The following is a 207,730-nucleotide window of genomic DNA, read 5'->3' as shown; positions in this document are numbered from 1 at the left end:
CATTCGCACCTGCGCAGAGTACTGAATTTGTGTGTATCTGGCAGGGGCACAGATGTGCTGGTGCACTACTGGTACTACCCAGACAGCTATGACCGGTGCATACCAGCCAGTGTGGCGCCCGAGTCGATTGAGACTGACAAACGAATAAAGGGTGAGCTGTCCTGATCTCCTAGTAGACGCTCTTCACGTTCTGTGCTCCCTTAATGATGACTCTCTGGGCCATATTTGCTAAAGCACATGGGTGAGCGAGGTCGGAGATCCCACACCCTCATTGCAGTATTCTGTCAAGGAGTGCTATGATGGGGTTGCAGGGCCCTGGAAAGTGACATTGCGCTGGGTGTTTGACTCGGACAAGTACAATGAGTGGATGAACCCTGTGGACTTTGAGACGGAGGAAGCTGTGGCCGAGCAGGAGAGACTAGGCTTGGTCATCAACCCAGGTGCGCTGCTTTTCTGCTCTGGATCTCCATTTTTGCTTAAAGATCTACTTTGCTGTTCATGAATCGCTTATCTTCCTCCTTGTTTGGCATGTTCTCATGCAAGTGCTCAAGCAGCTAGCGTCTGCATGGAATCCACAGCGGCAGATGGGCACATTCTTTGTGATTGCCCAGTTCGATGACTCACAAACGTGGATTGTCTGCAGATGAGATGGGCTCGGGACTTGTGACTAAGCGGTCACTGGAGGGCGCTGATGGGGACCAGCCATCTGCCAAGCGGCAACGCCCAGGTGGAACAGGTGTGTCAGGATGCATCCGCAGTTTGCAGCAATGTGTGTTGGTTTCAGTAGCCTGCTGCAGCTGAGCTGAGGCATTGGGAACCTCATAATTTCCCTGATAAAACAAATTCTGGCTTCAGTGCAGTAGAGACGTGATGTCGCAGCCTGTTCAGAATTCCATCATGTGCAGAAGTGCCCTGTCAGGAAGCTTCTTTAATGCACCCGCCATTGAATGGTTCATCACTTACTAGTATATCAATTTCTTTAGCTGGCTTCCTCTTTGTTCAACAGGGGCTTTGTTACTGAGTGTTTGTGTCGTCCCTGCGGATTCAAGAGGGCTTCCTTACTGATTCACTTGTGTTCCGATTATGGCAGTAAAGAAAGGCGTCCTTCCCTTGTCCTCTGGTTTGTCATTGCACAGACTGTCAGTAGGAGATATGTTGACGATTTATTTCGGGAATTGCGCAGTCAAGAGGGGAGTAGTGGAGCCGGGCCGCTCAGAGCGAGTGGCTCCCGGAGTCGTGCGGCAGCAGCTGAGGCAGCCGGACACGCGCTGGTCCGAAGGCGCCAATACTGAGAACCTGAGCCAGGGGCAGCTGCGGCCGTCTTCTCTGCGCGGCCCCGGCCCCCGCACGCCCCGCGCTCGGCCGCCGGTCCCAGCAGGTCTTGCGCATGCCTTTTAAGTGCTCTGGCTCCAAATGCTGTGTCTGACGGGTAGGCAGGTGCAGTGTGTATCAGAGGGCTAGCCATCTGTTTGCAATTCCGTCATTGCAGTCTCCACTGTTCCCTTGCTACTGGATTGGCTGATGGGTTGCCCAGTGCATTGAACATAAGTCCAGCAGTCTGATCTTGTTGGCCCACCCCTGTGTCTGCTGAGGTTATAACCCTTTTTTCTTTTCTTTCAGTGATAATTCACATGATCTGCAGATATCAGGAGCCTGAGTCTTTGATGCTTTGCACGTCCAGAGCATGCAGGGGAGGCCGTACCAGCCGCGAATGGTATCCCACCAGAAGAGGAGCCGCCGAAGGTGCTGTACAGGGTGCCTGCGCACGCGGCCTGGTTCAAGTACGAACAGATCCATATCAACGAGCTGCGCGGCGTACCTGAGTACTTTGCTGGCGAGCCCATGAAGACCCCTCGGGCAAGTCACTCTACCATTACCAAACTCCCAGCACACAAAAAGCAGAAAAAAATCCTGCTCAAATTCATGCCTTAGATGCTCGTTCTTGGCTGCATTTCATTGCCTTGAAAACACCCATGTATGCTTTGGCAACCGAGTGCCATCTGATAGTGGGTGCAGACGGGCAAAAAAGTAATTTCAGTGATCTTCGCCTATTTTGCGGCTGATGAAGAGCGCCACTAAGCCACCATATGTCTGTTTATGGCTGCAGCGCATACTAACACCGCCTCTGTCAGCAGGCGTACAAGGAGGCGCGCAACTTCATAATCAACAAATACCGGGAGGACACCGGCCGGCGGCTGAGCTTCCTGGAGGTGCGCGCTGAGCTGACAGGGGACGCGGGGGGACTGCAGCGAATCTACTCTTTCCTGGACCACTGGGGGCTCATCAACTACCAGGCCGACGGCGGCGCACAGCAGGCCGCCTCCGACGTCAACCCCTTCACCGTTGCTCCCTCAAGTGAGTTTGATGCATGACATCTTCGGTTTACTTGATTTGGAGTGTGCTGGTCCCTGCGGTGTGTGGTTGTGAGGGCTGGAAAATGTAGAGGGATATTGGCTAGCAGCTGCCTGTAATCAGGCGGCTGACGTGAAGCTGCTACTGCCTCTGGCGTCAACCTATTTACTGCCACTTTCTCAAGTGAGTTGATGATGCATTATGCCCTTCTGCCCTCTTGGCATGGTGCTCTGGTCCCCTCCATATTCCCCGGTGATGCTACGCAAACAATGTCCGGGAATCATCTCTGTCGGGTGCGTCTTATGATGCGGATAAAAAGAGCTTTCGCAGGGACCAAGGCAATGAGAGAAGCAGTGGGCCAGTGTGTTGATGTTTGTTTCAACACGCTGTGTCCTCTGACACATCAAGGTTAGTGCTTGATGTGATCTCTTTTCTGAGTGCAGGCCTGCCGGGCACCATCAGGTTGGGCAGGCTGCAGGGGCCGCCCAACGCAAATGCGCTGCTCAGCTTCCACAAGCCGCCCACCGGCAACCTGGCGGCCTCTGCCGCCACTGGAGCAGAGTCAGCGCTCAATGTGGTCCCCCAGAGAAACCAGCACATGCAGCCTGCCATTCAGGCAGCCTCCAGCGAGGTAAGGGGCTCCGGCGGGGTCCCTCCTTTGCATACATCTATACACCCCTTTGCATGTTCTCTGCAGTCTGTTTGTTCTGCATTCTATTGGTTGATTTTGTCATCGCACTGGTGCTGCAGGAGTGAACTAATTCTTTCCCAATCAGACCATCTCTGCAATTGTGACCATCTGTGTAACGCCGCCATGTGATGAAGAAGACTGTTGTGGTCATGCAGGCGCGATTCTTCTGCAATGCGAAGCCCTGGGTGGACTGCACAGCACTGCGCTACCACTGCACAAAGATCCCAGACGTCGACCTTTGCCCTGAGGCGTATGCAGAGGGCCGTTTCCCACCCGGCTGCACTGCGAAAGACTTCATCCGCATAGATGCTGCAAAGCCCCCGGTGAGCGACGCATGTGCCCCTGAGATGATCCTGCATTGTTGCTGCAAAACCACCCTTGCTGTGGATGCATTTTGGGGCGCGGTTACCTTTTAATCTCTCAAGAGAGGTCAGGGCTGTGTCACTGTCGGTGCTTCGGTAACAAGCACCGACAAAATCTGCGCAGATTTACAATCTCATTTCCTTTTGCATATGAAACTCTATGCATGACAGGATTTGTGAGAATGTTGTTTGCTGCTGTGTGGTGCAGGAAAATCCAAAAGACTGGACCGATCAGGAGACCCTGCTGCTGCTGGAGGGGCTAGAAATGTACAACGACAACTGGAAGGAAATAGCAGAGCACGTAGGAACGAAGACACAGGCAAGTACCCTTCTGTACATCTCGATCAAAGGAAGCAAATACATTTCTGCGGAGGCAGCATGCATGTCACATGCGCATGCGCCAGCTGATTCTGTGCGTCCTGGGCTCTGTGATCTTCTTTCAACCATCGCATCAAAGCTGCATTCTGGTTGATTGTTCTGCAATACTGTAGTACCGTAGGTATTTTAAAACCCGCAATAAATAATTAATTTTGGCCAAAAAGGGTGGATAAATGAGACCCTATCTCCCAAAAATAAAACCCCTGTGATAATTTCGAGACTAGATCCGGAAAGCTCTCGACAAGCCCAATCCAATGAAGCATGACCCTAGTATTTTCAGAGTCGAGAAGACCCCCAAAAGTTGCGTTGAGAAAAATTTAATTTTGGTTTTAGAATGAGCACTACAGTATTTTGTGAGCATTGGTTCTGGCTGTGCAGGTTCAGTGCGTGTTGCACTTCCTGCAGATGCCCATTGAGGACGAGTTCCTTCCGGAGCTGACACCAGAGCAGCCGCCTGGTGTATTCGTGACTAACAGCGGCCCAGCTGCGGACCCATCAGAGCAGCCTACCCCCTTCGCAGATGTTGGCAACCCCATCATGGCTCAGGTGTGTGCACCTCCCCTGCATGCAATGCATGCTGCATGACGAGTGCCCAAGCAAACGCTTCTCTTGCTTCATGCAGCTTCAGAAGCATATCTACATTCAAGGAAGTGTTCTGGATTCAGTCTCTCAGGCATGTCAGTCTGTTAGACTGTAGCCACTCATCCAAGCTAGAGTGACTGCTAAGGCACTCCAGCAGACCCAGGACTGCCAGAGCAATCATTTGCGTAAGTGATGCGAGACAATGCGAGAGAAGATGTGCATCATGCAGATGTTCTCTAAGGCTTCCTGATGCGTCTAAATGCGAAGCACGCAAGGCAAGTTCTACCAAGAAATGTCATGCATGATGTGCAGGTTGCCTTTCTGGCATCCATGGTCAGTCCAAAGGTGGCGGCTGCGGCTGCAGCGAGGGCACTAGAGGTGCTTGGCGAGGATGATCCAGGAGTATTGGCAGAGGCGGAGTACATCAACGAGGACGAGGAGCATGGGGAAGGGACTGCAGATGGAGATGCTGAGAAGGGTGGAACAAGTGGGGCTGCTGATGGCCAGCAGGATGAGGCTGGTGAGGCTCCCATGCCTTGCCTTTACAGGACATACATTTGACAGGCATGTATGCATGCATGCATGGGCCGTGATGATGACACATGGACAGCAGTCTCCATGTGTCGTGCTCTTTGCGATCTTCTCGGCAGTCCTGGTGACATGAGCAAGAAACATATGAGCCACTGTTGGTGACATGAGCCAGAGTTGTCATGCATGTCAGTCTGTAACCTGCGCCGGCAGGTGCAGCTGGTGAAACGGAGGCCAGAGATGGAGCAGGGGCATCCTCGTCAGCTGCGCAGGCAAATAGGGGTCAGACAGCGTACGCAGCAGCAGCCAATGGCCATGCAAAGCCGGAGCCAGGTGGCGGCCCCATCTCAGCCACAAAGGTTAGAGTTGCGGCGGCAACAGCCCTCAGCGCGGCCGCGGTGAGTCCCTCACTCCATCTGCGTTGCTCTGATGAGTTCAGCCATATATACCAGCGTTTGACAGCAGTCAATAGATGTTAATTTCACCAATAAAACGCTCTGCATGTCTCCACTTCTACTTAGCTCCTTGAACCTAGAGATATTGACTGTTGGAATTGAGCCATGAAGGTCGGCAAGTCATCATGCAGACACATGTAGGGTGTTTCACTCAATGCATCTGATGTGTGGCAGTTAGAGTTTCTATGAAGAAGTTTCACTCAATGTAAGTGATGATTAAAAATGAACTAGCCATGGATCTCCAGCAAGTCATCTCACGAACACAAGGAGGATGCCTTTGTTGCATGTAATGATCTGCGGGTGCGGCATGCATGCACGATACCACCGGCGGATAACCTTGTGTTACAGCACAATTAGTAGACATTATTGCATGCATGCAGGTGAGGGCGAGGCTGCTGGCAGATGCAGAGGAGAGGGAAGCGCAGAGGCTGGCCAGCGAAGCCCTGGAGGCAATGCTGAAGCGGCTGCAGCGCAAGATGACCCAGTTTGGCGCTCTGGAGGAGGCCCTTGTGAGAGAGAAGGCCCATGCCGAGGTGATTCAGCTCTCTCCTCAGATGGAGGAGATTGCTCACCAGCAGGAGGATTGTGCAGAAATTGCCTTGATGTTCTCTATGTGATATTTGATCACCTATTGGGTGTGAACATGACCAGATAAAGACTCGCAGGCTCAGGCAATTCTCCATGAATCTGAAAAGATTGCTGTGCGGGGTGAAGAGATGCATGTCTTTCAAGGTTCTTTGGTACATGCAGGGGGTCAGGGATGCAGCAGTGGCAGAGCGTGTGAAGCTGCAGAACACACCGCCGCTCCAACTCCAGCTGCAGGCACGGCTGCTAAATTTTTGTAGTTTCCAGATATTCTCATAGCACCAGCACCAAGCTTTAGCAGGTTTTGAGCATGTCACATCATTTATTTTAACCATATGTCTCCCGAAGCACGGCAATGTAGATGGAAGCGCAGAGGACGGATGCACATCTAAGTAATCATCTGATTTCTTGAATGGATACTCTTTCGCCCGCAAATTTCAGCAAGGTGAAATGCATATTCTCATGGCGGCATTTTGTGATATGCGCAGGCGCAGCAGACGATGGCAGCCGCTCAGAGGGCGGCAGCAGCCGCAGCAGCTGTGACCGCCTCTGCCCCCTTTGCCGGACTGGGCGGCCTGCCTGCCTCGTTTGGCTTGCAGACCCTCCAAGGCCTGGCGAATCTCACCAGCCAGCCCTTAGGCATGCACCTGCTGCAGGCCCATCTGCAGGCGCAACCCCAGCTGCAGCCTCCACAGCAGCCGATGCCTCAGCAGCAGCATGTTCCTCAGCAAGGGACGCCCCAGCTGCAGTCAGGCCTCCAAAACTTGGTGCAGCAGCAGCTGCAGGTGCAGCAGCAGCAGCAATCACATGTGCCTCAGCAGCAGGTGTCTCAGCTTGCTGTACCCCAGCAAATGCCCCAGCAGGAAACACCATCCCATGCACCACAGCAAGCAGTGCCGCAGCAGCAGTTTTCGCAGCAGCAAGCAAATGCAGGGGTGTTGCCGCATGCTCTGCCTCCGCAAGGTTGACATGCTGGGCTCGTTTGCTGTGCTGAGAGGAGAGGAGGGAAATTTGAAGTGGTGTTAGTCGCACATGCAGACCATTGCGTCATGTAGCATATCAGGATGGCATGGGCATGTAAGATCTTGTGAATAAAAAGTTGGCACGCTAGCTAGCTATAGCACTGGAAAGTAGAAGGCACACGGGAGCTATCCAAAACGACTGCTCAGAGCTTTGGCAGACACTTGCAAATGCATCTGACATGCATGGCATGCAGGCACTGAGTCTGGCTGTCATGCATGCCCATTCAAAGATTAGTCATCAAACGCCATTTCCCTCATTTTCTCCACAGAGAATCCAGATCATCGCTCTGCGCACGCCAGATCTCCGAGCGCTCTGAGTCTTACGCCGTGTCCGAAATGCAACTTGGAACAGCATGACTGCAAAGCAAAGCTATTCAGGCTGAAGGCGTTCAGACACAAGACACAGGCGTGCAGGCACAGCCTGAGCCGCCCGCGGACGTTGTGAGAAAGCCCTACCTCCACAGAGATCGTTGATTATTCTTCACGCCAATGCTGCTCCTGATCGCAGCACTCCTCTGCACGGCCTTCTGTGCACGCGCCGACAGTCAGAGCGCCCTGGATGCCTGGCCGACGCTCAAGTTCGGCTACTCAGTACCTGGCAAGGTATTGCTTCCACTCTCTCATGCTTCTTGGGAGGCTTGATCTTTGCTCTTGGCACTCAGATCTGCTGTTGAAGAACCATGCTTTGGCCTACCAAGAGCAGGATCGTCCATTTGAGTCCTTCAGGTCAAGCGCCGTCCTGTGGACAGCACCGCTGTTCGATACGTCTGCATTGTCTTATGCTCACTGCGAGCACAAGATATTTCTTTGCTTGTTGTGCCTGCTATCCTGCAGTTTAATGCTGAGACTTCTGTGCTGTCCTGCAGGCAGTGACAACTCCTTCAGCTGGGCAGCCAACGTGTGCCAATACAGTGAGCCTGATGCTTCCTCTTCTCCAGTTCAGTGCCAGAATGCTGTCCTAATGCACACACTACTTGTGTCAGCAAGCCTGTAATGAACTCTCACACGCTGAATTTTTTTTGGCCAAACTGCAGGTGGATGCCTTGTCCCTGCTGAAGTCACAGGGCGACCACATCTCCTCTGAGATTGCGATCAATGACGAGCTGTTCTTCAATGGCGCTTCCTGTGGCACCTGTGTGATCTACAGGTCTGACTCCAGCATCTGCTCATCTTGCTGTGCACAACGACAGATGCATGAACCTGGAATGTGGCTCACATCCCGTTATCCAAATAATCAGCATTTTACATCACAAGTCTCCATGCGATCATCAGCAGAGCAGTCTGTCAAGACATGTCATGCACATGCATGTGAAAGAACTTGCGTGTTTGCCGCTGAACAATGCTTGTTGCCCCTTGCATGCAGGGACCTGAGCAAGAATGAGTGCATACAGTGGCCTTGGTCTGTGGGAATTGTTACACAGTCTTGCGCAGGCGATCCCACTGCTCAATTGCATGCTGCCTTCCTGCATGGTTTCTGGCTAAAATTATGGCAGTCTGTGCTGCTCTGCACTGAATAGTCAAGCGCTCATTGGGTGCTATTAAATTTGCAGAGTGCAAGGGGGATATCTCCCTGGGCATCCTGAGGGCAAAGGAGAGCAGGGCCATTGAATGGATGCCCGTGCTGTGCATCACAACCAATTCCACCCTCTTCTATGCCATTCGTCAGAATGCCAGCAGCCCAGACGCCGCGGTCACCATTGTCAACTCTAGGTGAGCCCTGCATCTCCCAATTGTCACAAACCAAAGTTCTCAAATTCACAGGGCCTGCTTCAAGGCAATTCATTGTATCTGATGTAACATGTACTTGACATATGGGTTTCCATCTTCACTCCTGAAAATTGTTTCTGTTCATGCAGGCTGCCCATTGTCAAGGTGGAGAGCCTAGCAAACAATGGAAGCTGGGTCCCTCTGACACACGACGGCAGCAGGCTGGGCATCTTTACTGGATACAGGCGCTCTGAGCTCTCCCTGAAGGTGCAAGTTCCAAAATTAAATGCAAATGCCTTCGTTGAAGAGACCGATGCATGTTCTGGCAATGAAATTCTTCCACAAGGCTACCATTATTGCCATGCAGGCATGCATGCACGTCAAATGCCTCCCATGTCAGTGGAAGACAAGGCATGTGCATGCATGCATGTCATACTCCCTCACTAGCAACTGTCATGGCAATGCTAATTTATCCTGCATGATTCAGGTTCGTGTGACGTCCATCTATGGCACGTCCATTGAGGATCTCATCCCAGGAGACTCCGGCGGCTTTGGCCACGCCCAGTTCCTGCCTGCCGCTCCGGTCTACCAGCTGCCAGCGTCCTCCCAGCCCCTGCGCTCCTCTAGGAACCTGCTCCAGGTCGGTACTCTTTCAGAACTTCAATCAGACGCAAATGTGGCTGCCCAGACATGCTTAGTACTTATTTGAAGCCACATCAATGGACAGGACAGGGGTCAGAAATGGGCGGATTCTGCTGCGATTGCTCAAGAGCTCTGAAATGTGGGTTCAAGTATTCTGAAATTATGTCAAGCCAGAGTGGCGTGCATGCAAGCACACACCTCAACATCACAAACATCACGGGCTTGCTGCCGTCTATCTATAAAGCTGCACATACTTTTTACAGGCACTCAGGAAAAAGGTGGTGCAGGTGCTGAAGGAGCAGGCGCTGACACCAGAGGAGCAGAGCAGGCAGAAGTATTCCATCGTGCTGGCCCGCGCACCGGCGCCGGCGCCTGCCGCCTCCCTGTACAATTCCTCGAGGATGCAGGACTACGAGCAGTGCGGCGGCATCACCAACTGCCCCTTCCAGGACGCCGGTGGCCCCTGCGCGGACAAGCAGTACTTTGCCTGCGCAAGCCCGGCCTCCACCTGCGTCAGGATCAACGCCTACTACTGGCAGTGCAGGGCCAAGCCCGCCTCAGCACGCGCTCCCTCCGCCGGCCTTGCATCCGCATCGGCGCCCCTGGCTACTACTACCTTGGCAGCTGAGCAGTCGGCTGCAGCCAGCCCTGCATCAGCACTGGCGCCCATAGCTACTCTCTTGACAGCTGAGCAGCCGGCTGCAGCCAGCCCTGCATCAGCACCGGCGTCGGTGGCCACCCCGCCAGCTCAGCAGGCCGCGGCAGTCGGCCCTGCGCCGGCACCCGCGCCCGGTCAGGAACGCCCCATCATGGACGACGGCCTCCACCCGCAGCGCTGCACGCTGGGCTCCACCGATGCCAAGTGCCTCTTTGGCAGGACCCTGCTGGATCTTCCCCAGGCACTCAGCCCCAGCAGGGCTCCGCTGCCGAGCGAGCCGCTGCCGGTAGTTGAGGGCGGCGTTACGTTGCAGCCGCCCAAGTGCAAGGCACTGTCCACGGACCCCAAGTGCGCCTTTGGCCGTCGCCTGGCCGACACCACCGCGGCCGCCACCGAGCTGGCCGGCAGCGGCCCTGTGCAGCCGTCGGACATCATCATGCAGGCTGTCCGGAGGCACCTGGCCGCTGCAGCTGTTGGAGCTCCTGTTCCGTCAGCAAATCCTGCCGCTGCAGCACCCGCGCCGGCGCCCGGGCCAAGCCCCGCCAACAGACTGGTTCCAGACTATGGCACCTGTGGTGGTACTGGTGCGTCTCTGCTCTGTGCAACGCCCTTTTAAATTTGCGATAGAGAAATTTAGATATTTTTTATTTCGCTGGAACCAGACTGCAATGTTTACCTCTGTTTACCTCTTGACAAATCAGGGTTGTCAAAATTTACAGCAGTAGCTTCATGTGCCAAAAAAATTATGTTCTCGTCTAAATATACGGGAGAGTGCTCCATCTTGAGTGTACTGTCTGATATTCTCGATGGAAAAGGATGATTGCTGAGCGGTCCCCTTGATATCCCCATGTGCAGGGTCAGGCTGCCCGCTGCCGCGCGCATTGTGCAAGGACGAGGCGTACCTGCCGTGCGGCCAGGGCTCCAAATGCGTGCGGCTGTCCCTGTACTACTGGCAGTGCCAGCACGCCGTCACAGCTGGAGCGCGCGATCCAATCTCCGCCGGTGTTCCCTCTCAGGTGTATTTCACAACAGGATTACTACTGCATGCCCACATCTTAGTTGCCTATTACCTCCTGTGTCAGGCACAGATAGGTCTAACTCTAGCAGACCACGGCATACTTAGGCAACCAGGTCATTGTTGCAGAAGTCAAGAACACTGACATGCTTTGTTACGCCAGGCTCCGTCAGTTGCAGCTGAAAAGCGCAGCAGCCAGAGCAGCAGCCCCTCTCCGAGCCCCCCAGCGTCAGTGGAGTCCCTGCTCGTCGCCACGCACAGCTCTGAACAGCCCTTCGTGGCGGACCCCACGCTGATGATCCAGCCGGCGATGCAGTCCGGCAGCGCAAAGGCTGACGACTACGTGCGCGACTTTGGCCGCTGTGGCGGCACGGCAGGCTTCTGCCCTACGGGGCAGAACTGCACGGATGCGGCTGATCTGGACTGCTACCCGGGCTCGGAGTGTGTGCAGTTCAGCGCGATGTACTGGTGCTGCTCTGCATTCCTCTGGACATCAAAATACCCCAGCAAAAGTACATAATTTCTGCATGCATGATACATGTCAAGTCAAATGCATATCATGTCTACATCTGCTCATTTTGCCTTCAGCTGTGGAATGACCAGTGCATGCATGCAAGGCATGAATGACCTTTGCCTACCAAGATTGGCTCCCACACCTGCGCGACCATAGCATCTGCTCCCAGGGACACAGCGCGCTCTGCCTGCTCCACGCTCTGCACCTGGATCATGAGCTTGATGCCTGCCGCCTTCACTTGGGCTGCCATTGGCGCCACATCCCCAAAGGACAACCGACATCACCTTGCAATTTGCTGCAACGCAGGCAGTGCCGCCCGAAGGCGGCAAGCGGCATCTCCGGGCTGGCCGGCCGCCGCCTGCAGCAAACCACACAACTGCCAGAGCCTCCGACGCCGTCCAAGTTTGGCCCGCTGCCCGGCCCCAAGATCGTCATAGAGCCCAAGCCAGTCCCCTGGGGCTCCTCTGCCAACTCCACCAACGTTCCAGACTTCTCCCAGTGCGGCATTAACCACACTAAACAAACTGTTCCTCAGGAAATTATTCATGCTGTCCTGCCAGAGGCAAGCTGCGTCTGCAGACGAGCTGCACTCCAGACATAGCACGCCCCATTCATGTATGACTCTTGAATATTGGCGTTATACATGATGTTCTACCGCAGTCCTTTCATTGCCAGTGCTCTGCAGATGTGACAATTGCCCCTTTCCTGCTGGCCACCTTTTCGCAGTATATACGACGGGCGAAATTGTGATGGCTGCAGGTGCGGCGGCATTGGAGAGACTTGCCCGCTGGTCAACCAGAAGGCCTGCACCGACGCCCAGTACCTGGACTGCGCCTATGAGAGCTCCAGATGCGTGCGGCTCAGCGTATTCTTCTGGCAGGTACAAAGCACCGTATCTGGATATTGCAAATTCTGAACAGCTGTGTACTATTTTGACATTCAGGGTATTCTGCCATGCAGATCTGTAGTCCAAAACATCAATGGCCTTGTGCGTTTCTTTATGTAGACTTTACAGAAGCAGTAGCCAATGTTTCCATGCCACGCTGCCTCTTTAGAGTATAGACATCACAGAAGCAGTATTTAATGCTTGCGTGTCACCCTGTCTGTTCATTAGCTATATTCTACAGGGTCAGTTTCCTAATGCTTTTATGTTACCGTGCGCTGTCTGACTTTGTTGTGCTGACAGTGCCGTCCACGTGGCGCTCCCAGCCTGACAAACAACAGCGGCGGGCCAGCGCAGGACTACACCCAGTGTGGCGGTGTCGGAGAGACCTGCCCGCTCCCCAACAAGACCCGCTGCAAAGACAGCCCGTACCTCGAGTGCCAGCTTCAGGACTCCAAGTGCACCCGCGTGAACAAGTGGTGAGATTCTCCCCTTCCTCAGCGCAGGAATCAGCCTCTCAACAAGAAGTTTGCCTCATCTGCAAGCATCAGCTGGCATGCATCACCCTGCTGCAGGATGCAACTAGGAAAGATCCCATAGCTTATGGCTGGCATTTTCAAAATGATGTGTGGATTGTTGCCATGTCCTGCTAAATTGCCTGAAATGTATGAAAGCATCCCCTTGGCACTTGTGTGTGACTTTGCTGCTCTTGCAGGTACTGGCACTGCCTCCCACAGAACTCCCCAGCCCCTGCACCCGGCCCCGGCCGCCCGACTGCGCGCGAATTTGCACTGGCTGCGCAATTTGGCGCGCCGGCGGCGGCCCCTCTCAACCAACCGGCGGCGGCCACGCATGCTATCCGGGCCCCAAAAGAGGCTCTGGCTCGCAAGGGCCGCGGCAGCTTTGTGTCGGACTTCTCCCAGTGCGGCGGAAGCGGCGATGCATGCCCGCTCACCAGGGGGGATCTGTGCGTGGATGGCCAGTACCTGGACTGCCCTCCCGAGTCCCACTGCGTCCGGCAGACGGAATGGTGCTGGCTCCTGTCTATGTCAATCTGAACTTGGACTTGAACTGAGGCTTTCAGCACTACAGCAGAAGCGTAAATCAACCAGTGGTTTGATTAGGCACCACTGCTGTGCATGCCCTGAGTTGAATGTGAAAGAAGATGAGTCTTGACCGAGTTCCTCTTCATAGGACATCACCGTAAATTCCTCTAGTTCTGGTAGGATAGGACCAATAGTGCATGCGTGCCTGACAGGTTGCAATGTAAGCAAGTGCTCAGAAAACTCACTGTGCATGCACAGGTACTGGCAGTGTTTGCCAGCGAAAGGCCCGGCCCCGGCGCCGCAGAAGAGCGTTGGCAGAAGGCTGCAGGCAGCCGCCACAGCACCCGCACCATCCAGCATCGGCCCGCTGCCAGCGCCAAAGCCTGCCCCCAAGATTGTGCTGCCCGGTGGCAAAGCCCTGAGCTACGACCAGTGTGGCGGCCATGGCAACACGTGCCCGTTGACTAACAGGACGCTGTGCACGGACGCGCAATACCTGGATTGCTCTCCCGACTCCCACTGTGTCCGGCAGACCGAATGGTACTGGCTCCCATCTACCTCAATCTAAACCTGAAATCGAACTGACAAGTTCAGCGCTGCAGCAGAAGCCTGAATTAATTGATTCGAGCACCACTGCGCATCCCTTGAAATGGATAAAGAGGATGGCTCCTTGTCCGCACTCTTACTAAGAAGAAAGACACAGTAACCTCCCTAGTGTTATAGCGGTATTAGATTAGAAGTGCCACCTTGTTTGTCCCACGGAAGCAACGCGTTCATGAAGACTTACTGTGCATGCACAGGTACTGGCAGTGCTTGCCGGCAAAGGCCCCGGCGCGGCAGGAGAGCATCGGCCGACGGCTGCAGGCAGCCGCCACAGCCCCCATACCGTCCAGCACCGGCCCGCTGCCAGCGCCAAAGCCTGCCCCCAGGATTGTGCTGGCCGGCGGCAAAGCCCTGAGCTACGAGCAGTGCGGTGGCCAAGGGGAGTCCTGCCCGCTGACCAACAGGACGCTGTGCGCGGATGCTCAGTACCTGGAATGCGCCACGCCTGGTTTCCACTGCGTGCGGCAGAGCAACTGGTGCCCTTTCTTCCCACATCAAGCACAACAGAGAACGTTAGCAAGAGATTTTACATCAAAGAACACTTCATCGAAGCTGCTGAAATTTTTGAAAGGTTCTGCTTTTAGAAATCTCACCTTACCCGGTACCCATAAGTAATCCAGCCCTTGAGCAGTGCTGTTCTGAAGAGAGAAGAGTATCCCTTATTCAAGCAAGCCAACAGGCTCTAGTTACTGTTCAATAGAGTTCAATAAACATTGAACATTACAATCCCAGAAGAAGAAGAAGAAGAAGAAGAAGAAGAAGAAGAAGAAGAAGAAGAAGAAGAAGAAGAAGAAGAAGAAGAAGAAGAAGAAGAAGAAGAAGAAGAAGAAGAAGAAGAAGAAGAAGAAGAAGAAGAAGAAGAAGAAGAAGAAGAAGAAGAAGAAGAAGAAGAAGAAGAAGAAGAAGAAGAAGAAGAAGAAGAAGAAGAAGAAGAAGAAGAAGAAGAAGAAGAAGAAGAAGCAGAAGAAGAAGCAGAAGAAAATATTAGCGCGCATGTGCAGGTACTGGCAGTGTGTCCCGGCACTGGCAGGCGGTGCAGCAGCGCCGCAGCCCAGCCTGGCGGCGCAGCCTCCAACCCAGAAGACTCTGCAGCCCGGCAGCACCGTCCCAATATTCTTCCAGTGCGGAGGCATGGGCCAGTCATGCCCGCTAGCTGACAAGACCAAGTGCACAGATGCACAGTACCTCAGCTGTGCATCAGACAACCTGCAGTGCGTGCGGCAGAGCCAGTGGTGAGTCCTGCCTTCAAAAACCTCACACACCTGCAGCAAAACTCTGTGTGTTTCAATGAAGCTGGGTCTTGAGTCGGTCATGCAAGTCACGAGCTCCATCGACTCTTCACCTGTCAGGGCCACACAGTGGGGCAGATAGATACATGCTCCTTTATTAGCCATCTCTTATGACAATGGTTGGATCTTTGATCATTCTCAGGGCTGTGTTCTTTTGCATCTCAAGTGTTCCTAATCATGTATGAATCAAATCGGAGTGCACATGTACAGGTACTGGCAGTGCATGCCCAAGACCGCCCCGGCGCCAGCGATAGCACCAAAACAGGCTGCAGCAGTTCCTGCTCCTTATGGCAGGCGGCTGCATGCAGAGGCACCTGTAGCAGGTAGGCACCTGCCATTGCGCTGTTCTTGGCCCTGGCAATGAGACTTTCATCCCTGCAACCATATGAACCATTACATACCCCGAGTCGTAGTCTTGTCATTGTCCCGCGTGCTGCAGTTGCCACACAACGAGAGTTTCGTTCCTGCCCCTGCAACCATGTTACCATTACATACCCTGAGTAAATGTTATGTCATCGTCCTGCATGCTGCAATGCAAGAATGCCAAATGAGGCATCTTCGGCTCATGTGCAGAGGTTCCAGCAGCATCCAAGCATGCACCGCTCCCGGGGCCTCAGCCAGGACGCAACCAGGCTGCTGCGGGCGGCTTTGTGCCGGACTTCTCCCAGTGCGGCGGCCAGGGTGATGCATGCCCACTCAGCAACACGCAGCTGTGCACGGATGCCCAGTACCTGAACTGCGCGCCCGGAATTTCCCACTGCGCCCGCCAGAGCAAGTGGTGCGGCCACTTTCCAACTACTTTGAAACCTATCCATGACCATGCTGCGGCTGCCTTGTAAATAATAAGAGTAAGCTTGAAGTGGCCGCCTTGAACTCTTTCTTGGTTGAATTTGGTGTGTCTTGCCTTGGAACGCTTCTTGCCAAGGTACTTTGCACAAAGAAATCAAGTTTCTGTGATCATTTATGAGAGTAGCAAGTGCGTGCTTCAATGCATACCCCTTTGAGCTTTGAGTGGCGCCTGAAAGTTCAATGCTGCATGCGCACAGGTACTGGCAGTGTCTGCCGAGCTCCGGCCCAGCCCCGGCTCCAGCGCCGCGCAGCACCAGCGGCAGGCGGCTGCTGCAGGCGTCAGAAGCTCCAACACCCTCCGGGCTCGGCCCGCTCCCGGAACCTTACACCGGCGGCAAGCGGCAGACGAACCCTGCGGGCCGTAATCACACCGGGGTACCGGACTACGGGCAGTGCGGCGGCACAGAGACCTGCCCGCTCGTCAGCTCCTTCTGCACCGACTCGCAGTACCTGCGCTGCGCCATTAAGACTTCCCAGTGCATCCGAATGAGCGCCAACTTCTGGGTGCGCCAAAAGGGCCCATCTGCTTGCGCTGCAAACTTTGAAGATAAAATCAACATGTGTGTCTGCCTTGCTTGCCATAAAGAGAGGAACACAGGGTGCTTGTGCCCTTCTTTGTTACCCAAGCTCAGAGAGATACTAGTCAGGTAATGACAACATCAGGGTCGGCAGCAGTCTTTATATGTTTGGATTGAAAGCAACAGTTGGAGCTGTGTCAATTGGAGCTGTGCAGGGACTGATTTTTTGCCTGTCATGCGCTGCAGGAGTGCCTGCCCAACTCGTACAATGGATTGCCCCTCACGCCTCCTGACGTCCCCCTGCAGACCGTGGCTCCATTTCCCGACCAAGTGCCGCCGCCCCCCGCCAGCGGCGGCGGCGGCGGCAGCGCTCAGGGCGGCAGGCGGCTGACAGAAGCCACCCAGGTCCTTGCTGCTCACAAGTGAAAATTTTCGGGGTAAAACATGTCAAAAATGGAGAGCAATTTGGCATTTGTCCTCCTTTGCGCTGCCGATGAGATAAAAATCCAACCATCACAGGAGTCCGTCCCTTGACAGTGACTTCAGCATGCGCTTGCGGTATTGCTGATGCAGCAGCTTTGGTGCTCAACCACCACTTTTAGCAAGGGCCCGAGCGGTGATGCGTGGACGACTGACAGAGCAGCGCCAGAAAAGCACGCAATGAATACCTTGAGACACATGGCATTTACGTGCAAGCCATATGGGCAGGCAGGCTTATAACTAGTGCCCAGTGGGCCAAGGATAGTGTGAAAGGACTGGCTTGTACGTTGCACCTTGCGTCTGGCAGGAACAGCACATAGCAGTAATGACACTGAAAGGATGGTGCATGAGGCCATTAATACCACTCATGTGGGACGAGAGAGTTGTCAAGTTGATTGCGTCCAGCCTTTTGCTGTGTTTTCTTTATCCTTGAGGGATCCCCTTGAGAGCTCAGCGGCCCGCAACAGAGCACACGGAAGCAGGAATGACTTCTTCAGTGCGCCAGCATTGAGGAATTGGCTCGTGTGTTGCGCAGGAGCAGGACCCGATCATAGCCAAGGAAGGCGAGGTGTGCGGCGGCTGGGGGCCCTGGTGCCAAAGCCAGTACGGCCCCACCGCCTGCGCTAGCAACAAGCAGGTCGCACCCTGCGAAGAGAACACTACCTGCATCCTGATCAGCGGGGGTGAGTGATCCTTCCCTGATCTTGCTTTTACTAGCTCTCATTGCACAAAATTGTAAGGCTTCCTAAAGAATGAAGGTGTGCGCATTTTGGGAAAATGACCTGCCACCTGATCGGCAGGCGTGATTAGGACTTCAAAAAGACTGCTCTTGCTTTCTGTAGTTCTGAAGTGCACAAGACCTGCAGCAGACTGAGAAGCAGTGCTGCATGGCATATATATTATGAGGGTGCATTTTTCATCATTCTGCAAATGGGCACAGTAGCTCTCAGTCTTTATCGTGTGCAGGAGCCTAACTGGCAGTGCTGGATTCCTTAAAACCTGCTGTCAAATGATAGACTGCGTGGTGCATGCCTGGGCCTTGTGTGCTGACAAGAACATTTTATGTGTTGTGGCAGACATCATGCAGTGCATTCGCACGCACACGTGAGAGGCTGTGGAAAGATACCCTGTGCAGACAGGACGGAGACAGCTGTGCATGAAATGAACAGCGGCCGGCCTATTCTGTAGTCTTGCTGTGTGTGAACGAGTTCTGAGCGTGTTATGAGTGCAGTCGGCCTCCATTGATGAAATCACCTCTTGTGTTGTTTTTAAGAAACAGGAGACTGTAGGGATGCTTTGCAGGTGTGAGCGCATTAGATTTGCGTCGTTCATGATGCCGAGAAACGTTTGTTACTCTCAAATTCTGTAAATTGGAATCCCAATTGAAGAATGCCTGGGCAAGGGTGATGTGTCAGTCTTCCGTGTAACGTGGCAGGCGTTACACACCTCTTTTCAGAGTTTATTCGATCTGCCTTCCTACATTTGCATTGAAGACATATACAATGGATTCAGCTCTATTAAAAGAATTGGAAAAACTATTCGAGGACTATGCTTCCCGCGAGGAGCTGATGAAGAGGAGGCGGAAGGATCAAGAGCGGCATCACAGCAAACAGATTTGGACTAAGCAACCACACGGTGGTCCTTATGTAAAGGTGATAGAAATTCGACATCAACCAGAGAAAATAATGCTCAATAATTAAAAGCTTCTGAAATTGACGTGCGTTTGGCTTTCTTTGTTCAGCGACGGTGATCCTTTACGATTGAAAATTTGGGTGATCGTCGCTGCACAGTGTGATACAAAAAGTGGGTACGATCCTCTCACGGAACTTCCGGACGGCCAAAAGAGAGTAGTTCAACTAGGATATGAGAGGCCTCAACGTGGGCCAACAACCAACTTTGTGGGCAATCACATGACCCAGGTGCACAGTCAGTGCAAGTACCTTACCGATCAAAATCTCACCGAATTCAGCTGAATTGATGTGACCAAGAACATTCGTCAGAGCAGCAAATTCTTGATCAAAATCTTCTTGATCAAATTCCCTTGACTGCACAGGGTGCCATTGACCTGGTTCAGATGGAACTCAAAAAGCCAGGCCCACTCGCAGAGCTGCGAAGGCTCCCTTGGTACAAAGATGAGCCACAACCTCCACCTGTACCAGAAGCCACTGAAGGCAGCATCTGCAGTTTAAGGCATGCCCTGGTGTAAACTCAGGCAGCCAAACAGCTGCAGCCAGCTCAAGCTCTTCTGCCATGACATCAACAGACAAATGTGTAATACAAACAACAATATATGGCCCTGGCTGGCAAAGGCCGGTACAGATACTGAGCACCATGGCCACCGTTGACTGGGTTTTGCTTGGACCTAGCAAAAACATCAAGGGGTATGATTTTGGCGGCCTTCACTGCTGCTTGTCTGCAGACATACCTTGCCTCTTGGCAGAAATAGCGTGTAGTAATGATAGTAACAATATCCGGTACTTGTACAGGGAGTGCATGAGGGTTTGCCACATGAGATTTGATGAGATGAGATGCGATGCAACACCAGGCTGCAGACTTTTGGACGCCCCGCAGACATGGCTGCAGACGCCCAAACCCAAAATACAGCAGGAAAATGTGTGTTGCTAATAAAATAATAATAATTGGCTGCAGGATGGTTGAGCACACCAGCGGCAAGCAAGGTCCCAACCTGAGATCCATGCGCAAGATGCTGCGAGCGCAGAGAGCTGCAACTGCCCCTCCAGCTGCTGGGTCAGCTTGCACAACATTGGCACTGTTTGAGAGATATTAGCATTATTATTAAGCGCTTGTTCCAGCCCTCGGGGCTGGGTGCGTTTGAAAAAGGAACCAAAAGGAACGATCCAAACAGTCCTGATCAGGCCATGATGGCCGAGCTAGGGGGACACGGATTGTGACACTGTGCTGCCATGGAGACAAGATTAGAAGCGCGGTGTTATGTCAATTATATTTGCTTGCATGATGGAATTGCTATACAGCTTTTTAGATTCGTTGAGAGCTCTTAAGATGGTCTTCAGGTCGGACCAGCTTTGCTTCTTCACATAGCATGCCCTGTCATATGCTAGGAGAGTGTCCTGTAGGGATTCTTTGATTGATGTATCCATGAGACTGTGTTGACGCTGGGTCTTGTAGTGACCTGGAGCCCAGTTCCCCAGGTCCTGCACACAATTGATTTACTGTACTTCTGCAGCTCTGAAATAGGTTGCAAGGGATGAGCTGCAGTGCCTCGTAGGTTGACTGCACAGACTATACAGAGTACAACAGTGTTCCAAGGCCCGGATCAATGCACAGATGAGAGGTACTGTGAGCAGGCAGTTTGGAACTGGAATGACTTGCTTTAAGTCCTTGGCCGCATGGCAAGCAGAAGACCCGCATGCTTTCTTTGTGCCATGCAACTGCATGCGCTGGGATATATGCATGTAAATTCATGAGCAGCGCCTTTACAGAGTAGCGTATCTTATGAAGGTTGCAAGAAAGTATGGCATGGCGCATATGCGTATATATGCGCAAATCTGAAGGCAATTATAAAGGCGATATTGATACCGGAGTAAGAACACTTCTGTGGCATTGATCTCAGCTACACCGCAGCAGGAGTTTTAAGATGGGGCTCTACATCGACATGAGGGCCTCAGATACGCTGCATCGTTGTCTTTGCAGTGCCTTCGCCCACCTGTCTCAAGGTCATTCATACTGCCAAGGGCTCTGTTACAAGGCGTTCCTTGGATTTCTTTGGGCTTCCAGTCTTGTTGATCTCAAGCGCATTTCGATTCCCACATGCCTCTCGTCTTTTGGCTTATTGAAGTAATCAGAAATTTGGAAGCGCGAATGCAAAAACGTGCCAGATTCGACTCAGTCGTGTGCTGATTAGCAGAAGGCATCATCACAAAGGTAATTGTTTTGTCCCAGCATTGCAGCTGTATTATCGTACTACTATCAAAATTATAGTCCACTTCATTTGATTCCCCTGATACTTGGAAGAGACTTTGTCTTCAAGAAAGTGCTAGATCCTGGTGAGAAGTCAAGGTGAAGTGCAGTCTAATTCATTAAGTGCATGATGAAGATAAGAATAATCTCACATTTACTCTTCAACACAATGTGCCTCTGACAATACTTTGAGAAGTGAGAGCTGTGCCCGTGCGCAACATCTCGTCTTTGCTATTGGTGATCAAACTCTCACCATCACTGTGTGAAAGTCACACTCCTCTTGGATAGAACGCATCTTGCGTATTAGCAGGGAATAATGGCCGTGGACGAGGCCACCCTGGAGGTGGTTCGTGCAGCCATGCGCCAGAAGACTCCAAAGGTGCCAGGGGCCTACGACAGAGTGCTCAAGGAGGAGTGTGCCTTCAGCTTTGACACGCCGCTGTCTCCTGGCGGTCTTTTCGTCAACTTGTCCACCTGGCAGTCCTTCGGAGAGGAGTACGTCCTCCTGGATTACCAGAGGAGCAACAATCTCCTGTACCTGCATCAGCAATGGCACAAGGTTTCCTCCTCTCAAAAACCACACATCCCTGATGGAATTTCCCCCGTGTCCATGTATGTAGGGTTGCTGATGGGATGTGCCGGTGCTGTCTCCTTTGGAGCTACATCAGGTGCTCGTTTCAGCCATGCCTGTGGATGTCCAGGTCCCCCTGCCAGATGAGGAGAAGGCAAGCATGGAGGCCAAGCCAGACAAGCTGGCCATTGGCGGGGATGGTGGCTTCCAGGTGGATGCAGACAAGTTCACCATCGAGAAGATCAACACGTTGGTGGTGCTCCCAGAGTTCCTTCGCCTGCCCCTGCCCTGCCCAGAACTGCCAGACATTGTCATCCAGGCCATCGATGGCGTCCTGGTGAGCCCCATGCCCTGCAGCTCTCCACATGTCATTCCCTATTGCCAAAATATCATTATGCATGTGTCAAGAAAATGGCAAAGTCTCCCATCTTGAGTTCTGCGGAGCCAACATCCATCAAGTCCTGCATTCAATTTGTTGGACATGTTGCATGCGTGCAAGAAGCTTCAGCATCAACACAGAAGCGCACCACAATGCACACATGTGGCCATGCATGCATGGCATTTTAGCATCATATGCATGCGCATCGGAAGGCACACATACCACCATCCTTGCATGCATGCATGAGAACTGGGACCTCCACCTTAGCAATGACATGCATGCGCATGCGCCTGTCCAGGAGAGTGCCGGGGCGAGCACAGCGGAGCAGGCTGCGCAGTGGGAGGAGGAGAGGAAAGTGAGCCGCTACGCTGAGAACTTGCCGCAGCTGGAGACGGGTCTGGGAAAGTGGGGCCGCTATACCCCCTCGGACCCCTCCAAATGGTCCTGCGATGAGACCGGCGTCAGGGAGAACCTGTGGCTCAATTTGTCCACGGGCTTCATCGGCTCTGGGCGGCAGGTGAGCCATTGTCTTGGTAGCCACCAGCTGAGGCTGTCACATGATTGGGACCATGGCAGGGTGAGACTGCCAGGCAGCTCTCACCATGTGTCAGGTGTTTGGCCTTGAAAATCTCTGTGCAATGCAGATCTTTGTGCAAGTCCATGCTGTAAAGTTTTAACGTGTTGTATATGTGCAGCAGCCTCTATTTTACATGCAGAGATTTTGCATACAGGAGCACAGAATCACGCTTCTCTTCATGGCACAGTTGATTTATTCTTCTTGTGTATCACGTGAATTTCTGCGATGACTGACTCCCAATACCGCCCCTCTGCAGAACTGGGACAATTCTGGCGGCAATGGCGCAGCGATGAGGCACTTTGAGGCCACAGGCTGCAAGTACCCGCTGGTGGTCAAATTAGGCACCATTACCCCCCACGGAGCAGATGTGTACTCCTATGCCAGCGATGAGAACGACATGGTCCAGGACCCCTACCTGGTAAGACCTGCTGAAGAATTGTGAGGCATTTGTGTATCAAGCTTGACCGCATGCTCAACCATGTATGGTGCAGAAAAAGTACGGACTGTGCAGCACCCAACAGCATGCATGTAGTGGCTTCACCAATTGCAGGACTGCCACTGATTTTCAGTTGTTGTCATGATATCTTCCGGCAAGACTTGTTGAAGATTTGGTGTTTCTGCAATTGATGAATGGATTGGGATACAGCTGTCCCATCATCACACGCATTGTTTCTGCTTGCATGCTTCTCATGAAGGCTTTGTGGCCACCAGCGAGTTGCCTCCTAAAACCAGCTGGTGCATGTGCAGGTTCAGCACCTGGAGCATTGGGGCATCAACATGATGTCCATGCAGAAGACAGAGAAGACAATGGCCGAGCTGCAGATCGACCTGAACATGTCCTTTGAGTTCGACAAGATCACCGAGTCCGGCACCGCATTGGAACCCCTGAGCGGACCCGGGTGCGACTCTGAATTTTATTGGTCTTACCTGCATGCTATCCCTCAAATCACACTTGCACATGAGATGTACGATGCCGCTTACTTCATGCAGCCATGTGTGGCACTTGGCAATGCCAATCAAACCCACGGCTGCATGCAGTATGCAGCAGTTTGAAATATCATGCACATATTTTTGTCTGCCCAAAACGAGAGGAGACAGTATCATGCCTTGGACACCCTGCATGCCGTCGTCGTTCGGGTTCAAAGATGCAAATGCGAGTGAATTCTGCTATGCCTGCGCAGGTATGTGGGCCTGAAAAACCTGGGCAACAGCTGCTACATGAACAGCGTGCTGCAGGTGCTCTGGACGCTGCCATCAGTCCAGCAGCGCTATGCGGCCCAAGCAGAGGCCATCTTCCAGTCGGCCCCTGCCGACCCTACCACCGATGTTCCAACACAGGTGAATGTCCGATTCTGCCATTTGGGCGTCAAGCATGGCTGCAGTAGTGCCACAATACTGATCCTTACTGGCCAAGCCATTCAGTGCTCATTGCTCAGGGGCAGAGACCTGCATTATATTATCGGTGCACAGGTATAGACAAGCTGCTATACATTTCTGTTTGCTTGCACTCATTCGGTTCACAGTGTCTCCCAGATCTATTGGCTATCTCTGCCAGAAAAAAGAGCTTAACCCCTTTGTCCATGTGCACCAGCTGATAGTCATGCACCTGGCTGAGCAGATGGCCAAGGTTGGTGTGGCGCTGACCGAGGGCCGCACCGGCGTTTCTGCGGCAGCGCCCATGGACGTACAGAGCAATGGGGGCGCGCCTGCACCGCCGGCCGTGCCTCGCGAAGACTCCAACGCCGTGCGCCCGCAGGCCTTTAAGACCCTCATCGGCCGGGGGAACGCAGAGTTCCAGTCCAATCGCCAACAGGTGCTGCACTGCAGGAAACATTTCCATGTTTGATTGCAACAAGCTTGGTCCTGTTGCATGCATGCTCCTGATGGCTGCCTTGTGACACCCTTGAGGACCCGTGCGAGTTTCCAGGAGGTTCGTATATGCTGTGCCTCCTAGTTCCTCGTCAAAATCCTCCAGGATGTGACACGGCATGTTCCCTTAGCGTGCCCATTGCCATAAAGAAGCTGCTCCTTCCCTATTACCTACCTACTTGCGCTGGTTGGCAAAAGGCATTTTGACATGAACAATTAGCCCGCATTGAGGGCTAGCAAAGTCCCTCGATAATTTAACCATGTCCTGGCATTGTCCCAAGACAGCACCACCTTTGCAACCATGCGTTTCAATGACTTTGGGGAGACAACCAGGAAGCCATATGGGCAGAACACTGTGGGAGTACTTCCTGCACCTGCACCTGCACCTGCACCTGCACCTGCACCTGCACCTGCACCTGCACCTGCACCTGCTGGACGGGCAAAACTTGAACATCAACCCTTGCATATGCTTATCGATTGCATGAGAACAGATGGGGCCCTGCGCAGGACGCAGTGGAGTACTTCCAGCACCTGCTGGAGGTGCTGAGCCGCGCCGAGCGCTCGACCGGGCAGCGGCTGGGGCCGGCGGCGCCGCAGCCGACGGCAACCGCGTTCGGGTTCCAGGTGGAGGACCGCGTGCAGTGCAGCGAGAGCGGCCGGGTGTCCTACCGCCGCACGCCCCAGAACGTGCTCGCGCTCGACATTGACCCCCAGGCCGCCATCAACAAGCAGGAGCTGGAAGAGTACAAGGTGACTCTCAGCATCCACCTTGTTTAGAGTCTCCCCACAGACAGAGAATCTCTCCAGTCATGCGTTCTGTTTGGGGGTTCCATAAGGTTATTGATGTCCTGAAGAAGGCAGGCCCAAGTCGTTCAGGCCATTTGATGACTGCCGCAAAAAAGTTGGAGTTCTGCACACCAAAGTAGTTCATGCCATTTGGTGGCTGCTTCAAGGGAAGTGGGTTTTGCAAGGGCCCGTTGTGAGGGCTGTGTTGCTGCGCAGGAGCGCACAGCCAAGCGCGCCAAGCTGAAGGAGGAGGATGCGACGGCGTACATCCAGGCCGGCACTCTGCCGGACGGCGGGGAGGAGACTGCGCCCGTCGTCACCGACCTGTCAAAGGATGCAAAGGTATGAATCTGCTAGAATTGCTTAAAGAGTACTACTTCGGATGCCATGTGGGGTCAGGAAAAAAGTTGCAGACAACCTGAAAAAGTTTTGTAAAGCTATAAAGATAGGACCAGGTGCAGTACAGATGATATTGTGCCTCTAGTTGATTGAGGTTTTTTATCCCTGTTTCTAGTTTATGTGTAGGCCATGGATCTGTGGCCGTTTAATTATTTGAGTGTCAAATGCGTCCAACATGCCGCTGTGCCTGAATCTCAGGATGAGCCCATTCTGCCGCGGGTGCCATTTGCGTCCTGCATAGAGCGCTGGGGAGGCACGGAGGAGATGGATGACTATTTCAGCACCGCCCTTGGCCGCCGCACGCGCGGACTGAAGCGTACCCGTTTCGCAACGTTCCCTCCCTTCCTCATGGTCCAACTCAAGCGGTGCGCTCATCTACATCTTATAACCGTACTGACAAGCGCTTCCCATTCAGTACCCAAGAGGCAATGCTGATTAGTTGTTCAGACATCAAAGGCTGGCTCTCTGACATTTAAAAAGAGGCATTGATGCCCTGGCAGTGAGCTCTCAGGCTCAAGTGCATCATATTAATCGCCCCTGAGAAGCCTTTGGGTGGTACCCTATTATTTAAGCTTGAAATGATAAGCTTATCGCCAGAGGCACGGGTACTACTTGACATAGCATGTATGCACTGACATCACATGTTCTATTCATGGATGCGCAGGTACTATGTGAGCAAGGACTGGACGGCCAAGAAGCTGGAGGTGCTGGTGGATGTGCCAGACAGCCTCAACCTGGAACACCTGCGCGGCAGTGGGGCCCAGCCGGGAGAAGAGCTGCAGCCCGAGGTGAGGGCCCATTGCTTCGCTGTCAGCAGCGCCGTAATAGCACTCCTAGGCGTCTGTTATGGCGTGCTCAGCAAGATTTTGCCTTGTGCATGCATGCACGCATCATCATGCATCTGTTACGCTTGTTGCGCTGCCAGGCTTATCGCGTATGCAAGCAAGGGAACCCTTCAACAAGTACTGGTTATCAGCGCTCCCCGCAGCTGCAGGGCTACCTTCCAGCTCATCACACCCAAAGGGATCAAGAAACGAGAAGTCTTGCTTGACCTAAAATTACCTCTTGCGGGCACTGCAGGATGCACCGGAGCCGGCCAGCAATGCACCCGCCGCAGCGGCTGCACCGGCTGCGCTGCAGCCGGACCCAGAGATTGTGGCGGCGCTCACCAGCATGGGCTTCAGCGAGAATGGCAGCAAGCGCGCAGCAGTGGCCACACAGGTGACCTCTAATGTTATTTCTTAGCTGGGAAGAGTCCTCACACCTCTTATATGTTTAGCCGCAGACTTTGACGATCCTTCATACCCGAGAGGGATTGTCATTGATCGGCTGGGCTATGGGTCATCCTATCTAAGGGGCGTATCTCTTGACAGTGCCTTACATCGTGACTCACCAAGCGTGTCGCTTTGCAACTCTTGCGTGATGACCATTGTGGAGCATATGGTGCACAAAAGGCAGTTCTAAGTCCAATTCAGCTCTTGCAATATTACTGTTGTGCATGCATCCAGAATGCCGGCACGGAGGCGTCGATGGAGTGGGTGCTGGCGCACATGGAGGATGCCGACTTCAACGATCCCCTGCCGGCGCCGGCAGCTGCGGCCGATGCAGCAGCTGCCCCCGCCAGTGCCAAGGCTGCAGACCCCGACTCCCTGGCCATGCTCACAGGGATGGGCTTCACCAGCGAGCAGGTAAGCCCTAGCGTCCCCCTTGAGGTCATGCGGCGCCAGACTTTTGCCAGTAAATCTTGTCCCCCTTGAATTGGCCCAGCACTGGCGTGGTTCCTTGCACTTAAGGGATGTGCCCATAACTGTACCCATTTCCCCTCCAGCCTGCAGGGCGCAGGAGGTGTTTATAAGTGCCTGGTCCCCCTGCAGTCTGCACGACAGAAAATTTTACGAATGTGCTTGTGCGCCCATCTTGTGCAACATTTTGCACGCCTCTGCAGGACTGGGCCGCAAGAGACTTGCTCATTTCACCATCATATCTGAGTGGGCTACATTGTAGGATCGGCAATTGTTTTGCCGCCTATCACGCCATCTTGCAGACAAGCAAACGAGCATGGCAGCTATGCACTTTTCGTGAATGCATGGATCCTTGCCCTACATTGCAACTTCATGGCTGGGACAGGGGTGCCAGAGATTGGCATTGGAGAGAGATTTTTCTTGTTTACAGTAAGCTGAGGCGTCCGGCATCGAAGGGGGATGTTCTTTGTTCAAAATGGGTTGAGGCGACTGGCTTTAAAGAGAGATTTAATTTTCTGACAACAGGCTGAGGCCGCGCTGAGGGCGTGTGACGGCAGCCTGGAGCGCGCAGCAGACTGGCTCTTCAGCCGCGGCGACACCCTGGACGCTGACGTGGCAGCTGTCCTCAACCCAGCCGCCGCCCCCGCAGCCGCTGCGGCTGCCACCACTCCTGGTCAGTGTTTGAAACCCTCTCCGCCTATAAAACAGCCAAGTTTTCTTCCAGAGGCAGTTCTGATTGGGTGTGCGGCTGTTGTGCGTGTTGCCAGCAATGTGAAACAGGTGCAAGTGCCCCAACAGGGGTGCTGCAGCTTTGCTTGGCCGTGGAACAATTTCAATGGGCTGAAACATCACGAGCAGAGGTGCTCGCAGATTCTGCTGCATGCGTGCAACTGTCATCCCACAGCTCTGACTGCCGGGAGGGCGTATCCTGTGTCACAAGCACGAGAAGCATATGCCCTCACATTTCCTGTCACTGGGCGCAGGTGAGCTCGGTGCGGGGTTGGATGATGGTCCTGGCAAGTACACGCTGGTAGGCTTCATCAGCCACATGGGTAGCAACACTGCCTGCGGCCACTACGTCTGCCACATCAGGTGCCGACTCACACATTTGGGCGAAGAACTAAATTTCCTGCTCATTGCTGCTTAAAATCACACGCCCTTCTTAATCATGCATGCACTGGAGCAGCTGATGTACCAAATTCTCGATTTATATGGAACAAAGAACTAAAGAAGGACTGAAGCATTTCTTGAGCAGCATGCGCCAAGTTGGCATGCTGTGACTGCCCAATGACCGAGCAACACAAAGCAACCATGGTGTTTGGCTTGATTGGCTGAGAGTTTCTGCATTGCTGGGTTCTTATGTGCAGGAAGGAGGGGCGCTGGGTGATTTACAACGATGAGAAGGTGGCAGTCAGCGCCAAGCCCCCCAAGGACCTGGGCTATCTGTACCTGTTCAAGCGCGACGATGTGACTATGTAGTTATGATCAGGCCATCCGTAATGATCGAGCTCCTCTTGCCCCTTCTTTTGTCGTGGAGCAATCTCAAATGCATGCAAAGTGCACGATCGTTGCCTGCTGGTTCAAATTTTGCAGTGTTCAACATCAAGAGAAGAGAGATGCAAGAACACTGTACACATGTGTGCATTCCTCTCACCATGGCCAGTATTGGTCCTTGGAAGCTTAAGCTGAATACTTTAGTCAGGTCTTCAAAGTCAGCTAGCTTGCAGATGAGGGAAAATGTGTGTGTAAAAGGCATGAGAAACACCTGCAAGTTGCAGGCTGCAACCACCTTTTCAAATTTACCATTTTGGTGGCCTGCCCTGCCATGTCCCTCCTCAAATTTCAAATCGACAGAAAGCCCATTAAGCAGCTTCTCAGAACCATCAGTTATTTATATCTCAAAATCCCAGGCAATGTCAATGTGTGCGCCGTCTGGAGCTACCAAGTTCACCTCAGACACCCTGACCTCCAGCCCATCCATCAGCTGCAGCAGCACATCCGCATTCTGCAGCAGCCGCGCGCACGCAGCGCAGAACCTGGCATGCATGTCACATGAACATCACAGTGTGTGCTCTTCACACATGCATGCAATGCTCCTCCGTGCCGCCGACGGGCCGACAGATCATGGGCACTGCTTTGGTTATCTTGTGTAAACTATATACCTCCTCCACTGAAGACTGCAAGGCTTTTGTAAAGAGGAATGCAGACACCAAAGCACACTTTGGAGACATCGAACAGAGGTCTCCCTCTCTCCTGATCGCGTGTGAGCGCGCATGTTCGGACACTACAGACAACTTTGGGTATCACATGGCGAAATCCTGGTGTGCACCTGTCGTGGGAGACTGCTGGGTCGTGAGAGAGCCTCCTCAGGCGCAGCCGCCTCTCTACAGCTCTGCGCAGGTCCTCCGCCCTCTGGTGCTGCCCCTTCCTCCTGCTCAGCACCTCTGCTACCTCCCTGCCTGACGCCTGCACAGGGAGCCAAAACTGCTAGAGTCATACCTGCCCATCATTACTATTATTGTACAGGTCGGCGAACCCAAAGCCAAAGGTCATAGGGCATGCACACAGGGCGTCTGCAGCCACGTCTGCGGGATATACAAAAGTCTGCAGCCTGGTGTCGTATCACATCTCATTGAATCTCATGTACCAAACCCTCATGCACTCCCTGTACCGGATATATACCCCTCGGTATCCGATACTGGCCCCGGCTGGCAGGGGGCGGTATAAATACTGAGCACCATGCCCACAATTGATTGGGTCGTGCTTGGAGCTGGCGAATCCAACAAGGGGTAGGATTGTGGGAGCCTTTATGTGTAGGTAATACCAGCTGCAATATGTAAGATTGCTGCGCACCTTGACAAAGTCATAGACCTGATCGGCCGAGGCTGCCACAGGCGCGGAGAGGAAGCCCATGCTGGTGTCCACGCTGAATGCATCCTGAGCGCTCGGCACCGCCTCGCCAGCACTCTGCCAAGAACAGTGCATCCACGTTACTCTTACGGGTTTCGGTCTCAGCAAAAATAACAGCCTCACACAAGGGGCTGACACCTGGTCCCAGTGTTTCTATGGTCAGTGACTACTTTGACCTTGGTATCGCATATTTGGATAGACTGGTGAGGATGTACAAGAAGCAAAGAATACTGGAGAGCAATATTTCAGGTGTTGCTCGACCCAGTCCTTATCGCCTGGAAATTTGCTGTGATGATAATGCTGATAACATCCACATGTCTGCCAGGAGCCTTTTGAGCGCTGATGTGGGGGGATTCAGGATCGCTCACCGGCTCCTCTGTGACGCAGAGGGGAACGCCGCCAAACTTGCGGCCGCCGCCGATCGGGCCGCGCTCAGACCCGGCCGCTGCCATGCGCTCCAGAAATCTATGCAGATCAGAGATCACATATTCAATGCATTGCTCTTGACTTCGGTCGACTGCCAAGCAGTCAACTGCCATGCAACAAGCCTGCAGCGCTGGAGGAGAAGCAAAACGGCGACACAGCATGCAAAGCGCCATAGGGCAGCTGCAGTTGCAAAGACAACTTGCAGAGAAAGCAGACCATGCAATTGGCTGACCTGCATTAACCTGCGCATGTAACATTGGCGTAGCTGTGGCAGGAGTATGGTCACTTCCTGCAATGATCATGAGCAGGCAGTAATGAGAAAGCAGTGAGAATGTTACCTTAGAAAGTCTGGCTTCATGCGGAGGCTGGGTACGCAGTACACCATGGATAGGCCCAGCAGCGCAGCCACGGACGCCTCCAGCCGCCGGACGCGCGCAGCCGCCTCCTGCCGCTCGTGGCACTCCGACACATCCAGCGCCATCAGATACCTGGGCCAGGGACAGATATTATGTAATAGTTGCATGCTCGGCACCCTTCCAGCTGTTTGAGCAGGAGGGTACAAGAGATTGCTTCTGTTGGGATGGCAGCTGCAATTTTTCGAATTACACCCACAATACCAGTGAGGCAATTGGCATGGAGATTTTTGCTCACCCGGACCAGAAGAGCGCTGTGTCATCGACATCCAGCCAGAGGCGGCCCAGTGGGTCCACCCCATAATCCCGGCCAAGCATCACATGCACGCCTGCCAGCTCAACATGACTAATGCGATCCAGTGCTGCCGCCAGCTTGCGCAGCTGCTCCGCCTGAGCCCCTGGCCCCTGACCCAGCACGGTTGCTGCAAACCCAACCGTCACCTGTCCACAAAGCCACACGAATGGACTTTGACATGCAATGCCGGTGTGACAATGATCATGTCAGGGAGCTTTTTGCTGAGTTTCTGTGCTCACAGCAGCTGATTGGATCCCCTTGATTGCACCCTGCAGATTGCGACAACCATGCCGCGTTCCTAGCTCTTGCTCACATCTAGAATGCAATTGGCGTAGATTGGCCCGGCAAATTGCGGGCCAACAATACTAGTTCACAGAGGTACGGGACTTTAAAAGCATGTTAATGAGAATTGGAACTTAGGATCGTTCAGTACCTGGCGGCCAAGGCGCAGCGCAGTGCGGAGGGCGGAGATCTCGTGCCGGGGGCCGCGCTGCGAAAACTGCCGCTGCCGCGCCAATTCAGCGGCAGCCGGAATGAATTCGCGCAGGCGAGCCGCCGCCCCCTCATCGGCGCCACCTGGCGCGCAGGTGACTATAGCTTTTATGAAGGAATTGTGATCATTGTTGGTACAAAGATTTGTGCTTGCTTCGCACATGTAATTGTTACTCATGCAGATCAATGAGTGAGCTTGGCCTCTCTAGAACTCGTGGGAGATGATCATTTTGCACCGCTTTCAGTGTAAGTCCAATGACGAATGAAAACATACTTCACAGTCACTAAACAATCTCAGGCCTATATTGGCATTTCTAGCTACTCAACAGGTGATTTATCCCACACAGCTGCTTTGTGTTGACAGGGCCGCACCCGCAAAGTCTGCGTCGAGACCGCATGCTTCCAGTAGCCTGCCGAGAGCGCGCTGAGTTGCGCGTGGCAGCGTTCCCTCTGCTGCTCTGGCATCCAGGCGCGCAGGCGGCGGCAGCACCAAGTCCACCCGCTTCAAGTCCCCTGCGCATAAATTCTGTCTTCTTTCTGTTGCATGGGGGATTTCGCAATTGCCTCCTGTTTTGCTTGTTTCTAGGTGTGCCCTATCCCTCACCTAGCCACCCTTGACTGTATGTATGCAATGTGATCTAGTGTGCTCCTGGGCCGGAGGTGTCTTGTATGTTGACCCTGTCCCACTTACACTGCGAGGCAGCCCTTCCTCCTTATATTGTGCGCTCGCTCTGCTTTAATGTCAGCATACGATTTCCTCTAATTGCCTGGACCTGGACCTTGCTGAAGAAGTGCAGCACAGCCCTCTTCACAGCCACTGATGTTCTAGACTGGGTCTGGCGCCCATGACATTCCAGACTGACACTCTTACTGAATGCAAAATTCAGCCGGCAACTTGCATTTCACTACTTTTAGAGCATGGCCCTGCGTACATGCTATCAACAGTGTGGGAGTGAAATTTTGCATGGATGTGGCAGACCTTCATCTGCCGCCTCACTGGCGCCATCCACCTGCTCCTTGTGCAGATAGAACAGGAACTTGAAAGGGACTCCAGCTGTTCTACCCACTTCGCCTCCCTTCTTGGCAGAGTCTAGGTATTCCTGGGCAAGCAGTGCATGAGCAGACTTGTCATTCTGGCCCTTTTCCTAGTGACCTTCAAAATTTAGTAGTTTTGGCATGATGCTGATTCCAGCTTCTATACCGGACTCTCATAAGATGCTTCCACACTTACTTGTAGCAGCTTGAAGGAGTGCTCGTTGGCCTGCCGAGCTAAAGGGATGTCGTGAAAAAGATCTGGATGCACTCGCTTGTATAGCTCCCTGAGCTGCACTTTCAGCTGAGGCCTTTGGGCATTCTCTGTCTGCGAGCTAAAGAGGACGATATTGCACGAGCCTCTCAGCAGTCCAAGGTCAGATCGAAAAGACTGTCGATGTGATCGGCTGGATGCAAAGATTGCAGAGGCCAGCAAGTCCCATCTCCTCATCCCATATCTATGTTACATCTAAAAGCATACTTGGGGCATTGCAATCCGCATCAGCACGCTCCAACAAAGTGCAAAGTATATCTAGACGAGGCGATGGACAACACTGGTGAGAACCCTTACGACATACTGTCCCACCTGAGACACCAACCAATCCAAGAGGCAGCAGGTCACCTTCTGACCTGACGAGAATTTGACTGGGGGAGCCAGGATTGAATCAGCATGCATTTTGGATCTGCAGGGTCCCATGCAAACCCCTTGGAAATTTCCCGGTTATAATTATGACTGTAAACCCCTGTGCCAGGTTGGCACCATGCAAGAAAGCAGCTGCTGAGCACACCTCTGTCAGTTTCACAGCGCCTCAAGTAACTGTGCCTCAGGCAGCATATGAGCAGGGAGCTGCACGATGGGGGATGAAGGCGAGAAGCAAGTAGAAATATGGAAGGTCAAGCGGGTACGTGGGTGCTAGCTTCTGCTATTTCTTGTAGAGCCGATGTGCTGCCTGTACACCTCTTACTAAGCCTCATTTGGTGCCATGCAGCTTATCAAAGCTTTGGAAGCGGCCAGAGGCAACGGAACGTCCATGATCAGTTTGATCATGCCTCCAAAGGATCAGGCAAGGAGCTGTGACTGCGTCCACGGAATTGCTGTGCTGAGTGGTTCTTCACTCATGCATATCATCAATTTGGTTTAATGGTAATTCATTTAACACTAATTCGATGCTTGGCTGTGCATCGACAGGTCTCTCGGGCTCAGAAAATGCTTGGAGACGAGTTTGGCACAGCGTCCAATATTAAGAACAGGGTCAATCGACAATCCGTGCTGGGAGCCATCACATCAGCACAGCAGAGATTAAAGCTCTACAACAAGGTGAATGCCCATGCATGCCTGCGGGATAGCCAAGAGGAAGGATTTCTGATAAGTCTTGAGTAGGGATGGTGGCTAGTGGCTCTGTCACTCCAAACACTGGATGAGTATCACATGTCGTAGATCAATGAACTCTCTTATTTAGGAGAGGAATATTATCATAATCTAGTGAAAGATGGCCAATTTGTTGCGTGGCAATATTCCACTGGTGTTTGCCGTGCAGGTACCTCCCAATGGGCTGGTGGTGTACACTGGTACTGTGGTGACAGACGATGGCAAGGAGAAGAAGCTCAATATCGACTTTGAGCCCTTCAAGCCCATCAACACATCCCTGTACCTGTGCGACAACAAATTCCACACAGAGGCCCTCAACGAGCTGCTCGAGTCTGACAGCAAGTGCGTAGCCGCCCCTGACATGCTTCAAGACAATATTTGCACTCATGCCTGGGACCCACAGTGCACTTGCAGATTGCAGAAGGCAGTGTGTGTACCTTTGAGTTGTGTCTATGGAAAGGGTCCATGTTGCTGTGCTGGTAGCACCACCAATGCATATGGAACCATCCCCCCAACATGGAGACAAGAAGATTTCGTCTAAAGGTGCAGTGATTTGTGCTTACCCGCAGGTACGGGTTCATTGTGATGGACGGGAACGGGTCGCTGTTTGGAACGCTAAGCGGCAACACGCGGGAGGTGATGCACAAGTTCACGGTGGACCTGCCCAAGAAGCACGGGCGCGGTGGGCAGTCCGCGCTGCGTTTCGCGCGTCTGCGGCTGGAAAAGCGCCACAACTACGTGCGAAAGGTGCGCACTACTCCCTCTTCTCAGCGCATGTGCGTATTGGTGTTGCTGTGGAGCAGATTTGAGTGATCTTTCTGGGAAACGACCGGGGCAGACCAGGAGCAATAGACTGCTTGATATACCAACTGTGTTGTGAGACTTCTCATGCAGAATCTGGCTTTACAAAGCAGGAAAGCAATTTTATATCTGCTGGATAAGCTGCAAATTCGCAATGCAATGAAGGAGCACAAGCATTCCCCAGCGGGCAACTTTTGGCACATGTTCTTGGAGCGTTCAGGCTTGCATGGGTTGCGATACTTAATAGTGTCTGCGGTGACAGGTGGCGGAGACGGCGGTGCAGTTCTTCATCTCAGGGGACAGGCCGAATGTGGCGGGGCTGGTGCTGGCGGGGTCTGCAGAGTTCAAGACAGAGCTCAGTGACTCCGACATGTTCGACCAGCGGCTCAAAGCAGCTGTGCTTGCTGTTGTTGATGTCTCCTATGGTGCGCAATCCAGCCTGGCCATCAGAGATTATCTCAAGCAGTTAGCTTGCTGTAGAAGGGACTTGTCCAGCGATCTCGATTTCAAGCCTGCAGCTGCTGCTCTGGCTCAATCATTCATCTGCTATCCCTGTTCGAACATCCTAGTAGAGGACCTTCACGTGTGCTCAGCTGCATGATTTGAGGGACGAATTTGCGTGCAGGTGGAGAGAACGGGTTCAATCAGGCGATCGAGCTCAGTGCAGACACCCTGGCGAATGTCAAATTCGTCCAGGAGAAGAGGCTCATCTCAAAGTACGCACCGCCATCCACTCTAGCTTCCTGTCGACATTGAGAAAACGCTATGTGTTCTTCTGATTCCTCGTGAAAGTCATCCAGGCAGTATCTGGCCACTTGCTGCATTACGAGCATGGAGATGGGATGTGTGCTGAATTGGTGCTTGACTGCTCGCGTAGGTTCTTTGACGAAATCAGTCAGGATACAGGCAAGTTTGTTTTTGGTGTGGCGGACACCCTGCAGTGCCTGGACATGGGCGCAGTGGAGACACTCATTGTATGGGAGAACTTGGATGTAGGCATCTCTCATGAACTGCTCTTTGTCAGTCATGCACTTGCGGGACAAAGTAATTTAACGTCCATCACATTTTCAACAAGTGGGTTCAAACAAGTGCTGCTTACTGTAGGGCACATTGCATGGAAGCTCTATGCTTGGGCGCTGCTTGGCTTGGCCTGCAACATGGGGGGCCTGGCTTGCCTGTGTTGGTTGTGCTGAAATGGGTTGAGGTCAGTTCAACAGAGACCAAAATGTCACCTATGCGCTTGACTGGACTCGGACCTTCTGTGCAGGTGAATCGCATCACATTGAGGAACACGGTGACGGGTGACGAGAACATTGTGACGCTCAGCAAGGAGCAGGAGGCCAACGAGGCCCACTACAAGGACAAGGAGACGGGTGCAGAGCTGGAGGTCATCGAGAAAATGCCCCTGCTCGAGTGGCTGGCGAACAGCTACAAGAAGTTCGGCTGCCAGCTCGAGTTTGTCACCAACAAGTCGCAGGTGGGCTGGGGCGCCCCTTTTGATGCTTGCAGATTCCCTTAATCAGTGTTTGGCAGGGCAAAAGCCAGAATGATACTGTGCAAAGAAGACCCTGGAGATGAGTAGTCATCTGCGAGGAGACACTGGACCCTTCTGTGCCGTCTGCTGGGTGTTTTGGCATGCTGATGGGAGGAAGAGAATGCAGAATCTTCTACTAGAACAAAGAAGCTGCTCATCCTTGTTTTCATGTTATCGCTGCATTGCGCAGGAGGGCAGTCAATTCTGCAGAGGCTTTGGTGGCATCGGGGGACTGCTGCGGTACTCTGTGGACCTGAGCCAATTTGAGGCCTATGAGGAAGATGACGGCCCTGAGTGGAACAGTGATGAGGACATCTGAAGCAGCGACAAGGACATCTGAAGCCCTCAGTCAGTCAGGCTTTAGAGGCGTTCTAGGCAAATGTAGAACCGTTTGAGCACCTATCGGACTCGTTGTTTGAATAGCACATATAGCACACCAGCGTTGGGAACTTGTTGCCACCATCATGCGTAAGAGCAGCGAACAAGTTCTGGAACACAACTGTGGCGCCATGGTGAAGTGATGGGGCTGAGTGTGTCAGTCAGGTATTGCGCAGCTGTCCTTGGTGCATCGTAGTGAGCATGGCTTCCCTGGGGCCTGGTCCCTTTGCGCGCACCTAATATTTGCCCAGCAGCACTTTCAATGAATAAAGTGACCTGACCTGATCCCTGTAGATCAGGTGCTTCTCGCCAGATTTCTGGGGCAGCCGTGTAAAGTAAGAGACTAAGCTGCTGTGATATACTGCTGGCATCACAGCAGCAGTCCATCTACCAGCTGGCTACTACGAGTATTACTGTGGTATCTGGAGGAGTTGGATGCTTCCCAAAAAGGATTCTAATGTCACGTGCATGCACGCATGTGACACAACTTGTGTGCACCGGTGGCAACGCCGGCAGCGATGGAAATTGTTTGGATCTACGCATTGATCCCATCGTCGTTCACTCAGAGCTGTTTTGCTTGTCTGAAGGTCAGACCATAAAGTCCATGCATTCCTTCATGAGAGAAGTCACAGCGAAGCTGTTGGTAATTACGTGGAAGGTGCGAATCTAGCCACCATCCCAATTGGCACTGCTCTGCTTAATCGACGGTTCAAGTACCTTATTTTGTAGAATCTGGGAAATTAGCTTGCTGCATGCCAAGAAAATACCAGTTTACGAATGCCCAACACCGGTGAGGTAGCAACGATGTGCGGCATGCCTCTTGCAGTTCACGCAGCAACCATAAAAAAGTAAAAGCAGGGGATCGACTGGAATTTGTGGCATATTTACTACAATTAGGACATTACAACACACTGCACGATCAGCCGCAGAGAAGATATCCTGCAGCATTGAGGACATCTTGTAGACTTAAGAAAGTATGGTTTGGCTGCATGGGATGCTCCATGTTGTCATTCATGAAGCAAAAAACCTGCCTCGTGATCGCGTCGTTCGCCTGCCTGACAAGGTTACCGTCTTTCTCCAGTCAGCAAAACGATCCGTTTATACTGCTTTGCCTTTAGTCAAACCTAGGACATCTTCGGATGGATTCTTTGGCATTTGATAAGTACAACGAAAGAATAAGAACTTGAAAGTGACAGGGCAAGATTGCTGCACAGGCACGGCACAAGCTGAAGCCTCTGGACAAGCTCATCGGCGCAACAGAGAAGTGCATGTTGGGAGAGCGAGCATCCAATCCATATGTCGTCATCTCAGTAGGTCAGCCAATTGATATTGCCCTTCCATAATTTTCTTAATGCTCCAAACATGCATAGGGCGTATGCCGTTGAGACAGTGTATCCTGTTCTTTGCGAGCACATGCTCAGGGCCGGCTTGCTGCGCCAATTAGAATGGCTTATCACCATGATCTTGCGCTGCAGGTGACAGCAGGAGAGCGCGAACGAGCATCAAAGAACAGAGCTTCAACCCTGTGTGGAATGAGGTCTTCGACATATTCGTAGCAGACCAGGAGGAATATGTCTGGCTCACGTGCGCACCCTGCTACCTTGCTTATGCTGTGAATAGCGCTCCCTGAGGCACCATAATTGCCAGCAGAAATGCATGCGGTCCCTGCCATCTCACGTGCCAGGCTTGCTATAACAGAATGACAGTGCACCTTGTGACACAGTCTTCAGCTGCTCATTGAAGGACGCTTTCAAATATATCAATGGTGTGGTGCATTGTGTATCACACGATGTTGTGCAGGGTTCTATGTAAGCTGGACTATCCTCCTCCTTTGCAGATTTGAGGACACTGACACCATTGACATCCAGCAGATGGGCTATAGAGCTCTGTGGAGGCTGTATGCATGTCTGATGTGCAGGTTGAAGGATGCTGACACCAGCATTATCCAGCAAACGTCTTATATAGCTCTGTGGAAGTTGAACATGTCTCTGTTGTGCAGGCTGAAGGATGCTGACAGCATTGGGGCGCCGACCATGGGCCTGACGCGGGTGGCAGTGGCTGAGCTGGTAAAGGGGCAGGTGTTTGAGGAGTGGTTCCCCCTGGTGGACACCGTCATGCACTCCCTGAAGCATGGCGCCGCGCTGCGAGCCACTGTCAGCTTCAGGTGCTGCTCGAGATCCTTAGCAGTCCTGCACTTTGTTGCATCAGAAATTCAAGTTGTCCATGCCAAATCAATCATGCTGTGTGAGGAGCTAGCTGGACAGAGCTGAGCTCAAATATGGACAGAGGGGCGGCCGACATTGGTGCACCAATGAGGGTCACACTGCCAATTCAGAACACCAATCCTGCTCAGCTCAGCTGCCGAGAAGGATTGCGCAGGGAGGGCGGTACATGTGAGCTTTTGGGGGGCGTGCAAACTGCTCTTGACTCTCTCGAGGTGGCATGTATGGGGTCTGACTGGCAGATGGTCATCGTCTGTGGCCCAGGTCGGTGTTTGCAGATGAGGACTTCAGGCCGGGGACCATGAACAGGGGCATCCCGTTCACATACCTGCCCATTAGGGATGGCTGCCGGCTCACACTCTACAACGACGCCCACCAGGCAAGTCATGACCACCACACTAGCTTCCTTTTTCTGTGAATGTGTCTTTTCTGCAAGTGACTGGTAGTCGTTTGAGGCGTGAGGGTCCTGAGAATTGCAAGGAATTCTCAAGTCCTATCCCACTTCTCCACGGCATGTTTCAGCAGCCAGGCCTCCTTCTCTGTCCTGGCAAATACAACAATAAGTCTTGCTTTAAACGCTTTTCATCTTCCTGTATTCATAGGGAAAGAGATCTTGTGTCCTAGCTGTATTCTGGGTCCAGCAGCCTCTTATGAAACCGGAACTGTGTATGTGTGAGCAGGAGCTGGACACTCCTCCCATACAGCTGTCAGATGGGGGCAGCTTCCAGCCGCGTGGCGCCTGGACAGATCTGTACGAGGCGCTCTGCAGCGCGCAGCACCTCATCTACATCGCCGGATGGTCTGTCTATGACAAGATCACGCTCATCCGGGACCCCTCCAAGCCCATGCTTCCCAGCGAAATACCCACCCTTGGTGAGTGAAGCAGCCCCACTGTTGCATTTGGCAGACTTCTCTCTATCAAGATTTGATGACCTCGGTGCCTGCATGCTAGTGTCTTTCTGCTGCATGCAAGTTCAGCATGCAACATCTCAAATCAAACATGTGCCACCACTACAAGTTTGCAAAATTTAAACTCTGCCTGCAACATTCTGGGCCCAATGTGTGTTCCCGATATCTTCCTGCGTCAATGTGCTGTGCCTTCTTACCCCTGAATCTAGCAATTTGAACTGAAACTTAGAATTGTGAATTTGCGGGGCAGGGGAGCTGCTAATTAAGAAGGCAGAAGAGGGCGTGCGAGTGCTGCTGCTTGTCTGGGATGATCAGACATCCCTGAACAGCCCCCTGCTGCGCAATGGAATGATGGCCACTCATGACGAGGTGGGCGTACAGGAAAAGTACATGGCATGCGGTTGACGGCTCCACTTGGCACATGCACCTTGTTTCTGATTTTGCAGTCTTTAAGACTATACGCATCAAGCCACACCCGTTGGCTTCATGATTTCCTCCATCATCTGCATGCATTATGTCATCTCTTACATAATGCAGTACGTCCAGCTCTTCAGTGGTCTGCTTCAAATTCATTTAACACCATGACTCGAAGTATTGCTTTTTTAATGCATGCTTTTCCTTCCAGAGGCAAGGTGCATTGCAGAAAACTTGCAGAGTTAGGCTGCCACAATTTCAACTCGTTGATGGACCCTCCAGACCCTAGCAAGACCCAATTGGCAGTGGGCGCGGTGCTCAGTATTTGTACCGCCCCCTGCCAGCCGGGTTTAGGAGTTGGATTACATAAGCGCATGTATGCATGCATGCAGGACACCCGGTTATTCTTCGCGGACAGCAAGGTCGAGTGTGCTCTGGTGCCAAGAGAGGGAGGCACAGTGGACAGCGTGACACAGAAAATCACCAAGGGCAACATGTTCACGCACCACCAGAAGTCTGTCATCGTGGACGCAGCAGACCCCAGGCAAGCACACCATTCTGAAAGACCGTGATGCCTTTCTTAATAGATGCCTTTTAATGCCTTGGGGAATGCCTTTTGCCCTGCTCAATGCGAGCATCCCTTCAGCTTGCAGAATTTCCAAGCTGCGGATTTCTTCCAATATTAAGGAGCCTTTTAATAATCATGCAAGTTTAGGTGGCATGCAGTGCGGGCATGCATGATCATTTCCGTTTTAACATTGTCATGTTACATAGGATTCTCTAGGCAGCGTTACAGGCATGATTTCATGCCTGTTTCAAGCTTTCAACTGTGTGTTTTCACGACAGGGATCCCAACGTGCGCCAAATGACGGCCTTCATGGGGGGGCTTGATCTGTGCGATGGGCGGTATGATACTCCTCAGCACACCCTTTTCCACACCCTCAACACCGTGCACTCGGAGGACTACCACCAGGCCTGCTGCCCTGAGGCAAACCCCAAGTTTGGAGGTGCGCTGCTTGTGCCTTAATGAACCCCTGATGTCAAAAATATCCCCGCAGGGGCGCGAGTGCTGTGGTAATGTGCCACTGATTGTCTTGCCAAACATTCCTGCTTTATCAAACCAAGGGAAGGATTGGGCTCAAACTTCTATTGAGCGAGGGCATGACTATGCAATAGCATGGTTGAGTCAGCATTGAATGTAGATTGGCGATTATATGAAGGTGGAGTCATCCTTGAGCCTAAGCTGGCAGTGTGTGTTTGTCGCAGGTCCCAGGCAGCCCTGGCATGATATCCACTGCAGGCTGCAGGGCCCGGTGGCCACTGACGTCCTAGTGAACCATGTGCAGCGCTGGCTGAAGCAGGCGTCCGACAAAGTGGACAAGCTGCTGCCCCTGCCAGAGGTGAGAAGACCGCCTCCAGCTGTACGAGAAAGGCCCTCAGCAGACCTGGATCAGAGTACTATAGAGTTTTGCGGAGCTTGATGACAGCTGCTGATGTATTTGCGCAGCCTCTGGTGATTCAGTCCTCCACAATGCAGATGGTGTTCTCATCCGTATGCATCTTGTTCTGTCCTCAAGATGCTTGGAGGCTTGTGAGACAATCTAAAGCTTCCGGCGTCTTTGGGCTCCAGAACCGGCTGCGTAGAGATGACAACGCCTTCTAAGGAACAGAGTTCAGCCTGTGCTGTCTGCCTTCGCTGATCTCCAGATTTACAGTGTTGCAATAATGCTTGGCCCCGGCCGGCGGGGGGCGCTATATTTACTGAGTACCGTGCCCATGATTGATTGCATCTTGCTTAAATCTATCAAGAGGTGGGGTATGTGACAGCCTTTACTTGCACCTTGCCTCTCGCAGGAACATCGTGTAATGTTAATTGTGACGATGCTGAGCAGTCTGCATGGAACGCGCAGATGCCGAACCTGATAGCGCCGGAAACACAAATGCGTGGCCCCGGCGACCCTGCCGCGTTTGTGGTGGACCCGGCAGACCCGGAAGCATGGCGCGCGCAGCTGTTCCGCTCCATCGACTCTGACTCGGCGGGCGGCATGCCCCCCGGCAGTGAAGCCTCCGCGCTCGGCCTGGACAGCGGCAAGGGTGGGGCCACGATTTGATCTCCTGCACACACAAGTAGCCGCCTTCCTAGAGCATGTGTTAGAGCATGTGCAGCAAAGGTGTACCTGCAGTAAATCTACATAATGTGTCCGGCGATGCTTCTCTAAAAGCTATGTATTCCTTTGACAGGCGTGCTTGCAGGCATGTTGCAATGCAACCTATCCCAGCAATCTGCCGGCCGTTTGAATTGGCAACAATGCCGACCAGCAACAGCAAGGTCGCGAATGGTTTTTTAATCTTGCGCGCAAATTCAGGGTGAACACAGCATGTTGCAGAGCTCGATACTGAGAAATTTGCGCTGTATCCCTGAGCAGGCAAGGTGATTGACGCCAGCATCCACTCGGCCTATGTGACAGCGATCCGGCGCGCCCAGCGGTTCATCTACATCGAGAACCAGTATTTCCTGGGCAGCTCGCACGCGTGGCCGGCCGACAGATCCGCGCCCTGCCGCCACCTCATCCCCCTCGAGATTGCCCTCAAAGTCGTGTCCAAGATCAACGCGGGGGAGCGCTTTGCTGTCTACATTGTCCTGCCCATGTACTCTGAAGGTGAGCCGCGTATGACCTGTCTCATGGGCATGGAAAGGTCCTGAGATCCTGCACTTCCCGAATTTGCAAACAGTGGGCTCATTGTATTGTATGCACTTGAGCTGACATTCTAGCAGCAATCCTTTGTTGCTGCGCAATTTCTTGCAGCATGTTGCCGTATTAGGTTGCTGGCATGCAACGATTCTGCCACCTGCTTGCATGCCAGGTCATTTTTTGATTTGTGTGAGCGTTAGACCTGCAGCATGCATGCGCCCAGGGTTGATTGGGTCTTGCATGGATTTGGCGAGTCCATCAGGCGTTACACCCGATATGTGACAGCCTTCACCTGCAGCTTGTCTGCTGACGCACCTTGCCTCTGGCAGGAATAGCATGCAATACTGACACTTTACCAAAGCTGCCAAGAAATCACATTTCTGTGGCACAAGCCTTGCACCTTGCATCTTTGCAATCTGTGCAATAAAGCCGGCAATTTGCAACGAGCGGGGTCTGTGCGTCCGTTGCGGCGACCCATACACGCCTTGGCAGGGTGGCACAATGACTCACCGCATGTCAATCAGAGCTTGTGTGCGCCTGATCAGGCGACCCGGAGAGCGGCTCGGTGCAGGAGATTTTGCGCTTCCAGACGCACACAATGCGCATGATGTATACTCTCATTGGAGGGGCCCTGCGCGCGAAGGGCTCGGCCGAGCACCCGCGCGATTACCTCAACTTCTTCTGCCTCGGCAACCGCGAGGCTGTGTGCGTGTTTCTGCCCCTTCAATCCCTTAAAAGTTTGAGTCCTCTGGGCAAATAAAAAATAAAAATTTAGTAACCAGAGGACCTCTAGATGATTCACTGTTGCACTGCGTTGTCAATTCCAGAGCAGATAATATCCGTATCTTTATTGTCTTTGTGGTGGATTTGCCTGATTGGAGGATTTCCAGTAATGCAGAGCAGGAACATGCTTCATTTGTTCATTGTTGTTGGGGATGTGCACTTCAAATTGACTGGAAGAGCGGTGACATGATATCAGCCCAACATAGGCTCTTCAATAAGTTTGGGGTCAGATTCCATCTCAACCTTTGGCAACACGGCGGAGATGAAGATCGTTGTCATGTTCTGCTCTGACAAGGCATGGCATTGAGGGATTGGGTCCTTCTGTGACGCAGGCTGCCAACAGACCCCGTGCCTGACATGACACCTCCACCCACCTCCTACTTGGCTCGTGCCCAGGCAGCACGCCGCTTCCTCATCTATGTGGGTTCCTCCATACATACGCGTTAGTCTTTGACTTGCGCATGGTGCAAAACACTCCATTTCACCAGTGGAGGATCATAGAGTCAGAGCACTGCTATACCGCATGTGTGTGCCCCATGACGCGCCGCGGCAGCAAAGCTTAGACATTTCTTGCACCCAGCTGCCACTTATGCGCCTTGCAACAGCAGTGCAGCCGTAACTATTGTCTGACAAATTCCTAGACCTCAGCCGTCATTGCATTGCTGATTGTTTTCTGGAATAAGCAATTTCTGCTGCAATGTGCGAAGTAAACAGCTGACAGACTCAAAATGCTCCCGCCCTCAGGTGCACTCCAAGATGATGATTGTGGATGATGAGTACATAATAGTGGGCAGCGCCAACATCAATCAGCGGTCCCAGGACGGCACGCGCGACACCGAGCTCGCCGTCGGAGCCCTGCAGCCGCGCCACGTCACCCCTCCCGGCGGCGCAACCCCCCGCGGCCAGGTTTTTGATCTCCCCTTCCTGCTTTAGAGCTTGCAGCGTGAATGGTAGGGGGAGCTGCTCGCTTTCACTTGAATTGAAAGTATGTTCCCCTGCCCTTCAGAGGACTTTGCCACCGATGCAGGTGCATGGGTTCCGGCTGGCGCTGTGGAAGGAGCACACAAACGGCATCTTTGACTCCTTCTATGACCCCTCCAGCCTCACGTGCGCCAACCTTCCATCTTTTTATATCAACCTGTTCGTCGAAAGCTGTTCAGTTAACCAACTTCCCCTCATGGAAAAAATCTGACCCAGCCCAATCTGCATGGGGGCTTGCATGTACTCCATGCAATCTACCAATTTCCTAGCATGTGCACTGCCCTATGCCGGCCAGCGGCTTGAAAACTTCACAGGGTTCGCACTCTAGCATCTTGTCTGTGACATTCACACTACACAAGTGCACCGTCTCAGGTTGTCATTACTGCTCCTGCTGCTTGCTCAGGTGCGCGCGTGAGATGCACGGCATAGGCAAGGCCAACTGGGACGCGTTTGTGTCGCCCATGGTCACAGACCTGTACGGCCACCTGCTGCTCTACCCCATCCAGGTCAACCCAGACGGCAGGTGAGAATCTCATCTCTCTGCACCAGTGCGGAGGAATCTATTTTTACAGGGGAGTCTAATTTTATGCGCATAAGCACAAGCCCCCAAACTGTGCAGTGGATGCTGATAGAGGAACCAACGGCCATGCTGTCTTACAAGCACATATGAGAAGGCCGTATGGCAGAGTCAAGCTTTGGAGGTCCTGTGACTGGAAGGCTGCATTGGCGCATGGCTACTTAATCACATCGGTGTTGTGAAGCCTATTCAGTGAAATACTCTCGTCGTTGAAAGCCATGCTTCTGTGACGCAGCATCCAAGAGATGCCCGGAGCGGAGTGCTTCCCAGATTCAGCTGCGCGCGTGTTCGGAGCCACGTCTGTGTCATTGCCGGACATTCTCACCACTTGAGCACGCAAAATTGCCTAATGGTATGCCGGGATGATGTGTGCTCGCAGGACAGATAGAGTTTTTGTGAGCAGGGCTCATATTATTTATTTTGCAATGGCTTTAAGTATGGTGGGCCTGGTGCCATTATATTTGTCCTCTTGCTGAGGGCTGTGAGTTTGTCCAATCTGTTCCACAACCATTTAGATTTTCGAAGCTTTTTGTTTCGCTCTCAAAGGGTAATTGAGGTGATATCTAGGACGAGCACTGCTGCTCCTGAGAGTCATGCAGATCTTTCATACTCAAAACAGGGAGTTTGGGTGTGTAGAGAATTGAAGCCTACAAGTACCTGCAAAGTGTGTGCTGTGTGTATGATCAGGTCCAAGTCACATAAGAAGTGTGTTTAGAAAGTGTCTGCAGCTATTAGGACAGTTCAGCAAATGTTCTTCAGTGTGTACTGCTTGTGTCCTTGTAGAAAATTGGGCAACGCCTTTTAATGTGACAATCAATCCACCTAACACTCATGCCTTTCCATGCCCTTACATCAGAGCCGAGGTCCATCAATTACTGCCTTGGCACAACTTTCGTTCCTGTATCTTCTCTTGCCTCACTGAGCCTCATGCGACAAGTCATGCAGCCAGATTTCGAAACACAGAAATCGTGGCGCCAACTTTTGATTCACTGCCCAAGCGCTTGTGGCGCCAACATCAACTCACTGCCCGTGCGCACTGTTTGCCTTCTTCATTGGCACCTGTCGGCTGTCTCTGCTGCTGCCGGACTCAGCATTAAAGGTAGATAATTGGCTGTTCTCCCAGTCACTGACACCCTTTTTTTGCACCACACCGCCATGTCCCCGCTGCATCTGCGCATGTGACAGCGGCTCCGTCAGAGCCACATGTTGGAATGGGTCCGCGGCTATAGCATCCCCCTGTGACGACCCCTCCGTGCTTATGAGATCGGGGCCTCCCGGCATGCACCCATTCCAGCAGCCGTCCTCATCCAGCTGCCCCAGATGCTGCGCCTCGTTTGTGGCCTGCCCTGACCCGCTCACTTCTTCCATTCCTGCGCTGGCAGCTTCTGCATGGTCTGTCTCGCTACTATTTGAGCGGTGTCCGCTGGGTGTGGATGAGAGCCGTATGAGGAAGTCGTTCTGCGCCGGTCGGCCGGGCAGGCTCGGCGCCGCCTGACTGGATGCCTCCGCCTGATCTGGCGCCCTGAAGGATCCCCAGGAACCCAGCGAGTCCACGTCGCTGCGGCTCGGCCGATGCGTGCCGCCTGCTTCTAGCCTGCCCGCGTGGCCTGAGCTGCCATCAGCAGATCCCAGCCTCCCACCCACAACACTCTCTGCACCTGCATGAGATGGGGAGAGTGCATTCTCGCCAGTGCTGGCAGGGAGTAGCGCGTCGAAGGGGCCGGGCCGGGGCGACTGCTGAAACGGCGAGGTCGGCAGGCTGCCGCTGCCGTGGCGCGGCGCGGCCCAGCGCAGCTCGGCTGCGTCGCACGATCTGGCCACTGCCAGATCTGGCTGCGGCATGCTAGCTGCCTGATCAGGCTCCGCCCCGTCAGTGCCTGATCTGGCCGGACTCCCGGTCGCCTGATCTGGATCTGTCTCTCTGCGGCCTGTTCTGGTAGCGGCAAACCTGCTCGTTGCCTGATCAGGCCGCGCATGCTTGCTGCCTGCCGCATGATCCGCCTCCGCGTCCTCTGACTCGTGGAAGGGTCCCCAGGAGCTGCTGGGAGCTAGACCCAGTGACCCCCTACCAGACCCCCCCGGCCCCTGTAGAGAATCACTCCCCTGCGGCATTCCCTCCGCCGTGCCCTGGAACCCTCTCTGCTGCGCTTCAGCGCCCGTTGTAATCCCCCCGGACAATGAAACCCTGTTACCAGCAGTGGCGCTTGTGCTGGGCTGATCGTGTGCTTCAGCTGTTTGTCGGGGTGCTGGGGAAGTGTGGTCGAGAGAGGCGCTGTCTGTGTGGGAGATGGGGGCTGCTGCGCGCTCTGGGGAGGTCTTGGGGGACTCGAAGAGGCCCAGCAGGTCTCCCAGGGGCGACAGACTGCTGCTGGTCATCTGTTTGGCTGCGTCGTAGTAGGACGGCAGCGAAGCTCCAAAGCCTGCGATAACAGTGCACCATTCCCTTTTTAGCAACCCAACATGTATATTTTGGCACTGGATAGCCTCAACAGAGCAGCGGCCAATACCAGTTTGAAGTGACACCCCAAATTTGCGTAGATGCGTGTCAGACATCACACCGCAAGTGAACACCAGCTTGACAGAAAAAACAGCCCATCAACTGATTGTCAGAAAGCTGGTGTGCATTGCAGCACCGCGCTCGGCATGCATCTGTGAGTCTGCCAAGGAAAGGGGATTCATTCACCTGACAGGGAGCCGGTGAGGGACTGCAACAGGTTGGGCTGCCCTGCTGAGTTGGCAGTGGATGAGGCCGCCGACAGCTTGGAGGCCCAGGAGAAGCTGGCCAGTTTTGGCTCGCTCTTGACTGGGGTGACTGCCGCCTTGGCTTCCTCCTCTTCTGCATCTTCTTCCTGCTGGCATGCACAGGGATATAGTAAGGACAATTTGAAGCTGAGGCGCATACTTGTTTCCATGTCCTTTCAGAGAACAGACATGTCCTTCCGTGCAGGCCTGGCATGAGCAGTGCAGAAATACTCTGGGGGATTCCCTGTGTGACCATGATGCAATCTTCAAAACCTCGGAATGAATGAGTGCTGCATACAAATACAGCTCACACTATCCCATAGTAGTACCTCAAGTGTGATGTGGCGGCATCAGGCTCCCACCCCGTTTGAGCTTGTTGGGGACTTTCCCTGACAGTCGGACCACAGACTCCATTTTTTTGATGTACTTGGATTGTGCGCACCAGAGGAGAGTTGGAGGCCACTCGCTGCACGGCGTCGACCACACTCTCGGCTCCCTCTGTCCGCTCCAGCACAGCCGCCTGCTCTGCCGTCCACTCCGCCGCCAGAGCCTCCGTCAGCAGCTCCTGTGGAAATCATCAACCACAAAATTTGACAAAAACGTTTCCGACGGATCGGTCTGTGAACTCGGCAATCTCTGTGGGAAGTATATGAACCACACATGCTCACAACATTGTGTTCTGACACTCTTCCAGACATGTCCCATGCCGCACAAATGCACGGCGGACACGTGACTCATATAACACTGCTTGCAGGTAAAAAACTAATCCCTGGGGGCTACCGGCCTGGTGAGCTCTCTTGAGCATGAGCATGCAGGACTGCAAAAGCGGGAATGAGGCTCAATTACGAATGGGGGAGGAACCAGCCCCGTGTCAACACCCCAGATCAACTCACAACTCACAACGAGGAGTGAGGCATAATGAGGTTCAGCTGAGGCGGAGATTGAGGCCTGGGAAGAGTTTGGGCACCTGGAGTTTGTCATGGGGCCATCGCGGCACCTCCCCTCGCAGGAAGTCGACCATCTTCTCCATGTCAGTCATCGCCAGCAGCCGCTTCTCACACGCCTTCAGAATGCCCACCACCACCTGAACACGTCAAAAACATACATAACGAGACAACAAAGCACGCCGCACAAGGGGTGCATGGGAATCACCTCTGCCTGCATGAGCTCCTGTGACAGCAATCGACACAAGTGCTGATACCAAGATCATCCGCTTGGCGGTCAGTCCTTGTGCGACTTGAAAAGGATGGCTAGCACAGCTGCTCTGCATAGCTCTCAACAGCGTCCTTTGATGGAAACTGTCACGTGCAGCTTTGGAGTCCACTCTAGCAAAATGTTGGAGATTCAGCCAATGTAGTCCTCCAGAGGGACCGCTTCCACCAATATGAGCATACAGCCTGGTTGGCACCACAGACTGTGCAATTGTGTCAAGGCCCCGCGCACCTTCATCATGGCTTCCAGGTAGCGGTCGGCCAGAATGATGTCCATGACGCGCGAGGAGAAGAAGACTGGGAAGTCTGAGGCGAATGCCGTAAGCAGCCAGGAGGAGGCGTAGAGCACTGGGATGGCGCAGTGCTGGTCCATGTGGCGCGCCAGGTGGCGAGGCATTATCTTGCCCAGCTGCCACAGCCGCGCCTGCACCATCAATCAGCAGATTCACTCTAGCCCCTTGTAGTTTTTATGACAAGTGATAGGAGAGGGTCGAGAGGTGCTGAGCCTTCCCAGAATGGATGAGTACATCCAGGCATTCTATTTGCTGACTTCAGCATGAGCTAGCCGTCTGCAAGCTTCCATTCCAGCGGTAACGATTGATGCTGATGAGACCAGATCCAAAACATTCGGACAAGGCTGTGTCTGTCTACCATTTCTCTGATTCTTAGCAGTTTGAGCGGGACGCATTGTTTGGTGTTTGACGCCTAGTCACGAGGTAGTCATGTAGTCCTGTAGTCATGCACAGCAATTATTTTGAGCAAAGTGAAAGGGCCCGCGCCTGCAGCATGGTCATGTCTGTCTTGTAGAGCTCCCGCAGCCCACGGTCCTTCATGATAAGAACCAGGGCGCCGAAGGCATCCGCCTCTCGTGGCAACCAGATGAGCAGCAACGCTGCCAGAAAGTTCATCCCCTGGCAGTAGTTGACCTCTGTGTCAAATGCTGCGTAGGCTCGCAGCACCCGCTCCAATGCCTGCTTGCCCTCGATCGTGGCAAACCTGCGCATGTTGCAGTGCGAGCTTCATGTGAAGGTGAACTTTGTGCTGGCCGTCTCTGGTATCATTGCAAGGTGCCATTGCTTACGAAGGCGAGGCAAGTACTTCATCAATGCGGAGGAATCTTTGCATCATGTGAAAGCACCAGGACAGCAGAAATTCCTGTTCAGAAATTTCGTTGAACAGGTAGGCTGGCAGGAATCCACTCTGGCAGTTGCACAGGACTGCAATATCAAGGTACATGTGTATATCTTTGTTTTGTGTGATGGTGGGAAATTTTCTCACTTGGCAAGCCCGGGGAAGGTCCGGCCGACGTCCTTCTCTATGTCATCTGCAGCTTCCCCAGTGACCCCCTGTGCAGTGTCAAGCATCAGAAATTGCAAAATTCTATCTTGAGTTGCAGCGGTGTAAGTACACTCAAGGGTGAAGATCTGAACAACAAGCACTTGTAGCTGATATTGTCTTTGAGTCTCGAGGGAAGCCCCACCTTGAACAGCATGGCCTGATACTGGCTGGCATACCCAGAGCCAACGCCTTTCCGATGCAAGCAAGACAGCCATAACTCCGTTCGAAGGTTCCCGGGGACCTTATTGTGCACTTGAGACCTGCATCAAGCAATGATGACATGTTCAGCTCCGTTTACAGAGCTGATGACATAGGGCAATGTGGAAGAACCAAGGACAGGTTTGCGAATGGGATTCCTCACCCCACTTGCAGATCTATTACTCTGAGCTGATCATCTTCCTGTTTGATCGTTAAAATGTTTCTGAAGATCTGCAGCATGGCCGCGGAGGCGTCCATGGTTTCTCAGTCCCTAACGCTGACGGTGTACCCAGAGAGCCAAATGGACATGCAACCGACTTTGCAAGGCAAGAAACATTGTCAATCTCTTATATGTGACTGTCTTCACGCTTGGCAGAAAGCATTACTTCTTCCTCGTGCGCACAGAAATCGATGGAAGTCAGCATGGATGTGCACGGTCCCCCCGCTGGTGTGGCTTCCATTGCAGGGGAAGCTGCGAGCACTCCCTCTTCTGGATCTTCCTGTATTTCGTATCCAATATTGAACGATCTATCTAATATTCGTAAACTCGAGTGGATGTAGTGCATTTTGAAATGCGCCATCATTCCAGGACTGTTGTCGACAGCAAAGTCGTTTCGATCGCCTAATGATTCCCCTCGCATAGTAGTAGCAATATGCCGACAGCATCCATACAATTCCTGATGGAAAGAAATGAATGTTTATTCATATGGTTCACGACTACGTGACCTGCTCACAATAGGAGGACACTCTCTTTGTGAGTCAGACCACGTGGGATAGCTCACGTTACGACAAACTTGTCGCACAGGATTCTTCTTCAATACTTTTTCGGTTGCAAATCCAAAATTCTATTGTTGTGACCGTGGTTTGTGGCGTCAAGGATTGACAAGCTTGTTTCTTTGGCTTCGACCATTTTGTCGTTATCAGATCAGTAGTGTTTGGTGTGAAGGCTCAGACTGCATGCCATCATTGAGCGTGTTGTAGAAGACAAATATATCGAGATGCAGATTCACCGGCATAGCATCTCCGGTCTGATTCTGATTCTTTGGGCGAGTTGTGTCCTAGGTTTCTCTGGGATCCAACAGTATCCCACTGCGCTCAGCATAATCAAGCAAGGTGCAGACCTCCCGAATGTAACGTATTCGGGATACGTACCTGTCTCTAAAGACGGGAAAGACGCATTGTTCTACGCCTACTATGAAGCACAGGAGGCTGCAGGAACACATGACACGCCCATCTTGCTCTGGCTCGAGGTGCTTCTCCAGAAAATGCCAGCTTTCTTCCTGTTACGGCTTTGCAGAAATGTTTCACACCTTATGTAATCATGGACAAAAAGTATGAACTCTTCAGTCATTTGACAGGGGGGACCTGGATGTGCATCCATGCTGGGGAATTTCTACATCCTGGGTCCCTATTGGCCAAACAAAACTCTCAACCTCGAGCCAAATCCAGGTGAGAAGCCACTGCAGATCTTGCATGCAGTTTGTTTTCCACAAGCCAACATTCTCAAGACTATTAGACAAGCAACCTGTGATGTTCCTGCAGGAACATGGAATAGGATTTATGGACTCCTCTTCATAGACCAGCCTGTCGGCACTGGATTCAGCATTGCAGGTGTTTCTGCTGCTCCTGCCCAGCTTCATTTATCTGATTTTCATTCTCTGCATGATGGGGACATGTGGTGAACGCATGCCACAAAAAGGTGGCTTGATGCTCCTTGAACCTGCACGTTCCATGTATCTACTATTCAGAGTGCTGCCTTATGCAGGCAAGAAGGGCATTCCCACGGATGAGATGGAGGTGGCAACAGATCTCTACATTGGGCTGCAAAAGTTCTTCGCCAAATATGAAGACCTGCAACCACGGCCTCTCTACATCACCGGCGAGTCATATGCTGGCAAATATGTCCCATCGATTGGTGCGCGCTACTACATCCCAACCTGCCTGTGTGCACCTTAGACCTGTTAAGCTGAGTGCTCACAGATTGTGGGCAGATCATGTCTCATGTCTCATGACAGAGCTCTCATGTCCTTGGATTCTGAAGGAGATCACAAATTTGTGCAGGCCATTTTGTTCTTCAAATTGAGGAGGAGCTAGGTGGGATGAAACGGGGCTCCGGAGTGACAGAGAGGCGGCTGCTGCCGCAAAGGGCGCTAGACATGGGTCGGCCTTTTTTTGACCTGGCTGGACTGGCCATCGGAAACGGGCTCACTGATCCTCGCTCGCAGGTGTGCATCCTGCGCCTTCTGTTTGCGCTTGTGTGACCAACACACTGAGCCTTTTGCCTTTTGAACACATAGGAGCGTAGCAATTTTTGCTCATAGATATGTGCAAATAATGGACACCAGGATTGGATTTGAGGCAGCATGTGCCTGCACATGCGCAGGTGCTGCAGCATGCTGATGTGGCATTCTTCTTTGGGATGATCGACACACAGCAGCGCATTGACGCTATGACAATGCAGCTCCTGATCTCCCAGCTCATTGCCGATGGTACGGTTCTTTCTGGCAGACTGTTACACACGCATTTTTAATTTTTGAATTCTGTATTTTATTTCTTTGATTTTTTTGTGAATTCTTTTGAAAATGTGGACTGGACCTCTGAGTGCAGGGTGCATTCTAGGCATACCGTTCAGAAGCACATTTCACAGCTGAAGTGTTCTCAAAGAAATTTGGTACAGCGTGACCAACACTGTGTGCACTGTGCGTACAGAGAGGTGGGAGGAGGCGCACAGGCACCGGGAGGCTTTACTGGAATACATAACTCACTGCAGCGGGGCTGGAACTCTGCTTGACTATCGCCGTTACAGGGATTATGACGCCGACAAAAATGTGGACCGGTACCTGAACCAGCCTGGGGTCAAGGTGATGTCTATTTGTATTCCTTGTTACAGCTGCCACTGTTGACTCTCCCTTCTATTGCTTCCATTTCTGGCTGTGCTGCAGCGCAATTGAGAACAGACTTTAGTTGAGTTGAGTTGAGGTTCCCATTGATTTTGGATTTAGGCATGCAATGGCGTGCTACAAGAGTTCTTACAACCGCACATAGCAGGTGTCATATAAAGGTGGCGACAGGCTCCGTCCCAGAGAGAAAGATATATCTTTAGTAAAATTGATGGTGGCAGCAATACGGTAATTTGACCCGGAGAGTAAGACACTCCTTCGGTAAAATTAATTCCATGCATGCGCAGGAGATTTTGGGTGTGCCTAAGGATATAGTGTATGAGTCCTGCTCAGACAAGGTGGGGGAGGCACTGGGCCCGGATGTCATGAAGAGCGTCAAACACCTCATCCCAGACATCCTGGCCGCCCTGCCCTTACTTCTTTACCAAGGCAGGTCTCTCACCCCTGCATTAGCGCCCTGATCCTGCAAAAATGCAATGTTCCCATTTGTGCTATATTACTTATAGGCTGCACTGCCTGCCTTGCGTCTCCTTTCTGGTTTCAATGATACCCGTATCATCGCTAAATGACTGTCATTCTTGAAGGGAAGGGGAGGTGACCTTCAGTTCCTTTGTGCATGTCTACAAAGTGTAACATGTACTTCAAGGTGCAACTTGGCCCTCAGGCTGCTCAGGACTGGCATGTGCACAGTGACCACCTTCTTTGTAAAAGGATCATCCCGGATTGACAGGTGCGAAGCGTGTTGAGAGGACAAGCTGTGTGCGCGAGCAGGGCAGGCGGACGCTCAGGATGGTCCTCCGAGCAATGAGCCATGGATTGCGAATTTGGATTGGGAGGGGCGGGTGCAGTTCAACGCTGCCCCAAGGGCGCTGTGGCGCATGGCCTGCCCGGGCAGTGACTGTGCTGCTGCACCAGGCAATCCCCTTTCACCTACTCCTGGCTTTTCCTGCCTGAAAACCTGTACAGTTATGGTCAAATGGCGGTTCTTATCGTTGATAATATTGTGCAAAAACCAACAGGATGACACCAGACAGGATGAATTGCATGGTATGGGCTTGCCTGAACCTGTTTAGAACTTTTGTGCATCAGAAGAGCTCCTAGTAAGATGGTGAAAATGGTACTTGGAAGTTTTAAAAGCACAGATGGACACTCAAAGACAAGACGTCGTCAGGGTAATTGAAGCAAAGCCCCTGATCCAGATTATGGCTGCAGGGCTGGAGGCAGGAGGGCATCATGAAAAGGTCGTGGGCTACTGGAGGGAGCACGGCAGTCTGTCCCATGTCGTCATCCGAAACGCTGGGCACATGGTGCGCTTACTTGCATACAGAAAGTATACTTGAGCAGGACATAATCTGATTAAGACAACCTGAAGACTTACTAGAGATCGGGGCGTGTCGTGCCCTCTCAAACTCCTGTGCAGGGGATGGGACGTAGACGGTCAAATTATTTGGATTGCTGAGGACGTCTGTAGATCGCAGAGAGTGGATCAGTAAAGCATAGGAATGCCCATCAACACTTCTGGTTCTGTTTGCCTGGTCAACCTATAGGAGACGAATAGTCAAGTTGTTTAGCAACCGTTGCTGCCTGCAGGTGCCTCACGATCAGCCGCTGGTTGCACAAGCAATGATAGAGCAGTGGGTGAATGGGACTCTTGAGGGATGGAGGGGCTCCTTCCAGGTAGTGACGGATTGACTTTGTACTAAAAAGTTGTAGCTTTGCAGACGCAAACCTCAGAGATCCCCATGTGATGCTCGTACAAGATCAAATGTAAATGGTGCCCAATTCATGAGATGTCCAAATATTTACACATGGATGCTCGGATCTCTAGATCTCACAACAGTTGGGGCTCACATAGCACATAAAAGACAATATCATGGAAGTCTGGATGCATCAGAATCACTCCTGGCATTGCTCCATGCACCTGCAACACATGATATTCATCAATGCATGCATCATGGCATGAAGGCTGATTGATTAAAAGGTGCACAGCACACAAATCCGACATTGTACGGGTAGTGACAAACTTCTTTCCGCTTACCTCATGCATGCAACCAAGGCATACCTTCACATCATAGTAGAGAGGGCTTCAATCTTTGACGGTTGGCGCTTCTCCTGTTTCACAGTATATTCAGAACGGCAGCCACCGGCTCATCCTGTTAAGGATCTTCTGGGAGCTGGAAATATTCACATCCGCTTCTTGTAGTCTCTGCTGAGATCGCTGGATGGTCTCGCGCTGGCTGTGCAGGTTCTGAAGGATAGAAACGCCTTGCTCCTGGTCAAGGTAAAGGTGCTATTAGCAACCCTTACATTTGCAAACACTGTGGGTCACTTAAGTCTATAGCAGGTCGACTTCAGTACCCCTGGCATACAGGCCCCACCCCACCCCATGCACTGCAAGTTCTTTGTATGCCATCTGCTTTGTTTGCATGATGCTTGCTTGACAGGTTTCAGTGCTGCTAATTTAGGTCCACCCTAGCTAGCTGAGCGTGTTCTAGGCAGGCTATCACTGTTTTGTAGTGCAACAGCGAGGTGGCAAAATGTACAAACCAAGTACGCTGAGTGTTACCTCCATGCCTGCCAGCAGCTGACGCGACTGTTTCAACCGCTCTCCTGTCTTCTCTAGCTTTGCACTGGAACTTAGAAGCCGGTCCCGCTGCGCAGCAGTGGAGCTGCTTTCTCGACTACCTGGAACGCCAGGCTGCGCTCCAACGTCTCTACCGCCTCTGAGTTGAGTTGCTTCCCGCAGAGAGGCAAGCTCTTCCTGGTACCTCCTCACCTGACAGCACCAGAACGGGATCTGCTCAACCATCTGGACCCCGCGGACCTCCATGGCACCGTGTCTTGGAGCCAGAGAGAGATTAGTCTCCTCACCTTCGACACTCGTGCTTTGCACTCCTCTCCAGTAAAATTTCTAGCTTCAATCCACATCTTGGATACCTGTGTGGAGCAGTCCCATATTGTCGCGCAAGCCTTAATAGTATCAGAGAGGATCGTGAAAGGATGTACGTTTCCTCACCAACTCTTCAGCTTCTCTGAACTTTTCATCAAGTGTTCCGGAAGACCTTTCACGCCTTTTCAGGACGCTCATCACTCGCAGAAAACCACTTTCGTACTGCTGAAATAAATCCATTGCTTAGAGTAATTTATTTAAGGCAATGGCTTCCCGATGACTTTCGGAAAGAGCTACTGAGTTTTGCAAGATCTGTAGCTCTTGAAACGCCTTGCCACTGATTAACGTGATACGAGACAACGCAGCCGGTACAAGAACCTTTGTATGTGCGCCGACGCTTTATATTGACGCAGGATTTTGAAGTAAAATGTCTTGCACAAGTCGCAAAGAGTGAAATGAACACAATTTCTCGATTCCCTTGTAGGGCTGAAACCCTGCTGGCTGTCAAGGGTCTTCAAACCGCTACAGCGCGCCCTGCCAACCTCGTTTTGAGGCAGCTTGATGAATGCAGTTCAATCTGATCCAGCAAGCAGAATATTTACTTGCAGTTGCTGGAGCAGAGATCAGGCAACATGTCTACTGTGGAGACGTTGCCTCCCAAAGTGTGGTTGGCGCACAAGGAAAAAGCGGATCAAGCCTTCAGAACTGGACATTACTCTGACGCCATAGGCTTCTACAGCGATGCAGTCAATGCATGCAACAGCTCATCAGCGACAGATCGCGCGAAGCTCTTCGCAAATCGCGCTCTCGCTTACCAGCGAGAAGGTAGGAGTGCTGTGGAGTTTGTTGTCCCAACAAATGACGCTCATGGGGTCCGCATGCCCGACCTCAAATAGCTCGATCGACGATGTTGACTTTTCCTAGGTCATATGCTGATCGAGGTGCATTGTCTGCCATGTGCATGCTTGCAAGCAGGACCAGATCACATAAAGGAATCCCTTCGTCTGCAGGAAACTTGTATCGGTGCCTCAAGGACGGCATGTCAGCGCTGTCGAGTGACTGCAGATATGTCAAAGGTGAGCATGCGGATGAAGCTGAGCCGTGGTTGCTGCATTCTATCAAGTACCCTGCCTGTGGTGAACAACCACGTCCTTACCTATTTCTCCTGTGACACAGGGTGGTGGCGTCTGGGTACTGCATTAGATGCCGTTGATATGAAGGATGAAGCCCGGCAAGCTTTCACATGCGCCCTCCAGTTGGATCCGAGGTAAGCACATTTGCGAGAGGCTGCGGCCCGAAGTCTTTGTGGTGCCGTTCCAATGAACCAGGCATCCCTTCACCTGTTAGGACAAAGAACGGCACGAGTGCAGAAAAGGCTATTGGCTGACAGCGTATGTCTCATGCAGTAATGGCGAGCTGCAAGCACAGCTGGACAAAGTTGTGGCGTCACAAACATTCCCAAGCGGCAACTTGAATGGTGAGCTTATTTACCGAACCTGCAAATTGCTGCCAATCATGGTATGCGGCAAGAGCATAGCACCTATATAAGAAGACAATAGTGACATATTTTGACAATATTAAGATAGCACTATATTGCTTTGGCATCTGAAGACTCCATATTCATCCTGTGCAGGTGCGGCGCCGCAAAAACAGCTGTGCAAAGAAGTGCAGGACTGTATTGCAGCTGCCAGGGCCCGGATGAATGGAGAGCATCCACCGCAAACGAACGGACATGCCCAAAATGGTAAACGCCATGTATCCCCGTCCCGCAACATTTGCAAAAGGCACTTGTTTATTGCATAAGATCCACCAAGGGCTCTTGCTGATCTGCAGCCCAGTTTTTGTGCCTTTTTTGGCACATCTTCAAGCTGAAAGTCCTGTGGAAGTCCCAGTGTAGACATGTTGCTGCATGGACATCCCTATCACTGTATGCTGGGCTTTCTGGCAACCCCTGCTCGGGCCTCAGAGCTGACATATTAGAGTAGCAGACCTTCTTAATGCAGCTCATCCCTGGTGCATGCACGTCTCATCTCTGATGTGCTGACTGGCTTTTCCTGCTGTGCGAAGGCACCACGAACGGCGTGGAGGGCAAGAGCAAGCAGGCACTGAAGCGGGCTCGTGCCAAGGCGCGCAAGGCGGCGACGGCTGAGGGGTCGGCCAACGGCTCGCCCATGCTCAGCCGGTCACAGTCGGGAGCCAGCTCAGACAGCAGTCAGCCCTTTGTCGCGCGCGCACCGCCCCTCCAGGAGGTCAGCTCCCTACATACCCCACACCATGGCATTCATGCTGCGCGACACCCCTTTTTTAAGGGTCCATGAACCCATTAAGCCAGATCTCCCTTATTTGGTATGATTATAGCGGCAGTATTAGCACATTTGTGCCATAGGTGGTCTCCGTTATGGGAGACTTCAAGGAGCTGCAATAGGTCTGCAGCACCCAATTGTGGCTGTGAATGTTGTTGTTCTTCTCTGATGCATGTGGTTCAAGCCCAAGAGATGTACTGCTCTGGCACCAACAGGAGCCTCCAAAGGAGCAGAAACAGGAGGAGCCGATGGAGACAGACACTGAGCCCCCCAAGGCAGATGCTACCCCGCCGCAGGCATTGACTTCTGAGGAGGACCCTTCAGCGGAGCAAAGAGCAAAGGGCACCAAGTTCTATCAAGCGGGCAACTGGCAGGTTAGTATTTGACAGCAACCCCAGTCTCGCGTTGAAATTTTCCCAGCAGAAATGTTTCCAGCTGCAACTATTCGCTGATGGCACATTGCTCCAGCTGTCCTGTGTAAGACAGTGGATGAAGCTCCCTATGCCGTCTGCAAGCCCATGAGAAGGCACGTGATCCTCCGTGTTTGCTGAGTGACTAGTTCTGACTGCGCCATTGTTGCCTGCTTGGATGCTTAGGTCTGGGCCGGTCATGTTTCTGAAGGACTATATCGTCCTCTGCAATGCTGTCTTGACATGTGAGTTTATATGCAGAGTGCCCTGGCGGCGTACAAGGAGGCCGCGGTAATGGCGCCGAACGTGGCGGCCAACCCGGCAAACTGCGCGGCGGCGTTGTTGATGCTCGGGCGCTGCAAGGAGGCGGCTGCTTTTGCGTCGCAGGCAGCCGCGCTCGACCCGACCTCTGTTCGCGCGCACATGCGCGCCGGCAAGGCCTGCCTCAGCATGGGCCGCTTTGACGAGGTGCGCGCTCGCTTCAGTCCCTGCATGTTGCAACAAGGTGCTTAATTTCCAAGGGTTAAGGCAATGTTCTGAAAATTCGCATTCCTCTGGTGCTGCCTCTTGCATTGCAGCTTGCTTTTCTTCAATCAGCAGGGAATTATATACTCGAGACGCACACACAGCTACAGCCGAGCTTGGCTACATGCTTGATCCGCAGCGATGCTTGGATGCTTGGCACCATATGGCAAAGCCAGCCACACTATTGGTTGTTCCCTTTGTCCGCCATTTCATCAATAGGACATTTGTTTCTGTACACAGGCGGAGGCTCACTATCGGCGGGCTGCGGAGCTGGAGGCGGCCGGCTCGGCAGCGCAGACAGAGCTGGCCACGGTGGCGGCTGTGCGCAAGCACATTGCAGACGGGAACGCCGCGTTGGACGGGGACGCGCGCCAGGCGCAGTGGTATGCTGACCTGGCCGCTCGCACCGTCGCCCCCGCGCAACTTGAGCCGGCACAGCTGCTGCGCTGCAAGGTGTGGTCCAGCTCTTTTAGCAGTGCGCTGATCTAGTGCGCGTGTCATGCTAAACTTGGTGAACAGTAAGCTAGGCATTTGGTGAAGTGTCACCCTTACTCTGATAGTCCCTCCACGTGCAATCTATGGCTTCTTGGTGCTGTTGTATTTGCACCTCGGAGGCACTTTTTGGACAGCTTGGCAGTGTTTGGAGGAATGTGCAATTTTGTATGCTTCAAGTGGCTCCTGCAAGCCCGCATGACATGCTGTGGCTTTCCTGGCCATGGACTCTGCCGCGCTTTGGACTGTAAGTTGTTGGACATGCCTGAGAAAGTCAAGAGGCTGATTGGTAAAAGGTTACGAGCCTGATTTGGCGTTGTGCGCATGAGCAGGCGCTGATGGGGCAGGGGAAGTACGCGGAGGCGCTGGGGGAGACGCGGTCATTGACAGTGGAGGGCGATCCCGCGGCTGCAGAGATCCTGCTAGTGCGGGCCGAGGCACTTTATGGGTCCGGCAATATGGACCGCGCAGCAAAGATCTATGAGGAGGTGCGCAGCTTTTCCACCAAACTAAGTGCATGGGCGTGTTGTTGCGCAAGCGTCAATACAAGCATGTGTGAGAGCATCAAGGGCATCATTCGGGCCAAGCCAGTCATTCTGCGGGCGCTCTGTGCAGTTCCATGTTCCGGCATCTGAGAGCAACATACCACAAGGTGTCAGAGGCCTCTGGAGCCAAATTACCAGGACAAACAGGAAAGCAGCCAGCAAGCACTCCACATGTGCATTAGGCTCTTTACACGATTGATCCTGGAAGCTTCCTGCCAAGCCGAACTTATGGCCGCCATTGTTCCCTTTCACTGAGCAGGCGCTCAGGCATGTCCCATATTCAACTGCATCTGCAATCCCAGTTCCTCATTTGCCGACTTTCTTTTGGCCTGACAAGCCCTGGGGCCGGAACTGTATTTCGACTCGTCTGCCATAACAAATCATTAATTGTCGTTCATTTGATCCATGAACAGGCGCTGCGGCGCGACCCGGATTCGACGGCGTGCGCGAGGGGCCTCAAGCGGGTACGCGCGCTGGTGTCGGCCAAGGAGCAGGGCAACGCAGCCTTCAAGGAACGGCGATGGGGCGACGCTCACCGCCACTACAGCGACGCTCTGGCACGATACGCGGCCGGCACCGGCAACTATGCCTTCTTCGCGCAGTGCTACAGCAACCGGTGCGCTAGCGGCTTCATGGCCGAAAGAACGCAACCTGCTCGTTTGAAGGAAAGAGGGTTTTGGTGTTGCGCGTATCAAGCCTGCATGATGTCACGCTCTTTATTGCATCAGCGTGCGTGCAGCATCAAGCAAACTGAGTCGATCACCAGTCCTGGAAAGTTTGTCCAGGTTGCTTGCCTTGGATAGACTGAAGTCACGCCTCCAGGGGGCTCAGCAACAGAAGCTGAAAGTCTGTTGTGATTGTGGCTGCCGCATCAATTCCCCTTTGCTTGGCAACGCCTGCATAATGAGTCATGATGTCAAAGCCCGGTACCTGGACAGGTCATGACATGTGTGAAAGATGCTCTGTAATACTTGCAAGCTCAGTCATGACGAGTCAGCACGTTGCCTGAACAGGTCGGCGACATGCGCAAAGATGCGCCGGTACGAGGACGCGCTTGCGGACGCGGAGTCGGCGGTGAAGTGCGACGAGAAATTCGTAAAGGGCTACCTGCGCAGAGCCGCTGCCAACGAGGCGCTGAAGGACTGGGAGGCAGCCGTGCGCGATTATGAGAAGGTGCACTGTCCGTCGGTCCACCAGGCTTCACCCTGTTGCATGCGATTAAAGTGCATGCTGCTCAACTATGCCTTCCCTGAAAAGGGGGCCTGTGTTATTTGGATCTTGGCAGCATGGAGTCTTGGGAAGGTGCTGCTAGTCATGCAGCACGACAAGAATACCACTTGATAGTGTGCGGACCGTTGACAATTGCAAACGCAGGGGGGGAGTTTCTCTTTCCTGTATCGCCGATGGTTGAATGTGGGGGTATAGCATGCCGAGGGAGACCTCTGCATCTGGCTGTGCATGCAGCTGCTTCCATGTGTTGGCATGCTATGTCCTGAGCAGCTATGAAGGTGCTTGAACTGGGACATAATGCTGTGCCCTGGCTAGGAGTGGAGCTGCTTGCATCAGGTTACTGTCGTTTCCTGAGCAGCTGTGAGTGCGTGAATAGGTGAAGGAGATGGACTCGGAGGTACAGGACATCGGCGCGATGCTGCGCAACGCCAAGACGGAGCTGAAGAAGTCCAAGCGCATCGACTACTACAAGCTTCTGGACGTCAGCCAGGACGCCAGCGAGACAGACATCAAGAAGGTGCGCCAGTTGTTTTGCGCCACCACATCGTTTTGAAAATCAGGGACATTTGGAAGGTATCTACAGAAGCGCTACTGCCAAGTTGAAAGGGACTTCTGGAAGATTTGAAAAAAGGTGCAGGGAGCGCACGTAGCCTTGAATGGCTGGAGAGCGTGTAAGAATGAGAATGATAGCAAGCTGGCTGTGCGACAGTGCTACAGTCAATATCAAAGCTTGTCTCCTGTTGCAAGTGCTTGCAATGGGCCCTCTGATTCATGACCTGTACCTCGAGCTCAAAGGTTGCAGCATAGGTTTACCCTGTGCATCTGAAGAAACTTAGATCCCCTTTTGGCGGAGAACCTCATCTGCAAGCTGTTCAAGGTTGCAAAGTAGCTGCAAAAGAGTGCTGTCAGATGGGGCTCACTTAATTTTTCAACCCTTTTTTACCAACCAAAGAGTCATCAACTTTTTTCTTTTTCTTCCAAATTTGATCTGAAACAAAAGGAAACTTGAGTAAGAAACTCTGCAATACAGGCGTACAAGCGGGCGGCGCTGCGGTACCACCCGGACAAGGCGGTGGCGGAGGAGAGGGAGGAAGCCGAGAAGAAATTCAAGCAGGTTGGCGCCGCGCACGCAATCCTGTCCGACCCCGCCAAGCGCCAGAAGTACGACCAGGGTGCGCAAGATAGCCTGCTTGGACGCTACTGCTGCGGTGGTTGCACCTTGCCTATGCAGCATCTCATTGGCTCTCCTGTGAACCTGTTTCATGCAGGGTCTTGTCGTCATGGTGTGAACTCCTGGCACTGAAGTGTTGCTTGCTCATGACAGGCCTTGCAAACAGATGTCTTCCACAAGACGCATGTTGCTGCATTACACAGTGTTGCTCACCACACTGTGGTCTGATTGAATTCTGAGTACCCCATGCACTGATTGTTGCAAATTGTTTCTGGCAGGCTGGACGGAGGAGGAGATAGAGCAGGGGTGCACGGACTGCGGCCACGGCGGAACAGGCGGCGCATCAATGGACGATCTGCTCGCGCAGATGTTTGCGCAGCAGCGCGGGGGATTCGGTGGCGGCGGGTTCCCCGGCGGCGGTGGCGGCTTCCCGGGGGGCCGCTACGGTCGTCCATTTTGAGTGACACCTGTCGTTGCGGGCGGTTGTCAAAGCGGGGGATTTGGTGGCGGCGGGTCCCCCGGCGGTGGCGGTTTCCGGGGAGGTCGCTACGGGCGCCCCTTTTGAGTGACACCTGTCACTTTGTGACATCTATTGGGGACGGCTGTGCCTTTCTGCAGCGGGGTGCATTGCTGGTAGCAATGAGTGTTCTAGTCGTGGTCGTGCCTTCTGCAGAGGGGCCTTTCTCAGCAGGGTACATTGGTGTTAGCAGGTTGGGCGGTGGTGCTTCTCTGGCCTGCAGGGTGCAGATTGCTGGTGGTGGCAACTGGGCTGAATAGACAAGGACATCCTTGTATACTTAAAACTTAAGGGACCTCATGAGGTGCTTCTGCTGCGGTTCTTGCACTTCCTTGCTGAGTGTGATGCACCGCATTCCACAGAAGCACCGGATGCAAGAAGAAATTGGTTGCGGTGAGGCTGGAGGTTGGTAAGGGCACAAGATGTGTCAAGCTTAGCCATTAGCTGTGGCGCATGTGTTGTCCTGACTGCAGAGTTGCTGAATGCATTTGGTGATATTAACACTTCAAGCACCTGCAAGAGCTGAGACCCAAGTGTGACTAGTCTTCTCATGTTTGCATGTTCAAGAGCTCAGGACTGGGTGGTTCCATTCAGATGGGGTTGATTGTCCTATTCTTTGTTAGTTGCAAGATAGATGTTCTTCTGACTATTCATCGTTTAGAAGTCCTGGGTCCCCAATTCAACAGTTGTCCAGTGGTGATTGACCATACTCCATCTATCTGGTACTTCGCTCTGGGTCTGAGCCCAAATGGGATATTTGCAGCCTTACTTTCAACCGCAAACCCATGTTCCTGAAGCCATCATATCATGGCCATTTTCCTTTGCTTATTCTCGTGCGTGCCCAAAATTGCCATATGCTGCTATCTGTCAGCTGGCTGCCCTTTCTGCATAGCCTCCTGGTATGCTGCAAGCTCCTTGCGCTGTTGATTACACTCCAGGTAACCTGCAGCAAGAAATCCACTCAGTCAAAAAGGACGATTTCATTATTTGCAGAAATCAGCGCCAGCAATTGTGACAGCAGAGGAGGAGAAATCCCTACTAGCCTCACCATTGAGCATGTCCAGGACGGTGCCACCCAGTCCAAAGTATACGAGCGGTAAGTAGCTCTGAAAATGCACAGGACTCTCAGCAAACTGAGAAATAAACTTTCACGAAAGGTGAACTGTTGTTCGTTTGAAGAGATGTGATTGTAAATGCGTGCTATAAAATTTACAAAGCAAATGACTGCAGGTTCCTACCTTATACTTGATGCCAAAAGGAATTGATAGTGCGACTCCTCTGCACACAGAAACAATGATTTTGAGGTGGTCAGTTTTGGCATTCATTCACTAATATACAAATTGAAACAACAACTAGATTTTACCCGAGGCAGAACATCCATGAAGAATTAAGAACGCAGTCTGCAAGCGATTCTTGCAGTTTCACTTCTCTATCGTCCTTGGCATCGGCCATTGGGGCAACTTTTCAGCATGTTTTCCTGCGGTCAAATCTATATAGAAGAGCTTGTCATCATTTGATGGAGTACTCTTCAATTGCTTCTGATTTCCCACATTGAGAGCTAAAATAACTCTGGCGACTTGGCACTGCCGAGTCGGCAGTGCCGAGTGAAAGAGTGCCCATCCAAGCGGCATCTGCTAACGTGATCGCCAGGATATAAATGTCCAAGGAAGACTTTCCTCACACTTGTGCAGCGAACGATGCCACTCCAAGGAATCTTTGGATCTCTCTTCTCTTCATTCGCACTCAGACGTGGGAGTTCAACATTTCTTGAGAATGGGGCTGAAGGAGCAGTCTTGTAACTTCCGTAAGGGTTCTCTTGTCACCACGCCATCAGCAGGGCTGCACGATCGCGCTTTCCTGGATCCAACTTGTTTCTTGAGATGTGCCGCTTGTCTGGGAATCGTTGTTCTCCACGTGTACTGGTTTGTCGGACTTGCAGCAGACGACAAGCATGCGATCGACGCGGCGCTTGCACAACACACCTGGATCACAGTCGTCTTCAATCCGGAGCCACCCATGCAAATTTTCATGTGCCTAACCGGGTATGACTGGAACAAGGGCGTTAAGAGTGTGGGTCGATGGTACTACACGAGGATCGTACATCGATGTGACGGACAATCGGCTGGACAAGGGCTCCATGGTGGCCGAAACTAAAAGCTTGACAGCCAGTGCAGGTTTCTTTCCGCTGTATCGCTTGTTCCAGCGCTTGAGGCGACACACAGCTGCACTCGGACTGTACTCAGGTCTGAGACAATCCACCCCTCAAGACAGCCCTATTCGCTGCTTTTGCTTAAGTTGCCTTGCAAACCATGAGTCCTCCTCCCTGCCAGCCTCACAAGTCGTGCATGGTGCACGAGGAAGATATTTCTTGTGCGCAGGTACTACAAGAAGAGGTTCATGAGGGTTGCTCCAGCTTACTACACCATGCTGATAGTGGTTCGCATTCTGGTATCTGTGCTTGGTGAAGCAGAATCGCTGCCACAGCACCTCAGGTAATGGCTGCTGCCAGCCCGGCAGACAAGCTGCCGGGGTGTTGCTGCAAGTGGCAATATGCCAATGCGATCTCAGGCACGTTGTTGAAGATTTGACACCTATTTCGCTGGGATCTCCAGATTCAAGCTCCAGAAGCTTCTGCACCTTTGCGTGCAGGGAATCCTTCTTTGGGCCCCTTGGGACATTCAGTACGGCGTCGTGCAAGGCCAAACTCTGGCATAATTTCGTTTTCATTCACAACCGGCTGCCGGGCTCGGGCTGCTACAACATCTCCTGGAGCCTGGCGGTTCAGATGCAATTCTGGTGCCTCTTCCCCCTCGGTCTGGTGACCCTGCAACCTCAAAAGCCTGGCTTCAGGTGACCGACCACTTTGCTTGCACTTCCATTTCCTTTTCTGCTTTGCTGTGCACTCATCAGACCTTGTCATGATCTGATTGATCCGCCCAATTTAGAGGAGCACTGGGAGGTGGGACGATTTTGTTATGGCCTGCCAAATTGTAAATCGAGCTGCAAACCCAGGCGAGCAAACTCACAGATAGATGAAGATCAGGGACTAGGAATTGCTCAAGCAAGTGCCAACGTGCGGACCATTCTAGTTTATTGTGTAAGGAGCAGCAACAGTGGGATTCGGCAGATACCAGATAGGATGTCATCTGTATTTGCCAATCGTCTCCAGGAAGCGGGTGACTTGGAGCTTGCTGGCTACAATTGCAGCTGTGCTGGCGTACCGGGCTTGGCAGGTAAGCCTCTTGCTCTGAGACTTTTACCAGGCGACTTGTGTGGCTTTGCCTGCAGCCTGTCTGCAGACGCATCTTACCTCTGGCAGAAACTATATTTAGTCTGCCCAATCTAAAGGAGCCCCTGAGAAAATGGGGCCAAGGAGATGTGGCCTGCCCAAATCCAATTTGAGCTGCAAAAGACTGGGCTGGGGAGCTCGAAACAACAGCAATACACACATGTCAGAGTAGAGACTAGGAAATCTTCAAGCAAGCGCCTACATGCGGACCACTCTAATTTGACTACTTGATCAATTCTGTGACGCTGTGTCACACAATCAATTAGTCAACAATCAAGGTCTTCTTGTGAGTCAATAACAGAAGAGCGATGCTCGCTATGTCGTGCGGCCGCCCAAACAATGTTCAATGCTAAATCACCTTACTGGCTTCCAACAAAAGTCCTTAGGGGACTCACCTTTGGTGATGCACAGTTGCTGATAGCGGTGCTGTGCTATGCAGCTCCTTGAAACGCAGCTCTGGACCAGAATGCCCCTGCCAGTCTTCCAGCCACCGGACATGCAGACTTTCGAGTTGATCGGCTTTTTGGACGAGCACGTCTATTCTGGCTTCTTCATCAGGCTGGCTCCCCTGTGCTTTGGAGCCCTGGCAGCTCTGTGTGTGATGAACTCATCTTGTGCACAGAAGGTTGCAAGGTGACACCAAATCCTCTGCAAGTGCCAAGAACGATGCGAACACTCTTATCTGACACTTGTGTTGCTCATTCTCCTAAACTTGGGTCTTGCATGGATCTGGCGAGTGGATCAAGCGCTAGGATATGTGACAGCCTTTACATGCAGCTTGTCTGCAGCTGCACCTTGCCTCTGGCAGGAACACCATCGATAACAAAAACAGGAATCTTTTTCTTCTCATAGAAGTCATCAGTAAGTGCCGGGCAGCTGATGCATTTCTGTGGTGCATGCATGCAGGCACGGCAGATTGCTGCACACGCTGTGGGTCTCCCTTATTCTCAGCAACTTCTTCGGCTGTTTCGTCAATAAAAATGGGCCAGAAAAAGACCCCGCGCATGTGCTGGCCAACCCCGTCAACATGGCATTCGCTTACATTGTCATCTCGGGTGAGCCCTGCAACATGTAATAAAAAAGCCATCAGATAATCTGCTCCTGGAAGAATGGTCTTTTCCTTTAGAACTTTCCGGGGTCGCTATTGCAGCTTGCTCCTGAGTGGTGAGATTCTGAAGCATTGTTAGGAAAAGTTCAAGCAGAAGGCTGGCACCAATATTACTAGTATTGGTGCCAGCATGATCAACGGGGTAGCTGATTGTGCTGCATGTTGCTAACTCTTTGACTAGCAGAAGTCCCTGAGAATGCTGTCTTGAAGTTCTTTCTGCTGTACTGCAGGTGTCTTATCTCCCATGTTGCCTGCACTTACTCTGGTGCTGACGACCACCAAGCGACCCGGTCAAACACTAGTCGTGGCCAGAATTTTCTCTGCGCCAGTCTTCAAGTGGCTCGCGGATATCACATTCGACATATACCTCCTCCACCCTTTTGTGAGCACCCTTTCTCCTGACATCCTGCCTGAGACTCAAGGACCGCAGACAAGGAGAATGTGACACAATATGCCTGGCAGAATGACTAACCTTGTCTGATACATTAATAGCCAGCTTCTGCAGGCTTTGCATATTATAGGCGGCTTCTGAGTCTTCTGTGGATGTAGCCAGCTGGTGACAGTTTCTTCCGCTGAGTTGCATGATCTTGTTATAGCTCGCTTCTGTAGGCTTTGCAAGTTTGGTGGCTTGTGAGCCTTCTGTGGATATGGGCAGATGATAGGAGTGTCTATTCACTGTGTTGCGTGATCTTGACAAGCATTTTTTCATCATGTGCAGGTGTTCTTTGCCGTTTGGTACATGCTGCCACCATCCCTCTGGTTCGCACCAGATGATCCTCAGACCTTTGCGCTCGTGGCCTGCCTCGTGGTTGGGCTCTCTATTACTGCAGCATGGCTGCACAATCGTGCTTGGAGCCGCCTTAGGAGCTTTACTCTGCTGAAGTCCAATGGAGCCCAGTCAGCTCCAAATTGAAGTCTCAGCAATGCCCTATGCCCAGTGGGTGTGCCACGTGCATGACCATGTGCCATATGGGACTCTCTTGAAGCCTTGAGAATGCAGATAATCTGGAAGCATGCAGCCTCCTTGCACTTTACTGCAGGAATGTGTACTTGCACATTTGAACGGTAGTTCTGGATGTTTATGATTTGAAGTGTGAGGAAACACACAGATGCTGTGGTAGCTCAGTGTGTTCTGGCGCACTTGGCACAGAAAAAGATTTGCATTTATAAGTACAGTATTCTATTCTTCAAGGTTACAGCCTTGCCCTATCAGAGGATTGTGGCAGTTGCGTGGTAGGCAGTTGCTCAAAGAGAAGGTGGAAATGTATCGCTATTAGATGCATGATCAGGATTGATACTAAGCATGCAATTGAGATGATGCTCCTGATCAGGAGCGCTTCATGATCTGCTTGGACGCGTCTGCATGTGTTTGGGGACTCCTATTGGACATATACACATGCCTGGGACAGACGTGAGGTGCTCCCTCGTGAAAGATTCCATGCAGAAAGGAACGTGGCTTGTCCACCGTCCACGAAATAATAAGCAGGCACGTGCAGATACCTGATTAGTACCTGAGCCTTTCAAGAGGGACCCTTGTACCGTAAGAGACGATTGCGAGCTGGAGAAGCGATTAACGCATAAAATTGAATGTGGTGCTCAAAGCTTTGCATCCTGCCTGAAACGGCGACTTGCAGCGATTTCTCGACGAGCCTGACTGAGCCTCGATGGGCTGCATGCCTTAGGTAAATTTGCCTGGCATATGATCTGCTGTTTCACATATCACAGATCTGTTCCAAGTCTGGCGTCACATTGAAGATGCAGTACTGTCCCGTGGATGCACGGAAACGACACTATCTTCCGCGCCGTTGATTTCCGCGCCGTTGATTTCTGATCGTCATGTTCTTGCCCGAGCTTCTGTTTTCAGTCCGCCTGCGAGAATCAGATCACCTCGGACGAAGAAGCCTTGCCAGGATGAAAATTGCACCTTCGTCTAGAGTTACATGCCAGGATCGTACACTTCAGATTGACCCGATGCTCACGACGGGTGTGCTCCGAGCAGGCTAGCGACAGGGCTGTCCACATGAGCATTAAAGATGGTGGACCGGAGCTTCATCCAAATCCAAGTATACGTCGATCGGATGCCGGGGATGTTGAAACTGGTGTCCCATCAGTGACTGCAAAAGAGGGCACACGTCGGATCGTACACGCAACTTGGGCATGGTTTGGCAAGATGAAGGGAGGCCTGTCCAGGCATCCGCCATCTCCGCCTTTCATTGATGTAAGCAATTTCTCAGGCTCCTCTTTACCTTACTGACTGAGGTGCTTGAAGTGATCAAGTGATGCAATGGACTCGGGCATCTCCGCCCACCTTTATTTTTAACACGGGATTTCATGCCATCATGCCTAAGGGCTTTTCAATCCATTTGAGTTTACTTCAGGCAGCACAAATGTATCAGAAGCAACTTTCTGAAGGCTGATACATATCTGTGGTGCAGATCTTGCTTGGGGGCATTGGCAGCTTCCTCGGGCTCCTAGCAATTGCTGGTCTAAATGGGAGCTTAATGGGCCATATAAGCCTTCCTCTGCTCCTGGGCTGCTTTGGAGCCTCTGCAACATTGCTTTTTGGTATGGTGCTGCTCCCCCTTTGCTTGTGTTGACGTTTTTATCCCTGCTACTTGATCTGTGCGGCTGTGCCAATCGCCTGATCAGTGACAAAAGCTCCCAAAATGAGCCGGAGCTGTTTCACTTCTGCTGTATAGTGGACCTCCACACTAGTGTCAGGAGCAGCCTGGTCGAGGAGACAGGTGGAAGCACCTGATGAAATTCAAGGCTGCCATGAGCTGATCAAGGGGATGCCTGGTGCAGGAATGCCTTCCCTGCCAGTGGCGCAGCCGCGAAATGTCTTTGGAGGGATGATGGTCTCATGCGTGGCCGGACTATTCTGGCGCACGATGCTGGGCAAATACGTCTGGGTTTCTGCCCCGCTGGCGGCTGCCTTCTCCATTCTGGGCATGCAGATAACTGCCACCCTCCATCGTGCGCCCTCTCACTGCTCACTGTTTTGTAGCACTTACCCAGTGTCACGAGCACGGACTGTTTTGCTTGGAGCCATGCAATAAAGCCTGGCCGGAGTCGTGGACATACATCGGTCTACAGTGGGGCAAGTTTGCTGTGCCTGTGACAAGAATGGACGATGAAGCAGCCACAGAATCAGATAGGGACAGCTGGGGCACGCAAAATTGCAGTGCATGCACCATTCATTGCCTCTGATCCAAAGGAACAAGAGTGATCCGCATGTAGGCCATTGCTTGAAGAATACCTAGTCTCCACTGTTCACCTATCTGCAAAGTTGCTGCTGTTTCGAGCCCCTCAGCCCCTATGCTTGCAGCTCGATCTGGAGTTGGGCAGGCCATGACAGTGATGTCCAACTCTTCTCTGGTGCTCCTCTAGATCGGGCAGACTGACAACGCTGAAGGTACCCTGACAAATGGTGTGCATGCCTTGCAGCCCCCGGCGGCGCTGCGGCGCTGATCATAGCTGTGGTGGAGCCCTTACAATCTATGAACCCAGACATCGCTGCAGGCAATGTCTTGGGGACAACCCCTGCTGCCTGGTGCATCCGGACACAGATGGAGCCCCGAATGTATGACCGCTTCACCCACGGCCTAGTGCTGACAGTGGCCTCGCTGCTCGGGTCGCTGATTCTGTTCGGGATTGCTCTGTTCACCAACAATATGGGCCCGAGCCATAAGCGGTACCCCACTTACTGGTGGTCCTAACTCAAGACTCTGAAGGCCCTCAAAATGGGCAATTTTGCTTCTCTGCAGCTTTTCTTACAGTGGCTGCGTGCTCTAACAATTATCATGTCGGCATCCGGCTCATGTGTCAGATCTTCAGAGCAGCACACTGGTTTGATCAACAAGCCGTTTCTTAACGTGCAGTTTTTTTGTTAATGTTATAAAGGTTCTGAAGCTTTTTCACAAGCATCTGCTGACCAGTCTGCTATTCAACCTGAGGCAAGCCTGGGAGTCTGTATGCGAAATGCCTGGAACAGCCGTCAATTTTTTCAAATTTGAATTTAGATTTAGGACCTAAGGTACTGTATCTCAGGTGTGTTGTGCCTTAGGATTTAGGCCGACAAGCTCAGCTCCTAGGCTTGCCTCTGGCAAGCCAGAATATATGGTTCTGCAGGGACACCAATCTTGGGGGTCCTCAGGACCCAATCGGCAATGGTTGAAGTAATTATCTTGGAACGTGGTGTGGGAATTTGGCCACCCATGAGAAAGATTGATTCACAGCTGCTTGCTTATGTGGCAGCAGTCAGCGCAGCTGTGGCAGCTGTGGCTTTATGATTACTAAGGAGTGCAGAAACGCGTGTCGCCCTACCCGCCAGTGGCTGGAGACCAGGCATGCATGCAACTGTTAGTAAAGATTAGTAAGGGTCCAGCTCAGCTGCAGGCATGTCAAAGTCAGTCTGCTGTGCCAGCTGGCCTGGGCTGAACAGAAGTCCGACGAGACAAAATGAATGGAAATTGCGAGCTTGCACCTTTACTTAGTAATAGCGGTGCCTGCATGCGCAGCAGAGCATGGCATCGAACTAGTCAAAGTAGCGACACGATTGCTTTGCCGCTTTTGTCTTTGAGCGTTTGTATGTCATGTACGTGCTGGATGGCATGGCACTGGCTCTGATGATCAGATTCGGGATGCAAGATGGGATGTCAAATCTTTTTACAGAGTAGAGTGGGGACAGTGCCTGAGTGACTCATTGCATGTGCATTGTTGTGAGACTGCCTGCACTGGCTCTTGTAGTGAAATCCTTAAGTCACAGTCAAAAATCGAAGGAAAGGTTTTTGTGTCAAGAGATTACCATTAAGTCTAAGCATTACAGTGACTGTAATGCATTGAGCAATCTTCTAGTACTTGATTTGCATATGCTCAGACAGCATTGAGAAGCATCTGGCATCCCACTGGCCATCCCCATGGGTGCATCCCATGGCACGGCATGACGGTGCGCAGTGCGCACCATCATGCATGCATCCATGTGGCATACGCAACGTAATCCTTGACCTTCGCCCTTGGCTTCCGACGCTTGAGGTCCAAGAATACAACTGTAATCACGATCATTTCTGCTCTGATCATGAGGTCGTTGAAGCCTTTGCATCTTTTAAGCACATACTATGCACATGCATGTAGTACACATACCCCGTGAAGGTTTGCATGCATTTCATGTGCCGCCGCCTGCCCCACATGCAGGATGACCACTCCCACACAAAGCAGAGTGATCATAGGGAAGAGGCACGCCACGCTGGCCTGCCATATGGATGCATCTGACTTGCACCTGCAACGTCATCCTCCATATCTAAAGGCATCAACGACTACTTCCCCGCTTAATCTGCAAGATGCAGGATGTGGTTTCAGAACTGTGTACTCCGGTGTAGCCGTTCGCTTGAAGTGTCGTGAGTTCCTTTCGGGGTTGTTAGGATGGGTCAGATCCAGCAACTCAATGGCCATCGCAAGAACCCTTCTGTTGCCACGCCATCGGCAAAGCCGGGCAATGCTGTATTCCTTGATCCAACAGCTTTCCTTAGGTGCCTTGCTTGTTTTGGAGTGACAATGTTTCACGTGGTCTTGTATGTGTGCCTGGCAGCAGATAACAGGCGTACGATCGATAAAGCGCTGGCACACCAGACCTGGTTCAAAGTCCTTTTCAACCCAGAGCCCGCTCTAAACACGTTCTTAAATTTGACGGGGTGAGACCTTGACTGGTGCATGGGGTAAAGTTGAGCAGGTTGCAGTTGGGCGATGGCTAAATGCCGTACTGATGATCGGTATGCCTCAGAAGAGCACTCGATTTAATACCTCGGTGTCTTGATGTTCCATGTAGGTTCTTATCAGCTATTTCACTGGTTCCTGCGCTCGAGGCGACGCAAAGCTACTCTCATACCGTCCTCAGGTGCTGAGTTGTGTTCTCCGAGGATCTTGCCTTGCACACAAATTTTCTTTGCCTGGCTCACTCCTGTAGGTATTCAACCGTCCGTGATGCATGATGGGGAAAAGCTGGGATGCAGGTATTACCGGAAGAGACTGCTTCGGATTGTTCCAGCTTACTTTGCAATGCTGCTGGTCATCCGCCTTCTCGTCTCAGTGCTGAGTGATTCAGATTCACTGCCAACTGACGTGAGGTAGGATCGATTGCCACTTGTACTGGAGAGTCACCTGCAGCGAAATGTCCTGTGTCACTTGATGAAGGGTCAAGGACCGCTACAGCCGCATGAAGGTGTTGTGTTTGAGATGAGATGAGATGTGATACAATAGCAGGCTGCAGGCTTTTGCAGACCCGGCAGACGTGGCTGCAGACGCCCTGCCTGGGTGCCCTACGGCCTTTGGCTTTGCGTTTGCTATCCTGCAATAACAATAATATGGCCCCAACAACTTAGTTGGCTGCAGGCGGAGCTTCTTTGAGCCCTTGGGGCCATTTGATGCGGGGTACTGCAAGAACACCATGATCTACAACATATTCTTCATTCACAACCAGCTGCATGCGGCCGGCTGTTACATGACTACTTGGACTCTGGCACTGCAGATGCAGTTCTGGTCCCTCTTCCCTCTGCTTCTGCTGGTGCTTCAGCCTCATAAGCCCGGCTTCAGGTGAGCAACAACCAGTTTCATCAGTCTCAGTGTGGCTTTAGCAAGATTCTTCTTTGGCAGACGCAGCAGCAGTGTTCTCAATCAACTGCAGGGAAGCAAACAGATATACTATTCAGTACGGAGCAGACTGCAGCAAGGAGATGAGATGTCGGAAATTACACAATCATGTTGCATGCAGGAAACGCGTTGCTGGGAGTTTGCTGGCTACGATTGCGGCTGTGCTGGCATATCGAGCATGGCAGGCACGCCAGTCACATCCAAATTTGCCAGATACACTGATATTGTAGAGCAGCAACAGGTGGCAGCTGCTAGCACCTCCTCTGCTTGTCTGTCAAAGCACATTATGATATTCACCTCAAGAGGAATCTCTCAATTCATGGTACAAGCGTAGAATTGAGGAGTGGCATCCCGGGGGGTGCAAGCCTCAGCCACTTTGGTTCCATAGCCGGCTTCTATTTCGCCGAGAACATCCTCCCATTGTAGGCCTGTAGAGTTGGGCAAATGGCGATTTCTGGGGATTCCCCCGGACACCAGAAAGTCATTTTGTAGCCCGAAAACCAGGGACACCCGTGAATACCCAATGCTGGCCCTGTCAGAGGCCCTGTCAGAGCATGCATGAAAAGGTGTTAAAAGCCAAGCAGCAAGCAATTCATTTGTGTGCCTGGCAGGTCCATAAAAGCCAGCTGTGGAAGAAGATGCCCATACAAACCTTCCACCCGCATGACGCAGAGTCACTGGAGTTACTCATTTTCCTGGGCCGCCATGATTACTTCAGCTCCTGTACCAGAGTAGCCCCCATCTGCTTCGGAGCCCTGGCGGCTCTCTGTGTCTTGGACTCAGCATGGGTGCAAAAGATGGCCAGGTAAGCTCTCAAGTACAATTCACTGGCTGTATCCCAAGGTGCCTATTAAACACCAGACTGCGCATCACAAAATATCACCTGCATTGATCTATAAAAGCTACACCATGTACCTGACAGCCATCAGTGCAGCGACACTGACAATGCTGGTATGACACAAAAGACCGGGCAACGAACGCGGAGCAGTAGGCTATTGCTACCGCAGTGACTGCAAGAGAGATATCAGGGTCTAATATCCCGCAATATAGATATCTATCCTTGGCATTGCCTTGTGCCACTCCTGAAACCTGTGCATGCAGGCACAGCCGACGGCTACATACGCTGTGGATCTGCCTGATCCTCAGCAACTTCATTGGCTTCTTTGTCAACAAGAACGGCCCGCAGGTTGACCCAAATCATATCATGGCCGACCCGGTCAATCTTGCCTTTGCTTTCATTGGCATCAGAGGTGAGCCCTGCACCCGTGCACAGCTGCTCCAGTAGATTGAGAAGTTTCCGATGACTTCTCCATGCAAAGTGCAGAAGCTGCTCTTTGGCACTGCAGCTTGCTTGTCAGTGTGAAATCCAGATATCATTAGAGCACAACTTGCAGCTTGGTCCATCATCACTAACATGCGAAGCATCCTTAGCAAATCCAAGGTGCTGCACTAGGCTGATGTTTTCTTTTGCAGCATTCTGCCAGTCCCAAGACGAGGTTGCAATAGTAAAGTGGGTATGGGTTGAGCTTCCTTCAAATCTTACCGCAGGTGTCTTGTCACCCGTGCTGCCGGCTTTGACGCTCGCCCTGATAACAAACAAGCGGATGGGTGAAACTTCAATGGTGGCCAGAGCGTTCTCTTTGCCGGTGTTTCAGTGGCTCGCAGGCATCACCTATGACATATTCTTGACACACCCCCTGGTAAGAGATGCCCAGAAGACTTTGAATCAGCTGAGTCCCTTGAAGAAGCCGCGCTCTTTTATTCAAGTGCCCCGCTGCATCGCGACTTATTGTACCTACACATGATTCTGGCACAGCTTGCCTGGTCTTTGATGACCAAATTCCTGTGGGCTTCACACAACAGAACTAACATGCTGGCTTGTGCTGTTCTTGGATGAACTCCGACAGAAGCTTACGATCTGTTTTGCAGATTGCTGACAGGCAGGCAAATGTTTGGCGCAGGTGTTGCTTTGCGTCTGGTACATACTGCCACCATCAGTTTGGTTTGCGCCAGACAGGCCCTACACCTTTGCGCTTGTGACATGCATTTCATTTTCACTCTCTGCGGCTTTTGCATGGCTGCATAACCGCGCTTGGAGCAATTTGATGGAAATGATCAGGTCCAAATCAAACGATGTCCCTTCATGTATCAACTGAGCTTGCTTTTGGTGTGATCATTTCTTGAGCTTTCGAACTTGGTATCCCTTTCTTGTAAACTCGCAGTGGATGAGTCTGTATAAAAATGGCAAAAATGGACATGTCATGTGTATACTGTATGCTGAGTGCTTGCAAGAACTTCTCTTCAGAGGATATTCAGATCAATAGTCCCTTCTGAGCTGGCAAAGATCTATCAAAGATACTTGCAAAAGTGTGTTCTTTCGAGAAACCCCTGATGTAGTTCAGAGTATTTGTTGTCTGAAGATCCCTGTGGAAATTTGCTTCTGCAGATTATGACCAGGGCATCAATTTCATGGAATGAGGGATTTAGTGTTCAGAAACAAGGAATCAGACTAGGCATGGCAGATCTGGTCTAGACTATAATGCGGTGTGGGTTGTATGCGTGATAGCTTCAAGTGCCTGAAGGCTTTGAGATCAATGGCCTCGTAAACAGGACGACGTCTCCATCTCTGCTTAGATGGAATTCTGGGGTGAATATTTATTGACTGACTTTTGCTTGTGCTGAAGATGCTTGACTTGAATTGCTGCACACAATGATAGCTTTCCACTGTTTACACTTCCAGGAAGTCAGCGTCTTCATGCGTTCTAGGTCCTTACAGGTTCCCATAGCTTTATGTTCTTGCAGTGTATTGCTTCCGTTTGAACATTCCTACTAAGACTAATAAGCCTGTATCTGAAAATGCGTGAGCTGCAGATTGTCTGCCATTTTGAAATGCCAAACGTAAGTGCTCCCAGTGAATGCTGTAAAATCTGCTCAATATAAATTTCTACAGTTCTCAACATGCTCTGATCCCCACAGCCTTCCCATACTGTCGTCTCTCCTGACATCCCTCCAAAAGAACACCCGCGCAAGCCCAGGCACTGACACACCAGGATGACCAACGCGCTCACTCTGGAGCATGAAGGGCGTCCAAGCAGCGCCTGATTTGGACGACAGCCTGGTCCTGCGCCATCGAGTCGACCACCCTTTTCAGCACAGGGGCGCCGGCCGAGGGAACGCCCCCGCGCGTCTGTGTCAGCGCCTGGAGCATTTTGAGTGTTTTTTCATCGCACACCCCCTTGTCCCCCAGCAGTAGTAGCACCTCTGCTGCCTTTGACACCTCCTGGGCATCCCTGTAGATCAGTAGAAACAAAGTTTGAAGTCTTCAAACTTTGAAGACTTCTCATCAAGACCCTAGAGCAACTCTGGAGCCACCAGCTGTATTTATAGGCTTTGCACGAGAGCCCAGTTCATAACTAAGCACGGACCAGCAAGAATCTGCACAAGACCATGCATTTGTGTGACTCAGAAGGCATATCAACAGCATGAGTGAACGCGAGACAATGATAGCCGCGAAGCTCAGTAATTAGAAGCAGGAGGGCATGACAGGAAAGGGCAGGTTCTCACCGGATAGTTTGCAAGATGCTCTGGGCCGCCTCTGCAGCAATCACCTTATTTGCCGGCTGCTCACGTTCCCTGCGCATCATGAAGAGTGTACATCAGGACAAGACTCCGTGAACAGACAGTCGTTTGGTGATTTAATTTGGACATTCCTGCAATGCATGATGCATGTGAACACAGCACAGTGCATCATGAGCTTGTCATCCCTTCGCAATTCAGCAGGGACCTCATCACCTGGGCTTTGTTCTGTAGGTTGTGGTCTTCCAGTCGTATGCTTTGGAAGGGCCCGGCTGTTCGGTTTGGGGTGTTTTATCAATTTTTATGGAGTAGCTAGAAGACCTGTCCTCTTCATTGGGATCATCAGTGCGCCTATTCTGCACACGTGCAATGAGGCAAGCCTCAGCAAGCCAAGTTGAGCAGCATACAGTGTACCAGACCAGCGTAGCTGATATACTCACGATATGAGATCTTCTGTGCCTCAACATACCTTGTAGTCCCAGATCAGAATTTGGAAGGCTGTATAAGAGCCAAAAGCAGCAACGGATGCTGCCAGAACATACAATGGCCATCCTGAGAGAGGAACGCTGCTGCTGACTTCTTGAATGCTCACTTGCATCTGATCGTTGACCGCTCTTGCTGTTCTCACATATTTTCGGGCGTTCCCGCTGCAGCATGAGAACCCACCGTGAGTTCGGTGGCAAGCTGATTGCTGAAGAATGTCCTGACCTTGCATTCGAGAATGAGGGCACACTCACCGTGATGGATGCATATGTCTGCCATGGAATGAATGCTGTTGCTGATTGTGCCATGAGCATGGGCAGCTGCATCTTCTGTGGGTCCAAGAATTTGAGAACAGCATCGATCTACTTAGCTTGATAGCGTTCAACGAGAATGCGAGGCAAGGCTTGTCTGCGACAATTGCGATTGCATCTCGAGTGAGAAAAATCTAAATTGTGCGCAAGACCTCAAATGTCTGTCAGATTGTGCATATCATGTATCAATGACGTCAGCAGCACGTGCCAAGACGATGTGATACAGCTTGGACATGACATAGAACATTGTGCTTTCATCACTTTGCATGCACATTGGGAGCGGGCGTCACACGCTCCATACAAAGATCCACTGAATTCTCACACAACAGTTGTTCCATTCTGGGTCACGTCGTCCCGAATTCGGACTGATTCGAATCAGTCCGGCAGAAGTCACACGGTGTTCATTGAAATTGTCAGGTGCACTGCACGCCCCAATTGAGGATGGCTGCATGCTCAGGCGCCGATGCAAGAGCGGCCTCCTGGGTGCGCATCAGGTCCTGCTGCTTGCGCATGAGGTAGGCCGTGCTGTCCTCCACAGCCTCGGCAGCGCCGGTAGCTTCATGCAGCTTCTGCAGCTCGGCCAGTGACTGCACCTGCACCACCATGTTGCCAACTATTGCTTCTGCAGCTCTCCCTAATAAGTTTAATACTTGCAGCCAACACCCTCATAAACTCAGCAATATCCCACCGAGTTGCAGCCATCGTAGTGGGTCCAGACTGGTCAATATATATGGGGTCAGATATAAGATTCTCCGCAGCATGTGCATACAATAACAGTGAAAAATAGCAGGCGCAAGATGATGCATTGCAACTGGCAGGCTACCCATATTGTGCATGCTGCACAGATACATATTCTGCGAGCCATCCATTGCTATTTGCAAACTGCCCACCTGGGAGGACAGGTCGTGCAGGTTCTTGGCGAGCGTGAAGGAGGACTTGAGCATGCTCTCCGCGCCCACTGCATCTGACGTGGCCAGCTGCGCCGGTGCCAGCGAGTTGAGCACCTGCATGGGAAGCCACAGGAACTTCTACGCTTGTTTCTCCAGGGTTCTCCTTCAGCCATGACTTGTCTCAGCTATCATTCTCTAGTGCTGCTTTCACCGGTGTGCTTCCTTGCTTTCATGCAGATGAGCCTGGCCGATGAGCCACTGTTGGAGACTGTTGGAGACACCCATGCATGCTGTGTTGGATCTTTGTCACTGTAAGCAGAAAATTTCGACGGTGCACCTCTTGCACCTTGGTCCCACGTGGTTCTTTTGTACCTTGGAACCACGTGTGTGGAAAGCCAAATTAGAGGTCGTAACAAACAAACGATGAAAAGGTGAGAGAAAGGTGGAAGGGAACCTGGGAGACGAGGGAGTGGTTGGAGAGGCGATTGTGGGCCATCTTGAGGGCCTTGCTGAGGCGCAGGCGGCCGCCGTGCTCGTCCCCCTGGGCCAGCAGCACCTGACCCGACACCAGCAGCCCCGCTGCCCTGCACACCAGCCCACAGCACAATTTGAGCAACGTAGATTTAGTCAGATGTTGGTGGCCTTCGACTCATACATTGCGTACCCAGGCACATGATCACATGAAGCTTCTACTGTGGGTTCCCCTGAAACAAGACCACCAAAGATGGTTCCACTGTCAGGGAACAGCTTCAATGTATCTACCATGTATGCTCATTTATACTCAGCACAGCTTGAAGAATGTTTTCTGGATATTCAAGGCAAAAGTTACAGTGCTGTCATTGCATACACAGTACAGTGGCAACACTGGCTGCATCCATGTTGTTTGATTGAAATGCGTCAAGTCCATTTCCTTGGGAACGAGGTCTGTGCTTCTCTCACATAGGAAGCCCACCTCTCATGTGCGGGCAACCCGGACGAAATGCTGTCGTACAGCGCATGCCGCTTCAGGATCTCTGTCGCGCGCGCGACACACCCCGGCCCGCGTTCGCACAGCACGGCCAGCGCCTCATTCACCCCTGCCAGGTCGCGGCTGCAGCCAGCGCGGTCAGTCTTTCCGCCGGTGGCTGCGGCAGAAAAATGCGCTGCCGCCGCCTGAAAGTGCTCCAGTGCATGCGCATAATGGCCTGCATAGCATCGCAAATATGCACTACCATACGCAACTCTGACTTGAAAAATATTGACGGTATGATTGCAAGGATGCCTGCGGGTGCATTGGCAGATCAAACCACTCTGTACAGGCACAGTGGATGGGGACCCTAACGTAAACAAGGTCGCTCTATCTTGGGTGAATGCATATGCAACAGTAGGACAAATATCAGGCCACATCATGGGACAGTCTCTTAGAGACAAGAGTCTTTGTATTGGTGGTGGTGGCGCACCTGCGAGCATGTGCATGCAGGGCACGAGGGGCTGCAGGAGGCCGGGGAAGCTTCCGAGCAGCTTCACCAGCTGCAGGATCTGCTTCTGCGCGCCAGCGATGTTCGACTGTGTAAGCTGTGTCAGCACCGCTGACTCACCCAGCAGGAATTGCACCTTCAGCGCTGCGCTGATGGGTTCCCTTGCCACTGATGCTATGGAGGCCTGTCCTGCCTGCAGAGGCACACAAGACAATGTGATGCGTATAATTTGCTGCACTGCCAAACCATCTCATTTCTACTACATCGAAATTACAGCAGTACTTACTAGTTCCATTACAACTATCCGCAAAGCATACACGCGTTGGTTTGAGGGGTACAGCCACAACCTACCTGTCTCGAGATTGGGACTCAGATACTCAAAAATCAAACAACATATATTAGCCATGCAAGAGTCCCATTTAAACCATTTGCATGCATCATACAGCATTGCAAACTCTCAACAACATCACACACCTCCAGATCAACTCGCTGTGCAGCCAGTTCATCCGTAATGAGGCGCTGGCCCCGGTCCAGGAACTGCATGGCATCCTTCAGCTTGCCGCCAGGTCGGAGCACGCATGCGCAGGCAAGGCACGCCGCCGAACAGACCACCCTAACCGGCAGCCACTCGTAGCTCCAAACCTGATCTGGCGTGACGTCCTCCATGAACGCTTCCAGCTCAGCGATGACTGATATCGTGTCACCTGACATCAACGCACATGAATGATGCTGAGCCACTCATTACAACGCAATTGGACACAGTTTATTATTACCTGCTGTAAGAGTATAACATGCACAGCTTAAGGACAGGATTCTGCACCTGAAAAGGGCATTCAATTTGGGGATTTGGGCCCTTTGCATGATCTCCAAATACATTTCTCGGCTTGTCAACGTAAGACTCACCCAGAAAATCGTCCTCTCATAGTACATGTGGTCAGCAATAGCTAGTTGATGTGGTGCTGACTCACCATCAGCCTGCTGGAGGAGGCCTGTCTCGCCAGCGGCCAGCTGGCACAGTGTGCGCAGCAGCGCGTAGTGCAGGCGCAGGTGCCCGGCACGCGGCGTTGCCTCCTGGCTACCCGCCAGCTGCCCGGCGCAGCCGTCCAGAAGCTGCAGCGCCTCGGCCCGCTTGCCAGAAGAGGCCAGCAGCTGTGCCCTGTGCAGCCCTATCAGCACCTGGACACGGTTTCCCACAAGTATACCTCAATGCACTGATGATATGTAGCTGACTCATGAACGAAGAGGCAATTAATCTGTTATGGGCTGATGGGCTCTCTGTATGTGTGGAAAATACTGCAAGCACCGGTATCCCCTCTCACCCAATACAACTGGGTAAGGTAGGTCAAAACACCACTTTGCATGTGAAGCACAACTGGTCCGTATTGCCATTGTATAGATGTGGCGCGTCTTGCCTGTGTGTCGGATGCGGCAGTCTCAGAGGCGAGGCTGGATGCGCGCTCCATGTGCTGGAGGGCCCCTGCCACATCACCAGACTTGGCGGCACATGTCGCCAGCTCGCACAGAAAGTGCAGCTCCCAAGCGCGCTGCTCTTGCCTGATACAGCAAGCATACCGATTACTCACAGCGCCACCACGACTGCATGCAGCCGCGTTCAGCCCTTATTGCGTTTTGCCAGTGCATGCCGAAGTGATGCCCACTGCCGCTTCTGACATGCTCTTGTGGACACGATAATTATGTCATTTGCAATGAAAATCTGCAAGTATAATTCTCGCAAGGATGGTATGCACTGGAATCCAGCACTCAATATGTGCACTGCAAGCACTTGGGGCGTGTGCTCACCGATCTGCTGCAGTGGCTGTGCCCTGGCAAGACTCGAGGGCTTTTGCAAGGGTTTGTTTCTGCAGACGGACCTCCCCCATGACTGCCTGGCACCTGGCAAGTTCGCTGGCAATCTCACAGCGTAAGCCAAAACTCCGCTGCGCTCTCCCCAGTAGCATGAGCTGTGCAAGGCAGCACCCTCAGACAGGCTCACAAGCATGTGCAAGCTGGTGGAACACGTGTTATTCAATTGAATGTCCTGTTGGCAGGTACATACCGCTCTCTCCAGGTGTTGCCTTGCGTCACCAGCGTTGTGAGTGTGTTGCAACAGGAGCTTGGCCATCGCCAGCCGGCTCCTGGCCTCAACAAGTGGCACCTCCTTCCCTCCCATGCAGAGCGCTGTGTGGCACTTCAGGGCCTACAGGATCCCAGATAATCGTAATATTGAATGGTTTTCATGCACCGATATTTGTGACCTCCTGAAAAATTCAAGGTCCTGGGCGGTGTTGTGTTTCAACGCATGCTGTTCTCAATCCAGAACGAAAGTAGACTATGCTCGCAGCTATGGGAAGGCAAAGGCTTTTCTATTGCAGGATCACCTGGAGGTAGGCTCCACTTGTAGTGAAATGGTCAGCCAGCATCATCAGAGCTTCTCCCTCCTTGGAAGCCATCGCTTCTGCTTTATAGCGCGTCTTGCAGTCTTATTTGTATGGCGCTGGCCAGTGCAAATTGTAGTAAATAAGATGTGATAGAGGATTAAATCTGCTATATTTTGCTCACAAAAGCATCGAGAAGTGTTGAGATGTGAAACGTTGGATGAGAATGGCCAGGCAAAGTATACATAAACTTAAAGCTAATTCTTTTCTCAGCCACCAGTAATTTGTCACCGCACGATTTTGCAAGATCACACAGGGACCTGATCCTCTAAAATTTGGACGATAGGCGGGTTTGCTGTCTCCAAGAGATCAAACTTTGAGCAGGGGTCGGCAATTGATGGAGGACCACCTTTTCAGGCATGCACATTGCCTCTCAATACTTGCTCAAAAGGCAGCGTATCGTGCAGGCCTAGAGTAGAGACACTCGTGTGTCGCGTTCATAAGAATCAAATGGGCGACCTGTAATAAGCCCTCAGCTGCGGATGAGTTTGGCTTTACACAAATCTTTGCCGGTGCCAGCTGGTAAACATGAGTGTCATACAGATCTGAGCAACACGATTCACTACCAAGGATTTATGGGAACCAGAGACTGGTATATCCTTTGCCAGTGGATTGCACTGCTAGAGTATCTGAAGAAGGTGATCCTACTGGCAGGTCATGCCTTGCACCTCCTCATGTGCAATCGATTTCTGGCGTTCTTTATTGATGCCAGCACCATCATATATGGCTTGTTTGCAGCGCAGGGCAATGCTGCCTTCCCACAACTCAGCAGGCAATAATCGGCCACATCTTACGGTGATAATAATCAGCCACACTTGCTCCTCCACTTATGACATCTGCGCGCTGAATTGGCTATCCTTTCAGCGGTTTGCTGCCGTGACACTGGTGATCTGCCCGCTCCTCTGCATGGCTACTAGAGTATTTGACAACCTGCATGCCCACACACAACCTCGCCTTCCAGAAACTTCCTCCTCACGTCAATTAAACTTGACACAAATGGTGCATGCATGGGCACGGTGCTTGCCAGCCTTCCGCAAAACAACTATATCTTAAAGCAGGCTTGACGACCTGTGAGCACGGTATGGCCACATTCCAAGACTAGGAAGAATCCCTTCAAGGCAAGACAGGAGAGTGCATTGGTCCGCACCAATCCAAGCCCTCATAGAGGCCCTCGCCCCTGATAGCGACAGCCCCCTGCACGTGCCACCTCCTGCCCTTCATCTGCGAGAGGCCCAGCGCCTCACAGACCTCCGCTGTGCTCGCAGCGCCCTTCTGCGCTCACCAAATAACAGATTCAAACTCAAATCCAAACAACCAATCAGAAGCCCAAGTGCGCAACGATAATCGGGGCATGCTGTACGTGCTGTTTCCTCCATGCACCTATCGCAGTGCTGCTGCAAGCTTTGAGGACGCCAGAGGTCGCCTTACACCAAACAGGCTTGAGTAAGTTGACTATCTGCACATCAGAGATGCGAGGAGATGGCAGGTGTGGCTGCGCGTACCAGGTCCTGCTTGTTGGCAAATACAAGGATTGCGCTGTGCCGCATCAAGGGATCATCCACAATTGCCTGAATATTAGCACAATATAGTCAGATCAACTCGAGCATCCTGCCAAGATCGCAACGGTGATCAAGTAAACCTGCATCTCTAGGCAAGAAGATGCAGGCACGATGACACAATAAACAGGACTGTAGCGCTTTGTTAAGGTACATGAAGACCAGCACCTTGAACTCGCTGGCGGCTCTGTTGACACGTTCTCTGTCCTGGCTGTCCACCACGTAAATGAGCCCATCAGTGTTGTTGAAATAGTGCCTCCACAGCGGCCGCAGCTTCTCCTGACCTCCGACGTCCCAGACTGTGAAAAGGACGTTCTTGTACTGCACCTTTTCCACGTTGAATCCTGCAGGCAGATCAAAGGACCACGTCTTTATCTTGTCAACATAATGCATTATCTTGGTGAGCGAGAACTCGGGAGAGTGGATAGAGCACTGCAGTTTCCAGTTGGCGCTTGTGCCTCACCGATGGTGGGGACTGTGCTCAATATTTCCCCGATGTGCAGCTTGTACAGGATCGTCGTCTTCCCAGCAGCATCGAGCCCAAGCATGACCACCTTCGACAGAAGAGTGTTACTGACGTGAGTTATGGCAAATCACAGGTGCAGACGATGGAGAATTTGGAGACTTGATGTGGAGACACAACTCACCCGCATCTCTTTGTTGCCAAACAGCGCATCGAACATCTTGCGCATAGAATTCCCCATCTTTGAAGAGGTTTCTAGCTTCTCGCCCCTCCTATGCTAAGCTGCCCTGCCTCGAGCTACGCAAGACGTCTTCTATCACCACATCATGTGTTTTATCTGTGTAAAATCTGCATCGATGCGTCTGTATGCACTGCAGAAGCTGCCAGATCCCAGCTAGTACTCCAATAGTCAAACCTTCGAAAGGGTGCCTCAGATGTAATCCCAGCCCAGCCTCGAGGTTTGATGTCTCAGGAACACCCACACCAGTCTCATATCACGCCTAATATTCGGATGCTAACAAGACCTCCAAACGCCTTGGCCAACCGGGCTCCTGGCCTTGGGCGGTTACATGAGTGATCAGTCAGCGGTACTAATTTCTGGACATTTGCTCGACTTTATTGGAGACCCGGACATTCGCATGAAAGCGCAGCAGTGCAGGCACAATAATGCAGGAGGACTCGAGGCCCCACAGAGGCCTTCGTAGGCCACAGAGTGGTGGAGGTAGTGAACGGAAGGAGACCAGTCGAGAATTGTCGCGCAAAAGAGGGCCGCACCCCCTGGACTCCTTCCACGTCCATCAGCTGGTCCTTTCCCGCAATGTCAACAGGCCGCAGCCCTTCTGGCCGGTGCGATGCGATTTGGAGAGCTCTTTGGCAGCCAGCCTCGTTCTCATAAATCTGGTACCTTGTGGTGGGTCTAAACGCAGCCAATTGATGCAGGCAATCGTGGTGGAGCCGTCCAAGGAGGCCCCAGAAATTGTTCGTCGACAGATGCAGCCCGGCAAGCTCTGTGTCATGTTCTATGGACCGGCGGCAAACAAGGTGAGAGATTGTTGTTTCTGCTTACGCCAGCCATCTCGCACGTGCAGCTACCGAGTCTTCCCCTTAATTCCTGGTGCAATGCAATCCTGAGCAGTGCTTATAGCATGCCTTTGGTTCCCTGGGGCCTGCCTATGAAGCTGCTGCAGCAGGATCGAGCCTGAACGGCTCAAGATATATACAGATGTCGCAGCATACAGGGCAGATTCAGCGAACATGCAATTGATGCTGGATGAAGGGCCGACAACAATTATTCTTCGGCATTTCCGGCTCACCCATGCCTTTGGCGGTTTCTGTGCGCTCAAGGATCGCCTGGAGTTTGTCCTGAGACGTTTTGACTTTGTGTGGGGACAGATACGCCCTCGAGACTTCTGCTGGGCCAGCGAGGGAGACGTTGTTCCCTTGACAGACTACTTTGACGAACTGAAGGTGGGGCTTCAAATGACCGAGATCGTTGTTTGCCTGTTTGGGACTCTTTTGTCCATCACGCTAGAACTGCGGGAAACAGGGTAGGGCGTCAGATGTCCCAGACATGCTAAATGCTAGGTGCCCACTATTTTTCTTGGATTAAAAGTGCATTGGGATCAGAGAGAGCATCGATGAATGGAAGCTTCTTGCTCTGGTCGGTTGCAGTGCCCGGTGCTGTTTCGTCCTTTTTCGAAGGCAAAGTTTACTTGGCCAAAGCTTCTAACATGCCTTGCTTGTGGATGCTTGCAGAAGTCCGTAAACAGCAATCATGGCAAGAACGACGCGTTTCAAGAGGCCCTCAGAGAGGTATCGGGATGTCCTCTTGCCTTACTTGTCTGATCAAGAACGGAACACGCTGCTTTCGTCAGATTTTCAATCGCCGAGAGGATCCATTTACATGTTACATGTGATGCTGTGTGGAGCATCGCAGAATCTGTACTCGCATGCTTCGCACCAGTGCATGTCGAACTCGTGCTTGCTAGAATTCGGTGCCTCTGACTTGGATTGTGGCGAATGTACAGGTCCTCTTGGTGGAGAGGGGCGAGGCCGACCCTCTTGCTGGATCAGCCACAGATGTGAGATCCTCATCCCCTGCATGCTGGCTGTCATCCTTCAGACTTGTAATAAATTTGCCAACCGAGTTGCGTGTGGCTTAGCGCTGTGATGCTCTATTTGACGCTTCTGTCAGGCCTTTTGAGAGGGCAACAGGCCTCCCATGCAGACATCATGCTTGTGCATGGATCGCTGAGTACAACCACCCAGCCACTCCCCAATATGCCGCCTCTAGTCCACACCAGCAGCAATGCGCTCAGCATCCAGCCACCTTTCCATGCATCACACTGTCCTGAATGCGCGTGTCGATTGCGCAGCTCCGGACGAGTCGGGGCGGCGGGCCGCGGCGGCCGGCGTGCAAGAGCTGCGCCATCACGCTGGACGAGTGGGAGGCGCAGAACATGGCGGCCTTTGGCGGGCGCTGCGAGAACTGCGAGCAGCTGCACAAGGAGGGCAGCTACTGCCCCGTCTGCGACAAGGCGCGCTCCCGCCCTCAGTCCTCGGTCTTAACGCAGCAGGAAATGCCAATGTCAAGGCAAAGCGAGCGCCTACCTCGCGGTGATCATTGTCTTTACTTCATTGCCATCTTCTTCCCCTGCCAATAATACGCTGCCCTTCCCCTCAGTCATCACGAACGTAGGAGAGCCCTCCGCAAGCATTGGTGACCGGGTTGTCAGGCACTGTCAGCGATGGCGTGGTCAGGCGGGGGCATTGACTCCGATTTGGTTGGAGACATCAAAGCAGAGCGAGCGCCCAAAGCAAGAGGAAAGGACTCCAACTGGAGTGTATCCCGCGCGCAGGTGTGGCTGCCGACGGACAAGAACATGGCGGGGTGCGACAACTGCAGCTTCTGGGTACACGACCACTGCGACCCGGCCGCCAACGTGGCGCTGCACGCGCCGTCGGACATCCCCTTCTACTGCGCTCCCTGCAAACGCCAGGCGGAAGCTCACGCGAAGCTGACAGCCCTCCGCGCAGCCGAGGCGCAACTGCGCGCCGCGCAGCCGCGCCGGCCACGCTCCGCGTACCACCTTTTCTCCATGGAGCTCAACAAGTGTGCTCTCTCACATGTTTCTGTGCCTTCTACGCTGCCATGGCTACAAGCAGCAGCTGAGTCCCTCGCATGGCATCTCAGCCTGTGATAGCAGAACTTCTGGGTCAGGAGCGGCCTTGCCTTATCGAAGCTACCCATTTCATGCTCTGAATTCAATCGAGTCTTGAGGCTCAGGCATACCTGTTGATCAGCTCTCCAGCTGCTGGGGTCTCCTGTGGCTCGCCACACTGCCCTGCTGCCATCCACTCCACTGGGAAGGCTGTCATGTGACACCAAGGTCCCCTCACGCCCTGTACAGCTCAGTAACTTAAGAGCAGCTCAGTAAGGTTGCATGACACACAGAGGGAACGCCGCGCGCAGGCAGTACACGCCAAACCAGCGCATGATTAGCGTCGAGGAGATGGCGAGAGTGGTGGGCGAGACATGGAAGAGCCTGTCAGCGCAGGAGAAGCAGCCGTATGAGACGGTTGCGCAGGCCGAGCTGGCTGCCTTCCTGCAGAACAAGCGCGCCTTCGAGGTGCTGCACCGCCAGTACAGCGCGCTCCACTACGCCGCCCAGGAGGCCGGTGCGCGCCCCTGACTTTTCTCACCCGCATGTCCCCTGCCGGATGGCATACGCGACATTGCATGGCAATCTGATGGTCCATGTCAGTTGCGCTCTGTGCGGATTTACCAGATAAGGATCCCTGATCTACCTTCTCAAATTTCGGCGTCTCCTCAGATTCCGTCGGGGGCAGGAAAGATGCTCAGAGAGCGGGACAGTTGTCACAATTGTGATGAAGAGGTCTTGAAAACTAGAAATGTGCCCAGGCTTCCTGGACGAGATGGGGGCGCCAGTGGACTTCAGCGCGCGACCGCAGGGCCCCCCGGCGCCGCTGCTGAGCCTCGTGGCGGTGCACCGCGCCAGCACCAAGGCCTCCGGGAGTGCGGCCGCCGCCGCCGCGGCCGCAGCCGCCGCCGCATTATCAGCGGCGGCTGCCCCGGCCCCGCGGCGGCCGGCGTCGTCGTCGGTGAAGAAGCGGCCGGCCGCAGACGACTGGTCGGAGGATGAGGAGGAGGCAGAGGCGCGGCCGCGCAAGCAGCTCATCACCGGCCGCTCGGCCGACACCGGCGAGGTCATCCAGCGGGTGCGCGCGCGTTCCCTCCCTATCTCAGTCTTACTGCCAGGACTGTGCACTTGCTTATTCGTCTGCAGGAGCCATCAACTCCATGGCGCTGCACTGCAGCTGCACAACCGACTTGCTTGCTCCACAGGATGCGCTTGGTTTTTAGCCGGCGATATAATGTCGAAAGGCCTCTGCAGGGCCGGTGCATCCGCGTCTGAAGCATTGCTACGGCGGCTTCTCTTCTATCTTCATGCACTTCCCTATGGTGGCGGAGCAAGCAATGACCTGGCCTCGTGTCACTTGCAAAGAGAGTGCCTACGGTCCTGGAGCTGATGTGGGAAGCGCGTAAGGTTCCACACACTCTTATTGACTCTGTGCTGTCGTCTGCGGGCGCAGATACCGGTATTCTGCAACGGGATGCGCGGCATCTTCCTGCTGGGCCGCCAGCGCATCGTGTGCCTGTGCTCCGAATGTGCGGAGAAGCCGGAGGCCGGCCGCATGTTCAGCTGCACGCAGTTCGAGATGCACTGCGGCGCGGGCGCGGCCAAGAAGTGGAAGGCCTCCCTGCGCATCGAGCCCGGCGGCGTCCCCGAGGTCAAGGCCGGTGAGTCACTGCTCAGTCATTGTGCTGGCTAACCAAGATTTCCACCTGCCACATTTGCAGGAGTCCAATGGCTTGTCCCTTAGATAAGACAAGCCTGGAGGGCCAATCAACACACCAAAATGGTGTTGAGTCAAGCACTGACTCGAAGGACTGGGGGTCGGTTTGATGACCACGGTTTATATTGCAGACAGCGTCAAATATGCAGCTAAGTTGGACGTGGATGCACCTGCAAATTGCACTGACATGAGGGACTTCCAAGGGGTTTTTACCTGTAGTCTGACGGATGTGATAATGATCATTTCAGGGGGCCCTTCGATGCCCATCGGCAAGTGGCTGGTGCTCAAGGGGTACGAGCCAAAGCCGGGGGAGAAAAAGGGCGCGGCCAACCCTCTGGCGTCGAAGCAGGCGCCCACGCCACCGCCGCGAGAAGTGAAGCCCCCCAAAGAGGAGAAGCCGCCCAAGGAGGAGAAGCCCTTCGAGCCCTGGCTGGACACCCTCAAGGGCGAGTTCAAGCCCATCCAGGTGCGCACCTTTTTTTTCTGCGCGGGATTTGCTGAGACGTGCTTTTGGCAAGTCCCAGCAGCCTTGCCACTATCACGATTACAGCATGTAACGCCTAGCACTGTGCCTGCCTGGGGCATGCAGACCGCAGGCCTTGCCTTCTGGGCATGTGGACGAGATAACATCTGGTTCTCGGACCTGCCCTCAGATCTGGCAGGGCAGGGCAAAGTGCGCTCCGACTGCACCCGGTGAAGCAGAATGTCTGTCCACCTGTCCTGGTGTAGCAAGGCATGCATGCCCGCGCCGAGGATTGACGGGGCCGCGTCACCCACAGCTTTTGTGGGGTGATATAACTTTTGTCCGACGGTGTCGGCCGGGCGCGCAGGTGCGGTGGGCGGGCGACCGGTGCAGCGTGTGCGACAGCGACGTGGACTTTGACTTTGACCAATTAGTCAGCTGCGATGCGTGCGGCATCACCGTGCACCAGTCCTGCTACGGCGTCGCCGAGCTGCCGGGCGTCGACGACATGTGGCTCTGCCGCGCATGCGAGCTCAAGGTGCGCCGCGTTCCCTCCGCTTTCATCACGTAAGGCTCCTGTAGGTTTGCAGAAGAGCACGCTCGACCATGCACAGACCCCAAATTGCATGGCACGCAGAGAAAGCCTGCAAGCTCAAGGTGAGCTGTGCGCCCTCCGCCCTCCCTGAGATAGCCTTTTCTTCATCTGCAGAGTCCCCTGTGGTATCATGCACAGCGTCAATGTTGCATCTTTTGCATGGCAGGCAGAGCAAGCCTGCGAGCTGCACCCTGCCCTCCCCTCTTCTTGCGACGGGCTTAGGGGAACTCGCACACAACCCTGAATGTTCTGAATGACCAAGACTGAGAGAGAAGTATGTCCGCGATCCTTCTAGTCCCAGAGCTTCGCAGCGCGCCAGTTGGGCCCTTCTGCACGATGAGACAGACAGCTGTGCCACATGTGTCATCACCATCAGAGTCGGTAGAAAGGACAACTCAGTATTACACATCTTCTGCATCATCACAAGCAGACTCAGTGATAATGATAATTTTGTGTTGCACAGGAGAAGGACGCGAAGGCGCCGCAGTGCTGCCTGTGCCCTGTAACGGGCGGCGCGCTCAAGCCGGCTACGGACAAGGGGCTGTGGGCGCACGCGGCATGCATGCAATGGATCCCCGAGGTCACCGTGGAGGACGTTTCCCGCATGGAGCCCGTGTCACACATCAAATCCATCCAGAAGGAGCGCTGGGACCTGCTCTGCGTCATCTGCAAGTGCGGCCCTCTCTGCCTTGCTCATTCCTCTATACCCTCCCCTGCATTGCTTCATACCGGCCGGGATGAAAGGGAACTTTCAGTTTAAGCGCCAGATTCTCGATTCCCTGCTCTTGAGTGCTGGGATGTTGACGTGAAGGAGCACCACTGCAGCCTTTGAGCATTCAAGTATGTGCCGTGAGAGGAGTGACAGAGGCATAAAGCATTCTTATGGGTGCCACTCTGCCCTGTGCAAGTGGGTGCTGAACAGACCAACCGCTGCCCGCAAAACTGCGCTCCAGAGGAGGTAGAGCTTGACTAAAGGTGGTGTCTGGCATGCACAGGCAGCGAGTGGGTGCGAAGATCCAGTGCACGTCTTGCTACACTGCGTACCATCCGCTGTGCGCGCGCATAGCCGGCCTCCACATGGAGATCCTGGACGGCGACGACGGCCCAGACTCCGCAGTGAGCCCAGCCTCCATAGCTTTCCTGCTCACGTTGATGTGCTTTGATGCTGATGTGCTTTGAGACCCTGTGTACCTTTTCATGATGCAGTGCACGTGGTGTTGTATGCCTCTGGCTGCCTGGCGCACAAATCCTTGTTGTGGTGTGCGCGTGGTGTCATCGGTATTGCTGATGCGTTCAGGCATGCAAGGCACTTGCTCAAAGTTCTTTGATTGGTCGTGACTGTCTGTGTACTAAAGATGAGTCATGCGCAGGTTCGGCTGATATCATACTGCCCCAAGCACTGCACCGCACACCCGGAGCTTTCAGGTGTCCAGCGTATCAAGGCACGGCCCCAAACCATTCCTATTCGCCATCACCTCCTACCAATTGCACTTATTAGAACTAGAGTGGTCCGCACGAAGGCACTTGCTTGAAGAGTCTAGTCTCTATTCTACATGTATCTGTGAAGTTGGTGCTGTTTCGAGCTCCCCAGCCCCTTTTTGCAGCTTGATTTGGAGTTCGGGCAGACCATAACAATGCTGGCCCCAACTTCTCAGGTGCTCCTCTAGATTGGGCGGGATAATCATTGGGGCGAACCTGGTACTATCTTTTTTTGATTTTGGCCTTTAAATATTGGCGTTCTTCATTTTGGACAGGATGGTGTCGCAAAAATTGTTGAAGACATCAGGTCGCGTGATCTTGTGGGCATACTTTGCAGATGGCGTCAAGCTTTTAGCTGGCAGCTGCCGCAGGGCCGCGCCGAGCAGTGCATGCGTGTTCTTGCCCTTTATCTTTAAATGGCGGCAATTGTACTGACATATGTCACCTGGCGTTGCTGCCATATAAAGATAAAGGGCAAGAACATGCATGCACTGCTCGGCGCGGCCCTGCGGCAGCTGCCAGCTAAAAGCTTGACGCCATCTGCAAAGTATGCCCACAAGATCACGCAACCAGATGTCTTCAACAATTCTTGCGACACCACAACTAATACAGCCACAATCCTTGTACAACCTGTGTTATCTTTGCTGCACTTCTTCAAATCGAATACGTTTTCAAATTTGAATTCAATTTTCAGGACGGAGAGTCGGTGGAGGACCGCGGGGACGATGGGAGTGGCTTATGGAACGCGCAGCCCTTCAAGCAGCCGCCGGCTGTTCCGCTGCCGGACTGCCCGGCCGGATGCATGCGCGCGCACCCAGTCTTGGTGCGCGTTCCCTACCTGCCTCTCTTTCTTCACCCACCCCAATTCCTCTCACCTGATGACCTGTTTCCCAAGATGGTGACACACATGCATCTGTTGTGTCAGCTTCCTTCCTTATGGCATTCTACACGGTGCATCATATTTAGAGTTAGTTGCGCTTCTTAATCTGTTTTGCTGCTGCATTGGCCCTAGACCCATGCATGCCGGGGTCGCAATCAGCTAGCTTGCGGCAATGTCCGGAGGGCAAATTTTCCAGCTGGTGTCTCGTCTTAGACTGGCCAATGTCATCATCATATGCACAGTGTGATAGTGCTGTGCGTTTGTCCTGTGACTGTAACAGGATAGTGCCATTTTCTCCCTCTAGGAAGCCCTCTAAGTATACATATGTATGCAAACGGTCACAGGAGGGCTGGGAGCGGATATCGCACGGCACGGGCACGGGCTACTCGACGATCGCCGCGTTCTGGATCCCCGACAAGCTGCCGCCGCCGCCCCCGGAGAAGCCCAAGGGCGGCCACGCGCGCGGCGGCGGCCAGGCGTCGGCCAAGCTCAAGACGCACGCGGCCTTTGGCGGCAAGGGAAAGCGCGCCAGCAGCCGCCCCTCCAAAAAGGCCTCCGCCAAATTCGGCGACGGCGGCTCGGGGCCCCCCGAGGTGAGCTCTTCTGCGATGATGACGTTTGCTACAGTGTGCTTATTGTGTCCTCATGAGGAGCCATGCTGTGCAGCCCCCGCTCAAAAAGAGCTCCCGCCAAATCTGGCGGCGCCGCCTCGGGGCCCCCCGAGGTGACTCGCTGCGACTCACACCTTTGTCATCCGCCCTGCTCACCTATAAGGACCTACCACAACGCAAAGACGTGGAGCGGTCTCATGTTGCTTGCTTGATCATGCCTCCACAGGCTCCTGAGATTGTGTGACATCCACGGGCATCAGGAGACCTGGAGCCTGTTCAGGGATCTAGCAAAGCTATTGTCGTAACTTTCTTGCGGACAGGGCTGTGTGTGCACAGTGGTCCACAAGGTGCCACAGCTTCTTGTGCATGTGCATGTGGTTGCCCTGGTGGTCCCTGGGCACCAGAAAACCCAACGCAATCATGCACCCAGAAGTCAATGTGAGGGGTGGGGAAATTAAAACCCTCAAATCAGGGGGAATGCGGCGCTGAACCAGGGGTGATTGCTGCGCAGTACGCGGAGCTGGTGCAGCTGCCAGAGGACGTCCCGGAGGAGCTGGCCGTAACTTGCGCGGGCCGTAGCGCCGTTTTGAACGTGCGCAGCCAGATCGTGACGTTCGCGGGGCAGAAGATGAGCGCGAGCCGTTTTGAGACGGTGTGCGGCAAGGGCGACGCGAAGAAGTGGAAGTCCAGCATCTGGCTGGAGGGGCCCGACGGCAGCCAGGAGCAGGTGCGCATGCGCGCCATGGTATATACAGAGGATTGATGCTGTGTCTGTCTTGGCAGCGCCATGCAGGCCTTGGTGCCATGCTTGTCTTCGGATCGGGTGCTTGCTGCATGCTGAGAGGTTTTCAACAGCTGCACATGCGATCCCTGTGCTGGATCCCTGCCTGCATGCTGAGGACAGCACCCCAGATGACTCTTCAGCTTCTGTGGGCACTTCTTGTCACAACTCTTGTTCCGCTGACTGCCCCCAAGTCAGCATGCAGAGTGCATGCAGCAGAGCAAGCCTCCAGAAGTATGCTCATTACGATATCTGCTTTCCCTCTAAATTTTGCTACTCATGCGGATATAGCAGAGTTAATGACAACGCCCGACAAAGAAGAGATCTGAGCGCGGTTCGTTGCCACTGGACAGGTGATGCAGGACTGGCTGAACGAGCGCAAGCTGGATCGCAAGGCCCTCACGGCGCTGTCCACCAACATGGCAGCTGCAGGGGCCTGGGACGAGTACGTGCGCGAAGAGGCGGAGGCGGTCGTGCACACGCTGATAGCTGCCGTGGCCGGGGAGCCGGCAGAAGCTGCCGAGGAAGACAACGCCTCCGAGCGGCCGCCCGGCGGCAGCGCCAGCGCATCGGACGCCGAAGACGGCGACGGTGACGGTGAGTGCCTTTAGGAGGAGTGCATGGACAAGATCAGAGGGGCGTAAAGCCGCTGATCAAGCATGGCATGATGAGGCAACACATGCAAGGCGAAAAAGGGCCAATCCGTCGGTAATTCTAATGTGTGAGTGACAGTATTCAGAAGGTGGAGAGAAGCCACTTTTCACTTGGAAGAGTAAGGAAGTGCAGACCGAGGGGATACCTGAGAGAAGTGCTTCCAAAGTCCAGCACATGCAGAATCTACAAGTTGAATGTGGGAAGCACAGGACCATGGCTGCTAAGAGCGGAGTGTATCACAAAGCTGCCGGCAGGGCTCTTAGTGTGCTCTTTTGAGGCTCGTAACGGAATGCAGGAGCATGTCATGTGGGGTCTGATTGGGGCTTTGTGCCATATCTGCAGAGGAAGAGACCGAGGCAGCAGCAAGAAGTGAGGTGGTGCTGCTCGGCGACGCGGATGACGCATCGCTGGCGCACGCTGACATCAGCGAAGCGGGGCTGGAGGGCACACAGCCGAGCCTCGTCAACGGTGACGTCAGCAGGGCCGATGATGTCAGCAGGGCTCAGGCTGTCAGCAGCGGCAGGATGGAGGACAATGCAGAGATGCTGGAGCGGCAAGAGGCTGAGCCAGCAGCGGAGGGGACAGGAGTGAATGGGTACATGGATCTGGAAGGCTTGCCTGCACAGGCGAGCTTCCTGGCCAGCCCAGAGCAGCACGATGCGCACCGCAGTGCTAGCAGCCAACCTGCTGTCAAGGTCCGCCTTTATGTATGATGAGTGCTGAACACAATCCCAGTTAGTGATCCAAAGAGCTGCATGTCCAGGCATCTCCTTTATGTAGCCCTGCTTCCCTTGCTTCTGCTTGAGCGCTTGTCTACTTCACCTTGCTTACTGATGGGGAGTACCTATAACAGTACAGAGGATGCAAGGCAGGTTCTGGAGATCGCATTGGGGCAGGCTGCTGAGCAATTGATGTTGTTGTGCGTAACAGGAGGAGCAGCTTGCAGCAGAGGCGAGCAGCAGCATAGGGGGCGCGGCAGCGGGGCCCGTAACGGAGTGCAAGCAGGAGGCCACGCTCCCCGTAGTGTCCCCGTACGGCCTGCGCCGGCGCGAGGCGGCCGCGGCCGCCGCCGCAGCCGCCATGATTGCGGCGGCGTCCGGCAGGCGCGCGCCGTCTGCCGAGAAGCGGGCTGGCTCCCCGGAGAAGGACGCCGGCCAGACGCCGGCGGCCGCCGCCAAGCCGCACCGGCAGCGGCCGACCGCGCACAACGACTCGCGCAAGGAGCCCGGTGAGCTGATCCTTCTCATCACTATTGCTTTTCGACATGTAGGACATGTAGGAGCATCAGCTTTGCCTACTGTGCAGATCACATGGTCAATAGTTTGTGAGCGACGCGAACCTCCACACAAGGGATCCTTGCTGCCGTTCACGTGGAAGATCGTCCCCCAGAGCGTTGCTCGCGCCTTAAGAGTTTGAATTTCCCTTCATATTCTTTTGATTACAAATAAGGCTTGGTTGATCCTGGGCAGGCTCCTTCACTGTGGGCTGGGCCCAAGTAGAAACTCCACATCCCCATAGCAATGTTCAGCATAACACAGTACTTCCTTCTCAGGTCTTACCGGCACATATTCCTTTCTTGAGCGTGCTTGGTTGGCTCTGGGCAGGCTTGGAGGATATCCTGTTGGAGCGCATCTACGGCAGCCGGGATGCGGCGACCGCGCGGCCGCGCAGCGGGCCGGAGGCGCACATTGGGCAGCGGTGCCGCGTGTTTTGGACGGAGGACAAGGACTGGTACGAGGCCGTCTGCCGCGGCTACGACGCCGACAAACGGGCGCACAATCTCTGGTACATCTATGACGAGGAGGTGGGTTTCAGCTGCCCTGGTACCCTCATGTCCCCTGTGTCAGGCAGGTTGCAACCAGCGCACACAGCATGACAATACCTTGGATGCCGTAGATGCCATAAAAAAGGAGACAGGAGTCAGCGAGTGGAAAGTTCAAAATCTTCCCATCCTAACCCATAAATCACAATTGTATATTGACTCTTGACCCCTACCCGTTTGCTTCTATTGCAGTCCCGCGTTGTGCCGAGCGCACCTCAACCTTGTACTGCTCTGCTGTTGAATTTGTCTAGATATTGTTCACCAAACAGGATGCGATGTCAATTGCAGGAGGAGTGGCTGGAGACGGAGACTGAGGAGCGGTTCGGGCGGCTGCGGTGGCTGGCGGCCGATGACGCTGTCGCGCCGTCTGCGTCGGAGGCGGCCGGTGCGGCCGAGGCCGACGCGGGCCCACGGGTCCCCCCTCCGGAAGGGATCGCTGCGCTCGGGTGCCGCGTGGGGGTCTGGTGGATCGACGACGCGCAGTACTACAGCGGCACCGTCAAAGAATTCGACCCCGAGACAGGCAGGGCTCTCTTAGCAACGATTGGTTTGCCATGCAGTTGGCTGTCTATAGGCCCCACAATCATGCCGTTCTTCCTCCTGCACCTTCCTGAAATTTTCCTCTTTTATACTCCCTTACGCAATAATCGACATGCATGCAGATCCGCAGCAGGCGGTTGTGGCTCAATCTGGCTCTTATACATGTGTCGAAAGAGGATTTGCATGCATGCACCACATTATGCTCATGACTAAGCAGCCTTTTATTAATCGCAGGCAAGCACCTGGTGCTGTATGATGATGGAGACAGGGAGTGGCTGTCATTCCAATCGGAGAGGGTCACCTGGTACAAGGACGAAGTTGCGCCGCCCAAGGAGGAGCCCGAAGCCATGGACGAGGATGCAGACGGTAACGCAGAGGTGTGTGCTTCTCTCTCTCTGCTCGCCCCCGTTCAAGTATATTTTTGTAGGTGAGTATTCTGACGTGCGTTGCCGGCCGCCTTGTTGCGGTGTCATCTAGAGGACCTTCCCATTTCTTTTTCTCGGTTACCTGTCCGCCGCCACCGCTGACTAACCCGTGCATCATCGCTGACAAACCCGTGTGTCATCGCTGCCAAAACAGGCGCCGGCGCCGCGGCCCAAGCCGGCAGCGGACGTTCCCTCGCACGTGCCCTGCTGCTGCGGGGCAATGCGCGGCAGCTTTGACGTGGCGCGCACTTGTGTGATTGTGGACGGCGGCCGCGAAGTGTCCCCCACCGAGTTTGAGCGCCTGGCCGGCAAAGCCGCCTCCAAGAAGTGGAAAGCATCCATCCGGATCGATAAGGTGCAGCACTCAATTCCTATTACTTATCAAATTCCTAACCATCCTTGAACGCCGACTCCTTTCCCCTTCTTTTGTAGGCCCAAACAGACAGTATCACTTCATGAACTCTGTGCACTGAACGCCTAGATTGCATGCGTTCTTACTCAGATCCCTTTGCAGACATTTTATATGTGTGATGTAAGCTTTGGTGGTGACGGTGTACACTGCATGTGTTGGCATCGCTAGATTTGAGGATCACCTTTCCAATGCTCAGCGAAAGGGACTCTCACCAAGAGTTGTCACAGAACAATACCACCGTCCCGGCCTGAATTTGTGGGCCCTGAGATGTGGTGCACATACAGAGTGGGGAAACACTAACAGAGATCTCCCTGTACATCACACGCTCAGTCCATGACCTCAAATCTGAATATATATTCAACCATGCGGTCATGCACAGGGCGGCGGCACGCCGGGGATGACGATGGGGGACTGGTTGGTGGACAAGGGACTGGACGCTCCCAGAGCGGCTCGGCCAAAGGCGCCATCGCTGAATGCGCTGCGGAGACGGCAGGGGCAGCAGTACCGCAGTGTTCCCTTCGGCCCGCCCCATACCTCCGCCAATGCCAGCTTCGGCAAGCAGGTGGCGCTCACTCTATATAAGCTTCCTTTGGATATACAGTCATGCGTGAGCAGTGTTTGCTCGCATGCTCAAGTCCTGTGGGGCAGCTGATTCCTTGTACTTGTGTCTTGATCCCTTTGGTGAAAGATTTGATCAAGGAGTGGGTTGTGGTACCCCTGATGATGCCAATTGCGGAACACATTTAAGAATGCGTGATGGAATTGCATCGAGTGTTTTGGCTTGGACCTGCATCTAGGAACACACAACGGGCATCATTGCATTTAGGCAAGTGTCATGAATAAAATTTCCCAGGAGCCTGACTGTATCCTCTGATGCGCGCAGGGCCACCGGGATGGCTGCATGTGCGTGATCTGCAAGCAGGCGCGCCGCAGCGGCCGCCCCTGGGCCGGCATGGTGCCCGGGGACCCCTACTGGTCCCCCGCGGGGGCCCCCCACGGTCCCCCCGGCCGCGCCACCGCCGGCCCCCCGGCGCGCCTCGGCAAGCGCGCCTACGTCCGCGCCGTGCCGCAGCTCGCCGGCAACCTTCGCGCAGCCAAGGTGACTCATCTCCTCTTTCTTTCCTTAAATTTGCAAGTATTGTTCCTGAGCTGGTCTGGCATTTCTGCCGTGTAGCTGCGGCAGGCGCTTCTTGCCCCTCGCTCACACGAGGCTGTCAAACCAATCCATAGGCCCTTGTTATGCCTGATGCACCAAGGATGGGCAGCAGAGTTGTGGGTTGCAGCATGCCAGTTTCGACATACTACCAAGTGCCTTGATGTGCGGCAGGTTACGCTGGCACTATGTTCTTAACAATCAGAGACATGTTCCAGCCCACAGGGCTAGGTAACATATGTTCCAGCAGCTTCTTACAATCTCCCAATGAACAAGGTATATTGAAAATTTCACTTTCAATTTCAAACAAAGCACCCCCTGACCACCCCCGTCATGCGCAGATGTGGCAGCTGCCCTTGACGCGGTGCCTGACGCCGGAGGAATTTGAGGCGGTGCAACGCAAGGAGAGGGAGGGGTTTGACGCAGAGGAGCTGACAGCGGACGCGGTGGAAGCTGAGGAGGAGGAACAGGGGGCCCGCGGTGGCGAGGGGGAGGCCAGCGGTGGCGGCAGCGGGGGAACCAACGGCGGCGGCAAGGGGCGCCGGCGCAAGGGGCCGACGCTGAAGGAGCGGCTGGAGCGCTGCCTGCGCACCGAGAGGGAACGCCTCACCTTCGGCAAGGTGTGCTTCTTGTCGTTTTTTTACGATTCACTGAGCGGAATGAAGATGTTTTCGTCCTGCGCCCTGTGGTCCCACAATGTCGGCGATATATGAAAAGTCTCTTTGCAATTTTTTGTGGGCGGCCGTGTACCTTGTTCTCTGGTGCAGACAAAGAAGCACCGTCAGCAATGCTGTCAAAAACACATAATGTGCCTCTTTTTGCTGCTTCTAATTACAGGTATGATGCTATGTTCTGACGGGGGCGTTGCTGGCTGGCGTTGCGCAGTCGGGCATCCATGGGTGGGGCCTCTTTGCGCGCAAGGCGATGAAGGCGGACAGCATGGTGATCGAGTACCGGGGGGACGTGCTGCGGCGCACGGCGGCCGACGCGCGCGAGAAGCGGTACCAGGCGGCCGGCAAGGACTGCTACCTCTTCACCGTGCAGGACGACTTTGTAATCGACGCCACCATGCGCGGCGGCATCGGCCGATTCACGGTGCACTTGTTTTTCGCTGCCTATGTCACTCCTCTTCTTCCCTAACGGCGTATTGCACTCTGTAATATTGACGTCCCACAGCGCTTCACAATTGTCCCTTTGCAGGATCTCAGTGCCAGACCTTAGGCACGTGCGTGTCCGTATGCAACGTATATTCAATGCGACCCATGAATGGCTGCTTGTACTGCACAGAAAGGTTTCTGGACTGGGTGGTACAGACTGCAAACAGAACGCAGACTCTCTTCTGTCTATTCAGGCAAAGACTTCGTTACAATGAGTGCGTTCCCCAGCAGCACTGAGCGAAGAATGACACCTTGACAATGGTTGGCTGCGCGTGCAGAACCACTGCTGCTCGCCCAGCATGTACACCAAGGTGCTGGAGATTGAGGGGACGCCGCGGCTGGTCTTCTTCGCGCGCTTCGACCTCGTTCCCGGCCAGGAGCTGACCTATGACTACCGCTTCAAGGAGGAAGACGGCGACAACAAACTGCCCTGCGGCTGCGGCGCACCCAACTGCCGCGGCACCCTCAACTGAGCGCCAGTCTGAACCCGAATTCAAACACCCCTTTTGCCGACAATGGACAAGCCTATGCTGGCTGGAACCGTCCAGACAACCGGTAGATTGGGCCGGGCAAGCCAAGGGCGTTGCATCATTGTGCGATGCAAGGGGCACAAGCAGTTTGCGCGCGCGTTCAGTGGAGGACGGCTGTGTATTTCAAGAGCTGTCACCCCTTGATGGATGCGCATGTCAGCATGCACAGCCCAGTCCGGAGACGGAGGGAGGGCTGTGTCCGGGGCCGGTGCTATGTGCCACAGTGATGTCCCCCATCGGTGTATGCACATGTCCTGATGCACGCCCAGCATGAATACAGGGTGGTTCTGTTGGAGCCAAAGCTGGAGACGTGTCGGATTCGCATTTATTGTGAGGGGTGCAAACCTTCATTTGCATTGTGTGGGACAGCGTGGCAATGATTCTGTCTCAGCAGGCTGTGTCCAGCAGACAGGATAAGTCGTGGGTTCCCTGGAATAGGTGACAGTCGCTGGTGTTCCTGGGCGCTACAAGTCTGTCTAGACCAATAATTTGTGATGTCAGAGTGTGTGATTTTAAAATCCTATGGCTGCTGAACATGTGCTTCTTGTCCTGCGCACGCATGCTGTCTGTCTGACTTGCACATCTGTGGTGAAATCTCACATATGAGGACTGTCCTTACTGTTTAACAATAGGCTCCCCGACAATAAGGCTGTTTAGCCTAAGATCTTGAGAAATGATTTTTTTTTGGAATAATAGCCAATTCTGTGAGTGTCTGTCCCGGCAGCCTGCTTTTTGCTACTATGTAACCAGGCACATGCCGCAGGAAAGGAAGGTCCACCCAAGCATTGACACCACATCAAGAGCATTGTGATCACAAATTTGAAGACCCTTAAAGACCTTCATGCATGCATGATCACTGATATCTGCTATTTCGAATCCCAATCAGGCCAATCATCGATGTCCAGCAGTTGATTGCACATCCCACATTTCCACTGTACAGGCCAACTGCCTTCATACTAAGCGCACCTGTCACAGGTGACCTGGGTTGGTGTCAGCCTATTGAAGTCAGTCCTCAGCCCTGAATAGCTCTTCGGCCTCGCGCTGCAGAGTGGCCAGCTTGTTGTTCATGATGGGGTTGTCCAGCCGCGTTAGTCGGTTGGCTGCTATGGCCGTCAGCACCGTGAGCTCCAGGGCTCCATCCCTCATCTTCTGTGCCTCTAGCATCATCTGCAATATCAACCTGATATTACTACCGTATTAGTATTATTTTTAGAAGTGGTATAAGCACGCACATTTCTTGCCAGAGGCAAGGTGCGTCTGCAGACAAGCTGCATGTAAAGGCTACCAAATTCCTACCCCTTGATGGACCCGCCAGATCCGAGCAAGAAGTTGGCACGTCGCTCAGTGTCTATACCGGCCCCGCCAACCAGTGCCAGCGTCATGTTACCATTGTCATTAGCAGTAGTACCAGCACTTCGTGCAGCACCTAGCAGCCTGACAAACTCAGAGCCAAAGGCCATATGGCATGCATGCAGGGCGTCTGCAGCCACACCTGTGGGCCCTAGCATAGGCCGCAGCCTGCAGCCACATAATTGCCGCCACATGAAGAACAGTTTTGTCGCTCCTGTACTGCATTTCCAGAAGTGCAGGCCTTCTGACGATGCATGGCATCTCATCAGAGCTTCTGGCACCAACAATCAGCCAGCAAATTTGCGCATCACGTCTCAACTGCATGCCAGTCTCATCAGGAAAACTCATGAGGGTCCCTAGTGACTCAAAGGTGCTGCCAGGTAGGTGGAGGTAAGTCAGCGCTCACCATTTCCAGCTGCTTCTTGCCATGCACCAGCTCTGCCATGAAGGACTTGCCCGTCACATCCTCCTCCCGCTCTTTCATCATCGCGTCCCCACCAGCTGAGTCACCCACCGGCTTGTGCCCCTGCTTCCCAGCCTCCTTCCTCCCCCTGCCAGCTTGGCTTTTCCCGGACACCTGCCATATGGAAAACTTGGCACATTTAAAAAACTGCGTTTGGCCCGCGCATGCACGAGAAATGCATATCCGCATTCTGCATGGAAGGCTACGTGTGCTGTGCTTTCCTGGTCATGTAAGGTCACGGATTTGAAAGGCAGAGTGCAGCAGTGGGGCAAGAAGATTTACCTGTGCAGGGGGCAGCGATGGTGCAGGCTGCATCTGAGTCTCTGCCGGCCGGGCGGCAGTCAGCAGTGGCGGCTCCAGCAGATGCGCAACCGTGCCTGCTAGGCTCTCCTGCTGGCCGGGCTGCTTGGGAGCCGGAGCGGGCCTGTACACCTGAATCATTGCAGACGGCTGCGGTGCTGGGCTGACTGTGTGGCTGGGGCGAGAGAGAGGGCTCTGAGAACGGCTTGCGGCGGTGGCGTGGTTGAGTGCGGCCGGCTGCTGGCGCGTCAGAGGGTACTGGGGAGCAGCTGCCGGGGGCTTGGGGGCTGGCTGCGGCTCGGCGCGGCATGGCAGGGCATGCCTTGGAGGTGTGGGCATCCTGATGACCTATTAAGGCGCAGACTCTTGTGTGAAGCTGTCATGTGACTCAGGAGGGCCTGCCATGCAAGCATATCCAGCAGAGCGTTCATCAGGGCAAGGTGAATCACCTTAGGTGATGCCCTAGCTGGTGAGCCACACATGAGTGGGTTGAGGTGGCAGCATAGGCAACAAACTCGTTTACCGGCAATGCCTTCAATCAACCCAAAAAGATGGAATATCTCGATGAGGCGAATGGAAAATGGGAGAATATGCAGCAGATTATACAATGATGCTACCTGCAGCATCCTGTTGAGAACTCCTTTGACTGTGGCGGCTGCAGGCGCTCGAGAGGGCTGCGCGAGGGGCCTGGGAAGTTGCAGAAAAGCTTGACGAGAAGCCACCTTCCCGGCTCCACTGCCCCTCTGGGCAGATGCTGAAGTTTTGTGCTCCTGACGAGCACCTGGCGCGATGGGCTGAGCTTCTGCCTGCTTCTGGACCGTGGGGGGCTGTGTCTTGTCCTGTGGCGCTTCATTCTGCTTCTGCACGGAACAAATGCAATCATCAAGTGCCACATTTGCAACTTTTGTAAACTTGCGAGGGTACATGTACATGAGAAAGTGCGTGACCGAAGGGCAATGTCCACACACAGGCTCAAGCACTTGTGTTGTATGCCATGCACATGCTCATGCATGGACGACATTAGGAGCTGGCAGAATGCACATGAGAAGACAATCAGGTGCTGTGTTCATGTACCTGCACGACCTCCTCTTGTGCATGCATGACCTCGTCTTCCGTTGCCTTTGCATCCAAATGGTTTTCCTGCTCGGCTACCGGGCCTGTGGGTGTCATGTCAGTGTCCTCCGGAGGAGCTGGTGGACTCTGCATGGCCTCCTCAGCGCAGGCCTCCTGCATCTGTGCTTGGCTCGTTCCTGCACAGATGCACATGCATTGCAGACACAATTGAAAGCGGCTTGTCACAGCATTCTTGCAACGGTGCTTCGCCCTCGCAAGACGAAGAGGTAGCTCTCGGCCTGCTCTCCCCTTCTTCTTCACTTGTCAGCACCCGTGCATAAGCTCTTCAGCCAATATCGCGGTGCTGCAAGTGAGATTGGGGGAGCAGCTAAGGAGCTGCCTCCTCGAGGAGCTCCTGTTTGTCTGGGTTTGATGACAGGTATGAGCAGATGCATGCAACGCGAAGTACGCATGCACATCCAAAACGTGCCCCAGTATGTGATACAATTAAGATGTTTTGCTGGTTATCACTAATAATATTTGTGGAGGGTCCTAACAGACACAGGCACCTACCTTGTGGGCTTGGCTCAGTGTCTCTTTGCATGCTTTGCTCCTCTGGGGGAGGCAGGCTGCCCTGCCTCTGAGTCTGCACCTGCATGACAAGGGAATCTCAAATTTATTTATCACCCCTGCCATGGAGAATCAGAGAGCTGCAGGGAATCTAAGCATTGCTGCTGCAGCTGCAGTGTAGATGAGATGCATGCATCAATTTTGACTGACAGCAGGCATAGGTAACATCATTGCGAAAGGGAGGACATGTAGGTCACCTGCATGACGGGGCAGTCAATGGTCTGGGCAGCCTCATCTTCTGCAGGGCACAGCTCTTGTCCGTTTACTTCACCCGCTACATCGTTCTGAGCCTGTGTCATGGAAACGTCAACAGACTCTGGTGCATTGGCAGTGTTGCCTGGTGTGGTCCCTGCTGTCTCAGTACCAAAATCAGCATGGTCAGCCTCTTCCTGCACATGTTCCTGCCCTTGGTCCTGCATTTGTACAATACACAGGACGGTCTTAAGAGCCTGTTTGCAAGAGCATTGAATATAGACCTCCAGGGAATTTGTGATGCGTCCTAGATCTCCTGCTTGACAATTGACTCCTACCGAAATCATGGTCCAATGCATCATAACGGTCATGCATGTGCAGGAAAACGCCTTGAGAGCTGCCAAAATTTGGATACTAACAAGAGAAGACTTGTTGGCACTCCCTACCTGCATTGCTTGGCTCTCAGTGGTGTTGGTTTCCATGGGACACTGGCTCTGCTCACTCTCCTGTGCGGGCACATCCTGAGCCTCGTTCGTGGGCAGATCTTCAGGCTCTGATGCTTCTGCACTGCTATCAGCTGTGGGTTGCCCAGTTTGCACACTGGCGTCTGGTTTTGGATGGTCATCTTCCTGCTGCTCAATTTCAGAGTTTTCCAGTGTTGGCAGATTGTGGTCTGCGTTGTGCTCGGCAGTTCCTGCAGCCTGCATGCCATCCGTATGTTCCTGTGAGATGTCTGCTGCCTCTTGCATGACCGCAACACTGGCTGCCTGCTCAGGAGTCTCTGCGCTGTGAAGGACAGGGTTATCTTGCTCATTCTGTTCGGATTCTGCTGGCTGCATGGAGACATCTACTGTTGCCCCCTCCACTTCTGCCTGGCTCCCAGCTGCATGCACAAGAGAACAGTTCGAGACATCACCAAGACATTTTCAAGCAACCCCTATCATATTGAAAATCCTGCACAATATAGAAGAGCCAGCATACCATCTTGTGCTTCATCCATGCTTCCAGTATTGTTAGGGCTGTCAGGAGATGCAGGTGCAGCTGCTGCTGGCTTCTCAGTGTTGTCATCGAGGTCAAGATCCACATCAAACTCCTTGAAGAAGTCATCTTCGTCTTCATCTACATACTCATGACCTCGCGTAAGGTGCACAAGATTTTCTGCGAATGGCAGTCAGACGGCAGCCAGACATCGCCAAATAATGACATGTCCACTTAGGCAACAGGACACAATGCAATCTGCCAGTGACCTGCAGCGGCGAAAATGGACGCTTTTCTCGTCTTTGATGCAAAAGAGATGCCTTCTCCAGGCTGCAAGCTTCCTAAGCTCCGCTGCTCCTTCGAAAGCTTGGAAAGGAAGGCTGTCTGCTGCGCTCCCACCTCATCGCCGTCCTCACCTGTTTTTGAAGACAAAAAACGTTGTTCATACCCTGACAAGTTTTTGTGAACATTTCATTGGATGTAGTCAATTATCACAGAAGCTCAAGCATGGTATTAGTGCAAGTGACGAGAAGATGTCGCCATGCTTGATCCTTCTGGATCGGAGACTTTGACGACTTCCTTTCCTAAAAATTGATGAAAGCATTGATGTATTCTCTCACCATTGAAGAATTCAAGTGACATGGTGATGCGCGTGCTTGCCCCGGGAAGAAGAGTGCCCCTGAGATCACAATAAACGACGCCAAGTGCTGTGTACCGATAGCCCTGCAAACCCCAGCGAAGCTCTTGAGCTAATGTGTTCCAGCGTTGATCGCAGCCTATTGAATTCAGCAATGTATCTTTTCTTCGCAATGGCCATCTTGAAAGTGTCCAAGGACGTGAGACGCCAAATCTGGCTCCCACAGCATGCACAGCGGAAGCAGCGAGAGAGTCTATTGAAAGGTCTCTTGGCAGGCAAGGCTTTGTGCCCTGCTTGGTTTTGCATGTTCATAATTTTTGCATGACATTAGCCACCTTTTAATTGTCATACAGGCAGTGCTGATCGAGATCTTAGATGAGCTCAAATTTGGTTCAACCTAATGTTGACGTTTACTGGGGTTAACCGGGTTCACCAGATTAACTTGGGTACCCCGCACAAGCCCACGGATGCGCGTGCTCTGCCCTCAGTGACTGCCAATGCCATCTGTGCTTTTACATGCCCACCATTACAGCATGGAAGAGTAATACTATTTGAATGTTTACATGTGTGCATCCTTCTGTGCATGCCATGGCCAGCAAAGCTATCCCATGTCATTGCTTCTGCACCTGCCAGTTGGCTCTTTCTGTTAACATCAAAGGACATATCATGGTGCAATCATGTAAACCCGCTGACCAATTTGCAGACGTGCAGAGAGGTCCCAAAATCCCACCATCATACCGGAAAAGTGACCGACAGGAGGTCTCAAAGCTCCACCTTGCACAAGAAGCACCCTCGCACATCTGAAGGATAAATACAGAGATGAACAGCGGTGCAGGACTTCAAGAAAGTGTGCATGAGGAGACTGGCTGCAGGGTGCATGCCTCATGACAACGCTGAAACGGGAACTTCTACCATCCTGTGTGAAGGGCCATTGTTGGTACACATGATCTGCCTAGTCCTAGCACGTGACATGTCCAGAGATTGCCTGAGCCACTGGCGCAGTCGACCACATTCCGAGATGGATTCCCTAATCGCGCATGCAAAAATATGTGGCACGCTTTACCACATCTGGTGCGTGCCGTTGACCCCATTGGAGTAGCCCCCACCGCTCCACAGGCTGGTGGGGAAAGCCCCTGACAGCGGGTGACCAGTGCCGGCGCTGTTGCTGCTTTCCTGCTCCTGCCTTAACTGGCCCCATAGCTCAGAGGGAACGCCTCCGGCTCCTCCGGCCCTGGTGCGGACCAAGGACCGCAGATCACTCGAGCCCCCCGGCGGCCGCACCGCAGCGACCGATGACGTGGCCACCGCTGCCAGCACCTCAGCATCTGCATGCATGCAAGGTTGACTCAGCAACATGCAATGGTAGATTTCTGCTGTAGGGTCGATGAAGGATAGAAATCCATTATCATCAAGAGTCAAATATAGATAACTATTTTATGCGTCCAATTAGTCCATTTCAACAAGCTGTCATGCTTGGACGCAGAGCCAGACATCCAGTAGGAGGAATTAACTGCATGCATGCAAGGACTATCTGGCACATTCCGACAAATTGCCATGCATGGACACAGCGCCAGGCATCCTGTAGTCAAATACAAGTGCAGTTCTAATTGATCCTAAATTGGAACTGGGGCTCCTAGAGACCTGGGATAACAAGAATGTCTGATCAAGAAACAAGCCGTGGGGTCTCACCTGCTGTGGCTGCCATCGCGCCTCCTGCCCTGGCATGCGCAGGGATGGGAACTGCGAGGCAGAAAGACCAAATTCTTCAAATGTTCACACTCGCTTACTTCCAACCTTTGATGTCATGCTTGACAAGGGCATTACACCAGGGCATGCAGGCTCAGAAGCACCAACATGGCTTCCGCACAATGAGTGCTTCACACACTAACACTCAAGTTTCTTGCCAGCAGCGGATTGATGCTGGACAAATGTACCACACCAGTGCATGCAGGAGCCAAAGCCCACATGAAATCTGCAGGACGACCGGCCGCTAAGATGTCCGACAAGCTGGGGGCTAAGTGTTTCCATGCAGGCGCACAGTTCCAAATTGCACCAGCGCATGCAGGATGATGCATCCAAAGCACCCACCTAGACATTTGGTGGACAACAGCGCATGCAGGAACATATGGGCACCCACCTATGGTGCGCTTCTGGCGGTTGCGGCCAGCGGCGTTCTGGCCGGGGGCCTTGCCGCCGGGGGGTCCGATGGCGGAGGGCGCGCCGTTGAGGACAGGGCCCCTGGAGACTGGCGCAATCTTGAAAGGGCTGTGCAGCGGACCCAGCCTCCCTCCAGGCGCATTGCTGCCGGCTGAGGCTGCATCGAGCGGCTGAGGACGGCCTGTTTCAAGTTCAAAAAAAGCTGTGTCAAGATATGACTGCCTGAAAGCTGGGCAGAGGAGCTCATCCTTGGTTGTTGTATCCAACTGGTCATGGATGGCAACCAGTAGCAAGAGCAGCAGCAGCGATGCCAGAGTCATTTATTGCAAAATGCATGCATTACATGCCTTGTGACATGTTAACGAGCAGAAGAGGCTTGGCATCAGGTGCACAGGCACAGTACTCCTTCCTGTGCGTGTCAGACCACATTGGATTTATTTTAATATTAAGGGATTCCATACCTGGGAAGGGAGGCCGCAGCTCCTTCATGCCGCTGTTCATGGTGGGCTGCATGTGAACGCCCCCGTTGCCCGCGGCAGCCGGGAAGCGATTGGGCGACCTCGGGACGCCATTAGGCGGCGCGGCACCTTCGGCGGCGGCTGCGTGGGCCGCCGGGGCGCGCAGGGAGTCGAAGGAGCTGACGCTGTCTATGGACCCCATCGAGCGCAGCGGGTTGGTGCCGCGCGCTGACATCTGTGCCACCAACACACATTTTAAACTTAAGCTACCGGTCTTGATGGATTGTGTGATTGTTTATACCCTCCGGCACTCCTCTTCTCCTATTACTTTCTGGCATTCACCAATATCTCTTTCTTTCTGTAAATAGGCACAGCATATAGACATGTAATGCGACAGTTGCAACAGATTCAAAACAAGCTGCAGAGTTGTAACAGCTACGCATATGTGCCAACCATGCACTGCGAGGGAGCACGCAACAGCAGTGCATGCACCAGGCTGACTCCTCATGAATGTGTCCAGATGGAGCTGCAGAATGTGTGATGAAGTGATGGACGCAGTTGGGCAGAAAAGGTCTATCATGGCGAGCATACCCGGTCGTGCTGGGGGGTGGTCCCCCCGCTGCTGGCGTAGGGGGTCCGAGGTGGCGGAGTGGCACAAACGCTGCGCGCCGGGGGGGAACCTGCCACGCTCTCTGCCAGCGCAACTGCAACAGCCGCTGCCTGTGCAGCTGCCTGCTCCTCCTCTTCCTCGTCCGCCATCCTGTCCTGCCCCTGTGGGATCTTCCCCTGTGGCAATCGCAGCACATGTCTTCGTCAGGACTTATCACCGGCACATCCATCGCTGATGTCCATTGTTTGAGAAAAGGCAGCAGTCCAGCTAAGGCAGCCCCCTTTTTCCTCACCTTTCTTGCCAATGGCATTTTCAGGTTTCTTCCTCGGAGCGCCTTGCTCTGTGCACTTCAGCATTTCAATCAGAGAAGGGTATGCACGCATGAGATGAATGCAAAATGCCAGGAGGCGCATTAGACGATCTTTGAACTGCCCACCCGCCTTCCAAATTGCCCATTAACATATTCTACCCGTAAACGGAAAGGGCGTGCGAATATATTTTGCGAGATCTTCATCTGCCATGTGTAGGCTAAAAAATAAGTGAAGAGTCAAGAGCACTGGAAGCACACCAGCAGGGGCCGCAGGCGGTTGATGGCCTTGTAGTGGAAGCTGTTGAGGGCCTCCAGGTCGGCCGCGCTGAGGCGCTCCAGGCCGTGGCCAAAGTAGGGCGCCAGGCGCTCCTTCTCCAGCGTGTGCACGCTCTCCTGCTGCGCAGCCGCCGCCTGCACGCGCGCCAGACCAGCCTCCAGCTCCTTTACCCGTTCAGCCAATTGGCCCGCCTGCGCGCACAAAATTCGAATTCGAATTGTTGCAAGAAAACGAAGTGCATATTTGCTCTGGAGGTGATTTTACGTGCAGTCCTGCATCCTGAAGTACGATCTCAGATTGTGATCCTTGATGTTGTCATGTACAATCACTGCTCTGAATGATGCCGATAGTACACTTCATCATCAGAAATCGCATGAGCAACTGTGATCGCTCATGCGTGAGGTATTGACGGTCCCAATCCTTCATTATATCTTACAATAATGGTGAAGGCACCGGGCAATTGTGTGCCTGCTTGAAACTGAGATTGGGTGCATACGGCCTGAGCTTGGTTAGCTCACGAACACCAGTGTCTCTACCGGATCTGCGCACCTCTGTCTCGCGTGTCTTGGCGGAGGTCTCGGCAGCCTGCAGACGCTCCTGGCTCGCGCGCAACTGCGCCTCTGCGCGGTCCACTGCGGCGCTGGAAGTGGCACGCATCTTCCCCAGCTCCTCCTCTGCTTTGCGCCGCGCCAGCTCTGCCGCCTGAACAACCGAAGACCATGGCACATATCAAGACATGGTCAATCCTCCATCTTCAAAACGCACCTCTCCACCCTCTGCATTCAGAGAGGGCTATCTAATAAATCCGAACAACCACAGGCCACTGACACATATGAGAGCAAATGATATCTCACTTGGCAGATACAAGATTACCTTCATAGACAAAGGTCCTAAAAGTCAATACCATTTGACACTCCAGGAGGGAGGCAGCGCAGATTTTGCATGAGTCCCGCCAGTAGAAAGGTACAAATTTTACCTCAAAGCGCTGCGTCAGGGAGTTGCGGTCCTTCTTCTCCTTCTTCAGCTCGTCACGGCGCATGCTCTTGGCGCGTGTCGCAGCGGTCTCGGCCTCCTTCAGCCTTGTGGCCGCGCCCTCAGCCGACTTCAGAGCCTCGTCGCGCTCTGACTTGACCCAGTCCACCTCCCTCTCCAGCTGCTCGCAGCGGCTCTGCACCCATCCACATACTCATTTCCAACGCTGCTGAGAATAAAGGAGACAATTGCGGCGAGCGCAATGGTGGTGCCAGATAGTGAGGTGTCTCGTGCACGTGCATTGACTGAACACTACTGGCTGACCGAGTGTCTGATTATGATGCATTCCCCAGTGAGCGACTAAGTACCTCCCAATGCACATGCCTGAAGACACTCCCTGTGAAGGATACAAGGAGGATTGGAAGGTGTTGTAAAGGGAGTGCCACGCACCTCGAGCTTTTTGCGGATGCCGGCCAGACGGGCGAGCTCGGCGGCGTGCTCGGAGCGCATGTTGGCGGCGGCCGCGTCGGCCTCAGCCTTGTGAGTGGTGCGCTGCTTCGCCTCGGCTGCCGCCTTGCTGCGCGCGGTCGCCTCGGCGCTGCGAGCGGCCTCCAGGTCTTTCTGAGTCGCCTGCAGCTGCTGTGCCAGCCTCTCCAGCTGCGACACAGAATATATCTTCAATATACAGGTCAAGCTTCAGCCGCCTGCAGTAAAGCTCTGAACAGCGTCTTCAACTCAGTGTAGCACATGTTGCCTTTCGGTCACGAAAAGCCAGCTATTGCAATAGTGCTTTTCGTATTTGTCAAGGCAAAGAGTGCTGTACTGAGTTTTGCGCGGCTATATAAAGACCAGGACTCCTGGTACCTCTCCACAATTTATCAAAGGCCAGCTGGCCGTTATCACTTCTACAAGGTACTAGGACAGACAGAGCTTTACCTCACGGCCAGGGGTGGCAGCGCGCTCCAGAACGAGCTTCAGAACAGCTCTGCCGCAGCTGGGCTCCTCTGCCAGGTCCAGCAGAGCCTCCGAAGCCGCCTGCGATACGGCCGCCTGCTTTGGCGCTGCCGCTTGCTCCGCATGCTGGGCCGCTGCGGCCGCCCGGCCCTTGCGCACGTTCTGCGCCGGGCGCTGGGTGGTAGCCGCCGGCTGCGGCTGCGGCGTCGGGGGCGCCAGAGCGCGGTCGACGAGCGTGCGCAGCAGCCGGTCGTGGCTCACATCCGCTGGGAACAACCTGTGGAAGGGAGCTTTAACTCAGAACCATTCTGAAGGTGACAATGCCCCCTGTCTTCATCATGTGCATCAAGCTCTTCCATGGGATCTTCATGCCAATCCAATACGATCGCGTGGACTTGCGAAAGTTGCTTGGAGTATATGATGGACCCCCTTTTGTATGGCATTCAGGCTTTCCAGGACAACTCGCTATGCTGAGTGAAGCTATCCTGGCATTCGGGAGGAGGGTGTTGCGAAAATGCTTTCTCCTGAAACTTCACCTGCATACGGTGATGTACAGGTGGCTGCCTGCAGCGCGGACGGGGGCGTCGGCAGAGGAGATGAGTTTGTCGGCCAGCCACAGGAGCTGCTCAGCCTCCTTCTCAGGCTCCGCTGCGCTGTCGCCGCTGCTCAGGTGGCGCCACACCAGCCTGTGCCAGCTGGGCTCATCTGTGCTGTCAATGGCCTGCACCAGCGTAAATACTGTCAGCTGCGTAGCTTTACAGCTGTGCTTGCAAGTATCCCCTCCCCTGCAATTTGTCAGAGAGGTGCATTGGCACATCCAGACAAGAACTGTCAGCAACCAGGACGCAACACAATTATCAGGCTGTGAAGAAACTGGTACTCATCATGAACAAGACTTTCTTCAAGGCTGCAAGCATTGTGTATTGGTAGTAGCGCTCGGAAGAAGAGTTTGACCTCAATTACGAGCTGCTTTGGCTCTGGGGACTCAGCCGGAGTGCAGGGCCCGACAGCTGGCGAAGGGACGCCAGAGACAGAGGGCGGCGGCGTCAAGGGCTGCTTTGTGAAGGTCCGGCTTGCGCACGATGCCAGCTGCAGTGACAACGAGAGGCATCAGCAAGAAATACACACGCGACCAGGTGCAGCCGTTCTGTTCAGGACTGCATGTTGAACTTCTTGACCTTTTTCATCCCCACGCCATCGCCTCAACTGTTGGGTTGCCCACTATTTGACTTACCGACCTTGCAAATGGCACCCAAAAGTCAAGGTCATGGAGTCCTGGATGCACAGCGCCAAGACAGTGATTCTGTAGCTGAATATTTTGAATTTAGCGCAGAAAGGGCAGTTTAGAAGCCTCGCCTCCTCTTTGGTGAGCACGCCGTGAGAAAGCGCGCGGACAAGGGCCTGCGAGGCGACGCCGCGGGCTGTTGGCACCTGCAGCAGTTGCAGGCACATGTCCGCATCAACCGCCGCGCAGCCGCCGAACTCGTCGTCCGGGGGCGTATCCGTCTCGCGGGCGCGCAGCCTCTTCTGGCAGTGCGCAGCGACCGCCTCCGCAATCCTGCTGTGCTGGTGCACTGCATTGCGCAGCGTCTCTGACAGGAGAGGCTCTGACGCCAGGTCACAGGCAAAGGCCGCCGCCCGCACGCAGGTGGAGGCATCGCCGTTGGCCGCCAGCCGCAGCGTCAGGCCGACCAGCGGCGGCAAGTCCGGCTTGCTCCTGGCAGCCTCCAGGGCCTGTAGCACATGCGCCACTTTCTATAACTTCAAGGGGTGATTGTGACATGCAACGGTTTCCCCCTAAAACACCATCGTGGGCGCTGGTCAATCTCCAGTGCCTGTAGCATATGCTCCAGATTCCAAAAGGTGGTTCAAGGTCACTGTGACATGCAAATGTTCTTCCACTCAATACTCCTGACAAGCCTCAATTATCTATTGCAATGCTGTCCACGCAGACTGTTCTCCCCATGGCATGTAAAGTTCGATAGCTGTGGATGGCAAAGTCAGCTCAGACGGGAGCTTCTTGCCCAAGCAGACTTGGAGTTCCCATCTGCCATGCTCACAGCGCAGGCGGTCATGCTTTCCAGAGGGGCTAGCAGAACTCATTGTGAGGAGCGCACCGTCAAGAAAACAGACAACACCCTGTCTATCAGTTCGCCGCCGTTCAAGCGCAGCATGCTCAGCGCGACGCTGGCATGCAGCCGCAGAGATGCGTCCAGGGAAAAGCGCGCATCGGCTTCCCCGGAGAGGCATTTCAGGAGCTCCTCTGCCGCGCTGTTGTGCTCTGCAGTGTCCACCATGCTGGGGATCAGCAGCAGCAGCTCTGGCTTCATTGCGTCCGGCAGCCCTGTAAGAACACACCGCATCCCTCAGACACCTCCATCTATCAATTAAAATTTGCACAAGCAAAACGACTTAGTCGACTTTCTATGGAGATCAGCCTAACAGCTCGCATCAGGATGTACAGTGATTGGGCAGCAAAGGTCCACAATCTGGCTGGTCCCAATAGGTTTCAATAGAGACATTGTTCAACAGACAAGGAGCGCACCAGGCAGAAGGGCTGCAATGCGCTCAAAGGCCGCATTGGCAGGGAGGCACTCCCTGGCTCCTTCCAGGTACATGCCCTGCAGCCAGCCCATGGCCATGCCAAGGACCTCCTGGGAGTCCTCCTTTTGCTGCTGCTTCTCCTCCTGGCTCAGGTCTTTCTCTTCCTGCTCCGCTGTCTGCTCGTTTTCATCCCTTGCAGACACTTGATCTGCAGGCTGCTCCTCCTCAGGGTCTGGCGCCACCAGCTGTCGAAGAGCGGGCGGCGGGACAGGAGGCTGCGGCTGGGCTGCAGGGGGCTCTTCAACGGCGGTGGGCTCAGGTGTGGGCGGTGGCTCGGCAGCGGCGGGTGCCTGGGGCGCCAACTGCAGCCGCCGGGAGAGAAACCCGCGAAGGGGGTTGGGCTTTGGCTTCTTGCGCTGTGCGGTGGCGGCGGCCGCCGCTTCGCTGCCGGCCTCTGCGGCCTCCACGGCCGGCGCGGCCGGAGGCTTGCTGGCGTCAGCCGGTGCGATGCCGTGCAGCGGCCCCGTGGCGATGTCCTCCAGGAGCGCATTAAAGTCCGGGTCGGCTGGGTACGTACCGCTGTCGCATTCGACGTCCATGTAGCGCTCGTGCGGGTCTCCTGAGGCGTCCAGGCCGTCCTGCGAGCTCCCCTCGGCGCCCTCCGCATCCACGCCCGTCGGCGACTGGCCGCTCGGGGCGCGCTTGGTGGGTTTGCCAAAGAGAAAAGGCGGGGGCACGGCGGGCTCGTCTGTCATGAGCGCCTCGGCCAGGTTGGCCACGCCAGCAAGGTCCGAGTCCGTGTCGACCGACTCAATCTCCGCGGACAGCGCCGACTCGGCTGTGAGGCTCTGCTCGCCGTCGGTCAGCGAGCGCGCCGCGCTGCGCACCGCACGCGACGTGGCCGGCCGCAGTGCTGGCTCCTCGCCAACCACCGCCGTTGAGCAGCTGGCGGCGTCGGTCTCGGTGCGGCGCGAGTCGCGCATCAGGTGCCCGTTCCCTGCGCAGCCGTGCCCACCCGCTGAACCCCGTCCGCTTTCTGACTTTATCTGCCTTCAACTGGACAACTCAAAGGGGGTCACACCCGGAGCCACCGTTGCAGATGTTCAGAAGAGCAACAACAATTCGATCCTATCCTTTAACATGAGCACTCGCTGGTCAGGTTAAATCTTGCAGGTGGGCATGATGCCAAAAAGGTATGAAAAAGGCACCTTCAGGAGGCGGCATGGAAGCGCGCATCCTGGCGGCATCGCTGCCTTCTGCACCGGAGCGCGCGTTGCCCTTGCGGGCTTCAGACGCCCTCCGCCGCTCGCCCCTCGGCTTGTGCTGGCCGGCCGTTCCGTCCAAACCCGATGCTGCCGCTGAACAAGTTCCACAGAAACAATCAAGACAAGGCGTCACAAAATCACAATGCATTCGAATTCGCTTAGCGGCGCATCTTGACATACGCTGTACATAGTGTGCAGCACTGCGCCCAATTCATTCCGACTTGTTTTGCAGCTACAAAAGATTTGGGTTGCAAAGCAAATGGAAAAGAGCGCTCACCGGCATCGGGGGCACGTGCGGCATGTTTGGGCGGCCGGGCCGGGAGCGCGGATGAGACGGCCAGGCCGGGGAGGCCTTCGGGGCTGCAGCACTGGATCATCTTGTCGAGGACGAGGCGGACCACGCTGTCGCGCAGGGGCACCACCGTGCACAGGAAGTCCAGCAGGCACAGCCGCTGCGGGGCATCGCTGTCCTGACCTTGCAGCGGCAGCAGCAGCCGCTTCACCTGCACACCCGACACAAGCTTCTTCAGCCAAATGACCCCACATTAGGCGAACCCATGCATCCAAAAAGCAAGTTTGAGCATGTATTATAGCTTTTGATTATTTTTCAGGGGAAGCCAGCACACGACTAAGCATCTGCTCACATTGGAAAAATACCAGGCACCCCCCAAGCACAGCTGCACAAGGGGATGAACAGCTTTCGCAGCAGCAAAATGTTCCTGAAAAGACCATGATTGATCCACTCTACAGAGCAGACGACGGAAAAACTACGCACCCTGCTGGGGCTGTCCATGTAGGCGCAGAGCCCTGCCACATAGGCGTCCACTGCATCATCATCGTCCTTCAGCTGGTCAGCCAGCAGCGCCTGCAGCGAGCGCGCTCCCTCCAGGCTCAGTGGTGGCTGTTCCGGCCTGGCAGCACAATGAACAGAAAGACTCACTTGTGCTCAGCGGCAGGCATGATTGCACAGAGGAGTTCAGACAACGTTGTGGGTTATGCCTTTCAGAGTCTGCTCACTATGCGGCACACGACCAAGTGTGGCTACATGTCCTTCCAACTGAGTGTAGCCACTCTGGAACGCTATGCCGCATAAGCAGCAGAGGGAGAAAGACGAAGAGGAAAAGTGTGCAATTGTATCAGGAATGCCATGGGGTTCACAGTGAAACAGCTCAAAGACAGTCGGCAAGCTTGAGGCATATGCTTTTAAAGCCACAATCTCTCTGGCATCTCATGTTCTGCCACCGTTGCACCTTCAGAGATGAAGCATGCAGGGTACAGTAATCCCAATCTCGACACAGTCTCCTCCGCTGACAAAGCCACTGCCCTTACTGCTCTTGACCAAGGAACCACGAGTGCAAAAGGGCCGCACCCGACGCCGAGGCTGGTGCGGCCCATCCGGGTCCAGAAGGGTTCGGCAGTGTCTGCCACGCTGCTGCTGCACTCGGAGGCGTCCGACACTGAACCGCTCTCCTCGCTGTCTGACAGGGAAGCGCCCGCCTCCTCATCGGACGCGTACTTCTCAAGGTCTGCAAACTCAAACCAGGGGCAGCACTCCAGAACCTCCACGCACAGCACCAGGCCCTCCTTCACCAGGTAGCCTGCCTCCGGATTCATCAGCTCGTCAATCTGCGCCATATCAAAGCTATCAGCCATGCCCCACTGACAAGAAACATCACGCGCCACGAATGTGCAGTCAATCTGCGCCCACAAGCAACCGCTGTGAGCAAAGCCCCGCTCAACAAAACTAGGATATGACCCGAACTACCACTTCATGGTATTCTGCAGCTTTTGACAGCGTCAGGTGGTACACTGGGGCAGATAGCAGATTAGCATGCATTTGGTGACTGCAAGTTATACTCAAGAGGGTATGAAACGGTATCAAGCTGCAAACCGCTAGCCCTGGCGGTTGCATGCCCAAGCTCGCTTGCAACCTGAGCAGCAACATAAGCTATCCTCCCGTATTGCATCATCCTAAATGAGCGATGCTTCACAATTGGCAGCATGTTGCCCATGCATCACTAATAGACAAGCAGCAATGGACCCGCAAGGCAAGTGCAGCCAGTTGCATGCCCAATCTCGCTTGAAGCGCTAAAATAGCTGTTGCTCACTTTGTCCGGCAACATGAGCTATCCTCCCGTAAGTGATACTGATTTCAGGCAACTTTAAGCACCCACCTGCACGAGCTGCAGCACGGAGTTGTTCCAGGTCTTGGTGCAGATGGCGGACTCCTTCCACTGTGTGCGCTCGGGGTGGCGCTGGTTGAGAACTGCCACGCGGCTCTTCACCCAGAAGTTGCGCTCCTGGCCGGCCGCGGCGGCACTGTCCGACTCCAGGTACGTGCACATCGTGTTGTAGCTCGTGTACGTGCCCAGCCGCAGCTTGCACCCCTCCGCCGTGAAGAACCTGGCGTACGCAAGAGTGGGGATCTCAGCACCCTTGTTCGCATATCATAAACGCAGAGTACATACGCCCAACTCTAGACTTGCGCTGCTGGCATGAGGGGGGATAATTAAATAAGTCTCTCCAAGGTGAGACCTTTGCACTGTCGGCACTTGAAAATTGACATGGTGTTAGGCCGGAAGAAGTTCCTTGATTCATTCATGCCCTCCATGCTCTCTGAATCTGAGGACTTCTCACATGCAGATCGAGCAGGAGTCATGCTGCATGACACATGCGGTGCATTTGAATTGTAAATGAGAGAAGAAGCTGACGATTGAGAAGCATGCATGCATGCATCTTTCACTCCGTCCCTGCCATGAAATGGATAGAAGTCATCAAGAGAAGGCAAGATGGTCTCATTCAGCATCTGGGACAGGGCAGCGCACCTGCTGAAGACCTTGCGGGTCTCCAGGATGGTCCGGAAGGCGGCAAAGTTGTCCAGGCGCCAGGTGAAGCGCACTTTGGTGCCACGCACAGTGCTCTCATCCACGGCCACCTCAGCTGGCGGCGGTGGCAGCGCCAGCGCAGTCACGCCCATCATCATGTCCTCGACCGGCACCTGCCACGGGAACAAAAATCAAACATGCAAACATTTAACGCAACACACGCAAGCATCTAACGCAGCATGCAGCACTTCCTCCCAAAGAAGTCATTGAAGTAGCGTTGCGCAGGAGCAACTTTGTCACTCAGAAATTGAAGATTTGCCTTGACAGCTGCAGTCTGCTCTCCACTTCCCCGTAGGCGGCTAGACAACAGGAGGACTTTACATGGCGCCTACAAAGAAATCGAAGACAAATGGCAGGTGTGGCAATTATCCAGTCTTTGAATGAATGCGATTGTGCCAACCTTCGCCGCTGACACAAAAAAGGCTCACCTGCTTCGCCTCGGAGCTCTCCCGCAGCATGAGCACCTCGGCTGCGAAAACGCAGTCGTCATTTTGCAGGTAGCCGGCGTCCGCATCAAACAGCGTGTGCAGGGTGACAAACTCGCGCCAGCCCCAGTCCTTCGCTGCCTTCATGTACCGATTCTGCAGAAGGCACAGGCGGTGTCATGCACAGCATACCTCACGACGCCATTTTTCCGCATAAATCTGCCCAAAAGACATCCGTGTGATACACCATATGTGCCACGAAGAAGATGTAAGCTCTATGCTTCAAGGAAGAGGTATGCATGCTTGCAAATGAATAGACATCTGCTCATTACCAAATCACAGATTAGGCCATGTCATGCATGGAAAGGGTGCAGGAAACGAGGGGCAAGCTGTATGTCTGAGCATGCGAACACCCACCACTCACAATATTCCTAGCAAGAGAAGAAGGAGAGGATTCCATGCTGACCTGGCTCTCCTTCACCAGGCTGCGCGTCTCATCCCGCTGGTTGACGATGACGAGGCGGTGGCTGACAAAGCAGGACCAGTCAGCGGTTGCCTCCTTGTCGCTGACCTCCAGGAACATGGACAGGTGCCGCGGCGGCTGTGACTGCCCTGTTCAGGTCATGCACACCAAAATTTACAGACCTGGGCAGCGTCAAGTGAAGACTGAAACAGCCACATGTACGCAGATGCGAAACAGCCAAGCACGAGGGTCTCAAGCCCAGTACACAGACATGTGACATCCAAGGAGATTGTTGAGGCTCATGGAACCACTATAGAAATTGCCTGGGCGGTAGCACCAAGCAATGAAGTATGCCGTTGATGCTGTGTAAAAAGAAATTCTACCCCTATCATTGACACTATGCCGGGCGCCAGGTGAAGGGGAAGAGTCAGTGGCGGACCTCGCGGGTACACGATGAGGCGGCAGGTGCACCCGCCGACAGAGAAGCGCCTGGACTTGACGCAGAGCCCGGTGATCTTGCGCTTCTTCAGCAGGTCCTTCAGGCGCATGAAGTGCTCGATGCGCCACACAAACGTGGCCTGGTAGCTGTCCGTGGCCGCCGTCCCGGCCAGCGCCGCCTTTGCGGCCTTGCCGGCGGCCACGCCGCCGAGCCGCCGCGGCGCCTGGCGGCCAAAGAAGCCGAGCTCCTTGATGGGGCAGCCACGGTAGAAGCTGGCCGTCTCCTTGATGCCCTGGAAGGCCGCCTGAAACACTGCTGAGCCGTCCTGCGCATTGCAGAAAAAAAATCAGTACCTGAACTGCGCTGACTGTGGCTGAGCTCCACAGCATGTTCGCACCCCTAGAGCTGGTAGCTTTTGGGTGTCTGCTGACTTGTTTGGGTACACATGAAATCACTTGAGCAGTTTCTGGTACACACAGCGATTAGAACCCTTTGCATCAGGGTCAGCCGGCTCAACAGAAAGGTCAGCAACACACCTGCATGTAGCCCTGTGAGGTGTCTGTGAAGGTATCCATAGCAAGGAAGTCGTTCCAGCCGAGCGAGGCGCTGTCAGTCTGCTTCAGATCCGTGGAGAAGCGGCCGTAGGACTCCCTATTGAAGTGCTTGCCGCCCTCCTTCTGGCTCAGCACTGTCAGCCGGAACAGGCACCAGCATGTGCGCTCTGTGTCCGCTCCCCCAGAGCTATCCGTGTCCTGCATGACAGAAGCACTCTTGTTATGCAAATGCCTCACTTGGGGCACCTGATGCACCTAATGTTGCCCATTGCATGGTCTCCTCATTACCAGCTGCTACTACTTGAGCAGTTCCACGTGAGAAATGCACCATCCAACAGAGTTCCAGAATGCCCTGCCAGCGGTGCTGAAGCAACAGTACAGCCAACACTGACTGAAGATGTGCAGGATTGCATATTGCCTGGAAGGGTGGAACATGCATGAAGGCTGCCGGTGTTGAATGCATGCAGTGCTCACCTTGCTTTCCAGGCAGAGGCTGAGGTGCTCTGAATTGTTCACAGGGGACTGATAGACGCTGATGCGCAGGCTGCAGTCCCCGGCTGCAAAGGGAGGAGACATGATCTTCTGCACCTTGATCATGTCCCGGAACAGCTCAAAGTTCTTCACCCTCCACGTGAACTTCCCGCTGCATCACACACACACACAATGAACATTCAGCTGACCGGCCAATGTGTGTCCAGAGCACATGCACATGCATGGCATCTGGACAACAAGTGCCACCTTCGTCTCTGAAAATAATTGTAACAATGGTAAGGCAGATCGTGCCAGGATGTGAGTAGACAAGAGGATCTCCAATGGCACCAACCATTAAACTGCATGGGGATGCCATACAATAGGATGACCACTGGGGACTGACATGTCAAAGTCACTAGCATTCTTCCCTTGCCACACCTGAGGTTATCAGAGCTGGAGTCGCCATCCCTGGTGAGCTGCACTGTCTCCTCCAGCACCAAGACTGTTGCCGAAACCGTCACAAAGCCATTCACTAAAAAGCCGGCCTTGGGATCCTGGATCTGCAGGCACAAATGACAACCACTGTCAGAACTGACATGCCTCTTCCACCATGTTTAGTGATTTGAATGGCTGACTGTGCTTAGCCCACTAAATCGTTTGATCAACGGTCAAGACATAAAAGCAACATGCATTGCACCCATAGCATGCAACCTGCATGTGCATACTTGACAAAAGGAAGATGCGGTGCATTCCTCTGCACTCCTCACACGAGTGAAGTCCAGCACAGTATATGTTTGCTACCTGCTGCAGCAAAGGATAAACGCGCAGGCTTCCTACCTGGGCAGCGGAAGCAAAGTCCGCCCAGCCATGGCTGCTGGAGGAGAGTGGTCGCGTCTGCTGCCGCGCGGGCCGCGAAGAGAACCTGTGCCAGCTCTCTCGGGACAGGTCCAAGTCGTTGCTGACCTGGTTGAGCACCGAGAGCTTGTAGGATGCAAAGCAGTCCCAGCGGTTGCTGGCTGCAGTTGTCGGGTCCTGCAGCTGCAGGTAGAACGACACATAGCCTGGCAGCGCCTGTGTGTCTCCTGCATGCATTGCCACCAGTCCAGTCACACCCTTTCCTGACATTCCTGGCAGGATAAGAGGCTTCCAAATGCACCGAGTAAGAACATGAGTCCGGTCCAGGCCACAGCCTGACACGGAGCCAGCGGGAGTCTTGAGGTGCATGGCAGAAGCTCATGCTCAAAGATATAAGCTCGCACAAGCCCTGATCAATGTTTGTGTTAGTAGAATCACAGGGCTGCGGTCCTAGAAGTCAGGAGCTGTCTAATCTGCCTGTCTAATTTGCCTGACAAGAGGTGCGGCATCAACAGCCCCGCACTCCCCTTACAAACACTGGAGGGCCTGGTAGGCTTCAGGAGTTGATCCAGTGATTCAAGATGTTTTCTCTCAGCTAATTGAAGAACTTTGAACCCCGCTGGCCGCTAAGGTGCTATTGCTCAAGTGCGCTAAAGCAGTCCTTGATAGCCTAAAGGCCAATGCTGTATTGTCTTACAGCGTTGTAGCCCAAATTATATCCAAATGATGCCCATAGATCATACTTTGACATCACGAATGCGTTCAGGAAGTATTCGGGGGCGCCTGTACAACTGGATCAGGAGGCTCAAAGCACCCTTGCCAGAAGCTCCACGTTACAAGAAATCACAAGAAGAACCTGGAAGGCGGGCTGGCGATCGGGCAAACGGGCCTGATTGGGTCTATGATTAAAACTGTATCCAGCGAACATAAGATGGAAGTCGCATGAGGCATGTAACAGAGCAGCAGCCTTGTCAAAGCTAGGTGCGAAACTCACCGAAGGGATACACCAGCAGCCTGCAGTCCTTGCCCCCAACCTCCACGTACTTGCTCTGCAGACATTTTTGCTTCTGTTTGGCCTGATTCCAATTGAATCTCCAGGTCACGGTGGCTGATGACTTCTGACTTCTGTCCACAGTGAGCACCTCCGCCTCGTTATTGCCAGGAGGATCCAGCCTCGCTACTCCTCCCTTCAGCTCTTCCAGCATGTTGATCAGTGTTCTTGTCTCATTGAATGTGGCGTTGTGATGGATTGCTCGGCGAGGGAGGTGCGGGCGTATGTGATGTTGCAAAAGGCAGCAGCAACCCGAATGGAGAGGACAGGCGATTGGGGCAGTAGCCAAATTTGTGTTCGGCCACTTTGGGCAGCAATTTCGGGCAGCAGACCTTCTTGGCTTCTTGCTCTGGAAATTGCTACGTGAAAAATTGATTGGGAGAGATATACAGCACGAAAGAGGTATGTAAGCAACTTCACTTGCCCGCCTCATGGCTCACAATAGCATGTGCATGCACCAGAACTTGTGGTCCACATCGATCATGATGCTTGATCGCAGCAAGCAGGTGGTGGTCAAGTTGACTACAAGATTGGAAACAGAAAACCTTTTGATTTGATATCGACCTTCACTTGGCAAGGGTCACCTGCCCACGGTGGTATGTGCACCAATAATTGTTTATAGGAATCCAAGTTCAAAACTTCAATTTCCTCGTACTTCAAAGCCAAGCTGTTCTGCATGGTGAGCTACTTTCAATAAATTGATAAGGGCATCTTCAAGCTGCATCATCCCAGCCGCCCAGCCTGTTTGCAGCCGCCTCTGACGTTGTGTACAGCAGGAACTCATTCCCTGCACAACATAGCCGGATCCCCGTGAGGTGCGGCCTCTCTCATGAATTACCAGCGCATCAGGTGATGTGAACACACAGCTTGACCACACCCAGGCAGCAATCTTGCAGACACACGACTATTTGTCTTACCAAGCTTCGTTTTGTGCTGAGGTCGGTAGACAGTCGGCCTGCGCCACAACAGAGATAATCTTTAAAACGACTTATATGATTCGTGAGGACAGGACTTCAGCTAATGACGACTATTGAATGCAAAGCTCTTTCATGGAATCATCGACATTACCTGAGGCCCAGCAGCTTCCTCGCAGGCTCCTTCATGGTCCCCCCAGTGAGCAGATAGAACTTTGGGATTTCATTCCGGGCCAGCACCTTCATTGTCTCAACTGTCTTCTGCAGGCACTCCTCACTCTGCACACCACCACCACAGTTCAGACAGATGAAGCAGAAACTCCGTAAGCAATTCAAACTGCCCCAGACTCGAGGCCGGTTTCTGCCCATCGACACACAGCTGCTGCAATTCCCTGTGGGCTCGGCATCAGAAGCGCGCTGCATGCCACCTTATGTCCAACAAGCTGACACTTCAGCAATGAGCAGGCCAAGGAGCTATGAGGTCTATTGCAAGGCAATTATGGACGCACCAGATAAGGTGGATCTGCCACGACAACGTTGAAGGCTCCTTTCAGCTCATCCGGCACAGCATGAGGTTTCCTGTAATCGTAGAGGGAGAAATTTCCCAGCGTCTGCATGCAGCACACAATAGGTCTATTTATTTTTTCTCAAGGAAAGATTTGAATGGTGGTTCTTCATGCCTATGGGAGACTTTGACCTCTCCTAGTATGATGTTGCTGAAATTCCGGTCGAAGTAAGCAACTCCCAAACTTGCACATGCGGCTCACTAGAAGACATGCTCTAGGTGAAGGGCACGGTTTGTGATCATCGCCAGATGCAGTAGTCCTGTGAGGAAACCTTGCCTCAAAGCGGAGGTCCACTTCAAAGAGGTGTGCGTTCGCATCCGGGAAGTGAGCGCGCAGCTGCCTGAAGAGGGACGGGCAGGCAATGCAGGCTATGCGGCCACTGGGACCCGCTGCCTCCACGCACTCCCTTGCAACATGGCCAGCAGTCTCCTCTGTGTACCAGAACTGCATGCGCAACAGCTCTGTGGTCACTAAGCAGATCGCTTGTACCTTCAGTCCGTCTAGCAGCTGGTGCAGGCATACTCACAATGTTGCCTCAGTAACCAAGTAATGATCCCCCGCGATAAGTACCATAGTTTTGATGCAATAGACGAGGGCAGGCACTAGAGTCCTTGCCTGTGAGAGCCCCCAATTTTCTGCAAAGGGGTTCTGTGTGCCATTGGCGGCAGCTTGGGTCTCCAATAGGAATTCGTTCAGAGCCTCCATGGTGCCGGCAGAGAGCATTGGGCGATCGCTGTCCTCACTACGGCGATCCTCATTGGACTTCCTGATGTTGATTGGTTTGCTGGCCTGGCTCGCCATTGTGGGGATTTGCCCCTTCACCGGGGGTGTATGTGACAAAATTAATTATGCAAAAACATTCAGAGTCACATTCGCTCCAATGATTCGCTAATACGTCCAGATCAGGATTTTTGGGACAAGGCTAGCTAATTAGCTTAAACTTACTCTTCACCTCTAGAGCAACACCTTGGACTTCGTGTTCAACGACACTGTGCACCAACAAGCAGTAAAGAAAACTTCGAGATGATCCAGCATTTGCCTATATCCAGCAATATCACCTTGTGCCTTGCTCTTGGTGCACAGTCAGTGCACTTTCCGTTCCTCACCCCTGCCGTCTTTATAACCCTGTTAGGGTTTGGGGGCACCAGTTATATTCAGCAGGCCTGAGATCCGATGGTTCCAGAGACAGTGCAGCGTTTCATTGCCAGGCATCCAGAAAGAAGTAAGGACACACACAGAACTTGTAAAGAAAGAAACTTGGCGCTTATAGAATTCAGAGTAGCAAGCACAATGAGTGTTGCAGGGATAGATATCGGGGACCAAAAGTCATGCATAGCAGTAGCCAGGAAGAGGGGTATCGATGTGCTCATGAACAAAGAGAGCAAGCGGGAGACACCCAGCCTGGTCAGCTTTGGCACAAAGCAGAGGCAGCTTGGCACAGATGCAGCGGGCAGCCTGACGATCAATCCCAAGAACACACTCTTTGGGCTCAAGCGGCTGCTGGGAAAGAATTTCAGTAACCCAGATGTGCAGAGGGATCTTCCGGAGCTTCCCTACAATGTCAGCGAAGGTCCAGATGGTGGCATCCTCATCAATGTTGACTACTTGGGGGAGAGGCAGTCCTTCACACCAGAGCAGATCGTTGCAGCCATCATAGTGGATATGAAGGACATCGCAGAGGTGGACGGCAGCCCTGTGACAGACTGCGTATTGTCAGTTCCCACATATTACCTGGAGACAGAGCGGTATGCCATGCTGGCTGCTGCAAAGATCGCGGGCGTCAACTGCCTCCGGCTGATCAACGAGACCACAGCAACAGCGTTAGCGTACGGCATCTACAAGACAGACCTTCCCGAAACCGACCCCATCAATGTGGTCTTTATCGACGCCGGACACACAGCCTTCCAGGTACGAACAGAAATGCCAGCCCTTTTTAGCTACATACAGATGCCTTCTAGAAGGTGAATAGGTGCTTGCTGCCCGTTCAAAAAAGTCGTGCCTTTATGTCTTTTATTAATGTTTAGGAAAATATAGATCTTCATGATGCTGGGTATTTTATATTAAACAAGCTAGGATTCTCTCTTGAGATTACAAGCCTTCAGCATCTAATCTGCAAAGCTTGGTTGTGTCAATGCGACCTGCAATGTGGAGGCACTTTGTTTGGAATAGTACAACACTGCAAATTTTCTTATGCAAAACCTGCCGCAATTGCGGAATGTATTTGAGAGTGAATGAAGGCAGGCCGCTGATGCACTCTGCCTTGCCACCCAGGTGTCCATTGTGGCCTTCAAGAAGGGCCAGCTGCGCGTGCTGTCGCATGCCTGGGACAGGAACCTTGGCGGCCGCGATCTGGACAACGTCCTCTTCAACCACTTTGCGAACGAGTTCAAGGAGAAGTACAAGCTGGACGTGCGCACCAACCCAAGGTCGGCCTTCCGCCTGCGCCTGGGCTGTGAGAAGGTATGCGCTGCATGCATCCCACCTCACATCATTCCCCTGCCATGCCACACAGCAACACAGTTCTTCGGCAAAGTTGCTGGTTTTACAGCACATGGTAGTGTGAAGCTGGCGGCTCACTGTGGTTCTACTTTGTACCATGTGCCCCACCTCCTGCTTGGATTAAGCATGCAGTATTTCAATTCCTTGCCCAAGGCCGGCAATGTGTGCGACTGGCCAGGGCACCTGCACAGGTGCATATTGAGCATCAAGGCATGGCCAACACCAAGATTGTACAATAGACTAGACAAATCTGTTGATATGCAAGCACCATGAGTATGAACGCCGCTCCATTGTAGAGTCAAAGGCTGAGAATGATCTGGTGCGTGCGCAGTTAAAAAAGATACTGAGCTCCATCTTGGAGGCGCCCCTGAACGTGGAGTGCCTCATGAACGACATTGACTTCCGCAGCAGCATGACCCGCGAGCAGTTTGAGGAGCTGGCGCAGCCTGTGCTCCAGCGCGCACGCGCCCCTCTGGCAACGGTAAATAACCCCGAGCACCCCTTGTACTTGTCGCTGCAAGGCAGGGATCTCTAAGTATAAGGTACTTTCTAAGTCTGGAGCCAGCAGAGCGTTTGGCGCCAGGCAGAGCCGATGCAGATGAAAATGTCTGCTGGCAGATTGGAGATTTGCTCCTGGCTGCAGTCTCAGGACTGTCTTTTGTTCACTGACCTTTCCGTACAGCACATTTCTCCGCCCACAGTCGATATATATTGCATGCTCATTTTCCCCAGGACAGCTATGCATCTTTAGCTTGCCACACCCTGTACATGCTCTGTGCATGGATGGGTGAAATGCCGATGCACTGTGCAATTTTCGGCGGCGCTTTGATTGAGCAGCAACACATGCTCCGCAAGAGCTAGCCGGTGGCACCACCAACACAGATCAAAAGCTGCAACATACATTTGAGCAGCAAGCATTTTGCGTAGAGCAGAAGCTGCAATTAGACCTCCATCTTTTATGTGAGCATGTGGCCTTCTTTGTGCGCAGGCATTGGAGCAGGCGAAGATCTCTCTGGAGGACATCGCGTCCGTGGAGGTGGTTGGGGGGTCGTCGCGCGTGCCGGCGCTGCTGACGACGATGCGCGACTTCTTCAAGAAGGAGCCCAGCCGCACGCTCAACGCGACCGAGGTCGTCTGCCGCGGCTGCGCGCTCAACTGCGCCATGCTGTCCCCCATCTTCAGGTGCTTAGTCTATACCAGTCCTTTTTTAAAAATAAAAGGCCTGCCCTGGTTGGTCTTGTGCAATAAAAGACCAGCCAGGGCAGGTCCTTGCTTGAAAAGCCTTCTCACACGATCAGGAAGCACCATGCATCAGGGCTCGGGCATGATCGTTGGACAACAGATGTCAAATATGGTTCCTTTTGACGGAGCTGCATGCAGCGCTGAATGCAGGTGTTACAGCTGAAACCCCGTCTGCTGCATCCGTTCTTGTCACGCTGTACATGGGCAAGGCAGGCTCTTAAAATATACTACAGGGCTGGAATGGATGTGGCGGACAGGGTGATTTAGCTTGCCAGTGCTGCCCAGCAGCCGTCTTTGCTGACTCTTGTGAAGTAGATATAGGGGCATCTACCACTGCTGATCACCAAAGAATATCAAATACTGTTGTTGGTTACGATAGGACTGAGAATTGTTGCTTCGTGCCTTGTACAGAGTGCGTGACTTTGAGGTGATCGAGGCGTTCCCATTCGGCATCGAGTTCCAGTGGGACAAGGACGGAGAGCGCATCACATCTGTGCTCTTTGAGCGCAATGGCCCCATCCCATCTGCAAAGATGCTGACATTCTTCAGGTCTGCGGCTCACTCTCTCCATCCCTTGCTACTGTGCGTTCAGCTGTGCAGTGTGTTCTTTGCGGTTTGACAGGGCGGACAAAGCATCCCTTATTTTCTTTGATATAAGTAGGTATGAATCTGGATTCTGCCGGAGGATTAGGGCTATTTAAAGAATTATCAAACATCACAAGAGCTGTTTCATCAGGCTTGCTTACCTGTGATGCTGTGATCTGTGTTGATGCTGAGTTCTATGGTGCCATCGATTAGTCGCACCCTTCAGCATGTGTAGAAGATGCTGAAGTAGTTGAGCTTCAATCTGGTAAGCCGTGCTGAATACTGACGGGGCAGTGCACGCTGTCTGCAGGAACACAGCATTCACGCTGACAGCGCGCTACACGGATGACTCACCTGTGCCGGAGGGCTTCGACCGCACGATTGGGACCTTTGAGATTGGCCCCCCTGTGAATGTGCCCACAGACGGCTCCAACGCCAAGATCAAGGTCAAGGTGAGCATTATTGCAGCCATGCATGTCCTGGAAGCTTAATTTTGGCTGACAGCGCTTATGTACCTTTCCAGCTTGCATGCTTGGCATTCCCTGCCTGCATAGAGTACCTCGTGCTTTTTACAGTAGCAGCCACATTGCATGTATGAATCAAGTTCTTTTACAGCAAGTTCTTACTTTTGAGTTTTAAGAATCACATCTGATCTGCAAGTGTGCTGCAATGCCAGGTGAAACTCAACCTGCATGGCGTCGTGGGCGTGGAATCAGCGCAGCAGATCGAGGAGGAGGAGTATGAGGAGACTGTCAAGGTCTATGAGTCAGCTTCTGCCAAGGTGAGGATCTTGCAACCTCAGCATTTCATGTACTGTGTGGAATCTGCATGCAATGTACGGGAATGCTGACTCACTCCTCCCACCACGCCAATTATATTGTGTGCTTGCTTATATCTGTTGGATTCCTGCCTTGAATCTGAAGCTTGCCTCAATAGGGCTAATGGCATCCGGGAAATATCAGAGGCAACATGGCTATCCAGCAAGCTTTGAAAGCACGAAACAGTGGCCATGTCGGCAATCATACATTCACTGCTGTATCTGGAGCCCATAAATTAGGAGCGTTGCTGCTCAGGGGAAGAAGGACGAGCCGATGCCGGATGCAGCGCCGGAGGCGGCGGAGAATGGCGGCTCGGCAGAGGCGGAAGTCGGCCCCGGAGCGGCCGAAGCGGCGGCCGTGGCCGAGGCGTCCACCGCACCCGGGCCCGCCGACGGCCCCGCGCCGATGGAGACTGAAGCTGAGGGGCCAAAGGTGGAGGAGCCCAAGGAGGAGGTTGTGAAGAAGCGGCGCACTAAGAAGCTGCAGGTGCCCTTCAAGGTGCACGTCGAGGGCCTCAGCGACAAGATTGTGCAGGTGAGCAGCTACTATCTCTCTCGTCTCCTATCAATCACACTTCTCTTGTTTGGCAGCAATTGTATCAATAATGTGGGGCCCAAAATTTGGCATGTGGGGTCCAGTCTGGTGCACAGAGTCTGAGCAGCACATGCGTGAGGGAATGACACAGGGCACTGTTCTGGTTCTGGAAATCAGTCAGAACTCTGTCGAGTGTGTCTTTCACAAACAAATGTGAAAGGCATGCATTTTCAATGAATTGACTAGATCATAAGCATTGATTAGCAAAGAAAAGCTGGGAATTCAGTTACCAAGCGGCTTGACGCCGGTCCACTCGATGTCTGTATCTTCTCAGTGGCCGTAGCCCTTTGCAGCCTTAATCTAGAGCACCAGACCTTGCCTTTCATTACAAATTAAGTATCTGTCAGATCACAGATGGCTTGCAAGCAGTCGCGGTGAAAAGGTTTTACCCAGCACTCCCATCCATCGTGCGCAGGACTTCATCGAGATGGAGGGCAACATCGAGCTGCAGAAGAAGCGGCAGGACGAGACGAACGAGCGCAAGAATGCGGTGGAGGCGTACGTGTACGGACTGCGCAACCAGCTCTCCGACGCGCTGGCTCCTTTTGTCACCGAGCAGGAGCAGGCCACCGTCAGCGACAAGCTCAACCAGACCGAGGTGCGAGCTGCGCAGATGACTTACAATGACTGGTCCCTTTCCCCATTCTGTTGGGAACCTGAGCAGCGCTCCTCCGGACACTCTTACTCAAGAGGTGATCAGGCTCACAGCGGTGGGGGATCACTTGCTGCTATGCAGCGTCCGACGGAGTGCTGCTCCCCGTCCTGAAAGCTCTCTTATCAAGGACGGTAAGAATAGAAGGGAATCTAGGGCCTTTTGTAAGTCAAGCTCTGCTTGGGAGCCTCCCAAACAAGCAACTTGCTTTCTGGCAGACATGCAGCGATGCTGAACTTTGCTGCTATTTGCATTCCATCAAAGGGTAGCTCAGCAGCATTCCGTTGATCCTTAGTGCCAGCGATGATGATGGCCCATGCTGATGCACGTCATGTCTGGCGCCTGGGGTTGACGGGATGCTGCTCCCCTTCCTGGAAGCCATGTCCCAATTCTGCGATCCCCAATCCAGATTCCAAGTGCGTTAAGGATGCTCAGGTCAGATGTTCAAGCTGGAGATGCACTGGTCTTTCGTGTGCAGCAGTGCTGTGCCTAGGAGCTTCCCATTCAGAGCCCCGTGCTTGATGAACATCCGGCAGTGCACACTTTCTTCCGATGAACATTTTGGGTTTTGCTAGCGGGTTAGCTGCAGAGGACGAAGGCCAAATTTCTGTGCACTCTGCGCAGGACTGGCTGTACGAGGAGGGCGAGGATGAGAGCAAGGGGGTCTACGAGGCGAAGCTGAAGGAGCTGCAGGCGATGGGCGAGCCGCTGCTGCACCGCGCTCGCGAGGCCCAGGCCCGGCCGGCCGCCGCCGCCGCGCTGACGTCCACCGCCAACCGGCTGATCGCCGCGGCCACCACCAACGATGCCAAGCACGCCCACATCCCCCAGGACGACAAGGACAAGGTGGGACTCTATTCTGGTGGGGAAGAAACAGCACTTTGGCTCTGGCATGCGCAGCATTATGCTGAAGGACATCTTTAATGGGAATAATCTCTTTGAGGTCCTGGCAATATCTGATTGAGCGGGAAGGAACACCCAACAGCATGCTGTCTGTGTGGCATTCTGCATGCACAAGGAAACCGTTACCTAAAGCCAGTAGGGCGCAGAGTGCGCCTGCAATCGTCTGCACCAGGCTATTTTGTTGTTGGGTCTCCATATGATAATATAATGGTGCTGAATGCAACATGCAATTTCAAATGTGCAGGTGGTGGCGGAGGCGCGCAAGGCGCTGGAGTGGCTGGAGGAGAAGCAGAGGCTGCAGGGGTCGCTGCGCAAGACGGACGACCCTGTGCTCAGCTCGGCCGACATCAAGAAGCGCGAAGACACCATCGTCCGCTTCTCCGACCCCATCCTCTCCAAGTCCGCCCCACCCCCGCCCAAGGTGCGCCGCATTCCCTCTCTTGAATGCCCCCCACCACCTGACTGGATACATTCGACGAGGATGTCTTTAGACACCTGGTGACCGTCTCCGTCTCCGTCTTGGATGATAATGGAACCTGTGCTCCCATTGCAAGCATCATTTCATGAACTTGGTGAGGTGGTTCCTTGTGGGGAAGGCTGTCTTCCCCTATGCGTTGACGCGTTTTGCAGCAGTGCAAGCGTTGATCTGGCCAGAGCCAAAATTGGCAGAGAGGCGCAGTCTTTGAGACACTGCGAGCACTCTGCCTGTGCTTAATTTGTAAAGAAATCTCTGGGCTGTGTAATCACAGCTTGCTGAGGAGGTTGGCTTGATAGTGTCAAATCCAGGTCGCTGCTGACCCACAAGTGTCGGAGAAGGAGGCTGGGGACCCTGCAGCACCCGCCTCTGAGTGTGCTCAGTCCTGAGAAAGAAGAGTACATTTTAACCCATCAGGGCCCCATCTCATCCCTGAATGTACGCGACTGCTGCTTCTCTCAGGAGGACAAGAAGCCTGAGCCCAAGGAAGCTGAGAAGCAGGAGCCGGCAGCTGCCTCGGAGGAACCCATGGAGACGGATGCAGCTGCCGGGAACTCGGCACCCGAGGTGGAGATGGTTGACTAGACGTCCGGTCAGCAAGTGGTTTTATTGTAGAGCCAGAGGCCTGGAGTCTGTGGTGTCTGCATCAGTCTGTGTCTTGGGCCAGTCACCGGAGTAGCTGGTGCCCTGGGTTGAGCAGATTAGTGAAATGAGAATGGATGAGGACATTTCTCGTCTGAGGATGGGTGCAGAGAGTGACATGCAGAGACTGCTTTGAATTAAATTACGCATAGCCTCGTCGCTGTTTGTGTCATCAGGCAATCCAATGACTATATTGCATGGGGACCATGGTTTGGTGTGAGCTCAAAGCAGGAAGGTGTTTCACAACGCTCGTCTGATGCTCTATGGCATCACAAATGCATCCAGTAGGGGGCAGATATTTGGATTTGCGGACCGCAGATGTCTTTGTGTCTGCGGTGCTGGCACTTGGCTAGCCAGGTAGCATAGCATTGCACAGTCTTTCAACGCTACAGGGTCTGGAACCTTCGCAGAGTGCACCAGATTTAGAGTATCAATCTGTTGTTGAATCCATCAAAGGTAACAGCGGTTTTGAAGCATTAATAAATCTATTTGTCGGACGAAGCAAGTCCATCGAAGAATTCTTTCAGCTGAGAAGAGGACACCCCCACAGCGTCATCAAGGTCCTTTCCACATATCCAAATGTAGGCCAATGCATTTATGAGCATGAGCAGCAATCCACCACTCCAGCAGTGCGGCGGGCATTTTCAGTTCTTGCTATGAAGTTCAAGAATTACAGTATGAACCGCCCTTAAAGCAGCAACGCATTCGCTGCACTACCATTCAATCTTCGATCTTCTATCCTGCTTCTTTGATGACGCCTTTTTCTTGTTTTCGAGCCGGTTCTCATTCGCAATTCGCTTCCTGCACAGTTGCAACAGGGTTCACTTCTGCATAACCTCACGTATCAAATTTGTCAGAACTTATGCCTTCTGACTCGGCCTGACTACTAGAAGCTCCATCAGATTTCCCAATAGTCTGGCGCAATTGATGGGGAGTGGAGGGAGCCTTACTGTTTCGCAATCTGCTTCACTTTTTCCGGGTCCACCTCTGGCGGTATGAGGGACTCTGCTGCGCTGTCTATGCATGCCTGCATCTTCTGCAGTGCATCCTCAACATTATCCCTGCGCACAGAGAGGCTACATTGCTGCATGTCCACCAGCCTACATCGTGTCTATGCTAAGGCCAACTTCAGGCATTCCACTTCTCATCCCAATCCAATCTCAACCTAGCATGAGCAGGTAAACGGCGGACGGGGTGCAGTGTATCGAGACAAACAAGCTCCACTCGTGGAATGCAATGAAGTGGTGCACTCCCATGGAGAGCAGCGCATAAGTGACAGGGGTTAGGGGCGCACGCTTGTGATCGTGTCAACGTAGAGGTCACCACTAGCTCACCCTCTTTGTTGATCCTCTTCTTTTCCTGGACACAAAGAAAAATCTTCAAGGCAGAGCAATGTAGGCTTGTTCAAGAAGTCCAGCATTCACAGGAAGTGTGCAGCATGCTATGGATACTGTGCTGCGAATTCTTGGCTCCTTATATCAAACTCAATTGCGACTGCAGCGAGCAGCATGCAGGGGTATTCACCAATCGCTGCAGAGCATCCTTCAGGTCCTCTGGTATCCAGCCAGCAGTGAGCACGTTGAGTCGCATGTCCACTTTGGTGTTCACCTTGTTCACATTTTGCCCCCCAGCACCCCCACTCCTGGCATATGCAATAGTCACATCCCCTGCGCATAGTACTTCCATTGCTTGTTTCTGTACATCCATGTCCATAAGCACATGGGACTGCTACGTATGATTATAGATTTATCAATGACACGTATAGATGGATGGGGCAAGCACGCTACGATACCCTTCTTTAGAGTCCTGATGATGTCTCGAGCGGTCTTTGGAGGATTTGCACTACAGACCACGCTGAGGGTCCTGCAGTGGCTGAAAGAATTTGGTACATGGTAATGGAACGACGCGCCGCGAACACTGGATTGCTGCTGAACGTGGACGTTGCGGCTGCCAATCCTGCTGATGCCCTGCTGAACTGGTGAGACTAGCCTGATCACACCGCCTGAAGTGCCATTAAAACGTCTAAGGACGCCGAAAGGGCGCTGGCAAGAGCACAACAAGCTCCAAGATAGCCGGGATGTCGTCAACATGAGCGTTTCGATCTGGAACACACTTCTATATTATATCACGCAAATCCACAGTGAGCTGCATGATGCACGAGAAACGAAGTCAATTGCTTTGAATGTCTTGAAACTCCTTTTGGAACCGAGTTTGCGGGACACCTCGCCTCCAAAGGCTACGACCTGGGACCACCTCAGGCTTGGGCAGCTGCGTCCAGAAACAGGAAGCTGCTGTTCCCTCCTTCCACAATTAAGCAGTGTTGATCCAAGTTCCTTTGCCAAAGATAATTTATGTAAATACGTTACATCCTCATCGTGGCACAAAATTGCTCACACACAACCTAAACTGAACTATTCCAGACACACTGCCGCATGGCAGCCCTGTTCAACACCGCCAGTCAGTGACCACTCATGAGGGCCCAACTTGGGCTCCAAATGGAGTCGGATTGAATCTGCAATTGGCATATATGCAGTCCCTGTTTGCCGCGACAAAGCCTGCAATGGTCTCTGAGCAAGCTGCAAGGGGAGCACTGCACTCCCCCAGGAGAACAATAATAGTTTACATTCAGGTTGCCGCTCCCCCAGCTGCAAGGGTTCATTTACAGAATACTGTCATCGCTCTCAAATCAATTTCAGGCCAGGCCAGTCGCGATCTGCACCACTTTGTCCAGGTCAACATGCGCGCCGGTGGCCTTGTCCTTGTGCTCGAAAACGCATTCCTTCCCCCGGAAGATGTAGCATCCCCCCTGCTGGCGCGACTGACCCTGCCCCGGGGGGATCCAGGGCTTCCAACTGCTTATTGCCTGCCGCAGCCCAGCCGCCCCGTCCTTCACTATCCTGTCTTTGATCGCCAGCGGTGTCTGCATGACAAAAGATTTAAGTTACCAGTGAATTGAAACACATGTCTCCAGCCTTGCTTGCATCCAGAGCTTTTGAGCAGGTCATTATGAATGCATAAAGACTGCATTCTTTAATTTCTATGTCGGCACAAATTGATGTGGCAGCTCCCGGGTTCATGTGGTTTTTCCGAATGCATTCACGGGAAGTAACAATAATAATGTGCGCTGTCTCAGTCAAGAAGCCAACAAGTTTGCTATGGGCCCACCTCAATGTTGAAGAATGTATCCACGACTCCCTTCTTCAGCTGCAAAGCATTATATGTCACATTGTCTGGGTCAGCCAACAGGCTGTCTGATGGGTATCCAGTCAGCTCGGCAAACTCCAAACCCCTCTCTGCAGTCCCGATCGTGACCTGCACATGCATGCATCAATAAGCACAAGCAGGCATCAACTTGTTAGAATTGCGGCCAGGATGGTAACACACGGCAGTTGGCAGAGAAGACACTCGTGCATCATTGTGCTTTCCAACGGGGTGCTGTGAGAGACATTCAGCCACTGAAATTATAATTTTCCATAGTGATTGCAGCAGACGCTACAAGGTTGAGGAAGCTCCGCACCAAGAATGCTTTGATACCCTTTGCTCCCAGCTTTGGCAGCACATCCGCTCTGAGCTCCCGCGCCAACTCCCTGCAAAGCAGCAATGCCATGATGATTTGACGGCCTCTACTGATTGCTCCCTCAAGTGTTGCCAACAGTTTTTGAGTTTGAAGATCTGTCATGCCAAGCACTGAAGTGAATTTCAGTCCTCCATTGCAGCAACAAAGCTGACACAGCACGGCATGCATGCAGAGATGCACAGGAATGCATGACAAAGGCACATTTGACGGTGCTTAGCAGGAATAAGGTGCTCACTGGCAGAAGAAGCAGCCCATTGAACGTGCCCAGAAGACCACGGCAGTGTCTGAATCGCTCCAAAGGCTGGTCATGTCCACTTTCCTCTGTTCTGAGACAAGGTACACCTACAGTCCCAGACAGGACAACTCGTATCAAGTCTGTTCATGTTTGGTTGATGAGGGTACTCTATTCCTCTCTTAAGGGGCGATCATTGTTGCATGCATAATACACGATGTGATAGAATGCACGAGCACACCTCATTTTCTTTCAGACGATCGTGGAGGTAGCTGGTGGAAGATGTTGCTTGGATGGAATCTGTGGACGCAGCAGCGGTCGTGAGGCTGCTCGTCTTCTGTTGTACAGGTGTTCTCAAATTTCCTTGAAAAGCTGCATGGGACGGCTGTAAGAGGTTATGTACTGGTCTCCTTGTTGGTCCATGCTGGTGGAATCTCGTCGGAAGTTGTCTAGGTGCAGTGCCAAGCTCCCCCACCATCGTGGTGCTGCTGTTCAGTCGCTCAATCATCATGCCCATCGATTATTGTAATAATTGAACAGGGAAGGTGAAGTGCAAGGAGAGAGATGGGAAGGTCAAATCGTGGCCATTCAGGAGTCCAGCTTCCCCTGACAAGGAAGCTGCCAAGACCAGAGGAAAGCTGAGCTTCGATCCTCATTCAAGAAAGGAAGAAGTGGCATCATCAAGTTCTCTGGTTTAAGAATATAAGTTTCGTGCAATTCCTCCTTGTTTCGTGTCAAATGGAATATCGATGAACTGGGATTGATTGCTTGACATAACCCTGCTCACAAACTGTTAGACTTGTTCTCTTGGACTGCGTAGTTAAGAGTTATTTGGTAATTACAGTATAAGCTGCTTGAATGGCGACGTACGGGTCCCAGGCTGACTACTATAGTTCCCATGCCGCTCTATACTCAGACCCCGAGGTACGTCCCAGGTATCCTCCTGAGCTCTTCGAGGCGATTTTCAGCTTCTCGGGGTCTAGCACAGACACGGCCCTGGACGTGGCCACTGGAAGTGGACAGAGCGCACGCCAGCTAGCCACACGATATAAACAGGTACTTGCTGGACTGATCCTCGGCCTTCCTTTATCCCACATATCTTGACTTATTCATTGACCTGTAGCAACATTTCTAAACGTGCAGGTGTGGGCGTTGGATGCCAGTGAAGAGCAGATAAAGCAATGCGAGCCGCACCCGAGAATAACTTTCAGCGTGGGCTGCGCTGAGAGGACAGGTTTACCAGACAGCAGCGTAGACCTTGTGACGGCCGCAACTGCCTTGCATTGGTATGCCCCATGCCCCAATGTTTACATTACTTCACAGCACAGCCCTCATCTCATTCAGCAGAGATCAATTAACCATCTACTACTGATGTGCGGCATACTATTTCTGTCCTCTGCAATCCAGGTTCGATGTCCCAGCCTTTTATTTGGAGGCCAGAAGGGTCCTGAAGCCGGGGGGTGCCCTTGCTGCATGGTGCTATGACCTTCCAGAGGTCAAGGATTCTCAGAGGGCGAATCAGCTTTTCAGAGACTTTTGGGATATTGTACTGGGCCCTCACAAGGCTCAGGCACATATCCACTGGGAAGAGCAATACAGAGGACTGGAGCCAGGGGAAAATGACTTTGGCGTAGTAAAGAGGACCTCGCAAGTGTTTGAGCAAAGGAGCTCCGTCTGGCATCTGGTAAGAGTTATGCAAACATTGCATGTGCCTTAAATTTCATGAACAAATACGCTTTGCAAAAAATCGGCGCACGGCTGTTCCATTTCATCTTGATTGTAATACTGCTCACAATGATGTAAAATTTTCAGGCTGCCTCAAGATCTTGGGGGGCACTCTACTCTTCATGGAGCATATGGCACGAAGACAAATTTGCTGTGCAGGTGCAGTTTGTCAAGACATCAGGATTGTATGGGAAGATGCTGAAGGAAACATCTGGCCAGCCTGACCCCTTGCCAAAGTTTGAAGAGCAGCTTATGTCTGTGTTGGGCAGGTCTGATGACAGAAAGCCACTGACGCTCCAGTATTCAGTCTTCATGATTCTGGCAAAGGATCCCAGACCTCTTTGAATGTTGACATGAACAGCATGCATCCATTGACTGTGTGCCACGCATAATATCTTGAGAACACTTTTTTTACACAGTTGTTAAAACAGTCACAACGAGGATGCCCCTTACCGGAACTGACAGGAACTACATCTATGCAGGGGATACAACCCTTAGTTATTCTGGTTTTCGCAGATCTGAGAGATATCAAAACGGGGTCTACACCCTCATTGCTTAATATACATGAATGAACAGGATACTAGGTATGTACAGTCCATAAATACAAGCACATGGCAGGCCACCAATGCCTCAATTCACTGTTTTGGACAACGTCCAGCAGTTGAGACCGCTGCGATGTCTGCTCAGTAAGCAGCGCATGCGCGGCCGTGGCAATCTGCAGCATGTTGCACACATCCCGCAGATGCCCACCTGCAGCTTTATGATACAGGCACCCTCTTCTGTCCAGTTCTACTATTCTACAAACGTCACCGCTTGGTGACAAAGTGAGACCCAAACGCACAGCAGCACCCGCCTCAAATTTGCGCCAAAAACCACCAGTACTGTGGGAGAGCACACGATGCATCTGGGCCATCTGCAGAGCTCTTCCCCGCTCCAAGCCCTGCGAAGAAAAGCTGACTACTGCAGCGCTCCATTGTTAGTTTCCGCCGCTGCCGCACCGGCCGCCCAGCAGCGCATAGAGAGCAGACGGCCAAAAAACCTCCCGCTTCACCTTGTGCCTTCACATCTATGGCTCCATGCTTCCCTTAGACTCAGGACCAGAAAGTGTGATGGCTGCAGCATACCATCAATTGCCGGTGCTGCACCGGAAGGTTGACCGTAGCCCATTGAGAGCAGAGCCCTAGTATTCCTCTCCCGCTCCACTACATGCTTAACATGTTCGAGGCTCTCTGCTTCCCTAGACTCAAGCACACTGAAGGGGAGATTGCCATCTAATTGCAATCAGATTGCAATCTCCCCTGCAGCGCAAAGCTGACTGCATACAAGCCCGTTGCATAGCATCAAGACCCGCTGCTGCGCCGGGGGCTCTTTGCTTTTCCAAGACCCAGAACCAATGGAGGCCGCAGCGCAGGGCATCAGTTCCCGCTGCTGCGCCGGAAGGGTGACAGGAGAGCTGTCAGAGATGAGGGCGGCAGAGCTGCGGCAATGACAGGCGCCACGTGGGTGAGATACACCGAGTTGGAGTCGGTGAACATGGCGCGCTCCCAATTCAGCACATCCACCGGCCGGCTGCAGCGCAATCAGTGACACAGTCCTTCACTCCGAGATCTTCCTGTAACCTGTTTATTGTTGCAAGATTGGCAAAGTGGATTCTGAAGGCCATTGGGCGTGCATGAAGTGCGTCTGTCGCCAGGAGTCATCTTGAGAATGCGCAGCAGATGCAGGCACACAGGCCGATAGTACATGGACAAGTGTGCGCAAAATACGCCTTTCTATTCCAAGTGAGAATTCTTGACAACCAATTTCCCCAGCACACTATGATACACCCACGGTCTGCGCGAGGCCCAATGTATTCGCAAGTGCCCAGACCGGAGAAGTACCTTAGCAGGCATAAGAAAGAGGAGCATTCAAACGAGAGGCCTCCTGGACATTCCATTCGCTCCTCCACACTCTCCGCCGTTGCTTTTCAAATGTGGATCTTCTGGCCAGGGATGTTCAGTTCGATCAGACACAAGTTCCAAGAGTTCACCTAGGGGGCGGGGGCAGGTAGTGGGCGGCTTCTGGGCCCAGCAGGGACACCGCTGTAGACGCGTCCGGCTGCCACACCGCCGGCCGCTGCACCATGTCCCACCCGTCCACCACCTCGTTCTCATCGTCTGCGCCAGAACAGGACACCCACCTCAGCATACCGTAGCGGTCACAGCATGCTGCACATTTTAGTCAACCCCTCAGACGTGGCTGCAGACGCCCTGCGTGTATGCCCTACGGCCTTTGACTTTGGGTCTGCCAGCCTGTAATCATTATTATCATTGTTATTGTTATTGTTGTTGATATTATTGTTACTAATACACGCTTTTCCTGCCCAAACGCCGGTACGACCTGCAGACAAGCTGCAGGTAAAGGCAGCCACAATCCCACCCCTTATTGGACTTGCCAGATCCAAGCAAGACCTTGGACACGGTGGTCGGTCTTTATACCGCCCCCTGCCAGCCGGGACCTGTAATTATAATAATTACTATAGTGGTCATTCTAAATCCCGCACCCCAGCGGTGCGAATTCCCCCGGAGTTTTGAGGCAACATTTAGGGGTCTTCTTGATATTTTATCACTATGGGGTTGCTCCATCTGATTGAGCCTGTCAAGAGCTTTACGAATCCGGTCTCACAATTGTCACAGGGTTTGTACTTTGGGAGATTAGGCTTACATGGAGGCGAAGACTAAACATGCAAGTCGGGCCACGCACTCACACACAAGCAGCATAATTGCTGGGTAAATGTGAACAGGGTCCGAAACAGCTTCCACCAGTCAAGCTAGTGACTGACAAGTTTGCTTTGCTCTTGAACCATTCTAGGCTTGGCGTGCCATGTTGCAACCCCTCAGAACCCCTCTGGCTGTAATTAAACCTCTTGCAAAGATGGGCGGTCGGATTAGCACAGCACTTATCACAGCACGCGCGCACCGTCGGTGAGGAAGCCCTCGGCGGCCATGGTGGCGCCGGCTCCGAGGGCGGCCGCGCGAAGGAGCACGCTGCCGGCCAGAGACACCTGCGCGCTCGCCGCTCGCCGCCGCGGACTCGGCCGCGCCGCCTGCGCGCACAGCACTGCGCGGGCACACAGAGAATTATGTCAGACTGTGAGGCATTTCACTAAAAAATACAAACACAGCGTTGGTAGGTTAGGATAGTCTGATATTCTGTTTGCCTGGGAGGGCCGCCGGGGTTGCTGAAGGCACGGCAGCTGTTTCATCGGGCAGCAAAAGCCTCCTTGGGAAGGGCAAGCGTGGACAAGTCTCAAATGACATAAGTGCCGTTGGCTCCAGTAATTTCTTGCAGGCGCTCTTATTGACATGCCCATGCGCCAAACGGCAAGAAACTGCATTGCATGCATCTGTGGAGGGGCAGGAAAGTGCAAACAGCAGGGAATGCGCCAAGGTGGCACCTGCCAGGCTGGCGATGGGGTTCCAATCGGAGGGCAGAGCCTGCGCATCTGCACCCAGGTGCTCGGCCAGCAGCGCCGCTGTAGACCGCCAGAGCATCCGCAGCGCCATCGCCATCTCCTCCTTCTGCCGCCGCGTCGGCCGCATCGACGAATTGCCGCTTCTGAAAGTCACCGCAACATCACCATATTCAGTGATGTCACCATGATTATCACTTCTCACTGCGCTGCTGCAACGAGTTGCCTCCGACTCCCGAAAGTCGATGCAACATCACCAGTCATTGCATTCATGCTATGTAGTTGTGATTACGATTACTGCATGCTGTTCCTGCCAGAAGAGGGGAAGTGCACTTGCAGACGAGCTGCAGGTGAAGGCTGCCACAAACGCAGACGAATCGGCAGCGTATGTAAGAAAAGGGCATAGATTCCAAACCCACGAGTTGCATGACCATGTGAATTTGCGCAGCAGAAGGGGAGAGAGCAGCAGGATTAGACCGAAAGGGGGGCGCACTTCATGGCCTCCCACTGCTGAGTAATGGCCGCCAGCGTGTAAGCTGCATTGTTTGCATCCCTGCGCGCATGGCAGCATATTATCAGAGAGCATTCCAAACCTGGTCTTCAACACCTGGGCGCATTGGACCGACAAAGACGCACATTGACATATACCATTCAACACATCAAGGAGACAGGTTCCATGCATCTGTGCAAAGTGACGCTCAAATCCCCAATGCGATGAGGTACCTAGGGCGCTGGCAGCCCAGTTCAGGCCATCACTCCCATATTCAGCTAAGAAAGGATGCCTATTTAGAGATCCATCAACACAACAGCGGTGTTGGGGAGCTCACGGGGCTGCGGCTGCGGTGTGGGCGCCGCTGCGGATATGGAGGTGGTTCACTGCCGACTCTGTGGGGGGCCCAGGCTCCCAGAAAGAGCGGGGGACCCACAGCGAGCTTGTGCTCCCCTGCACGCCAACCAGCACACACACATCAGCGCCAGGGCACGAGACAGCCCAGAGCATCAGAGGACAGAGGGTATGTATTCCCTGAGGGCTGTAAGGCTTCGGGAGAAGACGGCAAATGGCAGAAGGTGCTGAAAATCAGGCCAAAAAAAGCTGCCAGGCAGCAAGGCAAATGCCAACGGGTTTGAGATAGCATGCACACGCAAGTGGCACCCTGATTTGATCCCATGCAGAGAAAGGGCAGCCGGCAAGAAGCTTCAAAGCCAGCGCCATTGGAAGCTCTCACGTTGATGTGCCAACAGAGAGGGATGTGATGGGACAGTGAGTCACCTGGAGGCCGATGGTGTGCAGCAGTGGCCCGTCCAGGTAGAAGGCCGCCAGGTGCAGAAACTGCGCCAGATAGCCCAGCACCGTCCCCGTCTCCTGTGCGCCAGCAAGGGGGCGTTGCTCATCACAACATGCAGATTGTTTCAGCGCTTGTGGTTTGGGCAGCAAGCCGCCATGACGTCACCCCTTGTAGGAACCCTCAGGGATCTTCAAAGCTGCAGGCGGGAGTATGACCCATGCTGAATGGTGACTGGTCATGGACTGGCGTGCTTGCCAGGAACGATAGCAATTGCAACCATCTCTACCCGATTCGCATGTGTGTTCAAAGGACCAAATTAAAGATTGCCTCGGAAGTGCAGATTGGACCTCCACATAAGGGGTGAAGCTTACCTTTCCAATGCGCCTGGCCACCCTGATGGTGGCTTGAAAGGGTGTTCAAGGCGTGGTTGGAGGTGCTGGAAATGCATATTTCATTCATACAGATTTCACAGAGTGAGTAACGGGTGTGTCAGCACCTGGGCATCCTTCTGATCATCCACGTATGGCGCGAAGGACTCGGGCAGGCGCAGGCCGCACAGCTTCACGTAGGGGATGGTGGCGGGGGGGCCCCGGTGGTCGCCGCCAGGCCCCCCTCTGCTCGGGAGGGGCCCGCCACCGCGGGGTGCTCGGTCCCCCCGAGCTTCGGGGCTACTGGGCCGCAGCGCGGGAATCTGCAGCGGCAGCACCTCCAACAGCGCAGCCATCCTGTGGCATCGCCATTAGTCAACGAAAGACTGGCCAAAACTGGCCATAGCCTGATCGGGCAGACTTTATGCAATGCGTCTCATGTGAGAAAAATCGGTACAGGGAAGGACTGTGCTCCCGGCTCCACTGGCGATCTGCCTTGTGCAATTCCTGGCAAAGCTGCCATGCAATGCCTTGGCAGAACAATTCGATTATGCAAGTACGGGCAGTTACAAGAGGGTGCACGCTAAAGTCCAGTGAGGAAATGCAGTATCAACAACAGTCAACAACACCGAACACTGATGGCATGCAAGCACGCTGATCTCGATTTCTTCGGCAAGCCCCTTCCATAACTCATCTTACACATATATACACACATCCATGATGCAGAAGTCAGCAGAGTATAGGAAGCATGTGCACCTCTGACTGCGCGCCAGGATTAGCTGGTCGCTCAGAATGCGCAGATGCATGGTCCGCTGATGGATGCTCTCTGGCAGCACATGCACCAGCAGCTCCGTCCTCTTCCTATCAAGCTGCACAGCATCACAGGCACCTCAAGGACAGGAAGTAGAGGTCACTTCACCCCTCACAACATCCACACGCTTGAGGCAACCTCGATAGGGCCTCCTCTTGCAGCCAAAACTCTCAACTGTCCCTCTGGGCTGTAGATCGGTGCGCCATTAAAGGCTCTCTGGCAACTTGGTCCGTGCTCAGCATGGAGCAAAAGGTACAGCTCAGCTGCATTTGTAGCGCCTGAGGCATTGTGGTAGGTTCCCACCTGCTCCCTTGCTTCCTCAACCAGCCTGTAGCGCCGCTTGTTGCTGGCGCGAAGCTTCTCTGCCTCCTCCAGCACTGTGGTCAACCAGTCCAGGCTCAATGTCCGACTTTTGATATTGACCGAAAAAGAAGAGTTCTAGAAAGCCAAAGATCACCAACCCTGCAGATGTTTAAGGACATGCACTAGTGACCTGCCGCCCTTTCACGATCGTGAATGTGTGACTGAGGAATGTCGGTTTGCAAGGACTGCAATGCCAGGCAAGCTAGCCAGTGAAAAGGCAGAAAGGTAGTGACAGACCTCGTCTGAACTCATCCTCAGCGGCTGCAGCTCGAGCAGACGTGCGTGCAAAAGCCTCCAAGCACTCATGCTTTTTCTGGAGCTGCACAGCGCGCAGCTCTTTCCTCCTCTGCGTTGCAAAGACCCTTCGTGTCAGTAACACTAAAATAAGATTGTAGACAGGCCGTTTTAATGTTTGAGATGCCTTCTTACAGGCCACAAGACAACTCTAGCATCGTTGCATCGATTTAACACGAAGGTCGGCTAGAAGAGGTGCCTGTGCGACCCAGGAATTGCGTTTCATGGAAACTGAAGCGCAAATTCTAGCAAGTTAAAGCATGATCTTCGCGGCAGGGATATGTCGCGAAAAATCAAAGCTACCTGCGGATCTAATGATCTGGTGACGCGCTCCAACAGCTTCTGTCTATGGTGCCTTATTGCCTTGAGACCAAGGTTGTTAAGGAGGCCTCTCTTCACGCAATTGGGGCACAGCAAAGGCTTGCGGCTGCTATGGCAGACCTGACAACCTTTTCCCTCCCCCTCGCCCATCCTGCCCAGGTTCTGGTAGGGGATTACTGGACCTCATACAACCACCATGCCTCGACTTTTCTGGGGTTTCCAGTAGTCATGCACAGAACCTCGCACTATGTCATCCGTCGCGATTATGGTCACAGTTCGATATGTCAGGCATCTCAGCAATGCTCAGTGAGCATCATTTCGGTTGTATACAGTGCCTTGCATCGTTTGCTGCGTGGAAACAGATAGGGTTAAGAATGGAGGGATTTGAGAGGGTTTATACACAACGTAAAGTCCTGGGAAGCTGGGCGAAGCTGGACCCCTTCCAAAGGTGCCTTCCGGCACTAGAGCCGAGGTTGCAGTTCTCCCGAAACTTTTGGACGCGTAGATCAGTCTTGCTGTTCTTTAGCTACTGGAAGCAATATCTTGCTCTTCTTGCGTCTCCCATGAAGTGCTCAGGATGAAGTGGTACGCTGTGATCGTTGCCGTCTGCCTGCATCTTGCGATAGGTTCGGAAGCTGTGCCTATCGCGAATGTGGCATCGGATCAAGTGGCATCGCTGATGTCTCCAACTCCATACATGTACAAGGTCCCATTGTCGCCGGAGAACGAAGTCCCACGGTAGGTGTAGTACAGTGTGGCGTGAGCAAAATGAGCATAGCATCAGTCATGTCCGTCACTGTAACGATCAGTACTTTGTATGTGCAAAATCAGCATCCCGACGATGTATTATGCTTCTTTGCCCGAGTCTGCGCAGCTGTCGCTGGGAGGTGGCCCACGACAGATCGGATGTACACTTGCCAATGACTGAGTGTGGAACACGCTGTGCTGGAACACGCAGAGATGTGAATGACGGTCTACGTGTCAGGAATGAGGCCCCTTCAAAATCATTTTGGGTTGACCCTGCGCAGGATCACTGACTCCAAGGCCCTCGGATACTTGCTGATCCAGTTCATGCCCAACACCAATGCCTTGTACTACGACGTCGTGGTCTCAAACATCTATGGTCCAACTATAGTGCACCTCCACAAGGGCAAGCCAAGTGCGTTCATGCCCGTACAATGTCCCTGGAACGCTGCTTGATTTTCTGATGCCCTTGAGGTCATCAGCAGTGAGGTCGCTGTGACAGTTTCTGCCATGATGCATGAAACACAAGATTGTATGGAAGCAGTGAAGCTGCAATGAATTACAGGATCATCAGGGCAATAATGTCTGAATTAGCAAGAGTCAATGACGGTTTTCTTGGCGTGTCTATGCAGCTACTGTGGGCGCCGCCACCCTCATGTTCCTGTACAATTCCACAGCGACCGACAACAGCACAGCCTTCACCGGCCGACTATGCAGCGTACGATGCTTTACTTTACGATCCTCTTTACTGTTCAGCTTGCCTTGAATGTCCTCCGTTCGGTCTCCATCCATTGCTTTTCGCCCCTGCTGGTATCATACAGCATGATGCTGCTCTTGCTTTACTTTGTTCACCGTCCAGTTTACCCTGAACTTCCGCCGTTCAGTATGCATTAATTGCTTTTCACCCCGGCTGGCAGGGGGCGGTATAAATACTGAGCACTGTGCCCATCATATATTGGGTCTTGCTTGGATCTGGCAAGTTCATCAAGGGGTAGGATTGTGGCAGCCGTCACCTGCAGCTTGTCTGACACACATTACCACCTGGCAGGAACAGCGCGTGATAACAAGTAAATGGTGATTGCTTTTGAAAGGCTGTTGCAGAACTCACTTGACACTGCTTCTGCAGGGCATCATGACGCCGTCAGATTTTATGGGGCCTGCCGAAAACTTGACCACCATGTCGGCACTCATTGACGAGTGCGCATCTGCCCTCTGCAAGCATCGCCTGACCAGTGCCATCTCGTGCACACCGTCAGATCACACTAGATCAATTGTGCAAGGAGCATTGCGTGGCAGCGTTGTCTCCTGACAGGACAGTGCACTATGCTTTTTCCCGGTCACTCACACTTTTATTATGTCTGCAGTCAAGCATTCATGTTCCCTGTTGATTCGCTTGAAGTGCATGGGATCATTTAGCAGCCACCTGCCTGCATCCAGAAATGAAGGGGAAAAATTTGGGGGAAACCCCCATGGGGGGAAATCCTGAAGGCTGGAGCCTAAGAGGAATGAAGAGCCGGGATCAGGAGCTTGCGTGGCTTGCATGCAGGTACCTCAAGACTGACGATCTGTTCTCAAATATTCACACCCTGGACCATCCCAATGGCATCATGCGCGGCCAAATAAATGCCAAAGCGCTGCAGGGAAGTCTGGCGGCTCGCACTGTGCCCACCATGGCCCCTGGGGCTCCACTGTGACTTATCAGGTGAGTCACCGTACGCATGCGCATGTCAGATGCCTTGCGTGCTGCACACTCTCTTTCTGTCCCTGATATTGAATAAAATCCCTGTCAAATGCCTGGAGTGCTTGGAAGTCTGAGGAGCCTGAGCTTGGCACACGCCAGTCTGTTCAGAGTGTTTCCAACATCTCAAATGTGATTTGCGCTGAGGACCTGCTTGGGCCTCAGCAATCTGCAAGAAATTATATGGTTCTGTGTATGGCTTGTAGCCTGCACACCGTGTTCGTGTCTGTGATCAAGGATGCACACGCATTGATGTACATATGGACACAGGGGCTGCTTTGGCCTTGGGACTGCTTTGAAGCTTCCACAAAATTGATTGCTGTTTGACGCTGCAGACCTATTCGGGCTTCCTCAGGGAGTGGATTGCATTTTTGTTGTAAGTCATGTCACGCATGGGCAGAGGCACCCCCTCTCTGCTGCACCTTGGCACTGAAATTGCTGATCAAACTGCTTCTGGTGCTGTGGTACTTATGCACCTGACATCTGTTGCTATTTCAGGGGTGCGCGATCCCTCTGTGGCGCAAAGCGCGCTCCCAGAGTCATGCAAAGCACAAGGAATGGGAAGTGTTTTAATGGAATGAGAGAGGAAGAAGAGAAAGTCCTGTATCCCAGGCTTTTGAGAGAGAGCCGGAATTATAATGCATGGGAAGAACTCATGATCATGCCCAAAGTAGGCAGCCTCTGATTTTACTGGGGCACGAAGTATTATGTTGACTAAAATGGATCACCATGCCCAACATGCATGGAATTTTTTCCAAGGCGGCTAGCTGTGGCCAGGTTGTTTTACTTTGTTTTACTTATTTCGGCTGCTGAGAAGCGCCTCTTATCATGTGCGCTCCTTTTGCATCTTTTAAGGCCTGTTGTGTCCAGGCTCTTGTACACAGTATAAATGGGGATTGAGACCCATTGTATTTTGTGGTAGGCGGATCATCTGATGATTTTACAAGTGCGAGTTTCTATTAAGTGTTTCAGCTTGATATTATGTCATGCAGTGGCAGTGCCCAAATTGGCATCGTATGCAGCTTCAACTCGTGCAAAGCATTAAGCTTCAGGGCCTTGCAATTGTCAAAGACTCATGTCAAGGTGTGCCTTACCGTTGCAAATGATAGGCAAAGGTTCCGCTGGTATTGTGAGGCTCCAAGGAACTACTTGAAGTTCCTACTAGGAATATTTAGAAATTTGCATGCAGGTTCATCCAACATCCACTTGCCAATCGATGGTGTCCAATTGGTAGTATGTTGCTATTGAGGTCAAAGACGATCTGTTAGTGCAGTGTAAAGCATTGGCCGTTAATTAACCTTCTCCCTCGAGAGTGATCAATTCCATCAGACATAGGCGCAGCTGCTGCGCCATGAGAAGCTGACCCAATCTGCTCAGCTTCCTGGGGTCCTAAACAGCCCTGGCTCAGTCACCGATTCCCGGAAGATATCTTCAGGTCCAGCTAATTCAGCTTCCCAGATCTTCAAAAATATTCACTCTTGCAAGCTTATCAAGGTTCTCAGACACGCTCAAAATGCAGACCCACTGTGTGATCGTCGCGCTTTGTCTTATTTCAACATGTGCCCTGGTGCAATCCATGGTTCCTATGATGGCCCCCATGATGGGCCCCATGGCCCCAATGATGGCACCCATGGCTCCCATGATGTCTGCTTCATCGATGATGTACAACTTCACGCTGATGCCGCAAAATGAAATTCCGGGGTAAGTCCTGCCGGTCTTAGAGTGACAAACATCGCAAAGCGCGTCATCCCGTTATGTACCGATCAGCACCCGATCGGACGCACGCACCTTGTGGATGCAGTCAGTGTTGTTCAGTACACACTAAACCCTCTTTATCTACGGGCGAGGTGCACGTAGCCTGTACCAGGTGTTCCTCTGGTACAGAGTCCAAAAGCGACGGTAGAACCCTCAACAACGTCAGCCCTGTCTCACCACAGGATCCGTCCTCCACTCCCAGATCAGCAGTTTCAGACCTTCTCATTGAACGCTGCAGGGTTCCTAACTCCGGTGCTATGGGCCACGCGGAGCTTAACTTCATGCCCGACTCCAACACCATCTCCTACAAGGTCGTCGTGTCGAACGTCTACGGTCCCACTGCAGCACACATCCATGCTGGGAACTCAAGTGCGTTCACATCTTGAAACTTCACAGGATTTGCTTACATTCCTGCGCAAGCGTTATTGTAGGGCTTGTGCTGATCCAGATCATCCCGGTGTGCTCTGGTGCCCAAGGGAGCGACAACCAGAACAAAGAACCTTTCGATTGTGTTGCAGTTCTATATTTGATGTCAACAGCAGACATGTGGTACAGTAGCGTCCACTCGGAAACTGACCCTTTGTCGGGCTGCTGCAGGCACTAACGGACCCGTTATCGCATTCCTGTACAACGCCACAGGCCCTGTCAACGACGCTGCAGCCACCTTTGGCGAGCTTTCCAGCGTAAGCACCTCCTGACGACCGCTCGTGCAAGGACCATTTCTCGGTTGCCTGAACGTTTGTCATGGCCTTTAAGTCGATGCTCATTCAGCCGAGCGCCTCCCGCACCTGTGCAAGCAGGGCATGTTCCGTCTCATGTTGTGCCAAATCGAGGGGCAGTGCCAATTTTCTTTGGTGGGTTTTGTGTGCAGGGCACACTCACTCCGGCCAACTTCATTGGACCCGCCAAGGACACAACCACTGTTCAGGCCTTCGTTGACAAGTGCGCATCTTCATACTGCCCATTTCAGACATCAGCATTGTCCTCCTGTGACACTTGAAGAAGCGCTGGCAATTTCCTGCCTACAGCCACACAGCACGACTTCGACCCGTGTTGGCAGAGTCTAAAAGTGTCAGTCTTGCCTCCGTAATTAACGCCGCGCCTGCCTCCTGGTTGGTGTGCGGAGGTGCAACCACTGAGCACTGTGCCCACGGCTCAGGGGTCCTGCTTGGATTTTGGCAGTCTCTCACAGGGTATACTTTCAAGCAGCCATTCCCTGCAAGCTTTGGCAACACGCGCACGTTGCTTCCTGGAAGCGCATGTACTCGTGCCACCTCTGAACAACACACAGGCGTCATGTGCAGTGCTGTCACGAACCGGGAAGGATATATATTAGACTAGGCACACTCAAGACCACATATTCCCTGTGGGTCTAAAAACCAGCCATCTGGGCCGATCTGTGACAATTGCTGTGTGCTTGTCGCAGGTGGGTGACCACTGGTGACTCCTATGTGAATGTCCACACTGCCAAGTACCCGGGCGGCAACATCCGCGGCCAGGTCATGTTAATGGCAATGAACGGAGGCATGATGCCCATGAGCATGGCTCCTGCTATGGCCATGAACATGGCTCCTACCACGGCCATGAGCATGGCTCCAACCATGGCCATGCCTGCAATGACCCCCTCAGGTAATTGCTGCCTTCCTACAAATTTTTCCTTTGTCGGTCAAAAATTAATAAAGGCCACAAAAGACCAGGCTCAGCTTTGCTTCATCAGCGTTGCCCTAGAGACTTTATGACCAGCTCAGGGAGAAATCTGCAATGGCAATAAGGAGCAGCACCTGCCCTCAGGTTGAATGTATATATGCTTGCAAACACACACAAAAAAGCTCTTCATTATGCTTGCAATGTTGTGCTTGCAAAGGCACCGTTTAACCGACCCGCATGTCTTGGCAGAAATGCTCGCGCCAGATCTTCCTGTGTTTCTGTCCCTCAGGCTTGCTGGAAAAAGGGCCCTGGTAGACGTTGCCTGACTGTGTGTGCAGGCGCGATGGCCGCCCGTCGCATGTTATCTGCGTGAGCACCACGGAGTGCACACAAGAGCAATGCTGACATAAGACCAATGCTGACAAAGCAGACTCGGGCACACGTTGTGCCATCAATAAACAGGGCACATGTTGTGCCATGAATAATGCAAGCCTTTGACATGATCACCGTTTCTTATATTGGAGGACGGTAGCACCGGAGTCAAGGATCACACAATTGCGTGCGCCACGCAAGTTTATTGCTTTTCCAACAATAAATATAATTGATTGTCAATTGACCGTGGCTGCTCGTTTGCGCCGTACTAGTACTTGATGATTTCACTGTCAGATCGCCATTGTGCACATTGTCTAGGAGCAGGTTCCCTTGCAAGGGCTGCTCACATGAATAACTGCTTATGATATAAGCTTGTTGTCATTTTCCTTACAGCTCATATGCAGCTTGTTTTTCTAACACATCGGGCTTTTCAGTGGGGCAGGGAGAAGAGCAATGGAGAGCCTCAAATTTCAATAATGAGTTGGCCGGAGGTAAAAACCTTCCAGGATTGTTACATTGGTGTCCGCATGTGGGTTGGCTCCAACAATGGTTGAAGGATTTCGCAACATGTATATACCATCATAATTTGGTTTTCTAGTCTGTGTCTGTACGGAAATCTCTTTTTGTAACCTTCATGAATTGATCAAAGGTTCATCTTGTCTTAAGTGATGGCAATCACATCATAGTCCATGCCCTATGCACTAAACGAAGCAAGGTCGTTCAATGGTAGTTTTAAACTTCTAAAACACCATGTTGAAGGTGCCGCACTCTCTACAATCACCATCACTCTGCTGCAATTCAGCAGCGAGTCAATAATCGTGCCCCTAAGTCAATCCTTTGTTTGTAAGCATCAGTCAACAACTAGGATCCGCAGCAAGGAGACAACAGCAGCTATGCGTTCAAGGCATGCAAGCACAAACTCAATTGCAGTTCACAACATGTAGGTCAGTTCTCCTCAATCCTCCTCAGGACATGCGCGCCAGCAGCTGAGCTAGATTGCTGCTCTGGGCATGCACTGACATGGCCGCAGGTGCCAGCTCTGCAAGGAAGGGCCGAATCTGCTCCCTGCCCGCTGCAGTGCCGGCTGCGTGCCAGAGCGCAGCGCAGGCGCAGTCCGCAGCTCTGCAGCATATACATCGTGTCTCACTTTTACTTTCACATTCCCAGACGACCCTCAAGAGCCACACATTGGAGCGTGGCATACGTACATGCAAGCACAGAAATGACCCCAAAGCAGGATGTAGCTGCCAGCCTCAAGGAATGGCTGCCTCATCAAGCTGCAGGGTTGCCCACAGCACTGTCAGCCCAAACAAGTTTCCTGACAAGGGCAAACCGGCCGTCCCGTAGCTAGCGCCACACTGCAATCCTCCTGCTTGGACCTGTCTCAAGGAAGATACCTGTCTTGACTCTTGCAGTAGAGAGCAACAGGGTGCATGCAACGTCTCATTAGCATGGTTCTGGATCCTGAACCTGACCTTGTGCATGCACTGCTAGGCACTGGTGTGGTTGGCAAGGATCTGGGCTTCACAACCAATTCCAAAACAGACATGAGTTACAATTCATCCCGTAGGAGAGATGCGCGCACCTTCTAAGCAGGGTGCCGGTGTGGACGGCCGGCGCGGCGATTGGCGGCCCGGCCGCGCTCCCGGGCAGGCCATGAAGCGGCGCCGGGTGCTGACTCAGCAGCACCGCCACCAGAGCCGGCACGGCGCGCGGGTCGGCTGCAGCCGCCGCCCTCGCGCGGTCTCCCCCGTCCCGGCCGGCCGCCAGTGCAAAAAGCGATGACAGCGCCTGAACATAAGGACCCACACAACTTGTCAAAGATTGACAAGCTTGAGTGCAGGCACTCAAAACGACACAAAAGGATGCCCGGAAAATTAAGAATGGCGCATCAGCCACCAAGGGCTGTTTCAAATATTGGAAAGCAATCTGAGACTGCCACTTCCTGCCTCGATAAAGTGCTGATGTGAATGAATGAACTTCATCCAGGAGAATCACAGCACATCCTCCGGCATTCCATTCAGAAGCATAGAGAAATATAGTGTATGATTAAGGAAGCGGGTTAGGCAGCGCACCACAGCGGCAGCCGAGACGGCCTCCGCCTGCGCGACGATGGCAGCCTGCTGCAACGCCTCAGGAGACACGTCGCCGGGGGCCACTGCGGGGGGTCCCAGGTCCCCCCGGACCTCCCCCTGCACCGCCGCGCGCGCGGCCTCCAGGTCTGTCAGCAGCAGGTCCACCAGGAGTCCAGTCAGCCGCAGCGACTTGCTCTCTGCATGGCCAGAAATGTACAGGAGTCAGAACACATGGACAGCGGTTATTTACCCCCCACATCTCGGGGCCTTGAGAAAGCAGTTGTCATCTGAGCGGCCGCTAAGTGTCAAGATCCACCAAACCGGCCCAAATACGGCTCACAACAATCTCTTAAGAAGGCAGACTGCATGTTGCTTAAGGTGCGAATATGCATAGTTCCGATCCTGGTGCAGATTGTGGACAGCCAAAAAGTACTCGCCCTGGTGGTGTTTCCCGAGCTCAGGTTCTCACTGAAGGAAACACCACCAAGGCATCATTCAAGAGCAACTACAGCAGGTTCTAATCAGTACGCTAAGGAACAAACGCTCACCCAAGCAGGGGAGCAGGACGGGGGCCAGCTGCCGGGCGGCCGCCAATTTCTCGACGACTTCCGCAGCGGCTGCGCGCAGCTTCAAGGGCGCCTCCCGCCGCAGCTGCGGGCCAAGCAGCTGCCCCACAGCTCTAAGCAGCCTGAACAGGCTGGCTGCATGGTGCTGCACGCTGAAGCAGCCGCCGGCGCCGACAGCGCCCAGAACATCCAGCAGGCTCAGAGCAAGCTCGTTGTAGCCTGCCGACTGCTCCCTGTTGCGCACTTCCAGGCAATCCACCTGCACAGGCAGCCGTTGACACGTGAGAGCTTTCAAGTTCATCTGCATTCCAGGGTCCTGAGAATCTGATTTGGCAATAATAAACCTTCTTCATTTTCTGAACGACTTCGCCCCGAAAGCATCAACGACATTGATACCATCTGGCCACTATCATTCAAGACTCCTGCAAAAGTAGATCCCCACAGGACTGGCTGTTGGAACAAAGAACACCAGACATGCTTGTCATGCAGTAGCTGTCCTGCAACGCAGAGCACATCGTCCTGTAATGAAGCACTGCATCAAGATGTTGCCTGCCGGGCTGATATGAGATAGGTGCGCACGAGCAACGAGATGCACTCTGGGTCGGCGAGTGAGCCCAGGTTGGCGCGGTTGCCCGCCAGGTTGCGCATGATCGCCGCCGCACAGACGCCCCAGCCGAAGCGCTCGTCCTCCAGCCCGCCATCTGACAGGATGCTCGCCCGCTCCCACCACCAGCCCTGCCACAAAATGTTGCGTCAGCAATTTGAGCTCATTTTCGTACGATGACCATATTCAAGGGGCATGTGTTAAGACGAAATCAGGCCCTGCAAAGCAGAACGGCACAGTTGCTCCGTCAATGCATTCGCTGAGCCTCACTTCTCAAGACTAGGCGAGTGCATTGGCAGGATACTGTGCTGCAACACGCTCAGCAGCTCACTTTCCTACAACAGTCCAGCAATATGAACGAGGCTGCTCATTTTGTGTACATGATCCCATACATAAGCAAGATTTGCAGAGTGCAAAGGCTATCCTCGCACCATGCAGTACTCCAAGCAAGTACAGCTAGTCAAGCCCCATCCGGCAGAGCAGCAGCCGCCGGCGCAGGGTAGACAACCAAAGAAAAGGGGGGAATGAGCGGTTTATAATAATACGGGACAGACAGGGAACGCCGCGCACCTTGAGCTGCCCCGGGGGTATGGTTTTTTGGCGCTTGCGCGGCGGACGCAGCCCCGGCCACTCATCCTCCTCCAGAGCCGCATTTGCTGACGCCACCGCCGCAGCCGTCTCCGCCGGATCCTCATTCGCGTCCCGCAGCACCTGCATGCACATTGGGTTTGTGAAGCCCTGCCCAGAAAATTATTATGTGTGTAATACAGAATTTGAAAGAGCAGGCTCAAAACAGGCTGTCTGATGGTTTTACATTACAAAGCAGGGCTGTCCAGACGCATTTCTCTCTAACAGGTTTCCAGCATCCCTGTCAGCATCTGCAAATGTTACTGGGCAAGACAGGAGCCTCCTCCTGGCAGCACAGTGAGGACATAATTGTTTCATCACCCCCTGAGGTATCGGCAGTAGACATGTCTAATTTAATGAGCATTTTGCCAGTAGCGGTCGAGTCCCCAGGATTGACAGTGTGCAATAAGTGGTAGAGCTGAGGGTGCACCTGCAGCAGGGCGGGCAGGAGGCCGGGCAGGCTGGGCAGGGAGGGCAGCTCCGGCCGGGCAGAGAACGACGCCAGCGCCAGAGCGTTCAGCGCCCAGGGCACACACTCCGGCAGCCCGCTCTTCAGTGCCATGATCAACTCCCGCATCTGTGCATTGCCATTCGGAGAGAATGAGCAACCCCTTTTCAATTGTTCCCAATGAGAACATGAGCAACTGTGCCATTCACTTGTATCAGCATACCAGATTTTCTGCGGTGATATCTCACTGTCAGACAGGAGTGTGATGGACTTGGTTATGAGGCTGTTACAGAACAGCTAACCGACCTTCGCATGAAAGTTTACTGCTTCATGACAAAATCAACGTCAGCATCTGCCAATATAGGCAACAGGCCTGCCTGCAAGCTCAGATGCATTGCAAGCCCTGGCTTGACAGCGTAAAGCACAGCATGGACAGGAGGCTGAGGCAATCTGGACTGAACAAAGTTGAGACACCAGGGCGACGAAATAATATAGCAGAGGGTGTGGGTACCTGTTGTGGCGCCAGGGTCTGCGGCACGAGCAGAAAGGGGCTGGGAGAGGGGTGTATGCGATCGAGAGCCGCCTGACGTATCTGCTCCGCCCGCCCTTGCTGCTGCTGCTGCATGACCGCCTGCCTCTGTGCATACGCCTGGTCAGGCCACCCAACAAATCTGTCAGGGGCATCAGCACATCTAGTGTGCATTTAAAATGAGACGGAACTTCAAACTGCGGGGCTGCTTCCACACTTTGCTGGGCAAGCTAGCCTGCGAGGGCATACATGCACTGATGGGCATGCATGGACACTGTCTGCAGAAGCTTGGACCAAGCTGCAATGAGCTGTGCAAAGCATGCAATGCAAATGTATCGTCGTGGGGGTGCTTTAGGTGGGAACATTGGTTGGGAGTCACGTACCTGGCGCTCGGCTAGCAGGTTCCTCATGTGCTGCAGCTGCGAGGGAGTCACATGCTGCTGCTGCTGCTGCTGCTGCTGCTGCTGCTGCTGCTGCTGCTGCTGCTGCTGCTGCTGATGCTGCTGCTGCTGCTGCTGATGTTGCATCGGCTGCCACTGCGGCGCTGCTGCCGCGATCTGGCTCCACACCTGATAATGTGATCAAATATTACAATCATAACGCGCTTACCCTGCCAAGAGGCAAGGTGTGCCTGCAGACAAGCTGCAACTACAGGCTGCCACAATCCTACCCCTTGTTGAACTAGCCAGATCCAAGCAAACCCAATGAACCCGGGGCGCCGTGCTCAGTATTTATATACCGTCCCCCGCCAGAACACAATAACACAAAGACAACTTAAATCAATTCTTATTTCTTCACAGGCACCAAAGCCCCCGGAGGTCTCTCTACTGTCCAGGTATATGTCTATACAAAAGGACACATGGTTGCTGTAATGCAAGCCTGCCCGACTTGCCCCAGACTGCACTGTTGGCTGGTGCTGCACATCAAGCCTTTGCTATATTGATTTGGTTGCTTCCGAGTCATCAGTGGAAACCCACCTGCTGGTTGACTGGATGAGCAGCTGGTGGGGGATGCTGGGAGTGAGTCATGCCATTCATCAGCACTGCTGCCTTTCCCGCCTTCTCTTGCCGCTTGAAGTACTCTGTCAACTCCCTCTCTGCAGGGGAGAAAAGTGGTTAAATTTAACATTTCCATCACATGCCTGTAAAATCTGAAAAGAGCTCTCGAATACGGCTTTGGACTCGTGAGCAGGCTCACCTTTAGCTTTTATTGCAGCAGCTTTTGCATAGAGCGGGCCCGCAGTCTGGGCAAATGGAGAAGCGTCCAGGTACCTTGCAAAAAGACCATAAAGACCACATCAGTACACCATACTGTTGAAGGACAAATGGATAAGATGGGGTCGTTGCAGACACTGAGAACCTGACTGTAAGACCCCTGACATTGGGTGTAATGTGATTTTCTGGGAATGTTGGCAGGGCATAAGAGACACGGCAGCGCTGGGAGCACGCATGCCGCGGCCTGTGGCCCGCCATTATGATCTGCCGCAGACATCTGCTCATAGTCCCTCACCGGGGCGATGCCCCTAGGCCCGAGAAAGCAACCGCGGGTTCATGAACAACAACCCTGTCACCTGAACTGTTACTTCTTTGGTTTCCTCAAAAGTACGCGCTTGGCGTGTACCCACTGACCTTCTACTCAAGTAGAATTGGGTCACCATGCAAGAGTGCAACATATTGCAGTGCCAGGTAAGTAGAGCAGCCTCAGAGCCGGCAAGACACCCACTGCCCCACAGTTTCTTATCTGGCTGTAAGGAAAGCAATTGCATGCACTCAAGCATTCTGCAGGCGATAATCTGAACTGCCGCTCAGTGCCCAGCATAGCCCTGAAAGTGGGCAATGGAATACAAAGGAAGGGGTTGTAGCTGCAGGCAGCCTGCTCACCTGGCTGCATAGCTGGCCAGGAACTTCTCATAGATTGCCTTCATCTTTGAGCTGGGCGCATGACCCAGGAGAGTGCCTGCACATGGAAGCAGACCCATTTGCACGAACTTCTCTGATGAAAACATTCCCACGGAGGCCATCAGGGTCAAGTTTGGGAGCAGACAATAAAAGGGGAATCTCAAATTCAGCATAAAAATGGAAGCATGCACGAAAATGCATGTTCTTGTGATGCTGGTGTTTTCAAATGCAGCTGTAATCCTGCATTTATTATTATATTACACGCCTTTCCTGCCAGAAGCAAGGTGCGTCTGCAGACAAGCTGCAGTAAAGGCTGCCAAACTCCTACTCCTTGTTGGACTCGCCAGATCCAAGCAAGACCTAATCAACCGTGGGCACGGTGCTCAATATTTATACCGCCCCCCGCCAGCCGAGGCCCTGCATTTGGTGAGGTGTAAAATCAGGTAAAAGCAGGCGCACCGATGTTGCGCCACCACTTTCTGTCGGAGACCATGTCATAGCCACCGTGCAGGGCGACCTGCCGGTACAGCCCAGCCAGATCCACCTGCTTGTACCCTGTCACTGGCACGGCCCCTGCCAGCCAGAAAACAGATTTTACACACAGCTCACAGGTGGAGCACTGTCTATGATTAGCTGCAGGGTGAGGGAAGAATTTTTCCCAACATGAATTACCACCAAATATCCCCATAGTCAAGAAGATTAACTGCACCTTCAAAACAATGGCATACAACTCCTGGAATGACAAATTTCAAACACACGGCCAACTGCATGCATGCGTCTGAACAGCAGCCAAGCCGGGGCAAAAGATGACGCACATCTGTTGTTGACAAAGTCGTCCTTCGCCTCCTGCTGCCAGTGGCGGCGCAGCGACTCATAAAACGCCGCCCGCTCCTCGCCGCTTTCGCCCTGCAGGCCTCCCCTCTCGCTCTCGCAAGCGGCAGCTTCTGCTGGCTGCGGCGGCAACTGCGCGGCAGCTGCCGCCACGGGCGGCGACCCCGGCCCCGGTCCCACGACTGATCCCTGAGAGGGAACAGCTCTCGTCGCCGACACAGGGGCCTGACTGAGTGGAACACGCGCCCAGCTAGCCGCGAAGGCTGCGCTGCTGCTTGCTGGCGGCAAGTGCTCCTCTGCGGCAGAATTTTGTCCGGCAGCTGCTTTGTCTCCAGGCACCAAGACTAATGGCGGCGCAGGAGGCGAGCCTTGCCTCAGCTGTACATTGGTATCAGCAAGCGTTTGCAGGGGAGGGGCCACAGTGTCAGTCGCTGTGCTGGCAGATTCTGCAGTACTGCTCTTCCCCGCTGCCCGGCCTGACTCCTCCTCTCTCGCTGCACTCTGCAGAGCTACTGGAGCCGCAAGCAGCGCCTCCTCCTGCTGTGAGAAATGCAAGGCAGCCGCGTCCATTGGCGCTGGTAGAGCATCGGGTCGCGCATCCGCGTCAGTTCGGCCGTGTTGCTCAAGCACTGACTGCCTGAGCGCCGGGTGCTGAAGTGCATCTGTCTGGGCTGAACCTGGGCAGCTTAATGGAGGGAATGCGTCGGTAACGTCGTCAGTACCCTCTGCAGGGCTGGGGGGACTGGACACGGGCTGCCCACTGGGTTGTGTTTGGGCAGCAGGCAGCTGCCCACCCTGCCTGCTGCTGTTCTGGTGATCGCCCTGAGCGCTAGGCGGCCTGCTGGGCAGGGACTCCGGCTGTGAGGTGGATGTCCTGGGGCTTCCTGGTCGCCGGTGAAACCCTTCAAAGCTGCCTGCACAGCGAGACAATTTCTACTTGCAAGTGTGCTCGGCAGAAAGGTCCTACGTTTCTGTCCAAGGCATGACCTCAGTCCTTGACCCTGGTGCTTTGTACTGTTTCTTTGCTGTCACATTTTGTAGTGTATGTTGCCATTCTTCGGTGTGGGTATCAAGTGGAGTACAAATATCATGTGGAAGCACACACCGTGCGAGGCAAGAGAGCCCAGTCCACTGTGAATCCCACTGTGCTGCTGCATGGTTGCGTTGGGTTGCGCGTTGGACCCCTGCCCAAGTGGCTGCCCGGCGCCGACGGCCCTCTTCTCGCCAATGTTCCTCTGGAGCATGTCTTTCAGGGAGGGCAGCGACTGCAGCCACTGCGTGTCCGGCCGGGGGCGTTCCATGGCAGCAGGAATGCCCCCAGATGGAATTTTGGAGCGACTGCCGCAGGAGAACGTGCTCGGCTCCGGCCGCCGCTCGCGCCAAAATCCGCCGTCCGCCGACGGCTGCTGCGGGCGGTGTTCCAGCTGCAACCAATTATTGCTGCTGACCTGCGCATAATCTGAGGACGCCACCGCCGCTTCTTGGGCCCGCACTGCGGCCGAAGGCGCGCCGAGCGGGTGCATTGACGGCGCTATGCTCGGCTGTGGCACTGGAGGGAACGCGCCAAACGCCGCAGCCCCGGCCCAGTGCCGCGGGGGGCCTGGACCCCCACTGGGCGGCGCCAGACTTGGCTGCAGCCTGTCGGCCATCTGCCAGTTGCTGCTGAGCATCAATTGCGCCGCGCTCCGCTGCACAGGGGCTGCATGCTGGGACGGCGGGGCGGACTGCCAACTGTGCAGCTGCGGCTGCATCAAGTGCTGCCCATTCGCGGCCGTCTGCTGCTGCGGCCACTGCGGCAGCATCAGCGCTGCTGAGTAGCTGTCAACGGCTGCTGCCTGCTGCTGGGGCGCTGGAGGCATGGGCCAGAAGCCTCCGAAGGGCAGCCTGTGCCCTTGTGAGGGGAGCGTGCCAGTTGCATGGCTGCCTGTCACGTCTAGCCTGGGGATGTGCAGGGTCACGTTGATGTTCTGGCCCGGCGGCGCGAAGGAGCACGCCGCTCCGGCCTCGCCGGCCGACCGCGGGCGGCTGATCAGCTGCGCAGCGGCCAAGCGCTCCGGCATATGCGGTTGTGAGCCCTGTCATGCACCGTTGTCCCCATGTGAGCAACAACATACAGGGCGCTTGCAATGCAGCAAGAGTCTACATGAATGCTTTTGAGATACATGCTTCAAGTGAGCGCGTGCGAAAGGCTTGCAGGGAAAGGTACCATGCACATGCGGATGCATTCATAACAAGCTCTTACCTGGTCAGCCAAAAATTGCGTGAAACCAGGGGCATCATGATGCACAGGCATGCGCTGAGGCAGGGGTGCCTGCCCAGATGGCTGCCCAATCCACGGCTGCCCCTGCCCGCTGGCCTGGCCTGGGCCTCCTGAAGGGACCCCATTTTGCAGCGGCCTCGCGTCCCCTTTTAGGGGCATGTGACCGAGCGCAGTTGGCAGGCTCTGAAGCTGGTTAGGTTGAGGGTGCACGTGCTGCAATCTGTGTCCCACAGTGCCAGGCGGTGAGGCTGAGCGAGCTGTGATGGGCTCGAATGGCTGAGCTTTGCTAGCACTGGGTGCAGCCTGGCCAGCTGGTGAGGGCTGGTGGGCCCCATTCGAATCCTGAGGCTCCACCAAGTGCCCCTCTACACCATCCATGCGCTGCCCGCAGCCCCCTCAGGCCCCATCAAGGGTCCAAGATCCCCTCTGAAAACCATAGGCCTTGCACTGGGTGCTGCGAAGCCGATCTTCCTTCTCGCTTAGCACATGTGAACTCGCTACATGTCAGCTTGCTTCCAGATGCCCTCTTCGGAAGCTGACCGCATAGAAGCTGCCTGGGCTGCCTGACTGCACTGGAGGGAGCGTCGCTGTAGGGCCCAATGAATTGCTTCCTGGACGTAACAACATCACATAACCTCTTTAGGCACTTGTAAGCGGATCCACAAGCTCTTCATCGTCTTTCGTGAAGGTATAACTCAACTTGTACTCAGTCACCACCACATCCATGTTGTGAAATTCGGCACGGCACACTCCCACACGTACAGGCTTATCAAATATAGCACAAACTGTCATACTTAAAAAAGCTGTGATCATTCATCGTGTCAAGGCTCCCACCTGGCTAGAAGTAAGAAGAAAAGTGACTGAGACCCTACTGCAACTACCTCAGGTGGCGCACAACGTTTCCGTGCGATCTTTGGTTCAACAAAATAGCGCTAGAAGCTGCATCGGAGGGTGATGCACGCCAAAAGGACCATGATCTGACTGATCGTCCAGCTTCAGCTAGACCTTCTGCAGTGCTAGGTGGTCCAGTCATCCCCCGGCCGGTTGACTGGACATCTGGCGGGAAACCGCAGAACAGAAGGAACGATCAAGCCCATCCTGCAAGCCACCGTCATCAATTCCTCGATCAGTTGATCTCTCCATTTGACAGCCTTTGAGCACAGAGCGAGCACTTACATCAGAAATCCGCATTTGAATAAAGGAAGCGGCCTCACAAAGAATATGAACGTTGAGCATCTTGTCGCATAGTTTAGAGGTTTATCCCAATACCATTGAATAGAATTGCACCAGCATTCTGAAGGTGCACATACCATCAAACAATTATGCCGAGCACGCGGAGGACGAACACCAAGGTCGCAGTGCCACAGGAACAATTAGCATCATCCATACCAGTCCTGCGCCAGAGGAGGCGTCCGCAAGCAGATGGGAAGCAGGTGCTCATCACTGAATATTTACTTCTCGGAATATTTTTCCACTTCAATCAAAAGGATATCTGAAGACAATTTACTTAACCTTATGTACCAAAATATCAGCCCACGTCTCTGTCTCAGGATTCACATCCATTTACTTTGAGGTTGAACTTTCCACATATTTTGTCACATCAGGCACTGAAGGAGCAGCATGTGGCCACTCCACATCCAAGAGGACTCAACCGAGGCCCAGGTGCAGCAACTCTATCAGCCATGGAGCCTGTAGTCCCACAGCAGCGACCATCAGGTTCCCAGCAGAGACTCAATGAGTTGGCGAGGCCAACTTCATCACAAATTCGTGATGAGGTCATCCAGCGTCTCAGAGAGGCCAGCAGCACCGGGGCGTCAGAGGATGCAAGCACAGGAGTCAGGTCTCCTGCAACAGTTGGAAGGCCGCGGCTGGCCAAGCGGCCGTCCCCAAAGAAGGACGAGGGAGCAGATGCCGAGGAGGCATGTGCATCAGACTCAACGCCAAGCAAGAAGCGGCGCGCAAGGCAAGCACAGCAGGCCGGGCGCCCCCGCGCAAAAGCAGCCCTGGATTTTGCCTCAGACTGGGAGAAGGGGTCGGATTCTGGGTCGGAGCGGGCACAGCAAGCGACGTCTGCCGGTGGCATGGAGGCAGAAAGGGGTGCCGGTGCAGATGTTGCAGCAGAGCAGCCCCTGCAGCAGACAGCAAGCAAGGGCTGGAGGGGCAGGAAGGACGGGCAGGGGAAGCAGGCAGCGGCACAGAAGCTGCAGCCTCGCAGCACGCGCGCATCCGCGCAGCCGACGGAGGTGCGGCAGCTTCGGCCGCGACCAGCGCCGGCCGTCTCGGCGCCCGTAACGCCCGCGAAGCCGGCCGAGGCTCCGGTGCGGCCGCGCGGCCAGAGCCGGCAGCCGCAAAAAGAGACCGCCGCCACCGAATCTGGCGCTGCCGCCAAGACAGCCAAGCGCGTGCCCCTGCAGGAGTGCAAAGTAGACAAAAAGTACACCTATCGCGTCGGAGACTGTGCTTACGTCATCACGGATGATGCCTTCGAGGTGGGAGGGTCACCAACTGGCTAGTGATCTGCAGTTCTGTCGGTTGCTGGGATCATTTGGGCTGCATGCATGCCAAGCATCAAATGATTCTTAAAAACACGCAGTTGCAGGTGCAGCTCATATTTGGGAGGCCAATCCAAGCTACCTGTGGTGATAATGCGGTGTACAAATTGTGCAGTGCAAGACAGCAGATGGGGCCACACCAATGACGAATTGCTTCCTTGGTACAGGATGACGGCGCACTGGCCCTGGAGGTATGCGAGGTGTGCAACAAGACAGAGAAGCGGAGCGGCAAGAAGGTGATAGACCTTCTGGAGTGCGACCGCTGCCTGCGCGGCTACCACCTCGACTGCCTGGAACCCCATCTCACAGCCGTCCCTGAGGTGTGCGCCTTGAGCTGCAAGAGCCATGTTGCCGCATGCATATCCTTTATTCTTAAGTTCATGAGTAGGATATTGCTCAAGTTTTGTTTCACATGGCGGCGGACTGTGGGCATCGATCGTGATCCTTACATTTGAACCTGGGCTTCTGCCCCAAAGTGCTTCATTGAATCCACAACCCCTGTGCAAAGTTTGGGCCACCTGCGTTGTTTTCAGCACCACAGCAGGTATTGTTGGCGCTTTGTCAACTAACAATTATGGAAGCTGGCTTAATTTCAACTGATACTGAAGCGTGTGGGGTGTGGCTGCTGCTCAGGGCGATTGGCGCTGCCCGGGGTGTGTGGCGGGGGGCGCAGTGGTGGCCACCGCGGAGGCGGGGGACCCCAAGCGAGGGGCCCGGCGGGGGGCGCAGCAGCAGCGGCAGCAGACGGACCGGCAGAAGTTCCTGGCAGGCAAGCTGGAGCTGGGCAGGATAGAAGCGCTGTGGAAGCAGGGCAAGGAGGTCTTCATGCGCTGCCGTTGGTACTGCCGCCCGGAGGACACCGTGGAGGGTCGCCAGGTAAAGGCTCCGTCAATATCAATCCTTGCAGTGTTCAAGTTTATGGCATCTGCCTTGTTGATGTACTGGCAGTGAGTATGCAGGTTATTTGGCGCCTAAGAATGGAATTTAAGGACACAATCTGAGGGCTTCCTGTTCTTTGGCCGTGCACTGGTCAATCAGCAGTCAATCTAGACGTGTCACATCTGCTGCTTTGAGTCCATGCACCCAAAGTGTTAGTTGCTACGATGCCTTAAACCTCAACTGCAATTTCTGCAAGGGCAAATTTGGGAATATGAAGGCTTGCTGACATCATCGTGCGCCTGTTCTGGCCCCAGGAGCACCACACGGCGCGCGAGGTGTTCCTGCAGGAGGTGAGGGACGTGAACGATGTGGAAACGCTGCTGCGGCCGGCCACTGTGTGCGCGCCGTCAGAGCTGCATGATCACCCGGGCGATGATGTGTTCGTGTGCGATCACATGTACCATGCCGGCTGCGGGGTGAGTCACCGCCTGCCTGGAGTGATGTCATGATGAGCTCTTCCTCAGCCCTTGGAATAAGCCCGTGCAGCGACACCGGTGCTGTGATATTTGAGTCTTCAAAATCTTCAGTCCATGTCAGATTTCCCCGAAGAAGCTTCTGTCATCAGGCTGTGTACTGTAATCACATGCAGTCCTGCCAAGATGCGAGGTGCATATGCAGACTAGCAGCAGGTAAAGGCTGCCATATACTTTGCCAATCGGACACCGTGCTCTCTGAGCTGTACAAGACATAATCTGCAGGTACTGCAGCAAATGGGTGTCTGACATGCATCAGTAGACATGTGTGAGGTGGGCAGCTGTCAGGTACTCATGCACACACACACAGGTGTTCAAGGCGCTGGATGACGAGGAGGACGGTGACATCGCTGACATCAGCGATGATGATAGCGACGCTGACGAGGACGACACCTTCCGGCCCGTGCACGCCTGCGGCCGCGGCCGTGGCGGCAACGGCGGCCGGCGCAGATGCCTGCAGGTGCGCACCTTTTCTCCACTCACACTGTTGCTTTCAATGCCTGTCTTCGCATCTTTTGACCACTGTAGAAAAGTCTGGCAGCGGAGGGATGCAGCCAGTAATTTGACACTGCCAACAATCAACCTTAATTGTCATCCTGTCCTTGGGCAATGACGCTGCTGGCCACCTTGTGCAATAAGTTTGTTTGCATTCTTGCTTCTTGTCTCCATCTCACTTACATTGCACATGAAGGCTACGAGCAGCACCCAAGCGGCATTTCAAACATTGAAAGTAGAGAATATTCAAATGTGTCATGCTGCCCGATCATGGCGGGGAGGAATGGGCCGTTGCATGAAAGCGATGAGCAGCACGCAAATGGCCTCACATTCATTTGAGTCTTTGAAAAAGAATTGAATGCGTCATGTTGCCTGATTAGGGCGGGGAGGAGTGGGCGTCCGGCAGGAGGAAGCAGACACTGGGGCTGGGGGCGGCGGGCATCCCGGCAACGGCGCGCGCGCGAGACCGCACGTCTCTGGAGACGGCGCGCGCTGCGCTAGCGCTGACATCAGCGCCGGGCGTCATGCCCTGCCGCGAGGTCGAGCGCGCCGACATTGCGCGCTTCGTGGAGGAGGCCGTCGCAGCAGGTGAGCTTTCTTGTGAAGAGTTTCTCGGGGAGCTAGGACGCTTGAAACGGCTGTGCAAGCTTGCCGCACTCCCAATGAGCACCTCTGCGGGTTAGAAAAAAAAACAGACACCTCCTGCCCTTCTGATCAGCTCACAGAGAAGTGCTTGTCTGCCTGGGGCACAGACATGATTCGTCTGACGCCAGAGAGTGCACGCACTTGTCACGCACTTGTGTAGCGGCCACTGCTCTTAACAACCCGAGGTTATTAATATTCTGCTGGGAACTAAACCCCCCGGTAAAGCGCGCATCCAATAGGTCACATTGCCACAGGCGAGGACTGCCTGGGCCAGTGTCTGTACGTGGCGGGCGTGCCGGGCACCGGCAAGACGGCGACGGTGCACGAAGTCATCCGGCAGCTGCGGTCGCAAATGGATGACGGCGACCTGCCCGCCTTCCGCTTCGTGGAGATCAACGCCCTGCGCCTGCCCTCTCCGCAGCACGCCTACGTTCAGCTGTACCGGGTGAGTTAACCCTTGTCCTGCACAATCTCATAATTAATAGGGACACGGCTGTGTGGGGACCCTTAAAAGAAAAGAGGACCCATATGCATCGTTTTATTAATGATGCATGCCTGATCAGGCGGCTCAATTGTGTGCCTCCTGATTAGGCGCTGACCGGCAAACATGCGTCGCCGGCGACGGCTGCCGAGCAGCTGGAGGCCATGTTCTCCGGGGGCGTGCGCGGCGCAGCAGCGCCCAAGCGCGTCACCGTCGTGCTCGTGGACGAGATGGACCTGCTCATCACCAAGAAGCAGCAGGCGCGCACCCTTGTCATTCCTGCCGCCTCTGTTGCATGCTTTGCAGAGAACATCAGGAACCTGTGATTGGCACCATTCTAGGATGAAGATACAGTGCATGACGGTAAGACTGCGTCAATTTTCTGATAATTTGCCAGTGAGCCAAGCTGAGCGCAGTGCAATTGTGTCAGCCATGGCGGCTAATACTTGACCTGCTCTATCAGGCTTGCAACCACGAATACCCAACACCCATCAAATGCCGAGGATGGCAGATTCAAAGCCGGGCATCAACCATGTAGATTTTCTCTAAGTGTCTAAGTGTGCGTACGTTTGAACCCTCCTTGTTGTACTGTATGCGCTAATAGAGTGCAATGCACGCAGGTGCTCTACAACCTGTGTGAGTGGCCGACGCGGCCCGGGGCGCGGCTGGCGGTGATCGGAATCGCAAACACGCTCGATCTGCCGGAGCGGCTCATGCCGCGTGTGGCGTCGCGCCTGGGCGGCCGCCGTGTCGTGTTCCAGCCGTACAAGCGCGACCAGCTCAAGCGCATCGTCGAGCAGCGCCTGACAGACGCCGGCGTTTCCTCCGTCTTCCACGAAAACGCCATCAAGTACGCCGCCGGCAAGGTGCGTAACAAATGCTAAGAGTAGAATCAAAAGTTAGCAGTTTCCACCTTGGGAGGAGTCCTGGCCTGGCAAGCAGACAGCTCTTCACGATGTGAGCTCTCACGAGAATGCAATCAGTACGCCAGAGCAAGATCGGTGGAATCGCAGCCAGCAAGATATGTAATTCTCTTGCTCCTGCAGGTCTCATGCTCTTGCATAAGATTGGGCTCTGCGAGGGCTTCGTTTGTTTGCTTGCCTGCTGCTGTGCTAGGCAGTTGCACCTGTAGAACAAAAGCAAGGCATCCTACACTGCTAGTGTACTCTTCACGAAAAGGCCCATTACAGTAATGAGCTTCCCAGAGAAGCGTTCACCAAGCACAGCCGCTAGTAGTGATTGTTTTGCGTGACAGGTGGCGGCGGTGTCAGGAGACGCGCGCCGAGCGCTGGAGCTGTGCCGCAAGGCCGCCGACATCGCCGAGGAGGAGCAGCAGCAGCCGTCCGCAGGCGTTCCCTCCTTAGCCGCCGCGGCCGGCCCTGCCGACGGCGCCCCCGGCCCCTCCACTCCTCCCAAGTCGCCCGGTGCGCAACATCGATGACTGCTTTACTCTGAGAGTCAGCACACCAGAGCTGTGTTTGTCTCCTCTGTACCATCCGCCTGGGCGGAGGATTTATTCAGCAGGCTGTTTGAGGAGATGAACTGTTTCTTCCGATAGCGAGCAGCACCTCACAGAGCAGCGCTGCACTTCTGTGCTAGACTGTGTGCCCCGGAGGCTGTGCGCTCTGCAGGCATGTGAGTGCGCGCCATAGAAGTACTGCAGCATGGTCCCTCATCCAGTATCCTGCTCTAAGCATGAACCTGCACATCCGCTATATTCAAGGAGCGTGGCTTGTGCAGGCGCAACGGCGGCGGCGGCAGCGGTAGACGAGCATAGGAGGAGCGGCACGGTGGTGATGGGCCACGTGGACGCGGCGATAAGGGAGATGTTCCGCGCGGTGCACATGCAGCTGCTGGGCAACTGCTGCCGCCTGGAGAAGATCGCGCTCGCAGCCCTCGTCATGGAGACACGCGCCACAGGTGACCGCGCGATCAGTATCCGTTTGTCAAGTGCCTCTTGTCATGTGGAACTTTGTGTACGTCGGCCCGGCCTGCCTTGTGTTGTGGAGCCTTGCAGGGCCCTGGCAAGTCAGGTGCAGCTGCAGGTTTCCAAGCAGCATGCCAGTTATTGGCAAGATCGGTACTACTTATTTAAGGCCATGAGGGCCCCAACGAGACAAAACAGCTCGATCTTTACCACAGCAGGCATGCCGCCATCTGGCAGTTCTCAAGCGAGGTGGTCAGGTGTAGAGAAGCCAACACGATCGTAAGCTTGATGTGTGCGCAGGGCGATCGGATGCGGTGCTGCGGGGTGTGATGGCGCGGGTGGAGCAGCTCTGCGCGGCCCGGCAGGAGCCGCCCCCGTACTGCGGCGATGTCATCTCGGCCGCCGTCCGCCTCGGCGCCAAGCGCCTCGTGCTGGCCGGCCCCGGGGCGCACCGCCTGTCCATGAGGTGAGGGCGGTGCAAAATTCAAATTCAAATCGGAACCCCGAAACCCTATATTTCGAAATCTTAATCGAAATAATAATAGCAATATTTGTGGGCGGTTTCGGCGCAGTGTTTCCTGCAGATGCTGCACACTGGGGTTGTGACGTAATTGGCAGGTTTCGTTCAAGAAGTTCAGCTTGAGGGTTCTCAGCGTGAAATCGGCTCATGGTGACACCGTCTGTAGTACTCTTGTATCTCTGGCAACACAGCTGAGCAAGATGGCAGTAATAGGGCAACAGTGTCTTGCATCTTTGGCTGCAATGGTGATGATTTCACATTCTGACTGTCTGTGCATATAGGGGCATCTGCATGGTTGAAGCTTTGCATGTAGGGCCTGTGGACTGAGCAGAGTTCTGTGTGGGTCGGCTGCAGGCTGGCGCTGAATGTGAGCACCGATGATGTGGTGACGGCGCTCAAGACAGACACAACCATTGCATGGATGTCTCAGCTGAACCTGTGAGAAGGTAGAAGCAGGCGGAGCACCTTTCCTCACCAGCTCAGGCAGATGCACTCGGGCAGGACAAAGAAGCTTTGGATCAAGCAGATACCTCTGGCAGCTGCACAGCTGGCAGGCCTTGCATGGCCCCTCTTTTGTCCTGTGCTTGTGTCTTGCGCAATCAATTTCAGGCACTCTGCTGCCTGAGAGTAGTGAACTTCAGCCAAGAACTCAACTCGCAGAGATTGGCAAGCAGGTTTGCTATTGCGGAGCTGCTCTCAATGGTCGACATCACATCAAACCTAAGAACCAAATCAAATGAACCATTACGTGTGTTTGGTGCGTGACAAGACTAGAACTGCATGCCTAGCCAAGTGCTGATGAATGATAAAGGGCTCTCAAACATTCGATCTCCATTGAAGTGCAGGCTTTGAGCATGATGTTGTGAGAATTCAGCAGATGTTACTGATCACTGATTTGCACAGGACAGGGTAAACATGCCTAGTGGCACTTACAAATTGAATTAGTGTACGGTACTACTCTAGTGATCACATGATACCACCCTGATGTAATCCTTGTTCGTATTTTAACGGCAGACTAGCCAATACTTGAGGCCATTTCAAAGCAACCCACCCACATCTTAGCAATATCAGCGCACAGCCTGGCTGCAGACTTCAAAATTCACGCGTTCAGAGCAGTGCACAATTCTCTGCTTCAAAACATCACAGTGCTATTTGTAAGGATGACATATATTTCAGCAGTCCCGAGAAAGGTGCAACCTAACCAAACAGCTAGAGTTCTCGCTCTGCTGAGAAGGAGATCGCAAAAAAGGTCAAGTACGAGTCTGGCTCCATGAGCAAATTCTAGGTAAAGTGATAGCCAAGAATAAAACCTCAAACACATAATGCACAGTGCATTTTGAGCGCCAAGCCCAACTAGTGAAGAAAGAATCCCTCCAGAAATTACCTCCAGGTATACAGCGGACTGCAACTTGTCTGCAGGACGTATCTTGCCTTTTGGCAGGAAAAGCGTGTATCAACAACAATAGTAATAATACAGTAGATGTGTAATTACTCAACACACCGAAAGGATGCCACTGAGGATGCAATACCTTCAGCGGCCATCACCTGACCAGGGACCCGAACCTCTTGCAAGCCTCGAGGTCTAATCAGCCTTTGTTCGCTGCCATGTTTTCACCGCTGTGGTTCCCTGCTTACTCACGCCAGGACTCCATGTGGCCACTTCCTCTTCATGCAGCTTCTTCAACCTCCAATCGTCTGCACAAGCACCAAAATTTATTTGACGTGCGCATCCAGTGTCCAGCATAAATGGACAGAGGCAAGACAGCCAAAAGGGGTGGTATTCCTTCTTTGCTCGAGATAGCTCATATGTTGGCTGAAAGGTGAGTGACCAGTGACCAGATAAGCAGTGCTACATTTGCGGGCAAACCATCTTAATGGCTACTCGCAGCCTACATGGTCTCACAAATATGCCCTGCGTTGTATACAGGCAGCTGACGTGCTATTTCAACAAAAACGCTGCGGGTTTATATCCTGATATATAGGCAGCTTATTTACACACGACTGATGATGTAAAAAATGTCCAAGCGCACCTGAGCAGCGCATGGGCAGGGGAGAAGCCTGGGCTGGGCTGTGAGTGCTGCTGATGCTGCGCCTGCGCTGCTCTGTGTTGGGGTTGGGTGGCTTGTCTGCATCTCTCCAAGCTCGCGTGCTAAAGCTGCCCTCCAAGTCCTCGTGCCGTGCTGCCTCCTCCAGGCGTGACCTTGCTGCGGACACATCGCTGGTGGGTGATCCACCTGGCCATCCTGCCTGCCCTTGGCTTCCTTTTACGCCGGGGCTGGGCGTCTCCTCCAGCCAGGCTGCAGATCAATCATGAGATATGATTCAGACTGTTATATTAAGAGAGGGTGCTGACTTGAGATCTTACTCCTCTGTGCCAAAACGGTTAACTAGGGCACCGTACACCAGGGCTCTCATATACTGGTAGGTTCGAGGCAGACGTTCGATATGCAAGATGGATTGTTTAGAATGTTGAACTCCTGAATGGTGTTCCGGCTGCGTCATTGGCACGGGTATCATTGGGAGCTCAGAGCTGGCACTCAAACGCAAGCACAGCTGTCCGGAGCTCGTCCAGGGCGTCGTGATATGCTCGAGAAGGGAAATGAAGGGCACGCACTCATCGAGATCATAAACATGATGTCCAGATATTTTGCACGTGTGCGCAGCACTCCGCGGTATGCGTTAAGTCCCGGCCGTTCCTGAAGTCGATGGACACATTGCTACATGCAGAAGCCTCAAAACCTCCGTTCGCCTGACAATCAACATATACGCAGCAATGAAAATAAAAGCTGACCTAGCACAATGCAAACACACGGGATGCGTGAAGGTTTTAAGAGCGTAAAGGCCCGACAGGCTTGCGAATGCGTTCGAGACTCTACTTGACTTCCGCCAGCTGGCGAAACAACAAAATTATATAATCTTTTATCATCTGGCTTAACTTGTTATGCCTCTGGTGCACGCCTGTGGACACCAGCTCAGCCGATGCAAAAGCAAAGACCTTCCAATAATCACTTTTTTACATTTTAAGCTATTGAGATCCATATATGGGCACGCTCGCAGCCCATGCGGGTGAAATGCGGAGCCCAAGGTGATAGCATTGGATTTTGTTGTCACCTCTTCTTGGCATCCCACGCTATCACTTGATCAGTATTCGAAAAATTTGTAGAGTAGTTGCCGCGCTGAAGCTGCTGGATCTCCTGAGCCTCTCAATTAAGCCCATAGTACAGCTAAGTCAGGTGACCTCAACCCAGATATTCAAAAAAATCGTGCAACACATGCTCGATAGCAAGCTGAGGATTGTATGTACCGGAGATTACAGTCCTCTTTTTGCGGTGCATCAACATAGCTTTGTGCAATTTTCACCAGGCATAATTTCAATGCCGCCTCGTCAACCGCGATCTGCCTTTCCTCCTGCGCAATTGCCGGAAGAAGTCTGGCTCAAAATCGCCGGACATCTATCTCTAAGGGATTGGGCCAAAGCGTCAGGCACCTGCAAGACCACCAGATGCCTGCAACTAGACGCTATGAGCATCCCGCCTCAGACACCACACTCAGGTAGATTGCACACCTCCATCATCTGTGACCTCTGAGATGAGGAGGGTGATAGCGTACATCTGATGCTCATCCAACAGAATTGTTCATCTGCGTGCAGGTATTCCGTGGGCATGTCAGAGGCTGAGCAGGGTAAATGTGCTACGCTTGCGTGTGAATGGATTTCAGGAGCTAGCACTAGCTACAAGCCGAGACATGCAAGCTTTGAGCGCCCTGGCGCAGCTGGAGGTCCTTTCACAGGAGGCTGCTGCATCAGCAAGCGACTTCATGATGCGCCTTACATGGGTCCTGTCGCAGGCAACCAATCTTAGGCTGCTCTCACTAACAATTGGCCCCATCTCATGGTTTCCGCCCATGGCTCAGCTGAAGCATCTGGAGTTGAAATTCAGCCATCAGGGACCTGGCAATGTGTTTGGCGCCTTGCGTGATGCAGTGGGGCTGCACACTCTGTATCTCGGTTTGCACCTGTCCGGGAATGGGATAACAGTATTGGAGGCTCCTGCCTTGTGTCTCACTGCGCTCAAGGAGCTTCGAGTGGTGGCGCTGCAAAGCATTCGTCCGGCTGAAATTTTTCTGTCGGAAAGCTGTGCACTCTCTCTCAAAAGCCTGGATGAGCATGATCTGTCACAGGTGGTGTGGAATAGTGTCCATAAGAACGTGTTCACACTCGAGTCTGATGTTCTCCCCATGCCTTTGAATCAGATTCCACCCATAATTTGCAACTCACTGGTGAACCTGAGCACCGTTGCTCTTTGGGTTGCGCAGATCGGTGAGGCACGTGCGCCCTTGCCCTTAGATGGTCTGGCACATGTGACCAGGTTGCAACTCCGTGGCACCAATGTGTATGTCAGTGTGCCTTCAAGGGTGTTGTGGAAGAGGTTGCACATCGCTGCGAAGCAAAAATTGGATCTTTCATTCAAGCAACCTCACAGCTTTGCAAAGGATGTCATGAACATGCGCTTTAGATATCAATTTTTGGAGGGTCCCTGGATGGCTGAGCTTTGTGGGGCCCTGGCAGCAGAGGGCAGAAAGTGGCATGCCCAAAGGCTGAGATATGACTTGAGCGTACTTCATGCTGGCGATGGCAAAACAGACAGATGTTCTTGTGGAGCATGTTTTGCCTGTCTCCGTTCACAGGGGATTGCTTCATTTGTGGCAGGTATCTAGGTGCTGGCTTGCGCTAATATGTCACTGCTCGTCGACAATAGAGTCAGCAACAGACCGACTGCTGACTGCAGAGAAGTGTCAGAATCGTCAAGAAGATGGAGAGGAATCTAGACATCAAGGCAGGGCCAGCACCAGAGCCGGCTAGCTTACAGTAGCGAGCGCTGCTTACATGGATGTGATCACAGGATGCATTACAACTCGATGGCTTGTGGTGCTGTAAGATCTGCGAGGTTGTGACGATGTGTAGATACATCATGAAAATTTCATTCCTGGCATTTCAGATGGCTTTGATATTTCTTGATGCAGCCATGACTGACAGCAAATGTATGTCTTGCAAGACAATTGAGCCTTCTCACATTCTCGGCTACTCGCTCAAAGCTGATCAACCCGCAAGGCTAGCAAGCTGGAGAAGCACTCGTACACGTTGCACACGCCAACAAAGCCAATTACATCTCGAGTCAAGATGTGTCGATATTCTCAACAGCCACCTTTCCAGCAACATGAATCTCTCTGCTGCTCAACTTAAGGATTTCTGTGGCACTTTTCCTGTGAGGAGGCATCAGGGACAGAGGCCTACTCTCTCAAGGATCCTTTCTGCGTCGGTAAATCCCGTGTATGGTGTTCATGCAATTCTTCTTCAATGTGATACACTCAACAGCCTCAGAGGGCCCTGCCGCGCATGATGGCGCCATTGGCGTCCACATGCACATAGTCCTCTGGGTGAAGCTCCGGCTCCACATAATTCGGCGACGGCTCGAAGAACACGTGCGCATCGTGCCATCGGATTGAAACCTGCAGTCAACGGTTCTGCGCTCAGCCTTTTACCCACCATGCAACGCTTCAGGCCCACTCCAGCATGGAGACAAGCAGAGGCTCCAAGTTGCTGTGCATGTGGATAAATTGTCAATCTGTCCCAATCTGTAAGCCTTGAGGCTTCAGGCACATGTGCACCGTCACTGCTCTGCGCAAAGCGCCTGCAGCAAGGACCTCTTTATTTAGCCATCAAAGATGGACGTCGCGTCCAGTGACAAAGGGGCGCACCATGCCCTTGTGAGAATTATTGGACTCACCGGAACCTTGCATGTTCATGGGCTGACCAACGCCACTAACTTTCAGCAGGAGGCAGCCCAGGACACTCAGTCAGGGGGCACCAAATGAGCTCAGTTAATAACCGGAGGAATGCTCACCACGCCCTTATAGGCGCCGCGGGGAACGCCGTCGCGCCATTCCAGCAGCATGCCGAAGCCCCCGCCCACCCTCTCGTAGTGCTCCTGGCTGTCATAGCGCAGCACCACGTCCCCTGCCACCCCGGCAGCCTCGTCCGCGCCTCCCACCTCCTTTGCCGCTGCCAGCGTCGCCGCCATCTCCTCATCGTACCTGCACCAGCAAATGTTGATTATAGGATTTCTCATGTGCTCGGCCTCAAGTCGCTATGCCTGGGCAACGTAGCTATCCTCGGCTCCCTTGCCGCTGTGGACCCCTTTACTCTGTGATTCATTGCCCGACTCTACCTGCCTCGCCCTTACAACCACATACCCTGATATCTCCCGAATCCCATTTTCACCTATCGGGTGTAATTGTATGTTGTCACGATGGCTAGCCAGCCCAGCACTGCCAACCAAACGCCGATGAATGCATCCAGACACTCCGGCCCTCACAGTAAACTCCTGCTGGAGTGCATGCGACATGGCGTGTGCCGCACACAACGCCTCCTCCTTCTTGAGAAAGCAAGCAGGCTCCACATGCAGGCAGAGCTAGAAAAGGGTTCACCTGGGCAGCTGCAGGTAGGACAGGTCTGCAGCGAGCCAGTCGATAGGCTCCTTGTTGAGCCGGATGGGCTCCAGGAACTGGCTGAAGAACATGCCCTTGGAGGAGCCGTCGCGGCCAAAGTTGTAGTTGCGGCACACCTCGGGCCGTATGCACTGCCGCCCCTTGCGCGTCCCGTTCTGCCGCAGCCAGTCGTCCCAGTACGAGCCCGGCCAGCCGCCCCTACGATTCACCAGCCCTTTCACATTTGAGGGTTCCTGGGTCCAAAACCCTCGTGCAGTTCGATCGACTATTCAAGCTCGAGCCCTTCTTTGTTCTCTGCAGAGCAGTAGTTCTACAGCCAACAGACCAAAAAGAAAACGGCTAGGCGAATCTGTGTGCAGGCACAGTCCACCACCTGTTCCTGTCCAGCCCTCCCGGGGTCCACACCCGCTGCCTCTCAAATAATGGAATACCTAGGACGATCTATTGTGAATTGGCTGCCACTCTCACCAAGCAAAAAGCCCCTGTGCCCGGGCACCTTCCAGCTTTCTAGCACAAGCCTAGAGTACTGCTGCAATAATGCCTGAAGGCAACTTGCGTGTTGGCATGGGTATCAGGGACCATTGTGTTTGACTGGGGACGCACTTGAGCTCCTGCCAGAGCTCGTTGCGCAGCATCCAGCCCAGGCCAGGGAAGAAGTCCGAGCGGTACAGCTGATGCGCATCCCTCACAAACTTGTCCTGCGCCACGCAAGTAAACAACTTTAAACACTTTTCAACCTGCAATCTCCAAAGTGACCACCACATCGCATGACACTGTGCTGGCGAGACAACACAGTGCCAACACGGCTCGAATGCCAACCCCAGCCATGCGGATGGGCCAGCATCAGTTGTATCAGTCGTCGTCAAAGACTCCACAAAGAAGAAGATCTGGTGCTGACCTGGCCGTGATCGTTCCAGGAGGAGATGCACATGAGGGAGGGGTCGGTGTCCAGCAGCGGGTGCAGCGCCTCAAAGTAGGAGAAGAAGTCAGGCGCCAGCTCCATGTCCTCCTGCAGCCATGAAAGTCACATGAGAGACATCCAAATCTTCACTGCCGGCTTACCACAAATAACGCCATGGCACTCCATGGGAGCACAGCTCTGCATGCATGCAAGCAGACCACAGAGCCTGGCCCTACAATGGCTTCTTCCCAGTATGCGGCCAGGCCATCCAGATTGCTGCTGCCGAGGACGGAAATACACTGGGCGTAAGCATGCAAGCCTGATCATCATCGCACGCGAACATAATTAGTGAAAGCTCTCGCGGCCACCTTCGGCCCCCAAGCGCAGTGCTTCCCAAGGATGTACAGAGAAGTGAAAGACCTGGTCGGTAACTGCTGGACAGATACATGAAGATTGTTTATGGATTCGTATGCTTTTCTGACCTCGAGCATGAAGAGGCGCTGGGTTGGTACTACCAGCTTAATAGAGCAAGTCACCTCCAGCATGAAAAGGCGCTGGGTTAGTAAAATTAGTCATGATGAAGTAGTCACCTCGAGGATGATGAGACGTGGGTAGCGGAAGCAGTCGAAGATGGTGCGCAGGATGAATTTGTAGTGCGCTGCGATGCGGTAGTACTCGATCTTCTCCTGGCTCTGCCGGACCACCGGGGCCACGCGCTCCAAATGGTGCAGGTACGATATCTGCGCATGCATGCATTCATTGTGCCGGATTAGGCCATCTGAGAAGTTGCCATTCTGGTTGCACACTGACACAGAAGAGATCCCTCAGCAAAGATTGATGGTCATCTTGGGAGCCCGGGACCTCCTCCCAATACAATTATACACCCAAAGCTCTGCTGGCATCTCCCTTGTGGTGGTTACGAGCGTCTGGACGGCAGACACAGTAGAGATGCCCATGATAAGGCAAAGGCAGCCAGGCAGAAGGCATAACGAGTATGTAATGACACCTTAGCTGGGCTTGTCGGCATCCTCTGATTGTACCAAGCACGCATAGCTGCGCCGCTCTGTTTGGCAAAATAGCTGGTTCACTGGCAGACCAGCAGAGCTGTCAGTGCCATTATATGCCCAGGCTCTAGTGGTGCACAGCCCTTCTGATCAGGTTAACCCCTGGGCTCTGCAGAAATACTACAAATTCAGTAGGAAACTCTCTATTGCTATCACTGTGTTCCCGCTGGCTCTGTTTCTTGGCATGTGGTCCTCTGTCACAGAAGGCAACCATAGGCCCGGCCCCATGAAGTGCAGAAGCTTGATTAGGCTGCCACAGCTATGTCTTCTGTAATGGCATGCGCGGTGGTGGAATGCATGTGCAAGGGCCCTTTTTGGCAGCCCTGAGTGAGGGCAGGAAAACGCATTCACCTGCTCATATGACTGCGCTACCTCCTGTGTCGCTGCGTGAGGCATATTCCCGTCCTGGGAGAAGAAGAGCGGGAACTTCTGCCTGCAAGGCAAAGAATCACAACATAATTCCCAGCCCAAGACACAATACATGGTGCCAACTGTTGTAATCCCTGGATCGAGCAGCTCCTTGCATTTCCCTACCAGCATACTTCACATGTAAAGTGAGCACCGCCACTTCAAAATCTACATATGACTGGCAAAGCCAAAAAGAAGATTGAGTGAGCTCCACAATAGCAACAGTGCTGCTGTACACAAGTCCCCTTGTGCAGCGGGCTTGTCCTCAATGCAGTCAAGAACTGCAAGCTTAGTCTCGATCAACCTGCCCAATTTTGCACAAATCAGGTCTGTGGCCTTACCTGAAGGTGGGATCCGAGCCGTGTACAGCCAGGAGGGAGGCAGCATGCCGCTTGAGGTAGTCAGGCCGGTTGAACACCACGCTCACAACCGCTGCAACGACCCCCGTTGTATCGAGCGCGGGGCCGACGCACGCCTCATCCTCGTGCCCCGAGGGGTAGATGTGTGCCTTGGCCTCTCCGTTGCTGCGTCTGCCTCCTGCATCAACCTTTCTGTGGGGCGCTGTCCCCAAGCCTGTCTGCCGGAAGCCTCCCCTGGCTTTCTCCCTGAGCGCTGCCTCGCTTGCTGATGCACTCGCCTGCTCCTCTGCAGGCACACATAGAGGCAAAGCTTGCATCAGTTGCTTCACAGGGGGCTCTGGTCATGATCGGGCATGCTAAATAATAAGGGTCTGAAATGCCTGGGTGGCAGATACAGGACTGTAAAGTAAGTAATGATAGAAAGATGTCAGCAAGTAAGTTACAAGAATTGTGGGTCATGCCCTGGCAGTGAATGAAGTACAATTGCTGTATGTCCTAGAAGAGGTCGTGAGCAGACCTGCTATTCTGTCGTATGCAGCTCCCATGCGCTGATCGAGGTCATTGTAGAGCCTGCTGAGGTTTGCATGGCCCTCCAGCGCCTGGCGTAGCTGATTTCGGAGCTCTTCCGTGCGGTGGACCTGGATGTGCAAGCCGTGTAAATGTGTCTTTTTTGCTTCATTATAGTGCAGCAAAACAAGTATCAAGTGAATATGCAAATTCACATGCCTTGATTGAGATATTCAAGAAGTCCTGTGGGGACACTTACGTGCTCAGAGAGTCCCTTTAGCTCCTTGTTGTAGTCCCCAAAGAGGACAACCTGTACAACTTAGATCGTCAAGGAAAGACGTTAGATTATCCAACAAATTCCATTTTCATTGTTGTGACAGGCCGAACGCAGGACCGATCAAGCGAAAGGGAGGACCTGCAAACTAACGAGGAGGATTGCTCCCACGATCAGAAGCACGCTTCCAGCTCTCATGCCCTAATAGCCCTGCAATACCCATCCAATAACAATGCCTGTTGTTGATAGCCCGCTTGTGATGCCGAGCGACATCACACGAAGACGCAACTGTTGATCAGTATACTGCCAGATGGGTGTTTAAAGCCCACCACGCACATGAGTATGCCTTAAAATCAGACCGGTATCAAGCAAAAAGGAGATCATTTCTCGACGCTTAGAGTCAAGGAGTTGCAAGCAATCAAATTTGACATCGTTAAGAGGACGTGAGGGAACAGGCTCACGTGCCCTTTCCATGTAGGTGTGGAGCTACTAGCTCGTCAGCATATTCAAACCGCAGTTCATATATCAGTCACAACAGTGTTAGACATTGATCTAATATTCACTTACAACTTCTGGCCCTTTCTACATGACAATACTCGGTTGATGCATGATTTTTTAGATGCATGATTCAATGGACTCAGGTTGCCGTATGCACCGCGGTACAGGGACCGCCAAAACAATAGTGTATTGTGTGTGACACAATTCCATAATAATCAATGCCGTATATGGTAAGCTTACTTAAGTATTTGTGATCACCTTGACCAAATCAGAGAAACCACATACACTTGCTGAGCATGGTGCCGGGGACTGCCACTGTGCCGCACAGTGCAATCACAAAGACATCCTTCGCTGTTGACTGCGTATTTGAACAGCAGAACTTTCTATTAAAGCTGCATGCGCATGCAGGTGATGCCCGCAGCTGCAAAGAGGCTGACTCCGCCAGTGCAATCCTCCTTTCATACGCGGACATTCTCTGTGAGCGCGGGCCTCTTCTGGCGCTGCGAGGCCTTCTGCTGCTGAGCCGCTGTTCCCTCCCTGCATGCCAAAACACATGCTGCTAAGCCGCCGCAGTGCTTTCCTGTTGCAAATTTCTGGTCCCACCTGGCCACGAACGGCTAAAAAAACACTGAGGGCCATGTCATCAATTGAAAGTTTCTGCTTTGAATGCGGCCATTCCAAAAGAGCCGACATCTCGCAGTTGTTTGACATGTCGCTTTTAGGATCTTTTGCAGAAGCCCCCTGCTTCTCTTGCCAGGGAGAGAGTTGATAAAGTCATGACCCAGTTTTCGTTATTTAAAGCCCGGATTGAAACAGTGTAGAGGTTGTTTCTGCAGGCAGTTTGTTGCACGTTGATGATCTTCTATTCCACCTTCATTAAATCTTAAACCCGCAGGATTATAGACAATTAAGTAATGCATGGTTTAGAATGAATACTAGTCAACAGGGCGCGCACTTCTGGTGGGTGGCGGTTCGGGTGACGGCTGAGACGCCGTCGACGAATTTGGTGCGGAAGAGGACGTTGGCGTTGGAGAACATGCCCTCCTTCAGGGACACCACGATGAACTGGGAGTAGGGGAAGTGGCTCTTTATCATGCGCCCGATGTTCTGAGTGTGGCTCAGATCCAGCGCAGCATCCACCTGCAACGCACCCAAGGATGCTTAAGACTCTACAGTAGCTCCGTACAAACCTGCTACGGTGTTCCATAAATCTGCATTATAAGCTGCCCCTCATGCAGCATCCCAACTCATGCGCACGCTCAGCCGGGGGTGCCTCCAAGGGTGGATATTACTGCATCCCCTCCCTCAATCTGATCAAATGCATGGATATCATCCTTATCCGCGTGGTTGCAGGCCTCAATGCTTGGTCCAGTTCCCAATGTGCAGGTGCTAGCGACAGCATTGTCTGAAACCCCGGCCTTGCATGGTTCCTTCTGCATAGCCTGGTCTCCGTGCTATGGGGAGTGTGTCACAGGTGTCACTCCTTCCAGAATAGCAGAATGGACCAGCACCAACATGATCAGCCCCCCCACAAACAATGCGCATAGCCAATGTGTCTCTCAAGAGATGATGGACAGGAGGTCAACCTGCTCTTGACACATGGTGACAGTCTGCAAGGAAGAGTCTTAGTAACAGGCTATCGCGCAGTATCTGACCTCGTCAAGGATGTAGATGGGGGCGGGCTTGAAGAGGAGCATGGCGAGGATGAGGGAGAGGGCGAGGAGGGAACGCTGCCCACCAGACAGCTCCGTCAGCGACTCCTTCCACACATCCCCAAACGCCACGCGCACCTCCAGACCTGCGCACCAAATCAGGCCACATGGATCACTCCTTGCCTATGTTAGTAAGTGATGACTAATATGTACGCCACATCAGGCCGGCCTCAGAAGACGCTAACAGGAGCTGCAACATCGGATACTTCCGGCAGCAAATTTTACTGCTTCTCTACAGGCGCACCTTGCCTCTGTCGGGGGAAAACAGCATTCCACGACTAAAAGATCAAAGAGTCAAGAGGGGGCGCACCGTCGAGGAAGGTGGCGCCCTCGGGGGGCTCCAATTTGGCGGAGGTGCCGGGCAGGAGCACGGAGAAGATGGAGCCAAAGTCCTGGTTCACCTTGCGCCACGTCTTGCCCAGAGCCTCGCGCTTCTTCTCGTCCAGCTCAGCGATGACCTGGCGCATAAGTCATCATGCACATGTCAGCGCCAAAGTGTCTGTGCATAGGACTTTGAAGGTGGGAGCGCATGTGTCGAGGTCTGTGAAGGTGGGCCATGTTCTGGCGCTTTGAAGGTGACCTGGCAGCATGAGTCAGCAATTTGACATGCTGGCACTTCATGGAGGGTGACATAAGAGGAATCAGCACATTTAATTAATCGAGTTGGCCCCACAAAATTTTTAAGGGTATTGCCTGTCTGTCTGCTATCTGTGGCAAAGGATCTGGGTGCCAGCATCCGCAATCAATGCATTGGACAAAAGGACAGACGATGCTTGTCCCTGACAGCATGTCACTTTCTGCTGCGACAGAAAGACAATGCCTGCATGTTTTTCTGTTTGCAAGCTTGTCACAGATAGTGCCAATTCCTGCACTGGGAGGTCCATACAAACACTGCAGCTGTTATGGGAATTGTCAGGGATGCTGAGGTGTCAACGCCCACCTTTTTGATCTTCTCCTTGTCGTTTTCCACAATGCGCTTCTTCTCAGACAGCTCCCGGTACTCAGCCTCCGCCTTGTCAAACATCTGCATCACCTGCGCTCCAACACCCATGCAATCCCTATCAACTCACAATTTTAGGGCTTGCCTGCATTTCAGCATTTACAACTCTCTCTCGTCCCTTCTTTACCTCTCTCCAGGCCTCCAAGGGAGCATCTCAAAATTAGATCATAATTGCGAGTCATGTCAGATCTAAGACAAAGCGATGTACACAAGGTGAACCTTTGCTCCTCGTTGCATTAGAGGCATAAGATCTTTTTGAAGCCTCCATTAGCTTGCAGCTTGTCCCAGAGGGGTTTCATTCTCTGCATCATCATGTCCATGCCCCGCATGCATGTCAAAGGGGTTCAATGCTCGCCTGCCTTTTGCACATAACCTGCTATGCATGCTGTGGTATGAGACCCCAAGTGGGGCAAATCTGGTTTCCTGAAGGCCAGAGAGTTAAGATATACAAAGCCCCTTGCGCGCACCCTTTTGTTCAGGGTCTTGGACAGGCCCTGCAGGGTGTCCTCCAGCTTCTTGTACTCGGCAAAGGCGGCCTCGGGGTCGCGCGCCGTCCAATCGTAGTCGCTCCCCGGGCGTCCAAACAGGCGCTTCTCTGAGCCGATCCAGGGGTACTCTTTCTCGAGCTGCTTGCACACGTCCGCTGAATCGCGCGCGTCCTTCTCCATGCGCGCCAGCCTGGCATCATGTGACACATGCTGGTGTCAGCATAGGATCATTTGACGTAGAGTTGGATGCCAGCGTTGAGGCATTCCAGAGTGGTTAGGAGGGCACTACACTGTCTCCTCAAAGCATGTCAGGCATCGGAACGGCGCCAGATTGGGCTGTTCGATGTGTAATGCAAGAAACTACTGGACTCAGGATAGGCAGGAATCGCAGCTACTTATTGTGCATCAGAGGAATACATAGACATCTATCCTTCCTTATCTTGAGTTCTGCTCAAGCAGAGCCTGTCTCTGGTACAGAACATGCCACCGCACGGGGTAACAGTAAAGCAAAATTGCATGCGCTGAGAACAAGAGTCATGGAGTCACGCACTTGTGCTCGAGCTTCTTCTTGTTGACGGCTGCGTCAGTGGATTCGCGCTCCAGCTGCGCCCGCTGCTTGGCCAGGTCTCCAATGCCGCGCTCACACTCTGACAGCGCGTCGCGGCGCTCCTGCAGCTTTGCGGCAGCTGCCTCGTAGCTGCCGCGCACCTCCGCCACCTCAGCGTCCAGCTTCTCCGCGGCCGCCTCCAGCTCTGCGCAGCGCACTCTCATCCTTTGCCCCCAAATCTTAATCGCCAATTTCCCACTCATCCGTAAGGATTCCTTTGTGTGTTTTCATCGCTCCGCCACTCACTCCGTCTCACCCCACATAAGTGTATCTCTGCAGCATGGTATTTCTGACGACCACTCGGCCCTAAAGTGTCAGCTTGCCCTGCTACACCTATCTTTCACCCGCCAGCGTAATGGGCCCTGCGCCAAGATTGGCACCATTTCAGATTCAAGTTCAAATCGAACTGCAAGCGCACCCTTCACGGTCGCCTCGGCAGCGGCCAGCTGCGTCTCGAGCGCCGCACGTTCCTCCGCGGCCGCCTCTTTCTCGGCGGCCGCTTCGGCGAGAGCGGCGGCGGCCTTCTTGAGTTTTCCGCGCACGGTTTCGGCGCCGGATTTCGCCCCCTTGAGCTTCGCCTGCGCCGCCTTTATATGCTTGTCCTTCTCCTTGCCCAGGTTTCCCAGCTCCTTCTCCAGCTCCTGTTAGTGCAAAAAGGACCATTGTACTTCTGAAAATTACTGGCCATGCCCATCATCCCATCCCAGCAGTCTACACTTCATTGTAGGCAAGATACAAGCCAGATCGTTTGATCTATATGCAAGGAAGAAGTTATTTGCTGATCAGAGAAGTCTATGCATAATGTCTAGTTGCAAGGGCACTAGGGCATGCCTTCAGAAGTCTGCACTATGACTATGCCGCGCTAAAATACCTTGACCTTATCTTTCAGTAATTCCTTTCAATGCAGGACCCAAGCACCACAATGCAAAGTCCCCCCAGAAAGCCAAGAAAGGGCAGAAGTGCAAGAGCCCAGTCTATAACCGCGCTCACCTTGGCGGAGGCGGCCATCTGCGCTTTGCGCGCTTTGGCGGCGGCCGCGGCGTCCTTGGCGGCCGCCAGGTCAGCTTCCAGCGCCGCGACAGCTTCCGCCAGCTGCGCGCTCTCCGACCCGGCGATCCTCTCCTGCAGCAGGCTCAGCGCGTGCGCCTTCAACTCCAGCTCCTGCATCAGCCTGCGCACACATGCAGCAGCGATCTGGTCAGTCATCATTGCATGTGCTTAGTCATTGCCTGAAAGGGATAGTGATCATTTGGGCATCGCAATCCCTGGGTTGACCTGGCCTGACCTGGGACGGGCGCCTGAACTATCCTTCTTTCATATCTGGCCAATATCAATAGAGAACAATGATTCCTTCCGTGCCTGAGCTGGCAATGCATCCCCCAGTGTAGAGATGGTCGCAGGAGTGCAAAGATTGATCACCCTCCAAGCGCAAAATGCATTGCTTTCCTTCCAGTGCATTCCTTGACCGCTGATTCACGGGACGCTCCCGCTCAAAGGCGCAATATTCACCGCCAGCAAGGAGACCTTCTGCTGCCAGAGTCACAAAATAGATAGATGTCAAGCACAAGGTTCTGATCACTCACTTGGCGTGCTCCTTGGCGGCTGCGGCCATGCCCTTGAGCTGCGCCTCGGCGGCGGCCAGCGTTTCCGAGTGGCCCGCCAGCTCTTCTTCCGCCAGTGCCAGCTCATGCAGCCTCGTCAGCAGCGAAGCGCCCGCACTGCGCGACCCGCCTGCGCATCCCAGATTTGGATTGCTCAAACTTGATTTCAAATGCTCCGCGTTGACTGCCTGACATAAACCTCCCTGCCCATGGTTCTTTGTCAGGTGCTTGCCGGCTGTAGTGCAGGCTGAACAGCAGGCAACAAGGTTGCAACCATCCTTCAGCATGATGGACAATTAAATACAGCGGCTCATCAGCAACACAATTGGCAGGCATGCTTTGTGACAGGGGCCAGCAGGTTCATGTTGATTGGGAGTGGAGCGGCACCGTACCTGTGAGGGTTCCGGAGGGGTTGAAGTCATCTCCCTCCAGGGTCACGCACCGAGTGCGCACCTCCTTGTGGAACGCCAGCGATTTCGCAGTAGTCGCATCCTGGCCAATGCAACGAAAAATTTTGTCAAAAATTGTATCTGCAATATTGCAGATCCTCCAAACTCGTTTGGATACTAAGCCTGCAATCTGCATGTCCTGAAACTTTGGCATGAAGCCCTGGTATGTCTGCTCAGGTCCGCTCAGCCACTTACTAATGACACACAGAGCGCAATGCGACATGCCTTCAATTGACTCAATGCACAAAATCCTGCGTGAGCTTGCAGTGGGCATGGAACATAGAGCAAAAAGTGCCTGCGTTCAGCCGGTGAAATGCACGCAAATCTGCATGAAATATTGTGCAGGAAGCGCTAGCGGACCTTGCAGACGAATGCGTTGCCGAAAGCATATTTCATGGCAGCGCCCAGATCGGCGTCGAAGCCGACCAGCTCGAGCGCGATGGTGGCTCGGCCGCGGCCAATCTTGGCGGCCGCCGCCTGCACGGCTGGCGACGCCACGCGGGCGCTCACCTGCGCGGTGACTCACTGCTGAGTCAGTTGCTTGTTCACCCAACATGCCAGACAGGACAAGCTTCCAAAGACCACCCTTGCAGCAAATTTGGCGGAGTGTGCTGTGAACCTTTGCTCATGAGAACTGCAAGGAAGGCCGCATTCTGCTTTGTGATGGGTAATAAGAAGCAGGCATCGTGCGGAAGGAAAGACTGCCGGGGGGTTGTTTCCAGCAAGCACCATGTGCTCTGGACTCGATTCACAACCATTCACAGAGCTGAAGTGGCTGGACCATGTATCACAAGGGGAGTATAACCAAACGCAGTCGTGCAAGGCCACTTTTTGGACAGTGCTGTAGGGGTTGGTGTTTTCAAGGTATGGGTTATTGCGTTCAGGGCTCCAGTGGGGTGAGCACCTTGTTGAGTGGGATGATGGTGACGCGATTGCGCAGCTGCCCCCGGCTAAGCAGCGCCTTGGCAGTTGCCTCGCTGTCCACCACCACCTGAGCCCACACCCAAACGTTGAATGCTTCATCTCACCGGGCGCAACTGATCCAAGGCAAGCAGTACAACATCTCTGCCAGGACGGACTGATGCAAGCACCTCAGGAAATTAGACCGGCCCATGTTCAGTTGGGCCCGGCTGGCGGGGGGCGGTACAACTACTGACACCGTGCCCACGGTTGATTGGGTCTTGCTTGGATCTGGCGAGTCCAACAAGGGGTAGGAGTTTGGCAGCCCTTACATGCAGCTTGTCTGCAGGCGCACCTTGCCTTCGGCAGGAAAAGCGTGTAATAATAATTGTTCAGTTTGGCAGGACATTATGGACCCAAGGGACATCTCCCATTCTGTTTGGATGCACTGAACCTCAAATGTCTTAGATAACTGCTTGAATGTGGCTACTCATTACATGACATAATTGGCAGGGATGCCGGAAAGACAGGCCTTCCTCTGGCAGAGGGGCTCAACAGACACTCAGGTTATGTGAGACGCAACAGAGGCCTTCGGAGTCTCTATGAGTGGGTATTCATATATATCTCGAGCCCCTGACAGATTACGTCACCTGGTAGAGCTTGCCGCCGGCTGCCACCTCCAGGGCGGTGGTGGTTGAGGGGTCTTTGACGCGCACAAGCTTTGCCACCACGCCCTTCACCGCCGCCCGGTTAAAGCCCCTGTCCGGATCCTTGTACTGGAAATCCATGCCTGCGTGCACAACCATGGCTCCAACGCTTCAGGACAAAAAAGTTTGTTTTACGCATTAGAGCTTTGTTCATGGCGCAGCGCAGTCCTGGTGAGATCTATAATATGTAAAGTTCGTCCTCTCAAGCCACTGCAAATGCTTGCTGATCTTCTCGCCAGCCTCAAGACAAAGGCAACGTCTTGTAGAGTGATCCTTGCATACGGAGGGTGTATGGTGGTAATGCCAGTTTTGAGACTTCTTAAGATACTGGCATTAGCGTGAGCAGCATGGAGCCTCAAAGGCTGCGCACTTGTGAGCGTGGATGAGAGCTGATCCACGTGGTCCTTGCACCGCTGCACTTGCACGCGCGCTGTGTCAGCAGCCGCCTGCAGCTGCGCGGCAGCTGCCTCGTCGTAGGCCAGCTTGGCCAGCCTGTTTTTAGGCAGAGCTTGACCCTCAAAACCCATTTTCCCCAATTCACAGCCTTAACATGCAGACAGCACATGTCAGGCGCCTAAAATCGTGCATTGGAGCGTACTCGCCGAAATAAGTCTCCTATCACTCCATGTGGACAGTCCAGAAGTACATGACAGGGCTGGAAGTTCATGCGGTGTCATTAGCCGTCCAGACTGCCCGTGTCTGATTCAACGCATCTCAGTTCACGCTAGCCTGCGCGGCGCTGTTATCAACAGGCTTTGTGTATCATCAACATGCACCAACAACCAAACCACATGAGCAGCAAAATCAGGGAGAGAATTATCCTCACCGCTGCTGGCAGGCGTCCACGGTGCCGCGTTCCCTCTTCAGCTCCTGCGCCAGCAAGCCGGCCTCCTTCTCCTTGGCCGCCAGCGCCTTCCGCTGCTCCGACAGCTGCTTCTCCAGGTGCTTCGCGCGCACGTTCGCCTCCTGAACCTCGCCCTCCGCCGCAGTCTGCGCGAGATTGCCCCAGCAAAGATGAGTGCTTTTGCCAGAGTAGCAGAAACAGTTTCCATGCCAGAAAGGGTGAGTGATCAAGATGGAGCACTGCAGACATCTACGTGCTTGCTGGGAAGTGCCTGATAATGTGGGTTGTTTCCAAAGGCATGGACACTTCAAGTACATTTGTAGCAGTTCAATTCGTTAGCAGATGGTCGGCTTTAACGCGAGTCCTAGCGCAAGCCTTTTGCTCAAAGCAGGGATGGCCAAATATGTAACCCTCAAGGCCAAAAGCTTCTGGGTAACCATGACACGATCAACCTACTAAAAGGTCATGTGACAAGGGGGGTGAGCACAGAGGAGAGGGATCACCTGTGCGGTTGCATGTTACAAGCATGGGTTGTACAAACAGCACGGAGGGGTGGATCCACCTGGGCGGTCTGCGCGTCTGCCAGGCGTTCCTGCACGCTGCGGTTGGACTCGTCGCGGCCGTCCCCGGCCTCAGCGCCCGCCAGCTCGCGCACAGCCGCCTCCACCGCCCCGGCCGCCGCATCGGCCGCCGCAGCCGCCGCGTCGCGCGCCTCGGCCGCGACCGCCACCTGCAAGAGAAGCCCATTGAAGCTCGCAGATCTGGCCGATGATGTTGCAGACAAAGTTGAGTAGAAGGCTTCGACAATCCAGGCAGCTTCGTATGCGAGCAAAGACCCCCAATGCTTATGACAGGCCTGAAGCTCTGATGGCACCGCTCGACTGTTCAAACGCCTGTTTTAGGGCACCTAAGCAGCAGCTGGGCAGGCCTGCTGCAATGCGATGTACAGATAAAGGAGATATATTTCAGGCACGAAGCCTTGCTCCCCCAGTTCGATTCAGACTTTGGCGACGTGTTTACCAGAATCTTCTGAGTACGTGGGTGCTCACCTTGGCAGCCAGCGTCTCTTCTGCCAGCTCGCTGATGGATGCTCGGTACTGGTCGCAGGTCGTCCTCTCTGCGTCCAGGTTCTCCCCAGCGTTCTTCCTGCCCGTCGTGAGCTGAACCAGCCTGTGGCAGCCGGTACCACATCTTAGTTTTTAGATATCCTGCCCTTGTTTCCTAATGACTGGGGTGCTGTCATGCAGAATGCCCTCTGTTCGCAGCTGCGTCACACTGAACTCCCACCTTGATTGCTCGAGCCTGCTGTGAGATTTCGACTCTGGAGGCTGGCAACTAGAGGGAGCACTTGCAAGGAGCTTTGGATCTGTCATGGCATCATGCGGCACTCAGCCAGCGGGGGAGAAAAGTTCTGCAGAATGGGAGAAATCAAATATGGAATCCAGGAGAGCACTCTATCATATAGCATGCCATCAAGACCAGGGCACAGCAAACAGACCACGTTCAGGCCTGGGAACACCAACAGCATGTAAGAGTGTTAAGACATAGGCTACAGAAACAGCGCGCGCACTTCTTGGACAGTCCATCGGCCTCTTCGGCGAGCTCCTTGACCTCGCGTCCGCTTTGGCGCTCCTTCTGCGCCTGCAGCTGGGCGATGTCGCGCTCCTTCTCGGCGGCTTCCGCGTCCAGCTCAGCGATGAGTCGCGCCAGCTCAGCCACGCCCTCGCGCTCCCGCTCTATCTCCTCCTTCCCGCTCTCCTCCATCCTGCGCCCCAGTGGCGCCAAATCAGCCGGTGCAGGGGGTATAATCACTCCATCAGCGCCAGATCATGCTGACATCAGTGCATGCATTATAATTTCCACCTGAACAACTTGCGGGCAAGCAGCAGTGAGTGGTGACTTTCATGGACATATCTGCACCATAATTGCACCATCTTGTCGATGCACTGACACATGTCCTGCAGGAAATGAAGCCCTTGCACCCCCTGACACTGCCGCAAACTGAGAATACATCAAGATTCTGTCCCTTGCAAACTGCTTCCATGTGCAGCATGGTGGGCTGTGGACAACCAGAGAAGGTGTGCTGCAAGACAATCTCCTACAATTACATTCTGTTGCAGCCTCAAAACAAGTGAAACGTCTGCAAAACGTTTCACAGTCATCATTGACCCCAGAGACCCAGGAAATAATGATGAGAGATGATCCAAGCCAAATGATTACAAAAGCAAATGCTGCTCCCACCGTTGCGCCTGAACGTAGCGGTAGGCGACGCAGAATCGGCGGAGGCGGTCGGCGTTGGCATTGGCGGCCTGCCACTCCATGTACTGCCCCTTCTCCCGCCGCAGCCGCTCGCACGCCGGCAGTATCTCCTCGTTCATCACCTGGCGCACGTGTGTGCAAAAGTCAATGTGCATGTCAATCATGAAACACTCTGTGCTAGACCTCCGGTGTTATCAGAGTCTCGTCAGCAGACAACGGATTACAGAATATTCTTGATAGAAATGTCTTTCAGTGCGTCTTTTGCATGTGCCTCTGCGACTGCGATGAAGATGAGAGGCATTTGGTTCTATGGGATACAACGTGTGTCTTGCTTCTGCTGGTGCTGCGCAGATCTTCTCGGCAGCCTATCACTTCACGTGCTCCCCTTGTGCTTGCTGAACCTTCTGCTGAGACAATCAAGTATGCAAGAGCGCCCGCCAGCTTCACGTGCACGTTGCTGCAAGTGACAGAACACCACAGCACACGGCTTCACGTTGCTGTGCCGAGCTGACAAGGATCCACGACTGTGCTAGCTGACCGGCTAAACTCCTCTCTGACCCACAGCCAGGCCCAGAAGAGCAACTCAACATCCGCCGTCCTCACGCACCCGCTCAGCTCCAAATCAGATACAAATTCAAGAGTGAGCGCACCTTTTCGATCTCGGTGACTTTGACCTGCTTCTTCTCGAGCGTGCGGAGCGCTGCGTCCTTCTTGGTCTCGTACATGCGCGTGCCGGCCGCCTCCTCCAGCATGCCCAAGATCTCCGGCGGCTTCATGTTCAGCACCTGCGCGCACATGTGCCACGTCAGCATGCCAGGTCAGCGCCACATCAGCATTTGTTGGTTCTGGACGCATGCCAAATTGGCGGCCGTGTCAGCTCCCACGTCTCGATTCTGTCCTGGGGAAGGCTCTCTGGCAGTGCTGCATGGCTCCTCAGATCTTGATTGCTTGGCTGGCCTCCTTTTCTCGGAGAAAAAGCGCCCGGCTATGCAGCAATGTACCTTACTGCAGGTCAGCGATTGGTGCACCCATTGAGGCCCAGCCGGATTTTCTAATGGGTTGACAAGCTGCTCCGACAAGGCCTTGATCTGCCTCGAGGCCATTAGGTATCATCCATATTGCCAGCAACATCAGTGCAGGAATGTGGACCAACGCGCGAGCACAGCTCGTCAATGCATACATGATGCAGCAAATTGGTTTTCCCAGCCTGTTTGCAGCAATGTTTTTTTAGCAATCTTCAAGACTGATATTGCCATGGCATGCTACCTTTTTGTGAGATATTGCTTGCGCTGTGCGCTCAATCTGTCGTGTGGGGTATAAATCATTCTTAATTAGGCAGGGGCGCGCCTTTGTGATGCGGCCCTGCATGATGAGGAAGTGGGGGTTGTTGACGTTGAGGGACACCGAGTGGAACAGATTCTGCACCCGCCTGAAGCAGACATCCACAAAAAAATCATTTCGACAGCTGCACCTGCCACAGGTGCCACCATGCTAGCAAGTCAATGAGTCAATTTGCTTTGGAAAAGCACGAGGAGCTGCAGTAGCAAGTGTGCCTCCAGTTTGGATGGGACTCTCACGTTGGCTGTGCCACATGGCCATTGATGAGGTACTTGTTCCTGCCTCCAATGACCAGCTGCACAGAGAACAGACAGAGACATCACTTTCTGCAGCAGTATCCTTGCCCTGGCAACTGTAGCATGCAGCCACTCTCTTGGATTTGTTTCCACTGTGTGGCATCAATCCTACTGTCCCTCTGGCTTGCACACACTGTTCTAGCAGAGCGACTTGTGGGCACATTCATGTCTGACATTCTCGCTACTGGCGGGATGTGCTGTCATCAAGTCTGACACTCCTGCATTGAGGTGTCCGCACTTGTCTGGTGACTGTGATCTGGTCCAAGTGCTGGTACTCTACAGGGCCGTTGGCCTTGTCTGTGTTGTTGAACACGATGGACACTGTAGCCTTGGTGACTCCAGCCTGCCCCTGCTTGTACACCAGCTCCTGCAAGCTGTTCGCCCTCACCTGCAAGGGTGTTCACAGCTCGAATGAATCGTTTGGATGAATCTGTACCAGGAGAAGCATGTGCTCTATCATGCAATATGCCATAAGCTGACGAGGTGCACTGTGCATTACGACACGCAGGCACCATCAAAGCAGGACTTCACAATATGGGAACGTTGTGCATCTGCCATTTGCCAACGAATTGCCTCATCTCTTTGTTCACAGAGGATATGTGTCCCCTATTCAGTCCTAGAGGAAATGTGACACTGACCTGAGACAGGTTGGTGATTCCCAGCACAAAGCAGATGGCGTCCAGAATATTGGACTTCCCACTGCCATTGAGACCAGTGATGGCGTTGAAGAAAGGATCAAAATTGGGTACGGTCACTCTCGTGGCGTACGACTTGAAGCCGTCGAGAGTAATCTCCTCTATATACATCTGGTTGCAGATGTCTGGGAGGTATTCTCACGTCATGTGATAGCGTGCTGTCTGCTCTACGCACATTGTATGAAATCTTTCGTGGGGCGTTTTTGACAAACGCTCTGAAGCTCCTAGCTTTGTCCACTGAGAGGATGTTAGCCAACAATACAACAAGATGTCGAGCCCTTGCTATCTGGAATGCGCGCGCATCACCTCATGGACACTCTCTTTGCGTTTAAACGTTGCTTCTTCTACTAGAAAAGCTGGGCAATGATAAATCTTGATGAGACTGCAGTGCACTTCCCGCTTTTGAATGGGCAAGCAGAAGCAAGGGGCCCCCCGCTCAGATGCCGCAGCTGCGGTCTTCGAGAACAACGGAGAAGCTGACTCGGTTGACTTGATGAACCCAAGATTTCTCAATCTTTGCCACAAGCAGTGCCACAAAACTAGGTCTCTAAAGAAATTGCAATACAAATCGGTACTGGACATGGGAGCAGCTCGAAATGCCGTGCGCGTCGGACTTCCCGGAGCCGATGTGAAGGTCAGTATGGGTCCTAGTCGGTTTCCTAGGGCTTTTCATTTCTTCGTTTGAGCTTGTCAGAGGGCTGATCGACGCTATTCGCATACGCAGAGGACTTCATCAGCAAGGAAGACCATTGAGAAGATAATCCCCGCCCACGCTCTGGCGACGAACAAGCTTGACACCTCGGTGAGGCCTCATCACCAGAGTCCCCCGAATAGCCCGGTCACATCCTTGATAGAACGTCACGAAAAAGTGTGTAAGCTTTCCCACACTATCACTAGTAAGTCACAGCGACCATTAGCGTCTTTTTGTAGCCGGACTTCCGTATTGTTGATGTCAGGAAGTTTGGTAAAGGCAGTCTCGAATCATTGACCGATACGCAGGATACTCGTAAATCGGCTGTCAACTTTCTGTTTTGGCTTATGGGAAGTCAGCAGGACCGAGATTGAAGCTTTGGAGGTATAAGTGTCGAAAGGTCGTTGGGCATGGTACTTCCTTGTTTTACAACCGGAGATCTGCGATACTTTGCGTTGCCGTATGTTTAAACTTGTTTACTCATGCTATCTCGCAGGGTGGCCTATTCTCGATCAACACGCCGCGTCAGGTGCTTACTTCCTCGATCTTACCAGAATGTAGATGCACAAGATACATAGAGAGTGATACATACAGCAGCCTCTGTTTCTTGACGTGTTCCAGACTTGCCACAATACAGGTCAGGGTACGCCTGGCGAGCGTGCAGCCCGGCAGGAGGTCAGGCCGTGCTAAGGTGGACAGCGCCTCTGAGGAGCTGATCATGCAGCATGTGCCCACGTCGCCCAGAGCTGCCAGCCGAGTCACTGGAAGGACTGCCATGGGCCCATGTGCGCACACTGCCTCCTCGTTAGTATGAATCGCAATTGCAACCCTTTTGCTGTTGAGAACATCTTGAAAGGCAGCACCTGCGCTATACTTCCTACGCATGTTCATGCAGTTATGACTCTGGCCTCATGTGATTTGCTTGGGTTCTGGGCAGACAACACACTGCGTCAAGTGAGATTTTTAAACGATGGTCAAAGTGCAGTGGGACTCATCAGATGTTGTAGTATGGTTGCCCAAACACCAAATATGAGTCCACAGTATGCTATCGCCTATCTGGACTCCTTGCATATATTTTTAAATGGCAGGAATGAATTCTCTTTGTGTCTGATCAGGGTGTGGACCTTACGGTGCCAGTCAGGCTATGGAGCATGAGCCACCCAGCCCCACTCTGTACCTGGACCGCTCAGGTACACCAAACCCACCTCAACCTCTGAATCTTGGTATCCTCGCTTTGAACATCCACCTTGATGAGAAGGGAGTCAAGAAGAGACAGGCACTCGCATGCAACTAGGGTCTGATAGGCTTGGATGGCAGCAAATTGGCCAGCTCATCGGCTGGCTAATTTATTGCGTTCACGGTTGATCAGATTCTAGTTCTGCAACCCTGCAAAGCTACTCATGTCAAATTTGCAAATCTTTTGTCTTGAATGTTTGTTCCAAGGAGCAACACCAGAGCTCTCGGGCCTTTGGTCTACCGGCCCTTGCTATCCAGTAGTCACCATGGAACTGAACCGCCATATCCAGAAGCATACCTTCGCACATCTTTAGAGCGCTGCTGCAGATCATCACAAGTATCAATTGAAAGGTATTTATCGGGTCAGGATCGGCGCACTTTTCCTGTGAGGGCGCGTCTCCGCCGCAGCCAAAGGCCCAGCTGGCAGCGAGCGCGCGACCCAATGAAATGCCGCTCGTGAACGCCGGGACGTTCGGCTACGCACCGCCCAACCTCAGGTGTCCTATCTCCACCTTTCACGCCTCTGACTGAAGTTCCACACTGATCTTGCTGCATGTCTCTAGCGTCCTATCTGCGTCGCATGCAGCACTGAATCGCTGCAAGATTGTGGCTCGTCTTAGCTTGCTACCCTGGCAGGAGCCTCGTCATGTTGCCGTCATCATGGGTTTCCTCTCTCAGTATCAAGATTGGATGGACTGTGATTTTGTCATTTACTATTGGTTGCTCAAGCTTCATCCTGACGAACAGACGAAGCAAAAATGCACTGGAAAGTCTGTTGCGCACACAAATTTTGGTTCTGGCTGCATCCATAATGCGTCACGGCAGGACCCCAGTTGGTACCGATTATTTTGGCCACTTCAAGATTTAAGCAGCCTTCAAGTAAGCTTGTCTGCAGATGCACCTTGCTGCTGGCAGGATGTTTGCAATAACAATAACGAGAAGAACAATTAATAAGAAGGTTGAATCTGAAAGTTTGGGACTTGCACTTGAGCAGGCGCGCGGAGCTGAGGGATCACAGCCGGGAGGTCCGCCTGGCGGCCACCAAGGGGGAGCCCAAGGGCAGCGGTGGCGCCCGGTCCCCCCGCTTTTCCACGCGCGCTAAACGCCGCGCTGGGCACCAGGTTTTCCAGCCCTCCGGCCGCTTCTTCTGAAGATCTGCCGCAGCGGCAAAATAGGCAAAGTTGTGCCAATCTGTGGAATGTATGTAAGGAAGCATAGAAACTGCTTGCATGCCGGCAAGAGGCTGCGAAGGTTCTGGATGCTGGTGTACAGTATGCAACCGGGTGTTCCAAGATTTAGGAGAGGCGATGATTGTGAAGCACGCAGTGCTCAACAACGAAGGTCGTGTGCCCAAGCTGTTGGGTTGTGCTTTGAGGATACCAATTGGAGAAGTGGATAGCTTGGGTCCTTGATGTGATCAGGCCAGCTGGTTGAATAAGCCAGTACAGAGAAGAAAATACGAGAGCAGAGAATGTACAGTATGTGCAGGAGTGCACGGACGAGAGATAGTTTGAAAGTGAGAGCTTCGAATTCGAGCAGGTCCAGATGCTGTGGAGTATCACGAGAAGATTGGGCAGAGATGCCTCTATATGTATGCATAAAAATTGGCGTTCTTCTTACCGTATGAAGACAGTGCTGCATGATGCAGCTGCCGAAGTTGTATCCCATATGTCTTTAACGAACCCAGTAATGTACCATATCGGGTGTAAAGCGCCAAGCAAACAGACATCACAAAGTGCAGACCCACCAAACTCGGGTATAACCACATTTACGTCACATTTATAAAAAGCGCTGACTAGCGCTATCACTCATGATACCAGTGAGGATAACTTGAAACCAGCAGATCATATGATCACAGATCACATGCATGACACATAATTCCGCATGCATTTGTCAGCCTCCTATCCCCTTATGCACATGCCGCAACCCAAGGCGCACGTCCAAATGTTCTGAAAATCCCTGATCTGACCCCAAAAAGGGGCAATCTGATATAGGTTGGATCTGGACATCAGACGTCCTTCAATCATTCCTGCAACACGTACATGGCAAACCAACGTTGTTAACACTCCCCAGTGCGCATGCAAGTGAACTAGCACTTGCCCAAGCCGTATTATTACTCAATCCTGCAACACATACATGGCAAAACCAAAACCTCTAGTGCGCATGCAAGTGAACTAGCACTTGCGCAAGCTGTATCAAGGAAGCACGCCGCAATCAGGACTCCACCAAGCTGTGCAGCTTTGCTACAGTGGCCGCCGCGTCCGCCACAATCCCCCTGACCAGGGTTTCTGCCGGGGGAATGCTGTGAATAAGCCCCACACCGGCGCCGCACCACAGCGGGGCAACTTCCGGATCGGCTTCCGCCCGGCCGCTGTCCAGCTCCGCCTGCATGCGTTCCCTCTCGTCCGCCTGCCCAATTTCAAACTCCAAATCAGACAAATGCTGTCTTGAGCCCATCGCTTCTGCCTATGCTGAGCAGGATGTGGTCATGGAAACCAGGGCAACGTGTCAGTGCCCTTGCATTTGGACCACTGCCTCACAATACAAAGCACCGGAGGCTGGGTGCACTTCTTGAAGTACAAGACAGATCACGTGCGCTCTGAAATTTGACGCCAATACTGGCGTGACCACTACTTGGCATCCACATTCACAGCAGCATTGGCGCAGAAAGGAATCAAAGAAGCAGAGGATTAATGCAACACCCTCTCCTGCTTCTTGACACAGTAAGAATTTTCAAGGATGTAGTCAGGGAAGGTGCAGCGGTGAACACTCGCTTTGCCCAGCAGCTGCTCTTGGTTGGCGTCGGTGAATCGGTTTCTCAGCGCGCGGCCGTCGATGCCGCGCGGCCACTCGATGGGGCCGAGCGCGTCAAACAGCACCGTCCTAGCCGTGTCGTCCGCCGACGAAGCCACATAGCGCTCCTGCAAATGGTGCAGCTTCATTACTTCAGCATGTCCTGCTTAGTCACAGATCAAGCCAGGCCGGTCATCGCATTCCTGCTCTGCATGTTTTGCTGTGGGCCGATCGGTCTACAGATCTCTGTACACCATCGGGGCACCCGCCTCGAGTGAAGGCACGGCCGCAGGGGCATTCGTTTTCATTCTCTGTGGCCGCGTAACGGGTATCGCATGCTATCTGTGGAGAGACATAGCACAAGGAGCCATAAGACTGGGCTCTTGTGATGTAAAGTAACAAGCTGCAGTGGAACATGAAGTTTCTGACTCACCTTCCATGCAGCTGGGAACATGCTCTCCTCAGTGGCAACCAGTACCGTGCCAAGCACTGCTCCTGATGCCCCCAGCGCCAGCGCAGCAGCTACCTGTACATTAACATCACCGTTTCTTCATCAGGCTCAACGAAAACTTTGCAAAAGCTGAAGCAGCTGCAAACAAGAGGTGATCATACTGGCGGCCTGTATCACAGCGCGGCGCTGTGACACGCAACACAATGAACTCAGCAGTAGGCAAAGACCATGCAGTAAGACAGACATCCAGACTTGGCGGGGTCCCAGAGGCTCCGTCCTAAGTAGCTCACAAGTAAGAAATGCATTGAAGGGCCCTTATACATGCTGCCAGACCTGAACATCTGCACGGTAGGAACAAACACATTATAGCTTCACAATCTGGCAGAGCGGAAGCCGCCGCGCACCTGCCGGCCATCTGCAACGCCCCCGGCAGCCAAAACAGGCACCGGAGGCGCGCCGGTCTCCGCAGCGATCCCTGCCACTGCATCCACTACCTCTGGCACAAAACAGAAGGTCCCTGTGGGGCTCGCGCCGTGACCCCCGCTCTCCGTGCCCTGCATTGATAATTTGGAAGTTTATGAGGGGTCTATAAATGTGTTTGACCTCTCATTCACCCACACAAGTCAATAGACATAACAACAATGGTTGGAAATCATACATATTTGAATTCATCAGGACCTAGCTGTCGTAAACCAGTGCAGATCAGTGATCGGCCCATGTCTTGTCAGGCAGCAAGACTCTTGTTAACTGCCACTCTCTTGCTCCTTCTCACGGACTCTTAAGCAGAATGCAATAAGAATGCACATCCAGTAAGCTTTGAGAATAATGTACAGCACGTTATAATGACCAATCTCTCCACACACAAGCATGCTGGTCTGCAGGCTCCTAGGTTGTGTCTGTGTGTGTGTGCTGCTCACAGAACCGAGCACAGGCTGCTCCATTTGGTTTTAGCACACCTGCGCGACGATAGCATCTGCTCCCAGGGACACAGCGCGCACAGCCTGCTCCACGCTCTGCACCTGGATCATGAGCTTGATGCCTGCCGCCTTCACTTGGGCTGCCATTGGCGCCACATCCCCAAAGGACAACCACTGCACATGTGCACAAGGACTGTAGTGATTGTCTTGGCCAGTGCAGCCTTATTCATGCTCATTTGTCACAATGACGTGCCAGATTTAAGATCAAGTAATCATTGAAGATATGTTAATTCCTGTGCAGCACACCCTCTCACTTAACAAGCAGGTTGGATCTTGATGCCTCCATAGATCTTCCTTCAGACGCGAGTGTGGATGCATGGAATGCTCCTCACTCCAAATTGCACAGGGTGCAGAGAGAGAGTGTGTGCATGATACTCACGATGGTGTGGGGATTGAGGTCGATTGCAGTAGCCAGGAGCTGTGTGTTTGTGAAGGCCATCAGGCCGATGCCAACCGCCCCTTTGCCCTTCGCCAACTGCTGAGCATCTCCAAACTCCCTGCAACGAGGCATACACTTTGTATGTGAGGCGGAAATTTTTGCTTTCTGAGTCCCCAAAATTGCACAATGTTATATGTGTGAAAAGGCGCAACCTTCCTGTGGGTGTCCTCCCCAGGAGTCAAGATGGTGATACATCCCTGCCATGCAAGACAGGATGTTGCAGAAGTGGCTTCGAGGGATAGTTTAGTGTCCCCTTGGCCGCTATCTGAGCAATGAATCTGGGCACGATGGTCAACGCAGGCAGGCTGAGTCAGGAGTATTACGAACTTGCGAAGTTGTGCCTCGGTGTATCTCGCAGCGCCGAGGAGCCCCAGTCCTCCAGCCCTGGCAACCGCTGCGGCTAAGGCAGGTCCTGAAACGCCAGCCATCGGCGCCCCGACGATCGGAACCGACAGATCAAGTGTCCTCGTAAAGCTGGTCCTCAATGCCATCTTAAAGATTGAAGGCCCCCTTGCGGATGTAAACCGAGGTTACTGCTCAAAAGGTTTTTATCGTCACTGACGATGTAGCAGGGTCTGAATCAAGCTGCAAAATTCACAGGACAATTTCTTGGATCCTGATGGTATTTTGCAGAGTCGAATTTCGTCAGACTCGTCACTTCAAAGAGAAGTTCTTTGCTCTCCTGAAACTTTTGAGTGCATTAAGTGAACAACAAGTCTCTCGAGTCACAAAGATGCACCAATCTCATGTACATGGAGCTGACGAAGCTGGAGGAAGCCAGTGGCTGTGCCCTAGGGCTCCTCGAATTCAAGGGAAGTTTTGGGGCTTTCTCGGGGAACCGATATCATTGCGCGGGATCAAGTTCCAATGCTCAAACAATGGCCAGAAGGGCACCTCAGGCACATTCTTTCTGATGAATGATAGCCAAGGGGACGAGAGGAGCTCAGAGAAGGTCTTAAGCAAGGTGCAGTGGCCAGTCAAGAGCAGTGCAGTTTTGATGGAGCTCACCCGTTACGAGCAGGCCTCAGACTATACAGACAGCGATGACAGCTCTTACGCCAGCAGCTGCGAGGATGCAGAGTCGTCGGAGGATCCAGATTCCCCATGCAGCACACCGCGCTCGGAAGACCTGGTCACCAGCCTTCCGCTGGGGCCACTTCCTCCTGAAGGACAGATTAGCCCGAAAAGGACAGTCAAGCCGAAGATACCAACCCTAGGCCTGCGCCTAGATGGAGGAGGCGCCCACAGGGGACCCGGGAGCGCAACTCCACGGACAGCGGTGCAGCCTGAGAGCGCAAGAGGGCGGCCATCACTGTCCATTCCAAGGCTTCCTACAGCGAGGGCTGCCGAGGACCCTGCTGCAGTTCGTGAGCCGCCCGCAGCTGCTGCACTTGCAGCGCCAGTGCCAAGGTGGTCTCAGCATAGCAGCGCGAGAGCATCGTCTCTGCCCACGCCACAGCCGGTTGGGCTTGACCGTTGTGATGGAGAGGCCAGTTATGCAGCAGCCGTAAGCATAAGCCTGATGTCCGATGCCTTTGTACTGGAGCAGCAAGGGACGATCAAGGGGCCCCAGCTTGCATCCAATGCGCTCGAAAAATTCAGTGCAGCCCTGGGAGTCAGGCAATCTGAGCTCACCTTGTATGAGGTCAGGGAGGTGAAAGAGGGCATGCAGCTGGCTCCAAGGACGAGCAAGCTTGCTGTTGCAGTCACGAATTCAGGTAGTGCTCTACGCGACCCTGCGCATCCATCCAATGGGATGCCCTGACCAACCTGTTGTGTCGACCAATCTTCAATATACCTGCCCAGAGCTCAAGGTGTGCGAATTTGGCATGCAGGTTTCTCCTTGGGATCCGTTGAGAAGCTGTTAGCGGAGAATAGGCGGCTCAAGGCTGAGACCGAAGCAGGTGCGCACTTACATCTTCATTCCATCTTAATGTGCTGCACCCCTTGCCTCCGGCAGAAACATCGTGTGGTATTGATAAAAAGGGATCTGCGCACCATGGCTTTCACCAGCTCAAACCCTGCATGTGTGCCATGTCAACGCTTCTTGTCCACACAACAATGAGAAGCAGCTGGATTGGCCGAGGGCTTGCATCAATGCCAATGACTAACATCACATGGATTGGGACTGGGGTAATCCAAGTGGTAAGGAGAGGAGCTTGCTCTTTTGTGCAGATGCGAAGGAATTGGAGTCTGCCCGGAGGCAGTGCAGGGGACAGCAGGCAGAGGCGCTGTCCAGGGCGCAGATTGCAGCGGACCAGGCAGCAGCAAAGGTATGAATAGCATTCTCTGCAGTCTCCCCTTTGACTCCATTATTGCATTCCGCCCAACGATTCTACCCATAGTGCTGTTAGAATTCTTGATTTTGCTCCAGCCCGCTTGGCCTTCAATGCACTTGACATTTTTGATGCTCCCCCCTCCTGGATTGTTGATTGGCAGAGCACTGGAACTTCCGTATCTGTCATCTGTTGACCAGGCGTCGCTTGGCATTGCTACTTGAGCTTCACAGTGTCTGCCTGGCCAGCAGTCCTTCAGCCCAGGAGCCGATCCTTACAACGATTTACATGACCTTGTCTGAACCAACATGTTTCGCCCTGAGATGAGCGTCGATCTGCCCTTTGCAGGAGGCAGAGACAGCGCAGCTGAGGGAGGTGTGCCATGTGCTGAAGAGCGAGGTGACATCATTGAGGTGCGCTGCAACCTCAGCAAAATTGATGCCCCCACCTGATACAAATGCTCACAACTGCAAACAAGCAGCAGTTGAGACCTCCACAATCAAGTTGGCTTGAGTAAAACTATTCGGTTATGCGTGGTCACCTGCTATGTGCCCACCTGGACACAATCCTAAAAATATAAGAAAAAGAAATTAGAGGTAGAGAGTGCTGTGGTGCCTTTTCTTTCAGCATTGGAAGTCCCAAAGAGTAAAAAGCAATCCCTCACTCCGGGTGTTGAGGTGTTTGCGGGGCTCGGCAAAAGGATGCAGTGAACATGCATGCGCGATGCTGACATGTGCCGGCATGTGCAGGGACCAGCTGAAGCGGTCGCACAGCCTGCGGCTGCAGGGGCAGAAGGCGCTGGACGAGCTGAAGAGCGAGTTCGAGGCCATTACTAAGGACCTGGCCGCCGGCGACGCGGCCGCCTCGCTGTCCGCCACATCAGCGCTGACTCACGGTGAACCCCAAATTACCCTCCTGTCACAACTGTCCGTTGCTGCAGATCAGCATTGTCTGCAGCAATCATGAGTCCTCCATTGTTGCACCGGCACTATTCTTGTTTCACTAAACACCACACCAGATCTCCAGGTTATCCAACCTGGAGATCTGCTCCAGTTGCCGCATGCAAGTCACCTTTGTGACTAGATACAGACTCTTTTTAAAATTTCACACCTTACCTAGGAGTGCAGCAGCCTCCTGCAACAGGACGGCACAGTGAAACGCTGCCTTTACCGCATTAAAGTGCTTTTTGTTGTGATCAATTGCAGTCTGGATTTTCTCACCTGTCTTTGAGCGTCAGCTGATGCGTGTGTGGCGCTATTGCAGACGCAGGGGACTCGCCAGTGAAGCAGCACTCGGGAGCACTGCAGCCGCTGCAGCAGCAGGAGCGCATCGCAAGCATCCTGGAAAAGTGAGTCACCATCTCTTCAACAAATTTGCCTTGAACCATGCTTGCAATCCAGACATTTGATGCATCCATGCGTTTGGTAGAATCCAACAGCAGGCACGCCACGTCAGCCTCGCCCGGCTGACCCTGTCATGCCGTGAAACGCGGCGTGCCTGAAAACCCTTCGAATTTCAAATGTTCAAACAAATGTGTGGGCGCCGCAGGTTGTGCGATGAGACTGTGCTGGCGCGGCTAGAGAGCTGCTTTGCGCAGGCCGGTCTCTAGGGGCGCGCCCTCCTCAGAGGAAGCTTCTTCCCAGACGTGCAGCTAGCTCTGCCGCCTGCTTACCTCTTCCAGCTTATCTTTGGGCTGCGGCAGAGCTCGCTGCAGCAGGTTCTCAGGCTATGGCTTTCCTTTTCATGGCGATGCCCCGGTTGCGTTGGCTGATCCTGCAGCAACGGACGTTTTATATTCCACATTTTAAACCAAGTGTACCTTTTTGAGACTGCACCTTTGCTGTTGCGATACTGGAATGGTGACTTTTTGTCGACTTTACAGGTGTGGTTTCGAATGCACATACACAACATTGAGTAGATTGTGACAGTGTGAGTTGGCAAGTGCTTGCAAAGAGTAAACATTTGAAGGCATAGGCTTCTCGACATGTATACAGATCTCTTTAATCATCTCAAGTACGGGTCCTAACTTGGTGTTGAAGTCAGCAGGGAAAAGACATCTTCAAGATCGTGTGACAGAATACTCATGTCAGAAATCCGAGAGTCTCTACTAAACATAGCATGCATATACAGATGTCACATCTCCTGTGCATCATGGATCATCGATGATATATCGATTATATAAAAAGGATTGCATCGGCTGATATGCAAACTAGCAAAATTAGTCATTAATGCTGGCTCCAGAAGTGCTTTTGATGGAAATTGCAAGTTGGCAATGCCTGGGTTGACACCCTGTGACTAGAATTACAAGCCAGCTGTCATGGGAGGAGGTTAAACCGGAAGGCGATTAATTAGGCACATTGTGGTCTGTGCTGAGTCAGCAATATTATATCTCGAAACACCGAGCCCGTGGTATCAAATTGGCGCGGGCGTGCACAAAAATTGCTGTACGAAGGTCTACAAAACTGGTGACAATCCGAGACAATCAGCCCAGATCGGTCCTGCACGCCTTGGTCTGTTGGGATGAATCTGGGTTCTAAGTCACCGACCCACTTCCAGGCAGTGTCCAGTGCCTCGAGACCGCTCGTCGTTGTGGCCAAGGATGCTGCGCGACCTGTACCTCGGGTCCGTTCAAGCAAGGGCATTGCCGCCGAACAAAGCAGCCCAGCTCTGGGGAGAACATCGGATCTGGCGAGAGCGCAGAAACAGGCTATAAATGATGCTGATAAACCTTCTTCGTTGGACAGGTAATAATTACTTTCAATCATGCATGTCGTGCATGTCCACTTGTATGAGCAGCTTGGGCGGTACCTGTCTCCCTGTTTTTGGGATTCTGATGACGTGCGTCTCTGTGTTACATTTTATCACTGCTTGCATCCTGCGCGCTCGCACTGCTGGTGATCTAGTTGCATGGTTTGGTTGCCTTGGACGCTCTGATAATGGACTTGCCTGCGACTGGAACGTGCCCTTCACACCTGCGCATGCAGTACTGAAAGGTGTGTCTTGGTACGGGCAGGAGGAAAAGCGATGAAGAGAGCGATGATGCTGACGAGCGGCTAAGAATGTGGGCCATGTGTGTGCATGGGCGCGGCGCAGTTTTACAGCGATATATGCAATGACAAGTGCCAGCCCTGAGCAACAAAGACTTCTTTTACAGTCAGTCAGCAGAGGACGATGCAGCTTGCCGTTGTATACCTGTGAAGAAGGCTACAGACATCTCGCATGCACGGAAGCATCAAGCATGGTAGTTTGATGACTGAGGACGATGGTCTTAGACAGCGAGAGAGTGTGAGCACAGGACGGTATGATGCAATTTTGCTGGCTTGTACAGCCATGACTTTGGCCACTGGGCCAGAAACGTATTCCTGTTCGGCAGATCATATGCGCAACCCTTCAGATTCCTAGGCATCTTTTTGAAAGCTGTTGGCAGCCCCAGAATTGTGAAAGCGTCAGATGTGAGTGGCAATGTGATTTTCTGTTGGAATGCAGATCTTGCAAGATCTTGTTGCGAGGATCCTGTGCAATTTTGAGGCCGCAACTGCCGACAGCTGTTTGATTCTCGGTCCATGAACATGTGGGGTGAGAATCAAACGTGCTTGAATCAAATTTTGATATATGAACGCGATGGATTCAATTGAGTTGTTTCATGATCATCAAGAGTCGAGCAAGTGTTGCGGAGCTGCCATCATGAATGTCGAGATGTGTATCAATTTTGAAAGGTCTGCGTCATGCGCAGAAAGACAGTTGCAGGTGGGCAAGCATTTTGTTAAAGAGCATATATGCGCAGCATCCTTGGAGTCGTTTGGCATTAAAGTGTTTTTTGTTCTGCCGAAAGCCAAAATTAGTACAATGTAAAAGTCACCATGATTTGACAAGATGGCATGCATGCTCAACCCACTAGCTTCTACTGTTTAATCATCATGCATGCAACCCCGCTGCAGATCTCTCTGGCCATGGTGCTTGGTCAAGGGAACTCATTGCATTGTGATGGTAGGGACAATTGA

General features: G+C 53.4%; 33 protein-coding genes across 33 annotated transcripts; 17 read left to right on the top strand and 16 right to left on the bottom strand.

Moving 5' to 3' along the window:
* Positions 1 to 2,132: 2,132 nt before the first annotated feature.
* COCSUDRAFT_9602 (hypothetical protein) lies at positions 2,133 to 2,300 on the top strand (the record flags this gene model as incomplete). Its single annotated transcript, XM_005642735.1, has 1 exon — positions 2,133 to 2,300. A coding segment is annotated over one exon (168 nt), but the record flags the coding sequence as incomplete, so codon positions are not given.
* Positions 2,301 to 5,814: 3,514 nt separating this feature from the next.
* Positions 5,815 to 7,026, top strand: COCSUDRAFT_54985 (hypothetical protein; the record flags this gene model as incomplete). The annotated part of the gene is made up of 3 exons (XM_005642734.1): positions 5,815 to 5,881; positions 6,099 to 6,170; positions 6,422 to 7,026. Coding segments are annotated over 3 exons (645 nt in total), but the record flags the coding sequence as incomplete, so codon positions are not given.
* A 14,388-nt stretch (positions 7,027 to 21,414) lies between these two features.
* Positions 21,415 to 28,900, top strand: COCSUDRAFT_20824 (ubiquitinyl hydrolase; the record flags this gene model as incomplete). Its single annotated transcript, XM_005642733.1, has 15 exons — positions 21,415 to 21,657; positions 21,800 to 22,006; positions 22,347 to 22,565; positions 22,882 to 23,043; positions 23,373 to 23,524; positions 23,807 to 23,969; positions 24,316 to 24,438; positions 25,002 to 25,237; positions 25,838 to 26,044; positions 26,344 to 26,467; positions 26,760 to 26,900; positions 27,188 to 27,367; positions 27,947 to 28,042; positions 28,371 to 28,513; positions 28,789 to 28,900. The coding sequence occupies 15 exons, from the start codon at positions 21,415 to 21,417 to the stop codon at positions 28,898 to 28,900; spliced, it is 2,508 nt and encodes an 835-aa protein (XP_005642790.1).
* Positions 28,901 to 29,373: 473 nt separating this feature from the next.
* Positions 29,374 to 33,440, bottom strand: COCSUDRAFT_49343 (hypothetical protein; the record flags this gene model as incomplete). The annotated part of the gene is made up of 10 exons (XM_005642732.1): positions 29,374 to 29,457; positions 29,729 to 29,887; positions 30,275 to 30,388; positions 30,700 to 30,796; positions 31,096 to 31,245; positions 31,409 to 31,611; positions 31,899 to 32,041; positions 32,330 to 32,470; positions 32,937 to 33,057; positions 33,189 to 33,440. The coding sequence occupies 10 exons, from the start codon at positions 33,438 to 33,440 to the stop codon at positions 29,374 to 29,376; spliced, it is 1,464 nt and encodes a 487-aa protein (XP_005642789.1).
* A 403-nt stretch (positions 33,441 to 33,843) lies between these two features.
* On the top strand, positions 33,844 to 37,415 carry COCSUDRAFT_54984 (eukaryotic release factor 1; the record flags this gene model as incomplete). The annotated part of the gene is made up of 10 exons (XM_005642731.1): positions 33,844 to 33,891; positions 33,979 to 34,053; positions 34,179 to 34,307; positions 34,528 to 34,700; positions 34,928 to 35,105; positions 35,422 to 35,584; positions 35,785 to 35,875; positions 36,037 to 36,151; positions 36,427 to 36,636; positions 36,884 to 37,415. 10 exons carry the CDS (start codon positions 33,844 to 33,846, stop codon positions 37,010 to 37,012), a joined length of 1,311 nt encoding a protein of 436 aa, XP_005642788.1. The 3' UTR covers positions 37,013 to 37,415.
* Positions 37,416 to 38,047: 632 nt separating this feature from the next.
* Positions 38,048 to 45,982, top strand: COCSUDRAFT_38692 (hypothetical protein; the record flags this gene model as incomplete). The annotated part of the gene is made up of 17 exons (XM_005642730.1): positions 38,048 to 38,105; positions 38,547 to 38,655; positions 39,071 to 39,235; positions 39,558 to 39,672; positions 39,974 to 40,166; positions 40,453 to 40,571; positions 41,009 to 41,140; positions 41,437 to 41,623; positions 41,883 to 42,016; positions 42,527 to 42,710; positions 43,043 to 43,276; positions 43,855 to 44,014; positions 44,425 to 44,512; positions 44,837 to 44,962; positions 45,120 to 45,199; positions 45,477 to 45,596; positions 45,886 to 45,982. The coding sequence occupies 17 exons, from the start codon at positions 38,048 to 38,050 to the stop codon at positions 45,980 to 45,982; spliced, it is 2,301 nt and encodes a 766-aa protein (XP_005642787.1).
* Positions 45,983 to 46,670: 688 nt separating this feature from the next.
* Positions 46,671 to 51,397, bottom strand: COCSUDRAFT_45504 (hypothetical protein; the record flags this gene model as incomplete). The annotated part of the gene is made up of 9 exons (XM_005642729.1): positions 46,671 to 48,070; positions 48,334 to 48,499; positions 48,835 to 48,957; positions 49,360 to 49,476; positions 49,836 to 50,027; positions 50,446 to 50,599; positions 50,882 to 50,949; positions 51,084 to 51,201; positions 51,303 to 51,397. 9 exons carry the CDS (start codon positions 51,395 to 51,397, stop codon positions 46,671 to 46,673), a joined length of 2,433 nt encoding a protein of 810 aa, XP_005642786.1.
* A 740-nt stretch (positions 51,398 to 52,137) lies between these two features.
* COCSUDRAFT_20830 (alpha/beta-hydrolase) lies at positions 52,138 to 55,731 on the top strand (the record flags this gene model as incomplete). The annotated part of the gene is made up of 12 exons (XM_005642728.1): positions 52,138 to 52,389; positions 52,498 to 52,588; positions 52,682 to 52,750; positions 52,890 to 53,084; positions 53,294 to 53,364; positions 53,523 to 53,628; positions 53,849 to 54,000; positions 54,327 to 54,472; position 54,778; positions 54,816 to 54,933; positions 55,267 to 55,346; positions 55,630 to 55,731. 12 exons carry the CDS (start codon positions 52,138 to 52,140, stop codon positions 55,729 to 55,731), a joined length of 1,383 nt encoding a protein of 460 aa, XP_005642785.1.
* A 1,830-nt stretch (positions 55,732 to 57,561) lies between these two features.
* COCSUDRAFT_60436 (hypothetical protein) lies at positions 57,562 to 72,238 on the top strand (the record flags this gene model as incomplete). Its single annotated transcript, XM_005642727.1, has 20 exons — positions 57,562 to 57,754; positions 57,940 to 58,005; positions 58,997 to 59,178; positions 59,448 to 59,606; positions 59,904 to 60,110; positions 60,408 to 60,620; positions 60,992 to 61,147; positions 61,618 to 61,820; positions 62,218 to 62,377; positions 62,811 to 62,951; positions 63,465 to 63,606; positions 63,884 to 64,051; positions 66,062 to 66,164; positions 66,501 to 66,614; positions 66,772 to 66,972; positions 67,292 to 67,355; positions 67,851 to 68,005; positions 68,318 to 68,466; positions 71,325 to 71,495; positions 71,967 to 72,238. 20 exons carry the CDS (start codon positions 57,562 to 57,564, stop codon positions 72,236 to 72,238), a joined length of 3,219 nt encoding a protein of 1,072 aa, XP_005642784.1.
* A 2,777-nt stretch (positions 72,239 to 75,015) lies between these two features.
* COCSUDRAFT_45501 (hypothetical protein) lies at positions 75,016 to 77,320 on the top strand (the record flags this gene model as incomplete). Its single annotated transcript, XM_005642726.1, has 6 exons — positions 75,016 to 75,078; positions 75,286 to 75,405; positions 75,776 to 75,969; positions 76,266 to 76,414; positions 76,713 to 76,864; positions 77,126 to 77,320. 6 exons carry the CDS (start codon positions 75,016 to 75,018, stop codon positions 77,318 to 77,320), a joined length of 873 nt encoding a protein of 290 aa, XP_005642783.1.
* Positions 77,321 to 78,228: 908 nt separating this feature from the next.
* On the bottom strand, positions 78,229 to 84,331 carry COCSUDRAFT_45500 (hypothetical protein; the record flags this gene model as incomplete). Its single annotated transcript, XM_005642725.1, has 11 exons — positions 78,229 to 78,454; positions 78,729 to 78,797; positions 78,957 to 79,096; positions 79,963 to 80,127; positions 80,425 to 80,538; positions 80,879 to 81,008; positions 81,377 to 81,608; positions 81,864 to 82,074; positions 82,356 to 82,585; positions 82,850 to 83,057; positions 84,260 to 84,331. The coding sequence occupies 11 exons, from the start codon at positions 84,329 to 84,331 to the stop codon at positions 78,229 to 78,231; spliced, it is 1,797 nt and encodes a 598-aa protein (XP_005642782.1).
* Positions 84,332 to 85,176: 845 nt separating this feature from the next.
* COCSUDRAFT_45499 (Arf6/ArfB-family small GTPase) lies at positions 85,177 to 86,576 on the bottom strand (the record flags this gene model as incomplete). The annotated part of the gene is made up of 6 exons (XM_005642724.1): positions 85,177 to 85,246; positions 85,464 to 85,588; positions 85,819 to 85,884; positions 86,041 to 86,216; positions 86,336 to 86,426; positions 86,520 to 86,576. 6 exons carry the CDS (start codon positions 86,574 to 86,576, stop codon positions 85,177 to 85,179), a joined length of 585 nt encoding a protein of 194 aa, XP_005642781.1.
* A 749-nt stretch (positions 86,577 to 87,325) lies between these two features.
* On the top strand, positions 87,326 to 89,758 carry COCSUDRAFT_83606 (hypothetical protein; the record flags this gene model as incomplete). The annotated part of the gene is made up of 4 exons (XM_005642792.1): positions 87,326 to 87,376; positions 88,711 to 88,896; positions 89,194 to 89,447; positions 89,746 to 89,758. 4 exons carry the CDS (start codon positions 87,326 to 87,328, stop codon positions 89,756 to 89,758), a joined length of 504 nt encoding a protein of 167 aa, XP_005642849.1.
* A 2,306-nt stretch (positions 89,759 to 92,064) lies between these two features.
* Positions 92,065 to 93,357, top strand: COCSUDRAFT_10830 (hypothetical protein; the record flags this gene model as incomplete). The annotated part of the gene is made up of 3 exons (XM_005642723.1): positions 92,065 to 92,223; positions 92,741 to 92,943; positions 93,267 to 93,357. Coding segments are annotated over 3 exons (453 nt in total), but the record flags the coding sequence as incomplete, so codon positions are not given.
* An 8,547-nt stretch (positions 93,358 to 101,904) lies between these two features.
* Positions 101,905 to 102,658, top strand: COCSUDRAFT_20880 (Mll1 protein; the record flags this gene model as incomplete). Its single annotated transcript, XM_005642722.1, has 2 exons — positions 101,905 to 102,123; positions 102,464 to 102,658. Coding segments are annotated over 2 exons (414 nt in total), but the record flags the coding sequence as incomplete, so codon positions are not given.
* Positions 102,659 to 103,720: 1,062 nt separating this feature from the next.
* On the bottom strand, positions 103,721 to 107,699 carry COCSUDRAFT_60433 (hypothetical protein; the record flags this gene model as incomplete). Its single annotated transcript, XM_005642721.1, has 9 exons — positions 103,721 to 103,882; positions 104,472 to 104,642; positions 104,811 to 105,176; positions 105,551 to 105,688; positions 105,903 to 106,078; positions 106,455 to 106,533; positions 106,709 to 106,924; positions 107,150 to 107,404; positions 107,685 to 107,699. 9 exons carry the CDS (start codon positions 107,697 to 107,699, stop codon positions 103,721 to 103,723), a joined length of 1,578 nt encoding a protein of 525 aa, XP_005642778.1.
* A 1,118-nt stretch (positions 107,700 to 108,817) lies between these two features.
* COCSUDRAFT_68353 (hypothetical protein) lies at positions 108,818 to 125,162 on the bottom strand (the record flags this gene model as incomplete). Its single annotated transcript, XM_005642720.1, has 29 exons — positions 108,818 to 109,643; positions 110,008 to 110,058; positions 110,456 to 110,656; positions 110,937 to 111,168; positions 111,525 to 111,719; positions 112,112 to 112,321; positions 112,680 to 112,832; positions 113,107 to 113,298; positions 113,553 to 113,759; positions 114,039 to 114,333; positions 114,593 to 114,777; positions 115,020 to 115,145; positions 115,452 to 115,790; positions 116,174 to 116,400; positions 116,602 to 117,597; positions 117,809 to 117,958; positions 118,143 to 118,368; positions 118,641 to 118,776; positions 119,235 to 119,491; positions 120,040 to 120,268; positions 120,691 to 120,863; positions 121,179 to 121,331; positions 121,642 to 121,787; positions 122,078 to 122,402; positions 122,614 to 122,829; positions 123,106 to 123,274; positions 123,541 to 123,662; positions 123,940 to 124,184; positions 124,952 to 125,162. The coding sequence occupies 29 exons, from the start codon at positions 125,160 to 125,162 to the stop codon at positions 109,378 to 109,380; spliced, it is 6,633 nt and encodes a 2,210-aa protein (XP_005642777.1). The 3' UTR covers positions 108,818 to 109,377.
* Positions 125,163 to 125,721: 559 nt separating this feature from the next.
* Positions 125,722 to 127,289, bottom strand: COCSUDRAFT_60431 (hypothetical protein; the record flags this gene model as incomplete). The annotated part of the gene is made up of 6 exons (XM_005642719.1): positions 125,722 to 125,795; positions 125,926 to 125,963; positions 126,077 to 126,201; positions 126,432 to 126,533; positions 126,783 to 126,932; positions 127,092 to 127,289. The coding sequence occupies 6 exons, from the start codon at positions 127,287 to 127,289 to the stop codon at positions 125,722 to 125,724; spliced, it is 687 nt and encodes a 228-aa protein (XP_005642776.1).
* A 411-nt stretch (positions 127,290 to 127,700) lies between these two features.
* Positions 127,701 to 135,394, top strand: COCSUDRAFT_31779 (heat shock protein 70E). Its single transcript, XM_005642718.1, has 13 exons — positions 127,701 to 128,396; positions 128,760 to 128,948; positions 129,319 to 129,468; positions 129,976 to 130,169; positions 130,641 to 130,778; positions 131,125 to 131,266; positions 131,491 to 131,595; positions 131,999 to 132,064; positions 132,095 to 132,166; positions 132,642 to 132,824; positions 133,503 to 133,724; positions 134,026 to 134,202; positions 134,719 to 135,394. The coding sequence occupies exons 1-13, from the start codon at positions 127,779 to 127,781 to the stop codon at positions 134,839 to 134,841; spliced, it is 2,379 nt and encodes a 792-aa protein (XP_005642775.1). The 5' UTR covers positions 127,701 to 127,778; the 3' UTR covers positions 134,842 to 135,394.
* Positions 135,395 to 135,844: 450 nt separating this feature from the next.
* COCSUDRAFT_60429 (hypothetical protein) lies at positions 135,845 to 136,154 on the bottom strand (the record flags this gene model as incomplete). The annotated part of the gene is made up of 2 exons (XM_005642717.1): positions 135,845 to 135,959; positions 136,114 to 136,154. 2 exons carry the CDS (start codon positions 136,152 to 136,154, stop codon positions 135,845 to 135,847), a joined length of 156 nt encoding a protein of 51 aa, XP_005642774.1.
* A 1,436-nt stretch (positions 136,155 to 137,590) lies between these two features.
* COCSUDRAFT_45494 (hypothetical protein) lies at positions 137,591 to 138,784 on the bottom strand (the record flags this gene model as incomplete). Its single annotated transcript, XM_005642716.1, has 4 exons — positions 137,591 to 137,818; positions 138,064 to 138,210; positions 138,416 to 138,485; positions 138,711 to 138,784. The coding sequence occupies 4 exons, from the start codon at positions 138,782 to 138,784 to the stop codon at positions 137,591 to 137,593; spliced, it is 519 nt and encodes a 172-aa protein (XP_005642773.1).
* A 2,041-nt stretch (positions 138,785 to 140,825) lies between these two features.
* On the top strand, positions 140,826 to 141,580 carry COCSUDRAFT_34579 (hypothetical protein). Its single transcript, XM_005642715.1, has one exon. It carries the CDS (start codon positions 141,058 to 141,060, stop codon positions 141,250 to 141,252), a length of 195 nt encoding a protein of 64 aa, XP_005642772.1. The 5' UTR covers positions 140,826 to 141,057; the 3' UTR covers positions 141,253 to 141,580.
* Positions 141,581 to 141,847: 267 nt separating this feature from the next.
* Positions 141,848 to 147,631, bottom strand: COCSUDRAFT_49337 (hypothetical protein; the record flags this gene model as incomplete). The annotated part of the gene is made up of 12 exons (XM_005642714.1): positions 147,309 to 147,631; positions 146,949 to 147,057; positions 146,652 to 146,725; positions 146,294 to 146,406; positions 145,666 to 145,894; positions 145,154 to 145,246; positions 144,711 to 144,826; positions 144,377 to 144,436; positions 143,869 to 144,029; positions 143,391 to 143,531; positions 142,462 to 142,588; positions 141,848 to 142,001 (listed from the first exon to the last, which is right to left on the bottom strand). Exons 1-12 carry the CDS (start codon positions 147,474 to 147,476, stop codon positions 141,848 to 141,850), a joined length of 1,545 nt encoding a protein of 514 aa, XP_005642771.1. The 5' UTR covers positions 147,477 to 147,631.
* A 374-nt stretch (positions 147,632 to 148,005) lies between these two features.
* On the top strand, positions 148,006 to 149,764 carry COCSUDRAFT_60426 (hypothetical protein; the record flags this gene model as incomplete). The annotated part of the gene is made up of 5 exons (XM_005642713.1): positions 148,006 to 148,064; positions 148,355 to 148,485; positions 148,703 to 148,788; positions 149,197 to 149,267; positions 149,617 to 149,764. The coding sequence occupies 5 exons, from the start codon at positions 148,006 to 148,008 to the stop codon at positions 149,762 to 149,764; spliced, it is 495 nt and encodes a 164-aa protein (XP_005642770.1).
* A 2,056-nt stretch (positions 149,765 to 151,820) lies between these two features.
* On the top strand, positions 151,821 to 153,583 carry COCSUDRAFT_60425 (hypothetical protein; the record flags this gene model as incomplete). Its single annotated transcript, XM_005642712.1, has 5 exons — positions 151,821 to 151,932; positions 152,161 to 152,246; positions 152,435 to 152,505; positions 152,990 to 153,192; positions 153,549 to 153,583. The coding sequence occupies 5 exons, from the start codon at positions 151,821 to 151,823 to the stop codon at positions 153,581 to 153,583; spliced, it is 507 nt and encodes a 168-aa protein (XP_005642769.1).
* Positions 153,584 to 154,547: 964 nt separating this feature from the next.
* COCSUDRAFT_49334 (hypothetical protein) lies at positions 154,548 to 163,220 on the bottom strand (the record flags this gene model as incomplete). Its single annotated transcript, XM_005642711.1, has 16 exons — positions 154,548 to 154,704; positions 155,168 to 155,373; positions 155,658 to 155,854; positions 156,206 to 156,482; positions 156,803 to 156,958; positions 157,398 to 157,538; positions 157,885 to 158,031; positions 158,414 to 158,551; positions 158,815 to 159,000; positions 159,409 to 159,527; positions 159,629 to 159,702; positions 160,312 to 160,387; positions 160,789 to 160,902; positions 161,145 to 161,303; positions 162,266 to 162,566; positions 162,609 to 163,220. The coding sequence occupies 16 exons, from the start codon at positions 163,218 to 163,220 to the stop codon at positions 154,548 to 154,550; spliced, it is 3,060 nt and encodes a 1,019-aa protein (XP_005642768.1).
* A 182-nt stretch (positions 163,221 to 163,402) lies between these two features.
* On the bottom strand, positions 163,403 to 164,376 carry COCSUDRAFT_68347 (hypothetical protein; the record flags this gene model as incomplete). The annotated part of the gene is made up of 2 exons (XM_005642710.1): positions 164,255 to 164,376; positions 163,403 to 164,031 (listed from the first exon to the last, which is right to left on the bottom strand). A coding segment is annotated over exon 2 (396 nt), but the record flags the coding sequence as incomplete, so codon positions are not given.
* Positions 164,377 to 165,102: 726 nt separating this feature from the next.
* Positions 165,103 to 171,894, top strand: COCSUDRAFT_60423 (P-loop containing nucleoside triphosphate hydrolase protein; the record flags this gene model as incomplete). Its single annotated transcript, XM_005642709.1, has 13 exons — positions 165,103 to 165,909; positions 166,140 to 166,292; positions 166,606 to 166,848; positions 167,166 to 167,327; positions 167,695 to 167,844; positions 168,260 to 168,467; positions 168,779 to 168,969; positions 169,116 to 169,277; positions 169,626 to 169,871; positions 170,261 to 170,429; positions 170,746 to 170,925; positions 171,233 to 171,398; positions 171,807 to 171,894. 13 exons carry the CDS (start codon positions 165,103 to 165,105, stop codon positions 171,892 to 171,894), a joined length of 2,925 nt encoding a protein of 974 aa, XP_005642766.1.
* A 422-nt stretch (positions 171,895 to 172,316) lies between these two features.
* COCSUDRAFT_68346 (hypothetical protein) lies at positions 172,317 to 174,281 on the bottom strand. The gene is made up of 3 exons (XM_005642708.1): positions 174,067 to 174,281; positions 173,483 to 173,749; positions 172,317 to 173,147 (listed from the first exon to the last, which is right to left on the bottom strand). Exons 1-3 carry the CDS (start codon positions 174,083 to 174,085, stop codon positions 173,035 to 173,037), a joined length of 399 nt encoding a protein of 132 aa, XP_005642765.1. The 5' UTR covers positions 174,086 to 174,281; the 3' UTR covers positions 172,317 to 173,034.
* Positions 174,282 to 177,352: 3,071 nt separating this feature from the next.
* On the bottom strand, positions 177,353 to 180,771 carry COCSUDRAFT_3892 (glycosyl transferase; the record flags this gene model as incomplete). The annotated part of the gene is made up of 7 exons (XM_005642707.1): positions 177,353 to 177,545; positions 177,939 to 178,157; positions 178,563 to 178,657; positions 178,858 to 178,968; positions 179,451 to 179,600; positions 180,276 to 180,357; positions 180,674 to 180,771. Coding segments are annotated over 7 exons (948 nt in total), but the record flags the coding sequence as incomplete, so codon positions are not given.
* Positions 180,772 to 182,283: 1,512 nt separating this feature from the next.
* COCSUDRAFT_54978 (RecF/RecN/SMC protein) lies at positions 182,284 to 194,977 on the bottom strand (the record flags this gene model as incomplete). Its single annotated transcript, XM_005642706.1, has 26 exons — positions 182,284 to 182,507; positions 182,926 to 183,110; positions 183,626 to 183,768; positions 183,993 to 184,140; positions 184,623 to 184,715; positions 185,150 to 185,360; positions 185,721 to 185,922; positions 186,196 to 186,418; positions 186,768 to 186,948; positions 187,361 to 187,508; positions 187,771 to 187,870; positions 188,188 to 188,312; positions 188,557 to 188,569; positions 188,732 to 188,818; positions 189,378 to 189,517; positions 189,805 to 189,916; positions 190,281 to 190,424; positions 190,841 to 191,008; positions 191,328 to 191,358; positions 191,849 to 192,043; positions 192,520 to 192,659; positions 193,188 to 193,322; positions 193,885 to 193,966; positions 194,115 to 194,170; positions 194,410 to 194,559; positions 194,810 to 194,977. The coding sequence occupies 26 exons, from the start codon at positions 194,975 to 194,977 to the stop codon at positions 182,429 to 182,431; spliced, it is 3,459 nt and encodes a 1,152-aa protein (XP_005642763.1). The 3' UTR covers positions 182,284 to 182,428.
* Positions 194,978 to 197,784: 2,807 nt separating this feature from the next.
* COCSUDRAFT_68344 (NPD-domain-containing protein) lies at positions 197,785 to 201,881 on the bottom strand (the record flags this gene model as incomplete). The annotated part of the gene is made up of 8 exons (XM_005642705.1): positions 197,785 to 198,258; positions 198,299 to 199,202; positions 199,496 to 199,714; positions 200,020 to 200,112; positions 200,442 to 200,591; positions 200,994 to 201,128; positions 201,394 to 201,511; positions 201,781 to 201,881. 7 exons carry the CDS (start codon positions 201,879 to 201,881, stop codon positions 199,008 to 199,010), a joined length of 1,011 nt encoding a protein of 336 aa, XP_005642762.1. The 3' UTR covers positions 197,785 to 198,258; positions 198,299 to 199,007.
* Positions 201,882 to 202,450: 569 nt separating this feature from the next.
* COCSUDRAFT_60418 (hypothetical protein) lies at positions 202,451 to 205,338 on the top strand (the record flags this gene model as incomplete). The annotated part of the gene is made up of 7 exons (XM_005642704.1): positions 202,451 to 203,171; positions 203,289 to 203,357; positions 203,629 to 203,726; positions 204,078 to 204,142; positions 204,479 to 204,624; positions 204,993 to 205,077; positions 205,278 to 205,338. The coding sequence occupies 7 exons, from the start codon at positions 202,451 to 202,453 to the stop codon at positions 205,336 to 205,338; spliced, it is 1,245 nt and encodes a 414-aa protein (XP_005642761.1).
* Between the last annotated feature and the right edge of the window lie 2,392 nt (positions 205,339 to 207,730).

Source organism: Coccomyxa subellipsoidea (genome assembly GCF_000258705.1).
Source record: "Coccomyxa subellipsoidea C-169, whole genome shotgun sequence".
Lineage (NCBI taxonomy): Eukaryota > Viridiplantae > Chlorophyta > Trebouxiophyceae > Coccomyxaceae > Coccomyxa > Coccomyxa subellipsoidea.
This window is presented reverse-complemented; position numbering and strand designations above follow the sequence as displayed.

Coding starts and splice junctions, on each gene's coding strand:
- COCSUDRAFT_34579 (XM_005642715.1), top strand. CDS start 141,058: ATGCCTCAATTCACTGTTTTGGACAACGTCCAGCAGTTGAGACCGCTG.
- COCSUDRAFT_31779 (XM_005642718.1), top strand. CDS start 127,779: ATGAGTGTTGCAGGGATAGATATCGGGGACCAAAAGTCATGCATAGCA. Junction 130,779..131,124: donor AAGATGCTGACATTCTTCAG/GTCTGCGGCTCA, acceptor CGCTGTCTGCAG/GAACACAGCATTCACGCTGA. Junction 132,825..133,502: donor ACAAGCTCAACCAGACCGAG/GTGCGAGCTGCG, acceptor CACTCTGCGCAG/GACTGGCTGTACGAGGAGGG.
- COCSUDRAFT_68346 (XM_005642708.1), bottom strand. Junction 173,148..173,482: donor CCTGCCCATGCGCTGCTCAG/GTGCGCTTGGAC, acceptor GTGCTTGTGCAG/ACGATTGGAGGTTGAAGAAG.